This window comes from Columba livia, chromosome 4 (genome assembly GCF_036013475.1).
Source record: "Columba livia isolate bColLiv1 breed racing homer chromosome 4, bColLiv1.pat.W.v2, whole genome shotgun sequence".
In the NCBI taxonomy this organism is placed as follows: Eukaryota; Metazoa; Chordata; class Aves; order Columbiformes; family Columbidae; genus Columba; species Columba livia.
Window position 1 is genome coordinate 64,476,292 of NC_088605.1, and position 285,584 is coordinate 64,761,875.

The window sequence follows — 285,584 nt, forward strand, 5'->3', positions numbered from 1 at the left end:
GCTTCTATATCAAGACAAAATTCAGGCATTCCCTGTCCTTTCCCCCCTAAATTTCAGTTTCCCCTGTGGAGGCTGCAGCACAGTCCAGTGAGTTATTCATGTTGCTTGGTCTGTGGACTAAGATTTAAGAGTCTGAGTGCCTGTTGTCACTGGGTTTCTCCTTGAGACAAACTACCTTTCAGAAAGTGTTACTTAAACGAGTGGAAATTACTTCCACAGTAGAAAGGCCTCTCTTGCATAAAACCAGTGAGCTAAACTTTTGTTAGGTACTCTGCCTCTGAGCAATTCCCAAATAATAAAAATTATTCAATGTAAAATGAGAGATGAGTCTTAAGTTACAGAATAGACACTTAAAAACACACACCCCCCCCCGCCCCGCCCCGACTTGAAACTCACTGGGAGCTGCAGAGTCTGGGCTAGGTTTGTTTACAGAGAAAAGATCAGGGCCTACAATTGAAATGCAGAGACCTCCACCTGTCCCATGATTCATTCTCATAGGCAAATACTGCTCAGTTTAAATAGAGGGTGAAATACAAACAGGAAAGCTTCAGCCTCTGGGCCTCCCATAGGTAGAAGCACCAGCTGAGTGGATAGACTTACTGGTCTTCGTACAACAAGACAGACAGAATACTTCATTTATGTATAGGCCCCACGTAACTGAGTAACTAAAAATGGAACATTTTTCCAGTACCTACAAGGGGATAAATTCTGGGACTAGGGGCTGGTGCCAGATATTTTCCTGCACTTGATGCATCGGCAGGGATCTGGCTGCTGGCCTTACAAAAACAGAGCACGTGCTTGCACACATTCAACATCCCCTCTGAGACAGTTTCCTCAAATTGCCATGTAGGTTGTGTTTGGCACCTGAGGTATTTCAGAGGAAAATACAACACATTCTTGATGACATACTAGAGGGAGAATATTGAGGTCTACATAGATGAGGTTTTGATCCTGGGAAATACAGTAGGTAAAATAATGAACAGGGGTTTACTGTAGGTGAGAACTTATACCTCACAGGGAGACTAAGATGAGGTGTGCAGTACCCATAAAAATTGAGCCCTGTTGGGGTGCCTAAAAATTGTTTTAACAATCTACCTTTCATCATATATAGCATAGCACAGGCATTTTATAAGCTATATCTTATATATTTAGTAGAGATCAGGGAGCTTATGATTAGCAAAATGAGAAGATACTCTTTCTGTTAACCAAATTATTATCTAGTATTTACCCCTCTTTCATGGCTTTCTAGGCCATGAAAAATTATTATTTTAGGCTGCTGCTTTGTCACGTTACCCCTGCCACTTTGTATCCTCTTGAGATATCTGAAAACAGGTAAAACCAATATATGATACATTTGTGATTTCATTTTTTATTTGGACAATTAGCATTACCTACAAAATATTCAGATGTTCATGTCATTGAAAATGTTTGTTTCAGTTTTTATATGTCCCAATTCAGTCTCTAGTGATTTAATCCAATGTTTCTTATCCCTTTTCAGAGGGAAGCTCATGATTTTGAGGCATGTCAACATCATCTACTCTGTCCCAATATTTCCACGTATTGTTCCTTTAAAGTAGAAATTAGCAGTTGATTAAGTGAAAGGATCTGTGTGGCATTTTGGAAAACTCAGTTGTATTATTCAGAACTAGAGCTTGAGCTTGTTTGGAGTTTTTCTGACAAAGTCACTTTAATATAAAAAACTGCCTATTTGTCAAAACTCAAACTTTTGATGGAACTGTACGAGTTTCAACAAAGCTTACAGCTGGGAAAGTTTCTTGGCTCCAGAGCACAGTTCCTGGTCAAGTCCAGAATCTGACACTACAGTCCAGTTTTGGGATTTGGTTGATGCAAATTTGAGTTCCCAATCGTTTACTTAGGTATCTAAAAGTGGAAGAACAGCTTGAGAAGAAAGTGCCATAAAAGCCCATAGGCTCATAGGTAGGACATTCTCTTACAGTCTGAGAGACTGAGGGCTCAAGTGTGGCTCTGAGCCACTCTGCCCGTGCCTTCAGGACCTGTGTCCTGCAGCTCGGATGAGGGTAGGGAGTCCTGCTTTTGTGTAACACCTGAAAGAGCTTGATTTGGTGACTAGAAAACTGTCACAAGTCACTGAATGTGGTTCAAACACAATAACAGCTTCCCATTCAGGCTATTTAAAAGCAGCTTTAGATGCAGAAACTTGAGGGTAGTCTTCTTGTAAAGTGCATTTCCTCTTTCCACACAACAGATCACTTCTAATATGTGTTGTCCTGTAGGTTGTGTTTGATTGTATGAAGCAATCAGCTTTATTACTCTTACCTTTGTCTTTCAGTTCAACCTTGTGATTTAAGAGTTTGAAAAACTTAGACATTGATACACAGTTTTTTAAATTATTATTTTGAAGTGGAATAGCTCTTAATAATAGAACTAGAGCTATAGCCTAAATGTATAAAATAAGAAATACTTGGGAAAACACTGCTGTAACATACCTCCACACTGTTAAATAATCTGCTTGAACAGTCTTGTAAACATCACACCAGCTTAATAAAAGGTCATGCCAGTTTTACGGTGGTAAAAGTATAAGTGATTATAGCTTTTAAGTAGAGTTTTTAAGCTGTCTGACATGACACTTGCCAGAAAGTATCAGAGGATGGTGCCACTTTCTCAGGCTGAGAGATGAGCAAGGCAGCAGCCGTTTTAGCTGCCTCCCACCCAGCTTCCTCCTCAGCCGCTCCGTCAGATGCAGAAGAAGGCTTGCCTGTAGCTCTCAGCAAGGCTGACACTCTAAAACTGAGCAATAATTAATAATCACAAGTAATCAGGATAACACTGGAATTTAGGCTTTTCCCTATGCGTGTTCATGCTTAACATATTGGATTCCAGAAAGTTAGTTGTTTCATAACAATTAAGATTGTGCATCTTGATTTGAACTGTTACAGGAGTCAGAAGAATGATCTTTAACCTTAATGCTGTACAGCAGGTTCTTTTGTGTGAAAATATTCCAGGATCAAATTCTTCTGTGGTTAATATTCACAAAACTGGTAAATTCTGTTCTAACTGAAGAGTTCCCTGGATGCCAAAGCACTGTGGCCAGAGGTATTGAAGGGGCTAAAAATAGACCCAGGAGGTCTTAGAGAGTCTGAAGTCTTTTGTTCTTCAGCCTCCTATCTTAACAGAATTTAATGCTGGTTCAGTGTTACATGATCATTTGAAGTCTGAATTTTAGTTAAATTGTCTGTTTAGACCAAACTGAAGAGTAATTCCTTTTACTGTAGCATGTTTAGGAAAGAATACAGGTGCAGAATGTGTGATGCCGAGCTGCTAATAACCAATAACTACCTGATTTCAGAAACTGGTGATCATACTATGTTTTAAACATTGGAACACAAAGCTACAGCAATAAATGTAGTTTTGACCAGTTATCTGGTGTGGTTGTTCTGCCCAATCTTGTTTTGCTAGCTGTGATGCCACCAGTTGAGAACTTCAGCTGCAGAACACATCAGAGAATGTGCTCTGAGATCTGAAGTCTTATAAATCACATAGTGAGGCCTTACAACATCTTGATTGTCTACCAGGTTTATTTGTATTGAGGTGTGCTGAGGTCTTTACCAGGTCTTTCAGAGGAGGAACCTAGAATAATGGAAGATATGATAAGTATTCATTTTAGTCATAGGCAAACTGTTTATTGAAAATGTTGTCTGAAGAAAACTGCTTTTGATATAAATATTGCTCTTGGTGTGAGAGGGAAAGCAGAACTCATCATCAGGGAAAGATACATCTTTTGTTTTTGTGATGTTGCCTTCGTTCTTCCATTGATACCATAGTCCTAGCTGATGTATCCTTGAAAAGTGATCAGCCTGTTTAGAGGATAAAATCCTTAAACTAATCGTCATCTTCTTCAATAGAAGTTTGTGGAATGAGACTTAGGAAAATCACCATGTTCCTTTACTGATATCCTAAATTTTTTCTTCTCTGTGCTTGTCCGTGACTCTAGCCCCTGCATGGGTCCATAGACATTGAGGAAGGGCCAAGATATAAAATTTCATCTTGTTTCTTATGTTCAAATCTTGAGGATGTTGTTTGGACACCTGGTAAATGAAAACCTTTTCCTACAGCTTTCTGAGAGTCTTGAAATCTCACATAAGTCAGGCTCAAGAGTGTGGAAATACTGGTTGCCAAGAAACGAAAACTCTTAACGGAAATGTTTCTAAACTTTTGCCTTTGTAGACACCTCAGAACCGCTGCTATAAGGGAGTCATTGTTCTATTATTTTGACTAACATAACACAGATTACAGACAAAAACAGAAATTGTGGAGTACCTGCCAATGCTTCTTGTTGAAATGGCTCCCTTTAAGAAAATATTTAGTTGAATATAAAAACATAGACTGATTAGGTAGCAATTTTGTAAAAAAACATCTGGAAAATAAATGGAAAACCTTGAGATCAATATTTGTCTCGAGAAGTGTGGATACCATCAGTTTTACTGAATGGTGGGAGTCTTAGAACCTCAAAGAGGAAACAAGCTTAATTATAGCGGAAATAATCCAGTTGAGGAAAAAAATCATAAAAGTGCTGTGAGTTGGGTCTGATCAAAAAGACACTGATGCGAGTACTGGCAAAAGAAAAGACAGAGAAAGATTTATTGTGTCTATCAAGCGTTGAGTTGTGTTCTGAAACACTTGCGTTTCCATGGGCTGAAAATTACTGGAATAAAACATTTACTTAGAAACAGAGTGAATATACAGCCATTATGCTGATTATGGCATGTTTGTAGAGAAAGGGAAATGTTTTGCAGGCAAGGATGGGTTATTGGACTGGGATACATGATTGATTTCTTTTCCTACTGTAGGCTGGATTTCAAAGAATAGCTGTACAGTGCCAGAAACGATATAATTGACTGCCAGCTACGAAAACACAATGAAGAGGAGGATGTATCTTATATGAACATAACCTCTCAAGAGCATCGTCAGTATGTACAGAGTTGGAATGAATCGCGATCTGACGGTGCTGTTCTCTCATTGCTCTTTGCAGGGGCTGCCCACACAGCTCTTTTGGTCTAGGTGCCAACTTCTTACGCAGGTAAGTGGAGATGAGCTCTGTCACAAAAGTCACAAAATGCAATCATGGCAAAATTTGAGAGGGCCCTGGCTTGTGCTACCCTTGCTGTTTTGGAACTGAAAAAAGAGACCAAGATTCAGTTACTAAAACCAGTTTTCTCAGAGATTCAATGGTAGTAGAGTGTTTAAATATTAATGTTTGAGTGGTTTGGGAACTCATATCAGTTAACTGTCTTGCAGCTGGTCACTTTTAAAGAGCTGTTCAGTTAATATGATGATAGTGGCAACAAAAAGGAGAGGTTTTAAGAAGTGGTGTATCAGCTTGTAGTGAATAGGGTTATTGATTCACGAATAATCTGAAGATACTATTGCACCTGTTTTCTAAAGTAAATTGGTCAACAAACCATAAGATAAACCTGTGTTAGGGTCACGCTAACTGGTAAAATCGTTGGAGTTATTAACAGTGAGAAGACAAGGGAAGTGAACTGCCTGGGGTCATAGTACAAAGAAGCTAAGAGACTAAAATTCAGTCTTTGCTAGAAGAGGAAAAGGATAGTTGTCATTATCAAAGAACTGTTATTGCTAAATAACCTGAATGTAGAAAACAATCCAAAAATAAAACAAATCAAAGTAGGATACTACTTATAGTCTGATTCAGAACTTTTTGAATGTTATTAAAAACCAACTAAACAAACAAACAAAAAACAACAAAAAACCCCAACAACAAAACAAAAACCAAATACACCCCTCCCCTCAACGACAACAAACAAACAAGTAAATTAAAAACTCCAAACCAACAATCCTTGCCATGAGTGTTCTTTGCATTTGACTTAATTGTAGAAGATAGAAATAAAATTTTGGTCAAGTTTTGAAGTTTTAACAAATTATCAAATGCAGGGCAAAACCTGGGACAAAACTCTGAGGGTCACTACATTTTCATAATAAGTTTTGCTTTGCCTTACTCTGAGGAGAACAACACAAGACAAACATAAAGAAAAAAGCCAAGAACATGAACTGTACAAAGTATTTATAGGAAACATATAGGAAATCAGCTTTGATGTTGCTAATAAAAGAGCATGTGGAAAATCTAGCAATAGCATTGCAAAAATAGTACACATATAAATCATTGAAAAGCAAACAGGGCCAGATGCTGGTGATATAATTTCAGCTTTGTCTAATGTGTGAGGCAGGTGCTCTCTGTAGTGTGTGGGTGAACATTGGTTGTGCATTAATCTAATTTGGGACATGAATGGAGCTTGCTCTGTGTAGTGTCCGTTCTGTGTAAAAGAAGCCCAATGCATGGAGCAGGAGAGAGCACATAACCTTGTGTCAGCACATGTGTGGTGGACCTTGTGTTTTGGGAACCAGGAAGTATGGCCATTTACTATGGTGTAGGCATAGTTCTAATGCATTACCAGAAGATTTTCCAGTATTATTATGTTGATCAGTCTAGTAGAAAAAATCCTTACTAGAACAGCTGGAGGAAAATCTGAATTATTTGCTAATCATTTAAATGGTCGAGGTTTACCTAATTTAATTGAAGTGTTCTAACCAGCTTTAGGGTGATATCTTATTCCAGCCAGTGCACAAATGTTCTCTCCTATCTCCCATGTTTAAAAGATGGACCTTTAAATCAATTTCTCATCTCTTCAGGGTAAAGAGATGGGCTGTTTGCCCATCTCCTGAGACTAGCTTCCTACTTCTGACAAATTAGTTTGAAGTTCTCACTGCAGTCACTGTAGGGAGAGAATATCAGATAAGTTCTAGGTTTTCTTGGTATTTGCTTACACTTTTTTGTAAAGGTCTTGAATTATTAAAGTCTCTAAGAATTGTAGACTTTGGGGTTAAAGTATTTTTTTTCCCAGCCTAAAATAAAGATCTGTTGTATTTAAGTTTGTAACTTTGTGTGAAAATGAATAATAAAAGATAGGATTTCTGTTGCTTTTCAAAATAAATGCGTACAAAAGGAGGTAAAACATCTATTTCACAATATGATTATATAAGCATATGATAGGCATCTGAAAAAAATACTTTTTTTCTGCATATTCACTCATGTAATTAGTTATTAGAACACTCTTTGAAAAACAGCTATGGGAGTAAAGGAATGGAACTTAGCGCAGCTAGTATAAGGCAATTGTTGTGGTGCAAAGATGCTAGAGAATATAATAAAAAATAGCTGTTGTGATCTAAATTTAGTATTATCAGAATCTGGGGAAAATTATGACCAAGAAGTCATTAGGGCAAGAACAAAGTCTAGTGCTGCAGAGAAAATAGCTGATGCCAAGCTAAAGGCATCTTTATTTACAGATGATTCAGATCTGAATTGTAGTTCAGAAAATTGCTCTCTAAAAATGGAAACCATCATCATATTAAACTTCACTTAGAAGTGAGAAAACAGGAAACGAGCCACAGTACTGTGGAAGCAGTCCATGTGGGCTGGCCTCTCTTGTGATGTTGTTATAAATATATATACATATATTAACTAGGGGGCAAATGAGTTGTCTGTATGTGTGTGTGGTGTTGATAATGGGAGGGAAGTTTATTGGGACAAATATTAGGAGAGCTAAAGGGTGGGCAGCCATAGCCAGAGAACATGGTGATGCAAGCATATTAATTAAATTATGAAACACTTGTCGTTTTGTCATGAAGAGTAGATTTTTGTAATGTAAAATAATCTTTTGATTGTAGATTATTGAACTGAAAAAGTATATGTGGCTCAAATACAGCTCTGAATGTCACAATTTCAGCAAAGTTCAGAACTTGACCTGGTTTTAGATCCTAGGTTTTCATCTGCCATTGTTTGTGATAGGGGTTTATTGAAATCCCAGGTTCAGATATTCTCAAGATTGCCATCATTCCAGATGCTGCCCTGCATTTCAGTTTCTCAGGCCCATAGGTTATGTTAAAGTTCTCCCTTGCCTTGTGCTTGTGGTTAGCTAAGTAGGTCAGTTCGGATGTAGTATACATTTTGCTGAAGCTGTTATAAAATCAAATAAAATTCTCAATACTTCAGGTTTTTTCAGAAATACTTTCAGAGATAAACTTTATGGCATACAATCTGTGCATTGAAATTTTAGTGCAACTTACATTCAAATTCATCATGTTAAAATAAGATCAAATGAATATATCAGAAATATTCCACGTAATATTTTCTTTGAGATTTTTTAAAAAAATTGTATGTGACTGTGATATGCCTTAGATATTTGATGACTCTGCAGTCATGCTTTGACTCAGATTGAACTTTGGCAGGCTTCAGTGTATGTTTATTCTTAACTGAGCCTAAACCATGCAGAAATAGAAGGTCTAGGTATTTGCAGGTATTTACTTTTTGTGGAGAGTGTTGAGTGGTTGCAAACATATCTGTAGTCATTACTTTAGCGACCAAACTCTTCTTTTGAAGAGGAAGTTAGAGGAAAGTTGGAGAAAGCAAAGAAACTGAAAGGGTTGTCAGGCATTGGAACAGGTTGACCAGGGAAGTGGTGGAGTCACCATCCCTGGAGGGGTTTAAAAGATGTGTAGATGAGGTTCTTAGGGACATGGTTTAACAGTTGGACTCAAGGATCCTGAGAGTCTCTTCCAACAAAAATGATTCTATGGCTGTATGTCTAATTAATAGAAAAGGTCAAACCCAGCCCTATAAAATGGATGAGTAATCACTTCTCTCTCACAGCTTTGTGAAGTGAAACTTACTTCAGAAAAAGAAGGCCAACACCAAGCTCATCTTCAAAAAAAATTACGTTCTCATGTGTTTTTTTTTTTTTGTATGCAATGTATAATTTAGTAGATTTTTGTAGTCAAAACAATAGAGGTTGCCCCCGTTACCCTGCAGGTTTCAGTAAGTTCATAGTATCCTAAGTTGTTTTCTTTCCATTTGTTATTCCCTGTTTATGGTTCACATGAAAAAACAGTCACTGGGGAATTGGAACATGGTTTTTATTATCTGTCTGTTGTCAGTGATGGTGTATGAGAGCATAAAACATCTTGAATTTTGTAAGCTAAGGTAATTGTGCAGGAATCTTGATAATGAATTCTTGTTTTGACTAGTAAATGATATGGTATGAAATTCATCATCATAGTATCTATAGCGTGCTCCAAAAGGGGGTAATTTTTCATCTAAGAAGTACTTTGAAGTGCACTCTACACGTTCCCTGTAGTATCTCTTGACAAAAGAGCAAATTATAACTGGGATGATGTTTTGCTACTTTCTCAAAATGATCTTCTGAGCAAAGCTTGAGTGCTGTAGTTAAGCTGAGTGCTGTTTGTTTGGAGCCATTTGAATGTCCTTTTTCTCCCCCGAAAATCTAAGCCTGGGAAAGAAACTCTCACTGGAGTTTCTGACCCAGCCATTGACACAGTTCCTCTTTTCCTGCTTTGCTGGTTGATCACGAATGGATGGGTTTGCAACTTCTGAAAGATAAAACTGTTTGGGAACTGGAACTGGGGAAACCAAAAATGGTGTGGGAAGAATTTTTGATCTTTTTAATCGAAAAATGAGGGACTTCACTCTTTTTTTTTTTAGTGGTGGTCACCAGATGGCACTGTTACGTATGGTGTTGCCTATTGCTTTTTGTCTTCAATCAAGGTGTTTGTAGTTGTTATTATCTGTGTACTGGAACAATTTCTTGAGAGGAAATGTAGCAATAACTGAAGTTGCTGCTATGTTGCTTCTATTTTGAAGGGATTGTTTAGACAGCACTGATCCAGAGAACCATGAATTTGTACTTAGACTGAGCTTACAGCAAAGTGAACCCTGCTTATGTGCTATTTGCTATGGACATCGCATCAGAATTTGTGCAAATATGTGAGATGAATTATAGATCACTTTTGGAAAGTGATGAATGTGGCTTCCACTGAGCAGTGGTATTGTGTTAAAATTATCCAGTAAAAATCTGATTCTTACATATGTGTTCTTTAGAAATAGTCAAGACAATGGTAGAGCTGAAGACATCTCTATTGTGCACTTATGGGAATGAGTATCGATTTGTATTTTTGTTGAGACACTTTATGCTGAGTTTTATTTGGTATTTTGGAGCTTTTTTTTTTTTTTTACTGTTTTTCTTCATTATAACATTTATATTCTTCAAGACTTAAACCAGTGTTATAAGTAAAATATTATTACTTTTACTCAGTTTTGTGTCAAGCTTTAGCCAGTAACAATTTTTAATGGAATTATGGAAAACCTGCTCAGCTCTTAAATGCTGTAACACACTGATACTGCTTTTCACCTATGTCTGTTGCACTGCATGCAGATACAATTTACTTTCACCAAAAATAGATGTACTTCACATTTAAATTCCTTTCAGTTTGCAGGTGATTTATAACAGATGGATATGTAAAACAGCACAAAAATACTTGTACTGCTAGATCATGTTTGAAAGGTGGTGTGTGAGAAGAACTTACAGGCACTTTACAGCAGAATATTGTTAGATCACTTAACTTTTTTGAGAGGAAATAAGGATAAATAAAGCCTATTGAAGGTTGAGTGAGCATTTATGTCCCTTCTATTCTTTAAATACCTATTTAAGGTCTAGCAGAGTATGAAGTCCAAGTAATAAGGGAGTATAATCTGATGAGACCTTTCACAACCACAAGGCATTTAATTCTACTTCACACCTGTGATGTGGGTGGCTCTTGAAAGTCATCTTCTTGGAAAATGTTACAGCTCTAGAAATCTCCTCAGCTCTCCTTTACCTGTAATACTCTATCAAACGGCAATATCCCGAATGACTCAGAGCAGACTTGGGAGAGCATGTGCAGATGTCCTGCTTTGTGTCCCTGTGTAAATCACTTTGTGCCTCATCTGTCATCAGGCAAAGGGGAGGGGGCTACTGCAATATGTTAAATAAAAATTAGAGCTGGCTGACATTCAGAATGTACTCAGTGTATGTTTCTGGCTGAACTGAGACAAACCATTTTTTTTTCACTTTTTCCCACAAAGTGGACATGGGGAAATGACTTTGTAACAACATACAGAAATTGTTATCATGTCCACAGCATGTCCTAGCTGTTGGCATTCATCATTCCTTGTTCAGTAAAGATCCCCCTGCTCCAGCCATTAATTTCAGCTCACTTGCATACATTTCTTGCTTGCAAACAGGAGTTCCCTTAGAAAAAATAAATCCTTACTGGCTTTTATTAAGATTTGTAAGTGACCACAGTAACAGAGATTGTAAAAACAGCTAGAAATACAAAAAGCTAATAAATGAAATCAACTGAACAGAAGAGGGGATTTGTTAACATATTAAATCTAGCCTCATTTAGGGCTCTTTCCAAACTCTGTTGTAAACCTGAGCTAAGCAGAATAACTGTTTGAATCATTTAATCTGTGAGACATGACATTTTCCTCAGAGAACTATTGAAGGCACTATCAGTGACTTTCTGAAGTTTTGTATTGATTCGAATTGAAGAATTTTGAAGGGTAACTGTTGCCCTAAATTGACACAGCTCTTGGTTTTCACACTGACGTGGCCAATAAAGGTGACAACTATAGTTTTGGTCACTTTTTATTAATCTGAAGATTAACATTCAATACATGAAAATCCATGGCAAAAATGAGATATATAGATATATAAAAGTGATTGTTTTACAGACTTGGTATGGTAGCAACTTAAAGTGGTGGCTCACACCAGCCTGTCTCAGCAGGCAAGTTATAACCCTTGGATGTTGTGAAAGACTCTTGAAAAAGGCAGTATGAGCCAAAGAGAAGATGATATGTTTATGTTTTGCACCTATGTTTTTTCCTGTCAAACTCTTGAAATGCATACTCCAGGATTTTTATAAAACTGTCATTGGAAAGGGCATGAGGCTATGTTGGAGTTTTGTTTGTTTGTCGTTTTTTAATGGTACATTTTTTAACCGTTTCTTGAAAAATTTGAAAATTATGATGGTGTTGCTGACAGATTCTTACTAATTCCTTTCAGCAGATTCTATGCATTCCTAGAAAACACTTTGCCAAACTATGTGTAGTTGTATTCACTAATAAGGTACATATTGTCTGATGGATTGGTTCATTTGTGACCTCTATGTTTGACTGCGCGAGTACTCTGGCAGTATGTGGTAATACTGTAGGAATAACTGTTATGTCAACCTTCATTCATAGAGGCCTTTCAGAGCTGTTTCCATCATGAAACTCGGAGGTCTTTTTGGTGAGACTGAGATATAGAGACTTGTTTCTGACAAGACAGGCCTATCAAAGTAGTTTACCTACTGCTGAGGATCAGAATATTTTCGGATGTCAGTGTTACCATGTCCTGGTGTTATGGTGCATCAGGTGTTGCAGGTTACAAAGAACACCTGTCTTAGCTTTCACGTAATATATTTTTCCAAATGAAATGCCACTGCTTCAGGGTGCCATGACCTTTTTTCCTCATTTTTCACAATCCATGGCAGTTGTTAAAATGCAGCCATCCAGGTCACAATACTCCTCTTGGGAGGTGAATTTGTCAGTGCGTGCTTGGAATTACATAGGTGGAACCCATTTGAATAATTCTCAGAAAAAATCTAGCCTGGCATCTTTCTGTTATTATTGCCAGTAAAAATTTACTGAAGTCTGTGCAAGGCACTTGAGTGTGGCAGTGGGTGGTGTAACAAATGTACGGATTCCAGGCAAGTGTTGAGGGGAAACCTGAAAAAGTCTTTTAATGATTTTGCTTTAGTCCCCGCCAGAAACCATGACAAGGCTGTAGTAAAATATATTTTTATCCCCACTTAACATTTATATGAAAGGCATACATTATAGATATTTAGTAAGTTTATTTGTGAAGGAAGATGCTGTTTTGGCTTGTTGAATATCTTGCAGACTAACAGTCAGTTAAGAGGTTTGCCTGGAGGAACTGATGCTGTATATCTATCTTTCCCTGGGTGGGCATGAATGCTGTAAATGTAAAATGGTCTGCTTACTTTACAGATGAATCGCTCTCTTCTGTTAAAGATCAGTAAGGGTTGGTCTCTCCATGGCAAGCTGCTGGAATGCCACTGCCAAAGTCTGGAGGCAGTAGTTCACTAGGGGTTTCCAGAAGCTCCTCTGTTTCCCTGGGCTGTGAGCTGTGCTGCAGGTGGCCTGCACAGTCTAGGTAAGGGCACAGCTCCCTAATTCTTCCCAGGACCAGTGTTGAGTAAGCAAGATTCATATAAATATTAAGAACTCTAAGAAATGGTGTGGAACAAATATTTATACTATCAGATTAAACCTTTGATTTTCTTGATTGAAGGAGTTTAAATGGAGCCAAGCAGCCAGTATTAAAGAACAAGGTCCCAAAAATGCTGAGGTTGGTGTGTTTTCTATAAAACAATTACATTCCTAAAATAGATGTATCCGGTCTCTTGTTCATACTTTACTTGTTGCTGTTAAAGTACGCACTGTTTTGCTTTAGCACCTGACACTGCCTTTCATGCACTGTTTGCAGTCCCAGTAGAGCTGAAAAAAGCAGCCCTTTGTCCAAGAATTTTGCTTACTCCTCATTTCCTTCTTCAAATTTAATTAGGTCCAAAAGGTCTGAAACTTTGAAAAGAAAACAGCAACTTATTTTGAGAAGGAGTATAAAATTTGCCCCCTTTTTACCTTGTCCTCCATCCAGGTTTCCCCTGCCAGACTGTCTTGGCTGATGCTGGCTGCCTGTTGCAATCAGTAAAACCATCTGTGGCTGTCTTCAGTCAACGTTCAGTCATCTCGCATTAGCTGGAGGGTAGAATGCTTCTGCCCTGGTGGCCATTTTCTGTAGTTTCTCTACATGCTACCTGCACATGTGTGTTAGGTATTGCATTTGACTGTGGCTCAGCATTCAGGGATTGGCTTGCAAAGTGACTTTAAGTCTTTCTTTTCCAACTAACTGTATTTTCCTCCAGCTGCGAGGTTCTGGACTTAGTTCTTGTGGAGTTCAAGGGAGATGGAGTGGAAAGGTGCTTTTACAGCACATTTGTGCCTTCCATATTTTTGAGCCGTCTGGGGACTTTTCTAGATACTGCTTTAGACAAGATTCCAAGGTTTTCTCTAGTTTATGCTCAGCCATAACTGTTTCCAAGTGGGTATCTGAGAGGCAGGAGACCCAGCCACACTCCTGAGTGTCAGTGATGCCACTGTGTTCTGGAACTGATGTGTACATTGAGGGTGGGAAGTAGAAAGGACATATATGGTACTTGTCTTTGCTGATTACATGAATTTTCATGACCCTTAGGATGCTGGTATTCCTTGATTTTCTTTGTAAATCAGACTATTGGAGTGTGTCTGGAGAAGCATGACCAAGGTGGTGAAAGACTTCGAGGGCAAGACTTAGGAGGAGCAGCTGAGGCCACTTGGTCTGTACAGCTTGGAGAACAGAAGGCTGAGGCGTGACCCCATTGCAGCCTACACCTTCCTCAAGGGGACAGAAGAAGGAGAGGTGTTGATTTCCTCTCTGTAGTGACCAGCAGTAGGACATGAGGAAATGGAATGAAACTGCATTGGGGAAGTTCAGATTGGATATTGGGAAAAGGATCTGCACAGGGAGGGTGGTTGGTCCCTGGAACCGGCTCCGCAGGGAAGTGGTCACAGCCCCAAGCCTGTCAGAGTTCCAGGGGTGTCTGGATGACGCTCTTAGTCATATGGTTTAGTTTTAGCTAGTCCAGCAAGGAGTAGTCCCTTCCAGCTTGAGACATTCTACTATTGCGATGGGCATTTATTTTGCTGGAGATCTATTTAGAAGCTTTAAAACAGCTATAGGAGTTTTTCATTTTGTTTTGTTTCAAAGAGAGTTATAGGAAAATTTATACTCCTAGATGTTTGAATTAGGAGGAAGAAGATGAAATATAAAAGGACTGGCATGCCTTGTGCTGTTGCATTAGTGAGAACAGTTTGATACTTGTCTGGCTTATTTCTTTGGCAAGGAGGTAGCAGTGTCTTCTGTGACACCTCCCTACACGCACAAGTAAAGCAGCTAAATCTGGCCCAGGAGGCACATAGATGTTTTTGAAATTCCCTTATTTTTCCATGTCCATATGGAAACTGTCAGCCAGAGCAAATCACTGACTCCATAATTTCTTATAGTGCTGAAGCTTCTTCACTTAATTCCATGCATTTTAGCCTGTACCAAATAGACCTGAGGACAGGAAGACCCATAGCCATCTTAGAATCATCTTATCACCATTTGTATTGTTCAGTTGTACCATATTAATATCATATGTTTCAAAACCTCGAACATAAAATAAATAAAATAATCGGGTTTTGCTCACTTACTACTTGTCACCATCAAGTGATCCTCAGGCTTCTTATAGCCATCCAAGAGAAACAGAGCTAACCAGCTGTGAACTCCTAATGCAGAATGCAAGTTGCATTTTACCGAAACTTAATGAGTGCAAAATATTCTGACTGTTGTTAAAAAAAATCTTTAATAAGGAATAAATACATTAAAAGTTCTAAACGTATCTTCATATGACTTAAGGATTACTTTTTAAATATAGTGTCTGTCCGGTACAGCTACTATTGAAAAAAAAAAATACTGTCATATATAACATATCATTTGAATGGAGCATGGACACTGTGGTTACATTTTGTCCTAGTTTTGCCTAGAGTAGTTGATTTTCTTCCCAGTAGCTGCTACAGTGTTTTGGATTTAGTAGGAGAAGAATGTTGGTGACACACTTTGTTTGTTTGTTTGCTTGTGTTTTTTTGTTTGTTTGCTTGTGTTTTTTTGTTTGTTTGTTTTGTTTTGTTTTTAGTTGTTACTGAGTAGTTAAGGTCTTTTCAGCTTCTCATGCTGTACCAGGTGCACAAGAAGCTGGGAGGGAGCACAGCCAGGACAGCTGACCCAAAGTGTCCAAATGGATATTCCATACCATACAATGTTGTGTTCAGTATATATTTTGGGGGAAGATGACTGAGGGAACTGCTGCTCAGGAACTGGCTGCATATCAGTTTGATGTGTGGTGAGCAATTGTGTTGTGCATCACTCATATATTCTGTTATTATTGTTCCTTTTCTGTTCTATTAAACTGTCTTTATCTTAAGCCACAAGGTTTGCCTTTATTTTCCTATTTCTCTCCCCCATCCCACTTGAGGGGGATGGAGTTGGGGAGAGGGAACAGCTGTGTGGTTTTTAGCTGCCTGCTGGGGTAACCACAACATCCATGTAGTAGGCATATGTGGTGAAAAAATGCTGGCGTGCCTAGTTGGGCTTGCATAGTAATGGAACACAATCATAAACATGACAAGTTTGTTGTTGTCATTGTTAAGGCCTCAAGCATGAGACCATAGGAAGCCTGATATGGATCAAGTCTGTCTAAATGGGATTTTTGTTTGGGCTGGTGTTCACTGAAATATTGTTCAAAATTTCTTTGTATGTAATAACAAGTAATTTGTTGCATCGCTCTAGGTTGGTCCTTCTAGGTTGTGTCCAAATAGCCCAGTGTTCTTTTTGCACGGTTGAAGGAGACATCTTACAAAGGTGAAAGCCCAAGAGGTGGAGACAGCCATTTTTTTGGTTGTCATAGTTAAAATAAAGCTTTCCTTTTCTGTGCCTTTTAAATTTTCTCGTGAAACAGAGAGTCAGGTATCAGCTAAGTCTCAGTGTATTTAGAAATTGAATGTTGTAAAAGTAGCTTACATGGTCGGTTGTTCATAATACAAATATTGCCTCTGGGTAGTGAAGATATTTCCAAAGCAACTCAGATCTGCTGCCTCCAGAAGCCACACTACTCCTAAGAACAAAAAGGACCAACTTTGGGAATTAGAAACCTTTTAAAAAATAATTGTTAAGTCTCTCTAGTGACTTTTGCTACCTGCTACCAGCAGAAAGATTTTAAGCATCCACTGATAGAACCTCTGAGGCAATATAGAGTGACATATGCATCAGGTTTGGGTTTCAAAACTGCTAATGTTCACGTTTAACTGAAACAGGCTTAATTCAGTCTTGAAAAATGAATATAGTGTAAGATTTCTTTCTTGTGAGGTCATGTCTTTTCCAAGGTTTTATTTTGTGTGCAGATCATTGAATACTAATACTAATGTATCCTGCCACAACAGTGGAATGAATGTCTGTGTGCTGAAATGTGGTCTGTGCCAGGTGCGCTATGGTATCTGTCCTCTATACTTTCCTGATCCCCACCCCAAGTTATTCCTCTCCCTGTCCAGCCGTGGGATATGAACGAGTGGAAAAGAAGAGGTGGTGCTTAGTAAGCAGAATAGATCCTGCGCTCTGGTGGCTGTAGCCAAAGTAAACAAACTAGAGTAATTGCCACCACAGGCATTTTACAGTAGATCTGCATTTTTATTGATGTTGTTATTAAACTGCTATAGATGTTGTAGGCTGCTGTTCGAGATGAAATTCCCCCTTCCCCCAACTTCTCAGTTGCTGTCTGTCACTACATGCTATTAAGTTTATCATCTAGCAAAATCAGACAGTGCAGGAAGCAGTCTGAATGTTAATGTTAACCTATAATAGGTTTTAAATAGCTATAAAGAAAAATTAGACTGCAGTGGGACAGGAAGGCTAGTTTACCGTAACATAAAATAAAGGAGGACATGTTGACCTGATTTACTTAAATGTAGCTATTATGTGCTCTTTAGGGAGGAAACTGGTGTACCAAAGCTTATTCAGGCAGGAAAAAATGTCCTTTACCTCACTCTGTACAAATGACATGAAGGCTCTTGGTTTAATTAAAGAGTAAATCCATAGGTGCTGCATTTATATATTAATGCAGATGTCATGCTGGCTACTTTTTATATAAATTCCTTCTAGAATAACAATAGAGCTGTAAAAAAGAGTATTCTGAAATATGCTATGTCTTGTTTGGTTTTGAGTGTGGTGCTTTTTTTCAGCAAGTCCAATATGATTTATATTTGCAATGGAAATGTGAGGGTAATGAAAATAGATCATCTGTCATTTGGGAGTTCCCATACTGTCTGGGCTGGTCTAAAGCTTTTACGAAAGTGTGTGGAAAAATCATACGTGAGCCCAGCTCACTTCTTCCAGCTCTCTCTGTGTTTGCTCCTGAGCTCCTCTCAGCCAGCAGCTCCTGACATGCTCTTCATGCCAGCATCTGAAAAGCAACCACAACAGAAAGTCTCTGGGTCCCTTAATGCACAGGAGGGCATAACCCAACCCCGTAGGGAAGTCAAGAAAGGGTCACAGGTATATGATGAAAGCCCAGTGCTGAAGGAGAAATCAGTCTGGTTTTCTGTGGTTGCTCCGATATTTTGGAAGAGGTCTTGGTTAATGACATGTCTGTGCAGAACATGTACTCAACCATTATAATGTGAGACTGCAATTTGTAAAAGGCATTGCTAGAGACTGGGAGAAGACTGGTTACTGGCAGCTTCACGTGCTTCGTTTTGTTCCTTTGGGACGTCTGAATTGTGACTGTAGTGGGACCAGCAAGGTTCAGGATGGGCAAGCTCTGCCTTCAGTCTCTTAAAGCTGGGGATACGCTTGGCTGGATCCAGGCATTTGTTTTGGTTGTGAGTTTTATATGTATTTTGTTAAGCCAGAATTTTATAGAATTTTACTTTTTCCTGTTTTACCTTATGGGGAGAGGAAAAAAAAATCACATAAACAAAACATCAAAAAAACCAAAAACTCTAAGTGAAACAATCCAAAACAACAAACACGTGTAGATTGAAAAGATTAAGCATAGTTCTAATACATTTTAATAAAATCATTGAAGAATTGAGTGTAAACTCATACTGACTAGTCTTAACACATTCTTTAGCCAGTGTTAAGAACTCAGTCAATTGATTAATTTATTCTTTAAAAAAAAAAAAAAAAAAGAAAAACATCAGGAGTTATATAATGGTAAATGACCTATATTGCTTGAGTCAGCCTCCTTAAAGAAAAATCAAGTTATTATCTACAGTCTCAAACAAAGCTGCTGAGCCAATTTTAAGTATTTATTTAGGATTGTGTTTTTCCTAAGTGATAAAGCTTTTCATTCCCTGTTTAGCTAATCAGCTTCCTTCTTTTGCTGGCAACATTCAGCATCGCACACAACACACTAGCTTCTCTATTACTAGTAAGATACAGAGGTCAGTGTTTGCATATGTGGGTGAAATTCAGGATCTGTGGGATGAGGAGGTTAGACTAGATGGTGTGCTTGCCTCTCTGGCCCATGGTATAGGTAGAATCTGCCTTAGATTTTGTTCAGTCGCAATGGATATGAGAACTTGCTGGAGCAGTTCATCCCAGGGTCTGCATCTTGTAACATGAGGGGCCTTTACTATTTGTTGAGTGACCCAAACTAATGACTGGACTCTAATTTAGACTTTTAACTTTAAAATTAATCTGAAACAAGAGTTACTCAGGAACTGAACAGAGTAATTTCTAGTTTTGTTGGAGTTCTGAACTTTGAGTCACATCAATTACTTTACTTATTTATTTATTTATTTTTGACATCTCTTTCTAGGCTTGGTGACATTTCCCAGTGCTGTCTCTAGTGCTTTTCATGCTCAGTTTTATGTACGTTCATACATACACACATGCACGGCAAAAACAGCTTTGGCAAGACTGCAGCAGGAAAGTCTTGTAGTTATCGTTGGGTCGCAATTTCAAATGTTTGTCTCTCTAGTCTTTAGGCAGATACTGAAGCCAACCTTGAAGCTGGGTTAGATTGTGAATGATGTTGGCATACCATCACCTTTATTTCATAAGCTTCAAAATTTAGGAATAATTTTCCAAGTGCTGGCAAAATGAAGGCAGGACTGAAATACACCTGGGATTACATTCAAAGCAGATTTTATTCACCCAAACCTACAAAGGTAAGAATGAAAGGAAAAGAAATCTGGAGGTTTTGCTCCTAAATTTGTAAGATTTTGAAAATGTACTTTCAGGAAGATAAAAGATACAAAAAGCCTTTAAAACTGTAATACTTGGGGTAATTTGTTAGCAGTGACCTAGTGAACAGGAAATAAAGGTGTAGTAGGTTGCTCCATTCTAAAACTTGTAAGAAAAATTCTCGAAAAGTCTCCCAATGTCATGTCTGTTGTAAAGTCAGGGAAACAGAGACAAGTCAATGTCTGTTCTCAGTTACATGGACATGAAGTAGGATTATGTCCATTGAAGTAAACACTTTGGTGCTGATAATATGCCACAGCAAATCTTCGCTCACTGAGAGTCTGTCATTCTTTGTATTGCTCTTCTGATTTCACTTTACATTACACAGGATGATATGGCTTCCTCTTGCTTTGGAAAATGTTGTCTATATCAGACATATTTTTTTACTCCACAGTGGAAGAAAAATATGGCACAGGCAAATTGCTGACAATTTTTCTGTTTTTAAAAATGCATCTTCATGCTAAAAATGAAGTAAAAGGTAGCTAAGTGATGATATTAATGTAAAATGAGACCTCCTAGTGCAAAGAAACCTAAACTCTTTAAGTTTTTTGTTTGTTTGTTTGTTTTAATTCAACTTAAAATTTTAGGAAATAATTGTCAGTCAGCTTGTTTTTTGACATATTGTAGAGAGCTGGTCGTTGTACAGTATGTATGCAATATGCAAATATACCTCTACTACAGTTTTGTTTTTAAAATACTAATGGTTTGAGTATTTCATCCAGTAACCAATGTTAAGTAGTCTGCTTGACATATTGGGTTTGGAAATCAGATTCTTTAAATTTGCTATTTATATATTTTTAATTATTCATGATGTGTTTTTCAGATCAGTTCCAATTTTTATGATAGAGCATGTTTCAGGTTGGGATTTTCCCTCTGGCTCCTTAGTGATGCCACTCCAGGTATCTAGAAAGCTTGGGAAGAGGTGGAAGAAAATACAGGGCGTCTGCATGGCAGAAAAAAGCGTATGAGCAGAATGTTGTTTGACCTGACTTCTCACATACATAATCTGTAGTAAATGTAGTTTTGTAACACTACAGCCATATATAACTCTGACAATAGGTGATTTTTTTTTTTTTTCCAATGGGTCAGGGAAAAGCCAAATTCTTCTGTTTGTATATCTCTATTACAACAACAAGAACTTTTTTGTATTTCACGTATCCACCAGAAAAAGCAGTAATAAAAAGAACAGTGATAAAATGCATAAGAAAGAATTATCAGGCATTTCACACTTAATTTCACTTTCAGCAGTGTTTGAAATGTCTATCTTCTGACTGAGATAAATGAATTAGAGTGTATAAATCAATTAGTTATGTGCTTACTTCATTCCAAGAATCAATTTCGAGGCTGAAATAAATTTAAATAGCAGATCTGTTTATACTTTTGGTCACTTACTAACAGCTTTATATGCCAGCTGTTTGCATATGATAATCAAAAGTCATAATAACTTTCTGAATTCCATCTCTGGATGTGAGAATTTATGTAATTATGTGTGGTGATTTGGTTTTTTTTTAGTCTACAGGTTATCCGTGTGCATTACTGTATTTGATTTTAGTTTTCTTTCTCAAAGTTACTCTTGAACAAACACAGTAAACTCATGAACCACTGTTAGAAATAAAGTGAAACAACCTGAAATATCTTGAAACTAATTGTAAAATCTATCCTAGAAGCTGGGAAGAATGAGAAAAAAGTGTGTTTATTTCCATTTGCAAATACTTAGGAATTATTCTTCATGAGACTTAAATAGACATCAGTGTGACTACTTAGTTTAGTAAGATCAATTAGTAAGTTTAGTTGATAAGTTGAGAACTTTTTTACAGTTCAAATGCAATTTTAGCTTTTCTTGTGAACTGTAAGGAGAATGCCAGATCCAAGTTGTTATTTTTACTGCAGCAGTAAAATTGAAGTGAGTTGTATTGTTGTAGATTGTATTCTTTAGGACACTTGCACTTTTTTTTTGGTCTTTCAGTATGTAACTTGAAGTCTTATTTTAAAATGCGTACAAAAACTAGATTCAGAAGGAGAAAAAAACCCAAACCAAACAAAAACAAACAAAATGCAAACAAATAACCCCCCTAATAAAACGGAACTCCTCAGCTTAAAGCTGTTGCCCAGGACAAACTTTTAATTGGCAAAAGTTATTTTCAGAAAATAGGAACTTTTTTTTTTTTTTTTTTAGTAATGTATCCACTCTGACGAACTTAGGATAGAATTATGACAGGCTTCCTGGGTCAGGCATACCTGCAGCTGTAGACTTTCCTCAGTTTGCAAGGAGGTGATTGCCCTTCAAAAGCTCAGTGTGTTATAATGTTTTCTAGAAAAGCATGGAGGAGAAAAAATAAGGGTAATGATATTTGTTAATTTAGTGCATGCTATCTTTCTCTAAGGTGATAAAGTAAACATTTAAAAAGGAAACAGAATTTTGGATCTGCTGCTTAAATTACCTCTGCCTTGCTCAGCCTGACAGCCTGTTTCTGTTGTCTCCTACAGAAAAGGTGCCTCCACTTTCCACAGGGGACACTTCCCTTATCTATTTTCAAATTGTGGAATCCTGAATGTCGGATGGAAAGTATGAACAAATCATTGAATAATTTAGGCTGGAAGGGACCAGAGACAGTTGTCTGATGGAAGCCCAGTTAGAGCAAAGCTGACTTTGTATTATAGTTAAATGCAACTCAGAAGTCAGTTGAGTTTGAATGGGGGCTTTTCAAGGCGAGTCTTGGGTAGCTCCAAGGATGGAGATTTCATAGCAAAGCAACTTGTTCCAGTATGTGAACACCCTTTCTGTAAGAAGGTGTCTTGGTTTGGTTTGTTTTTTTTCCCTCTTTTTCTCTTTATACCTAATAGTAGTTTCCCCTTTGGTTTCTTGCAGCTTGGGTGTGTTTTCCTCTTTGGCCTTTTGCTGTGTACCTGGGAAGATTCTCTGTCTGTTTTCTTGTACCTGTTGCACTCCTTTGGCTGCCACAATGTGACTGTAGTTGTGCTGTATGTTCCCTTTTGCCTGCCTGCATTGAAATGATGGTGAAGATTTAGTGAGTTAATGTCTGCACAGTGTTTGAAATGTCTGCGCTACTTCATAAATGCAGATTATTTAGCTGCTGTGTCGGTCATCTTGCTGTGGTAATTTGATATTACTCTTGAAACAGCGATTTTTTTAGAAATAAATTCCTAGACTAGCGTGAGATGGGAAGGAATGTAACATACCTTCCTGTGTAAAATGGAAAGCACACAGCAGCAGCCATGTGAATTGCATCAACATGAAATCGTTCCTCTGCCAGCATTGTATATATCACTGCTCTGTAAGTTATTTTACACTTTCATCCCAAATCTCTGGTACCTCTGGAGCTGTTGCTGAATCTTCTCCAATTATCCAGAACCTTGTAACTTAATACGCCCAAGTTGTAAAAAATTACTGTAAAATGCAGGTTTAATAAAGAATTACATAAATAAGGAGCAGTGAAAGGTGCCTGAAACTTGATATTCTGGCTAGGCACTAGAAAAGATGCTGGAATTCGGTTTGGTAATGAGTTTGTAGACTGAGATTAGCAAAACCATTTCCCAGACACTCTGGGAAAGCAAACTCATTTAGTCATTAGCAGTGTTATGGCTGCTGAAATAAAAACATGGATGTCGGCAACTGGAAAAACAACTTTTTAAGGCTAATAATATGAATGTTAGAGCTGTTCAAGTTGCAGAATATATATGAAAATGTGGAAAATTACTTTCTCATTGCCTCACATTCAGTATGCATTTGTTAACATGTTAATTAAATTGCAATGCACTGCTCCTATAACTAGCAGATACGAGAGCACTGAAAGTCTTTTGCCAGACTGTAACAACTGAAGCCAAAAGTCAAATTTACTGTATACAGGCATTTTCCTCTGTGTCAGAACCTCATTTTGTATGTATCAAAAAATCAGTACTGAATTCAGCCTCTTTATATTGTATTTGGATATAAGCATCCAAAACCAAGAAAGGAACTGAGATTTACTTTAAAGCCTTGTGCTGACTTACTACTACAGGATATTGAAAAATTTGATTTTTCACTATATGAAACTCTCATGTTTCAATACTGGTTTTCTTCCATAACTGGAAAGAAGAGTCGTATGATCTGATTTACTAACTTTCTCAAATAATATGTTCAATTTTGTTTTACTTGTGAGTGCTGCCCAGCACTCATAAGTCTGACACTCCACCCATTCTGCAAGGTGTAATTTCTAGTCTTTGAGACAGGAAAAAAAATAATGGAAAAAAAGTCTGAAACCGTCATAAAAACAATTCACACATTTATTTTTCAGAAGTCTCAATGCTCCCATTTTCATCAGCATAGAATCTGGAAGACTCTTGGAGCCTGATCCTCTCCAGGTCTTCTGTGTTTTCACCTCTGAACTTTGTGGAACACACAAATGTTCATCGCCCCAGCCAGGATGCTTGTAGCCTTCAGCGTCTCTATAGTGATGTGTGACTTTTTATGACCTAGGCAGTCTGTGTAGCAAAGCTGTCCTAGGTTGAGAAACCCAGGAGTCCTGGGCTCTTTGATTCCAGGGTCCTCTAAGTGGTGATGCTCACTTAGAGCTGTGAACCTGAAAGAAGCTGAGGGATTCCTATTTCTAGCTTACTAAGGAAAATAGTAGAAAACCTGACAAGCTGCTGATGTTCCCCTCACCCATCCCCACCTCCTGCCTTTTTTTTTTTTTTTCCTAACATTATTTCAGTTTTCAGAAGAAAAAATTGTTTCCACTCAGAACTTCTTACATAATGAAATTGTGAATACTTACACTTTTAGAGAATCTCTGCCAGCCAAAATGGTTCTATGATAGATAAGTCTAGGAAGAAAAATTTCAAATGCTCTTCTTTTATTTTAGAAATGTTCTGAAGCCCTTTTTAACAGTGAAATAAAGCAGGCATGTGCATTTCTTCTATGTCAGCATGAAAGGATGTTGGCCATGATTCCTATGTTAATCTACAGTTAAAGAAATTCTGGTTTTCTTATTAGCAGTTATAGTCTGTGATCTGGCCATGCCTTCCATTGAAGAATTACAGGTGTGTTATGATTCATCTCTATTTCCCATTTGTAGGAGATATTTGATACACGATACTGTATGTTTCCCTTTAGTCTCTTTATATATTAGTTTGTTACATTCTTTGATTTGGGAATAGGAAAAAACAAAATGCCCATTCCCTAATTTTTCACAAGTACAGACACTAAAATATAATATGTGTTTGTGATAGGGCTTGATTTTTATTTTTAAGGATTTTATTCTAAAATTAACCTCTGGATATGAAAATGTGTGATCTACAGCCAAAAAAAAAAGTGTTTTGCCGTCTGGATAAAATAATTCAAAATTGAAATGTCATGATCGAAATAGTGTACTTTTCTCAATATCTGTAGAATCAAATCCTGGCTTTAATGAAAGTGAATTTGCTCTTCTCACAAGTCTGTCACAGAATTTGGTATGAGTATCCAGTTCTCAAAGGAAGACTTGCAATGGGACTGCTCACCTTCCAGGCTAAAATCAGGGCAGATTGATATCTGTTGGAACATCTGTAAGGTATGCCAGCATCAACCCGTTCCTCACTATTTTTGGCTCCAGAACTGATAAATATTTTTTTGCTGTCACAAATGTAAAAGAAACTTTAATACAGTGTTGAAGTCAATGGATCTGGGCCAGCTTAATGGCAGCTGAAGATCTGGCATAGATTTTACCTAGAAATGCAAGAAGCATGCATGAAGAAAGGATTTGTGTTGCTGAATTTAGGCTGCCCTGAGAGTTCTAGATCTAAATTTCCATTTATGCCATGTAGCAAAAGTAACAGATGCAACATTTTTTTTTTTTTTTTACCAAAAGTACCCACTGAAATTAATAAGCATTTGTAATGTTCAAGAAACTCAGGACCAAAGACCTTAAATTTTCAGTTGTCTTAAGATAAGTTTCTTGAAAGGGGCACACTGCTTCTAGGCAGCAACATCTATCTATCTGTACATGTATTTTATACACACTTGCATGTATAAAGATGTATGCCTTCATGAGACATACTCCTACAGACATTCCCATATGTGTAAAACATTTGCAGCTTATGCACAGATATACGTGATTTGTAAATGCCGAGGTACAGAACTGAAATAACAGAATTTTCATTATAGACAGTTTAATCACATCTCTTCACATAAAATTTCAAAACAAGTGCTAATGTTGAAACTGGCTATTAACCAAAATGTTTGCTGTCAAATTAAGTGCTCCCATCTGGGATGATAAATGGAGACTACATGGCTATAAGCTGTGGCTTATGAAAAATAATTCATTGGCATCTGGCTCTAGCATTTGGTTTTATAATTGATGCTCCGAAGCAAATGGGATATGTACTTTCAGGTTTTGTTTTTAATTAGTGTTCAGAAGTGTGTATATCTGCATTGTGTAACTATTATACAGTTACAGAAGTCTGAAAGATGACTTCAATTCACAAAAACTACTGTAGGTATAAAATGAAATAAATACTAGTCATTTGCTATTGAACACTGGGTGGCAACAAATTATGCCCAGGGAGAAACAGAAGGAGGTGATTCTACCATGTCTTCAATGCCTACTGTATCAATACTTAAGGGAATGCTTTTCTCTACTCAGGATTAAAGAAAAACGAAACTAGTAGTTTTATCATTGCTGTTATCATTTTATTGCTATGTATTTTAGTTAAATAAGGAAACCTGTGTCAGAAGGTAGTCCTGGTCACTGCGCAGTAAGACACTCTTAATTTTTTTTTTCTGCCTATATACTGTCAGCATCTTTAAAATTGTGAGCACTTTTAAAGGTTCAAAATGGTCTCATATCTTGCCAGCACTTGCACACAGGACTACTCTCTGGACTGCTCTTAGTGACTATTCGCTTTCCTTTGTGACTTTTTCAGAATAGGTTTTGTAAGGCACATGCAAGCTTCTGGTGCATTTGGTGAATTATTTATGTTACCGTTGTACAGGTAAAAAGTTCTCGTGATACATATAAGCACTAATATTATTATTATTAATATTGCTGTATTTGTTCTGCATTACCAATAGCACCATGAAACCAACTCCATAAATGTACGTGAATTGTTCCAGTCACATGGTTGGAGGTCCACTGCCTTGAAGACTTTATAGGGAAAGCAGAAAAATAAAGATAAAACACATGAACAAAGTACTTATTACAACCATAGATATGCATACTTTCAATTCCCCTCTTCTCCAGTTAGTTATCATTGCAAATAAAGGTATTTGGAAGAAGAAAAACAAATTTAACTTACACATTATCTACATCACTTCTAAAGATATTTTCTACAGAGGACACCCCCAATCTACCTGTTTGTCATTTCATTTCAGGTGGAGATCTAGAATAAACTGGAATTCAGGAATGAGAAAATTCAGAAGGTAAGTATAGGAATAGTTTTTTATGCTTCAGAGGTGACACATAGTCAAAAATAAATAATGCTTTCCTGACATGTTCATCCTGTCAGAATTGATTTTATGGCTTACGTTGTTCAAAGCATCCCTAATTAAAAGAAGAACAAAACAGTCTGAGGAGGAAGGTAAGGCCAGAGGTGGTGGCTGCCTCACCGGAATGCAGTTGGTGGATGTAGTCACATAGGAGCCCTGAAGGTTGTAGCGCTGCATGTGGAATAATCTTGTTTTATTGGGAGGCTGTGGGACCAGTACTATTCGATATATTCATCAATGACTTGGATGAGGGAATAGAGTGTACTGTCAGCAAGTTTGCTGATGATACCAAACTGAAGAGGAGTGGCTGACACGCCAGAAGGCTGTGCTGCCATCCAGCGAGACCTGGGCAGGCTGGAGAGTTGGGCGGGGAAGGGCAAGTGTAGATTCTTACATCTGGATAGGAACAACCCCAGGTTCCAGTATAAGCTGGGGAATGACCTATTAGAGAGCAGCGTAGGGGAAAGGGACCTGGGGGTCCTGGTGGACAGCAGGATGACCATGAGCCAGCGCTGTGCCCTCGTGGCCAGGAAGGCCAATGGCATCCTGGGGTGTATTAGAAGGGGAGTGGTTAGTAGGTTGAGAGAGGTTCTCCTTCCCCTCTACTCTGCCCTGGTGAGACCACATCTGGAATATTGTGTCCAGTTCTGGGCCTCTCAGTTCAAGAAGGACACGGAACTGCTGGAGAGAGTCCAGCACAGAGCAACAAGGATGATTAAGGGAGTGGAGCATCTCCCTTATGAGGAAAGGCTGGGGGAGCTGGGTCTCTTTAGCTTGGCAAAGAGATTGAGGGGTGACCTTATTCATGTTTACAAATATATAAAGTGAGTGTTACAAGGATGGAGCCAGGCTCTTCTCAGTGACAGCCAATGGTAGGACAAGAAGGGATAATGGGTTCAAACTGGAACACAAGAGGTTCCACTTAAATTTGAGAAGAAACTTCTTCTCAGTGAGGGTGACAGACACTGGAACAGCCTGCCCAGGGGGGTTGTGGAGTCTCCTACTCTGGAGACATTCAAAACCCACCTGGACACCTTCCTGTGTAATCTCATCTAGGTGTTCCTGCTCCAGCAGGGGGATTGGACTGGATGGTCTTTTGAGGTCCCTTCCAATCCCTGACATTCTGTGTTTCTGTGACAGTAGGTCTGTGCTTGTAGATGTCAACTGGCAAAGACCTGCCAAGACTTCAGTGCTATTGTTTTTAGTCCTATAAGGTGGTGATGTTCACAACATCAGATGTTCTATTGTTGGATCAAGTACGAGAAAAAGTGTACATTCAGTATGAATATATACATACTTTAAATAACCATTTACTTCCTTTTAACCAGTCAATGTTTTCCAAAGTTCTCAGTGATTGTGTTTTTACAGAGCTCAGACTGAGCCTGTGCTATAAATTTTGCTAGTTTTACGTATATTAACTGGAAACCGGGAAGATCACGTCCTCCTCCCTCCCTGTTACCAAGATTTTGTTGCCAGCAAAACGTTTTAGGTAGCTACATCTCAGTGGTCCGATTGTTACCTTTGTTTATATCAGTGTGACTGGTGTAGCTATTCCAGCATGTTTTCTTTTAACAAGGGAGTCTCCTGGCATAGATTTGTTGGCTGATTTGCTCTGTAGATATGCCTGAACCTATTCTATTTTCCAACAATAAAACTGTTAAAACTGTCATGAGTATTCACACTGACAGTCATATGTATTATAGATGAGAAAGCTTCTGTCTTTTCCTTGTAAATTCCTCATCTCTGAACGCTTATTTGATAATACATTGAAAAGCTTGTTTGTTGTTATTTTTAAAAAAAAAAAAAAAAAAAAATAAACTGGATTGTTAGTAGTACTGAGATTTATTTCATAAAAGTCCATGTGCTCTTAGTCGTGTAGATTTATGGGAAGTATCTCAACAGTGAGGAAGATCTGTAAGTTAAGAAAAAAAAGAAACGACAAGGATGTACGTGAGGATTTCATTTCAGTGAGGCTGGTCACTGTTTTTTTTCTGATAGGTGCTTCCCCAGCTCCACAAACCAACCCAAAAAATCAGAAAGGTTCTCAGGATTTCCACTAAATGTGGTGCTTCTACTAAGAATGATTTATATCCTTTTAGTTTTCCAGTGATTATGCTCTCCTCTTGTTGACTTTTATATTTTTGGCTTCTTCAGTGCACCTAAAAGCAGGGTTGGAAAAAAAGGGATGGTTTCAGAGGTTTTAACAAGGAAACTGCTCTGTTGTGCTGCCAGCAGCTCTGAATAGTAGATATTGTTTCCCAGCTGTATAAAATATATACATTTTATTTTACAGTACACAAAGAGAAATTTTTCATAGCTCTGCAGACAGACCAATTAAATGCAGTTCAGACTCGCTAGGTCAACAATGGAGTTTACATGTTACTGTCAAAGTCTTACTGGGATTGACAAAAGCACTTCCTGAAGTTTTCTTTCTACTGAGGAAAGAAAACCCTTCCCTGAACCAATTTCAGTTGCTTTTCTTTATATTTATTAGTGTGATTGCTTAGGATGAACGTTTAAATATCCCTCAAAACGCTGAAACTGAAATATTGCATCAAACTGGCACCTTGTCTCCAGTCAGACAAAACTGGCTATTACAAGGTTAAAGTGCAAGAAGTCCCTTAGTAAGTAATTACAGAATGACCTGCCTATAAGGAACTAGTTCTTAGTCCTTGTTTCTCAGATAATTGAAGAACGCTGAAGAGAAAATCCCTCCTATTATTCTTTTCTTCTTTCCTTTTTTTTTTCTTTCTTTTCCCCCAATCCTATGTAAAGATGTCCTCATTCTTCATAGGTTGTTTTTGAAAAGTCAGCTTTGTGAAGATTTTTGCAGAATATGCACCTTTTAAAATAGTTCTGCTTCTTGAATATATTATAGGCCACTCCAAGTAATGGGATCTTTGCAGGAAATTTTGGCAAGAAACTCCTTAAAGAGGTATCGGTGTGTCACCAAATGGACAGCACTACTTCTCTTTAACGGACTGTAGCCTCCGAGTGCAGGAGTACAACATAATATCCACTGAGTGATTATCTTTACTGCTGTCTATTTTATGAGAGAGGCTAAAGAAAAAAATCTGGTTTTATTGCAAATGTGATTACAAAGTTCGAATTTACAGGGTTTGAAATCCTAACTTAAATAATGAGTAAAATAAGTGAAGTATATGCTATAGGAACAATTGCACTCAGATTGCCTGTCAGGATCTTTCTAATCTCCATTCACTCATCTCCAGTTTTTGGTCATACTTTCTGTTCTCTGTTTAATTTAAAATCTCCTTCCGTAGTCTCTTTAATCCAAAGTATAGCTGACTATAAATTTCAGAGAGACTCATTTGCTCACAGCTCACGTAATATACAGCCAGTGTAAAAGGAAATATAAATTATTTTGGTAATAATTTGGCCTTCCCATCTCCCTGTTTAATCCAGTAGACCATATGTGTAGTTCTCTTTTAAGTCAATCCAAGAATATTTCAGAGAAAGAGAAGAGGAGGTCTTAAAGTATTATAAGACCTTGACTTGAAAAATTATTTTCAAATTAGACCAGTTCAGAACATAATGATAACCGTGATAGGTTTCATCTGCCTACAGCGAACTCTGGAATAGAGGAACAAAAATTTGAAGATATATTTTTTTTAACTGGTTCCTGAAGTTTCTGGGTAAGATGTGTAGAATCTCAGGACCTGAACTCAAGTAACTTCCACTGAATTGTCATTTCAGAAAAAGGTTGACATTTTTTTAAAAGAATCTTCTGAGTGCATGCAGTGTAGTTTTGGGTGGCTCAAGAAACAGCACTACACAGGATTATTTCCTGTGAGTTCAGCTCTTATTTGGGTATATATCAACTCATTGATCCTTAATCAAAATTCTAATGCATTTCACTTTGATTTAAGGAAAATATTATTGTTTGAAGTGGAAGTATTCCACAGTACACAAATTTCAACCATGACAGAGAATTGCCTGGCTTTGAGAATGCTTTTGACTGACCTGTAAAATGTTACAGTTGGGTCCAGGTCCTTCTCTGTGTTTGTAAAGCACACAACAGAGCAGAGCTCTGATTCTCATTAAGAACTTCGGGCATTACCACAGTGAGAATAAATAATGAAATCCTTCCATCCACACAATGCTACTTTTATTCCTAATCTTACTCTATGTATTTCATTATTCTTTTATGTTATCTGTATCCTATTGAAACACCATGACTGGGTTTTTCCTGTCTTTGTGCTCAGCAGAGGGAAGAATTCTTTCAGGAACTGGCTGTTGCTTCCGTCAGGGCTAATTAAAACCTGAGAATAACAGGAGTTGAAGAAGCTTAGGGGAACACCACCATAACACAATTGATATAACATCCAAGGCTATGTCTGTATTGCTCTCTTGATGTAAACGTTGTGATCGCTTCCTAGCAGACTTTCCCTGTGAAGGATATTGAGCTGTGCCTGAGAGCAGTAACTCTGAGAGCAGCCACATCCCTGTGTGTTTTGGAGAGCTCGCAAGGACAGTGTGAGACCGTCCTGGGGCTCCCTGTATGTGCAGCTCCAGGATCTGCCTTTGCTCATGTGTTGCCTGTCCTGAGAATGAGACTATTTCTCCAGCTGCGCCTACACCCGTGTGTACGGTGATGAGTTGACAGAGATAGACCCTAGAACTGCTGAGGGGACTTTCAAAGGCAAGTTCATTTTTCTCACTGGGAAACACAGTTCACCAAAATCTAAACTGTTTCCAAAAAAAGGCTAGTTTTAAGCAGCATCTGATAAAACACGTATTTTTAAATACACTTGTATCTGTTCCTGAATCAAAATAATAAATACTGGAGGATTGAAACAACTTTTTTTCTGTTGGATACACAAATGGATGATAATGGAGATACCAGTTCGAAGTGGAAACACCAGTTTTCAGACTGAGCTGATGAAATTTTTATTAACCTAAACCAATGCATCCATTTACAATGATGTTTTAATCCATCATAATTTCCTAGATTTTGACTTTCATGAACGGAAAGCGAAGAAGTCTTGAATCCCCTTGCTAAGGAGAAAAATGCTCTCCTGGCCAGTCGTCACTGCCTGCCTTGGATTGAACAAGTTGGAGCTATGTTCCCATCCTTCTTTTCCATAACACAGGGAGCAGTAAGGGCGTTTCAGTGCGGGACTACTCATTTAGCCATCAGCAGCTTAAATCCACCCTGCTGGTTCAGCGTTCCTCTCCCTCTCACCCAACTGCAGCTGCTTCACCTGATGGGCCTGCAGTTTTTCCTCCAACATTTGAAATGCAGTTTCTTTTTATTTATAACCCTCCCTGGAACAGAGTAATGTCCATTAGAAACTGAATCAGCACAAGCTTCTCTCTAAGAACCCTTGAACGTTTCCCTTTAGGACTCAATTGGAAAGTTGCAGTCTTCCATTTTAACTAAAAATGCTCTGTGGGGAACAATCCTGCATCTGCAGGGGTAGACTGTATGACACAATGGAAATATTTTCCTTCTGTGACTTCTGTTGTTCTCATTCCATTTCGCTAAGGTGTTTTAGTCTCAACTTTCTTCTAAACGAGGGATGCAAGAAGATGAGAACTTATCGTAAAAAGAATAAAAAATGTGTAAGATTTTTAAAAACCCTGTTTTTGGTCTCTGAATTTGATAGAATAAAGATTTTTTTTGTATTTCAGTTTTTTATTACTGCTTTATATCAATAGATGATTTATCTAGAAGTGAGCTCAAAAAAAAAACACAGTTAAAGAGGTTGTTTGGGGCATGCCTTGATGTTACAATAAGAACAGACAGAGCTTGAGAGGGGAAACATACATCTAGAAATGAAAAATTTGTGCTTGGTCCATTTCTGGGGCCACAGTTGAAGAAAGGATCAGTTCCTTGTCTTTGATTCTTCTATTGTTCAACATGTTGAAGAAGTGGTAGCTAACTATTTCAGAAAAAGTATAAGAGAGCAAGACCTGCAAACAGCGAACAAGAGCATGTGTGTATATTAATTGTTGTTTGGTGTTTGTTTTTTTTGGGGTGTTTTTTAATGGAGATTAATTTATAGGGCAGTGTGTTGATTTTAGGCCATCCAAATAGGTTGTGTAGCATTAAGTGACCATAAGCAAAGAGATGCAATTTTAGATAAAGGTGTGCTGTCTTACCATGAGAAGAGGCGCTTAGTGGGGCAGCTGTGCCAGCTGCAGTGATGTCTGGTGAGTGGAGCTGTGGCTTGTGAAGCATTAGGCAGCGTGGTGGTTCTGGGTCAGTCGTTCACCTCCAAAGCCTGAATCTTCCATCTTGAATCTGAAAATATTTGACAGGTTGAGCTAGAAAGAGATTCCAAGGAGAAGTCCAGTTTTAGTGTTACCTTGAAATAAAGTTGCTCATGACTAATTATAAAAATAATAAGCCATCTGAGTAATAATTATTCTGACAAAAAGTGTATGGATTGTGCAAAAATATCATAGTTGCCAGAAAACTTTTGTTTTAGGCAGTGCCTGATTTTTGCCTCTATTTCTTTCCCTTCTTTCATTTTTCTACTTTATCATTGAGGAAAGGAAGGGGTTGAAGAGCAAGCTAACGAGAACAAGACCTTATTAAAAAAATAAAAGTCCATTTTGGGAATATTTGTTTTCTGAAATAAGAAGGAACATGTGAAAATGCTTGAACAGCGTGTATGTGATGAATCAATTTGAGTAATGTAATTGACTTTGCTGTTGAAGTCTTCATTCAGATAAAATCAATATAGTTATTTCTAGAGATATGGCTAGCTAAATTAGATTTTAACAAAATAATTAAAGGAGGACAGCTATTTCTGTGTGATAACTTTTGGATTTACTTTTAAAAGTAACATGCTTTAGGAGATATAGAAAAATAAGGGAAATGGAACTTATAGTAAAGGCACTATGAAGTTCCTGCACGATTAACCCTCAGCAGGAAAGGAGGAACTGATTAGGAAGAAGCAGCAGCAGAGAATAGAAAGGGAGCAACAAGGAAAAAATAGAGGTTAATTTGAGCTCAGCACAAAATAGCTTTTTTTTCTGTGTTGCAAAATTCTCTGGCTTTATAAAAATGTGCCTGTATCTATGTTAGGATGACCTGGAGAGAGAAGCTTGGTGTAATCCTATTTAATTAAAACAAATACAAAGCTAACTAGAATGTAACGTTTAAAATTTACAGTCCCTGGGGTTAGGAAAAATGTTGATGGATTGTTGTTTGTGGTGGTCTTTCTGGTTATTTTATTTATTTCTTTCTTTATTTTTCCTGGAAGTTTTCTGTCACAGTATAAAGGGAAGGAGAGCTTGTTTAGTGGAATGTTTGATGCTATAGCTACTTGACATCTTACGATGGTACTAGAAATATTTAGTTATGTTCTCAAACAGTTCTGGAAACAGAGGGTCTTAGTTTACCTTCATGTTTCATAATCCCTTTGCATGGCTGCTGGAAGAAGAAACTGGAACTAAGGGGTCAGTAGTTTGCCTGTCTCTCCTGTGTTCATTTGCCACAGGGAGGCACCCTGCTCTTCAGGTTGTGGGTTCTTCGCTGCTCTGCGAAATATTAAAAAGCATGGTCCTTTGATGTTTTAAAGCCCAATGAATATTTTCTTTATGTCAGTTGTGCTGCTTAAATTTACAGCTACACTGAATGCATCCTCTACTTGATCATGCTGAAATATGTTTGTTCATCAGTTTGGTATCACGGGGAAATGCATTTTGCAGTAGGGGTTCTGAATTCGAGTGTGCATATGCAGATACTCTTTCCTCTTAGTATTCCTGAAATCAGCAATCTGATTTGCTCCATCCACCCACAAAAACAAAACAAACAAAACCCAGACAAACCCCCTGCAAAAAAACAAACAAAGCCCAAAACACAACAACAACAAAAACCAAGAAAAAAACCCCAAGCCAAACCCCAATCCAGCACTCTCTCTGAGAAAACTGCCTGCCATTATGAAGGGAAAAATCTATATATGCTGGATGAATAGATAACCCAGTGGGTTTCTCAGTCTGAGATATAATAGCTATACATAAAAAAAAAATTACTCAAGTACATAAAATGGGTTTATTTCATGTGTTTTGGGATGTATTGCCAGGATTATGAAAATAATTGTAAGTATTAAGACACTCAGTCATTAAAATCTCTTTAAATGTATCTTCTTTGATGTGCATTAAAAAATCATAGGGAATTTTGTGGTTTAGAATACTGAGAGAATTATATTATATTTTCTATTATTTTTTTTTTCTTCAGCAAAATATTGTAGTGAGAAAATACTCTGATGTCTGTCTCCTAATCCAGACATGCTAGTATATTTGAAATGGTACTGTTCAAATTACAGCAGGTGTAATACTTATACCTTTCAGGGGTGTTGATTTAGAGACTTTTTCATCGGCTCTTGTTAAGTGTTTTGAGTTGCTTTAGTAAAATAAATGGTCAAATAAGATTAATTAATATGTTAGCTTTTTATTTTTGTGTTTTAAGTTCTATTCTTTTTCCCCTCCTGAGGAAAATAATTTTGGTTGCAAAACTGAAATAGTGTGTTCCAGTGTGAAACTCTAAGGGTCTTCCTTTTTATTAGATTTAGAAATGAAGATATATTTAAAACTGTACCACTACTATGCTTTCAAAATCCAGTACACAAAGCTATCACAGTAGTTATTGAGGGGCTACAGGATGAAAGGAGTAGCATGGATGGGAAACATAGTTTTCAGTTTTGGTGTTATTTTAGTACAAAGTAAATTGAGGACAACTTCATGTTATGTGAGTGATGAGAAAATCCTTGTTTTGTACTATCATCATTGTGGTGCAGTGACAATTGAAGAAAATGTTAATTCTGTGAGAGCTTTTGAAAAATGAGCTATAAAGTGTCAACATAGAACTGAGGTTGATGTTCATGCTTTTTAAGATCAGCTCTGTGTGATTCATTGCTTATATTTTTATTGACACCTAGTTGAAGAAAACAGATGGTTCCAAAGTCATGAAATACTAATGTATAAAAGGATTCATAATCACACCTGGCCAAAAATTCCCAGTAGAAGGCCCTCCTTTTCACTCTTTTTTTCCCCAAGAATATGGTGGTTTTTCCTCTAACAAAACTTGTTTAACTTAAATGTACCCTTCTAGAGCACTGAAAGTGTGGCTTGTTTGTGGACAGTATTATTAGGAAATTTTAGTACATCCTTTGTAATTTCTACCTTGGAGTGTTTTGTCTTTAAAAAATGTTTACAAATTTAAATCCTTTGCTGCTGCAGCAGAGCAGAATTTTCAAATTAAAAAGTGCAAAAGTGTATTTTCTTTTTTGGATCCCCAATCAGGCAAGTAATGCTTTGCTTTCCAGAGAAGAAAGGGATTCACAGTCAATGGGAGCTGTATGTAGCCAACTTTTCTGAAAGCAGTCTCCAGTGAGCAGATACTCAGGAAGTGCAAGTGTTCACAGTTGGAACCAGGTTTTTAGAAGAACTCTGCTCTTATAGAGGTGTCTAAATGTATTGCTAGACTTCCAAGAGCTTAGCATGTTGAGTGCGGTGAGAGCTTCCAGCTACAGATCATTTGTGGAAATCTGACCTTTATTTAGGTGCTTAAATGTGTTTCAGTTGCTTCAGAAAGCCTGGCTTCATGCATCTGTATATATATAGGCATCCAATATTAGCAATAATGTAAGAAAAATTAGCCCTCACTTTTTCCTGAAAAGCTGTTACAAATTAATTTCAAAAGTAAATACAGGATTCAGGTCTTCTAAGTGCCATGCCCTGACTGTGATAACATACTTTGTGCAAAGAGCCAAAATCATTCAGCGTAAGGTCTTACATTTGGAAGCATTGCAAAGCCATGGCTGAACTGAGGTTTTTCCAAGTCTCCTGGAGGAGAGGTCTCATCTGAGAGGAGTGGGCAAGGTGAAACTAGATTTTCAATTCTTTCAGTGGCACTGAATGGGAAAGGAGGGATCAGAAAGTTATGAAGTTGTGATCTAGAAAGCAGAGCACAATGGGGTTAAACAGTGAGGCAGAAGCTGGCAGTTATGGAAGAGGTGAAGTTTAACATCAGGTCACAGTCTAGTGAAATACTCTGAATGTGAGTAGCTGAACAAAATGCCCCAGACTGTTCTTTTGCAGAAAAGAAAGCAGTAGGACAACCTAAGTGGTTGGTTTGATGCCCACATCTTCATTTTAATTTTTCATCATCTATTTATTTCCCTGCATGTCTAATTTTTTTTTTTTTTTTTTTTTTTTTTTTAATTGGCATAATTTCCTTCTTGCTTAGAAACAAAACATAAAGCTATTTTTTTATTTCAGGAGTAGCAAGAGGAATTGATTAGAGAGAAAATCCTAGAATTCAGTGGTCATCATCGTTAACCCAGAAGAGACCTATTTTTAAGCAAACTTACACTATTGCAGCCTGAATTTACGAAGTTGTAGTTTTCAGGTAAGTACCCTACTAAGTTCAACATTGTCGTAATTTACAGTAGATTACTATTTTTCCTTTAAGAATATACTATGACATCTAAAGATGGAAGAAAATGTCAAGTATAAAATGAAACAATACTATTACGCAGTTGTAAGAAATGTCTGCCACAGATCAAAATATTCAGGACTGAGGAAGGGGGAGGGAGGAACACATTTCTGTGCTAAATTCTGCCAACAAGGACAGTGAAATATAAGCAGGAGAAATAATGTGTAACAATATTTAATCCCACAAAGTCTACTTCAAGCTTCTCTCTAATTTCCTTTCTAGATTCCAGCTACGATAATTCCACTGAGATCCTGTTCTCACCATTCATCTGTTCCCAACACCGTATTTCCAAAAATTGCTTTTGGATTCTTGATTGAGGGAAGTGTTGTTAGTCTTGAAATAAGAAATCAGACCATAATTTTTCATTTGCTGTTGAACTTGGATGAAATGGGAGCATCTGTCTAACTGCTTTCTGACAGGAGTAAAGGGATGGACCAAATGTTTCAGAATTTCTCTCTGCTGATGTGTTTGCAGCTTTCAGGTACAGACTACCTGCTCATAGTTCTGCATTTATAGTTTGGTCTTTGTACACCAATCTCTTGATCAGGTCCATTTTTTTGATTGAGTCTCTCTAATAATGTTGATATTCCATTTACTAGTAAAACATCCAGGAACAGATGAGAGCTATGTAGGGCTTAGCAAAAAAAAACAAACCAAACCCAACCAAAGAAAAAACACAAACAAAAAACCCACAAACCAAACAAAACCAAACAAAAACCACACACACAAAACCCAAAAACCTTAACAAACAAAACCAAAACACACCCACAACTTACTTTTTCAGTGATTTTTCAGATAAGAGGTCATGGACACCACCTAGGACTTGTCCATAGCTGCTTGTACTAATATCCATATAATGATAGTATAGAGATGTCAGTAAGGGACCCTGCAGCAGTTTGGAGAAGTGTAACCTGGGCTGACAGGAGCCTCCAAGACATATAACCCAATATTCAGAAGAAAATGTAGAATAAACAAGGGTACCACCCTTACTACACTGGTAAGGAAAGGGCAGATCTGGAAAAATCAGCTTGGTCATGGGGTGAGAGAGACTAACAGGAATTTAAAGAGACAAAGGAGAGAGAGAGAAAAAAAATAGTGTCTACTCTGCAAACATACAAGATCTCCTTGACTGAAGAATTAGCTGGGGAAAAGTCTCTGTATAAGAAAAAAGAGAGAAGGGTAGAAAAGGAGAGGCTTGCATTCAAGGGGAATGTAAATTCCCTTAAATTTTGCTTTAAAGTGTGTCTCAGAGAGCAGGCAAGAATGAAACATAATTATCTCCTGACCTCCTCAAAATCTGTTTAGCGTTATTTAAAGTAAAAATTGATTGTATTCTATTACAAACTCTTACAAACCTGTGAATCATATGTCCTCAGAGAGGTGAATAGTAAATCAGAAAGCCCTTTGGGGTGAAGTTATATGATACGACCAAGTCAGTTTAACTCCTTGATGTGGTAAAAGGAGAAGTTCTGCATAACACTTTTCTTGCCTTCCTCCTGTATTTCTGCTACTTAGTTTGTACTGCCTCTGGCACTACTTGGATCCACATCTTAAGCTGGTTCAGCTCACTGACTGACAACACTTCTGTGGATTGCTTGTTTGTTCCCCCTCCCCTGGTTAGTTTTCTGCCTGTTAGGCAGTTGACTCAGCTCACCTAGTTGTCAGTACAAGGGATGGGGTTGAGCCTTGTATCTTGGAGCCATGAGGAGAAAACCAGGAAGGAGAAAACTGCTAAACTTCCAGAGTGGCTCAGCTCCATCCTAACAGCAAATTCAGGTTACAGTGTAAGTTAGAGAGACTTTTAGGAAAGCCAGCACTCAATTCAGCAAACCTGGTCTGTGAGGTCCCACTTCTAAACAAGGCAAGGTGCAACTCTGCCAGAGAGGCTGAGGAAGGAGACGATGCTGGAAGCCACCCAAACCAAAGGAGGAAACCTTAGACAGAAACGCAACAGGACCCAAACATGACAGCCTGATGAACACTGAGTAATTCTGTAGCAGGCTCCATAAGTTTAGTTCTGACTAGACACACGAAAAACAACATCCTTGCCGTGAGCTATAGTTATTTTTACTACTACTGACTTCTACCTGCCTCTCTGCCTTTGAGAAAATGTTTCTGTGTTTTCCACTACTGTATTTGTTTACCTTAGTCTAGATTAAATATAATGAATTGTTTCCCGCTCTTATTTTTAAATTCTTCAGACTGACTCTGTCTTTAATCTCCTTCCAGAATACTTTAATGTGATTTCATTCCAAGATCACATGTGCAAGTGAATCATACCAAGTTCAGATATCTATTTCTACAATTTATGGTTGGATGCTGTTCCAGAAGCCTCTGTTCTTTGGTTACATTAAAAAAATGTGAAAAAATATCTTACTAGTTGTAGTTACAGGTCCTTAACTTTCTTTAGTTAGTATGGCATATACCATCTATTTTAGTATGTGATATGAGCGTAGAGATCTAGTTAAATTAAAAGCTGAACAGATTTCTGGAAGGTTGCTTAGTGTTCAGTGTTACAATTTCAGTTCATTTTGTATTTTCCCGATGAAGTTAAGACAGTAAAAACGAACTGTTTTAACACTCACTCAGGAGGGTAGTATCTCAGTTAAAACAGTTACGAGTTCTAATATTAAAGGTAGAATGAAAAGAAGCAATGTTACTGTGATGTAGGGAATATTCTTTTTTTTTTTTTTTTTTAAAAAATCTAAGCCTGATATAATATTTTCCTTTTTGTAATGTTTAACTGGAAAAATAATTCTGTTCCATAAATCCAATAAAAAAGTTGCATTGGAATAAATACTCTCCAAAGTTTCCATTGTGCCTTGGGCACAGGAAGTGACAGTTTTTGTAGCTAATGAAACATTTCTACATTTTCAAGCACTGCTAGCTGAAGTGGGTTTTTTTTGATTGTTGCAACCTATTGCTTTTTTATTGTTGCTTTAACTTGCCATCTTTGCAAGTTCCCATCAACTAGCTGTTATATTCTCCTTGACTTCTTATAAAAGCCCTCCCTTTATGAGTAGAATAAATAACTTTCTTCCCCAAAAACAGGAAGATAAAAGTTACTGTTGGTCTCCACAAATTTTGAGGCAGATAATACAATTCCATAATTATAAGTATGCTAAACAGTCTATACTATTTCAGAGCAGCAAGTTTGGCCGTCTGATTACTCCTGAAGAGCTGTGTGTTGGTGAAGCAGGAGAGGGTCAGCTCTGCAGGGGAAGGCAAGGCGGGAGCTGAGGAGAGGAACCGCAGCTCAGGTAGGGACAACACTCTTGTCAATAAGTGGCTTGGTCACCTGACATCTAAAAAGACCAGCAGAGCATGATGGCAGTGGTAGCCCTGTGAGCATGTACAGCCTGTCCCAGGCCCATGCTCAGCCTCCTGGACCAGCCTATCTCTCTTGTAGGAGTCATTCATCCAAACAGGCTGGCTCTCAATCAGGAAGGGATGCAATAAAACCTTCATTTTGTGGGTTATCTTCTTAATTTTTTTTCAAAACTTTTTTTAACTGTCATTTTCCTAATGCTCTCTAGTTCTTGCTTAGTTTTGTGGATTCTGAGTATGTGTCAAAAAGTAATTCTGCTGTGTTTCTTCAGCAGTGTCGATGGTATTCTCTGCAACAAACAAAAGCGCTATGGCGGGAACTGTGACAAACCCCAACACGAAACAACTGTAAATATTTCACAGTAACTAAACCATTGTTTATTGCTTCTTTGTCAGATTTTTCTACTACATCAGGTTTTGGAGCAGAAATAGATAGCTCATTCATATGTCAGTTAAGCTCTACCCTGCACAAAGCCACAGTAAGTATATGGTTTGACAGTAGGCTGAAAATAACTTACCAGAAGTCACACAAAATAATCTAAAAGTTTAAGTTTTCAGTTAGCAGCGAACATTATCTGGAGCTAAGCATTATTTAATTATTTATTTTTAGTAGAAATGAAGAGAACTGCTTTTGCATATTCCCTTTGGAGTACAGTGAGATCCTCTTTGACTCTTGAATAAACAATAATTGAAAAAAGCAGTGGCTCATCATAGTCATACATGCTTTTCTCATGGACTTGTACATGAAAAAAAACCCGTATTTCAACAGATTGCTGAGAACGTATTTTGGTTCTACCCAAATGTACCTACTTTCTTCAGGCACTCTCACTTTTATTATTGTTTGTAGCAGAAAGTTTGGATCAGGAGACCTGGGATACTGTGACTGCAGTGTGAATCAAAGACATCAACCTCATTTCTCTTTGTCTTGGCGTGTTGTCACTATGCCATATTTTGGCTTTGACAGATTGACAAGAGATGGGAAAAGCAGTAATGTGTAAACAGCACGGGAAGTTGTTTTACCCCTTTGCTTTAGAAGATGGCCTCAGCGAGAGCATTGGGGAAGTGCTGTGAAAGAACTGGCTTTGTGGAGGCAAGGGCTCCGCTTTGTGTCATCTGGCTGTGGCTTTTGTGAGTACTAACGCTAAGTTTGGCCCTTTCCAAGGGATGTGAATAGCCTTGTGTAGGACTTGGTAAATGAGCCATAGAGAACACGGAAGGAATCAAATCAAGTGAAATAATCCTGATGACTGCTGTTAATGGCTAATAGGGATATAAACAAGAAACAATTTGTATGAATGCTCATGTGGAGGTGTAAATGTCTTATCTCTACATGCTAGCAATGACTGGGGCTTTTAATGTTTAAGATGAAACAATTCCTGATGGTTTGCATGGTCAGGAAACAGCTTATTTTGTTTCTTCCTCTTAAATTTGTTTTTCTTTGTATTTTGGTACTTCTTTTTTTTTTCAGGGAAATGTTTTGGAATTCACGTTTTCATTGACATAAGGGCATTTTAAACAGCCTTTGCAATTTGTGGTATTATTACTTAATTCAGATAGAAGTGAAGCTCTCAGTGAAAAAATCTGGGGTATATTCATTGCCATAGTGATGTGAGGAGTATAGCAGGAATATATGCAGGGCTTTCAAATAATATCTGTATTTTTTACAGTTTTCCAACTGTTCCTCATCTCCTCCTTCTACCTCCCCCAGTGGTGCCACTGCAATTGTACTGAGTTCTTTGTTTATAATAAAAATAGTGAAAATAAACCCTTGATCTTTGCATTCCTAGAGTGTCAGTCTAACTTCCTGATGTTATTGCTCAATCTTTGCAAATATTTTTCTAGGAGGTTTTTGAGCACTTTGGTCCACTCCAGAATCTGAGGAGGACATGATAATACCACATGCATAAATACAGGAAAACTTAATTTTGTTAAAAATGGGAAAAATATGAAGCACGTTTTCCGAGGAAGTATATGGAATTCTTGTCATTGAGCGTGTGTGTTTGTATATGTGTGCGTGTAGAACATACATTTGTACCTATAAGATTAATTCATGACTTAAAACTGATTTTGTTCTTCATGAGTTGTAGCATGCTAAATGAGGGTTACAGTGAGATAGCACTGGCAAACAGAAAGCGTTTTTTCATGCCTTGGTTGTTTAAAGCTTTGCATTATCTATTTGGCACATGGTAATATCCTGTGGTTATTGGTTTGTAAATGTGATAACATTTTTTTGTAGTTTTTCCAGTGTCCTAAACATAGGTTTTGCTTCCTGCAGTCACCTGTCAAAACTTAGTTTTCTACAAATCTCTCTGGTTTCAGTTGCTAGATGAGCTGCAACGCTATAAAGTGAGGCCAAACTTTAGTGGATTTGGGAAGCAATCTGTCACCCACCGCTACGCTTATTATTCACATTCGTTCTTTCAGTTTTTGAATACATTCTTGTCCATTACTGCAATAAGTGTTTCTAGGACTAAGTGTTTCAGATGGAAAGTCAGAAAGCTAGTACATGTCTCAAAGGAGTCAGTGTATACCTTTCATTAGCAGGCTGTTGGCGATATAATTTTTTTTTCAATTTTATGACTAAATGAAAAAAAAAAACCAGGGAAAAATAATTTAAATAATTTATTTTTTTTTCAAGCAAAAGAGAAAAAAGATACATAGTTTAATATCAAATTAAATAGAGGTTTTAAGATGGTAGTTTTGGCTTGGGGTGTTTCTTGGCTACTTTTTTGAATAAAATGTTGTTTTCATATAAAATAATATTTCATGGTGGAAATTATTATTTTTTTTTTCCTCTCTTTTAATTTGTAGTTTTCAAATCTGAGGCCCCTTAGCTTGCTTCCAGCTCACTTTTGTGAACAGTTACCCTTGACTCCAAAGAGTATTTTTTGGCAAAGACACTGTTCACTCTGTTAACGCACCCATCCCTATTGCTTCTAATTTAGGCATCAAAGTTAATTTAAGTTAAAAGTGGGAGCTCCTCTCCCAGGATGGCCAGTGGGAGAGAGGTGCCCCAGGGATGCGGGGCAGAGTGTGGGGCAGGGGGCACAGAATGCTGCAGGAGTTTTCACCTGCGTTCACCTGACCTGCCACGTTCTCTGTTTATGCCCATGGCGACTTAATCTCTGTGCCTGAGAGCAGCTGGGCCGTGAAGTCTGGTTGTCTCATACTTCCTAAAAAGTCAACATCACCCAGAAACCCCCTTCTGACATTGTCAGTCCTTTGGAAAGGAACTGTTGTTTACTTCTGCTTTCCTGCAGCGTCAAGTGCCCCACAGTGCTGTTCTGCACACAGGGCATGCTACCAAAAGATGTAATAATACTAATGTTAGAAATAGCCTAAAATCCACAGTTCTTTCCAGATACTGTCATCCTCTGCCACTTTTTGATGGCCATCTACCCTTGATGTCTGCACATTCTTGGAGCACTTGTTTTCAATCCCATTGAAAGCTTTGTCCCACTGGGTTTTTAGCAGCCCACCAGACACAGTGTTGAGCACACAGCCTCCCCTGTTCCCCTGGTTTCCCTCCCCTGCCAGCCAGAAGGGCTGGGGCCAGCCAGCAGGTCTTGCGCCCGTGTCAACAGTGCCTGCTCTCAGCAGTAATGGAGCTACCAGGTCGTGTTCTGGCTGTCACAGTGTTCATGTGAACAGTCTGTGCCATAGAGAAAGAGACAATGTTGATTTGTGATTATATAAAACGTTTTGCATTTTAAGGAGGCTGTGGGATGTGGAGAGCCCTTGCAGTTCTCCATGGTGCTCATTGCTTGTAGGGTGATAAACCATGGTGGATTCATCCTCCAGATGGTGTAAACTGCTGTAGTTAGCTCCACAGAAGTGGCTTGATCTGTGCTTATGCACCACCTGATAGAGTCTTAGACTGTGCTTTATCCTGAATGTTAGGAAAGGGTTGCTTGTCAGAGCTGGACTACTGATGTTGGAGGGGCTGGAGTGGAAATCGGGGGGTCCTGGGTGGGTGGCTGTAGTGTGTCTGGCAGTGAGACCTGATGAAGAACAGAACAGGCTAGACATAGCGTGAATTCCTTCTTAGGGCTGCTGTGAATGTTTAGTCATGTTGTGCCCTTGGGGAATTGCTTCTATGGCTCTTAGTTTTGTTTTCATTTTAAGATTTTCTTTCTCTTTCCTGCTGCAGGGTTGAATTTTTACTTTTGTCTGGGTACATTACTGCACTGATGCTTAGAATATCCTTTTTCTGAATTCAAATCCTGCTCCACATCGGAACATTAATTTCTAAGGTGCTTAGGTATAGATATTTCTAACTAGAAACTTCAATTCTTGAAGCTTTTTATTATTTTTCAGTGCAGGGTGGCCTTACACTGTTCATACCAGACTCTACAAATTTAGGAACAAATCTTCTCTTTTTCCCACATAAGATTTATTTAATTTCATTTCCAGTGAAATAAAATTTTCCTTACTGTGTATTACAAATTCTTGTTTTCCAAGGAGGAAGCTAGCACTATTTCTCTTACGTATTACATACAACTCTCATATAAGGTAGACTTGTTCATTCATGTCAGGGTGTCCTGAATTTTACATGTAAGACCGGGATAGGTAAATGTTAATTATAGGAAAGGGGAATAAAAAGCTGGAATGCATTTCAAATTTCCCTTTCATCTACACAAAATGATTGAGGATCACTTCACATTAAAGGGAGAAATGTTATTTTAAAAACATGAATTGGAGCCTTCATCTCACATGGATCACTTCCTACTGAGAGGAAGTGGCAGCAGCCACTTTATTATAAAGACAGGAGCTGGCTGAAGCCAATTATTCACTGCGTAATTTTGAAAGAAAAAAAAGTTTTTTAATTAGTGGTTGCAATGTGCAGTGACATTAAAAGGGAATGCAAACCTTGTAGTGTCTGCAGAGGGTTGCTACTTGTATGATTCTTTTAATTTCTTATTCTACTGTCATAGAAAGCAAAGAGGTAAAGATAAATGCTGAGGTACCAACCCTACTGAAATCTGTAGATGTCTTGTCTGTGGTCCTTCCCTGAAAGATCTTCTGGGTTCATTTTTGATAGATGAGATTTTAGCATCAACTGTTTATCCTAGGAATCTTTTTCTACTGGGTTGTATCACTTTCTAGCCTTGTATTAGAGAGAGTTGGGTTCCCCTGAGTAAATGGTTAGACGATAAACCAAAGAATGCCTATTGCCATTATTTTATATACCACCATTAGTTGTTTCTTGCTATTGACTGATTTCATTTCAAAAGTTTAAAAGAAATAATTTGCAGTCTCGTCTGTTTCTATTTTTAACAGCACTATGTGAAGCAAAATCTAAGTTTACAAAGCTTGGTGAAAGAAGAGGAAACAGGTTATTTTAGTTTTCAAACGACATTATTGACAGATGAAAAAAGGTATTCCATGCCTCATAAAACTAACACAGAGTTAGGAAAAATGTGTATTAAGAGGAATGAAATCCATGGGGAATGAACGAACTTGGCTAAATGCATATATTTGGCTCTTCTGCTTTGCTTTGAAATGTAGATCAGTTCTGATAAATGACTTGTTGCAAGGTAGATTAAATATGACTAATCATGCAAATGCTCAACTATGCCAGTAGAACACTGTGCAGGACTCGACTGCCAGCCTCTTCATTTTCTAATGAGTGAAATTATGTCTAGTTCAAGTTGTGCAATACTACCAATTTGGCAGAAACAAGCATTGTATGGTTTAAAGCCTGTGTGACTTATTATTACATTCTTATACATATAGAAAGTTCCACCAGGTATGCTAATATAGGTAGGTGAATGCCAACAGTCTGTTTTTTGTTGTTAAAGTAATAATAGTTAATAAGGGAGGGACAGAATTTGCACTGAATTTTATAGTCAATGTTAAAAGTGTGGAATCCAGGCCCTTCCTCATGAACCAACACCTAGACACATTAGTGTGTCTTTTCAGCTCTCTGGATATGCCTGTGTTTCCCAGAATGTTAAAAATGACACTTCTTGTGACCAGGCAACTTTTGATAGATATTCATTCAAATTTTAAATCCTTTTTTATATTCTCCTTTGTTTTCAGTTTCTGTGACTTTCTTAGGAAACAAACATAAGGGCTGGAACATTCACTGATAAGGACAGTTGAAAAAATAGCAATAAACATGAACTTCAAGTTTGTAGGCAAGTGAATCAGAATGGGAAATGTAATTTTAAGTGTTATCTGTCTTCAGAGAAAAAACAGAAGCAAAGCATCTAAATTCAGTGTTCAAAAGAGCTTGAGTTCTGAATATTTAATGTTCTCTGAGATTTGATTGTAAATTGCCAGTAGACCAAGTATCTTTTACAAAACCTGTTTGGTGAATAAATTTAAATAATGAATACATTAGAGAAGCTCACGATCTTTTAGATTGCCATTTCAAATGATGAAAAGGATCAGCCATGCTTTCTTAAGGAACAGCTCTGGTTTGTTAGTCTTTTGGTGATTAGTTTCTGAAAATTTCAGCATTGAAAAACAAACATTGTTTTTCATCATGCAGATGAACAATGTTCAAGCTTTGAAAATTTAGTTCTGAAACTTTTGAGCTTTGTGAATTTGTATTTGCATTTGGTGATATTGCAGCATTAGTTACAATAGTTGCCATCAGTTTTCAAAGCTGGAGTTGGCTTTCAAGAAGTAGTAACTACTGGAGCTGTTAACTGACCAAAGTACTGCACTAAAACAGCTGGTTTCCACTCACTGTATTTCAGTTGTTTGATTCTGACATATTGATGAGTCTGCAATAAAAAATAGTTACTGTGTATATTCAGTCTTCTTCTTATAACTGTTGATATTTAAAAGAAATAATGAAAAACCTGTCATATTCTCCATATTTTTAGAACCCCAAATATTTGCTATTGTCATCTAGGAAGATTAACTTCCAACAATTACATTGCTTTTAAATTTTAGGAGCAGTGTGCATGTCAGATGTTTTCTGCTTCTACAATGATGCAAAGTAGCCATATGCCTAGTTAACCATCTAATTAAGCCTTGCATCAGTGAAGTAGTAGAAAAGGCCTCGACTGTTTATTGTTCAGATATCCAACATTAATTCACCACATACACATGTCAGCCTAGGAATTAGGAGCCAAAATGAGAGGCCTATTGTTCAGTACTTTGAAGCAGACTTGTTAAAATCTCTGATTTCCCTCAATATTTATTTTTATGGAACATCACAAAAAAAGTATTCATGGGGTTCTGCCTTGAATGATGGAAGGAATGTTTACATCATGCCTTCACAACCTGATTTTTCCAGATTTCACTGCAATTTTGTTGGCAGGTAATAAGATGAATGCGGGTAGTGAGCTGGGTATTTAGCATGTTGTTAGAAATCTTCCCTGTGTCAAAATCCCCTTGAGAATCCTTCCATTATATCAGCTGGTTTTGTTACTATTGTACCACTATCTACATTCTTCAAGCCTAATGGAACAGCCTGAATGGTAATCAGATTGTATTAAACATGTCTGATCAAGAATGAAAAATTGCTCATTTTTCAGGGTTACAAGACAAAGAGCTTTTGCTTGCTTAGGAGGCAAAAAGAAGGCACATTGCTCTGCAGGTGGAAAGTAAGCAGATCAACTGGAAGATGCTATTTCTTCATAGTAGGTAAATAAATGAATATATGAAAATATTTTTTACTTTCCCTCTTTTTTCCCAGTCCTTGAATTTGACCATCAAACTCCAAACTCATTTCAGTCACCTCTGTTGCAAAGTGAATGCGTTTTCTTTTTGTTGAGTTACAAGTTTTATGAAGAGAGATAATAGCTTCTTTCTTCATAGCTGTAGGAAAATTCAAAGATTCTTCTTCTCATTAGATTTTGGGATCAGATGTGGCCTAGAGCTTTCTTTCTCTATGTCTTAAGTAGTAACTAGCAAAATGAAAGCATTTATGTTTAGGCTATTAAAAAAAAACAAGAGTTAAATTATGTAAGTGGGAAACATCAGGGAGACTATAAGGAAAAGTGTGATCTGATGTATTGATTGCAGGTCTTTCAGTGAAGATTATCCAAATTGTTCCTCAAACATAGGTTGGAAACAACAGTATATTAGGTGTCTTTTGGAAGGAATGATCTTCATTAGCAAAAAAGTGGATTTTGTGAAAGGCCTTTTCTGTCTTTCAAATTCTACAGTCTGTGCTGCCAATGAGACAAGTCCAAAAACAGTTTTTAAAATGTGATTTTTGTGTTAAGACTGTCCTTTTTCAGATATTCCAAAGCCTACAACACATTATGTAGAGCAGAATTTCACCTTGCACTAACATCTTGGTTCTATTTAGGCAAAGACTTTGGACAGTGAGTGGAGTGACCGACATTTGTTTTGGCAGCTAAAACTAATTGCTACATCTGTCGTTCATCTCTTGGAAACCCACGAACTACTGAATTGAGACAGTGCATAAAAGAAAGGATGTATGAAAAACATGGTCTGTGCAGCAATTGCAGTAGCAAGCTATCAACAATTTTTTGACTTTCCATCTGGTTGTAAGGTTCATTAAGTAAACAAAGCCACTGCCTTATGTCAGTCTAGAAAACCTGTAGTAAAAAAAGTGTGTATGTCCACTAATGACTGAATATATACCTTCAACTTATCTTGAAAATTCATTCCTGAAGCATCTAAAATGGATGCATTCTTGGTCTTCACTTAGGGAGATGTGCTCCAAAGACAGTGATTTTTACAGTAGTTGGTAGAATAAAGGTAAAATGGCCCAGATAATAACACATTTACACTGTTAAATGCAATAAGGTCTTCTGACCTACTTTGGCAAGTAAATATTTGGCTTGTATATGTCTCTGGTATGTACATGGTGGGAGTGGATGAGAGCACTAAATATGCTAATTTCTCTGTTTGTGTCCAGCATTTAAGTCATGTGGACTGTGAAAGGTTAAAGTCAAAGAATTTTACAGGTGTTAGTGTTACAGAAACAGGAGTTAATATAAGACATTTCCTTATTTATGATTGAGACCCAAAACCTATTAAATATCAATAAGAAAACTTAATGTGATCAGGCACTCTTCAATTAAGCTGATATCAAGGTATATTTAAATTAGTGCTTCCTTCTGTGTGTGACTTGTTCTTTTATATAGGTCTCTCACTTGCATGACTTCTTCTATTTCTGGTTGTAAGTCTGTTTGTCTGTTAAATACTGGATCTCAAATGGCAGAATGAGTTACCGTGTTCAAACAGACTCTGGGTCTCTGCCATCCCGTGGATGTAGATCTACGTCTTTGTCTCACTCCTCAGCGTTGCAGCTGCTGCAGCCTGAAGGGTGTGTGGGTAACTTTCTTTTTCCAGGGCACTTCAGACAAAGTGCAATAGTTGAATGGAAGACTAATGGTGAAAACATGAAACATCTTTGTTGGGACACATTGTGTTAGTGTGCCCATGGTATGGAGTGCTCTACTTCTCCATACTTTCAACAGATGGGTAGGTTGATTATAGAAGAATTTAAACTGGGAATATTTGTACAATTTGTAAAATTGTCCTACTGCTGATTTTTTTCATTAAATTTTGGAAGTGTATTGAGTGTGATATGGAAAAAAATATGCCTTTAATTCCTGCTTGGTACAGGACAGGTATTGCAAAGGTTTTCCTCTTATAGAGTACCTGAGCACAGCTTTGGTCTGGGTCCTATTTGTCCTCTTGAATGTGCAATACATTTGATTTCTCTCTCCTACAAACTTATGCTTGCCGATCCCTTTTTTTTTCTTAAAAAAAAAAAAAGTTAAGGTGAAGTTTAACAGATCAATTCAGTCTGACATTTCTCTGTCACTTCTGTGTTTTTTGTTCTGTGTCTGCATGTCTACTGTGTGCCTTAAGTTTATTGTCCGTGTAATACATCGACTACTAGGACACTACATTCTACCTAAACATTTTGTATGGAAAGGATAGTAAGATTCTTTGTGTTAGCGTGCAAACCTACTGCTTCCTATATTCCCCATGTGCCTCAAATTCTGTCAAAAGCTAGGTTTCAATACATGTAGGGGAGAAATAGGAAAAGATAAAGATGCTAGCAAAACCAGTTGTTGTGTATGGCTGTATGTTGGTTAAGCTTCCATACTAGACCTAAAAATGGTTTGTGAGTGCGGGACTGTTGGAAGGAGACTTTAATCTACTTCACACTGCACATTTTCCTGCAGCTTTTTTTCATCTTCTGTCACTGCCACCCACACTAACGGATTTGTGTACAGAAGGCATAGTCTTTCAAAAGGTTTGGTTCAGCAATTTTGTGAGGCCTGTAGTCCATTAAACTGAGGGACCAGTTGAATCAAACAGGCTCTGCAGCCCCAGTTTTCAGTTTTGAAAGCACTGGCCCCCAAGAATAAACGTTATAAAAGACAGCAGATCTAATCTTTTATTTTTCTACCTTGGACTGAGTTCTATTTAGCAGTGACACGAAATTTCTATCAAGTTCCCTCCATACGGTCCTTTCAAGGCATCAATAAAGGAATGAATGCCAGAGCAGAGCCTTTACCCATTCAGTTTTCAGCTCTGTTAGCTTTCAATACCAGAAATGTATTTAAAAGTGGGTAAGGTTTGTTAGCTCTAATATACCACTGTCACTCATCCTGATCCAAAAGAATAAAACTATATATGTGTTGGGATTTGCAATTCAAATGAAACCATTTTACTTCTTGAAAATGGGCTACTGTGGAAGAAAAAAAGGCTGTATAAAGGATCGCATTAACCTACAGCAATAATATTATAACAGCACTGTTCATGATACTATAGTTAGGACTGTGCCAACTGGTTAATTTATAAGCCTTCTCCTTTCCGAAGTACCCAGCTGCTTCTACCCCAGCTTTACAATTTTCTGATTAAAAGTCTCAAATAAAAAAAACCTCTGCTTGTGCTTGTTAGGAAATGAAATTCTATAGACTTGGCTATCATCAGTTTTCTTTCAAAATGGCTGTGAAGTTTTGTTTTCTGCTTTTTTTTTTTTTTTTTTTTGAGAGAGAGGTATAGCCCCATTTATTTTGTTTTCAATATGTTGCATACGCGTGATCATGGTGCTGTACTTTTGAATTACTTAATTTTCTAAGGAACTTTGCCATTTAGCTTGCTGCCATATCGTAGAGACTAGAAAGAGGCCATTAGGATGTATTTCAGAAGTCTGTAAACACAGTTAGAGAAAACAGTAGATGTCATCTGTTTTATAGAAGTTGTCACCGATTGAAGAGTCCATTGATAGTGTCTGGGCTGCATTTTGTGGGAAAGTAATTGCAGGAATGATTCTCTATCTGCTGTTTTCAGTCAACGATAAAGAAGAAGATATTTAGAAAGGTATTGTCTTTTAGGCTAATAGTGGAACTGTGTATAACCAAGAGTTAAAAATCATGCTAATAAAATTACACTGTGGTGGGACGGGTAAGAACAAAGCCAGAGGCATTGATCTTAACATCAATGGTTAATGCTCTTACTGACCCTAATATAAAAACTTTTAATAACAACACTGCCATGTGTGTGACAACTGGAGCCCAGGATGTATGAGGAGAGGAGAATAGACCTTAAAGCACAAGTGACTGAGTGATCTCAGATTTTAAAGCTAGACATTGACCTGAAGGGAGGGGAATCAGTTTCAGTGGCCTTATAGCAAGTACACAACAGAGTACAAAACTGTGTGTCATCAATAAGGGGGAAGTGTTTCGAATTCTAACCAGGTATCAGGCTGGACAGAGTTCAGAGATGGACATTTCCAGAAAACTGACGTGCTCCTGAATTCATCCATATAAAATATGAAGTACATTGGGATTAGGAACTTGAAACGTAACAAAAAGGTCAGCTTTAAAAAATGGTTACTGTTGACCAAAGCTGGGAGGTTTTGAAATACAGTACATTCTTTTCATTTCTCAATGTGTGGTTTTCTGCTGGAGAAGGTGATTACCTGACCCTTTCTAGTTTGTGAAACTTTTTGTTGTAAAAATCCAGGAGGAATTAGAATAGAATCCATTATGCAAGCTAGAATGGTTATTCTGTTAGTCATGGAATTTACTCAAAACATGCTTTATATTTGCTGAAGTGCTCACAAACGGCTACTTCTGTACTGAAGTTTGCCCAAAGCTCCTGTTGGCGTTTGTGGGAGTTTTTGTGTGTTCATACACATGTGTGTAGTACAGGGAAGCACAAAGTCAGGCCAACACTTGTAGGTACTTTTGTAGCAGATTACTACTTCAGTTTCATCCTTAAGAGTACCCTTGCTAAAATATTTCAGGTTGTATGTCATTAACTGCTCCCCAACAAGTATTTAATGTATTTTATTAATATTGTGTATGTGCATGTGAGCATATGTCTAAACAAACTTAAATACTCAAATAAGTATTCAGGTGTTTATTCTCAGCATATGTTAAGAATTTGGGTGCATACAAGTATGCCTATTGTGTAAACATATTGGTACCTGTATATGTATTGATATTTATGCAAATAGGTGGATGCATTTGTGTTTCTGTGTCTATAGTTTGCCAACCCCGTGCAGAATGTGAAATGTGGGGAAAAAAAGGGTTCAGCTCCAGGGCTACAGATCACTAACTTGTGTTACTGTGCCTGCCCTCTGGTTTGTGAATGAAGTCACTGAGCACTGGTTGAACTTTAACTCCTATATGCAACAGAAATTGCTGTTTATGGGGCCCTATTAATGTTCTTTTGTCAATTTTTTGAATCCCACTTTTTCACAGAAGGATTGAAAAAAAAAATGCATTTAGCAGCCCCTGTATTATGGAAAAACATTAGATCACTGTCTAAGAGGGATATTTAGAATGCACGTTTTACTGTGAGCACATCAGCTCAGGATCTGGGAACACTGAGTTCCTGGAACCAGAGCACTGTCTCTCCGCACGGGAATGCAGGCTCGGAGCAGCTTGCTTGGGAAGAGCCAAAGAGCTCCAGCGGTGGACAGAGCTGTGCTCTCCCTGTGACTTACCCAGCCACTCTGCGTGACCAAGAAGCTGGGCCAACATTAACATATGATGTTGTCTCAGTTTCCCTGGCTACTTCTACATAGTAAATATGAAGCCTTAGGGATTGTTTTCTTAAAGCCAACTGTCCCAGCCTGGCTTGCAGTAGTACAGCTCAAGACACCCTCACAGAATAGAATGACTGCATCCAAAGTACCACTGGGAAAGTGCTCCTTGTTCAGGCTCACCCCAAGTGTTGCCTTGCAGAGTGCTTCAGTGTGCAGAGAACCAAGTGGTGTCACATAGCACGAAGATTTTAATGCTAAGATTTTAGCAGCCTGGACAATATGCCATGTCTTTAACTCATTCCCTGACACTGTTTAGTTTGCTAACACAGACATAGTCTCTGTCCCTGCCTCTGCAGAAACTTGATTGTTAAGCTGATGGTTTCTTGTGTTTGCTCAAGAGCGTTGCAGTGTTAATGCTGGGTAAGTGTAGCTTTAGAAATGTCCAGATATGTGCTTAATACATATTCTTCTCTTCCACCTCCCCAGCCTAACCTCCTTATTAAATACAAAGGCTGATTCTCTCCAAGTTAAAATCTCTGTCCATATGTAGATGTATATGTTACCTTCCAATAACTTTTGAACCTGCTGTTTAATTAAGCTTAACGGTTTAGAGGTCTTAAATTGCTGCACATTTTGTGAAAAACTAGGAGCTGGTAAGCTTGAGAGCTCCAACTGAATGCATCAAGCAAGAGAAGGCAGGAACGAACACCTGCTTTCTTGTGGGGGAAGCAGTCATAAGACAAGTTTATCTTGCCTGGCTGGTCAGCAGAGCTACAATGATGAGCAACTTGCCAATCTGATAAAACAGATGGGAGTCCTGTCTGGAAGAGGAAGGAAGCTGTAGGGATCGAGGCAGGAGAAAAAGACAGAAGATGCAAATTTAAAAGAAAGTAGGCTTCCAGAGCCTGGCTGCTCAAATATACATGTGTCTGTTTTATTTTTTGGAGAGTGCGGAAGACATTTTACTTGGGTAGCAGGAATGAGCTTATAGAGGTGAGGATTATAACTTTTGAGTGTCTGACTGTAAAGGGAGTCTGGAATCCAAATGCTGGGTGCATTGGTGGTGTAGAGGAGGCATGCAGTGAAGCAGGTGTCTCAGAAAGGGAACATCTTGAGTGAGGAGATTGTTCAAGATGGTTAATAGAAAATGTTGAGGGCAGAAGTGTAGAATATTGTGTCCAGTTATAATTACCCTCTGAGATTCAGGCATGTCACTGAGGAGGAAGCCTGGTGACTTGAGTGGGTGCACGTCTGGTGAGTGATTCTGAAAATACCTTTTCTCTCAAAGAACTCAACAATGCTTGCTCTTCCTTTTTTTTTTTTTTTTTTAAGGAAAAAAAAAAAGTGGAAGGAATTAGGTAGTATTTATATATTTAATGCAGTGATGTGAAACACAGGCAAAACCTTGGAACTAGAACACAGGCTGTCCCTTTATTAGTAAGTGACATAACTATTAGACTTTAGAAACATGGTCTCTTGTATGCCTTTTTCTGGACCAGTGAGTCTCATATTTTACAGGAAAACATGTCAGTGATTCCACAAAAAGACTGAAGAATGCCCTTTCTGGGATCTGGTGGTTAGATCACTCACCTGGGTTGTGGCAGATGTAAAAGAGAAGGACTCAGGTCTCCCACATTGTAAGTGCTCTGATGATTAGATTCTTGTATGAAATCACAACTTACAGTCTAAAGCATAGTAGTTGTTACTGCTACATTTTGCAAGGAGCTTTATCCTCTTGAATAGGTACGTGAATTTATATATTTACAAATTAAGTACATCTATTAGATCAACTCTTTGAGGAGTGACAGTTAGATTCCTATTTGCTAAATCCTGATTGATTTCAGGTAAGCTAGATTTTGACCTGTTTGACCTCCTTCAGACCGTGGCTATTGTCAAACACTGACAGTTTGAAACTGTGTAAGACTTTCCACTGTTCATATGATGTGGTTTAAAGAAGTCTGTGGTTCCCTGCAGGGATGTGGGCTAAAAGTGCATCTGTAAGTCAACTACTGCATCACAGAAAAGGATCAGCTGGACTGATAACAGCAAACGTTTGTTAGGAACAGCATCTTTAACTGCTCCAGCTCCTTGCAAAATGAACATTTGCCAAGTGAAAAAAGAACATTACACAAAGTATCCTTTCTGCTCATTCCACATAAAAGCGTCTGGAATGAAGGAAGCATATGCTGCCGAGAAATGGTGATGATGTTCAATTTATGTCTATGCAATTAAAATAGCAGAGAGCATCAGCCAAAGGTTCCCCTTGTTCTTGCGTCCACTGTGGCTCGGAGCATGTTACCCCAGGATTAACTCAGTCAGAAGACGGGTTCTCACAGCTCTGCTTCCCGTGCTCAGACGTGGCGTATTCTAAATGCTCATGAGGTTTTACTGTAGTTACCAAGGTGTTTGCAAAGCAAAAGAAATTGCACCTGAAAATGTTAATGTACGCTCTGATTGCCAAACATGTACATTTTAAAATATATTAAATTGGCTCGCTCTGCCTACCATTCCCAGGCAGTGGCTCTACTTGCCTCCACATGGGGTTTGAGCTCTGCTTCCCAAAACAGATTCCTCTCAGTCAGCACTTCCCATGTAGAGGCACATAAGGATGAGATGTGGATGATCTAATGGAGCTTCACATTTGTTTAATATGTAATTTAAATGGTTAGGGATTGTGTTCCCTAAGTATTGAGCAACTAGTCCTACCCAGAGCCCAGTCATTATGGGGTTTTTCATCAGTTTTGATTTTCAAACCTTCAAATATTTCTTAGTGGAGTTATGGGTCCTGTGGAGCAAGTTCAAGCTTACTGTCAATAGCTGGTTTGTATCTGAGTATTTTAGCTTCAAGTGGACAAACCTTAGTTTTAAAGTCATCTGAAGAAGTGAGATGGGTCAATCCAGTCTTAATAGGTCTGAGTTTTACTGCTCTATAGTGCTTTGATTAGCTTTACTGTTCTTTATGTAGCCTTGCCACATCAGGTTCAGAAGTACAATACACACCAGATCTGGATTCTGCTTACAATATACTAAAAATTTTGTTAACTCAGTAGGCATCATTTCTATCATAGTACCCATGCAGCTGAGTATATTTGATGCAAAACTAGTTATTCAGTAAAGTGATTCATTTGCAACTAGAAAAAAGTATTGCTTTTCTGAGTAAAGGTCTGTAATAAGCACTATTGGAAGTATGTCCAAAAACTCTTCTGTGTTACAGAAAGTGACTCAGTTGAGCCTTTAGCCCAGTGGCTGTTTTCCAGAATGCCTGAGACAGGGTTGTTATATCATTTAAAATATTAAGTCAAGCTTACCATCATTTGGCAAATGCCACTGTAGTTTTTCACAGTTTTATAAAACAGGTTTCTGAGACTCCAAATTCATAACTAGCAGAATAACAAGTTCTATAACTGGTACCTGTTTCAGGTGATATAATGTTCATGTAAGTAAATATGGCACTTTTCTGAAGAGGCTGATTTTGAACCTCAATAATGTGTGCAGCAGTGTTAGATTCTAGCATGATACTAAAGAGGTTACTGTTGACCAAGGGTTTGTGATTGTATTGTGTCTAGTTTACATCCTATGTGTTATTGTAATAAGTCCTTTATGATGCTGTAAATAAGAAATAATTCAGTTGAAGCCAGCAGAGTTAGACTGGTTTCCAGCGAATAAACTAGGAGTTTGGGCTATCTTAACCCAGAAGCCTGGATATTAATAACATAGGGGCTGAGTTCTCCTGTGGCTCTCAGGAACAGCTCCAGGTCGATGTTCTGAGTGGTATGTGGATGACAAAATCATACTCTTCATACTGTATTTGTAGACTTCACCTTAATTTCCGTCTATGTGACTTTGGCACCTTTCTTTTACAGAAGTAAATACTTTGTTTCATTACTATAAGACCTTTTAACTTTGAACTTAGATGATTATGTAGTGAAAGCATAACTAACACATGTTCTTCCATGACTGTATGGGTAAACAAAATAGGGAAAAAAAAGACTTTTTTTGGAGATGTTAGAAACAGGAAAAGAAGGTAAATTAATGTCTCTGCATGATTTCATGAGTCTTTTGTCTAAAATAATGTATGGATTATTATAAATATAAGAAAAAGTAGTCAGACTTATGCGAATGAAGCTTAACAGCTGCTGAGAAAACTTGACAAACAAAAGCTTTGGGTTTGCTACATTTACACATGGCCAGCTATGTGGTAGAGTTGCCTCACTGAACTAAATGGAGCTTCTCACATCTACAAAGTTGTTTATATCCGTGTATTATGCCATAATAGCTATTTTTGTTATTCATTTGTCATTCATGTGTCAGTACTTTTTTTTCTACTTTTTTAAGAAATGAAGGAGTCAGACTGTTGCAATATTGTGGTGAACTTAAAGCAAAAAAAGGCTCATTAAAATACTTCCTGATTTGAAATCAGATGAAGAGTCATGTGGAAGGGTTTTGTTCAAGTATGCATTTGAATTCAGGAGGAATATGAGCTTGTAAACAGGAAATCCCCTTTTGCAAAATGCATTGCCAAATGTCTTGATACATAAAGAAACAATCATAAACTGCTTTTTGTTTACAGAACTATTATAGCTTTACTAGAAGGATTACATTTTGAAGAGCTGTCTGGAAGTTGTTGTGGAGGGCATCAAACATCCTACCTGAGGAGCATTTTATTTTGTTAGGAATCTTTAGTTCGGTAGGTGTCAGTACGTTTTCCTGTTGTTCATGTGTCACCATTTAAAGTGATCATCACGTGTAAGTGCATTTTTTAAATGTACTTTTCTACAGTTATCATCAGTTTTGCTCCATGTGCAGCAGGGGGAATTACTGTCACTATGAAAAAATGTACAGAACGTAAATGTATGTAGTATTGCAATAAAACCATAGAAAGTAGGAAGCAGAGGATTCAAAGCTTATGTAGGCACTTGAGTTGATTGAAGTGAAAATTATACTTTATGAGTCAGTATGATGCCTTTTTCATTGTACTTGAGATAATGCTTTTAAATTAATGGCTGAAATTGAATTTGGTTCAGGTAATTCATATGCTATCTGAAGAAAGATCTTGTAGGTAGTTTTCACCTTTTACTTTCTTTTGCTAACATTACCGTATTCAGCTGGGAGGTTTTTTTGTACCATTGTTTATTCTTTCTTGACCTAAAACCTATGCCAAAGCAAGATTTTTATGCCAGATAGCGTTAATATTTGCCCTAGTGAATAGCTCTTTCTTTCACATAAGGTAATTTCCATGTGTGCTGCCCAGCAGGGTATTTCAACTGAAGAATTGATATGATGTTGGGTATTTAATTTGAAGGTTCATATAACAGGTTTGCTATCCATGCAGTTTTGTTATTATCTGGAAGGAAAGTTTTGACATATGTAATTGTCCACCCACCACTGAAATATTTAGACATGCTTTATAGTTCGGTGGAGAAACCCTATGGGCTCAGCTACAAAACTGACTGTCCAAAGCAAATAATGGAGACTTGGCTGCAGACTGTGTTCACCTCCTCAAATAAGACATTAGCAGAGAGAAAAGAATAAGACTCCTGTATGAAAAAGTATTCTAGCATTTAATAGAAAATGATAACCTTTCTAGATGAATTACGAACCAGCCTCTAAATATGAACAAGAAAAGCTATGCTTCTCCAGTTCTGTATGACAATTAAAAAGTTATATAGAACAGATGCTCAGTTCTAATTCTACAGATTTTTACAGCAGTTATTTTATAATTCTAATAAATTATCTATTCCTAAGGATTACTTGATATCAAATTTTAAAGGACTTCTGTTTTATTTCCTCTTATGAAGTTCTAAAAGGTTTTTCCATATGAATGTGGAAGGCCTGCTTTTCTTGAGGGTCAAAGGAAAACGTTGATTTCAGTGGGAGGCACCAATTTTAGCTATCTCGTCATCTTCTGTGTATGAATTTTAAGTTTCTCAGTCCGGGAAAACTGCTGTTCTGTGGGGATCTCAGTGACAAACTCAGTGAGGGAGGCTTGAGTTCCTTTTGAACTGTGGGGCCAAACTGGCTTTTGTTTTCTCAGTGTAGCTGTATGAGGAAATTCAGAAATAATTGAGAGTAGGTTTTGAACCACTACCTTTACATAGTGACTTTGTGTGTTCCTGTAACAGATAATGGGATAGGTAGGAGGTTTTAGGGCAGTCATATGATACTGGCACTGTAAAGGTTTTGGTAATGTTCTTCATAGTGTGGTGTCTGAACATAAATATGTTTGTTGCCAAATCCAACACTTGCCAGTCAAGAGTACAGGAGAATAGAAAGTAGGTCTTCTCTTAGAAATTAGTATATATATTTTTCTAGTTCTTTTTTTGGATCAAAATTTACTTTTAATTAGAATTTCCTGTCAACTTCCACTGTGACTGTCAATTGTAGTTTATTGTTATATTTACCCTAAGAATAAATAGCCTTCTTGTAGCCACAGATGACTTGCAGCATGCCAAATGGCATTCTGAGTTTTAAAAATAGGGCTGGCTCTTGATGTGTATGTGTGCAATAGGCACATGTGTACACAGACACCACCAAAACAGTGTTTACTAAAGTCATGGTCTATATTAATGAGTTGAGCACTGTTGTCATGCACAACAACAGTTTTCTGTTCTTCCTTTTAGGTGAGTTTGTGAACTTGCTTGCAAAGGTGACTCTACGTTCTGGCTTTGCAGGTCTGGTATTTCTTGATTATAAGAATCTGCTAGCTGTACTCTGTGAAAAAATTGCTTAAGTCTGTGTCTTGAGTTGAGGGTACATTAGTCTGAGTAAAACGTCTGCTGAATCAAGACAAGGTTTTGAACTTTGTGAACTAAATAAGCACATATCTGGATCCCAATTTCTCGCAGTTTTTGCTGTGTATATACAGCAGTATGTCTCAGCTTGTCATGTGGAGAGAGATTTCATGTGATGGGTTAGTGCATCACATGATACAGATTTACATGTTCTTTTTTTTTTTTTTTTTTTTTTTTTAAGCTGAGACACCATTGCAAACTAATCTTTTGGAAGAGAACAGCAGCAATTATATTAACATAAATACTCCATTTAAAAAGGCAAGCTTTTGCTGTGGTTCCCTGATTGTTGCCAAAGACATACAGCTGCCTCTTTGCATCTTTCTATAAAAGCTTAGCAATAGCTAGGCATCATTTCTTACAGACCATTGAGGTTTGGGACTCCTTGGAAACTCACAGGGATTGGGTTTGATGGAGAGATTTTCCATCAGACTCCCTGGAGCATCTGTGCTGTCAAAGAGAAGGGTTTCACTGCTCTGCCTGACAGGAGGGACGTGTGCTGTGCTTCCCTCTGCAGAGGAAGGAGCACTAAAGCACAACTTGCCCTCTGCTTTTAGTGATGCCAGAACCCATCTCCTTGCTGTGCTCCCTAGGCAGCACCTCCGTTGGATTCAATGGCTTCTTGCATCTCTAATACTCCATGGTAGAGGAATTAATGTGATTTTCAGTTAGAGGAAACTTGAATTGTAGTCTGTTGCACACCATCAGTTGGCTCAAATCCACAGCTGACCTGCCTCAAGCTGCAGTAAGTTGTTGCCTCCAAATCTAAAAGCCTTTACATGAATATATATATCTATATATATATATTTACATTTGCAAAGAAATCCAAAGACAAAAGTACATGGAGTACACAAAGCCAGTTCTCATAAGTCTGCACCAAAAGCACTTCTGCTCTCTTCCATTCACTCTCATCAAAGCATGATATGGGAAAGGAGGCTTGTAAATCTGAAAGACTTCTTTCAGAAGTTTGCTTGGTCAAAAGTACTCACAACTTTTTTATTGCAATCAGAGGCAAGGATTTATATCAGAATAAGTCCATACAGGATAAATCCCTTTATCTTCCTAAAATAGCTGTTTGGAAATAAGATGTAGTTTTGTCTATCAGAGTCTAGGCTCAGAGCGGGGAATGCCATTCTGGCCAGGAGGTTTCCAAACAAAGACCTCAAGGTATTGACTTAAAGGTGTTGAGCTGTGGGTGGTTCTTGGTATTTTACCCTCTTATCTTCAGTCTGTGTTAAAGATTAGAGGCATAAGGTGTCAGATTAGGATTTATTTGGTCATAATATTTTCATGTCATTGTGCCTTTTTTCTGTATTTTTCTAGTTCTGTAGCTTACTTCACCTGTGGTATTTGGTTATGCCATTGCTATTTTAGGTAGGACTAATGAATGTGATTGAAGAGTCAGGGAGAATGGCTTGAAAACACAGCCTTAGTTCTTGGGGAGAGTAATTACATCGGGATAACAAAAAATTGGGGAGACAATACATCTTGATTTAGCCAAGAGCTAACTAACATAGCGGGATTTTGGGATTATTTTTTTTTTACTTAGAGGGATGCATGTAAGGGTGCAGTTCATGTAGCAGAGTTCAAATCAGCAATTCATCTTTACCTTCTGTGTCTTTTCATATTTTGCATTATTAGGGAGTTATCTGACATTCATGCATCTATACCCTAGCCCAAGAAATCATGTTATGCCCATGAAGTGATCGGGGCTTGCGTCTGCAGTAGTGTGTCTTTTCTACCCTTCTGTGTTAGTTTGTTCTTGTCTTTTGAACAGGCCTTTCTATTCTCACTGTGAAATACCTCCTCTGTGCTGGCTTCATACTGGCAAATCAAACTCTGAGTGAGCTCAGGAGATAGGACGTGGAGTGGAAAAATGAAATTTTCTCAGCTGTTATTGTAGTCTTGATGTTGTTTTTGGCTGTATTGCTATTAATTTAACATTGCGTGTCTGCAGATAGTGTATCATGAAGCACAACATGGGAGTGAACATGCAGCACTGCTTAGGTTCTCTGCATTATAGTCTGCATTATTTCATTTTATTTATAGTTGTTCCAGCGAACTATTTTGATCAGTCGTGTTATTTGGGAAAGCACTTCTGGCTGAAACAATTTACTGTGTGGTAAGTTGGAAGTCCTGGATGATTCTAGCGATAGCAGTATTGGTAGCCTGGCTGGCAATGTCTGAAATGGGGGCTTATGGATTACCTTCCTTCCCAGAGGACATCAGGTCTATATCTTATTTGCATGTTGGGACTCTTTTTCCCAATGGTCTGTATTACCCCATTTCCATTGGAAATGAACCCTGGATGAAGGGTTAGGAAATGAAGCATCCTGGTCTCTACCCATCCCACAGCCCAGGATAGCAGAAGCTCAGGACGTCAGTGTGCACCGTGAAGAACAGCTGAGCTGTTGGTTGGATGTGCCCACTGTTTGTAGCCAGACCTGAAATCTCGACTCTCTGAGATTTCATCCCAGCTTTGTGCTTGTCTTTCTGTGTAAACCTGAGGAATTCACAGAAGAAATATAGTTTTAATGCATGACCTGCTGCAAAAGTATGTGTAATGTTGTGGTGAGCAGTAGCGCAGAGGAATATCTGGCACTCAGAGGAGTTGCAGACAGAGCAGTAGTCAGTATTGTCATGCTGCTGCTGAGGAGGAGCCTTGTTCTGCGAAGTGTTTGAAAGAATAACTTATGAACAGTCATTGCCATGGTAGGCTGACTACTTGTGAGACATCAGTGGTAGTGTTGTATCCATGTTTAGGAGCACCATGTTTTAATGACATAGTTAAAAAAAAGAAAAGTGAAGAAATAAATTAAAGAGTAAGAGAGAGAAAAGCGTGAGGAGAGCAACAGCAACATGTATAAGACGTTTGGAAAGCATAATGTGCATGGAACGACTAAAGGAAAACTTGAGCAAAGTATTTTGAGGAGTAGCCTGCATTCTGTGGGCCAGACAGAGCATGCCAAAGTAATTCACACAGCTTCTGTCAACTCCTGCCTACCTGCTTTCTGAGCCATTAACTCAGGGACAAGACCCAAGTCATGGTGCCCACTTTCCTAGTTTTTCTTCAACACGTGCACGGTGAGGTGCTGTGGGACCTGTGAGCCAATCCTATGGTAAACCATGTCTCTGTGCATTGGAGAACATTCCTGCCATATATCCAATAACATGGGAAGTAACAGCATGTTTTGCCCTCAGGTGGCTGTGTGATAGATCTTGTAGGTCACTTTGGGACAGGTGGAACTTCTGGATTAAGCAAACATCTGAAGTGTATTGCAGAGTGACAGTTAGTCCTCCTTTGGAGAAAAGGAAAGGTATAGGATGGTTGTCTTGAGCTCTCCAACTGATGTTTTCCTATCTTCACTTTCGCCTTTTAGGAAATGTGGTGTGAAAGGAAGGGAAAAAAAAAAAAGGTAGAGCACAAAGAGAGTGAAATGGGGAAGGATGTAAAGTGGTGGTCAGACTTCACAAACTGTGAGCTATTGTTAATAGTTTTTTTTTTTTGATAACTCCCTCTTCTGAACAAATTCTTCTTATTCCAAATGCATGGGCAAATGCTTGTCAGATGGAAGCAAAAATACCAATACAACTGTGCTGCCACCCACAGAAAATGTCAAATGTCTTGGCTGGGAGATGCAGATCTGAGGGAGTGGGAGTGAAGCCTTCTCAAAATGCAAGAATAGTTAGTTCTCCTTATCCTGATGATTTTCTTTTTAGTATATGGTTCTTTCTCTTTCTTGTTCTTTTTTTTCTGTAGTGGTATTTTTAAATACCTGTGAGACAACACATGGCCCAACAAGGATTAATTTAAAGGATTTTAAACTCTCTAAATGAAAATATTTTGGTAGAAGTCATAGATCAGATTGCTCTTATTCTAGTGGGAGGTTTTGCTAGTACCTATGTACAACTGAACAGTTTGGAGATTTCTGTGTTGGTCCATTTCTAATTAAAATACTGTACTGCTGCCTGCTTTCTGGCCTTCAAGCCTTTTACTACCTGAATCTGGAGAACAGGCTGTAAAACGTTAAATATGGGAAAGCTGGGAAATATAACACGCTGTAAATGCATGAAGGTAGGAGCTCAAATATGTGTAGACATAAAGATTTTATTTCTTTACATAAGGTTTAAATGAAGAGTCTGCAGGATAAATCTCTGCTTTCAAAGTGAACTATCACTTTTCAGTAAGAAGGAAGGCAAGAGTGACTATTAAGAAAGAAAATATTATGCCTTTAGGAAGCATCAAAGCATCCCTAATAAAGGCTATTCATATTTATAAATAAGTGAAGACCCCACCCCGCCCCTCAAATATATCACAGGACTGACAGGACTGTTGTTTGTGGTGTTTGGTGGTGTGTTTTTTTTTTTTTTATCTGCAGTCTGGAATTGTATAGTTTTGCTTTTTTATTTATGTTGTGAACAAGACATGCAGAGGTCACCATTATGCAATGAAACTGTCAGGAGACAGCCGGGAGGTCTTCATTTAATGTCCATTACGCCCCATATTTGATATCTGTATCTGGCTCTTAATGTGTGGTAGGCGGGGGTGAAGGGTGATTGTAGTTTGGAGGAAACAAGATGTAGCAGCTCACTGGAAATTGCTGGGGGGACAGGGTGGAGGTGATGTTTTTATAAGCAGAGTGATGCATTTTACTGAAAAAGTATTACATAGAAGATAATGTATTTAGAAGCAGAATTTCCAAACACTCTAAGAAAACTGTTTTAACATTTAAAAATGAAAACTGAGAAATCCTAAATGATTAGTGTAAAAGAGTGGCAGTTTAGACTTTTGGGCCAAATCTTGTTTGATTTTCTGAAATGTTTTGTCCAGCTGGATTGATCGCATTATTGACTTCTTAAACAGAACTCTCAATTCTCTACAACTATCTGAAAGGAGGTTGTAGCACAGAGGGTGTTAGTCTCTTCTCCCGAGTAGCAAGTGATAACATGAGAGGAAATGGCCTTAAGTTGCGCCAGGGAAGGTTTAGTTTGGATATTAGGAAACATTTATTCATGGAAAGGGTTGTGAAACATTGGAACAAGCTGCCCAGGGATGTGGTGGAGTCACCATCCCTGGAGAGGTTTAAAAAAAATGTAGAGGGGGTTCTTAGGGACACGGTTTAGTGCTAGAGTTAGGTTATGGTTAGACTCAATGATCTTAAGGATCTCTTCCGACCAAAATTATTCTATGATTATAAACTGTGTGATTTCTGGAAGTCATTTTGGTCAGCTGGTCATTGAAGTGGTGGGATCAGCAACACTCCCCAAATATGAATGGACCTTAGAGGAAATCTGGATCTTTCTAAGAATGGGCCACTCATCAGCTGATGGTATGGGACCTTTAGACTTTCATGTTTCACTGCTGCAAGTGGAGATTTTTCAACAAGTAAGCCTGAGTTTTCTGTATTCATGTGTGTGGCAGTATTTTTCTCTTGTGTACTCAAATAATATTATCTCAAGTTAATAGAAAGCCACCCCAGTTGAAATAGTGGTAAAATCCATGTTAAGTAGAGGGGCTGTAGTCAATTAACTGATTATGTGTTTTGTTAAACTAATTTTTGATCTGCTTGCATCCTGTGTAGTGAAGAAAGCTCTGTTGGGTCCAGGCTATGTAGAAAAAAAACATAGTTGTTTTACTGAAACGATGAACCCCTGGCAAGGAAGGAATTCAGTTACTATTCAGAAGAAACATGATGCTATCATACTTCATATGAAAACCTCACATGGTTGGTGGAAGGCAGCCTTTTCCTTCGCCCAGCAAGTCTGAAGTTAGTTTTGGCTTGAGATGGAGGCAGAAGGTTGAGTATCTCCCGAAGACATTTGGTAACTTCATCTTGCTCAGTCAGCTGTCTGAAATGGATGATTGCACTGAGGTGGGTTTCTGCACAGTATTGATGTTTGGAGTTGTTGGCATGGGGTGGATCTTGAAGAAGGGGCCTGCATCTCATAAAGATCCTATTGATAAAATGTTAATAAATGACCTCTGCATCTAGCTGTTATTGGTATTCTGGGGCATATTAACTGCACCTAAATTATTACATAGGAAAGACCTATGAAATTTATTTTACTTCAATGACCTCCTTAGAGAATGGGCTTTGTAATATGCTGAATGGCTTTTTTTTTTTTTCTTTTCCAATATACCTTTATGAGGTTCCCTGTTAGGAACACTCTGTCTGATATAGGTTTACTTGATTTTGGCCCTTGCTGTGGGCTTGTAAATTACTTTCAGCCATATACAGGACTGTGTAATACCTCCCAGAAGTCTAGAGCATAAAAGAAATGAAGATACAGTCTGGGTTGTGGTATTAGGCTGTGGCTATTACATTTATTGCTCTCGTATGTTATCAGCCTGCTTCTCAGATTCTACCCTTTCTCTCAAGATCTACCTTTTATTTGTATAAGTGCCTCTGAAATATTGGTCTCATGTCAGATCCTTGTTTATTCAGACCTACACTACCAGCTCTGAGACAGAGAGGTCTGGCTGAACTGCATTAGCCTGGGTACTCAAAGCAGGGTAGCGGTGCCACTGTGGTGTTCCTTCCAGTGAATGTGACCTCCCCTCTGCAGCTCAGACGTAGCCAGCCTTAATACTACTGTGGCAAATCTTGCCCTTACATTTCCTAAATCACTGTCATTGTCAGGAGCTTTTCGTAATCAGGGTCCTCATGGAAAGCTTATCATGAGCAACTGAAAGAAACAGCAGTGGCTATAATGACTGCTTTTGTACAAGTTATTGAAGCTCATTTAATGCAAATGCCATAAATAAGTAATGGAGTCTGTGACTGTTAACTATGTTTTAATAATTTCACTGACTTTCTCTTAATAATTTCACATAACTTTCTTTTAACAGAAAAAAAAAAATCCTTCCCCCCATTCTCCTATGGGCAATTTATAGGTGTAACAGTTATGCAAAGTGAGTGTCTCATTACTGTAATACGATCACATGTACACCACCATATTAACTGAAATTTGTGCTTTGCTTGGAGGACCTACACAGCAGAATAAGAGCTGTGAAATGAAATAATCTTTAACGTTCTGCTAAAAATTAAATGAAGAGTATAACCAGAGCATTATTGTTATGGTTGTACTGATGTTGGAGTCCCGTTCTCACAGACAGGCCCGCTAGATGGCAGTGATACACAGCAAAGCTTTCACAACTTTGCTCCTTGGTGTGCCTCTGAAAACTTGCAGCATTTCTGAAGTATAAAAAACCCAAAAATGGGTATGTGCATACATTTAAAATGACACATTTTAAATTGAAACTATTGTATTATTTTTTCTTTAGTAGTTTTGACTATGGAGCAAGGACACATTCTTACTGGGAAACACATGGTAGAGCACTCACTGGTTACAATTGTTAAAGGTTTGTGTTTGAAAATGTTCTAGTAGAGTAATGCAAGAAACTTTCATTTTCTGGCCTGTTCCCTAATTAGCTTAAATCTTCGCTGCCAATGCGGCCATGGGTCTTGTGACCCCAAAGCTGCAATTGCAGGGCAGAGAAAGGAATCACAAGTGCTCTGGATAAATTTTGATTAGTAGGGTAACTCTCAGACAAACGCTGTGGTAAAGCCTCAACAAAGTGCTCTATCTCTGAGTATACCGATTTTTGTATTTTTCTCCATTTTTTCTGAAGTATAGTTCTGCTTTCATTTGGTTTTGGACACGTGTGTTTTCTTCAGGTTATTTGCATTGTGATCGACTAAGTTCAAAGATTTTCTTCTTCCTCCTGCATTGCTCTGAAGCTGTTGGTTTCCAATGCATTTTCTGCATGCGCAAAGCAACTCGGTACATGCTTAATGTAGAGTAAGTTGCGTTCTGCTGGAAGACAGTAGGAAGAAGGAACAAATGGTGTGTTTTTGAGAGAAACCAAAGTGGGCATGTCTTCTAAATAGGCTGGAGTAATTCAGGATGAATGCAGAAGGCGCAGACTAATCTGGCTGCAGAAGTTTAAGAACCAATCCCCACAACTGTCTGCTTCATCCTTCTGCTAGAGACAAGTAAACACATGTCTAGAGCTCAGCTATCTCACTGTACCATCTTAATGTGAATGGCTAGTAAAAGGACCAAATGGTCTTCATGTTGTACATCAGGAAGATCCCGTTCCCTACCCATGGTAACTGAGAGGGAGCTTCCATGTCAGTGAATCATTTCAGGCTCAGACCTACAGTGAGTCATTAACTTCCCTTCTCATTTTATTGTTCTTTCACCCAAGGTTTTCTGTTTATGTCCATAAAGTGTCTGTAGCTCTATTTTTGTTTACACATAATCTGTACATGAGAGGTCAGTAAAGAGTTCAATTTGTTCAAATGCATGTTATAGGTTGGGAACCACTCGGGTTTTCTAGAGACTCTCCAGATTTTCAGGCAGCTCCTCTTCCTGGTGTTGTGATGTATTTTGGTGGTGGGTGGTTTTTCGTGTGGTGTAATTTTTGTTTGTTGTTTGTTTGTTTGTTTGTTTTATTTGTTTGTGTGTGTGTGTGAACTTTCCAGGAAACCCTAAGGAAGATTTTCAACTGCAGTGTTATTGAACAAAAGTTTTTATTTTTGTCTTCTTTTAATAAGAGATTCTCCACTCTTAGCATTTTCCCTGAATAAAATTACAGTCTCACTTATACTAAATCAAGTTTATGTGCCCAGAGTTGAATTTGGCCATTACTTTGTGACAGGATAAGGATCTAGATGAGAGGGAACTGTCTGTGATTCAACATGGATAAAGCAGCAGTGATGCTTTTTTGCTTGAAAGAATGTGGTTCATCCCTGCTGGGAATGGAAGTTGACTTAACATTTTGGAGGGCAGAGGACCTGGTGCATGTTAGCACATCCTGAATTGAAGAATAGATGGTTTGTACATTTGGTGTTTAGTTTTTGTTTCATTCCTAAATCTCTTACTATTAAGTTCCTTGGGCTTGAAAAATGCAGTTTGAGGAATCACTTCATACACCCTATAAAAACAGAACAACTTATAACTATGGAGAAGCACTAGTGCAATAGGACAGCATCACCAGCTATGTCCATCCTAACAGGCTGAGGTAAGCTAGGGGATGCTTTCTGGTGTTACTATGGCTGTCATTCAGGGAGGGTGTCTGCTGAAAGGCGTTGTGTCTCGATGGGCTTTGCACCTGAGGTTCCCATGACTTGCAACCAGGGTGTGAAAGATGGGACTGTTGCATGGATGAGTATGACCTGAGGTAGCTGGGACGAAATTAGGGTGAAAAACTGGGAACAAAATTACTGCTGTGTTTCTTTAGTGCAGATGTAACCCAAGTGTCCATAAGATGTGGCTCTTGCATTACTGTAGTCTTTATGTTGAATGTTAAAATCCTGTGACCATGAATGAGGAAGGAGGTTAAATGTTTGTGGTGTTTTGCGCAAAAGGAATTAGAGTAGGCCAGTTCAGGCTGACTGTAGGAATTCTCAGCCTTCTTATGTCATGAGTGTTCTTCTCACCATGTTGAATTTTTGCACTCTTGACTGCATAGAAAGTCTGTCACCACCCTTGCAATCTAGAGTATCAGCAGTAAGCAATAGTGCCTTTCATCGTCTACAGCCAGGCAGGAGACTGGGATTACTCCTGCGGAGTGTGTAATAGTCATCTAGCCCTCTCATGGCAAGGTTAGGCTTTAATTAAAGACAATCTTTGAGGAATTTACAGCTATTAGAGAGTGCTCCCATCTGTGAGGTGAGCTTCTGAGAGAGGATAATGCTTGTGCTCATGTTTCTGCACTAGTTTCCTGTTCTCATCCAAGTGCAACTCAAGCTGTTGGTGATTATCTTTCAATCCTAGCATGTCTGGGACCTGTTATCTAAGACACAACCTCTCACCCCATACTAAGTTTTGGGACGTACAACTGGATGTTCCTGAGGTGAAGCTTTCCATGGCAGGTTATGGGGTTTTCATATTAGAAAGCTTCTTATCTCAGGAATTGGCCCCTTCCTCTTCCTCCCTTCTGTCTGCTTGACAGCCTGCCAACACGCAGGTCTTATGATTTTCCGACAGACTGTATAGATTAGGTGTTGTCCCTTTTCCTCTGTTTTTGTACATGTCTTTTTCTAGGTAATAATGGTGTGGCAGTAGCTTTCTCAAAGTGGTTGTTTTCTAATGTCACACATTGTGGGTACTTCATGGAGTGATTCTCTACCTCTTCTTCTCTGCACCCTAATTTTAAGAGGAATAATTTTGATTGCTGGGGCCATAGGAACTATACAGCTTTATTAATGAAAATATGCAGTGTAAACATACCTTAGGGTTTAACAAATGATTAATAACTGGTTTATGAATAGCTTCAAATAGTTACAAAATCAGCAGTTTATAGCTGTCCTACCTTCTGATTTTTAGATTTTTAGCTGTTTGTAACACAAGTACTGTTCATGTCTGCAGTTCACATGTCTGGAGTATTCAGTTCTCATTGTCTCTTTGCAAAGTACCCATAAAAGAGCATTAATAAATGTTTCTAACCAGGGATTCGTACTTGGTATTTGTGAGGGAGGAAGAATTTCATTTTTCTGTGCAAAAAATTGTCACTTGCACTTAGTTGAAGAAAATAAAAGAAGTTTGGAATCTGGTGGAAATGCTCCTGAAACTTCCTTCTCCTTTTGTCTTGCCCTCGCTATTTTTTGTCTACTGGCAGATCTTCTTGTTGATAGACCACTGTTTCAGTGTCCTCATTAGGATTCTCCAGAAAACTTACTTCTTCCCCTGTCTTATTGAGGTTGATGGCTGGCTTCCCATTTCCTCTTCTGGAAGTTGTCTGTTCCAATACCACAATATTAAAAATATGGATTCATTAATACAGCACTGGTTCTGGTTCCAATAAGTTTTAGTTGTAGTGAAATGGCAAGATGCTTCATGTGATTTGTCCTGGTCTACCCTAACTGTCGAGTAATAGCCAATATCAGTCAATCCTACATAGCCAGGCTCAGCCACAGACACATTCTGGCATGAACACAAATAATGAAAAATGGGTGTCGGCACCCATCCATTTTTCTGCAGCTGAATCCAGAAGTGAGCAATTATATATATTATTGTAAAGGGAAGAATCTTTCTGTCAACACCTATAAAAACTATTGAGGTATCCAATTATGTAAACCATTATCCTTCTAGAAACTGTGAATATGGAAAGAGCACTCTGTACTTGCAGAGACTTCCCTTGCAAGAGGAAAAGTGAACATCACCATGGTAGTTCTCCTAACTCACTGCCCTGTGGTAGCTTCATTTTGCACAACATTTGTAGGAGTCAGGTGAGAGGGTGCTGAGTGAAGCTAAAAAGGATTGGAGAGCTGTGCAAAAACAGAGATGATGGGTCCATAAATGAGCAGACCACTAGCCAAACTCTTCTTGGATGCTGGAGGAGATAAGCAACAGTATGATATCTCTGAAATTGAGATAATAAGTATAGGGCAAGCTGGGGCTTCCCCCTTCAACTAGGACTGATATCTGCATTTTCCACATCCATTTATTCCTTGTAGGCAGGATAAGGAAGAAAACTTTAAGCTATTTCACTCAATGGAGGTTGTTGAAATATCATACTGGTTGGATTGCTGTGAAAGGATGACTGAAGTGCCCTTTAAAGCTTCATGCAGAACAGCTTACGTTTGCCCCTGGTTTATTCTGAAACAGCTGGTCTTGCCTCAGCTAGGCAGGACTTAATGAAAAAAGGAATTAACCATGATTCTTCAGCAGCATCATCTCCCACATTGTTATGCTTGTAAAAAGAAAGTAAAACAGCAGTTAGCAACAGCCTTTTAAGAGCCTGTGAATCTCAAAGTCTCTTGCTGTTGGTAAGCGATACAGCTGCCTCTTGCAAGACTACACTGATGCCCTCTCCATCTGTATTTGTCTTGAGCAATTTGTAAATGAGAACTTGTCCTTTGTGCTATTGTAAGCTGCCTTACAGTAGTGCTGAACAAATATGCATGAAGACAGCCTTTGTCTGAAGAATGAGATGTAGTCAAAAGGCATATTCCCACCTTCAAAATGCTAGAAAATTATTACAGCTTTCAAGAGCTCTTCTTGAGTCTCAAATATTTGGAGGTTTTTCTGCCTCAGAGCTTGAGGCCTTGTGCTTTCAGAAATCTAATTGTGATTGGAGCTATGACTGTTTGAACATTCATGGATTTGATTATTCTTGAAGAATGTCCTCACTTTACATGTTCGAGAGCACATGATTTGTGGCATCATTCCCAGGGTCACACTCAAAATTCCTTTTGCATTCTTTTTCCCACACAGTGCCTGCAATGGCAGTGAACATATTCAGTATTCATCGTGCCCAAGGGGGTAAGCTAAAACCATCAGTACTATGTTTTCTTATAGTTGTTGTTATCTCTAGAAAAAGTTTCTATTTCATGAAGATAAGCTCACCAAGGAGTAATATGTGATAGGATAGACTCCTTTAATCAGTAACACGCAGTTAAGTAAACAGATGAGTGAAAACCAAAGAGGGCCAAAAATGTAATCACCTAAATGATTGCAAATAAATTGCTCAGAAATGGCCTTAGGCCTTTGAATGACTATGAAGACATCTTATACTTTTGATTAGATCCTGGACATTCTTACCTGATCTCTCCCATTTCGTATTATTACCACCAAAAACTAAATGGAGACATTCTGCAGATGTGCTCCCCTTTCCAAATCCAGAATGGCTTTGATTTTAAGGGTGTAAGTGGGAGAAAAATTCGGCTCTCCACAGGTGAGGTTCAAAGCTTGAGAAACAGATGCTGTGGTAAAACCCTGATTAGCCGAGGAACAAGAGAGACCCCATGATAACTGTGAGGTTGGGGGAATTAGGGAAACTGGCCAGATTTCAGCAGTGACTGATGGCTTCCCTTGGTTGCCATCAGTCAGCTGGGGTCCCCAGGGAGCACTGGCTTAGTGGGAAGTGGCAGCTGGGCTCCCGGACTTCTGTGATAAAGCTCATAGTCATTATGCACTGGTCAGACTTCAACACATAAAACTTTAAAACTGATTTTCAGTGTTCATGCTTTTTTCATAGACCATCAGCAGCTGTAGGAAAAATTAGAAAATTATGACAAGTGGGGGTTTCTTATAATCTGAGCTATTAGTAACAAAGAATTTGCTTCTGAATAAACTTCTGCCATATGCAGCTGCAATGCATGATCCTGTAACTGGGAAACTGCAAATATGTCAAAACCAGCAATAAATATCTACAAGTTTCTATAACAACAACAACACTGCTCAAACACCACCACAAGAAAATGCTCATTAAGGCCTAGATCTGCTTAAAATAGAGACTTAAAGAGCCTGGAGAAACTGTTTTCTTCTGAGGCTGAACTTGCCAGAGTTGATTCAGTTCTCCTGTAGGCTTGAAATCACTCAGCCAGAGGACTCCCATTGTCACAGCAGGAAGCTACTGTCTTAAAACAACATGTTTTAAATATAATAGCCTGTAATACTAAATGCTTTTGGCATCAGAACTCTAATTTAAAAAGCTTTCTAAAAAATTTCAGTTACTGGGCCAGATGTTTCTTACAATCTTTGGGAGAGGAAACAGGTATCCTGTCTCACTTTAGACAGCTTATTTACCATCTCAATTAATTAAGGCAATGCAGTGATTGGCACCATTCAGAAAACAGTAAACAGTGGCACAGGGTGAACAGCCTGAGTCTGTGGATAGAGGCAGGTGAGAACTTCTGACTCTGCTTTCTTCTGAAAACAAGTATGTTGTTTGAACGCAGCTGTAAATGTCCAAGGTTGCATTTGGAGATTACTGTCTTTGTGTATTCTACTGGGGTCAGAAACAGGAATTGAGATGCAGATAGTTACAAGGAGATGTTGGGAGAGTGCAACACTAGTTGAAGTTGGTGACCTGTAAAAGGTTTATAGGAGGGATTGTGTTAGCATTAAGTGGTCACAGTGTCTTCAGAAGGTCCTTCAGTGACACAATAGTTTCATCTGCCTCTCATGCTGAGGAGGCCTTTAAATATTTGCTTGATTTATAATCTCAAAGTTCATATTTCATTGCAATACTTTTTTTAAAAAAATCATGACAGAATACTGAATCAGACTTAAAGCTGAAGGACTGAGGAACAAAGAAGGCAAGAATTATTTAAATTTACCCTGGAAGTCTGTGGCATAGGGAAGAACTAGTATCCTAACAGACAGAGGGCTATAATTCTAAATACTTTGTAAATAATTATGTAGATTATGCTATGGGTGCAATAAGTGTGCTGTCTGATAGATAAGGAAGCTGAGAAATACAGTCTTTAGAATGCATGTCTCACAGGAAGTGTCTGAAAGTGAATCTGATTTCTCCAGGGAGTGTCTTGTCTTTGGTTGTTTGAATGTCCTTTTAGTGCTGAATTTGTGAGAGTGTGTGTAGAGAAAGCCTGGTGTAAGAATGCACTTCCCCATGCAGAAGGCAGTAAGCTGTTGCACACAGCTGAGCCATGTGTGCTAGTGTGAAGCATGAAGGCAGTAAGAGTTGACAGAAAAATGTGACAGGTGGATTTTAAGTTTAGTGAGAAAATATCCCATTCTGTTTTAGACCCTTAACTGATATGGTTTTAATATCTGCATTCTGAACATTCAGAGGTAAAAGAGTGAAAAGAGTTGGTGACTTTCAACTATACAAATGAAATAAGCTCTTAACTTTTAGGTCTATAACTTTAAAACTTTAAACACATCTGCAAGAAAAAGTGTGGGGAGGATATGTGTGTGTTAGGAAATAAGGAAGATTTTGAAAAAAAAAATGCCATGTTGGACAGTAAAAGACAAATCTCTTCTATATTTTCCCATAAATTTAAGACGAGTGCAAGCTAGAAAGGATCAGCAGGAAAAATTATGGACATTTGCAGAAACTTACTGAAGCTAGGTACAAAATCTCTTCAAGTCTAACTACTTTTTCCCCAAACAAGACAGTAAATCTGTAGCTTGCAAAGACTAATGTAAACATAGCCTTAAGAGGAAAGATTCTTGGTCCAAACAAACCATGTCTCTTTTTGAGTCCAATGTGGTTAAAGAACAGTTCTTGTTGTAGTTCTCTGTATGTGGAGTGATGAAATGGATACAGAAGAATACTGTGGGAAATCTAAATGTGAGAGAAGGTGGGAGGACTCAAATGCTTAAGAAAATCTCAGGAGGATGGGCCTTCATCTGGTGAAATTCAGTGTAGATCCTTATCATAGAGTGGTTAAGGTTGGAAAAGACATTTAAAATCATTGAGTATGACCAATAACCTAGCACTGCCAAGTCCTCCTCTAAACCATGTCCCTAAGAACATCATCCAAGCATCTTTTAAACCCTTCCAGGGATGGTGACTCCACCATGCTGTTGGCCTTTTTGGCCACCTGCGCACACTGCTGGCTCATACTCAGCCGGCTGTCAACCAACGCCTCCAAGTCCTTTTCCACCAGGCAGCTTTCCAGTCAGTCTTCCCCAAGCCTGTAGCCCTGCCTGGGGTTGTTGTGACCCAAGTGCAGCACCCAGCACTTGGCCTTGTTGAACCTCATACAATTGGCCTCAGCCCATTGATCTAGCTGGTCCAGATCCCTCTGTATGGCCATCCTACCGTCCAGTACACCAGCACTCCTGACCAGCTTACACATTTACTCAATCCCCTTGTCGAGGCCATTGCTAAACATCTTAAACAGAAATGGCATTATAAAATATTCAACGGTCTTGCAGTACAGTTTTATGGATTTACAACACATTGTCTTGGGTCTAAGAATGATGAACAGGGTTCAGAGGATTCATAGGCTCACTTATATGCTTGGAATCTTTTTTCCCAGTGCCTAACAGGATGTGGTTAGGTGCTTGTCAACTGCTGGAGGCAAAACAAAACAAAAACCTCCATTAGAGGATTCACCATCAGAGGACAGGACGAAATGGGTTAATCAAAAAAGTGGAGCAACCACAACATTCCACCTGTGATAGAGAATGTAAATCAGTGGTGGAAATGGTATGCAGAGCTTCAAGGCTTGCTTAAATACTTCTTTCTTTAAGAAAAATATAGAACTACAATGTACATTTGAATTCTAAGGTGCATTTCAGAGCACGTTTCGTAAGAAGCTCATCCAGGCACTCTAATCAAATCTGGCCAAAGCAATGAATGTTTTGATTGCAATACTGTTAAATACTTCTTTTCTGTAGTTATGCACGTATCCGGTACAATAAGTCCTAGAAATACCTAGGAAATATAGTGATACTGTAGAAATACCATGTTTAAGTTAACATATGAGACAGGAATAAAGTGAATATTCCAAAGATTGCATCCCAAATTATGTGGGATAACCTTCACATTGCCATTAAGAGGGGCATGAAAGACTGTTGACATCAAAGGATCTAGTGTATCATGCCTATGTAGAAAATTATTATATAAAAATTGTGGCTAAAGCATCAATATTCTAGCCTCCAGAGCTGCGACGTGGTATATATGTGTAGGAAACAGATGGCCATCTAAACATGCAGATCACCTTAGCCATCTAATTTAGGGCAGGTAAATCTCATCTTGTTGAAGCATAAGTTAGTCAGCCTAAGCTCACTTCATAGTCAGTGGGGTGTAATGTCTCAAGTGGCAAGCCGTTTTATCCTGAGATAGGCTCTGGAGTAATGTGAGTTGTTTTCTGCAAGTACCCAGCTCTCTCTGATTGCATTATTTTGTGCCCCCCATCTTTTTTTTTTTTTTTTTTTTAGTTAATTATTTTGGTTTGTCAAGTGGAAAACATGAAAATCTTCCTTTTCATATATTTAAAATACTGAAAACAGATGAAAGCATTCTACTGTAGGACCTGCCATTTTTTCTCAGTGCCTTAATCTAAGCCTTGTAGAGAATTGAAATACAATAATTTTATTCATGTAGCTTCTGTGGAAGGACTCTCATCTGCTTCCTATTGTTTTTTAAAGCAGCTCTGAGTGGCAGTGAGAAAGAAGAATGAAGAGTGCCTTGGAACTTTATACATCTTGTGCTACTCCTGAATCAGAATATTCTATGGGAGAAGATGAATTTGGATTTTTTCTGATAGGTTTACCAGATAAAAAATACGTAACTTTTAATAGCACTGTATAACAAACAAGATATTGCTGCTCCATGACACACTTTCCATTTACTAAGTTCAGATCAAGGCCTCGGTTTGGAATAAAAAAATCCTAGGTTCTGGCAATTGCAAATGAAATATTAATTTAAAGAAAATCAGGTAGCTTGATCAGGAGATGAGGGAGGGTAATAATTTATAGCAAATAACTGTACACACGAAATCAGTTGTGTTAACTCTGGCAAAATCAGGTTCATTTCCAGCTAGCCTGTGGTATTTCAGTAGAGCTCACTTAACCGTTGCTGTCCACATCAAACAGCAAAAGTGGAAAATTCCACTAGTGCAGACTTCAAAATGCTTCAAGAAGAGAAGTTTTGGAAGAGACTTTTTTCCTGTTCATTGAGCAAAGAGAAAGGCTGAGCACAGTTAACACCAGGTTAGTAAGTAAGTAACACACATCTTTGTGTGTTCAAGCACAGCACTGTACGGGGTGACACTAGTTTTCTCCCTATGCAGAACACACATCATCTGTGCATCTCTGCACCTTTCCTCTATGACATAACCACCCTTCTCCCCTTTCAGAGGTATTTTACTTAAGCACATGACTGTTTTCTTAATTTTTTTAAATTATGGCACTTCTACACTTACTCTAGCTGTGAGCTAATGCTGTTAAGAGAACCGTGTAATTATATAGACTATCCTGTTAAATACAACACTGTGAAAAGCCTTGTAAAAAAGCCTGTGCAAGTGCTTAACTTTCAGAAGGTGCTAGTTTAGAAAAAGAGAAGTGTGAAGTTGTGGTAATTATAAAGAGAAAAGATTTAAAGGTTTAACTTGAAAGATGAATATAATACATGTAAACTGTCTGTCTTTGCTCTTTTCTGCGTTTCCCTAGTTAGTTGCATCCCATTTCTTTTGCACTGCTGCTTTAGTGTCCCTCTGAGATTAAAACACAAAACAACACAACAAAGACAACCCAACCCACCAACAAAAATCCTACCAACCAAAACAAACAAAACCCACCAACACTCTTAATACTTAATCTTTTGTAACACACAGATTGTTCCTTAGTTTTGTAATGCATTTATCTGGCTTAATTACAGTAGCATTTGTTTTATAACAAAAGGTAGCATTTCCCAGACTGTTTACCCATTGCCCTTGAGTATCATGTTAAAAGCTTGGTATCTGTTCAGGTACCTGTTGGAAAAATGCTCAGATGTGGCTTCCCTGGGATGTTCTGGTGTGGAATGTGCTTTTCTATGCATATTTCATCCTTTCCAGGTTGTGTGGTGACCTTCTATAGCCATTTAATGTCAACTGGATTAGAAGAAAGTACTGACGTTTTTAACACCATTTATCACATTTTAACTGTAGACAACTGATCTTACCATTTTTATTTTTTTTTTTTTGATGGCCATCATCCTGCAAAAAGCGTTTGTTTGGAAAAAATGATGCAAAAAGTATTCTCTTGAACCTTTTCAAGTCCACATTACTGGAGGTTTCAATTGTCACTATTAGGCCTGTTTGATCTTGAAAATGAAAAAATACATTGAGACCTCACACCTCTACAGTCTGAGAGCAAACGTTGAAACAGAGATCTGGAGATGTAATACTGTTTTGTTAGCAAACCTGCCACAGGTGAAAACCTAGATACTTCTGTAAGTCTTAGAGAAGCCTGAGTAGAGAATGTGTAGGTGATGTTCCTGAAGTTGCAACCACACTGTGTTCCTAAAGGGACAAACTCTTTTCAAAAATGCAAAGATACAAGCTTTTCTTTCCTACTTCAGTATCTGTCTGTACCACTGGAAGAGAAAACAAACAAACAAACAAACAACAAACCCCCAAAAAACAGCAGTGGAGAAGAAGAAACAGCAGGTACTTTCTTTGGGTTTTGAATTAGGCACACTCTAAATTGTGTGTTATATGTGCCTGTAAATATTCTGCTAATATCAGGCTTATCTACTGGTTGCCTGATGTTGCTTTGCTGTTACCTTCTCTCCCACTTCCTTAGCTGGCCCTACTTTGCCTCTGCCTTTTTTCTGAGCTCTGTGTGCCTGAGCAATGTTATTGTGCTGTTTTCCCTAATGATTCCTTACCAGGCTACATGGGTATGACTTTCCTTTTGATCTGACTTTCTCTTTTGAATTTACCGTCGTAGTTTTCCAGTTTAGTTCTGCCGTGTTATGGAATATGTAGCAAATCTAAGACATTTTGTTACCTATGGGGCGATGCTATCCCCATCTCTCTGCTTCATTGCTCTTCTTCGCTATGCATAGACTGAGAACTGAAACCATTGTCAGTAATAACTGAGGCCACAATAGCCTTTCTGTCCTAACCGGTGTCTTCCTCTTGTCTTAGAGAGCCATCACTCTTTTAGGAGCCTCAAATCCTGGACAAACCCTTTCTTCTGATAAGGATCATTAAACACCTGGAGGAATATCTCTAACAGTTTGTTGTGTATCATACATATACACTAAGTGCCTACTTGCCACCTGGGACAAGTCAGGCTGCCACAGTCTGGGAAGGAAAACACCCTTCAGGAAGTTATCCTGGCTAATGTGCAGTGCTAAAGCCACTTCAGAGAAGTGCTTTGAGGGGGTGGAGAATATCACTCTAATAATGAAAAAAAAAAAAGGTGAGTTGGTCAAAGCCATGAGTCCTAGTTTTCCAGCTGAAGGGTAAGCAAGTATAGGACTACCTTCAAGCAAAGAGCAGATGCTACTGCCTCTGGCAGCTCAGCTACCAAAGACAGAGGTATAAGAGTCAAATTCCCTGTCATGCAGAATCTGCTTCTTCTGGATTCTGTGTCTGGAAGGGACAGCCCTGACCTAGAGATGCAGGTCCTACCTACCTGTCAAATAGCCAACGCTGCTTTGAGCAGTAGGCTGGGCTAGATGACCTCCTGGGTTTCCTTTCAAACTGAATTAGTGTGTGATCCCATAATCTTAATCTTTATTGAACCAGCCTTTGCCATAAGAAAACTAACAGTGTAGGGAAAACTGTCAGTAGAATAAGAATGGAAAGTAATTGATGCCAATAGAATTTTGGTAGTTGGAGCCCAAAAGTGGATTTACTGTATTGTGAAACCACTGCCTAAGCATTTTCTTCTGAGTTGAAAAGGGCAACAGGAGACCACATTGCCTTTGAATGTGTTGGAATAAACCCGTTAAGATTCTTAGCCCTGAGAATGCTGTTGCTTCCCTGGAGTATTTTTATCTTTTATGACTGCATCCTTGAGCATCCTAGACTAAGTCAAATGCTTTATGTTTCCCACTGTATTGCTTGGATGGGAAATGTGTTGTTTTATCTTTCCTCTTTTGGATTTTTATTTTCTCTTGCATTCTTTTTGGGTGGCACAAACAGTTCAGAACTGGTTTTTCCTTTTTTTTTTTTTTTTTTTTTTTTTTTTTTTGTGTGTGTGTGTTTGTGCGTGTGTGCTTTTACAAAATTTTAGCACTGAGAAATGTTACTGATAGACACGAAAGGCCAGCTTTCTAGGGAAAACAAATTGTGTCACTTTCTTCTGATAGTGTCTCCCATCCCTACCTTTCCTCCTACCTTTCTTCACTCAGTTCCTTCTCCTGACCTTGTGAAATGGCCACAGTGATATGCACTTCAGTGTTAGTGATGAAACAAAAGATTCATAGTGTTGCAGCCTGAAGATTTCTTTGCTGATCTGTAGACCAGGTGAAGTTATGACAGAGAAAGCCACAATGCACTTTCCCACACTGTTCTGCCAGGACAGTTTGTACATTTTCCCATGTGTATTTCCCTCGATGGGCTCCGTGGAGTTTTGTTCATTGTACCCACAGTAGAAAAATGTTTTACACTAGATTTTTTTTTTTTTTTCAAAAGCAGAAAAGTAATGTTTTTAATGCATTTCTTCCAGTAGTTTTCTGGAACCGTCCATTAAAAAAAAGAAAGGGCAGAACATTTTTATTTATTTTATATTATATTTTACATCAAATACCAAAGGATTTATTAAACTGAATTCTTTCATTACATTTTTATAATGAGAAAAGTTTATTAGAGAACACAGGGTCATAAAGCATTTTCCTATAAACATCTTAAATGATCTATTTGGACTTCAGTCTGTCTTTCAACTCCTTCAAACAATATCACCTCAGTCACTCACTGCCAGCCTGCATAGTGATCTTTTCAGACCACTGATAAATGAGTGTTTCTCTTGCAGACCTCCCTGTGCCCACCTTCTGGCTTACTCTAACTGTTCCCTCTGGTGCAATAGCTGCAGCCTTTTTGAGTCCAGAAAGGATCCATTTCAGGGTTCTACACTGACATTTTCTTTAGTGCAAGGCGAACAACTCTGAAATGTAAAGGGGGAAATATCCACATCTTCTCTGGCACATTTGCCAGGGCTGAAGTCAATGATGTCCACGAAGAAAATAAGCACCTGACTGTTACGCTGTGAAGCTGCATTTTCACTGCTCTGATCTGCTCTTGTTAGCCTAAGGAAAACTCACGGGCAGAGGATTTAGATGACTATCGGTGAGCTGTGAGTACAGCATCCTACTGGAATTAGATCTGTTGCCGCCTGATGACAGCTCAGGAGGGTGAGTGCACAGTATGGCCCTTGTGGACTGATTGTAGCTCAACAGTCCTGTCTGCTAAATCGATACCCTAGCGACTACATATTGGTTTCCATTTAAGGAGTGAATATAACCTTCCAAATCCATCTGCACAGAAGAACTGAAGCATTCTGCTACTTCTGTTGTTTCTTGTGGAATTCAATTGAATTCCAGAATTTTTTTTTTACAATTAGTGAAAAGCTGGTCATGGAACTGTCATTGTGCATTTGGAACACTATTTTGCTGAAATGATGAAGAAATCTGTAATTTTCAAAAGAAAATGTCTAGAGCATTGTCCATGTCTGTTGCCCAATTAATCTAACACAGTTGTTGCGTACACAGAATTCTGTAACTTAATTGTTCTCCCCAGATGCCTGAAAGATGCATTTGTACGGTATTTTCCTCAAGTTCTTATCACTGACTCAGCTGTATCCATCAGAAAAATACTAGAGAACACATGCCCTTTTTCTGCTTGATTAAAAGAGAGTTGTATTGTTTTATGTCTTAAAACCTCCTTTGGCAGCTATAACTTATTAATTTATTGAAATTGGCAAATTAGCTGTGTGGGAAGAGGTTCAAAAGCTGCATCAGTTGGATCTGGATTAGTTCCTGACTACATGTGAGATATCTCTGTTGTAGGTAACTTACACTCAACTTAAACATTACCTGCCCGTGTTTGGCACTGTCTACCATTTGAAACTCTCAGAAGAATAACTGCATCTAGATCTAAATTTATAGCATAGAATTACTATAGAAATACTGGGCTGAATAAATCACATGTGCTTTTTAGGAAAATTAGCTGTTACTGTAATCTCTAAAAATCATGGTCCAGCCTTAAAGGTTTAAAAAAAAATAAAAAGGGGAGGTGAAAAGTAAAACAGAAGTGATGAAGAAAGTTTGAAGTTGCTTTAAAGAATATAATGTTTTTTAATTGATTATCAGGAAAGAAAAGGTGTAAACAGTGAGGGTGTGTAAAATGACTTAAAAAAACCCTGAAAGTTTAAAATTACTTGTATTTGAGAACATCCAGAAGCCTTTCTAATGATACTTTACATATGTTAGGCTTCATTATTAAGAGGTAATAAGGTGAAATTTAGTTATTTTTCTGAAAACCTAAGGAAACAAAAAAATCTTCAACAGATCAGTAGAATAAAGTGTTCTTTGATCTTTTCCCCCTTTTTAGACTTCTTTATAAAACTGCAATACTAATGATATTTTCTACTCTGAAATTGTTATGTGAAATAATCTGAATAGATTTGGATTGTGGGATTGTTCATAGATAGTCTGAAGCAGATGTTACTTTGACTTCTGCAAATACAGAACTAGTAAGTGGGTTTTGTTATTCCTTTTTTTTAAAAAAAACAACAACAACACAACTAAACAAAACCCACAAAAAACACCTTAGGTAACACAGTACAATTTCTGTTCCCTAACTGGAAAAAGCAGCACCTGAAAAAATCCGTGGAAAGTAAAATTATTCTAGAATGAGTGTGTAGCACACCAAGGACAAAGAGAGAGGAGACTAGCAAGCCTTGGGAAAACTTTAGATCGTATAAAACCTTTTCCTGTCTTCTCCAGCAGAAGTAGCATTTGGTTTTGGCTATGTACCTGGACACCAGATTTAAAAATAGCTGGGTTCCTTCCTGCCTGAGGAAGAGAGAGAGACGTAAGCTGGATTTATTGGCTGACCTACAAGCTTTACATTTAATTTCTTTCTGGTCACATTTCTTGAAGACATTGCTTTACAGACAGGGTGGTCAAAGCAGTTGCAGTGCTGATCCACATTAATCTGGATATTTACAGGATTATATGCAAGTGTATTTGTTCAGGTGCTGCATTCAGAGGAATACATGCTCCCTCCCAAACATTTGTGTACACAAAAATATTTTGCACAAATATTCCCAGAAAAACAAACCAAAACTAATGCTTGCTGGATAATACAGAGGGGAATTTCCAAAGCGCTTACTATTGCTTGGATTATGCTCCCCGATGTTTGTGAGTTTTATTGCTGCCTGCAACGACAGAAGAATCAGAATTAGCTTAAGCCTTCAGAAAATTATATGAATTTTTGCTTGCTCTTATTTTCTTCAAACTCTGTGGGGATATGTTGTGTGGCAGAATCTAAGAGGTAGTGATTCTTCTGATGTAGGATCCAAATACCACCACATGGCTTCCTCTCCATTTCATCATGAACTTGGTCTCTGAGACAGTCTCTGCAAACCATGTAATCAAGGAGATAGTAAAAGAAAGGACAGCTATCTACTATTTTTTGGGCCTCGTATATTTATAGCACAAGTGTATAAGATGATTCATTCTGGGAAAGCTGTCCTGAAGCATCTTCAGAGACACAACCACAATTGGCTTGTGTTTGGGGGGCAGTTGAGGAAGTGTAGGTCTCTTTATATTCAGTGAAATTTAGGAAGGATATAATCTTAAGTAAAGCTTCCCAAGATGATAATGCTTTTGCTTATATTTTGTCTCTTAAAAAAAAAAAAAAAAGTTATCCTAACAATATTTGACTTTCAATAAAAAAAGAAATCCATGCATGACCTTAACTCTGCGATCTATGACAGTTTATGCAGTACTGATATAGATTAATGTAAGTCTTACTACGTGATTTACCTATTGATGATGGTATCCAATCCTATGACTAAAATAGATGTCTGAAATGTATATAATGACTGATCATGAATGTCTATACAGTTGCAGATATGCACACTATATATAAATATATATAAATATGCATGGGGTTTTGTGTATCATACCTGTCATTTAAATATATAAAGACATATGAGCTTTACAGAACTTTCCCATTTTGGGAGATGTTTCCAAAGGTTTTCATATCCACTAGCCTCCATTGGCTTCTAGCACTACAGTCAGTGTGACTTCTAATTTCAAGAGTAAATCCATGTATATAACCAGAGATATTTGGCATATGCTTGCAAACATGTCTTACTTAGCATTATAAAATAACAGTGAAGCTAAAATGGCATGAGTTTTTCTATATATCAAAAACAGAGTGCAAACTCTCTCTTCACCATAGTTATGTACTGTGATCACAAAGTCAGGACAGAACCCATATTACTATGTATTCAGTGCTGTTGTTACCTGGATTAATTTAAGCTTGGATGTTTACCATCTCATGTGCTGCAATCACCATTTTAATTTCTTTGTTGTCTTTGATTGCATCTTAAGTCACTGTAGGACTTTTAGAAATCCTTCTCCATACCACTTAAGGAAGAAGAAGGAAGAAAATATACCAACTTTCAACATTTCTGTTAGAAGATGGCATTTTTGAGAGCTGGAGTGAAAGTATTGTGACTCAAAGCTGCTAATTACACTATAATTCATGGATTATTAAATAATGGAGTGTTTTTTCCATGTAAGCAGTTAAAGCTGCTGTTGTCTTTTGAGCTGGTGGTTCCAGAGCCACACTGGCGTCTGTGACTGTTTATGGAGCCACACAAAATTTGTTTGCTTATTCAGAAACTGGGCTTCTTCGTTTTCAGTTGATCCACACAAACAGAGCACTCGAATGGACAGCAAGTGCCTGAAGTCTCAAAGAGGATTTCTCAGTAAGTGTGAAGGGTCATTCACTGGCTGGCAGTAGAGATGGGTTTGGTGTGGTAAACTGAATCCTGTTGTTTGTAGTGGGGCAGGTACTGTCTAGTGGCTGAAGCCAGTAGCTTCCTAAGTCAGCTTGTGCCTGGATATGGTTTAAACAATTTCTTGTGTGGAAAATAGAATTTATTATCTGAAAAAAAGTCGTAAAAAGATGGAATGTTCTGCACACCCTGGTATTTAGGATCTGTCAAAAGCGGAAAGTTCTACTTTGCAATGACATGGAAACAGAAGTGTTGAAATAGCTAGCTGTTGAAATAAAATAGCAATAGTGGGGTGAGATGACATGATCAGAAATCTTTTAAAGTACCAGCACCTAGTTCTAAGGATGGATTTGCCCCTGGACAATTGTTCTTTTTACAAGGAGGATCAAAATTTTACATGATTGAAGAAGAGATCTGTTTTCCCTCGGATTCTTAATTTCTTGTTCTCTAGGCACCTGGAGTGTTTCATAAAGGCTAGGAACTTTGCAACCAGAGCTGAATATCAGATGTTTGGATTTAGTGTATAAATAAATTTGCTTTCAGCTGAGAATTTATTTTTAACAAATACACTGTTTCACAGCTGAGCAAACTCTGTCATTCCAAGTGCTAAGCTCTGAGTAACAGTTTCTTCAATGCTCAAAATGCTTGAATCATTGGAAACAACAGCAACAAATTGTTTGTGCAATGATATTACTCTGCTAACAGCAGGAGGGGTTTTCAAGTGATACTTGGTTTAGTCACCAAGTTATTGTAACTGTGGTCCTCTGCTTCTGATGTAGATATTTCCAGTACCAAAAGAAAACTGTGAGTAGAAGTCTTAAGACGCAGTGTGAATAAGTCAAGGGTATATAGACGTGGATCTCTGAGGACCAAGGATGTGAACCCAAGTAGGACTGATTCACTTTCCAATTTTTTAAGAGCTCGTGTTAAAACACACAGCTCTGTCAATAGAGCTCAAGAGACAGCTGTTACGTTGTAGTTACACTGTATCTGCAATAGGGTTCGGTTATCATGCTAACTGTATGTGAGGGATCTGCAAAAAATTTCCAGATTTGTAGGAGAAAAAGAAAATGAATGCAATCTGCTTCACATAACTGTCTGCAGCCATAAAATGGCTGTAACAGGGATCTTTTCTTCACATATGGAAAAAATATACTTTTTCTATGTATTTGTAATATATTTGCCTAAAATTTATTGCACATATATTTAAAATATATATCCCCTATATAAAATACTGTATGTTTAAAGTGCAACAACTTTGCCAATTTTCATAATAATTCAAATATGTGATATAACAAAATGCATTCAAAATCATTAAAAATTGATACTTTTGGAACATTTAAAATGTAGTTATGTGTTGTCCTGAATATTTTTAAAAAGGCATGTGTGCAAAGTATTTTTAAAATATCTAATTGATAAATGAAAATTGAGATTTTTTTTCTCCCACCCTTCTGTGGATCCTTTGACAAGATTTAGTCCAGAATAATAGCATATAGCAGACTGAAAGTATATTCGTATGTTATCTCCCTGTGCTTTGCGTAGAAGCAGTGTAATATTCTCTATCAGCTAGACTCTAGTAGAAAGTCCTGACATTTCTGTACTCTGATCATGTAAAGTATCCATAGGCATGGCTAAACACAGAGAGACCAGTTTTACAGCTGTTTTGCATTGCCAAAGGAGTGCAAAGCAGCTGGAACTTATTGGTGAATCTGGTCTTATATCTTTTCAGTGCATTCAGAAACCAATGTGTTGGGGTTTTTTTAAACATACAGCAGGTTGCTCTGTGTAACACTACTCTAGAATGCTGTGGGAAAGGCTGTTTTGTGTTCTGAAATGAGCAGCCAACATGGTTCAGAACTAACAACTCTGTGATGTGCAGTACTTGGGCCAACCTCTGCCTTCAGAGATAGGATATAAGTAACTGTGAGCAATACGCTTGCTTTGATGGATACTTTTTATTCTTGGAAGTGTTTCAAAAATGATTCTGGAGTACTAATTCCCCAACAACAGTTTAACCAAAATAGAGAGAATAACTGAAGGTACAGAAAATCCTGTGATGGCCTAATGGTGCTGGGGGGTAAGCTGGGCCTAAAGCTGAACAAGAAATAGATTTTTCTGGCCCACAGGGAACTAAAAAAAAACGGGGGGGGGGGGGGGGGCGGCAGCTTGTAGAACTTTTCCTGCTTTGTATTTGAATGGAAAGAGCAGTTAAGAAAAAAAATAATTGACAAGACCCTTCTATCCTTAGGTTATGCTTATAGCTTATTTATGCTTTGCATGAGACTGAGGTTCAAGACTTTTTATCTCGGAGTCAAACCAGGGGTCAAGCTTCCATCTGTATACATGAGATGAGTTTCCTGATATCTGGCTTTTCAGATAATGGAGAGGGGATAGTGAAAAGAAATATTGGTATTTAAACTGAATTTGTGTCTTGGACATGGAGAACTTTCCTTGAAGTTTAAATTGATACACTCCTACAAAAGGTTTGGTTTTGGCAAATCTGCACTATTTGTACAGAAACACTTTTTTTTTTTTTTTTTTTCTTTTTTATTGAGAGGTAGGTATGTTGCCATTTTGGGCCCAATCTGCTTTGGATGCCAGCACCTAATCCTGTGATTCACGTTCTAAGCATCTAATGCCGAAATTCCACTCCTCAGAAGCCACGTGTGGCTCCTGTCCAGCACCAGTGTTTCCAGCAGCCTTAGTTTGCTGCGCTGAAGCTCCTCAGGTGCCAAAAGTGTTAGGGCTTGCTGTGCCCGGAAACACCGTGCCGGTGGTGGCATTAAATGCCTGTGTGCCAGCTGACAGACGCTGGGTCAGAACGTGGCACTGGGTGTTCTCCTGCCTGAGCTGCCAACAGGGTGCAAACCCACATGTGTGCACCAAGCTCGCCTGATAAATAGTGCTAGCTCTCTGGGCAGAGGAAGTGCTGCCGTAGCAGCTGCCATCTTATTATTCAGTTGTTAGGTGTTTTTTTTCTTGTGTCCAGGGTGCCAATTTGCTTTTTTTTTTTTTTTCTTTTTTTCCTCTGCCTAAGGCAAATCAGATATGCTTCTGTGAGGATGCCTTACCACTACGATATGGGAGAAGACAGGTGATGCTTTCTGCCCATTCCACAGATGCCATTAGAGTGTGCCATGCTCCAAGGAGTACAGACACCCTGCATATTAATGCTTCCTCCAAATTCTGAAATGTTTGCTACAGCAAGGACTGTAACTCAGCTTTCCCTCACGCTGGGGAAGTGCTTGACAATTTCACACTCCGTCTTTGCTCCGGTTTACTGTTTAATTATTCCATTTGAAACATTTAACGGGAGAGATTGAGCCTATTTCTCTACAAGCTATAGGATATTTTGGAATGGCGAAACCTCTTGTGGATATTAGGGACCAGGAGAGCCAAGCAGGTTGTTTAAAGTCTAATCAAGAGGTTCTGACAGCTGGAAATGGAACAGGCACCTTTTAATACTTCATCTCCTATTTTAGCTGTGAACTTTTTTTTCTGTGTCTGTGATAGAACCATATTTCAAACTGTGATATTGTCCTATAAACTGAGTATTTACTCTCTTGGTTTCCTCCTGGGTTTAACACCTTTATGTGGCAGTAGATGTAGGATGGCATTTTTGATAATTTGTCACTTATTTTGCAGGAAGGACAGGTAGAAGGACTGGAGCATATCACGACTCACTACAGTGCGGGTGTGGCTGTTGCTGTGATTTCTGGATCCTCACGTGCCCCCTTGCTTGTCAAGATAATTTGTTCTTGTGGTTCTGTACCCCTTCATTCACCTTGGAAATTCTTGTTTCACACTTCCCTTTCATACTAAAGCACTTTTTCCTCTAGGGAAGATGACAGACAAGCAGTTTTACCTTTTGAGATGTTTACCTCCTGGAAGTACCTTCTGGTGAGGTAGACATTGTTCTCTGCTATTTTCTTAGACATAATTACTCAAGTGCTGCCTGAAAAACACTGTGGCCAAGTTATGGGCTGCTTTTGAGGAGAGGGGAGGTTCTACTGAATATATATCAGGAGCTATCCAGAGCTGCCTCAGACAGGTTATTTTCCCCTCAGGTTACTGAATAGCGTCTGTGGCTTCACAGCTCTTGAACTCTGGTGGGCTTCATACTACAGAGCTCTAGTGGCAAGGGACAAACATGGCTTTGTTCTTCCTTTCCTGCAAATTTAATTATTTTTAAGGGATTGTGAACTTGATTGTGAACATGTCTTCACATATATATATATATATATATATATATAATATATATATATTTTATATATATATATATATATATAATATATATATATTTTATATATATATATATATATTTTAAATGGTTTGACAGTTAAAAAGTTAGCCATGGAAATCATAATCTACTGTAACTAAATACATACAATGCAATAATAACATTATGGGGAAAAACCCTGAAGACATTTATAAAGTAAGATATAATAGAAAAACGTAAATCATTCAAAGAAACACCAAAGCATGATGTAATTCATAATTATGTTAGTCAAACATGAATTGGTTTTTTGGACAGAAGAAAAAGTCCAATTATATCTTATAGACTAAGCAAGTATTAGCAAACCCTATCTCCAGAGAACTCCATTATGTGTAGAAGAATTGAAAGCAGTATCCTGCATGAAGGAGGTTTCCTTCTGTAACTCTTTTACAAGAGCAAGAAGGAAGTTGCATTTTCTCAGCTATTAAAATTTAGGTATAGAATTGTTTGTAAGGAAGAGATTAGATGTAGGTATTTGGACACAGTCAACTGAAATTGGTCTTATGCTTGTTCTTAAGCAAAAGTGCATGAATTTTCTTCACATTTTTGGAAAATTATTCCTTGAGCTTGTAAAGGATGATAAAAGACCTAAAAAAAATATTATTTTACTGGATCAAATAGTTATAAATGGTTACTAAAAATGTATTTTTATTCAGAGTCTTAGGTGTCTCTTTTCCTGTTTTCTCACTGCTATAAACAGTGTTCTTTAAATTCATATTTTCATTTTTCTCCCTGCAGTTCTGGGTGGGTTGTGTAGACGTTGCTTATCATTAAGTGACATCAAATGAATGTGCAACTTACAGAAAGAGGATTTCTTGCTATTTTTTGTGCTTACCATTGACTAACTACAGGTTCAATTAATTGGAAGTTAAACATGGAAGCATTTTTCTGACTGTGGCCAATAATATAGATTCCTTGAAAAACTTGCCTATGTTGCTTGAGTAACATAATGAACAGTGTATTTGAAGAGAATCATAAACAAACCAATCAGATCAAATCCTTTTCAAGCAAAGCAGATGCTAATCTTTTTCAGAAAATTCTAGTGAAATGGTTAACTTTCTAAAAGGAGAAAAATGCATGAACCTTTAGTGTTTGATTATGATGATTAAGCATAAGAATCTAGAATTATTGAGAGAGCAATCTTATGGCTCTTTCTATCATCAAAATTCTGGGCTGCTATAAATCTCAGGAGAATCCCTTTTATCACAAGAGTTACTAGGACAATTCTAAATCAGCTGCTGGCCAAAATGAATCTCTAAAATTTTAGAAGTTCATAAAATGTTAAGTATATATTTCTTAGGCTGTTCCTGGTTGTTCTGGAGGACAGCTTAATCCGTCCACTCGTCAGTATTGTTTTTTTGCCCCTCAAGGGAATATTCTACAATATGTTTCCTTTGACATGTAACATGACTGCAATTCAGTGTAATCTCTTGTAAGACGATAGCATGAATTATATAGAAGAAATGTTTAGCAGTAAGATTTTTGTTGGTTCAGGAAAAGTTAACTGTTGGGCCTAGACACCAAAACCTGTAAAATTCCTGGAAGCTGGCTGAACTAAAGAGTGCAGGACCCTTTTATGCAGTTTGAGTTTTGGGAAAGCAAAAGCAGAAACCTGAGTGGAATGCTGAAATGATTATTCGAGCTCATATGGATGAAGAGCTGCTATAAAACGCATCTCTATTTTACCTTTATTTTGCTAAACTATATATAGATTAGGCACAGTCATGTCCATTAGTAATTTCTGTCTTCCTCTCATGTAAGCCTAAAACTAGTTTAACAGAGTTTCCTGGGAAGAGCGTGATGCATCCAAAACACACAAGTCCTCATCCAGCTTCCTGTCTGTAGGTAATGCTGCAGTCATTTTGGATTAGTGATAAACGGTCATGAAATTGGAAACAGGTTCTCCCAGCTTTACACAAGAATCTGCAAAAACATGAATACTTGTACCCAGAAAGTGTGATTCCAATTCAAACATCATAAAAAAATATACAGTGCATGCTTAACTGCATGCAGGGCCATAAGAACATATTAAATGACATTGCCAGATGCCAAAGACAAATATGGTTTCAGCATACAGATGTGTAGGAACATGAAGGAGACTATGGCTTAACTTGAACTACTGTCAGGGCTTTATTTCTGTAAAAGTATTTTCTTACCCCGTCACTTCTTGCCCCTAATTTCTGTTATCATTCCACTTGTTCCTGGCACACATGTTGTGACATTATATGGTATGAACCAGCTCCAATATGGCCTAAGCACTGTCCAGCTGTGCGGGGTGATGACTTCTCATCATACCTTGAAGCTCTTGACTGTGTGAGTCCCCTCCTGGAAGTGCAGGGTGACAGAGGTACTGAGAAAGTCCTCATCAAGTTTCATGTAAAATGTATGTTTTTTTCCACAGACTGTGTAAGTGAATTGCCACCCATGAGCTTTCAGCTGAAGAGGTTTCATTTTTGCAGTGAAGTTATGGGAGGTGGGGGATCTGACAGAGGAGAACGTGGATACAATCATCTTTATTCCTTCATACAGCTATTGTAGTTTCTACAGGGTGCTATTGGGATCACAAAAATTACGATCGGAAATGTTGATCTGAACACCAGCCCCATGCAATTTGAGGGAAAAACACAGGTACAGTGAATAATTCACACTATTCATTATTCTACAGACTTGGAGCATGAAACTGTATTCAAAATTAGAACCCAAACTAAAGATATATTTCATAATTAAATGATGCAAGTTGGGAGGGAATAATCTGAGAAATTACTTACTTTGGATATTTCACTAAAAAAAAGGAGGGGTGGGTCATTTGCTGGCACATAAATCTAAATCTGGAACTAAGCCGAAACAGTCCAATGTGAAAAGTCAACATCTTTTTGCTCATGCTTCCTGAAATGTTTAGGCTGCAAAAGATGAATGCTAGCAAACCAAGCTTTTTCAACCATAAGATAAAATAATAATGAAAGAAGGCTATGAGGAAGACCTGTAAAAATGATGAAACTTGGCAGATTGATGTTTTTCAAACTAGTTTCTCTCCTGTTCAAAATGAATTAGGGATTTCCTTAGGTTTTGAAAGTGGCCTTGAATTATAGTGTTGGTGCCAAATGATAACATCTCTCCCAGTAGGAACTGAATCAAAACAATATAATCCAATGACCTTCAGCGGGAAGGAAAAAAAAAAAAAAAGATTGCCCATACTTACTATTGCAAATATGAGTGCAAATTTTGTGACTTTGAAATGAAAATTTTTAATCACTATTATGGATGTTGTTGCCTCTGTGTGGAAATTGCAGACTTGAAATCATAATTATTCCATATCCTGTAATTTGTCACAGCAGTGGTTTTCATGTTTAATGCCAATTTTTTGGTACTGGGCTGCTCACCCGTTTGAGAGAGCCCACATAAAGAGTCTTGCTCTCATACATGATCCACAGTGACAATTTGTCATATCTCACGTAAAATACTTCTCCTAGGAGACCAGGACAAATATTTCAGCTCTATCAGCAACCAGAGCTGGAACCGAAAAGCCTCGAGGTCAGAGTGCTTGCTTGGGGTCTGCAGCTCTGAGGTGCACGAGGCTTGAGCAGGGATCCAAGTGCTGGATCCCCATCCCTGGCAGCACCCCTGTGAGCTGGTAAGTCTTCAGCCACTCGGTTTCCCCCATATTCTGCAGTAAGAGCTCTTTCACTGGCAGCAAAACTTTGAAATTTCTTGCCAAAAGCTTTCAATATGAATGGAAATTTCAATTGCCTGGGAATAGACTAATATTTTGCCTTGGATCCTTGGATCCAGTTACAAAGGAAAAAAAAAAATTAGCTGTGCAACATGTGCCCCTAGTGATTTTGTTATAAAGCAGGAGGAGAAAAGAACTCAACAAACCAAACCTTTACCACCATGTACTTAAACACTGAGAAATGGATATTTTGTACTATTTGATTAGTCCAATTTCTTTCTACAATATCTAATTTCACAGATACAGATGATATGGGAGAAATAGGAAGACTTGTGGCTTTACTGGTAAAACTCTATCTCTTAAATATACCTGTCATGATCTTAAGAGAAATCATTTTAACATTGTTATATTTTCTTTCACAAACAACAGCAGTGGCAGAAGCACATAATGTTATCTCACAGTTACATTTCAGACTTACTTTAATAATTTCACATATGAAGTGCTGGACAATTCCTCAAGAGAATGCCTTCAGTTGTCTAGCTGGTTTCAGATATTTATCTACAAAATTTTTGTTCTCAGACATGCTAAAGCTTTCTGGCATTAATAAATAAGTCATTTTATATCAGGTTTCTGATTTAGGTATCTTTTTCAGGCTAGTTCTTTTTACCTACCTTGTCCCTTATCTGCGAGCAAAGCAGTTCAGTTTTGCAAGAATAACAGAGACCTCAGATTTTCAGATTCCTCTCTTGTTGCCAGAGAAATGAGTTTGAGTGAGTTAACTTTTAAGACAGTTAAGGTATTATCAAGCTGTCTGGTTCCAATGACACCTAAATATCAACTGTAGATTGAGTTGGATTGATATTACTGAGAGTTTAATTTTACCTGTCTTTTTTGACATAGAAAAGAAAAATGAAAATCCAACACAAGCAAGAACATAAAAATCCCAGCTCCTAGTTGCTGGTAGGCTCTGAGGGGCTAGGTTGCATTTGGAAAGCTAAACAAATAAATAGGGGAACTGCTGCTGGATTTAGTGAGCCATACTTAAACTTCCACAAAACCATTGTTCAAGGGCTGTTTTTGCAGAACAACCACACTCTACAGGTCATAAGGAGAAACTAGGTCCATAAGAGAAAGCATTTTAGGTTTAGAGAACAACAAAAAAAAAAGTGCTGACTTGGGCACGCATAATCTTTGTGGCACTGTACAAACAAGATATAGTAGCTCAGGCAGCATGCTTTTTGTCAGATTGCCAGCCTGCTTTTCTTTAGGGGACCTGGAGCCACACAAAGTTGTGTAAATGGAATTCCTTATATCTAAAGCTTTCCTTCCTGCCTGGTGGCTCTGCTGCAGATGCAGTTTGTACTTGCTGCGCTGGAGTGACTTGTGGTCTAAATGGACAGAATGACCAGTCAGGAAGGTGTGACTTGGAGTGGGCTTTGAATTCCCCTGCAGTACCAGGTGCTGTCTCTTAGCTACTTGCTCTCTAAATTGCACTGATTTCTTGTTGACTATGGAACCCAAAGCCTTGATTAGTGACACCCACATCAGTGAGATGGGCTCAGTCTCGGGTTTTGTCACAGCTGTGACAGTGATTATTCAGAAATCAAGACAGCAAGGTCAGTGATGGTCCTTGCTGAGCTTAGGAATTGCTGTGAGATGTTTCTGGCCTTCTGTGATTATTCTTACATCTTGAGCCATAGTAGCATTTTTCTTGAAGATCAGAGACACAGTAGGAGGTAGGGATGACCAAAATTCAGGTTGGTGCTTAGGGTTACCCATATTAGATGTTTTGGGTTTGAGGTCTTTGCAGCATTCCTTCCTCCCAGGAGCTGTTGAATCTAAGAAGGTAATGAAGTACTTCAGTCATCTGAGGGAGGGTGAGATACAGATGTAGATGTATGTCTTGATTGTGTGCATTTTTTATCCATTCTTGAGGGACTAGTGTAACTAACATTTATTTCTTTTGCTTTGGATTTGTAATCACTGGAGAAGCTCTGGCAGTGGAATTTTAACTCTTCCTTGTCTCGACAACCTTTACATTGACCTTAACATTTCCCATGGGAAATAAGAGAATTAGCTTAATCTCTTTATATGGAGCTAGCCATGGGTTATTGAAAATGACCTGTTGTTATTGTGCCAATGAATAAAATGTCACAAGTAATTTTGGCAGAACTAGAGAGCAAACTAATTGAAGGACTAATCAGTGAAAGTCAGAAAAATTTCATCTGTTTTTAATATCTACAAAGGCTCAAAGTCAGCTTTTATTTCATATATAAAGATGTAAACTCTGAAGTGTACAGACCTCTTTCTAGTACAACCCATGGCACAATTTTTCATAAGGTCACATTAAGCAATCTGATCAATAATCAAAACCATTGAGAATCAAACTGGAAGGCAAATTGCATTGCTAGGTCCTAGGTCCTGCCTTTGAAATGAAACTTAGACTTCAGGAAGGTACAGGTTTTTCTTAGATTATTTTTAGGGAATATCTAATAAAAAAAAAAAAAATCAAAACCATTTTGCAACTGGCAATGTAGGATTATATATTTATGAATCCCCAGGTCAAATATTTCACGGAGTTAGAGCAGTTCCTTCTCCTTAGAGATGGCTGCTCATAACATAAGAATGTGTAAATACAGAACACTCCCTGAATAAATACTATTGTTGGGAGAAAGGGCTCTGCAAATTAACAATGAGTTATTGTTGCTGTTATTGTTTATGGTACCTTTTAGTGGAATGGAAGAACCAAGACACAGCAGGTCTATGCAGGAATGGACTTCTTAGAATGGAGTAAATTTGCACAGAGGCTGTACTCAGTCTGCAAATTGTTTATTGGTAAATGACATCATTGTGTTATCTACGCACTCCCCAGCACCTTTTGATTTATTAAATCCCAGTGGACAGTGGCCTTTCATTTCTTTCACAACTTTCGAAAAGGGCCTGGTTAATGCAGGATTGCAGACTTTCATTTGTTCTGAGGTTCTTGCCAGTTTATACCCCTTATTCTTTTAATGTGTGTCATGAAAACAAAGCTGCTAGCTCCATCAAGATTTTTTGAAGAACAAAGTGTGAGAACAAATTCTTTTCGGCATTACACCAAAGCGATGTGACTAACTTTTAAAGGACTGTATGATGTAACTGGGAGCAGTTTAGCTTTTGCCATATAGTTTATATATATAGTAGAGATGAATGGAAAAGTCAGCAAGGGAATATTTTAGCCTGAGTGTCAGGAATTGTTTCTTTACAGTGAAATCTTTTATGATAGAGAATAATCTCTGGAGGAAAATGGTGGGAGCTCCTTTACTTGAGTCATTAAAAACTGGACAAGCCTCTAGGAACACAGTGTGGAGCAGTCTTGCATTGGCAAAGATATGAACTAAATACCTATGAGCTCTTTTCCATCCCCAGTTTCCATGAAAGACAGATGGATAGGCTGATAACCCTTGAGACAGTTTTAGCAGTGCACTGCTAATGCAGCTCTTATACTTGCCAGACTGGGCTTTCAAAAGACATTTGGACAATTTTGTCCAAAGTGCTTCATAAATTACACTGCTTTATGCCAGCAAAACTCTTTGCACTTCAGGGAGGCAGCTTCAGCAGCAAGAAGTCAGTATATTCACTATTGTCCTCAGCAGGATTTTTTTTCTTCTTTCAGGCAGTTAGGTCCATTTGAAAGACTTTCCTGTGAACTAATGGAAGAGAGGTCAACTAGGTACCTGCTAAACATCATCCAGGCTGAGCCTGTCTATCACCTTTGCTTGCAGTTGCTCTGAAATCTGCCTGGCTCAAAGAATATCTTTAGTGAGTTTTAGAGTAGTCAATGTGCCTTGGCTCCACCAACATCACCTCCATAGTAGAGTGGATTGTTTTGCTTATAGGGGGAATGGGGAAATGGTAGAATTAACTGAGAATGAATTGGAAAGGAGTTTCCACCTGACAAAAAACTTAAGGAAGGTTAGAAATTAAATAAGAGCATACAGGGGAAAACATTTCCTGTTGCTGTTATGGACCCTTTTATAGAGAATTTAAGCCACATAATGCTTGTTTTTTTTTTTGTTTGCTTTTCACAAATCCTTTAAAAGTAGGTCATGGGTACTGATGAGGACCAGTGGCCTATACTCACAGACAGTCATGAAAGGAAAGTTAGGAGTGGGTGGTTGGTCTGTATAGTGATCTTTGTTTATCAGAAGATGCCTATGTTTTCTGTCTTCTCACTCCCATCAGTTCAAGTTTTTGAAGTTGATGACTGTAGGTTATATTTAAGTACTATGTCTTATCAGAAAAATCCTGGACAGCTGATACTTGGTTTTGGTTTCTACTTCTGACTAAGTGCTCCTGCTGTAGTTCCAGATAAGGAGCTCCAACAGCAAGAAAGGAAAGAGAGAGTGTCTGATTCCCTTTCAGTGATGACTTCTCATTACTACAGGACAGTTATTAGTGTTTTTTGCATGTGGTTTTTCTGTACTTACTAAATACTTAGCGAGATCTAAGTTCTTTTCAAAGATCTGTAGGACATGCTTGGATTTGAGGAATCCTTTTTGAGTCTCTGAACATATTAGAGAGCCACTGCTAAACTCAGTTCTCATTAATGCTGAGTCAAGGGGCATTTATTTGGTTTATGTATGTAAAGCATGTGGCAGTGTTATGCTTATAAGGCTGGAGGGAAATAAAAAGTACAAATTGACAGGTGTTCTGTTGAACTTACTTGTTTTCAAAGTAGATACCCAGTAGATACAACACGCCTGTACAATAATTATCTAGCAGAAAGCAAACAGAAGCTGCTTCAGCACAGATGTTTCTGATGGTGATATGTTCTCTATTATCCCTTCCAGGTGGAGAATTTATTGGCTGTTGACCTTAATCTCTTACTCTTTTTCTTCTGTTCCACTGCTGATTTGGAAATCAGGATGTACATCCTTGCTGAAGGTGGCTAAAATACCAGGTAAAGATTAAATCTATTTTATTATTTAAACCATATTTGGCATTGGCAATCAAGAAAAGATGAGTAACTATTTTAGTGAAATGGTACACTGAGATCATCTTGTGGTAGAATTAGCTACAGTCAAAATATCTCAGATGGTGATGCATGGGAGAAAAGAGGCAATGACGTTTACTGCAAGGTGCAGTGGACTGGATTAACCTTAGAGTAAGGTGTCTTACCTTTTAGTGGGGGCAGGGAGTGGGTGGGCAGGGCAGGGAGAAAGGGGGCAAAATGAAAAAGTTAAGACTATCTACTACCTTGATTAGAAATATTCAGAAAGCCTTTATTTAATCGCGTTCAGGGTTTAGAGACATAATTCAGTGTGTTACAATGGTTTCCAAGAAGACCACTGCTGGTTACTGCTGTCACTCAGGCATTTTCAGATTAACTGAAAGGCACTGCTCATTGTATTTCGTTTAATTCAAAGGAGTACTTTTTAGGTAAAAAATAGAAATTTGGAAGAGGAAGCAAAGATCTTAGCCAATGAATATTTATTATTACCAAATTACTCAATAATTATCATGCAAAAGATTGGATAGGACATAAACTGTGCTGAAAAATCACCTCATCTTTTTAGGTAACTTGCCAAAAGCTGAATATATCCTAATATGACATTCGTCTTATTGTACTCATTTAAATCCCATGAACAAATTGGGAGGGGGAATCTTAGATTGAATGATTTTTAGCTGCCAGTGTATGACAAGGAACTTTTTCTAGTGTACTGGTCTAAAGAAATGGGCAAGGAAAAGGGAAGCTTAGTATAGCTCCAAGTTTTTCTTATGGCCATGGGCCATGGACTGTGGAACTAATTGGGGGCAAGAAAACTACTTGCCACCCTGACTGTCCTGGCAATTTTGTTTTTTGGCAGAGAAGCTGGAAAAGCTTTCTAGCTGGAGAATAGCTCTGCCTTGGAAAAGGCCTGAAAAGGTCTAATATAGGTGAGGAAGATGGCCCTGCTCTGTAAGCTGGCATCCTTGAAGAGATTGGCACAACCAGTCCTACTGCTGCCTCAGGTTCTACTGGGAACCACGCTGCGGATGCCAACAGGTTGAAAGAAGTATCCTCTGGGAGGACTTCTTCAAGACTCTTTCAAAGTCCTTACATTTTCTTGGGGCATAGTAATCAAAATATGTTACATTAAACCAATCACCTGAGGTGGCAAAATTAAGTACTTTGAGCCTGTTTTATGAGCCACCTTTCTCCCTCTGACTCTCTCTCCATACAGATCTGTGTGTAACTTGAGTGCATAATATTTGAGCTCTAACACCATTTTAAAGTGTTACATTTGGCGTAAGTTAGAGAATTTCTAGCATGCCAGATAAAGCCTGAGTCCTTTGGAAAGAGGAGGTGCCAGTCAATGTGGTTTGCAGCAGGGGTTATGTATAATTTGTAAGATTTTAATCATATCTCAAAGTTTGGAAGTAATGTCCTTGGGAGCTCAGCCTGTTGTTTTCATCAGCTGACTGGCTTTGTTTGAGTGCTGGGAAGCCAGCAATTTAGGGATTGTCACTTGTTCACAAAGGGTGTTAGTACTTATGAGAATACAAAAAGAGCTTGATAGGTTGCACATGGCTAAAGATTTTAGTTTTCAGGTGGGCTATGAACTGTTATGATAAACAGAAAGCACAGAAGTGCTGCAAGTGAGACAGATCTGTAGACATGTAAGACTCTGATCCTCAAAATGTTTCCTTAGCTGATGAAATTCCCTTGGTCATCCAAGCGGTGCCCTTGCACATATCCCTGAACATGTGGGTTTTTGTGAGTCCTGAGAAACTCATGGCATGCATGGAGTCAACTGAATGACCCACACACAGCTGTGCTGCTGCCTCAGGTGACACAGGACACTCACGGACAGGGAGGTTTGAGATTAGCTGGCAAGCACATTAGCCACCGAGCCTCGGGTAGAACACACTGTGGCTGCTGCCCTTGAGGAAAAAGGGTGTGTGGTATCACCCTCCTTGTACAGTATCCACCAGTATGTGTGCCTTCTAAATGAGGAAGGGTCTTCTCCCGCACTTTTTCTTCCTTCCAGTGATTTGACATGCTAGGAAAGAGTGTTGTTTTTTTTCCCTTTGCTTGGACATAGTCATTGGACCAGATGGACTTGCTCATCTGGACGGGAGAAAGTCTAGGTTTTGATTCCTGCTTTAAGAACTCCTTATAAATGTTCTCCAACGACTGTTTAATAGGGGATGCACAGGCAGCACTTGGTATGGGCATTGGAATGCAGATCTCCACAACACCTGATGGCTGATAGAGCAATGAAGTCATTAAAACGGGAAGAAAAAGTGCATTGAAAATTGGGAAGCATTCATGTGTTATGGTAAGAAGTGCCAATTAAGCAACTACAGAGACTAGATTGAGAGTAACTGAAACTGGAGAATAAAAAGAATCTAAAATAGATTAAGTTGAAAATAAAAAATAGACTTTAATTAGGCTATTGGGCAGCTTTTTAACAGGTCTTATTGTTGACTTAATATGACTGATTCTAGTGTTCACTGATTCTAACATTTATTTTCTTTTACCTGGTTATGCCTACTTTGTTTTGGAGAGGATGTGGATGTGCAGGGTGAAGAGTTAGTAAAATTGCATAATCTGGTATTTTAATGAAAGCTGTCTGAACAGCTTGGGGCTGTTGTGCCCTGTGTGAGAAGGAAAATGATACTGCTGCAAGAAGGAAAGAAACACTGTGCTGAGGAGAAGTGGTCTCAGCTGGAGAACCAACTTGATACCAACAGACCAGAGCTTCCTCCAGGCTCTGCAGTTGATGGTATCATTACTGTGCAGTGCTGCTATCCTGGCACTGAAATATCTGTTAAATTATTGTGAAAACATAAATATCAAACAGATAAGAAGCTTTTAAAGAAATCTCTTTAAAAGTGGAAGTGTGTATTTAGAAATACAGGACTACTTTGAATATTTTCATTGATAACTTCTGACAGACAGCTCTTCTCATTACTCCTGATCTAGTATTCCTTCCTCTTTATTGCTGTTGAAAAGATTTTTCTCAGGAAATTAAGACATACTTGGGAATTTCTGGAGGCAAAAATAAATACACAGTGTCCTCATGACATAATAAGTGAATAGGATCCTATTCTAAATATTTTGCAAGGGGGAGATGGGGTAGTAACTGAGGCACAAGGAGCAGAAGATGTTTCCTGAGGTCAGCCAAGAGGGAGGCAGTAGGAGGTCCAACGAGGGCTCCCTGCACCATGAGACCAGACCCTCTGCAGAAGGTGTAAAGCTTTACTCAGGATTTAGACTGAAGTTTGTACCTCATGTGGCAATTCTAAGTGAGGATAATACATTGCGAGATAGGTTTAACAAACATTCCTACTGTGGCCTTATGTCCTGCCACAGTCTTAAATAATTTAGGTCAGTAAAAAAGAACACAAACATATAATGACAAATTTTTGCCATACTATAGTGAGTTTATAAAGATACTCCTGATATTAATGGTGATTTCTTTGGAGCTTAATGTAAAATAAGTAAGCTGTTAATTTGTTTTTCTTTTTTTTTCTTTTTCTTGCTTTAGAAAAATCAACATTAAACTGTCTTTGTCTAATTCTATCTGCATCACTTTACATTAGTGCTTATCAACACAAAGAAAGCTTTTAGTCTTAATGGCTACAATTTATAAAGCAATTGTTTTGTAAAACAAGCTATTTTTCAAAAATGCAGTTGAACTTCTTGCAACATGGCTAGCTCAGTTTTGAAGGGAATGAGGAACTTGGGCTTACATGAGAAATATACACAAAATGGTTTCAGTGTATCTTCCATGTCCTGATGAAAGCTCATGAATTCAGACCTGTTGCTTCTGAACAAGCAAAATGTGAGCAAATTTAGATTCTGGGCTTTGAAAAAACATACAAAGTTAGGCTTAGCAAGGCAGAGGAGCTGCAGGTGTTTGGAAGAAAGGATCTGAGTGGGTCAAGGGGAAGGTGCTGCTTTGGAAAGTCATCTTTAGAGCTATTAATGGAGCTTTAGCTACATTGCAGCAGAGGAGAAAAGACAGAAGCCAGGACAAGATAAAATATAAGGATCTCACGCAGGTCCTGTTTAACTGAAGAGTATTTTTAGCACATCTGTAAGGGCAAATTCTTCAGTGTCCCAACCTAAATCTGTCATAATGGCATGAGAGAGACAGATTCTAAAATACATGAACCTCATATCAAATGGATGAATCCATATGCCATGCTTATACTGTCAAATTGTTGGCAGCTATTCTAATCCATATAGGAAAATTTTATTTGGTTAGGCAGGATTGACAAACTTGTTTTGTGGGGATACTGTACTGTATAATTTTTTTTCTATATTTAAAATAAAATGTAACATAATGCATATTACAGTAGGCCATCTGAAGCTCTGTCCCAGCGTGTACTGGTATCAGTGTAAAATCAGGATGTATTATTTGAGGAAACTATTCTTCAGATATTCCAAAATGGTTTCTAAAAAAGAGAGAAAGTCACCAAGGACATGACACAGATATTCTAGACACACATCTCTGAAACTTAAAGAACAAGAAGCCCCAAAAATGCAGCAAGGCTGCAAGTATGCTGTCCACTTTTCAGCAGGTTCGTTGAACTAGGATCCACATCATCCTCCTGGGAGTTGTTAAGGTACAGAATTAACAGCAAAATACATTTTTTTCATGGGCAGCTGAAGCAGAGCATAAAGAAGCCTTGAGGCAGTGCTGAGAAGACCCTCAGATATGTGTGTTGTACTTTTTATCTAGCAAGAAGGGTATGCATGAGAAGAGCCATTGAGAGCACAGTTAAGGGCAGAGAGCAGAAAGTGTAACTGAGACAGGAAGGAGAGTTTTTTTGAAATAGAGTGACCATATAAAAATTTCTAAAGAAGTTAAACTTTAAGGATTAAAAGGTATAAAGTGCCGATTTTCTTTTCTGAAGGCCCTCTAGGGCTTTTTTAGGGCATTTATCATGGCTACAATCTAAATGCATGGACTAAAGCCATGTTTTAAAATAATTTTCCAAATATTTTCTCTTTTACCAAATGTCCTGAAAAAGTGTGTCTTATCACTTTGGTAGAGTGGCAAGTTTTTCCTGGAGTTTCTTCATAGGCCAAATTTGCTATCGTTTACTTAGACATGACACTTTAAAGGAGATGTGTATATAATAATAATAATAATAATAATAACAACACTAAAAATTTAAACTTTTATTAGATTTACCACAATATGACACTTGGTTCACTCAGCTGTTTTCCATGTGAAATATCAGCAGGGAATCTGTTTTTAATACCATTTGGCAAATAGCCAAGTGTTAATATGGATGGTATCCAGCTTTTCGAGAGGTCTCAAGTCACAAGAAAGAAATGTTATCGCCATTGCAGAGACTGAAAGGGAAGTGACAAAGTCCCTCAATAGGTTACAAATTGAACTGGAGGTGTTGGATAGATACAGTGAAATTTAGTCAGGCTAAATGGCCATAATAGTACCTTCAGAAACTTAAACCTTTTTAGCTGTGAAACTTAATTCTATCCTTGAAAATCCTTTTCAGCCTGACTATTCAATTACTCTCTGCTTTAGATTCTACATGTTTGTGTGGTTTTTTTTTGTTTTTTTTTTTTTCCTTTCCTTTTTCATCTATGGAAATACAGTGCCACCGAATCACTCTTCAGACAGTAAATACCAAATCTGCTGTTGGAATTAGCAGAGTCAGGGGAGGCCTGAAGAAGGTGAGTTGATAATTACTTCAGCAGAGCAAGAAATGACAAGAATGACACCCATTTAGTGTCCTTCACATGAAACAATGCAGCATCAGGGTTTGAAGCGTGGCTGTTGCAAACCTCTTTGGGATCCCAACTCATTTTTTTTATGCCGTAAATCTGTGTCAGCCTTTGATGGTTTGAGTTAGGTTTCAATGTGGCTCCTGGTTTAGTGAGGGCATTTATGCCAGAAATTTCAAGCAAGCTCATTCCACTATCTGGGGTGGAGGAGGAAACCTGTAAAAGAGTTAAGTAGGTAAAGAATTCTTTATGTCCACTCTCATTTTTCTCATTCTTCAGGGGTATCTCTTTTCCTTCTGTCGATGCTTGGAATAATTTTTCCTCTTCCTGTATTTTTGAGCAAACCCACCTAGTACATTGTATCTTGATAATAACTTTTTTTTTTTCCTGGTAGTTATAATTTCAGGTGTGTTTTAAAATTGGTAATAAATCACCACAGTTCATAAAACTTAATCCTAGAAAATGTGAAAGTTAATTCTCATCTCATGCTCACATACCACATCAAAGAACACAAAGTAGATGATGATTGTGTGTAATTTTATAACGTGTAAAACAGAAAAGTTTGAGTTTGGATCCATTTTCACTTATGACAATCAGGTAAAACTCTTGAAAGAACTCTATGGAGTTGAGAGATTTCAGTGCTAGCTGAAAATGGCAAGGGTATGTTGCAACAAAGACTTATTTCTTTGCTTTTGAGACGTCTCCAGTAAGTGAAGAATAAATAGAAAATATTGTCACTACTCACTGTGAAGAACTATATTAAAGTTTTCACTTTTATTCTGGAAAGCTTTGTAAGAGTAGTCAACTACTTCCTTTCTGTTTCTGAAACTGGGCAAATTTATGCCCCTCTCTACTTCACCATGGGGTGCTTTTGCTTTGGCAAGAGAAAACGCAGATAAATGAAAGCAGTCTTCACATTGCTATGAAAGCTTTCTATTCGTTTCCCTTCTGAAGGAAGACGAGGACCTAAGAGCAGCTTAACCAGGTTAGATCACTTAGCCAGTATCCTGGCTTTGAGGCCAGAAGTAGGTGTTTATAGAAAAATGTAAAAGCAGAGCCTGAACAACAATGATCATATAAAAAACAACTGATACTCACCTGTGGGTTAAAGTCAAGCTTCTGTGTAAGGAAAAGAGAAGCTGTAGCTCTATCCGCAGTAGTCAATCTAGAAGGTTTTTCAGTTTTTTCCAAGCGTGTGTCTTAAACAAATATTGAGATTAAAGTGTTTGCATTTTCTTATCAGAATGTCCAGCACCATGCTGGCTTGGTGAGGCTGTTCATTTGAATTTTATCTTACTTTATTTTTTTTTATAAAGCTACTGATCTGTTATTTTCACAGCACTGTGTATGATGACTCCAAGGTCCTGTTTCTGACCATTTTTTGTGAACAAGATTAAGACTGTTTTTCTCCATGTGCTATGTTCTACATTTATCTACATTAAATTTATTCTATCACCTTATTCCCCAGCCATTTAAACTCACAAGTTGGCCTTATATTGTTGGCTCGCATCTTTATTATCTTGGATAAGAGTCCCATACCATACCATTTCCAATAACAAGCCAAACATTTATTTAGGAGCTGAGAGACCTGTTTGTTTTGGAATAAGAATATGAATTTACATCTTCAGTACCAGTGCTGGTTTTGAAATGTTGCTTAAGTTTTTGTTTTTTGTTTTGTTTTTTTTTTTTTTTTTTTTTTAATTTTTGGAGGAGGAAAAGCATTTCTGGGCTGGACCCAGGCTCTTGTGTTTGGATCTCCATGTTAGATCCATCTGCTGTTGTCTTGAGAGCTTTGATCACAGCAGTTTGGGTACTGCTGTCTGTGGTGAGGAGCTCAGCATGACCTCTGCCTAATGTTGAATTTGTCAGTACCCGCTCTACTGCCTCTCCAGTATCTGAAGAACAGTGCTTTGTGTCAGACTTCTCAGGCTGATGTGATAGCTAATGAAAGAAGCACTGACATCATGGCCAGTTTCTAACACAATCGCGATTCACTTTGTGCAGTACTTTTGAACAAATATACTTGGAGTGACTGTATTTGTGTTGTTTTCACCTCTCCGTGATATTCTTGGCAAAAGTTGTGGTGAGTAAATGGAAGGGGGTAGGAAAAATAAGAAATGCCTTCACTCAGATCCATCTTTCAGTTTCCTCACTGATACTGAGTGTTACTTGTTGCAGGACTCACCTTCTCAGGCTTTTTTTCTGATTTGCGTGACTCTTCAATTTCTGCATTCAGTCCCTTCTAGACCTGGATAAGCCACAGTCAAACATTTGCCCTTCTCTCTGAACCCTGCCTCTTGGTTTCTAATGCCAACAGCACAGTGTACTTTCCTCCTGAGGAAATTGCTCCATGCCACACATTCACTGAGCTACTAATTACCATCATGGCAAACTTAGCAAGAATATGGAAAAGAGTGGTCTTACTGAATCTAACACCTCTGTTGGTTTTAAAGGGGGCCAGTTTTCTCCAGTATTAAAGTGCCAGGATTAAATACTAGTTAGGTGGACAAAAGCCAAAGAAAACAACCCAAAGATTCTAAATTTGCTTAACACCCACAATGGAAAGTCAGAGCAACATGTGAAGTTAAACAATAGAAATTTCAACACTGATGTGGAGGGTGGCAAGGGGAGTTAGATACAGTTTAGGAATTTCAGTTCCCTGAAAGCCTTGGTGGCTGTGGCATCAGCTCTTGGTGCCCTGGGCTGCCCATAGCTCTTGCAAACTAGGGATGTGCAGCACTACTTCCATGGGAATACCTTAACCCAACTCAGGGTTGCTCATACACAGCGACATTTATTCTGCTTTAAAGGTCTTGACTTTGGTTTGGGAAGAGACTAGCAAAGAACTGTAAGAAAGGTGGCTGTTATCACTATTTTTTTTCTTTTCCAAAAAAGGATATAAAAATTACTTTATCATTGCATAGCATTATGGAATGGAGAGAACATATGCAGCACTGTATGGATATGATAGGCCAGTTAAGTGCAATATGGGCCTGGTGCTGGGTCTCGTTTGTGAGCAAACTGGAATAGAAGATGATAGTTTTTAGAGAGCAGAGCAAAGGCTTGTCAGTAAAGGGATTAATGCTCTGAAGGGCCTATCTGCCCATCTCAGAGACTTCTGGCAGCTGTGACTGCCTTTTGGGAAGCAAGAAAGGGAGGTGGGTAATTTCCCAGTCACACAGACTTGAGGCTTGACTTTGAGATGGTATGACCTGGCATAACGTGACTGACAATTTGTCCAACTTGCTGTAGATGCTGTTACCAATGTGAATGTAATCAGAAGTTGTTTGTTTTTAACAGAGATGTCATAGACGTCTTTCCATTTCTTTGGGCATCTACTGTACGGGTTGTAACCCATCAAAGGTAGTGGTCTCCCTGGAGGTGTGGTGCCACAGGTTTGGCTGGGTGTTCACACTGGGTCTTGTTAGCAGATACAAGCCCATTTACATAAGTTGAAACACAAGAGGGTGGCTTCTGAAGTGTACACTTTTTCTTGTTTAGCTAAACACTTTCAAGGGTAATGAACAAAGACAACTATTAGAGGTTTTTACATATTTTACTGTTACAAATGGGAACTACAAGATTAAAACAAAGACATCAAAATACTATATGCTGGTTTTTGTCTGTTACAGAATCACTTCAGCTGCGTGTAAATTTAGGTTCTTATTACTGCAGAGGTGAAAAATGCAACCTTACTGTGCCTTGTAATCAAATACAAACCCTCGGATCCCAAGCCACCATGCACTTAAATGCTCTGGGATGTTGTTCTTTATCTTCTCGAAGGTAAAAATAAATCCATGAAGTGCAGTAACTCTTCCCCTCCTGTTCAGAAATGTTCTTCAGTGTTTTCCCCACTAGTGGGTTTCCTTCAGTCTTGTGCAGACACCTGATGGATGATTGACGCCCTGGAACCTCTATTCTCTTGGGCTCCCAGCCTAACCTGGAAGTCTTCAGATGTCACATCTATTCTGTACCTTGGAATTTTTTTCCAGCTGTTTTAATCCTGTATCATCAATCTGTTAAGAATTGCTGCATGTTTTGTTTCATCTTAAGAAACATCTGGAATAGTAATGCATATTTAGTGTTTTTTGTTGGAAGGATCTTTTTTTTTTGGTCTCATATGTCATTTTTCTTCTTTCATATACCTTAGCTACCTATTTTCACTTAAATATATCAGCTCATGAATTTGTAAAGTGGATCCTTGGCCTTCCATCAAATAATGTGTCTGAGAAGCTGATTATTTATGTGGCTTTTAATAGTAAGTCTTCTATAATAACTAAGAGATGTCTGATGTTTGACCCCCATTTCAAAACTAGTAAATAAAACATAAGCTTAAAATATTTTCTAAATGACCAATTATTGTGACTAGACACAAACTTAGCAGTGCAAATATAAAAAAACAAACAAACAAACAAAAAAAAACCAAAAAAACAACTGCCAGATGAAAAGCTGACTGAAGGCAGAAATGCGGAGTCTATCTAACAGCATAGTAATTTTATTTAAAAAATAATTATATTGCAAATCTTTGGCATAACAGCCTGTTGAATAGTGTACTTTGCTGGTAAAAAAAAAAAAATAAAAAAATATAGATTTGTAGATTCAGTGCCCATCTCTGTTATGCTCTTCACAATTCAGTGCTCCAACCACTAGGGTAAAATATAGTAATAAAAGGCTGGTAAATGGGCCGAGGTGGAGAAGACATTCAGGTTTTCCTTGAAGTAATGCCATATACAACAAGGAGCAGTGCAGGAACTTGAAGATGGGCCAAAAAGGGAATAAAAATAACATTAGTCCTGGACTAGGGCACCCTTCTGAAATAGGGGGTCTTGGTCCTGACATTATTTGCCCTGGGGGCAGGAGGAGGGGAGTGTGAGCAGGACCTGACTCTCATGCTGGAATAGACTTGAGAGACAGAAAATCCCTGAGCCCCACAATTTAGCTGGAGCTCTTGTGAGTCAAAAGCAAATTACACTGTGTCAGCTGGCTCTGCTTCTGACGTGAGGCATATACATCTTAAACAGAAATGCTGGCCTTTTTAAAAATTTGTGTGAGTTCTGTTTGTTGTATACCTGCCAGTCGCTGGGTTTTGGGTTTGCTTTTTTCCCCACTATTACTTTGAGAAATGAAGATGATTTTGTAACTTGAACCACAAGCAAACTATCACTCTTGGCTAGTACATTTAAGGACTTTGTTTTCAACCTGATTTTAAAACTTGCTAATTTGTACTACTGGCTCCTATGTTTTAGGAAGGAGATCTAACATCCCTGTAAGCATTAAGATTTGGCTATGTTCTGTTCTAATGTAACAATTCCTAGGAGCTGTACGAGGTTTTATTTCTGTTGCACATCTGCAGTAAGAACAAGGCATTTGAAATCTGAGCCCCTTAAGGGCCCAGGTCTCAGAGATATTGATCATCTCCTGCAACTTTTTGTCTGCTTTCAATTCCCATTGCAGTCGGCAGGAGACGAGGCTCTCAACGCCTTGCAGGATCAGGCTCGCGGAGGCTGCTTTTGGGAAAGGTTGTCTGCCGATGTGTTCAGCTGGCTGGATGATCTCTCATCAGATGGCTCCATATGTTATTGTACATCCCAGATATTTCTACTGTCAGCTGAAGCTAAAACAAGGTTTGCATTGTCTGGCGTCGAGTTGAGAAGTTACTAAGTGAAAGCAAGCTGGAGTAATGGATTTAATTTGTTTTTAATATTAGATTTGAGAGGTTTTTTAAAAGAGATTTTACAAATGGAACTTCACTTTAGAATATTTCCTATATTCAGAAGAAGTATCTTTTCTAAGAACTTCTGTTTTCTAATCATTTTCCTGTTTAATTATGAAAGCAGTTTAAGAATTACAGAAAGGTGAGATTGAGTCCCAGACAGTGTGTCTTTCCAATTCAGAGTAAGTCAGGTAGCAAAGAAGCAGGCAGGTGACTCAAGAACTCTGGCTCTGGTGGAGATAATTCATAAGTCACGAGGTCCCCAAAGCATCATCAAAAGCAATAGTGAAAATTGATTATGCCTAGAAATGGAAACTACAACTGAACCAATGGGAGGTGGGGAAGAAGAAAACTTCACTTGGCCACAGTGTTTCCAATAGAGGACTAAAAAAAAGTTTTTTTGAACCAGGGCCCCAAATTTTAACACTTCTGAGGATGTACACAGTCTCTTTTAGCTGCTTCTAATAGAATTTATGGATAAGGCAAATTATTGACCTTAACCCAGGACCACTTATATGGGAGGTGGCAGCTGATAACTTCATGGTTCCTTTTTCTTTACATCCTGTGACAAGATTTTCTGGAGGGAGAATACACTGAAGTAAAAGCCAAGTTCTACTTTCTGCAGAACTCCAACACTTTAGCTATAAATTGTCATATAGTAAAAAAAGCAAAAAACCTGCTATGGCTAGCATTTGAGGCACTGAAAGAGCTCATTTTTAGAAATGTGAGGCACCTGTTAATCCCATTGAAGTCTAAGGGAAATTGCACAGAAACTCAAAAAAAGCAAACCGAAACTTTCTTGAATTAGGCAATAAAAGTTAAAGGAATTATCAGAATGTTGAGTTTAACGCTTAATGAGTAAACTCTCTTTTCTCCACTACTTGCAGATAGCTATTTTGAGTATGCTTAGCATATACTTTCACTATACTCCTGGCCTCTGTTCTCAAATGGGATAGAACACTATTAGTTGCCTTCCCAGTCTGAGCTTTGCTCTTGAGCTTTCTATTTCCACTGGAGTCATACTTATGCTGTATTTAGCCAAAGTGCACAGTGCACTGACAGGTGAAAGCCAGCAATTTGAAAGTATTCCCTCTTTTCCAGACTAAGTCTATCCTTATCCTGAGCAATCATTTTGGTAGCGCAGTTTCCATTTTCCAAGCAGCAACACTGCCAAAGATTTTGGTCTGTGAAGCACGAAGCATTCTGCCTAAAAAAGTTAAAGCTAAATCAACAGTACATTGAAATGGAGAGCAGTAAACACAGAAAAGGCAGAAATCTATCTGAAAAAATTACTGGTTTGTCTAGTTCAGTTTTTGAAGAAAAGCATTTGTATTGGAAGGACTGGTGCTGGTTCCTTAAAGCAGGAGTTTCTTGGGTGCTAGAATCGTTCAGGCAATTGCAGTTGTGTCCAGTGGCTGCACACCCTGTAGTCTCAGAATGCTTTAGTCCCAAAGTTCATCAGTAATTCAAGCAAAACTGACTTTTCTGTGCTCGTGGAAAAAGCTCATGGCAAAGGTGAGAGAGGAGGCAGTCAAGTCATGGAGGCTGCTGCAGGGAAGCAGGGACCTCTGTGCTACGAGCAGTGGCTGTTAGTACAGCCTCTGCCTCCAAGTTCTCCTCTTTCTTCCCCTGGAGCACAGCTTACTCTCCGTATTCCTCTAGTAGCTGCATAAGAGGAAATACAGGTAACAGTAAAGTTATTAAACTGTCTTGGTTGAGTCGCTCAGTGTGTGGGACCTCTTCTGGCTACATCTTGCTAGAATTTACTGTCGTTGTTGCTTTGGCAGAAATATCTGATGTGCTTGTGCAGGTTTACAATAACTCATTGTCAATTTAAAAAGACAATAATTTGCCTGCATAATACGTAGAGTTACCTGAAGCCCAATGCATGTGTTGTCACTAGCTCGCCCTTATCAAGATCTTTGTACCTCATAAGCCTTGTTCCAAACAAGTTAAAGAACTGATAGATATTTAGTAACTCTCTGAGACCAAAACTTTTCACTCAGACCAAAAATTACTCAGCTATGAAGCCTTTTGAGCCCAAACTGTGTACCTCAGTTTCCTTGGTGTGGAAACCAGAGTGTGAGAGGAGTGGAAAGGGGAAATGGTGCCTGCCTGGCACTCTCCATGTCATGGAGTTAAGGCATTGCCACAATGTGCATCCGGAGCCAAGGATACTCTTAGATCCAATAAAGCAGTTGTAGTCACAGTGACCCTGAGAGTCTGTCATGTCCTAGCTATTCACAGTCTCTCATCTGGAATAATTTTGCGTGACATATAACCAAAGACAACAGAAATTGGTGTTGTGTACCATATTTCCATTCAGCCAGCTCACTGCTGGGCCATCAGATAATCAAGTATATGTTAAAGATAATGTTTCCTTGATGTTAAGTTTGTTATTGGTGGAGAACTTGGTTTCTTGCTTGGAGCATTCCTGTCGCTAATGTTGTGACAGAGTCACCCTCTGCCTTCCCCAGAGAGCTGTGAGGGAGCAAGGTGCACAGCTCCCTTACAGAGCTGAGCTTTTGTCCGTCCAGGTGCCCTCACCCTCAGGTAACCCATTCAGGAGCAGAGATAAACCAGTACACTCTGAAGCACTCACATAGTCTGGCTGTAGATGTGAGGTGTTGCTGCAGCATTGCTAATGAGTAGTAAAACCTGTCTAACACAGCATGAAACTTGACTAGTGCAACTTGGAGTAAGAAGCTGCAACTTTTATGATAAGTATTGCTCATTTATATTCAAATAAAAGGCATGGAAGGAACTGCTCTTCATGGGATTAGTCTCACAAGTAGGGAAAGAGGTTACATACAGCTAATTTTGAATTATTCACTCTAACTCATAGCAGACATTAAACCAAACAAGTTAGATTAAAAGGCTGCTTCTCTATGAGCAAGCAATGCGAAGCATGATCACGAACCAGGTCTCTACACAGTTATTATATGATTGGTTCTCTCTCCAAAATAGTTATTCTAGACTCTCTGAGGAAAAAAATTATTTGTGACTTTATTTAAAGAAAATATTAGAAAACCTAGATCCAGCTTGGTCTTGCATTTCCCAACCGGAAGAAATATTCTTGCTTTTAAACAATTTTAACAGCTGCAAGGAAGTCACAGTCATCTTTGATCTGTCAGTGAAATTAGTTTTTGTTGTTAATAAAACCTGATATCTTGGACAGGATGTTTAAGAAATGATTGTGGGCCAATTGTAACCATCAATGTGCAAACAGGAGTCAGCATTAAACTTCTGTGTTTAATAGAACAGCTACACAACCTAAACACTGAGGGAAAAATGAGTCCCTCCGAAGAAACCTGCAGTCTGCCTTGCTGTGGGGCTGCTGCTGCTGAGCTCTGCCATAAATGTCCTATCACCTTTTTGGTGTGGAGTTGTTGGCTGTGAGTGTGTGGCTGCCTTTGGTGGGAAGCCCAGGTACCTCTGAGCAGCTGGCTGGAGAGTCCTCAGGAACTTACTGCTGACCGGTGCAGACATTTCCTGAAATATTACCGTATCAGTAGGAATGTGGGCACTTCAAGGATTAGATGTGGATTTTCTTGCATCTCCACGATCCATTTAGATTTCTAAATATCTGTCTTAAAATTGTTTAGGTTTGAAAAGACCTTTAAGATCATCAAGTCCAATCAGTAACCTGGCACTGCCATCTTGTTTTGGGCTGTGTGTAACTGGATTAATGTGTCTCACTGGAACCTGGGTTATCCATGCACCTAAATATTTTAAGAAAGAGGCCTCAGCGAGGTGTATCACTGACTGCAACCCTGAAATAGATTTGAAATAAACCTATTTAATTCGGAATTATGGTTTTCATTACATCGTATTGGTTTAAGTCGGATACCGAACAGGAGTAGAAACAAAATGATAGGTGTGATGGCATATCCTGTGAGGTTGCTGGTGCAGCATTTGTTACCAGATAAGGGGGAACAAAAGCTTGGCATGACTAAATAGATATTTTTAATATTTGAAAGACAATTCCAGAAAAATATACAGAGGAACAAAGACATGACAGCTTTTGTGAGGAATCTGCACAGCATTATCTCCAAAGAGACAATAAAGGAGAGAGTTGTATTTGGGAAAGAAACTAACTGTTGTTGGTCTTACAAAGTTATGTAGTACTTAGCCTGGTGTACCTAGAAGAGAAAGAATAAGAGGTGATCTATGGTTTCAGCTGTCCATGTGAGGATGGCTGAAAAAAAGCAGTCTGGAGAGGTGAAAATGTAATTATTTCATCCAGCAGCAAACACATTGGAATCGAAACTCATCTGTCTATGCACTGTTACCACATTAGATACTCTAGGGTATTTTGCAGGGCCTCCAACTGCAGTTCCAGAAGAGCTTGTGTCTCCTGCAGCTCCTGTTGCAGACATTTTCACATGTCTTTGAGCAACTCAGATGTACTGGGTGCTTTTGTTTAGATGATGGAATCCCAGCATAGTAGACTCTGCTTTTTGAGTGCTGACTCTTAGATGTGAAAAATAGGCTGAAAGAAGTACCTACACTGCTAACTTTTAATTCATTTTATTGGAAAAGCATGAGCTTAAAAAAAGAAGTCGAGAACCTAAATGCTTTACTAAATCTGGGCTGGGAAGAAACTTCATTCCACACACCACCCGAGGACAGCCACACTCAATGTAGTCATCCAGCCTTCCTGGGAACACTGGTCTTGAAGAAAGTGCCTTGATTGCATGTAAGGAAACAATACAGAGTTAGGAATCTAGCTGGACCATAATGGGAACACAGATCTACTACATGCAGTTAAGAACTGTGCTTTTATATAATCTGTGAACCTTTGGTGGTGCTTGCACCATTGGTCTTGGTCCCTTTAATGCAACTCCCTAGGAGACATATGTATTATCTTGGTTTCCATGTTACTGTCTAGTTGATCTGACTGCAGAAAGGTGATGCTGGGCATGGGCACAACGGGATGTTTTGTTGTGCCTGAGATAAGTCATCTCAGCAAAAAATAAAGGGGAAATATGTCCTGCAGAAAATTCCCACTCTTGGATTGTTAGATGTAAGAAGCTCAGTGTGCATGTGAATTTACTGTGGGGAGCAGAACTGGATTTACTGTGTGTTTGTTTTGATATATTTTATATATATAATTTGATCAAGTTAGTGAAACAGTGTTGTTTTAATGTTTAACTTTGCATTTCTTTAAGAAATATATGAATGTTAAAAAGCAGGAGCCTGAACAATGGAAATGACCTGGCTCTGTGGATTGTGCTTATTCCTCCTGAATGCATAGGGAGATGATTATCTACCAAAACAGCTATTAAAACCCAGTATTGTGTACAAAACTATGGGTGAACCCCAGGGCTCAGAGCTGTGCCAGTCCAGAAGATGCACTGAACTAGTATAAAGTAATGTTTGTATCTGCTGAACTTAAGTCAGTTTGAGGAAAGCTCTGCTTTAAGTCCAGAAGCATCTACTGCAAATCAGAGTCCACTTAAGATTTAGGTAGGCAAAAGTAAAAAATTTCCGAATATTTTAGTATTGACTTTATGGTATATTAAATATCTTCTAGGTTGTTCTTCAGTCACAGAACACAGATCTTATTTCCCCCTATGTTTATGAAGTTTAGCCTTCTATTACATACTTGGATTTTTTGATTTTTAAAGAAAACCTGACTGTGGTTGTTCATCATACTCATATTTTCAGTTAAGATGGTTGCAATGTTAATTGAAGATGCTTTTCTTTGTTGGAAATCCTTTCTTTGTCTACTTTTCAACTCTTGTTTAAAACAAACATGCTTTTACTCCAACCACACTATTTAAAACCAAAACAAAATTAACCTCAAAAAAAGACAGCCCACAAACCCAGAAAGGTTGATTAAAAGCTAGGTAGACCTGCTCATATGTGTGATCTTATCAGACTGGCTTTTTCCTTTCCAGATGTCACAGTTTTATGTGGTGTAAATTATACTCTCATTACCCAGATGGTCTAAGAAGGGAACAGCTTCTGGGAGGTATATGCTGTTTAATTCTGCACATCTAGGGTCTATAAAAAAGGAAACTGGTCAGTGAAGTGTCTGAATATTACAATATTCATTTTGGAATGGAAACCCTGAACCAACTGACTGCACACTTGACCAGGTGTGGCCTCATCTTTATAGACAACAAGCAGACCACCAAAAAAATAATTCTAAATAAGACTTGGAGTGGCAATCACAGGACTGCTATTCTCATCATAAGAAGCTGAAATATAATGATCTTGAAGGGTAGAGAATTTTTTCTGGTTGTGTTTTTTTTTTTTTTTTTTTTTTTTTTTTTCTTGTTTGTTTATTTCCCTAGAGAAGTAGCTGACGGTGAATTTAGTTCTATTTTTCTGTGCAGATTTAACACATTTTTAGGAAGCAGCTAAGTAATTTGGAACATATTAATAGAACCAATAATTGGACACAAAGGGCTTAATTTTGTTCTTGGATGACTGTGTACAGAGCAGAAGTCTCAGCGAAATGAAAAGCACATATCTGAGGGCAGAGCTGATCCATATAAAGCAAGTGTGGCTTCCCTCCTAAATGCCAAAAACTGCTGGATAGCTTTCAGAAAGTCTCCTTGGAAATTACTCTAAGTCAGCAAATAATCAAAGAGAAAAGTATTTAAAATTACCTTGTTTTTGTAAATGCTATGTTAGTTTTCCTGGAAACGGATCTATGTGTGGCAAAGTTTGCTGTTTAGCTGAATTAAGTTAAAAATAGGCTGAAGACAGTGTTCATACAGTGCCATAGTCTAACCTAAGCTACTCTGATGCCATCTCAGTGGTATTCTTGAAATAGCACCAAATTATTCTAGTGTTTGGGTTGATTGTCTCCACTACAGTTCCCCAGAGCACGCTGCCTGCTTTCTGCAGATCCTTTGATGAAAAACTCTGCCAAAGTTTACTGCCTCAGAGAGTTGTGGGTGATGGAAAAGCACTTGCCTACCCAGATGAGTCTCAAATCACAGGAAAAGCCTCTGAGTTGGGGGTTTTGGGGAGCAGAGCCCTGTAGTGACGCTTCCCCACCTGCCTGTGGCAGGGAAAGGCTGATCCCAGCTGCGGGCCTGCCCTGGAGAAACACAGGCCTGGATGCAAGTTGAAGAACACTCCTCTCTTTCTAACCCATGCTGGATGGGAGAGGTTCCCACAGAGTTTAGTGGACTCACCAGTGCTGCCCTTTCCCCTTTGCCCCAGCTCCTTTGTACGCTGTGCCTTCAATTTTGTGTTCCAATTTCTTTTTTCTCTCTAATAAGACAGGTAGAAGTGTGGGATATTGATTTAGTCAGTGCCTGTTGAAGGTGAAATTACAATGTAGAGAGAATAATAAATATGAAGGAGAGTTAATGTCTTCAAATAAAGGTTAGTTTTACTGAGATGATTTTTAAGTGTATTATATTCTGCAAGAATTGCATTTTTTCTAGTTTTCAATTTGGAAAACATATCTCTTCAAGGTGAAGTATCAAAAGAAAGAAGCAAGGTTTTGCAGTGGTTGTTTGAATACTGAAAGTCATTAAACTTGATCTTGAGGTTTACCAACACCAAATTCTAATACTTGTGCTGTCTTTCATTTTCTAGTAATGTATTAGCCAGCTGACCTCTCAAACATCTAGCTTCTGGTGTGTTTTCCCGCTCACCATCTGTGTTTTTTTAAACTTAGAAGTGTGAGGAAAAATTGCCAAGAAATGAACAACAGAAACATGAATCTGAAATTTTATTTAGGTTGCTAACCAGAAAGAGAGCCTTCAACACTGTTGGGGAAATAGTGACACTAGCAAAGCATAACTCAAAGATAAACACGTCTGAAGGAAATAGTTAATATGACAGCATAACTTAACAAAAATCTATTCAAAGCTGTGGAAGTGTCTGTTGTTGATGCTAATATAAGTTGATAGCCAAGGCCTGGAACTAATAAGAGGGTCTAGCAAGACAGGGTTTCTAAATTACTGACAGGGCAGAAGATGAACAGGGAGAAGAAAGTACTTTTAAATTGGCTGATCTGCTTTAAAGCCAACCTGTGTACAAATGGTAGGAATGGAACATAGGTATGAAAGCATTTGCTAAAAATGTTCAGAAAAGGTGCAAGTGAGCTATGGTTAGGTTTTGTTGCAATTTGGAGGACAAGAGGATGAGTCCTTGATGAAAACCCAGAGCGTTGACAGGCAGTCCGAACTGTTTCAGTTGGGTAAAATGTCCATGGGTGGCTAAGGAGTTGGGAAAACCTGGAGACACCTGGAAGGTCTGACATTTCAGGAGTATAATGCAGTGACAGAAGGATTTTTCACCTTGTTGAGCTCTGATTATTTTCTAAGAGACAAGTGAGATATACTGTTGTCTGTACTGCTGTAGCTTGCCCAGCAACTGTGGGCAAAGAGAAGAAGGTACTTCTGGAAAAATATGAAGGTACATAGAGAACATGGGAAACTCAGCTACATTTGTTTCACTTCAGAAAGCTTCCAGCTTCACATTCCCTCTGACATTCCCCATCACTGGGTATATTTATGTTTCTCCCAGATTCTACCAGGTAGCAGTTGCAGTTGTGGTCCCATTGCCTGCTAGGAAGGTGTCTGAATCACATCCCAGCTCTTGTCTTTCCTCTGACCATGTGGATATTTCTTTTTCCTGTGTTCTGCACAAGTGGAAATTTGGGGGCTCGGATATTTTGAGCAAGAAAGTTTATACAGATAAGGTTAGTGTTTCGGTTTTGCTCAAACTACCTGTCTGAATAAAGCACATATTTTCACCGTAGGTCCTGAAGGGAACCAGCCCTGAGCTGTACAGTATCGATCCATTATGCAGCTTTTGTTTCACTTCTTTTATCCAGTGCAAGGCATTCTTAAGATTAATGTCCTCTGTGAGAAGACCAGATTCTACCTGAAGGACCTTCTTTTCACTTGTAGTTCGGTGATGGAACTGTGGTCTTCAAGGAAAAATGTAACTTTTTTGCTATGGTAAGCTAGAAAATCCATCTCAAGACCTCTGTTTAACTTACTGGTGGAGATATTTGGTTTGTTTATGTATTGGCTTAGCTTTATTGCAGTATCTGAGCAGTTCTCCAGCATTATTTAGTTTATAACTTAAAGTGAAGCAGGATGCTTTTATTAACTCTTTTTGTAATTGCTTAAGCTTTGGAATGAGACAGAGAATTCTGAGATAACACAGATAAAAATGATAATAATAAAATTTGTCTATATGACTGATATATTTAACTGAATCTGCCTATTTTGATTTGGAGAATTGGAGGAGATCTTATTGGAACTGATGAGCATGAGAAGTCATTTAGCAAAATGTCAGAAGTACTTTATCTTGTTATTGTTTAGGCAACCTCTGTCTATTCTGCAAATGCCCCAAAGCAGCAGGCCACATGCAACACTGGATCCTGAAGTTTTCCCTGGGGTCTGAGAATGCAGACAGAATATTTTTAGTGGAAGAGTACATGTGTATGTGAAAGAGACAGAAAGAGAGAACATAAAATGAACTGCAGAGCAATGCATAGAGAGGCCTGCGTAGCAGTTGAAAGAAAGCCATAGAAATGCTTGGACTTGCTGCTGCTTTTAGAGAAAAAGTAACATGTGTGAGAGAGGTGGCTGGACAAAGTGAGCATACAAGGTGGCGTTTGAGGTAGAATATCTGATGGAAAGAGTCTTGGAACTATAAGCAAACACCCCTTATCTCCTCCTGATGGATCTGTGCAGAGCCGGGGGAAGCCAGGACTTTGTACACATTTATTGTAACTTAAGTGGGATTGCATCAAAGAGATCTCTGCTGCCATTGCCAGTTTCACCTCCTAATGCAAACAATATGAGTCTCCCCAGATATATGAGCTGTGTGATTGGGTCAGCTGGAGCAGTTTTTCAATTTGCATAATTCAAAATTAAATACAAGTGAGGAAAGTACTGCTTACATAAGAGCTGTGCATTTTCCTTAGCTGTTGGGGAATCCTGCTGTAACTCACTGTGTTTTGAATTCCATTCTCAAAATCTAACAGTTTTCATGCTGCAAAACTAATATTCCTCTTTCCAGTTATGCATTCCTTAGCCTCTTCTTTTTTTTTCTGATTAACCTATTAAATGTGGTGGGCTTTTTCTTATGCTTCTTTGTGTGTTAGAGATAATCATTCGTTAAAATAATTATTTATTTTTCCAACCATAAATACATCACAGAACAGAAAACACTAAGTCACAGAAAAAAATGCATATTGCAGCTGGAACTGATATTTGATGCATTAATTAGATCCTTCCTCCAATCTTATGAAAACACAACTGAACCATAAAAGAACATACACTAGCGCAACTAAATATACATCAGTTACTCATCATGGAGGGACTCTTAAAGCTCCTATTTTTCAATTCTAATCTCCAACAATAAAAGTAAACCCAACAGAGAGCGTAGTATGGTTAGATAGTACTATTTATTGCTAATACACTCATGCAGGAGGAAACTGAACAAGCCTTTTAAAATATTAACTGAAGCAATATTAGAACCCTTGTTGTCCCAAACCAAACATTTAATAAAGCTGCTTGGGTTAAAAGGATAAGGGAGAGGGACAGAGGAAGAACTAACTCCAAATGTGGAGAGAATGAGAAGCCAAAAAGACTCAACCAATTGAAATATAGGAGAGAAGCTATGGCAGATAAAAATAAGTAAAAATAATTAGTGTCATTAAATAATGACAGAAGAGATGTCAGGGCAGAGGAAAAGCAGTTTGGATACACAAGGGGTGGTTACAAAGCAGTTGTGTAATCCAGTCAGTATTTGAGGGTTTACTTACTGACAGGACTAAATCATAGTAGAGCGATGTCAGTTTTGTCACACAATGATGTCACACAATTGATGACACTTCATGGGAAGGCAGGAACTGAGATTAAAAACTGTCACCTTGAAAACACCTGCTTTCCTGGCACCTGATTCAGGAGTTACCTGTTTTAATAGGGATTCTTAAATTTTTAGCTTAATTTCCTAAGAAGGTAAAGCTTTGGTCACTTTTTTAATGGCCACTTACTGGATGTCTGTTGGTAGGCCTCCCAGAAAAACAAATAAGCGTGAATGCCCTCCCTCCCACACCTTTAAACCAATTGCCCACATTTGGCAGAGAACTGTGGCAGTTCAATAATGTCTAGAGACATTATTATCGCAAACGAAAGGTAGCTGGGACCCAATATAGCAAAGATGTACTAGTGCCCTGGTTGAGGAGAAAATTCAGGGATAGCTCAGAGAGATATCAGAGAGACAGTATGAAGGAATAAACACAGAATGCAAAGTTATCCACAGAGAAACCTTTCTGTGACAGTTATGGCCTACTGGGCAACAGAGAGCCCATTCTGGATTCCTCTGCATCTAATGTCCTACAGTGTAATTGCAAAAGCAGACTTCTGAGGAAAGAAGGATACCGTAGCTCTTGGGAGCCTACACTATATTAGTTACACCTCATTGCATGCCTGGACTTGACTGTGGTGATGTTTCAGTGCTTACTTTGTGTGTAAATCTGAGCCCCCAAACCAGGTTTTCACACACGTGAGATCTTTAATTAGTAAATATCTAAAAAAAAAAAATAGTCTCAGGTTTTTCAACCTACAAAATGCAGTTGTATAAACTTGTGTTCAGGTTTCACCTCTTGATTATGAGTTTTGAATTATCTGGTGCAAGATAGAAGAATTAAAGGCGTTAAATCCCCATGCAGCAAGATACTATGCTGGGAAATTAGAAGTATACAGCTGTGGAGCAAAATTAATCTCAGTCTGCCATTCCCTACGTATGGCTTTTGAGTACCAAGTTACTTGGTAAATGAGGAGGTGCCAAGACTACTCCTTAGTCTTAAGAGTGAAATGGGCTCTTTCCTCTGGAAGCAATGTTGTAGGCTTGCACTTTGAAGAGAGACTTCCAACTGGAATTCCAGGTAGAGGGACCATCCTCAGAGCTTCTGTAGGACCACTCTGGGTATTTTCCTGCTGAGTTCCAGATTGAGACTGTATCCTTCTTGGTATATGGTTTTGTTCCCATTCTGTGGTACCTGCCTGTTTTCTTGACTAGGAATGTGAAAAAGGGTTTAGATACCCAGCGTTTCATGTATTGTTCTGATCACTTGTGATACTTGTGGAGCACAGGTTTATTCACTTCATGTGAAGTGCAAAAGGACAGACATGTTCTATACATTGTTTTTTCTCCAGCAAGTCATAGGATACTAATCATAAAGTGAGGCCAGATTAATAGATGTGCATTCAGTTTATCCTGATAAAAACTCTCCGTGGAGACATGTAGGAAAAAAAAAAAAAAAACAACAAAAAACCAAAAAGAGTAATCCAAGGGATTAAAGAAGGGATGGACTCTACAACCCTTGTTTTATAAACTGCCAACTGTTAACATCAGAGTTGCCTGTAGTTGTAGAAGTATTTCTAACACCACTGTTGGAGGGACAACAGATGGTGACATAATGAAAGCATAAGGACCTGATCCCTGAAGTAAAATATGTTTTGTTTGTGTAAGTGAGACCTAGGATCTGTCTTCATCATTAATGTTACGCAGATGGTGACACTATAGGAAAGAAGACCCTTGAACCGTATGTGTCCTATGGTATCGTTAAACTCAGTAAAGGCCATCATTACTTACTGTGTGCCATACTTCCATAGTATTGGCTGCCAAGTTCCATTAGGGCTAACTGATTTACTATGTACAGATGTAGTGAACTTTTTCATGTCTTTGGACCAGATGTTCTTGAACCAGAGGTCAGTTGTGAGACTTAGTGTATCAATCTATTTTTGTGAAGCGTTATAATAAATCAGCTCTGCTGAAGTTCTAGGCACCAGGAAAATGATTAAACTATTTTTAAAGTTGAAGAGAAAGAAAATCTCTGCCAGTTTTCCTGTTTGTTGTGTTTTTCCTTCAGACAAATTCTGCAACGGTACAGATGTTCACTTTGAATTTTAGAGTTGCTCAAATGCCTTTGTAATAAAGAAAAAGGAAAACTGCAATCTGTGGCATTGTCAGAAGCAGCACTTCTCTATGGACTGATAGCTCAGGAAATTCTGGCACAGTTTTGGGTCACCTCTTGCACTGGTTTCAGAGGCAGGATGTTCTCGGTTTTGTTGGAACACCCTGATCCTGTGAGCAGAAAGAGAACAGATTCAGTGTAAGCACTCCTTTTCTAACAATGCTGATTCTAGACAGCCAAAAGGATGGAAAAACAGTTGTAAATCCATGGAATGACTTGCTGCATTTTCAAGTGACAAGAAAAACTTCATCTGTTCCACTTCTTAATGAGGATGTTAATGAAAATTATTCAATCGTATCTTCAGACATTTGGAACAGGAGTGTGCCTCCAGTGTTAATATTATGTGAGTATCTTGAAACTTATCATAAATATCAAAGGACCAAGCACTAATAAGTCTTTAAAGAGGAGGAGATAAGCTGCATATGAGCTGGCAGTTTCAGAAATGGGAAAATGTAAAGCTCTGAGGTATATTTGCTAGTCACTTGGGCTGATCATCTCATTTCCACTCTGGTACTTGCACAAGTCAGTTGATCCCTTTTCTACATGAGCTAACATTAAAAGCATGTCAACATTGAGTGAATTAAAGTTGGTTGTTTTATAAACCATATGGTCTATTTAAATTGGAAAATAAAGGCTTGATGAAGGAATCACTTGGTGAGGGTCTGTACAGGAAGTTATGTGTTAACTATTGTACAGGAAATCAGCCTAGATAATCAAAATGTACTTCTGGCCTCAAAATACACAAATCTGTCCAATGAACATTTTTTTTTGCTCATGTTTGATGAGGTAACTTGTGGTTCCTTTGAACTCCCTCAAACTGAGAATAGATCTTAGTTACGTTTTAAATCAAATGGGAACAGCCCTTTTGTATATCAAAGTATGACAAAAGCAAATTTCTGCATTTAAGAGCAAATAAACATCTACTTAATTCAAAGACAGGGGTTTTAAAATTTTGTGAAGCAATATTTACAATAGTTTTCTCACTTCCTTAAGTGGAATATAATGCTATTACATAGGACGTAAAACTACTCTCTCTCTTTCTTTCCCTTTGTGTGTGTACAGTAATATAGATCAAACAGAATTTAAGGATAAACATGACTAAATTTTTAAAAACTATTATGGCATTTCCAGATAAATGCTAGAGTGAATACTTAAATATACCCATGAATGACAGTTTTGTTCGTTGCCACCAGGCTACTTGTCCAACATCATAGTCATCATAAACAAGATCACAAGACTCTAGTTACCATTTGATTAATTAATTTTCCTTCTTGTACTGTATCCAAATAGCCTTAAATAAAGTTACTCAGGAACTGGCCTGCTATATGTATACATATGAATCAAATGGAAGCTGAAGTGCTACATTTGTGATCTGGCAATTGTAGCTTAATGCTGGTGACCAAAAGAAGAAAAAAATCGTAACACAGTAAAGGTAAAGCATTTCTTAAATACTTGTTTGAACGCTTATCTAAAACTAAATTCTCAGGACATATAAATATCTTTGAAGCATGTTTGATCTCAGTTTATTGTTGCAGATACTAACTCTGAAGCAAAAGATATGTATATTAGCTCTGTTTAAAGCTTTGAACAGAACCTTGAACACTGAAATTATAATTAACTCTTTTGTTGTGGTTTGTCCTAAAAAAAAATGTATAGATTTCAATGAACTTAGCCCAGAACTAACATGTAAAGCAGCTGAGAAGTACTGCTGTTGCAGAATTGAGGAGCTCACTGGTCAGCCCAATCTTTTTCTGGGTGAATGTAAACTATCTGTAAAAGAGTATGTATGACACAAAAGTTATTAAATCCACATTCCTTTTATCTAGCTCTTTTCATTTGGGATTAGAGTTTAAAGGGCTGTGGAAGTGCTTTCTAATGAGATTTTGAAATTCTTGTAGCAGTACTACAGGGAGCTCTTTTGTCTGTGAATTTGCTGGAGTATAACTCTTTCTTGACTTCAGATAATTCTTTAGAAACATTAAAGACCTTGCATTTCATTTAAAGAAATATTCTCAAATTTAACACTAAAATTGAACATTAATTTTATGTGGCTGTGGTAGTATGTGGTTGCAAAGTAAAAAGTTTTTGCAACAATAAAAATTTAATACCATATAATAAGGAATTTCTTCAGACTGAATATCAACTCTAAGTGTACAGTGTAATGAGCTGATATCAAGCTAAACAGTAGTGTTGCCACTCAAGTTAGCATTGATAGTAAGCTCTTTCTGTATATGTCAAGTGTCAAGTTCAATTTTTATAATTACTTGTAAAATATTTTAGATATAACTGTTTGAATTACTAACAGTTCAAGGGATTCAGAATTTGTGTAAATCCATTTGCTAAATTAACATGTGTGCCTGGGTATTAGACTTCCTTCTGTACTTCAAGAATTGCTGTGCTTTTTTTGAATCTGTGGCAGTATCTACTTGTTGTCCTTGTTTTCATTCTTGCTGTTATTCAGGAATAATTGTCTGCTTGTCCTTGATGCCCCTCTGAGGGAGTAAAACCTAATTATAGTAAATACAACCAAACCTTGAGCAGACACTGTATGTGCTGCTGCTGCAGGTCTCTGGTTTCTGGATTGGGTGGAAGCCCAAAGAGTCTGGAAGGAGACCGAGTGCATCTGGAGCGCCTTGTGCATCAAATGTTTCACTAAACCTCTGGATACTTTGAAGTTTATTTTCTTGCTACAGCTGAAAAGCAGGTGCTATAACTGGATAAATTATGGGGAAAATTATTAATAAGTATCCTATCAAATTGAGAATTTCCTTACTTCGCTATACTGGTTCCATTTTGTTGTTGTTGTTATTTTCATATGTGTGTGAGCCTTTGTAGTAGAATAATCCACCTCTGGGTTGGTAACCTAAGAAAGAAAACATAAATTTTTTCTTCCTGAAGTCAAAAGATTTGAACCATTTCCAGCAGCAGCAAATAGCAGCAGAGCAAAGTGCCTTGCTGTATGAGTAATCCTTAGGCTGGCACAGTGATCTCATGTGGTTGTCGTTTCATTCCTCCCAGCCCTGGCTTTTCTGTGCTGATAACCAAGAGGGGTTGTTACGATCTCAGATACCATAACAGAGGGAGAGTTTAATGGAAATATATAGTTTTGTTATTGCTTTGACACAAGCTATGAGCTCTCAATCAGGATGACAGTATTTAATTATATATGTGTACATGTTCCAGGCAGTTACTTGTATATTTAGTGACCAAGAAAAGTCTGATGAAAAATGACCAAGATTATTCAATTTAAGCACAACACCAGCGTTTACTGTTACATTTCCTTTTGGGCCTGCATGGTTAGCTGATGGTTAAGACTCCATTTGGGTCATCAGAAAAATTCACTATTTGTTTACGAGAGAACCCTTCAATTACTTCAAATGTATAAGGATTTATTTAATCAGAGAGAAAAAAAGTATTAATTTTGCCTGCATCTCTTAGATTTCCCTGCTCCCTCCCAAATCTCTATACTTCAGGTTTCTCTGGTGGCTGTTTCCACAGTCCTACAGACATGCTAGTGCTTCAGGGTGCTACCCTGTCTCATTCTTGATTTCGGCTGTATTCGAGACGGTTTTGTTATTTTTTTCCTGAATTTTGCACAGAATCCTTTCACTGAACATTCTGTCAGAAGTGGCTTACCCGTTAAGTCTTTTTTTACTGTGTGCTACTGTTAAGTAGCATTTGCATTTATGAAAAATGAAATGGTGCTTCACGCACAAGGTTGATACATTTGCTGTAGACAAACAGATAGGTACTGTCAACCTCTCTTTGGGACACCTAAAAATCTTCCAAGTAGTGCTATCAAGGACAATTACTGCATAATTTGTTTCTGTTTGTAACATTAGAACTTTCTGGGTTTAAGCACTGCAATCCATTCCAATTGCTACCAAGTAATCCTTTGCCGACTTGTAAATTGCAACTGTGACTGATTTTTCAGCAGCGTGATTGTCATGTTTTTGAAACTTTGTTAATTAAAACTTTATGACCATGCAGTTAAAAAGCAGAGAACAGTTCCCCTGCATTGCAAATGAAAATAAGCTGTAGTAGTCTCAGCAAAAATGAGTCTCTTTTATATTTATTTTTCTTAAAAAATAAATGACATTTGGTGGTTTCAGACTTTCAAACTATTTACTGCCTTTGTCTTTAAAACTCTCTCTTCTGGTTGACTTAACAGCATGAACTTAATAAATCAGACTGCTTAGTTGGACCTTCTAGCTATGCTGATGCCTCAGGTGCAACCTCTAACACTGATTTTGTGTGTTTAGTGAAAATATGTCTTTTAAATAGAATCATAGAATGGTTTGGGTTGGAAGGGACCTTAAAGATTCTCTGGTTCCAACCCCCTTGCCATGGGCAGGAACATCTTCCACTAGACCAGGTTGCTGAAAGCCCCATCCAGCCTGACCTTGAACACTGCCAGGGATAGGGCATCCACAGCTTCTCTGGACAGCCTGTCCCAGTGCCTCACCACCCTCATGGTGACAAATTTCTTCCTTGTATCTAATCTAAATCTACCCTCTTCCAGTTTAAAGCCATTACACCATGTCCTGTCACTATACGCCCTTGTAAAAAGTCCCTCTCCAGCTTTCTTGCAGGCCGCCTTTAGGTACCGGGAGGCTGCTATATGGTCTTCCTGGAGCCTTTTCTTCTCCAGCCTGAAAAACCTCAACTCTCTCAGCCTGTCTTTGTAGGAGAGGTGCTCCCACCCTCTGATCATCTTGCCTGACCTCTAGGTTCTCAGTCACCTCTTATCAATTGAGCCAGCAACCATTTTTAAGTTCTTACTGACAGTATTTTTTCTTGAGATAAGCACTGGATGAAGAGTGTGACTCTAAGCTTTGTATCACAGTCTTGTTCAATTCTTAGCGTAATGGGAATCCCTGTGTATAGTGGAAGCTCTACTCATGTAATAAAACAAATAGAGTAAAATGAAGTTAATTTTTATTACTTTTTTTTTTAAACTGAATAATTAGGTTGGTGTAATGCAAGAAATAAGTATACAGAAATATATCAATTTGATCACACAAAAAAGAGGAAAGCAGATCAGAGCAGAAGGCATACTTTGACATTTATTAACATGCAAATTAAAGAGATCATTGCACAGAAGGTATAGTGCCAGAGTGCCAAGTGGCAATTTCCCATTATATGTTATGAGATAGCGGTACTAATTGTCTGTTCGTTCAGTGAGAACCAACTAGTCTGGAACTAAGTAGATGGTACTTATTTTGAAAATGTTTGTGTATTACTACAAAGTGCATTGTCCTAGCAATGCGCTTTCGTAGATATTAAAATAAAAACTTAATTTCCTATTTTTTCTGTCTTTGACTTTGCATATTTAACATCTGAGTTTTTTTGAAATGTTACAAACTAGAGAGAGAAGAAGGGGTAAAGACCACTGTGTACACCCTACATAAGCCATGGGCAGGTTTTAAAACTTTAGGTTATTGTGTCACCTTTAGCACCACGGCAATAAAATGATAACTGATGGGTGTTTTTCTTTAAGTGTACCTGCCACTAGAGGGGAATGGAAGCATATGTTTTGCACCTGGATTTCTCAGCTATTTGCTCAACAGAGAGGTGATGTTGTGATTGCAATGTCTTGGGTCTTGGAAGAGCCTGTTCTTTCATGGTTCTGTTCCTTTTCTTTCCAGACCATGTCTTATCTGAAACTTTTGTCCCTGTGTCTGTCCCAGAGCCTCTCTTCCATTCTTCTGTTGCTCCTTCCCACAAATTGTCCTCTTGTTTGTCACCTGTGATATCCTTTGTTTTGTGTAAACTCATCTTTCCATTTCTGCCATTCTGTCCCCCAAAACAGGCTCCGTTCTCCTTCTCACCTTGTGCTCCCAAAGTCATTCTATTCTCCATGACCTTCCTTTTCAGTTCCTTCCTTTGCATCTAAATCAGGCCACTTTCTCCTGTTTTCTTGCAGATAAGCACTTTGAAATGATACCACAGCGATTTTATTTTTTCCTCCACTTTTTATTCTGATACTTGATACAGTGGGATCCTCTAGGAAGCTGGAAAAGTGTTGGTGGAGAAAGATGTAGTGAGACCTCGCAGTCCTAGGGGGGAAGGGATGCAATCTGATTGATGCGAGGTGTGTGGGATTAGAGCATGTGCAGTACAGAAACCATCTCTGGAGAACTGAATTACCAGACTCTTTCATGTGTCTACTGAGTTAGTGAATTTAATGGGATATATATAAAAAATTGAGTGTGTTTTGGGTGGTGTGGGGAAAATTATGCTTCTGATCTGAGAGGATCATGGGAGAGGTCATAGAGCTTCTTAATGAAACAGTGATAACAATGTAATTAACCTGGTTGTAATAATTCATTCTCCTGAAGGGGCCTATTCATACAACCTAAACTTAAACACCAAATTTAAGGATCTAGGTTGACCCAGGATTTTTGTAGTCAGTGATGAATAATAGGTTCTCAGATGATGTTTCAGAATATCTGAGGTCGATCTCTACTCAGGATAGTCTCTGGAATACCATCTTTTGGTATTTACTGTTTATGGAGTTTAGGGTGACCAGCCTTCTTATACAGGAGCTTAAATTAAAGTCTAAAGTGAAGAGATATGAAAAATAGCATAACTTTGTTTGAGGATAATAGATGTATAATAAAATAAAAAAAAAAAAATAGTGAACTGTCTCCTACAGTTCACCATGAGCCAGATAAATGTCCAAAAATTTCAGCCCAGTCACTTATGCTTGCTAAATTGATAAGCGAAGTCTGAATTTATGTAGTGCTGTAAATAAGAGTTAGCATTTTCACAACCTAATATATGCTGTTCACTGCCTGTGGGAAAGAAGTTGTTGGATAATTAACGAAGACGAATAAGATTGAAAAAGCATTTGTTAAAGTTTCCTTTAGACTTGTTAAGTTCAACATTTGTTAAGACAGAAGCAACATTAAAAAGACAGTGGCAGAATCAGCTGTTTTAATCCCCTAATCCAATAATTGTCCCACTATTTACAAATATTAAAATTAGTTTTCAGGACACACCTGTCAGGTTGAGATTACCATCTGGTCAAATGGTACAAACTTAGAAAATAAACCAAGCTTTTTGTTGCATGTGTGTGTTTAATGATTAATAAGTTAGTGATAGCAACCTGTTATAGTTGCACTGAGCATACGTCAGAAGGCCCAGGGAGCTCAACGTTACAATCCATCCATTCATTTCATCCAAAGAATTTGCTCACAATGATGCAACGAGGAGTGAGGAATGAAAGGCCTTTATAACGACTGTCTGTAAAAAGCATTAATCACCTCTATCATTTATAAACAGACCTGTATTTTTCATAAATTTTCTTGACCATAGTGATTGACCTAAAACCACTTGATCCCAATTAAGAGTGATGAGAAGGAAGTGAGTAATATTTTTCTGTGGCTGATGTGGTCTACTTTGCTTTATTATGCAAACAGGCTGATCAGGGTAAGGGGGGGGAGAGGTGGGTGGAGTGGTAGAAAAAAAGAAAACGAAACCCAACTTGCAAATAAACCTTAGATGGTCTCACATCATGCCTATGAAATAGCTGGTTAAGAGTGATTAATCCCAGTTTGAGCCTGAATCAGAGAAGATATATGATTAAAGAACATGTTTTATAGTTCTTAAGACCTTTCTGAAGTCATTTCTCCAAAGAATAAAATGCTGGGCTGTATAGATACATCAAACTTGAGAAGAATTAATTTTTACCAAGATCCCAAGTGAAACGAATTGAATCAAATGTTTTTCTGCAATTACAATGTTGCAAAATATTGCTTAGAGTTTAAAATGAAAAACATTCTGAGTGTCTAAATTGTGTTAATACTTTGGAAAATGAAAAGATAACAAGAGTCTGAAGTTAATCAGAGCTGTCTTTTAAAAGTTGTCTCTAAAGTAAGACAAACATACTTATTTTTGTTTGATTATTTGCTCTTTAAAAAAATAAAATATAAAGAAGTATGGATTCTGCATACTTGTGTCCAGAAAAGGTTGGGTAACAGGCATTGATTGGAAATTACCATCTGTTCTGTCCCACTCCTGCATATTTGCAGTTCTGACATCAAGAACAGAATTTTGTAACCTAACACTAGTGAGAATGGCATCAGGTATGAAATGAGGTTTAAAAGTTTCTATATATCCCTCAATAGATGGGTGATCCTTAAAGCAAACTAAGTAGGGTGGCAGATTCAACAGTTATATGTATTTGTATCTGCAAAAATTCAGCTTTGCCTGCCCTCAGAGGTGTGTAATGCTTTTAGGGACCAAAGCTTTCTAGGAAAGCCCCAGTAGTGTCTCTGTTTCTGTTACTAGATATGCACACAGCCTCAAAAGCTGAAGGTTGCCCCCAATTCCTGCCTGAGTCACAGGATGCTCAGTGTATAGCTTTGGTTCTTCACACACCTCACCTTCAGGATTTCATCAGGATTTCATACACAGAGCACCACTAAATTTCACATAAAGGCCTTTTATGCTTTTGCATTTCAGAACAGTCACATGGAAGGAGGAGACCCATGTTACAGTCCTGGCTGAAATCTGATCTCTCTCATTCTGGAAGAGTGCTATAACCATTAGGTTATATGTGTTTTGAGGTTGCACTCAATTAGATTCTTCTACAAAATAAAAAAATGTGCAGTGAACAGCAATACGGATTCGTGGTACCCTTGCTATTCCCTGCTAACTCCCCGCATGGGAGTGAATTTACACATTTCAATTCAGTAAGGTGCCTTTTACAAAGGCACTTGTAGTGCCTGCTCTGGTACATACACACAGCCTTGCTAGCATCTGATCTTGAGTCTTAACTTACTAACCAACATACTACACTTTGCATCCCCTTCCATCACTCCTGGAGCTAGAGGAAAGCCAGCTAACACTGGAGAACTTGTGATTCCTCTGGCCTTCAGGCTAAACAGTCGTAGATGAAATAATTGCAAACATACAGAAGTACAGGCGTGAAAGTTGGCAATTAAGAGGAAGAGAAGTAATAGCTTGTTAAGCTGCATTTTTGGTCTGAGTGGTCACCTGTGGTTTAAGCTAACCATTTTGACTTTACATAGAAAAGGACTAAGAGCTTTCCAACAGACATTTTGAAAAGCCAGCACAGTGGAGCTGGTTAAGTGTGTGACCTCTTCTACTTACTTTAATTACAAAGTCAAGAAGAATAATTAAAGCATATTAGAATATAATATTTGAAAGTCAAATTATTTTATTTTTGTTGAGTGGAACTGAAAAAATCAACTTTTTACCATAATATGGCCAAAATGGCAATTTCAATAGAAAAAAAGAAATCCAATCAGACCATGTTGGACAAAATCTAGGGTTCAGAAGGGTTGCAAGTCATTTATTTATTTATGAATGTAAGTATAAGAGCATCTGTTAAGCATTCAGTCTTGTAATACTTTTTGACTTTAAAGTGTTATGTGCTACTGTGAGAAGCTAAAATGTTTTAATTATCCCTTCTAGTCATTACTCTTCTACTGAAGCTTCTAAGAATTTTGGCATCTTTTAGAAGCAGTAGGTGGCAATCTACTTTTTCTTTTACATACACTCTTTTCTGTTACATACACTCACACAGACAAAATCAACATTCTGCAATTATCATGAAGATATAGAATATAACTGTCTTATGGCATGCACTTTTGGGACTATTACCGTATAGTAGTTTTTGATTTTGCTCAGGTAGTTTGCTCACTGTTATCCAGCCAGTCATATTTTTGCAGTTTCTTGCCTTCCTTCTGTTTTTTATTTTCCTCACACATTCATATATTTCTTATAGATTAATCTGAAGAATCATGGGCTACAATGGATGCACAGTGTCCTACCCATTTCAGTTGTAGCTCAGAATTAGCATTTGTGACTGCAATACTTAATGCAGAAACTATTAACAGCTTCCCATTTTACTAGGGTCTGAACACATTTTCTTTACTATGATACTAACAGAAAGCCCTGGTGACCTTTGCTCACTGTTCAGCTAGGCTAAGGGGCTTAATGCCTTCTTAAAACTAATTTTTCATTATAGAGGGACATGTGTTCATTTTCTCATCTGCTTTTTCAATATTCACCCTTGTAGGGGAGGTAACCACAGAGAAGTCAGAAATCTCTCTCTTAGTGCCTGTATTGCAAGGTAATTGTAGCTTGTCATGCACGTTGCATGGTGAGTGATTGATGCTCTTCTCTGATAACTGAGCAGGGGGCTTTGGGAAAATGCTGAGGTAGTTCCATAGCACATGATAATTGGGGGTGACTGCAGGCATGGGAGCTGATGTGACATGTCCCAGTAAGCACTGGAAACTGTTCAGAGGCATTGGTGACTGTCCTACAAGGGAAAACACCATCTCAGAAGGTGGGTAGTATATTCAGGGTTGTGTTTGGTGGGTCAGACTGGAAAGGCAGTCGAGTTCCCTTAGTGCAAGCCAAAGATAAATAGTGAGTAGCAGTCTGTTAGATCTTGTGCTCAGAGCCAGCCCTCAGAAGGAGATCTGGAACTGGTGACCTGTGAGGTCTGGCAGACCTATGACTATTTACGCATAAAGGGACCCTACTGAGAAGCTGTCCTTGTCTGCTTGAATTAGACTGATAAATTTGAATATCTGGGTTACAAAGGAGTAGAAAGAAGTCCTGGATTTGTTTTATCTCATAGTCCCTGGAAAATACATGGTTAAGTAAGAACTGTGGCCTTCCGTTCAAATTCAACTATTTCAGTGCCTGTGTCATCTTTTCTTCTGTTGTCAGAATCAATGTGGTATGTGATGATTTAGAAAATGGCAGCAAATACTGTGGTTAAAGTGTTTCTAGACTTCAGTACAGGCTCTGCAACAGATCATAAATGTCATGATCACATATCAAGTATTCTAAAATAGCAGATTATTTTAAGAAATAATATCAGATCTTGTATTTGGAGATCAGTACTTGCCCAGAAGAAAAAAAAACACACTTATGGCTGACCGTCCAAATTCTCATGTGTGAAAGTCATATGAATAATGTTCTTTGCATGGATAATCTCAAGAATGACTCCTCCATTGTATTATGCTGCCACACAGTAATGCCAAAATTTATTGTTTAAACTGGGACTATTTTCACAGTAAAGCTGAGTTAGTCCCTAGCTCTGTATTGATGCATCTGGCTCCTGACATCTCTGTGCTTGGATATCCCCCAGAACTGGAGATCTCCAGGGTCCCTCAGCACTACACCTTCCCTGGGGGGCATCAGGGAGGAAGAAGGGCCCAGCTGGAACATGCTGCCCCACGTGAGCTATGTCACCTCAGCAGGGGTGGGCAAGGGACAGCTCACCGTGGCTGCCATGGGCACTGTGGCATGCCGTCAGCTTTGAGAGCAGCAGGAGCTGGAAAGTACTTGGCACCTGGCAGGGAATGGAGTACGTAACCCTCCCCTCCTACTCCTCCTGTGAAATTTGACCTCAATTTTTTTAGAAGTAGGCAGTGTGGGGAGATGAAGACAAATGTGTAGAGAACGTCTGAGCAGACTGGCAGGCCTGTCCCCATGCTCTGTGTCACTGGTCTGCCCCCTGTGTGTTGGTGTTGCACCCGTCTGCACCCGCGGTTCCTGACACTGGGAATTCGGTAAATCTGGTGAATGTGGCCAACAAAGGCAAATTATGGGAGAGAATTTTGCCCGCAGCTGTGGAAGAAGAGAGTTATGTCTTGTTGTTTTAGCTCTGTGGGACACCACAGTGGTACATATAGCACGTTAACGTTAGGGTGTTTTATTGTATCACTCACTCATGCTGTGTTCATTTGTAGGGACAACATGACTTCCATAATATTTATTTTAGGGTCATTTTATTACTTTAATAGTGCAGATTTGGATTGTAATTAAAGCCTGTATGATTTGTTTTAATAGGTTACAGCTTGGTTCAGCATATGTTTTGATATTATAAAACTGCTTCAATAGACAATGAATTAATTTGTCCCTTTTACTTATTAAAATGCATATGTACTTCATCAGGTTTATTCTTTGTGAATTTTATGAGTGTGGAATTAAATAATACAGTCACATACAGACACATGCCAAATTTGGGACTTGATTGATTATGACTGCCTTTTTGAAAGAAAGAACTGAGAAAACAAGTAATCGTAATTGTATTTAATATTAGAATAATAACATTTTGCATGCTTAACCACATCTTAGGAATTATTCCACTACTGAGACATATGTCATTGTTAAAATAGAATGCTGACCAGAATAAATTTATATGGTATTATGGATTTCATGTTTTTTTCTTAATAGTCTTATAGATGAAGTTTAAAAACTGCACCTTTCAGAGAAATTTGCTTATTCCTTTTGTCATTGTTTTTAAGTGGAATTCTCTGTCTTTTGGCATAATCCGTTCTGTCCTTTGGCACACTTTATACAAAGAACTAGTTTTGCTACCTTTTATTAATTTGCAGTATTTTCTGACAATGAGCTTATGTTGTCCACATCATCTGCTACAAAGATCATTTTCACTTGCAGTTCCTTTAAACTGTTTCTCTTGTAACAGGACCCAGGCCCATGATGTGTTGTACATTTCTGATGAGGAATCAGGTACCTTCAACATTATGGAACTGCAAAATGTACTTCTAAGCAGCTGAAACAATATTTTGTGAGGGTTTCATAGACTTTATTGTGACACCTAAATATCATGCACCAAGCTAAAGCCCCCTCAATCAATTTTGTTTTCCATCTATATATTACAGGGAAGAGAACTGGAAAAGCATTGAACTAATGGGTTTTTTATTTCCTTTTTTCCACTTTATATCTCATTTGTATTTTGTTGTAGTAGTAATCATTCTAGCACATTCTTTTGTATTCCATCATGAACAGCACCAGAGGTAACTACCAACTACTTTTCTTGCTCTGGAACATCTTACATATCAAAATGTCTCATGAGATAATGAGGTAATTGCCATCGCTTCCAAAACTGAGAAATTTGGAAGCTATATCTGCTTATTGGTTGAAAATCTTAGGTCACATTATCTTGAATTTTGGGATCAGTAAAATCAGAATCCAAGCTGAAGTCTTACACAGTCAGAGCTTTTTACCTATGGCCTATGCTTTCCCATAAATTCCTCTTCTGTAAAATAAGAACTTTCTATGGCATTTTGTTTTCATGTCATGGTACACTGTTATCTTGGATCTAACTTTGTCACTTTCAGCTGTTTCACCATCTAAAGGTGGTGTAGTGATATAACATAAATCTATGGGGGTGGCTTATGAGGTGGTGCTGTGTTGTTCTGCTTTTTCCCCAGGAGCAGAAGGGAGGAACCGGTTTGAGCCACTGGCTATCAGTCAGAATGGTTACTGTGCTAATGAAAATTTGGAATGCTTGGCAGAAGCAGGAATTTCTCTGTGCTGTTTATGAGGTATATAAAAAGGTCAGTGTTACTTTACAGATTTTTAGCTTTAGCAGTATTTTCTTTTTTTTTTTTATGATGTACTTTTTCTTGTTTTCTAACAGACATGATTTTTTTGTCCTGGATATGGAATGTAGCTTTTTTGATTGGTTGGTGTGTTGTTGAAAAATACAACGTGTTTCCAAATTCCAAACACATTTTGACTGTATTATTAAGAAACGTTGCTCCTGAAATAATAAATTCTGGGGCTATTTTAAGCAGTTGTCTTACACTTTCTAAATCTGCAAAAGAAAGAATCAGAACAATAAAAGAATGATCAAGGCTGGGTTTCTTTTGTTTTAGCAGGCAGGTCATCAATTGGCCTATTGACAAAACTCCATTCATTGTAATGGACCTATGTGAATATCCAGAAGTTGCAGATTTATACAGTAATTTCTTAAATGTTTCCAAATACTTTCATGTGGCATTGTCAACATTAGCAATTACAGGATTGTTTTTGTGATGCTAACCTGCCCCTCTATAAATAAAGGGAAGAAAATTATTTTTTAGGTCACTGGACAATGGCATTGGCCAATGTGAACCAGCATTATGTGATTGAAGTAAGACTATGGATGTGCTAGAAGTACACTGAGTCCTATATCAGCTATAGGTAGTTTGTTCCACAGTTGAAATACAGCTGTTTTAAGTGCAGTATTCAATTGGGAAGGGGGAATCATAGAATCATAGAATGATTTCAGTTGGAAGAGACACTCAGGATCATCAGGTCCAACCATAACCTAACTCTAGCACAAAACCACTTCCCTAAGAACCTCATCTATATGTGTTTTAAACCCCTCCAGGGATGGTGACTCCACCACTTCCCTGGGCAGCCTGTTCCAGTGTCTGACAACCCTTTCTGGGAAGAATTTTTTCCTAATATCCAATCTAAACCTCCCCTGGCACAACTTGAGGCCATTTCCTCTTGTTTTATCACTTGCTACTTAGAAAAGACCAACCCCCTCCATGCTACAACCTCCTTTCAGGTAGTTGTAGGCAGTGCTAAGGTCTGCCCTCAGCCTCCTTTTCTCCAGGCTAAACAGCCCTAAACAGCTGCTCCTCATCAGACTTTTGAAAAAATTGAAGTCTTAAAGTTCAGACTCATGTCTCATGTTTGGGTTATGTATTGTTGTTTGTTTGTTTGTTTGTTTTTTAATCTCCTTCATTATTATTTAAAAGGGAAAAATATTTCTGATATGCCATTTTGCCCTACAACATGCATAGATTTTGGGAGGTATTGATACATTCTGAAATACAGAGCCACATATATGCTGTCAAGTATAGACAAAGAACTGTGAAGTGTTGGTGGTTTCGTAAGATTACGTTACTTTATGTTCTTATTTCCCCAAAGAAATCTACCTACTCTCCTTTTTCTAGCAACTTTTTTTTTTTTCTAGGTACAGAACTGAATGTTAAGGAGCACAATTAAACCTCATTGATTTAAACTACATCTTATTATTTTAATAGTCAAGTGACTGCACTCCCCCTGTGTGGCCTGCAGTACACAGGTATAACACGGTAATAGCAGCTGTGAAAACAGTCTGCCTTCCCTGTGTTTAGATACCTATCTGTGGCTGGGGAGCAGCAGAGGAAGTCAAAACTCCAAGAATATAATGAGGGTAGAGAATGTACAGTTGGCGCATTTCTTCCAAATCTTGCTAAGTAAAGCGGTTTTGAAGACTTGTCCTGTTGTTCTGCCAAGTTTACCAATCTGAACTTTCTCAGGGAGATGATATGCACTTAATCTCATTCTTTCACAGACAGGCCCCTCCAGTGCTCTGAAATTGTGCCTCAGGACTTAAATCTTCCACAGAAGCTGCTGTGATTTAGCCCATACAGAAGCGTAGGTACGGTTAAATACAAAGAATACTGCTGATTCTTCAATAAATGCCTTGAGTTCTACTGTCTGATCGTGAATTAGCTCCTGAATGTGCAGTAAATGCAGAAAACCATTTTTAGACTTAAAATATAGGCTAAAGTTATACACCTGATTTGGTAGGTGATAGAGCATTTAGTAGAAGGTGATCAAGCTTATCAAGCTTTGAAAAAAAATTAAAGTGTAGACTGTCTTTACAGTGGTAAGGTACCCTTTCCAAACCAATTGTTTCTGTAAAAAGCCTTTCCTTTTGTTTTCCCCCAATGATACATTTTGGCTTTGTGAGACAAGTCATCAGCCTAGAAAAACTTACAAGATTGAGCACAACCTTGACAACAAAGTGTACAGATGTATTTGAACGGGCATCACTTATTTTATGCTAAGGTTTTAGTGCCTTTTGTAAAATCAGGCATTGCAGAACTGCCTTAAATCCTGATGGGATTTCAGTCATCAGATGTGGATGTTAAATAAGGTGCCAACAGAGTATGTGACCTCACCTTTAGATGGGAGCTGTTGTCAGTACCTGCCTGGACGTGAATGAACACATCATCCAGACAATTTGGCATCTGTCATCCTCTGGGACTGCTAATGCATGTTTGCATTTACCATTCTAGCCATTTGAAGGTAGCTACTTCTGTTCTTTAATTCACAGCCTATTTATTGCTAGGGAAAGTTATGTATTCTCTTTTCATTTATTTTAACGTTTATTTTATGGCATTAGAAGCAGTAGCAAGGCCTATAAAACAAGCAAAAGCTTAGATAAACACCACAGTAGGGTGGTGAACAGTTTTATTGCATAAATTGTACATAGCTACCCCAGCTACAGACTTTTAGTGTAAACTATATTATTTTCTCTCTCTAGCTGCAGATGCCCTTACAATCACTATTGCCTTTGCACTTTTGCACTTGGACTAGGTGATTGCTGTAGATTCCTCCAGCTGAACTATTCTATTCCATTTTATCTTCCGTCTCAGGTGGTGGCATTCCTTCACTTGAGTCTGACTCTTTTGCTCCCAAGTTATGGGTGTGATGTCAGTCACTCTCATCTTTCCATCATCATCTTACTATAATAGTTTTGAAACCCTAATAACCCTAATTGAGATAAAGCTCTACTGCATGGTAAAGAGAAAAACAGAGGAGAAGCCAATTATCAGTTTACTGGAGCAGACAAAATTGGAAGTTAACTATATTGCACAGGTTGGAGGAGATCCCATATGGAATCATAATTCTTCCAGTTCCATCTACTGGCATCTTCTCTGGTGCTACCTATTTGCCTTACCTTCTTGTACCTTGCTACTCTGTTGATGCTGTATTTCTTCAATAGAGTAGTTTTGTAACTTCCCCATGTTTTAAGAAGTATCCATTTACTAAGCAGCTCATTACTCACTCTGTTACCTTTTAATATAATCCCAAATTCATGTTGCAAGTTAATAATTTGGTAATCGCTATTTCACAGATTAAAAAAAAAAAAAAAAAAAAACACACAGAAAATGACTCTAATCCTTTTTTCTACAATGAATAGACCAGTTTTGAGAAATATCTTATGACTATGTCAGCCAGAGAATGAGTAACCAAAAGCTCTTCTGTGTTACCTTGCTGATGAGTTAAATAAACCATTTTCGAGCAATAGAGATTGGATTGTTACTAGACCAATATCACTGTATTTTTTGGTGCTTGCTCAGTAATTTTTGAAGTCCAAGAACTACTTTTCAATTGCTGGGTGCTTCCCATGACCTTATCACCGTTAGGTGACATGGATGTACTTTGAAGGGGACTACCTGATATCTTGAGAATATGGTGAGACAAATAATTTGACAGTATTTACTTTATGCAGTAAAAATTACAGCAGCACAGTCTCTTGGAGAACACCAGCTAAGTAACTGCAGAATTACCTAGACGATTAATTAGTAGTCTGAACTGGTGCTTGGATGGGTAACACCAGAGAGGGTCATCTTAGCCTAAAACGGAGGGGCATCTGACCATTCTAGAAAAGATACAAGGGGCTGAACCAGTTTGTTCGTCACTGGGTCTTGCAAATCAAGTCTGTTTGGGGGTATGGTTTACTCTGCACTGCTAGCAGCCTAAATTATGATTTTTATTTTTTTTATATATATATATTTTTTTTGGTCCACATAGCAGAAAAGGCTGCTTCAGTTGTTTTGAAAACACAGATCTGCAAAAGTTTGTAAGATTTACATTCTCTTACATCTCTTCATCTTCCTTCTGATGTCCACCTTGTTCTTGTCCTTGTATGCTACCATGAAAACTGCTATGTTAGCACATAGCATAAGATATATATAACATATAGCACCCACTTTCAGCAAATGAAGCAATCGGCAACATCTTAACTCCCTGTAACCGTGCTAGCCAAGGCTCTGTTTGGCTCGTTGTGTCCAAGTCAGTATTCCCTCATCCCCTTGGTATTCATGTTTTAAAAACACAGAAGCTGATTTTAGAAATGCTAGAGCCAATGAGAATTACAAGACTGCTGCACCTCTGGGAATCCAGCCCATATCCCTTTTGTTTTGAGTGTAGGATGGATCCTAGCTGAGAAACCTTTTGTATTTTGGAAACTAAGAAGGAGCTGAAACAAATTTCTTCATATTTGGCAAAAGCAGAATTGCTCTTGATGGAGACCAAGCATGGAAAGTTCTAGTCTGAGAGAATTATTTTTGTCAAAGTTATGACAAGTCTGAACATAGAGTTTTGTGTAGAAATCTCTTATCATTTTAATGTCTACAGTGACAGAGGAACACATTTATGCAAAAAATAAGAGCGGCTGGATTTATATTCACCAAACAATTACTAGTAAGCAAAAAACAAAACCAGATCAGCATACTGATGTTTTTGTCAAGCATAACAATCTTGGTTTGGCCCAAATATACAGATACAGATTTGGACTTTATGTCTCAAGTTGCCAAACATTTGTTTTCACTTAGATCTGTGTATTTGTGCGTGTACATATTGACGAAGGGAATTTGACTCCAAGAAGAACAGAGGTATGATCCAAATCCCAACACAAATCCTTCTATTGACTTCAGTGGGAGCTGGATCAGCACCTTAGTGAGAATGTTCAGAAGGGAGCGTCCAGAGTTAAACTATCAGTTCTTCATCCAACTCTCATTGAAATCTATTACGTCTTTCCATTAACTTCAGTCACTCTTGGATCTAGCTTTAAACACAAATTTTGTATAATGGGACACATGGAGGCTGTGGTATTAAGTGTGTTTTGAACAGAGGAGGGCACGAGAATTTAAGGACAGAGGGCTGAAAGCCAGTATTAACTGAATACAAACTATTAGATGTTATAAAAATGCAGAATTAGTTACTTTAAAAATACATTATTGTTGAAATCAGAAATCTTCATTCTCTGTAAACCATTTTTAGGGTGTAAGGAGGATTGAACTGTGGCTGCCTCTTCGTTGGTTCTGGTTCAGAAAAACAGCCTTATTTGGACAGCAGTTAAGCAATGCAACTTAAGCTTATGCGTAACTCTTTTCTTAAGGAGGGGTGGAATTAAACACATGCTTTAGTGATTTCCTGACCTGAGGCTTTTATTTTCTTTCTGTGAATATTTGTGAAAGTACCTTTTTGTTCATAAGAACACTCATGAAAAGCACATTTTGAGCCCCTGGCTCAGATTTGCTTAATCTAATCAAAGAAAAGAAAGTCACATGATGTATAGTAGGTAAGGAGTTGCACAATTTGTGGGTGACCATTAAATCATTTCAGATAGTAAAAATCGTAGTAACTTGTAGTGTGATCTCAGGTAATTCATAAAAATAATAGTGAGCTGTTCTCTAGTTCTGGATGTTCTCTCAGTGAGGAACATTGCAAGATAGGGAGTATCTTTTGCTAGGAAACAAGAAATACCTGAAAGAAACTTTAGATGGTCTGTTTTCTCATAAAGCAAAACAAAAATGTAATTTTCTCCAAATGTGGAAAGAGCTTCCATTGTCTGCATTGTTCAGAGGTTTTCTGACTGAAAAGAAATACATCCAGGCTAAACAGTCTCCTTGTGGTCAGACATAAAAAAAGTTGTGCATAAAGTACACCTGTGGAAATTATAAAAGAACTAACAACTCTCATAGATACCTGCAGGTACCTTTCAAACAAAAACACTAATTTAATTCATGCAAACCCAGATGAATATGGCACTTGTGTGAAAAAAGTGCATATTTGTGAAATGCCTTTGAGAACACATGGGAAAACGTTTCTTATGTTTTATATGTTTATGTACATATTCCATATGTTTTACTTAGACAAACTTTTAACCAAAGATTTCTGGGTCAAATGACTTCATTTATTGTTTGTAAACTAAGTTTATCTTATCTGGCCCGGAGTCTTTCTATCATATGGTGTAAGTCAAATAAACTCATCTGTTGCTCAGGCTTACAGTTCTAGTGAGTTTTCAGCACAACTATTAAACATGAGCTCTGGTCAGGACAGGGCTGTAATAGAGCAGAGACACTATAGAAAGAGTGCTCTGGGCCCCAGAACTCAGTGCCATGAGATTACTCATTTTTCATTCTTCTAAAGGAAGTTCTTAGCTCAGTTTAGTTCAACTGACTATAGCTGATGCCAACCTGGCATCCAGAATCCATAAACACCTTGAAAATTAGTTAACTCCAGGAGCTGTTAACTGGCCCAAGCATCTCTGTTCATCTGTCACAGAAGTGCTCTCTTTGTTATTGCAGAAAAGCACTCTGTAGGGTAAAGCAGCTGTCTTACCCCACATATCTCAACAAAGCAGTGCCCATGTCCCTGTTTCCAGCATCTTTGTTCCACTGCAGAATGGTGTGAAGGAGAAACTCCTCATTAGCAGTCTCTGTCCTATTGGGTCTGATCTCATGTTTGCCAGGGAGCTTCATCCAGCCAAGCAGAGGAGTTAGTGTAAAAGCTGAAGTTACGGCAATAGGTAGAATAGACTGAGGACAAAGAGAGAGACATAAAGGTACTGCTTTCCATTTCTATTTTGCTTCCGCCTAGAATGCTGCCTTCAAAATATCTGAACTGCTCCAGCCTCCACTTACTTGCATGCGAGCAGAGAAAAATACTTTCTTTATTCACTGTTTTGTTCAGCCAAAGTCAGTTCATCCAGTGTTTTGGAAAGAGGATCTTGTAATTTGCTTGAAGCAGAGGGCAGGGTGCTTCATTTTACTGTGACGTGGTCTTGAGCACACTCAGCAACTTCCACTGACTCCAGCAGTGGGATGGTAACTACAGGGGCCAGCTGTGGTTACTGAATCAGGTATGTTTATTGAAGAGCCTAGCTGGATGCAAAGGCCATGGTACGTAGGATCTACTGAAAAGCATTCTGTAGTTTTTCTTCTACTCACTCCAGTATTTTTTTCCCAAGGTCTGCAATTTCACATTAGTCTGTTGCAGCTGCAGGTGATATTCAGTAAGTATTTCTCTGAAGTTCTGTCTCCATTCAGAAAGACTAATCTCAAATTAATCCCTGTCAAGGGTGAGGTGTTTTTTGAAGACTTACAGCCAGCCACTAGAAAATAGCAGGCATTGGAATATAGTGGTGTTCAAGTTCATGATCCTGGGACATTCTTTTCAGCTGCTCAGAAACCAGACATGTACATCCTTGCCTGTTGGGGATCAGAGCTGAATGTGGAGGCCACATAGGTTATGTTTGTCTTTGGACATTTTAGCATGCACCCTCTTTAACAGTGTCATTGGATTTAATGCCATAGTCTATAGAGAGTGTGGAATGAGGCACAACTATGTTCAACCCTTTACAAAATAAGCTGAGTACTGTTGCTATATAAAATACATCAAATGTATTTGCATGCAATACTGGCCTTGGGCTAGACTCCCTCAGGAGCTAAGGAAATCTCAACACATAGTAGGTACTGTGTGCATTTCTTTGGCTTTCTGCAACATGTGTCTCCTGCTGGATGGAGGATGATGGACAGGGCATGCCATGTTACAGCATGCTCACCTACTCGTTGCTGTGGGAAGAGACAATGTTGAACATGGACAGGCTAGCTAGAAAATTGTCATGAACTGAGCCCAGTGGAGAGAAATTTCATCTGTGTTAATTCTTGAAGGACTTAGAATCCTGTTGCTTTAAAGTGCAAGAGAGGTGGATGATGGTTTGAAACTGGAGACAAGAGGAAGTGTGGTGTGCTGGGGTGTATCTTCACTCACATGCCTCAGTCTGACCCTGAAGACTGCAGATCTGTGTTGTCCAGTGGATAGAACAAGGGCCAGGTTGAGCTAAATCCTGTCAGCCTTGTAGATTAAAACAGATTGCAGCCAAAAATATTAATCTGGGGCAGAAATAAACACTATTTGTGTAAAACATGATTTTATGGACAAAATTATTAGCTTTAGCTTTTAGCTAAATAAAGACACAATGTTTCAGAATTACAGTGGACTCAGCAAAGGTCTACAGTAGGCTGCATTATCATCTCTGTTTCAATAGACAATGTATGACTAATCTTTTATGCCCTCTCTTCGATTTCAGAGTTTGTTTTGAACCAGTATGGGTTTCATGCTAGGTTTTGCTGATGCTGCAGTGTTCAGCAAACCAGCGTTTAGCTCCTTCCTCTCTACACCTCATAGCATAACTTCAGTATAACATAACAATGCTGTGATAAAAATGTCTGAAAGATACTAAAAATATGTGATATCTTAAGTGTTTTGTTGAGCAGATCGTGATGCCACTGATGCTGATATGGGTTTGATTTCTCTGTGACCAGTTTACTTAAACCTCTATAATCTAAGGTGAAAGCGTCAAAAATAGGAACGCAGATAAGGAATGTGAACACTTAGGTACAAGCATCTCTGAGGGGAAAAACCCCTAGAGCATGTGAACTTGGTTGCTTATTTCTACCACCTATGGACCTCACCTAATTTTTAAGACCTCATTCTAGTTTTTAAATTCTAAAGTACATAAATAGATAATTTGACTTCAGGCATAACCTGCTTTCATAGTCTCTGTTGTTTATTTCACAACAGTAAGTGGATATTTTGTGCCCCCAGATGTGCAACAATCTATAAAACTTATCTCCATTTATTTTCTTTTTCTAATTGTAGTCATTAAGATAATGGGGTTTTTATTGTTCTCTGTTTTTGCTAGATGCAGTATGCTAAGTGTGGAATGCTTTCTGCAGAAGAAAATTCTTTTCCTTGAAGCATGAAGTTAGCACTAGGAATGACCTCTGTCATTTACATGCTTATGAAGTAAAACAAAGCAAAAACAGGTTTTCCTTTCATTTATTAGAGGAAGCTGCAGTTTTAACCCCATCTTCAGTCTTCTGGAGAACTGGTCTTCTTGGGGAATGTGCTTGTGATGTGTTTGTGATTTATGCTTCCGGTTTCCATTAGTGACTGGCTATGTATGTGTGAGGAATTACTTTTCTTTAGTAAAGATACAGAATAGTTTGTATAATTGTTTTTTTCTAATGCTGTACTTGGCTTTGGACTTAAGGAGAAAAAAAAGAAAACCAAAAACCTTTGAAAGATGCTGCAATTCCACCTCTATTTATTATTCTATCAACATATTGCAACAAGGGGAAAGTGAAACATTGGGAGCTGAAACCCTGCAGAGAACAGAGGTCCAGATCTTTGCAGGTATCTGACTGGTAAATCTCATGGATTTAATTAAAAAAAAGAAAAGCACGCTAAAGACACGGATGAAAATTATGCAGTTCATTTTACATAATTTTAAATTGTTTTTTAATTTCTCTGCATTCCATGGTGTCTAGCCGGGATTGGTGTTTTCTAGGGGGAAATGTGGCAAGTATGTCCATACATATTTAAACTTTTAGTACTTAACTCTTATGAATGTATCTACTTTAAACATGGATTTTTTCCATTGTATGTGGTGGTGCTAATTTGAAATCAAAGAATCCACCAGCTCCTTAATATTTCAATACTGTTAATGGAGACCTCTTCCTTGCAGAAGGTCAAAAAAGAAAATCTATGAGTTTTAATGAAGAAAGGTGTTAATATTCAATAACAGGAGAAAAAAGAGGAAAAAAAACCAAACAAACACACACAAACCAAACCACCCAATCAAACAAAAAGACCTACAAAACCAACTTTACTTTAAGAAGCAAATACTGTAAAATAGAGTTGACCAAACAGAAAATGCAGAATACAGTGAGCAAGATTTGTAAGCTTTCTTGAAATTGTACATCACTGCATATATACATACATGTAACCGGTTATTGAGGTTGATAAAAATAGTTGATGTGGATGTGGTGATGAAAGTGATGGAGATCAATAACAAGTCATAATCCTATTGTGTAAGTGATGTATTATGCATAATGTTCAAGCACATCTATCACCCAAATATAGAAAGCTGATATAAGTCGTTAGGCAGAAGCAAGCATCCTTGATAATGGCAGCACTACTTTGCTTCCCAAGAAACTTATTAAACTGACCAAAGCGTATCTTAGATTTGATGGCCTGCTGAAGATATAAACATACAAGGATTTCTGCAAATCATCAGTGAAGCATTATCCAGCTTCTGCAGTACTCAGCCACCAATGTTGCCAAGAACACTCACATCAAATTATTTATGTTAATCATGAAAACAGCACCACCAGAGGCTGCACAGTTTCCTCTCCCTGCAACACGTGAATCTAGTTCAGTGCTTTCAGAAAGCTAAACTCAATGCAGTTCTGTGGACAGTATTATATATTATTGTGGGGATTGCTTTTTATTTATTATAAAACTACGTATTGATCAGTGTCAGCTTTCTGTAGCATTTTCAGTTTTAAGATTCCTAAGATGTGCTTGTTCTGCTTCTCTTGGAGGACTCATGGAGGCAGCTGGTTATTCCTGAAGGTGTTGCATGTGAATTCTGTGTATTGCTGTGTTGTCTGTCAAATGCAACGTGGTGCACAGGGAATAGGAGGCTCACAGTGAGGGCTGTGTGCATTTTCCTTGAACATGCTAATGGTGCTTCACGGTGTGTGAAGGATGGGAAGGCAAACAGCAAAGGTACCCTGTGACTAAGGAGAAGTGCACCAAGAAAGTCCCGCTTTCTTCTTTAGGTTGCTCTGCAATGTGAGATCATTGGGAATGAGACAATTTTGGAGAAATCACAATTTATGGTGGGTTAATTAGCCAAGTTTTGCCTTCAGAAACCAAATGTATCCTTTCTGAAGACAGGAGAACAAGGGGCCGGAGGGTGTGGGGAAGCTGCATTTTTAAAACTGTCTTGGTAATTCCTAACTTCATTATGAAGGTCTATTCAACAGAGCTCTACTTGCAGAAGGAATCATGGCATGTGGTAGAGATCATCACGAGGAACTGCAAATGCTACCAAGTGAGGCGCTGATTCCTGAGCAATGCTGTCTACAGTGACAGGTAAAAACACAATGTTATTTTATTGTGAAATACCACAAGGTAGACAGAAGGTTTAAGAAAAACAATGTTCCCTGAGCATGAGGACATGGATCTTGACCCCTTTTTGACCTCAGTACCTTCTGACCCTGATTTAGTTTTATGAGTTTTTTTTTCTCAGAAGGTGATAACTCTGTGAGGAAGAAATAGCAGAAAGCATTAGGACTTTTCCTAGCAGGGGAAGAAATTGTATAATGGCATGTCTTGCATTGTGGTCTGTTGCTGAAGGTTTCATTGGAAGTTTTTATTGGAAAAGCTATGTAGGTGAAATAAAAACTCTAGCAAACAGCCTGCGTAATACTTTAACTGTAAAGCATAAAGAGAACAAGTCACTGACTGGTAAAAACGTTACTGAACTCTCACAGGGTGTTTTGTTTGTAATCTTAGGGTCTAGAAAGACCAAATCATCCAGTCTGGTACTTAACGCCTCCCCACATGAACAAAATAGTCTTTTAGTCTAGAATGGATTTTTTATGAGCAGTTTATAATCCATATCAAAATAAGGATTTATAAAGGAAGTGCTGACACAAATTTAAAACAGGATCCAATAAAAACATCATATGGCTTCTGGAGTGCAGAAACCTGCATGAGGTTGCAACCCTGGTCCTTGCCACCTCTGCCACCCAAAAAATGTGACTTAGTGGGATGTTCATGGATTTTTTTGGTGCCAAAGCCAAACAAAAGAGAGAATAATTGAGTTTGGCCTCTAATGACAGCAATGCAAATGAGGTTGTGGGGTTTACAACCTTTGCTTGTATAAGTGATAAGATATTACATTTTGGAGGTAAGAAACAGAAGGTTAGGAAGAGAAATAAGATAACATGGGTTAGTTTTGAGTCAGTGACAGACATGAGGAAAAAACCTGATTTTTTTGGTGTTATCTGCACTTCAAAAAACCCCCAAAAAAACTAACATAGAAATTGGGATGTGTCTCCTTGCTGATTTTTCAAGTAAACACAATCTGTAGCAATGGTGCTGTGTGGCAGAAAATAATCTGAAATTATGAACTGGTCCACTGCGCTACAGTTGATACTCTTCTCATCAGCATCCAAAACATGAAACCTGCCAAAAAGCTCTAATTGCAGTATACTCTGTCCAAATGATTTTACTACTTGCCAAGAGGGCTTTGAAATATTTGGCAGGGTCTTCTACCAGGAGAAAATGAAACAAAAGACAATGAAGTGAAATATAACAAAGAAATACCCCTATCCCCTAGAAAAATAGCAGGTTTGGGGGGTTAGCCCTTTCATAAAGAGCTGATAACTCTGTAACTCATACTAGGTAACTAATCAGAAATAGTCTATCAGAGATAAACAAAATGGATTCAGCTAAAAAGCCTTCCAGACTTAAAGGTGTTTCTTGTTAGAACAGCTGCTTGAACACTGTGATATTCACAAGGTGTGTTGATATTTAAACATCAAATAGAGTATATTTCCATTCATGCACAGCTATGATCCATGAAATAATGTACAGAAATGTCACTGACTAAGCCAATTCTAAATTAAATAACTCTGAAGTAGAGTTTTAAAATATATCCACAAAACTTCCTTCACAGTCCAGGTAATGAGGACCATAGTCCTTGTCTAAGAACAGTGAGTTAAATTGATCTTTAATCTGGGACTAGCTCAGAAATAAGTAAAATCCAGTTCTTTTTTTTCAATTTCCTTTTTGTTTCTTGTGCACAGACAAGCTAGGTACGAAGTGTTGTTTTACCTTCCTTCATCTTTGTGAGATGGGAGTAGCACTACCATTGTTTGTAGGATACGTCTGAATAGCCTTGTGAGGAGATTTTAATTTCAGTTCACAAAGTGTAACCTGAGCAGAAAGATGTTAAAACACAGCTACGAGTTCTGCCTAATTGGATTCAAGGCTCTATTTGGTCTAACTGTTCTTTTTGATATAATGAAGTACACTGAAAATAATTTTCAAGCTTTTATAGCTATTGAGCCCTCAATAGTATATTCAGGGGATACCTTTGACCTTAGTGCAACAGATCGAAGGTGTTCTTTAGATAAGTTGATTTCAACCCCAGACATCACTACTGCTTGTGATCCTCGCATGCCAAACAAAATTCCCAGGAGGTTTGAAATGCACAGATATGCTTCGGTTCTTCAAGTGCGTTCCCCGCCTGAGCTCTGCTGGCTTGACCATGGCCCTGTCATGTCTCCCATCTCCCCCGACAAGTCTTCCTTTGCCAGGGCCTACAGCAGTAAGCACAGTGCGGTTCTGGGTCTGGCATGGTTCTGGGTCTGGCACGCATGTGCCAGGGAGGGCTCTCCTGCAGGATGAGGGAGCAGTGCCGGCCCCGGCCAGCCTCCTCCACCTTTGCAGCTCCCGAGGGAGGTGAGAGGGCCAGAAACTGATTAGAGGACTCAGGTCAGAGATTTCTGAACTCTGAATTTGGCAGGCAAACGGAGGAGGAATGGTTTTTACAGTATTGTGTTTTAAGATGCATTTATTCATAACTATGAAGGCTGCAGACATATTATGTTACTGCATCAGGATCTTAAGCAGATGTTTAGATTTTACAGAAAAGGGGGTATGGAGAAATGTTCAGTTTTACTTTAATTAAAAATCAAAACAAAACAAACCTTATTGTTACCTTTGATTTTACACACTGATGACTACAGAGAAATAATCTACTTCATGTCAGATTGCTTGAATGCAAAGGTGTGTGGCATGGTGTTGTTGTTGTTGTTTTTATTTTCTGATTAAGCTAAGTAAATCAAGGTAAGTGTGTAGTCTCCTACCAAAACACCAAAGGCAACACACTGGGTCATTTGCAAGGAAGCTTGAAAGGAAACAGTATAGGAATCACTTAGGGTGAGATTTCTCAGAATTTTCTGTAATGTGATCATAACTTAGCAGAAGGATTATGTAACTACTCAGTTTATTAATTTAATAGTTACTTGTACTACCTCTGTTTCCATTTGTATTTACATAGCAGACCTGTTGGTGAAGTCAGACCAATTGGTGTGAGGAAAAACTGTATTACAGGGAAGGTATAGTGTTATCTTAGTTTTCCGTTCATGTGATTTATTAGTTTTTGTTTGTTTGTTTGTTTGTTTGTTTGTTTGTTTGTTTTTTTTTAATAGCCATTGTCCCTGCAAACCACTAGAAAATCTTCTGTGGGTCAGTGAGCTCTACCAGTCTCTTCATTGCTTCTTTTTTGTTTTGTTTGTTTGTTTTTTTCCCCTCAAAGAACATGCACAGGAAGTATCTACCTACACATTTTAGTTCAGCTCAGGAGTGCCCTTTTGAAGAGAATCTTCTGGCTGTCCCCATTTGCTTTGCTTTGATAGGCAGTGGCAAGTGATCTCAGAGCACATGAGCCAAATTCCTTTCACATGAATCTACACTGTAAGATACACTCCAGCATTGTGTCTAATTCACTCCAGCTGTTATAGGGCTTTCAGGCAATGGGACTTAACCAGCCCGAAGTTTAATAAACAAACTGCCAAACAACAACCAAAAAAAAATCGGAAACCCCCACCATTCTGTCCCTCGAATGCTTAGTGTGTGGATTTTGGGTCACCAGCAGCAACTTTCACCCTTATAAACTCTTCCTGTTTTTCTGTAATGCATGCTAACATAGTTGTACATGCTTATCCTTAGTAATGGATCTTCGCTCCGGTGAAAAGGAGTTGGACACTCCTGCTTTAGAGGGTTCTAGCTTCAACTGAGATTACATGTTTGTACCCAGAGTTTGGGATCTGTATTGCCATTTTTCTAATGTCATTTTGAATTATGGAGAAACTTAAACCTGTCTTAAAGAAGAAAATAATTCTTAAGGAAGATCCTTCAGCTTTCTCTCTCTCTTTGTTTTGCTACTGATTTGCAAGATGCAGGAAAGAAAGCTGTAGAGAAGTATAAAACCAAAGTTACTCTGATCTCCATTAAATATTTAAATGACTGTTTTTCATAGAATCCGATTCAAAGTATATACGTACACGTTGATTAGAGACAAGTCAGAGATAAAAACTCCAAACACTGGAACAGTATTTCCAAACACTGGGAAATTCTAAGCATGAATCCGAATTTCTCCCTTGGTCTCCTGTCTAGTATAAACAGAAGAAAACATGGCCAGTTCAGGTTTCCTCATCTGGCTACTAAGGGAGCTCTGCCAGCTTCCAGGAGTCCTGTGCTGAAATAGTGTTTCAGGTGAAGAGACGTGTATCTTTATTACCTGCATGTGGAGATCACTGGTTCTGATAAACTTTCACTATTGACTTTTTACGCATTTAATTGGCATAGTTGTGAAAAGCACTGGGGGGAGGAGTCTGAATTAGTGGGTATTCACAAAAATGTTGGTAAGTTGTGACTAGATCTTTGCAGCTGAATTTTAGACTCTCTCTCTGCTTGATCATCACAAACAAACCAACTCATTCTGCTTGCTAAATCTTCTATTGTGTGCAAATACATTGGTAACAAAACCACTGATGAGATACTATTTTTCTTGGTTAAATGGGTATTCAATGAGTAACATCCCTGTTTCTTTCACTGTCCCCTTGTAGTGACTTGTAAATACAGGGGGAAATCCTAACTGGGTTGGACGTCATTAAACACCTTGGATTAATTTTTACCTATTAAAAAAGGCTGATTCGCATGAAGCTGGAATATGTCGTGCACAGATTAGCCGACACATAATGGTACAGGAAAATAACACAAACCTGGCAAAATGTTAGGATAAGTATGCTTTATGGAAAAGGCATTTTTGCTGCTGCTGTCTGATATGACCCGTATGGTTTCCAGTAGCTACATATATGGTGGCTGGTTACTGCATCCAACACTGCCTGAATCCACTAGCCTTACGTTTGCTTTATTGCTTCTGTTGTCACTTTATTTATTATGCTTTTATATAGCTTTATAGATGTTCACAGCACTTTATAAAGCATAGAATTAGACAATCTTGGTGCAGCGAAGAGCTTGCAATCAAAGCTCCGATCTTGCACTGAACTCTTATCCAATGCACAGTCTCACTGAACTTAATGGGATGCCACACAGGAATTAGAAATCTGCACAAGCAGATCCTGCTGTATGGTCTGGGCTTTATATACTGATGACTTGATGCTGATCCTGAGGTTGTGGGTAAGCATTCAGACAAAAATGTGTGTCCTTACATCTTGGCCTACATCATAGCTGTAATCTCTGCTGTTCGTGTCATAATGCAAAAGAATCTGCTTTCTCTGGTTGTGACGGCTATTAATCTTTCTGAAATAAAATATGGCACCTAATTCCATGTCTTCATGAACCATGTTGGTCTTCTTTTACTGGAGTTAAGTAATGAGAAAACATTCAGCACTGTAGCTTAAATGGTTTGAGAACTGGGATCTCTTAAAATCTTTTTAATTTTCTCCTCATTCTGGCACCAAGACAAATGTGTAGATGAGTCCAAGAAAAATATGAAATATCCAAATATTATTTAACATAAGTCATGCAGGTCCCAAATTCCCAACAAGATACATCAGACATAATAGTTAGCACTTTGTATCCTTACAATGGAAAATGGCAAGAGTTGTAAAGCTGAGATTATCTTAAATAAGGATTATTCAAGTTCTTTAGACATCTGTCCACAGAGGAACTTGCGGAGTCTCATTGCTTCTGAAAGTAGGTGCTGGAACTAGGAGTCTCACAGCAGGTATCTGAGGCTGACAACTTTTTGTCTCTAAAATTTGCAAGTTACCATTTTGGAATAATGATATGACTTCTTTTGTTCAAATTCTGTTCTAATACAGTTAAAAAATCTGCACTTCTAGTCATGGGAATAATTTGGTTTTAGAGAGTGTTTGGCTTTAGTTGTTACTGATGGAGTTTCATATATAAAAATATAAAGCATGTAGTTTATTATAAATGTAAAGTCCAAATGATTTAAAGCCTGTGTCTAAAACATGATTTAAGAACTTTTGATTCCTTACCAATTCTGGGGCAGTTTGGCAGGTAGTCAAGTCTCTGATTAAAATTTGAGCAATTCATGTTCTTTTAGGTTGTATCTCTCTGCCTGTGTCCCGGTGAGCATGGACCACTAAAGGTAAGGAACTGTCAGTAGAGGTCTTGTCCTTAGACCTCCTGAAGGGAGCAAGTGGAATAAGAGAAGACATCCCACAGTTCATCTCTGGAGGAGATCGGGTTTTGCAAATGTTTTAAGCTGTGAAACAAGAGCCTGGTCTTGGATGACCTGACTGTCTCTACTGCGGTAGCTACTGGAATTCATGTCAACACCTTCTGTGTCCATTTTCCTGGGTTTCTGCCCAAAGGGAGTTCATCCCAGGTGCTGTTCTCCCCATATCGGAGACCATCTTTCCCAAACAAGAGAGACAGTCTTTGAGATTTGTGTCATGACAAGACCATTTGGCTAATTGAGCATGAAGAAAGCAGTGGGCATGATGCTGAATAGTGGATGCCACAAAACCAAATAATGGAGAACTGCATTCATGACTCATGTCTGGACCATGGATTGCAGTTGTATATTTTTTCCTACTAATCCAGTTAATAAATCCTTATATTTTGGATGTTTTGTAGGAACTCTGCCTGTTGTTTGTTATATTCTGTTACTTCCTGGTATTTGTAATTTTCAAGAAAGTGAGGAATTTAGTTTCTTGCACTGCACCCATCAACTGGGATTGCTTGTGAAAGTGTTGATTTCACACATAAGAAACCAAAAAAAATGATACTCATTTTATTAGAAAGAAAAAAATCATGTTCATTTTCTGGGAATTGTGGTACATTCTTTGTGAAGGGGGACAAAAAGACAAAGTCCCCATCATTTCAGAGCTTAAGCCCAGCTCAAGCAATTCACCCTTCTAGGGAGTGGGTCAATTAATATTTGTCTAACTTGAGATTGTTTGCCGGATACTGTGAGAGACAGCACGCTGAAAAATTTAACTTAGGATTTGGTCCATCATCAGGTCCATCAGCTTCCTGAAGAAGCTAACAAGCATCACAAGAAAACAGGTGACAAGACAGTCCATTGGTCTTTGGATTGATATGTAACTGCCTTAACCTTCAGTTTCTTGTTTTCTTTTGTCAAGTTGCTTGTACCAATGAGAGTTTTAACTGGCAGAATTGTAGGACTCACTTTGTGTATGTGAAACTTCCACAGGTTGAGAAGCAATTTGGTGTAGCTGCAGAATTCATACCTGCATCAGTGAAAATATATGGTTTGAGTCTAGAAGGACAGATCAGCTTTAGGCGGAACAAAGTGATGCTTCAAGAAAGACAAAGGAAAGAGAAAGGGATACAACTGACATGCCTCATGAAACCAATATAAATGATTCTTAAATAGCATTTAAACTACTACTCTTAAATTTTAGTAAGTTGTCCTTGGCTTTATGCTAGCTGGGACCAGCATGGATAGATACATTTTAACACCCAATGAAGCTTATCACATGATTTCTTAAAGGCAACATCTACCCTATTTTTAGGGTGGTTTTGTTTGCTTAACATCTCTGAAGATATGATCATACAATACTGATTGTACTGTATACCAGAGTTGGGGAATCATTCCCAGTCCTTTTCTTACATTTTTTTTTTCTCATGCCTAGATTCCTATTTGGAAGTAAAATATCCACAGATTTATAAATGTCTAGCACTGAAGATGGTTACTGACTGCATTTAATCTCCATTTTTATCCTGAAAAGGGTAAGTGGAAATCCTTTGGGTGCGTGTTTTGTATGTTAATGCTTTGGACTATTGCTTAGCACTCCAGAACAGTTCCTCACTCATTTTCTCTAGCCAACTACTTGTAGATCTTTGCAGATTTTCACTCTAAAAAAAGCCTGCAAAATTGTAAACATGTTCAGTCATGTGAGAATCTATCAATCTAGTACATCTTGGAAATGCAAACCACATTTTGAAGAAAAATGATAAATGAGAAGACAGTATGAGCTAAACCTAAGACTGTACTTGAGGCTTGCTTAGTCTTTTCTTGGCAAACACTTAAATCTTTTCTTCAGCTGTTGTGTGGGCAATGTGAATACTTCTTTTCCATGTCGCATATTCCTCCTTTAAGTTGGCATTCTTTTTAGAGAAAATTAGGGGTGAGGGTGTTACTCATTCACTTTCTGATGACAAGATAGGACTTTAATCTTTGTCTGCCCAGTTTGAAGGATGACAGCTAAGGAATGGAAGGGTGGATAAAAAATTCTAAAGAAAAGTTCACATGGCATGGGGAATGTTTTATGCCATTGCACCTGGAAGACAGAATTTACAGTATGTATCATCTAGTCTCTCCTTCTCACTTACTCTCTTTCTCCCTGAATCTCTCTACTTCACTTTGTTTCTTTGCTCATTTTATTATCAGGCACATTTACGGGAAACAGGATTTATGGTCTCCTTCTGCTAATAAATGTTAAGGAATATGAGTTTAAGTGGGGAATACACAGCAGGAGATGATGAACTCTTAATAAACAAATATCCTGTTTTCATGCAAATATTCTTAGTAACACAAACAAAACAAAGCAGAGAAGGAAATACAGCCAAAGTGTTATACAAGCTGTGGTGTAATTAAATAGGAGGGATTTCAGAATTTTCCAGAAGCCAAAAAGAGTTTCAAGTTATTCTTCAGACTTTTCCAACTCATTCCTTCAGATGGTTTCATCCCATAATGTTGGATGGAGGGCTGGAAAAGGAGAATTGGAAGAATTACAAAGTAACCTGAGAACTTTGCAAAATTCTCAGTGCCTTTCTTGTTCCATATCTTCTCCTGAACAAGAGACTCTGACCTTAGAACTTGGCAGGATATATTCCTTGAAGGGTTTGAAGTTTTTAAAAAGTTTTTTAGGTCATGTTGCTGTCCTCATTCTGGTGGAAATACCATCTTTCTCTGTAATCATAAGCTTGATATTATCTGCAAAAGGTACTAATCCTATTTAATTGGCATTAACATTATGTCTAACATTTGTCCATGTTAACATGCTGGAATAAAATGTAAAAGCTTTACTGATGGTGTAATAGTGGCATAAAGACTGAGGAGTGATTAATGAGAAAGGAAAACTAGATCATATGGTCATCTGGATGCAACAAATAGTATGTCTGAATATGGACAAATAATTCCTACATCTATTAGCCAGGGGGACAGCTGTAATTACAGGAGAGGGGTCTCTGACTTGGAAATAGTGAATAAAGAACTGGGAATCAAAATGCATAATAACTGATTGCTACCTTCTGGACCATTGCTGTGGCCAAACGAGCTGATATGATCCGTACATAAATAAGCAAAGAAATCTTGAGGCACATTGATTTTGGTCTTGATGGCTGTTGGGTTTTAGTGTGCCCAAGCATCAAAAATTCAGGTTGGATTGGCAAAAGCTGATCAGAAAACAAATGTCAGGATCAAGGAGGGATTAGGAAATACGTATGGTTTATATTTATATTGTTTAGTGTGACTATGAGAACCTTAATGGGTACTTCAGTCGTTGCTGATGCATACCTGTCAGGCAAGTAAAACTTGAAAACTGAGATCACTGTTCTAGCAGAGAAAAGCTGTCAGAAGATACAGTGACTGCAGGTTGGGACCTGGATAAGTTTGATTAGAAAGAAGATGCACATTTTCATTAATAGTTAACCATTGGAGCAATTTTTTGTTGTTCTTGTGGAGTCTGTCACATGGCCAATTTTTATATCACAACTGTGCACTTTTGTAAAAGAGAACCATAATTGTCACTTTTATCCAAATTTTTTGCTCTTTAGGTCAGCTGTACCATAGAACAAATTAGTGTCACTTTTTGCACACTTTGGACCAAATAGGTCTTGACCTATACTTTGGGCCCAAATTAATATCTGAACTTTTGTGGTTGTTCCATATCTTGCTTGTGGATCAAACTGAAGCCTAGTTGGTGAAAACACTTGCATTTCACAAACAGTCATTTATATAACCAAAATTTGCAGCTGGCACCAAACTTTCTATTGTGCTGAAACAAAATCTGGCTTCAGCTATCTTGAATTTTGGGGGTAGTCTGGATTTGAACTTCACAGCTTGGGAGCTTCTGTTTTTTCTTTGCTACACTCATGGGATTGCAGGCATGTACCATATGTACTGTTGTGTGAATGCCACATGGTTACTGACTTAGACAAGAGATGAGATTTTCTGTCTGCTGAAGTGATACAATACATTTACCAGGTTATTTCTGAAACATACGTACCACCCTTGAAAGTAGCATGGGACAGATATAACTCACTGTTGTTTTTATATCATCACAGCATCATCTTTATTTCTTTTGATAGCTCTCATTTACATTGAGGGGAAATCTCTCTACAAATAATAATTTGTTGGAAGGTTATGTTTGCAACTGAACTGATTTTTTAATCAGACAATATAATGATGGACACTTCCCCTAGAAGAGGTTAGTGTGAGTGGAGCAAGGCTGTTCAGAGGCTTGGAGCTGAGGTACAAACTCAACCCCTCTGGATGATGCTGGTTACAAACAATTGGAAAGTGAATGAACAGCTGTTCTGACAGACACAGGCACAGATTTTTCTCCTCTGCTCAGGCACTCTTTCCTCTGAAATTTGTCATGTTTGTAATATTAGGAAAAAATCATTGCTTGGCTTCCCTTAATTGTTCATCTCAAAAACCAGCTAAGAATAATACAGGCTGGCTGACCTGGGCCAATGAATCCAGATCCCTAAAACTGAAAGCCCAATACATAGTAGATGATTAGTTTAGATGACTTAACATCTATTCTGTAGGCCTCTTTGCTGCAGATGCCATAGCCTCAACAACAAGCATTACTCCCCATGGTAGAAGACAGAATATCACAACTACAAGATATCTTCTGTTTCCTTGGTGTCTTCATTTAAGTGATGCTTAGCCAAGATTTGCTCTGATAGCCTACCAATAAACTCTTTTGTCTGAGCTCTTGAAGTGAAGATAGACACTTCAAAAAATACACCATCATGGACCAACTGTCATTAGAAAACTCACTGGAAATATTACTTCGGCAGTTTTGAAATTTAAAAAGTACACTGAACTTCGAAGTCTCAAGACAGGCTAACTTGGGAAAAGATTGCTTTTTGCAATCTATGCCTCAAATAATTTGGTACTTCCCATTTAAATTCTGATTAAGAATCCTCATGCTAGCAGGCTTCCTTTCTTTTACTTTTTAAAAACTATAAAATCAATTTAATTCTCTTTAATCCATTTTGTCGGCTTTTTTTTTTCTTTTAGAAAATAAATACAAATATGACATATTTCTTGATATATCCTTGATATGTTTTATTTTCTCGTGATGTGTGTTATTGATGTGTATTTTTTCATATTATATAATCCTTCTTAAAGGATCGATATTGTTTCCTACGTGGCATGAGTACATCTAGTAGTAAGTTGTTTCCATATAGCACATTCAACTTTGTCTTCCCTTTTAGACTGGAAAATATTTTAATGACTTCAGTTTTTTAAATACAGTCAGGACAACTATGGGCATTACACGTTTTCAAAAATTCAAATAAAACACATAATTTCAAGTTAACCCAAATTTTAGTCATATAAACATTTGATTAGGAATGAATAAAACCTTATCCTAGAATAAAAAAAATAATATAAAGCATCTGTTACACAGTTTATGTAACATGATCTGTAGTACATTTAATTTCTTCTCTATGCAGAGGTTTATATAAAATTGTATGGTCGAATTTAAAGGGACATTATGCACTTTAAAACACGTAGAGTTTTGCAGCAATGTAATAAGTAACATCCTGATGTTTCTGTATTATCAGAGCTTCTGTTGTAAGTGTCAGATGCCAAGGATTATTATTTTTTCTCTTAAGTGTGTTCCCACAGTTCTCCTCTGTGTTAGTCTTTCGCTTGCTCTTGTGGAGGAAGAATTCTTCCATTGGCTTTTGCATCCTGCTCCCTCTACCAGGGAACAGTGTTTGCACAGCAGTTTACAGTGCAGTAGCCAACATCCCCTCTTGACAACACTTACACCATTTTTATGGTGTCTAGCCTGTATTTGAGCTGCTGTGTGGAGCGCTAGGTTGCTAGATATCTAGAGAGCTTTTTAAAAACACACAGTGGAATTAGGTAGTCAACTTCTGCTGGGTCTTAAGAGTGACTGAGTGTTTCTTTGCACTTTTGTAAATCATTCCCCAAACACCGGCCTTTGCAGTAACAGCAGAACATGAGCTGAAATGCTACATCCACTTTCTCCAAACCTCTCTAAAACATGTAAAATAAGTTTTTTAAATTTTGGATCAGCAACGTAAACGGATTGAAATATCCTGAAGTTAAACTTCCTGAACTTTTGGATTCTTTGCCCAAGTATTTATACTGGAAAAGATACATTTGTTATTTATTTGCTATCTTTTAATAAAATTCTTTATTTTCTGCTAACTTGGAAATGTATTCCTGAATAGTTTGTCCAAATATAAAATGTTAAATTTGGCCCCCAGAATAGGCATTCCAATGTAATTTGTGTGTGACGGCTTTTGTCGTTTGGTATAATGGCTTCTAGACCTGTGCTTGGAACCCAAGACTGATCTCATTGTCAGCAACGGAAAATGTACGTAACTCTTGAAAACAGATGAAGATTTAAACTGGCCCTTTGGTGAAAAGCTGCCTGTTTTGGAGATCATTATTTTTTCAGGGTTGTGAAGTATTCTGCTAGCATTTAACTTCTGTTTAGGGAATCTGTAATAATCTTGTTGCTTTGCTTGATCTGCTTTCTCTAAGCCAGTTGTTATACTGGCTCTCTAGAGCCCATTCAAATGCTTTAGCATTACTTGTTCAAGATTTTGCTTGTTAAGATGATTGTCCTGCACAATTGCAAGGCCTGTAAGGGCTAATGTTCAGGAATGCAGAACAGTTTGAGTAGGTTTTGTTTCAATGTATCTAATACCTACCTCTTTCTCCACTCTGCTTTCTGAATACCTTGAAGAAAACCCTGTTATTTGAAATCTCATTATATAATGTTGCTGTTTGCTGAATCAGCTGATATTGGCAAGACCACCCTGATGTGCTCTGCCCCAGAACTTCACTGACACTGAACATGTTTGGAGAAAGAGGAGGAAAGACATCTTAAATTTTTGAAGGCCTGTATTCTGCTTTTTAGCATTAGTACTTGTGCCCTCAAACACACCAAAGCTTTTCTATGCTCCCCACTTTTATTTATTGTTCCTGTTAGTGTCTCTGCTATTCCTGACTCCATTTCACCTCTCCAGAATGAACACTGTAGTTAATCTTCGAGTGATTATACTTCCTTCCTCACTGCTATTCCCAGTAAGCTTTCTGTCACCAAATTAAAATTTCTTATTCTCTCTTTGGAGGCTCTCTCTATTTGCTTATCTTGTCAAAACAACCATCTTCCTTTGCTTCCTCACTACATGAACCTGGACTATACATTTAATATCTTCCTTTTCTGGAGCTTTTCCAGAAGGATGCGTATCTTCCTTCCCCTTAGAAATTTTTTTCTTCAAATCCTGTCTGTAATACCTGTATGAAAACACTGAACAGGGGCACAGATGTGAGGAGCCAGCATTTTCTTACTTATTTAGAATTATTCTGAAAAATACAAATCTTTCTATTATATTTGTATATTGTATCTGTATTTATATTATATTTTTTAATAGTGATTGGTGTTCAGTTCTTCTGTGTCTGCTAAATAGGATAAAGGACTGGAAGAGAAAGAGAGAAAGGCAATAAGGAACCATTTTTGTATGAGGAATGATCAAATAGAAACAAGTTAACAGGTTATTTAGGAACAAAAGGACAAAAGTTTGTAAACTGATAAATGTGATGGAGAAGGGAGCAGAAGAGGGAATGGTTGTTCATTGTCTCTTCTGATACAACAGCTGGGGCTTTAAATGCAACTGGCCGGCAGCAGGCTCAGAACCAAACAAAAGGGAGTAACTTCGCCTTAAGGAATGTTCTGGCCTGGGACAGTGGATACTTGAAATTGGGTTGGCTTCTGAAAGTAACCAAGTAAAGTCATTGAATAAAAAACAGAGATACCTATCGCTGAGACAGTGGGTTTGGGTCAGGAAGTTCCTGTTATCTGACTCAAGACTGCAAGAGTGCATTGAGGGAAATATTCCTTCATTACTGCTTTCCCTAGACATCTACTCATGGCTACAGGAGGATAAAAGAAGTTGGGTTAGAAGGAGATGTTAGTCTCACCTGGCTTGTGCATTGCCCAGAAAAACTTAATTTTCTCACTAACTCTGCTGCAGAATTTTCATGTATTCATGTAGCCTAAGCCCAACTTTGCCAATAGGAACTACCTTACCATACCTAATTCATGTTGTCTGGAGGGTAGATGTCTTATACAACCTTGTAGTTTATGCTGCTTCTGTTGGTGGTGGAGACACCTCTGAAGATGTCTTAACGTCATGAGGTAAGTTAAGTGTTGAATTTATTCCTAATGACAAACTGGTTTGGCAATTTGGAGCTCTGATCCTGCCCCTGAAGGGATGTATCAACATTTTGTTGCCTTCCCGTCTCTGCTCCCACACATATTTCCATTGGGCAATTTCCCCCACCTGCTGTATGTGTTTTCATCCTTTGTATTTGGCCAAGTAGGCCCAGTGGTACTCTTGATTCCTCTTACAAAATGCTTTGCTTCTCAGTCTCTAGCTGATCTCCGTCCTCACAATTACAGATTCTTCTCCTTCAGATTTAAGCCAAAGCGTCATGGAGGATGAAAAGTGTCATTGCAAGTTCTCTTATACTTTAATTGCAGGAAATGTTTTGCTCAGCTGCATGTTACAGTGAACTGAGAACAGGAGGAGTCTTCAGGGAAATTTGCAGCTCAATTCCAACTTCCAGTTCATGCTGGGCTTGCTTAAATAGTCTTTTTTTTGTTGTTGTTGATAGGAATCTGGGTGGGTCAAGTATAAGTGGATTTTACAGGTGTAGTTGAAAGACTATACATGACAGAGAATAACTTCCCTGCCTAACCCTAGACTTTGTTTCATGACCAAATTAATAAGAAAAGCTTATTAATATATTATTTTTTCAGCAGGAACAAAAATCCTGTGTTTTCCCCTGTCTGTTCCTTAGAAACAGGTAAATGTTTTTGGCTGAAGCTTCCAGAAGAACTCTTGCGAAGCAGACCTCCTGCTTTAGGAAACATCAACCCAAAAGTCACATTTGACAGAGTCATGTGAGAAACAACACTATTGTAGAAAGTACTGAGCTTCTTTAACATCAAGCAGAGCTTCAAGTCTCAGGAGTCACACTCAGTAGTAGTATATTATCCTATCTAGAGCATTTTTAAAATTCTGGGTGTAACTTTGAAATTAGGTAGAACTCTAGTAAGCTATTTATTTATTTATTTATTTATTTATTTATTTTCTTCCTGGTAGATTCTGCTTTGAAAATATTAACATGATGTGGAGGTGTCAGCCATTTGTAATTCTGGACAATTTGTCAGCAGGGTGCTTAATACACTAAGTCCCAACATAGGTTGCATGCAGAGATTGTGCAGGACAGTTAATCAGTAAGCCAAAATAAAGTCACTAGATTTTTTCCTTATATTCTGTTATGAATCATGTCCTTATGTCAATTAAAACCATCTGTGCATGTCCATTTTCAGATGATTTATAGATGTGCGTTCTCCTTCTCAGACATTCCAAGGAATCTTAACCTGGTATGTAGATGCTCTATGTTTCTCCATAACAGGAAAAAATTACTGAATTAAGTAAGTATGGTACATTCATCCCAAGGATCTTATGTGGTAGAAGATAATGAGAGACAGTTGTGAAGTCATTTGATACTATGGTTTAGAATTATAGATGGAGCAGTGGCAAGGCCTTTAGTTGAAGTTGCCTGAGTGTGATAAAGAGTGATGGGAGTTTATCAAGAAGTCTACAAAAATATATTTTTTTTTTCTGGAGAACTGAAACAAAGCTAATTTCTTGAACCTTAGAATTTGTAAATTTGGCAAGAAACTTCTTCTAAAGAGGTACACTCCATCAATTCTGTCTTACTATGTAGCTCTGTTCTGTGACAGAAAGAAACAAATATCCTTTATGCAGGGTAGGCAGTAGCTTTGAGAATGTTCCTGTTTTGAACAAGAAAGAAAAGGCAAACTTTTTTTTCACGGATAAACATGCCGTCCATCTCATTTTATTTTCCTCATAGAGATATTTTTTGGGCTGTGGAGAAGCCAAGGAGGGGGATTTTCTAACGGAAACTATTTTTGCCATTTTGTTCTGCTAGGCCACTAGCAGAGAGAGGTGCCTGAGGACTGGAGCAAAGCAAATGTCACTCCAGTCTTCAAAAAGGGCAAGAAGGAGGACCCGGGTAACTATAGACGGGTCAGCCTCACCTCCATCCCTGGGAAAGTGATGGAACAACTTATCCTTGGTGCCATCTCAAGGCATATCAAGGATATGAGGGTCATTAGAGGCAGCCAACATGGCATCACGAAGAGGAAGTCATGCTTGACCAACCTCATAGACTTTTATGAGGACATAACAAGGTGGATAGATGATGGCAGAATGGAGGATGTGGTCTATCTTGATTTCAGTAAAGCCTTTGACACAGTCTCCCACAGCACCCTCGCTGCTAAACTGAGAAAGTGTGGTCTGGACGGTCAGGTAGTGAAGTGTACTGTGAACTGGCCAAAGGAAAGAAGCCAGGGAATTGTGGTCAATGGGGCAGAGTCCAGTTGGAGGCCTGTATCTAGTGGAGTCCTTCAAGGGGCAGTACTGGGGCCAGTACTATTCAATATATTCATCAACAATGTGGACGAGGGAATAGAGTGCGCTGTCAGCAGGTTTGCTGATGACACCAAGCTGGGAGGAGTGCTGACACGCCAGAAGGCTGTGCTGCCATCCAGCGAGACCTGGGCAGGCTGGACAGTTGAGTGTGGAAAAATTTAATGAAATAGAACAAGGGCAAGTGTAGAGTCTTGCATCTGGCCAGGAACAACCCCAGGTTCCAGTATAAGTTGGGGAATGACCTATTAGAGAGCAGCGTAGGGGAAAGGGACCTGGGGGTCCTGGCGGACAACAGGATGACCATAAGTCAGCACTGTGCCCTTGTGGCCAGGAAGGCCAATGGCATCCTGGGGTGTATTAGAAGGAGCTTGATTAGTAGGTCAAGAGAGGTTCTCCTTCCCCTCTACTCTGCCCTGGTGAGACCACACCTGGAATATTGTGTCCAGTTCTGGGCCCCTCAGTTTAAGAAGGACAGGGAACAGCTGGAGAGAGTCCAGCACAGGGCAACAAAGATGATTAAGGGAGTGGAGTCCCTTATGAGGAAAGACTGAGGGAGCTGGGTCTCTTTAGCTTGGAGGAGACTGAAGGATGACCTCATTAATGTTTATAAATATGTAAAGGGTGAGTGTCATGAGGATGGAGCCATGCTCTTCTTAGTGACAACCAATGGTAGAAAAGGAGCAGTGGGTACAAATTGGAGCACAGGAGGTTCCACTTAAATAGGAAAAGAAACTTATTCTCAGTGAGGGTGGCAGAACACTGGAACAGGCTGCCCAGGGAGGTTGTGGAGTCTCCTTTTCTGAAGATGTTCAAAACCCACCTGGACTCATTCCTGTGCAACCTCATCTGGGTGTTCCTGCTCCCATGGAAGGATTGGACTAGATGATCTTTCGAGGTACTTTCCAATCCCTAACATTCTGTGATTCTGTGAAGTCAGTTTGGGTCTTGCAGAGGAAAAGTCTGGTTGTCTGTTTCAACTTTCTGACCTTTTCGTTTCTTCATGAGGACAGATTCTGTGTGAAATCTGATAATGTAAAATTCCTTTTTTTCAGTTTAAAAGAAGGGAGGAGAACATGATGCCAAGCAGTTTTTCTCTCTCTTTTCTGAGACTCAAGATATTTAGGTGTTTCAGTGGTTTGTTGGTCACCAGAAGAGGAGAATCATATAGATCATAATATTTAAAAAAAAAAAAAAAAAAAAAAAAAGTTAGGCTTCTGAATTTGACCACTGAAGTAATTAATAAGATTTGCCAGCAGAACTGTGTGCCTGACCTGATCCATTGATTTCAGTGGAAGTTTTAAGTGCCTGTGGAAAATGTCCTAATAATAGGAATTCTTACAATATTTTTTTTTAATACACATAAATGTATTTTTTACTTTTGTAATATTTCACTTAATTCAACCTTCCGTGTGTGTCTTTTGTCAATGTACGCATTCTGCAAGAGGAATTTGTCCAGATTCACAACCAAACTTAAGGTAGTGCTTTTATCCTTAATTTCTTGGGTCGTGTCATAGAGGACCTTATACTGGATGTAACGGAGCTTGGTAAAACTTGGCCACTGAAATACTGGCTCCATTGAATAACATCTGGAGGGAAACCAATAGTCCAATATATCCTGCTAGACGACACTCAGCATATCCAGCCTCCTGGTCTTTCTCTTTGTGTTCTGCCTTGCAAAAACCTGGCTATACTTACAGAAACGTACAAACACAAGAACAAAATGGATGCACTCCATATTCCTAAAAGTGTCATATCTTGGCTGTGTTGAAAGTGTATGCTTGCTTGGCTGTAGCGGTGACGGGTTTTTATGTTGCTCTTTATCATACTGATGCTAAAGTAAAAGACTGAAAATCCCTACAAAGACATCTGGTTCTTTTGCTATTACCTTTGCACACTTTTTTTCCATATAGTATATTTCTCATGTTTTACTTTGTTGAGTTTAAAATAGGTCAAATGGTCGAGTTTCTATAACTTCTTTTGGACCTCTGGCTTGCTTAAGTCTAATGAATAATATTATCAAATTAGAGTTTCCTTTTCCATTTACCATGTTCCAAGTTTTAAAAAGAAATTGCAACTCCTTTTTCCTCTGTAGGTCAGTATGCCTCTAAAAAAAGGTTTTTCAGGGATTTGTCAATATATTAAACTGCAAAGAAGCAATGTAGCATCATCTCAGAGTACTTGTTTAACCCTGGAGAAAGGTAATAATCTGGTAATCTTTATAGTCTTTAACTTAAAACAAATCAAACAGTGTTTGTGGTGTTACGGTTTTTTCTAGCCCTTAAGAGCAAGAAGAAAACAGGAAAAAAAAGTGTTCTCAACTTGATTCTGTTCAGATAGCTAGTGAAAAACATGGAGTTTACTCATGAGTTCTGAGAAACAAATATCTACCTTTAAAAGTGTTTTGTCATTTTTTGAGGTGTACAATATGACAAAGGGGGAAAAGCGACAAACTGATCTTGTATGTCACTATGTGGTACATAACAGGAAAATATTCTGAGGTAGTTGCACTTCTTTCCTGATTCACAAAAGCTGACAATTACTCAAAGTTCTCTTTGGCATGGGGAAAAACCTCTAATGGCTGGTTTTATTGTTAAATTTAAGTTAGTATTTCTGTTAACCAGTCTCTTGTTTGTTTGATTGTCAGAAAATATCCAGCCAATATTAGAGAGGAGTCCTTATTCTGTGCACAGCATCTAGCTCATCTCCTCTGTCCTACACCTTGGATTTGAGCTTTTCCGTTCTCTCTAATGGCTCTCAGGATATCAGTATCTTCCTTAAGAAAGGGAAAAAGAGAGGCTTTAACAAAGCTTTTTAAACAATTGAAAACAAATTTAAGCATTTTCCTTAATTCTACATGGTCTACAGAAAAGTTAGCTAAATACTAGTGATATATCAGTGTGGGATTCAGTCCAGATCCATCAGGTGTCTCTGACAGAAGAAAGGCTAAAACCAGACATCTTGAGTTTGAAGCCAAAAGCAGCTGATATCTTTTCACATGACAAACATTCCTACTCATCAGTGGCCCTACAGTCATCCATGTGCATGTATATAGGATTATAGGCCCTGGTTCTCATACAGTGAGTGTTGGTGGGGAGGTGGCAGCAGCCAACTCTCACTTTCCTGCTTTTGTGATCTTGCTTCATCAGCTGGTCCTCAGGCTTTTCTCCTTTGCCCTGACTATAAGGGACATAGGAATGAGTAGAGGGAGAGCACCAATAGGTGTTTAGTGTTTTAGCCAAGCACCAAAATCTCAAACTTCATAAAGTTCTCAAGAGCAGCTGGAAAGACCAGGACAAAATGGATATGGAAATACGAAACCCCAAAAATAACACTGGTTAAAAGAAATCTGAAGGGAGAACTGCTGCTGTTCCCTTGGAATCAGTGGTGTTTGTGTAGACAGAAAGTGGGCCAGAATTTGTTCTCTACCTTATAAAGCTTGCATGTTCCCATACCCTAAATTAGCTGTGGATGTTGTCCTTTCTTTATCACAATTCAGCATTATGCTGAGTTTTAAGATAACTGAATTTTAAATCAAAAGTAAAATCCCAGCTGATTTTTTTCCTCAAGGCTGGTTTGTTCATTTAAACTCCATTCTGAATCATTTTCTTTCACTATCTGAAGCTTAACTCCATAAATAAGCAAATCAATTGTTTTATTTTATAATGGACTGCTAAATGGTAAAATACAACCAATCATTGCTGTTCAGTATGGTAAAAAGTACATGTCTTGACTTTATAAACATGCCCATACTCTGAACCTCCTTGTAACTTCAGCTAGAAGAGACATGCAGGGAGATCTCTTTTTGTGAAGAGAGATGGCAAATAGGTCTGTTTTCAAATGTTGTGTAGCTAGGAGCTATTAGTTCTTGTCCTGCAACATCGATATCTGTAAGGATTTTGCCACTAACCCTCCTATAGGCAGTGAGAGCAATGCTGTTTGGAGCCAAATGTTTAAAGAAAAATCTGTCTGTGTGCCACAGCCACTGCTGAAACCAACTTCAGGATTCAGAATCAGGCAATGATTTCTGGTCATGTTACCTTTTTTTTTTTTTTTACCTCTTTTTATCAATTTGCTCTTTCTGGTGAGGTTATTGCTGCTGTAATTTAATCTCCTAATTGGTAGGTACTCTAAAAAAATAACTTCTCGATATATACCCTGTTTTGAGCCACAGCTGAAAATTTGGAATTTCTGAGTACCTTACAAAATGTGACATTTACAGATTGAGAAGTTCAATCAGCAGAAAATTTTGCATACACTGATGTGTTTATATCAAATCTAACTTAACAGTTTTCAACTATATCCAGGATGTTCTGTAACTGGTTGTTAATAAGCTGGAGACATGGTTATAGCACCATGAACAGAATTGCATCCATTCTGTTATAACAGCAAAGATAACTAAAAGCGTAATGGGCTCTTCTATCTGTGGTCTGCCTTGAAAAGGCAGGAGATGGAGTACACAAAACAGAGTAAAAAAAGATCTACCGGAGTGGAAATCTGATAGTTTGATTTGTCAATAATCAGGAAGAATAGGAAACAGAGGGGCAACATGATGAATGCAGCTTGCTCAATGTAAAGTGAAACTTTCATGAAAGATACTTAAATTATTGTCTGCCCTTCAAATTCCTCATCAGTATTCTGCCTTATGCAGTGGGACTATCTATTAATTACAATGGAATCATTGCTAGGTAAAAATTGTAACTGTGGCTGTGGATGATGCACGACAGCTTGCAATGCTGCTCGCACAGCAAAATTGCAGAAAGAGGACAACCACTTAAACATGTCATCACTGCATTTGTAGCCTGATTCCTGAACTCTGTGATTAAGCACTGCTGAATATCTTCCCCCACTACTCTCTCTCTTGCTTGCTTTTATTTCCTGTGAAGATTTGGACCTCTGTTCTTTGCATCTCCTGCCATGGCTCAAAATCCTGCTTCTTGGTTCTTTCAACCTGCCACGTCCAACAATCACGCACAGAAAACGCTTAAGCAAGCCAGTTGGCTTAGATTTCTGTCTTAAGGGAAGAGTGCATCTGTTTTTTGGATTAAATCATGCTTATAAAGTCATGCTTATTCAGTTGACAGAAAAAAAAATGCATAATTTAAAGCTTTCATTTGCTCTTGTGCTAAAAGTTTTCAGAGCCTTAATTCACCCTCGTTTTATCCTTCTAGAGCAGTACAAAATTAGAGTTCATTATGGTGATCCAGTTTCTCCTTTTGTCTTGATTGGAGACATAGTAAACTCTTTGCCAGAGATGTTGACTTTCCTGAACAAGCCTTTCAAGGCTTGTGAGCTGTCTGTTGTTTTCCCAGTAGGCTGATTTGGGTGGATTAGCACCCATCAGATATACGCTAGGCTGAGCCAAAAGCTGAAGGGGAAGGTAAATTGCAATGCCAAAAGCATCCACCTTTGCAACGACTACTGCTCTGGGACACAGGGGAAGATGATAGAGGAGAGCAGAGTACAGTTGCAAAGGTAATTCTGTTCTGTGGCACCACAGCACGCTAAATGTGGAACATGAGCTCGTGACTAGAGCTGTTGATTTTTTTGCTTGGCTCATTCTGATAGTGTTTGTTTTGTGATTAAAATGCGAGGGAATTTCAAAATAAAGCATGGTTTTGAATTAAAAAAATGTTTCATTAGTAAAATATCAAAATAGAAATGTTTTCTTTGGGCAATAAGAGAAAAAGATTTTACTTTTCTGACCAAAAGAATTAACAGAAACCATCATAGTTTGGCAATTCATTTATTTATTTATTTATTTTTCTTTTTTTCTTTGACTAGAATCTGTGATTTCTTTAAGGTCACGTTTAACTAAAAAAATTACACTTGCATCTGTTCTTCTCAATGAGACTGAAAGACTTAGAGACCTGCACAGCAACTCTTTAGGATATATCTGTAGGGATTCTATAATTTTAAAATGTAGGTTAGCCATGGTGGCATTTATCTGTCATTTAGACTACCTTCATCAGCAGCAGAGAAAAAAGGAGCATCTAACATTCAACTAATCTCTGCTTAAATTAGACTTTAAAATAGGTTGTATGTGTAATCTGGAAGTGTTTATTCCCTCTGCTGGCTAAGGGATAGTTCAGATGACTGATCTATGTATAGACGTGTATAGAGTGACAGTTGAAGTAAGGTTGGGAGACTTCTTCTTTTAAATCCTTCTGAGGCTTTGGGTTTCAGAAACAAGCAAAGAAGTAGAAGGAACGGTAAAAGTTTAGATAGGCCTCACACTCAGGAAAAGCCGGTGCTTTCTTGTGGTGTGGGTGTGAGGAATCAGAGGTCCCTATATTCTGTGAGTAAGTAGAGACTGAAAAGATCTGTGCTGCTCTGGGGGAGTCACATCTCTACGTTAGCTCCAGCAATGAGTCTGGTAACCTGGTTCTCGCAAATAAGTCTGAAAGCTCCATTGTGGATAACTGGAAAATGTATTCAGGGTCCTATGCTGCATTTGAAATAGAATTAGTAGGATTATTCCCTAATTATTAAGAATTAGTCAGAATTATTATATTATGTTTAATAAGCAACAACTAACAAAAGACTTGGAGAAAGCTTTTCCACCTCCCCTTCAAATGCCCGTAAGGTATTAAACTACTCAAGACACCAAAAAAGATTTTAGCAGAACAAAAGGAAAATTTCCTCATGATTCTGATAGGTTTATTTGTCTTCAGGAGGCAGCCTAAAGATTGTCAGCATCTTGGTTTCTGTATCTTTTTGATAACACATAGATTTAACTGAAACATATGGTGACAGGTAGGTGTGCACTGGGATTTATAATGTACATGCACAAAGGTAAATCTTCCAGGTTGCTGCAGGATCTTGCACGCTGAGCCTTGGGCACTGCAGATGCACTGAACTTTTCCTCTGACAATCTGGCTCCCATCCCAGTCCTGAGGACTATACCTGTCATGGGAAAAGATTCATTAGTCCGTGATGCGCAGTAGCTGTGGGATCCCTTTGTGCGGCCTCACAGTGTCCTGTGAGCACTGCAGCCATTCACAACTGAGCTGGGCCTCTGCTGTTGTCAATGTTTCATGAACAGTAGAGTGTCTGTTATGATTTTTGGGCTTGTTTTGGAATATGAAGGACCTCTTAATTTGGAAATTCCCACAGTGGTTATATATATTTTTTTTTTCCTTGTAGTGATTTTAAACAGTGGTTGTTAGAAGGAGAAAAAAAAAAAAAAAAGTTTATTGCCTATAAGGTGCATAGAGCAAATCATGATGATGATTATATGCCACAGAGTAATGGATAATTTTATTCTGTGGGGAGTAACCTGGGGTTTGTCACATGGAGCTTTGTGTTTTAAATGAACATCCACAAACAAAATCTTGTGCCACTCCAATTGTGTGAAGACAGACTCTGGTTCAATGCTTTCTTAAGTCTTAAAGCTTTACAGCTGTGGGAACAGCAGTTTGACACACTGTTTTGCAAACACCAGAAATCTAAGCTAAAAAGTAAGGCATACATTTCATATTGCTGATTAGCTTTGTAATATTCATACATATGGTCCAAGAGTCTAGTAGTGGTGGGAATAATAAGTAAAAAAAATCCTCAGAGCTGAAAAACTGTTATAATTACAACATATTATTGTATAATTGTCTAATTTTGTAACTTTGGAAAGTATTTATGTTCTCAAAATTAATTAGTGTGGAGTGTAACTGCTTTTAAAAATGTCATTCCTCTCAAAACTATGTTGTTAGAAATGTATGCCTCAGTTAATATACATTTCATTATTATTGAATATAAAAATTCATTATTCCTTACATGGAAAGTTACGGTTAAGGCATTTCACAGCATTAAGAATGATTATTATCCCTGATTAAATTACGGAAAGACTTTTCACGGGTCAGTAAATTGAAATAATTTTTATTTGAAATGCATTCAGAGAAATATTTATGCAAAAGGTAAGTGAAGTCAATGATTTAAGGAGAAAAATCAGTAGATGATTTCAAGAAAAGCAGATATGTTTCTAGAAAATACTTATCACTGTAGTGAGGAAAAAAATGTGTCCCCCAAACCCTTGCTGCAATAGGATTAGTTTTGCATCTTGCCTGGTTGTAGTGGAGCTTGATGTTAACCCTTTTCCTTTGTGCTGACCTATATGCGAGTTAGATTGCTATTTCAGCTGCATGCCTATGGAGGGAAGTGAAATGAGTTGTGTGGAGTCCTGTGACTGCTTATTCCTCTCTCCAAATCCAGTGGAGAGTGGAGGTTTTAGTGTCTGGGTTGGTCCACACAGACCTCTGTGCTGCTGGCAGCCGTGAGCCAGCTGGTCTGCGTTATCCCCACAGCGAGGAGGTGGGTACAACCAAGGTGCTCCACACTCAGCTGCTGTGCTTGGTGTTGGCTTCTCCTTGTCTTTGTGCTACAGAAAAGAGATCTCCCTGTTTCTTCGTGTGGCCTCAGTGATGTCTAAGCTGTTTAATCCTGTGTTCCAGCCTTGCCCATCTCCCTGTGGTAGCTGTTTTCAGGAGGCAGGATGTTTGTTCCTTCTGGTGGTGTCTACGATCTGTTTGTCCCTTGAACTTGGTCTGCTCTGTGTCTACCCTCTTGGAGAACTTTGGGACCAGAAGAAAATTTTTGTGCCACTTCCTGCCTTAGTACTGGGAGATGGGAAATATTTCTTACAGCTCCTCAGTTTAAATGAAAGGGCAACTTCAACAAAGTAGACATGTTTTGGGACCGCAATTGCAGATTGCCATGTTTTTGCCTTTGTAGATACAACTCACTTGGAGGCAATGGTAACTCCTGAGGCCTCAGGTCAGGTTTCTTTTTTCTTTCTTGGCCTACCTCAGCTCTTCACATTTCTGCAGAACTGTAGTTCCTCTAAAGTCAGCTTCTAACATTGCAAACATTCATTTTCTTGCTTTTCAGTTAAATAAAAACAGCAGTAGGTGATGACTTAAGCTTCCTTGGTGCCTTCCTGTGCTGGATAATGGTAAATGTATGCATCAGTGCTTGTAGCATTTTTAATAGGTGATTTATTATTTTGACACAGTTTTTCACTAACCTGTTTTGATGATGTGGAGTAGAAATTGCATGTCTAAACCCAGTCTTTACTGCAAAATGCTTGAAATCATGCTCAGTCATCTGCAGCCTATGCCATAAAAAATAACTTCCTTGGGAAGAACTGATTTTGTATACAGGTGCATGGGGTAGGTAGAATATTGTATACCAACCCAAATAAATTAGAACTACAGTATAGAACAACTTCTGTCCAAAGTAAGTTAGTTAGCCAGCTTTGTTGCACTGACTTAACTTTTTCTATCCAATGAAAAGGACCTGGATTGTGTTTTTGGCATAGGAAAGAAACCTTGGCAGTTTCTTCACTATGGCTGTTCATTTGAGACCAAAATAAATGTTGCTAGCCCTCTCTCTCCATTTTTTTTTTTTTTGATCCCTAAATGACCTGTAGAATTTATCTCCAATTTTTCTTAAGCTGAACATCTTTCTTGCAAAAATGAACAAGTCAATAACTTAAATCACTCTGGTACAATTTTGTTGGTCTTTTTCCTGTTAAATTGCACACTGTGAGATAAAAAAGTAAGTATCGATTGATACGTATTTAATTATGTTTTTGAATACACAGATATGGTTTTATTTTGCATCAGTTATTCAAGGTTGTTGTATCCAGTCTCAGTTAAATATTGTATGAACCAGAATTATGTAAATTGCCAAGGTCTGCTTTATATTTACCACCTAATAGAAAGATGGTTTTCACCAAAATAATACACTTTTGAGCACAAATTTGAACAGCAAACTGTGTAATTAGGGCTGTGTTCAGTGGTTTTTGCTTTGTGGGGGTGTTTTGTTTGGTTGGTTGGTTTGTTTTTTTTACACATGGAAGTAACTTAAAGGAGGTATGGCACATAAAGAGGCATTATTAGCCCTTAATTTTTGAGAGCTAGATTACATTCCTGCTCTGACTCACCTTCTAAAAAACCTGTGTTATGCAGTAAGCTAGATGCCCAAGTAAGCAGATGTCAATTAATTCTTTCCCTTTTTCCCTCTCAGACACATCTGCATAAAAGATGTTCTAAGACTTACTAAAACAAAACAAAACAAACAACAAAAAAGAAAGACAAACTGTAAGAACCATCTAAAAAGTCTTGCTCCTATTGTAATCACCTGCAGAAGTCAAGAACAAAACCCTGCTATTTTCTTTCTGTGCAGTTGGCGGTAAAAGTATGAGACAGTTCACTAGTGTCATCATCCTGACTCCATTTCTCTGAAGGTCTTCATGTAGTTCTGCCATATTTCTGCACTGTCCCCTGGAATGTGGCTCTCATAGAAACCTGTTGGTTAATTCAGCTTTATTAAGGACTCTCAGCAGCTTCTTTTCCCCTTATAGCCATCTTGGTATATTTGCCGGTGCTCTGTGTGTGGGCTGGCATCCTCATGCTCAGCTGATATACAATTCCTTCCTGCTGGGGCCTTCATTTTACTTGTGCTTCTTGGGTAACCACTGACTCTGGAACATCCTAAGTGGTCAAAACTTTCCAGAACAGCAGCACAGGGGAACATGATTATAACCATTTTCCTATTTACGCTGGCAAATTGGCAACTTGTCACAGTCTGGATCACGTAACTTTGAGTGGAGATGAGCCTCATAAATTGTATTTTATATTTCTTTTTCCAAAACCCCTTCAAACTTGATTTTATGATATGTATGTAAGTTAAGCATCATGACCTTTTGGCTGCTGTTGCTTGAAAATGATAGCTTTCCAGAACATGTGAACGTGTTCTAGAAATTTCTTTTAAAATTTCCTACAACAAAATCAGAGCTTTGGAGAGGGGGCAGAAGCAGAGCCTAGATTTAGCTGGCACTGAAGCTTCCAAGGAAAAGAGACTTTTGCAATCCAAGCACTCTGACAGACAGAGATAAGCTTTCTGCTTCATTTTTATTCTTAACAGAAAATCTGTGGCATAACAGAAACTGAAATTAAATTCATGTTTTAAAATCCGCCTCAATGAAAACCCTTAATGTACAGATATTTAAAATATAACAAGGATGATTTTTCTAGAAAAAAGAAAAAAAATCTTCATTGATGAGAGATACTTGTGATACACCCTGGAGCATTTAGGAACATCTGACAGTTAGTGGTGAGGAATCAGGCAGTTCCATATGGGAGTGCACAATGCCTGTTTTGGGATAAGAAGAATTGAAATTCTCTGCAGGCCACTGTGAAAGCCTGATTGCCCAGTGTGTAGATTAGGGATAAGGTAAGTAAAGTATAAATTAGGTCAGGTGAGTCCTTCCTAAAAATCTGTTGCATAAAATTGTCTCTGTGTTTTATCTTTCCTAAATAAGTGAAACAAGAAGCCATTGCTGATATACTGGAATACTTCCAAGTCAGACTTAGGTATTAAGCACACAGTAATGCTGGTGTGTTACCTTTTCCCATCCATAAACTTGGAGAGTACATGAATGCTACTGAACCTTTAGCTGATTTTTGGTGCTTATGTATTTTAATGTCCAGCTGTCTTAGAAAAGCAGTACTCCATACTGAGAAAAATGTTCTGACAAAACCTTCAAAGTTGTTGTTTTTGTTTTTTGCTTTTGTTTTTTTTTTTTTTCTTGCAGAGTTTTGAGCTATATTCTTCTCTTCTGTTACCTCCAGTGTCCCCAGCTGTCTATGTGAAGAACAGAAGAAAAAGGTAAAATGAGTTGCACCATGTTGACAGCAACTCTTTCTAAATCTCATTCTTTAACTTGAAAAGATAATTTATACCTTGCTATGGGTTTCTGTAGGGAGTCTAGCAGAAAGCTATGAAGATAATTAGGGGCCTAGAGCACATTTCTTATGAGGAGAGACTGAGAGAGCTGGGTCTGTTCAGCCTGGAGAAAAGAAGGATGAGAGGGGAGCTCATCAATGTTTATAAATAGCTCAAGGGTGGATGTCAAGAGGGTGGGAACAGACTCCTTGCAGTGGTGCCCAGTGATAGGATGAGGGGCAACGGGCACAGACTGAAGGACAGGAGGTTCCGTCTGAGTATGAGGAGAAACTTCTTTACTTCGAGGGTTCCAGAGCCCTGGAACAGGCTGCCCAGAGAGGTTGTGGAATCTCCTTCTCTGGAGACATTCAAGATCCACCTGGACACACTCCTGTGTGATCTGCTCTAGGTGGACCTGTGTTAGTGGGTGGATTGGACTAGATGATCTCCACAGGTCCCTTCCAATCCCAACCATTCTGTGATTCTCAAAGCTTTGTCAAAATGAGTATTTTAGTGGAAAAATGTAGAAAATAAACTGAACCCCATTTGAGACTGGATCAATGCTGACCTAGATTAATGGTCTTTGGAAATCCTTTCAGAATATCTCTTTTCCAATTACAGGCTGTTGTCTGAAAAAATAGTTTTTGCAGATATGGCCAAGACTCAAAAATGTTTCCTGATTCCATCTAGTCACCAAACTGACTGTTGTACTGCTTCTGACTGAGCACATGCCTACATCAAGATGATGCATACATACTCTGTGTGAGAATATTGCAATCTTTTGTATGCAGAAACAAAGCCAGGTGTGCCCACTGAGCATCTTTACACAATATAAAATACAACAGTCTTTTTGTTAAGCTACCCCAATCAAAGATCAATTTTTTTTTTTTACCATCATTATAAAATAGCTCATAAAACTTACCCTATCTGTTGGGGAGATTCCCTTTCAGTAAGTATCTTCTTTCATTTATTCTTTATAAAAATATAGCAGGGCAAATATTTATTCCTGTCCTAGAAATGCTGCTGAAACTATTGTGAAATTTGGACTAAAACAAATGTTAGAATGTTTAGCATAATATTTACATATGAAATACAGTCCATGGACCTCTAATATTTTTTGATTGCTCAGGTTGCTACAGGAAACTTTCCCCTCTTACGGATGTTACTGATTACCCCAAGATTTGTTTTTAAAAAGCTACAATCAGTGCGTTTTTACTCTGATATTTTAGCCTAAATGAAACCAAAGATGCCACCTATGTGAAGCTGAACATGCAGATATTTGTTTTTATATTCTTTCCTCATGTTTTCTTGATTTTGTTTTAAATATTTTCCTGTGAAACCTGAATGGTGGCATAGGGGGTTACTCTCCCACTGTATTGTCCTGAGTCCTTCCTCTGGTCTGAGGACAACAAGGGATGAAGGAGGGACAGTGCACGCTGGTGAGTTTACTGCTGCCTTTAGGAGTCATGTACCAATTCAGTAAGAGCCTTCTCGAGTTGGGGCCATGTTGAAACTGGGATACTGTTATTGCTAAAGTCATGGTCTCCAGAGGACCCTGCTTTGGCTCAGAAGAAAACATGTACAGTCATTTCCAGTAGATTAATATGAATGTTCTTTGTTTCTTCTCTGTTGACAGAAACGTTTGTCTGTCTTTTCAAAATGGAAATAGAGTTTGCATTTGTTTGAACTAATGCAGCATGACAAGAGACTGGTCTATGAAAGATGACTTTATGCAATATGGAAAGGGAACTCTCCATACATTTAGTCCTGGTAGCACCTGTGGAGCTTTGTTGTGAATGAAATTTATTTTGCTAGTGATTTGTACTGCTGTTCACAGATCTAGATGGCTACTTTCTGTGCTTTTGTAGCTGCCTGCGTACATGTCTGTCCTTCCATTTCTGAATAGCACCTTTTATATTTTTAATTTTTGTTCAAGAATTCAGTCTGAATTTAGAAATGAAGGATGTAAAATGTAAAGTTGTACACTTGGGTTTTTATATACCAGTTTTATTTATTTAGCCTTCAAACTCATAAAGGTAGGTGCATGGTACCTTCCTACTTATAAAATGTTTTTTGATATGAGATTACTACATCAGATGAGTACATAGTAGATACAATTTAGTGTCTCAGAAACATTCAGCATAACTGAATTAGACTTTTTAGGCAAAGTTAGTTATTATGCTTGATTTGTCTTGGGAATCAAGGCGGTGCATGAACATTTCCCTTTCTTAGTATTTTCTATCAGCTTACTACCTGCCTCTCATTTGTGATCACCATTCTTAATAATAGTGGCTTAGGGGATACAAATTCTAGGAGCGAAGCACATTTAAATGAGAAAGTACTTCTCCCCTCACCTCCTGTCAATGATTAATGAGTGCTATACTTCAGGGATCACAATCTACTGTCATTTTCTGCATGTTAAATCAGTTACTGCAATTGATGGTGTGCTGCCTTTATAGTAGAATCCAAAAGAATTTTGAACCATTCATCTATTTCTGAATGTTTTAAATTATCCCATGAAATTTAACAGAGGATTTGCAATGTCTCATTTGAGATTGTAAAGGGCTCTTTTAAAACAGTTGCACACAATGCTTTTGTGTCCCATGGCTTATGCACAAGTGAAGGTTGGTTTACCTATTAAGAGACACAGAAAAGTGAATTTGGAGACTGCATTTACAGTGGGATCCCATTAGGCATTTGGTCATAGTGTTTTAATCAGTCAACAGTTGAAGTGAGGACATTTTTTCAGGCCTGAGGGGAAACCAAGCTGTTACCTATCAGTGGGTACAGCTTGTAATTTTCCTAACTAGCTCTACACGCAAAGGAAAGTGAGTAAATCCCTAGTTATTTGCCTGTTCATACTTACCCTTGTTATTGCCCATCTAACTTTTTCACATCTGCAGCAATTCATTTTTACCACAAGTGTCAGGAAGGGTCAAAAACAAAGGGTTACCAGGTTAGACCTCTCATGAGAGACTTATTGGACGTATTTTAGTAAGCTTTTTTCCTTCTGATATGCCATCTGGAGGTACCAATGAGGAATTATCTTTGGAGCAGTTATCCACAGTGGCATTCCAGAGCAGAAATAAACTAGGGTGTAATGGTTAGCTTCAGCCTTCTTGGAGGTGGAAAGCATGACCTAATCTTTACTGATGACCAAATGCCTTCTGACTCTGTCCATCAGAACTGGCACCTGAGCTCTGAACATGTTTCGCTTCAGAAATCAAAGACTCAAGGCTTGGTAGCTGTCATCTAAGGACTTGGACTTTCTGGCTATTCTAGGTGAAAAGGAGTCAAGAATGACTCCAGTTTGAATCTTACCATCTATATATCTATATCTATATATCTATATCTGTATCTTTCAATAGAATAGGTCACCTTCACAGAGTGTTAGTATCTGAAGTTCAGCTGCCTTCTCTGAGGAGCAGAGCAGTAATGGAAAGGTTTCCCTCTACCACTGTCGCTCTGCTGTTTTATTGGGAAACACGTTGAGGGTTTTGCCTATATCCTGGTACAACATAACAATCTTCAAGTGTTTAAAATTTCATGGAGCAGGTAAATTGGTTCTTACCCAGCTTTATCTTGAAGGTTCACGGAGTGGAATCCATATTTTAATTTCTGAGTCATCATAGGTTATAAGCATGAACACGCATTGCAGATCAACTGACATGTATTTGTTTCTGCATGTGTTGGCGCAAATAACAGATTTTCAGATTTGCTGTTCTTACTCCTTTGCTTTTATAAATTACATCATAGAAAGATAAGTCTGGTTATAATCTGAATGAAGAATACTTCAGTCTGTGTCAGTAGTGTGTGTGCTTACTATTAACACATATCTGTATTTATGCAAGATATATATAAATACAAATTTTTGTTTATATTCCAATGTGCCAGCTAAGTAACATTTTTTGTATTTTTTTTAAGCAAATAAATATATACATCTTTTGATTCCTTTTAAAATCTGCTCACAAAGGTCTACGGTTTTGATCCACCCATCCTTTATTCACTATATTTTTTTTAAATAAAAATAATATAAGGAGATGACAGGTTCATTTTTAACTTTTCTATCTTTAGAAGTGGGAGTATTCTCCCTTATGCCATCCATGCTGTTGTCACAGGGATGCAAAGCTGTTCCTTCTTTTTTCTGGCCAGTGGAAGACATGGCCTTACTCACTTCTTAATTTCACAGCTATACACACAGGTTACACAGTGGTGAAAAGGTTTCTACTTTTGCAGGGGTTAAAGGTTGATTCAACACCCAGAACTCAGGAGGCTTATTGTTTGAGTCAACTAGCGTTCGAGTTTCTCAACATCTACATGGATTTTAAACTCTCTTTTATGTAGAAATTGTGATTCTGTTTAACTCACAATTGTTTAATCGTGTAAGATGTTAGTTGCAAACATAAGTTGGATAAAATTTCGAAATCTATTGTTTTTCATAGTTACAGAATATAAGGCCAGAAGTGGTGAGAATTCTGAGAACAGTCTTACAATGCTGAAAACTCCCAGCAGTGTAGAATTGCTCACAAAGGTCTTTAAATATGATCTATCTGGATAAAGATTAGAATTTTTTTTAGAATTTTTTAGAATTTTAATGTCAGTTTTCTTAAATGTGCAAGGTCAGAAACAGTTTTTCCTCAGCAAGCCCCAGTCTGATTTTTTTCTTTCCCAATGCTATCAGCTCCTGGGGAGCATATACATGCCCCATATTTTCTGATGCAGGAGCACAAGAACTTCTGTCAAGTTCCTAGGTATTGCTGATCTTGAAATTCTTGGGTTTTGGGAATCTTATTTTTAACCTACCCTTCTTGAAGAGCATTTTCTGGAACACTGAACTTTATCAGTCAGTAAGTTCACTAGAGTTACATAGTAGTGGGTTCAATGACAACTCGAGAAGATGTGGAATAAGGAACTGTGTCAACAGGAAAGAAGAAAATATCATTGGGATAAGAGAGGAGGTTCTCTTTACATTAATATAAAGGAACTTTTTATTCTTTTTTGGGTTCAGACAGAGGTTGCAGCATTAGGTAGATTGCTAGATTATTATAAAAACTGATTTGCCTAGCTCTGGAGATGCTTACTGCAGGGCTTCAATTCCCAAATCTTTCTAGCAAGATTCCATTTATTATCAGCACGTTTTGAAGTTTCAAGTAATACTGCACAGGTTTTATTTCTCACTTTCTATTAGTGAATTCAACAGAGTTCGAGCTTTTTCATTCTCAGTTTTCCAAAACTTCTAACAGAACTCTTGCCAGCAACAAAGATGATTAAAGGTTTCTGAAGAAGCAGACTGCTGCTGGAAATCTGAAAGGGATTCCAATGCAGTGCCAAAAACCTTTGGAATATAAGTATGGCCCTCTTCTTACTGGAAATGTATATAGTCCCTTCTTGAAGAAATCTTCCACAATAGAGCTACTTAATTGCACTTCTGCGTGTGTTTTTTTTTCCTGATCTAGACATAATAGAGAAGTGAAATTCCTCCAGGTAGGATTAGAAGAAAGTGAAAAAGGATGAGCTTGGGCCTTAGTCCTGGCAAAGTGTTGGAGAGCATCTACAAATATGCTGAAAATGTGCATCAAAACCACTCAATGTGTTTCTACAGATTCTTGTTTTGTGATGCTAGTTGGTCCTCACTTAGCTTTTAAAATACTGCTCTTGAGCATTTCCATCTGGTTAGGAGTTTTCAACACTTATTTTCATAATGCAGATTTAATCACTATAATTCATTTCCTTGTCACCTTGAAACTAAATTAATGCAATGCACTCTGCTCAGTATATGAAGCACTGTTTGATTCATATTCGTCATCAAAGTGTACTGAGCTGCAACTGAAAAGTTCAGACATTACACTCCTGTATGAATAAGCAAAAGGGTTAGTGTATTTTCAAACAGTATATTTTTGATGACAAAATATCTGTGCTTCGTTTTATTGAAAGGAATTAGTGCAGTTTTGAAAGGGCCATGTGATGTAATGACTGGCATTATGAGGAACTGGATTTAAACCATGAGATAATTTCCTGTGCTAGATTTCTCTCCCAAGGGTTGGGCACCACACAGATAAAACCCCCATTTATTTGGATTTAAATATTCAGAGGTGTTCTCTTTACCTTCTTGCTGAAAGCAATACAAATGTCTTCAGTGGTATCAAAAAGTTTGTAACCTTTCATGACCACCTTCCTGTCTACAGAATGTGTTAGAATTGCAGATTTTATGAAACATTTCTGATTTTTTTCCTACTAGTGACAGAGAAATGTAACCATGAATCTGTGGTCTTCATGCAGGGATTTGGGATGTGGAATTAGCAAAGCTACAAAGCCAGATGATGAGTTGCTGACTTTTTTTCTGAACATTTTCCCCTTGAAGGGCCAATTTTCAATAATTACTTTATGCTACTGAAACTCAGAAGATGATAGGAGAAATACAATAACATTTTTCTTGAAAAAAAATATATTTTCAAAGAATACTACTTGAGCATTGTATAAAAAGATAAATGTATGCTCTTATTTCTTTTAGGTCTGATTCTCCTTTGATTGGAAGTCAAAGATGTTGCTTGTAACTCTGAGATGATACATGAAATTTTTATTCAACTTTAAGTATCTTTTCCTTGTAATGTTTCATTATACTTGAGCATGACCTTTAGGAAGGGCTTCTTGCCCTTACTCCTATGATTGTCTAATCAAACACTTAACTTTTCAAAGTGTCTTGAAAAGATAATGAGAGATTGTTCTTTTGTTACCAATATTTTACTGACCATCAGCTAATACCCTTTAAGGACATATTTTGACTGCATTTTCTATTCTAGTGGCTTACAGAACTATATTTAATAGGCAACTGAATCTTCCTCTCCCTTTCTCTTATTTTCTTTTTCCTTTTCTCTCAGTTAAAGACAGTTTTACCTTAGCCCTCAGGAATGTTCAGTTTGAAGCAGCCTCAGTTAGTCCATGAGTCACTGTGCAACAATTTACAGTATGTGCCGATCCATGCTACACTCATTTTGTACCATGATATGGGGCAGATGTGTGCAGATATTTGTTTCTTTCAAATGACACTTAAACAGTCCTAATGACACAGATACAAATTAAGTCTTCAGCTAAATCACTCATAAAGCGAATAATCTCTGTAGGCTCTCCTGGTGTTGGGAACTTCTGCAATGAGGACTATAGGCTTCTGATTGCATATTGAGTCTAGCCTGCCCAGGTATTTTCAAAGCTACTATACTTTTTCCAAGATGCAGAGATATACACTACAGTATTTAGTGATGTTTCTGTTGGAATTGAATTTGAAAATCTGTGACTGCCACATATTCATTTTATTTAATTGAAAACAAGTTTATTTTTCCCTGGGATGAGCTGGAACTGATAAGATTTGGCCCTTGGAATTTGCTACCAAAAATCTATTACAGGTAGTTCCATGGCCACGTTGTGATACAACCAGTCTGGTCTTTAATGTGTCTTCCTGCAGTTTCATAAAGTTAGGCCCTGGCACCCAATTGCAGAATTCTACTGAACTGAAGCAATTAGCAGCAGGTGAAGGTCTGATCAGAAGTTAAAAATAAATTCTAGGATTTTTGTTGCAGTTTAGATATGACTGTGTCTAGATTTGAGGATACCCAAGACGTGCATATAAACTACTCAGTGATGTTTGTTTTTGGAACTACCCCTGCACTCAGGACACCTACCAGCAGCTTCAGCTCACGGTGTGCTGGGCTGTGCCTGGTCACTGGCTCAAAACACCATTCCTGCCTGAGGGGACGTATGGCCACAGGCATGGTCCAGTATGTGAAAATAGAGAAGGCAAATATAGGGATGTCAAAAAATATGCCACAGTCCTAGCAATTTTTAGTGGGATAGGGATTCTGGGGTAGGTCAAAAGATGTAAATATGTCTAAGTGAAACCAGACATTCCTGTAAGAGTGAGAAAAGTTGAATACGTGGTTTAGAGGGATAATAGGTAGAAATATTAAGTGCCAAGAAGAAGCATATATTCTTTTGTATGAGGGAATTCTGGCTCCAGTAATCTTTTTACAGAGTTATCAAGTCTACTGTTGGTTCTGGTATTGAACTACTTCAGAGAAATGTTAGTGTACCTCAGGTTTTTCATCTGCAAATGGAGACCAGCATTACTTTTAAATGTCCTGAGATGTCTAGATGGAGACACATATGAAAGTGAGATTAGTGATAAAAATAACAAAGTTGTCATCATTTTGAAAAAAGGAAATTAGTGTAAGTAATTCACTGTGACAAAACTACTTATTCAAATAACCCAGAGCTTGCGTCAGGTAGTCAGCATGGGAATTTTGCAGTTGAGTGCTTGTAGCTTTGCAAGGTTGTAAGTAATTCAAAACAAGGTCTTACAGTGAAGTGTCAAGAAGACATAAATATTAAAAACTATCCTTACCTATAAAATCTTTTTTTTCTATGGTTGTTTTGCTCCTCGGTATCTTTGTTGTGACTTACTGTTGTTATATGAGTTACATACTAAGGGAAAAATATACTTTTGGCCCTAACTTAGATTTTCAGGGCTACCCTTGTGCCTTTACTAGGTTTAAACAGTGTCACTATTTATGAGCATCTGTACTGTTCATCTGTCAGCGTAAAATGTAAGAGCAGATGAAAGGCAAGTAGCCATATACATATACAAAAAGTAGACTGGGCATATGTGTAACTTTCTTGTCATTCGTACTTGAAAACATAAAGAAAGAATGAAGCTGCTGAAGAAGCAGTTGTGCTCAACACACATGGACCATATGCATTGTATACTTACCCTCCCTGGAACAATGTTAGTGCTTCGCATGTGTGAGTGTGTGCAGCAGCGGCTATAAGAAAGAACGCATACAGTTAAAATTAATGTGATATATGAATTGCAGTTTGTGTAGATGTTTTCTGGCTGTTCTCCCAGTTCTGTGATTGAAAGTCCTGGTCCAAGTCCCACTGAAATAATGAAAACTTTTTCATTTGCTTCTTCAGGGTGGGGTCACATCTACCCATTAATTCAGCTGCACTTTCAGTTGGGGCCCAAACTTACTACTGAAGTAAGTGACAAACTCTTCCTAGCAAAATATGCCTTTGGCTTCGTGTATATTATGAGATGTTAAGTGTTTTAACAACTGAAGCATCTGTCTTCTGAGCTCTGAGCTGGCATCCAAAAGGCTAGGAAGATACCATTCTGATTACATTCCTCATGTTGGTATGACAGTGGTCTCTCCACATATTGTTTTCATCATTACTGCAGTCATATCACCGGAGTGTCTTAACACTCCGCAAATTTATTTTCTTGAGCAAATTTTGTCGCAATAATAGATTTTTTTTTTTTCTCCACACTCTTCATTATTTTTCCTGAGATGATAACCCACTTGGGGCCAAATTTGGAAAATTTAGCCCAAGGACTCTGGATTGTTTTGTCATTTACCTTTATTTATTTTCTGATTTGTACAAGTGAAAGATGCCAGTCATCTGAGATAACAGTCTAAAACTGTTAACATACAATAGCACTTTGGCTTTGTGTTCCTTTTTGTTTTGGGAAAAGTCATCATCATTTCTGTTTCAGTCTTCTCTTTCACTGTAAAATGAGAACAGAAATGCTTTTGCATTTCCCTAACCAAGGTTTTTTCAGGATCACATTGAACCAGACATTCTCATTGATGAGCACTTTTGTGCATGAATGTGTTTATTGTGATCAGTGAAATTGTTGGTTTGATTTGGGGTTCAAAATCTCTCCTTGAGTCATCTCTAGTTTCTGATGTGCAGTGAGGTGAACACTTCAGAGAGAAAACAAGAGAATTTAGGCTGTGTAACTCTTCCTAATATCCATGGAAACAAATACCTAAACACTCACATTTCCTTGTTTGGAGTACTTTACATTTTGACAGCCTGACAACTTTCTAACATTATCATGTTACAGCTATTAGTCCAAATCTGCCAGACCCCTACTCAGTCTTTATGCAGGCAAATCTATTTAGAGCTTTAATAGTGGAATGTACTTCAGTAAGGTCTGGATCATCACCGAAAAAAAAAGGAAAGCAAAGGGCTAATTGGCACTTTACTTAATGAAAAGCAAAGGCAAGTGTGGCACAGTTCACAGTTCAATTTTACCAGAGGCAAAACAGTGCTTGCTTTTAAAATTAGTATTTTACCATAAACAGTAAACTTTTGATCCCTTAGTGTGAAAGTTGACTGCCAGATGAAAGACAGTCATACAGGCATATCATCTGTTATTTGTTCATAGGTGGACTGTTTACTATGAAATTCACTCATGAGACTAATTTGAGCATAAATTTACATTCTACAGTTCAGTGATTTGGTGTTGCAAGTATCTGAAGAACTTTCAAAGTAATGCTATCTGAATGTGTAATTTTGCTATTTTTTTTTTTATTTTTTTTCGCCCCTCTACACCCTCTGTCACTGTCTCTGCTGTTTGTGATAATTCTGGAGATAGCCTCTGATGTAGTTTGCCGAAGCTCTGCATGCATGATGCAGCTGAAAATTATGGTAAGTGACAAACTGCTCTGTGCTCCTCCTCTTGCTGAAGCATGGGAAATATCACGTCAACAGTCCGGAGTACTGTGCATGTAAGACATGGAAGGATGCCTTGAAGGCTGTTTATTGCCTGTCCTGAAATACTTAAATACTTGCAGACTGTAACCATCGCTCTGGCACGGCAGCATTGGCATCTTTCCCTGAAAATTCCTGTTTCTGCAGCATAATCCTAACTGTGGTGCAAGGTGTTCTGAAAGGATGTGGTCACACAAGCAGTGTAGATGAGCAATTGCACAGGAAGCCTTTGTTTCTGTATGTTTAAGTTATTGCTTAGTTTTTGTGACTAATTTTATATGCAGCAAACACCATCAAATCAGTTCTATTGATTTTATGTAGATGATATTTGGTTGCTGTAATAGTACTACCTCATAGCTTCCAAAAGTTGTACTTCATTTGGTGCTATTCATTCTTTGTATGTATTTGGTTTATTTAGTAAGTGCTGGCAGTGTACTCAACATGAGCAGATTTTCAGTTTTACCTTCTAATATCTACCTGTTGTCTTTCTGAAAATTATGAATGTTTTTGTAGATGTATTGCTGTAGATAGAGGATGATTGAGAAGTTTTTTGAGTTATATCTTCTAACTGTGACATTGCATAATTAACAATACGTAAGTTAACAAGCACTAGCTGTAAGGAGTTGGGAGAGGAATCAGAAGGCTAAAGAAATTGTTATATCTGCATACAGCTTAGTTCTTATGGTGTCACTGAGTTTTGTCTGTGTCTAAACGTGAGCGTGCCTGTGTTATGTATCTGAAAGTAACCACACAGCAAGGGACATGTTCAGTTGTTTTTTTGGTGTAAGTTACTTTAACTCCTCTTTCAGATGTGTGCTATCTTTGTTAAAACTATAGAAATGGTGACCCTACTGCAGCCTTATAGACATTTATCTGGAAACCAAAACTGCGGGACATCCATTTTTATGTATATTCCATGTTTCTTTGGAGTAAATTGTGCAAGTGAATTCCACCATTAATGGTGTGTAACCTCATTAATGATTTGGGCCAGAAACACCTTGAATTGTGCTTGCATTCTTTAGGATAATTTAAAGCCCTCATAGAAGTTGTTACTCTTTGAATATGTCCCTAAAGTGTATGATAAATGCATTAACAGATTTTGGACCCATAGACTTAAAAGGGGGATGGAGAGAGGTTATAGGTAGAAAACAACGACTCCTAAGCCATGAAGTGATAATGGAAAGTAGACTAGCCAACATATTGATATTTCCTTTAGGCGATACGGGAAACTGTTTTTTGGCTCTTATATTTTTATAAAGCTCTACCTCTAATCTCTTTGTTTTGTCAGTTCGGTTTGTTTTTTTTTACTGCAATGTAATATTGCAGTTTTGTTTCTCACCACTGCTCTGGGTTTGTGTGTTTTTTTTTTTTTTTCCTATTAGTATATGTTGTCTAAAGGAAAGACAACTCTCTTTTTCTATAGATTAATTCTGAACCAGCAGAAGATGTGTGTTAGTTTTCTTCTTCTACAAAAAGAGGACACATCTGGAAGACAAGTTTTAAATAGCATTAATTACATGCTTTAATTTTCCCTTTTATATGAGGAGTGTGAAAGTTATCATAGAATCATAGAATAGTTTGGGTTGGGAGGGATCTTTAAGGGTCATCTAGTCCAATCCCCCTGCCATTAGCAGGGACATCTTCAGCTAGGTCAGGTTTCTCAGAGCCCCGTCCACCCTGGCCTTGAATGTTTCCAGGGATGGGGCATCTACCACTTTTCTGAGCAACCTGTGCCAGTGTTTCACCACTCCTATTGTAATTTTTTTTCCTCATATCTAGCCTGAGTGTACCCTCTTTTAGGTTGAAACTGTTAGATTTATACATTATTCTTCTCAACATTTCACTGTAAGCAAAGCCCGTAAGTAATTTCAAATGAAGGTTAATTGGTTATAGGGAGAAAGAATTACTAGACTACCATTATCCCCTTCATTGCATTTTACTTGCCCTGTCTCGAAGGCCCTACTAAAAAGCCATCTTTTTTTCTAGGCCTACTTTAAGTATCGAAAAGCCACCATAAGGTCTCGCTGGAGCCTTCTCTTCTCCAGACTGAACAACCCCAACTCACTCAGCAGAGCTGTTCCAGTCCTCTGATCTATTCTGTGGCCTCCTCTGGCCCTGCTCCAACAGATCCATGTCTTTCCTGTACTGAGGGCTTCAGAGCTGGACACAGGGTTCCAGGTGGGTCTCACCAAAGTGGAGCAGAGGGGCAGAATCACCTCCCTCAACCTGCTGGCCACACAAGATACCTACCATTGGCTTTTTGGGCTGTAAGTGCACATTGCCAGCTCATGTCCATCCATCAGTATCCCCCAGTCCTTTTCTGCAGGGCTGCTCTCAATCCCTTCATCCCCCAGTCTGTACTGATGCTGGGGGTTGTGCTGACCCAGGTGCAGGACCTTGCACTTGGATTATGTGAAGATATACATACTGTTGCTAGAACTAACAATGATGAGATTAGTTTCTAGTTTTTATCAGTTGCTTTCTAGCATTTATATCCCAAATTGTTGCTCATAATTCCCAAACCATTTCTTTTCCGAAAAAAGGTTACAAGTGTTTTCCTTTGATAATATTTAAACTGTGTGTGTTGAGACAGAATAGGCAGCAGAAGAGCAACAATCATTCATTCACTAGTCGAGAGCCTGATCTCATCTTTGAACTGCATTTATTAGGATAAGTTACGAAATAACTCCCACATTATGGACTAGTAAAAAGTGCAAGTAGATTCTGGATAAATGTAGAGACTTCGTGTCAGTATAACATAGATAAACAACATCTTTAGGAAATGCCCCAAAGTGGTTTGGTTTTGGTCCTTAAAACCAAGCCTAGGAAAAAAAAATCCAATTTGACTCGCATTTTTTACAGTTCTATTTTAAAAAATTTACTAAGCCTTGAAAGACTTCTCAGCCTGACACAGAGCAATGCAAATTCTTTCATTAAAAATACCTTTTTTTTTTTCTTTTTTCTCAAAAAGGGTATGAAAAATATTAAAAAAAAAAAAAAAAACAACATAAAAGCCTTTTTTTTTCTGAACTAAAGCTCCAAGGCTCCAAAACATTTGAGCACTTCCATTTCCATAGGCATAGAGGAATTCTACCCTATATATAAAAATACATAAGCACGCGTTTAACTTTTAGCAGGTATTAAGTCCCATTGATTACATTAGGACTTAAGCACACACTTACATCTTCGAGAAGCAAGGCCTGCTTTGTGTTAACTTTCAATCTGAAAGTTTCATAAGGTGTTGAAGGTGGTCCAGCATTCACTGACCAACAGCACCAAATGCTTCCAATGCAGCGAGCCAGATAAAGACCTGGTTTAATGGGATTCTGAATTACAATAAGTAAATTATAAAAAGCGCTGTTGACAGAAGCCTCTGGGCTGGGTCCAGGCCTGAATCCAGACTGAAATTTCTCATGTAGCAGGTAATCAGTAAGATGAGAAACCGACTGCAAGGGAAAGGCCTCCTGAAACAAGAAGGTACTCTGGGAGCCAAGTCTTATCCTGGTGACCTTTTCAGCAACACAGCGACAACTGGTGCTCTCTTCATTATCTGGACTTCAAAGGAGTTGAATTAATTGGGGAGGAAACTGATTACACTATTGCAGCAGGTCACCCTCTTGGTCATCTGTGTGAAGAATAGGTCATTTACACAGGTAAGTAATTTCAAATGAAGGATAATTGGTTATAGGGGGAAAGGATTAGTAGACTACTATTATCCCCTTAGTTGCATTTTAACTGAGCAAAGTGATGACATTTTAAAACTGTTTGGGACAGTTTTTCATGATAGATTCTAAAATGCCCATTTTACTTAAAAACAATGAGGCTAGTGTTTCCTTCTCCTTTGCGATAATGTTTTGAAAGCAGTTATCTTGGGTTTGTTGCAGATTTTGGCAAAGAGCACAACAGACCCACCCAGTCACCAGACTGATTGGTGCACATAGGTGATCATATCTGTCATTTATCCGTTCCTTTATGGAGTTCTTTCCAAAATCATACTAGAAGTATCTGAATACTGTAAAAGGGTTTAGAACAGCTTGAATGTAACTTGAGCAGATTTTGTAAAATACACAACAAACTGTGGTGTATATCTGAATTGATGTTTCAAACTATTTTTTCTGGTGACGTGTGGTGACCTATTCCTCTGTGAGATCCACAGAGTGGAGCTCATGGTGTCTCTCTTTAGAAGGTGACATTCCTGAGTTCTTGTTCCTCACCTGACATCTGTAACATCCAATTGAGATGGTGGTAGTGAGTTCTGTTATCATCTTCATGAAAGGCAACAGCTTTCTTAGTAGGAGCTTGTTCATGTGCAAAAGCAAGGGTAACCATAACAAATCAGGGAAACAGCTAATTCAGGGCATCACAGAATGCTTAGGGTTGGAAGGGACGTCTGGAGATCATCTAGTCCAACACAGCTGTTAAAGCAGGTACACCTGGAATAGATGGCACAGGGATGCGTCCAGGTGGATCTTGAATGTCTCCAGAGAAGGAGATTCCACAACCTCTCTGGGCAGCCTGTTCCAGGGCTCTGGAACCCTCAAAGTAAAGAAGATTCTCCTCATATTCAGATGGAAGCTCTTGTGCTTCAGTCTGTGCCCATTGCCCCTCATCCTATCATTGGGCATCACTGAAATGAGTCTGGTCCCACCCTCTTGACCCCCACCCGTGAGATATTTATAAACGCTGATAAGGTTCCCTCTTAGCCTTCTCTTCTCCAGGCTGAACAGACCCAGCTCTCTCAGTCTCTCCTCATAAGAAAGGTGCTCTAGAGCCCTAATTATCTTTGTAGCCCACCACTGGACTCCCTCCAGTAATTCCCTGTCCTTCTTAAACTGGGGAGCCCAGAACTGGACACAGAACTCCAGATACAGCCTCACCAGGGCAGAATAGAGGGGGAGGAGAACCTCCCTCCACCTGCTGGTCACGCTCTTCCTAATGCACCCCAGGTTCCATTTGCCTTCTCAGCCACAAGGACACATTGTTGACTCATGGTCGACCTGTTGTCAACCAGAACTCCCAAGCCCTTCTCTGCAGTGCTGCTTTCCAGCAGGTCCGCCCATAACCTGTACTGGCACCTGGGGTTATTCCTCCCCAGGTGCAGGACCCTACACCTGCCCTTGTTGAACTTCATTAGGTTCTTCCCTGCCCAGTTCTCCAACCTGTCCATGTCTCACTGAATGGCAGCACAGCCTTCTCATGTGTCAGCCCTTCCTCCCACTTTGGTATGATCAGCAAACTTGCTGAGGGTGAACTCAATCTCTTCACCCAGGCCATTGATTAACAGGTTGAACAGGTCTGCACCTAATACTGACCCCTGGGGAACCGCGGTAACTACAGGCCTCCAACCAGACTTTGCATTGTTGATCACAACACTCTGAGCTCTACCATCCTGCCAGTTCATGATCCATCTCACTGTGCATTCATCCAGTCCACACTTCTTGAGCTTGCCTATGAGGAGGTTATGAGAGATGGTGTCAAAAGCCTACTGAAGTCAAGGTAGACAATGTTCACTGCTCTTCCCTCATCTACCCAGCTAGTCATGCCATCACAGAAGGCTATCAGTTTGGTCAAACGATTTCCCTTTGGTGAGCCTATTCTGACTACTCCTGATAACCTTCCTTTCCTCCATATGCTTGGAGATGATGTTCAGAATGAGCTGTTCATCACCTTTCCAGGGGTGGAGGTGAGGCTGACTAGCCTGTAGTTAGCTGGATCATCCTTCTTGTCCTTTTTGAAGACTGGAGTGACATTGGCTTTTCTCCAGTCCTCAGGCACCTCTCTCCAAGACCTTTCAAAGACGATGGAAAGTGGCTTTGCAATAACATCTGCCAAATCTCTCAGCACTTGTGTGTGCATCCCATTGGTAGCCTGTTGGGCAGGCAACACATGTGCACGTACACAGCTGTAGAGATTGTATGGGGGAGCCAGCAGAGCAGAGCTCCTATGTGGGATGCCTTCCCTGCAGCACTTCAGAGGGGGCAACACAGACATTCGTCAGTGTCCCCAACAGAGCTGCTCTCAGGCACCAAACTCCATCAAAGCAAACCTTACCCAAGAATGAAAAGGATTATGTGGAACAGATAGAATTTCCTCTTATTACACAAAACTCAGCTTTTCCAAAACATTCTGCCATACATGTTTCTCTGTTCCAACTGCCTTTCCTTCCCTTGCCCTCCCTCACAGCTTAATTAGGGATTCCTGCAAAACTGTGGAAGTAGGAATTATTTCATTTACTTTAAGTTTTAGTTTCAAAGTTAGTAATCCAAACTAAATCAGTAAGAGAAAGGTCCTCCACGGGAGAGCAATTCATCTACCCCGCCTTCATCTTTCATGTTCTCTGTCCACTGAATCAAATTATAAGCACAGATGACTTTATGCTTAATTTTTCATCATCTAAAATTTGCTGAGGTGGATTCTAATTTTTCAGACTCTCTACCAGTGGATACAGTGGGCGGTTAATTGTAGCATTTTTAAACTTTGAGGTTTGGATTTTCCAAGTGTAACATTTCTTTTGATGAAAACTTTTAGAGCTGAAGTTCCTAGCTTTTAGGAATAAGCAAACGATAATTAACAATGTTTCCTTAATAAGCAAACAAACAACAACAAAAAATGTGAAAATAAGCCAGATTCCCTTCTGTTTTGTAGATTTTTTGGTTTTGGTCTCCACAGTAAATATGATGATTTTGTTACAAACCAGTGTGGAGGAGAGGTTGTGGTCCAAAAATGCGGACGCTTTTGTGCAGCAAGTAACTGTTGGGAACTGGAAATTGAGGTTTCCATTCCAGTACTGGAGAGGCATAATGATCTATATAGATGGTACATCAAACTCATCAGAACACATACTGAAAAAAAGCATAGCAGTCACTGGCTATCTTAGAAACATAGATTCAGCTTACAGACCTGTTCTCCTGTGCAACCTTTTACATGCTTCTTTAATAAAATTGTGTGGCTGCTATTTATCTATTTCTAGCAAAGCTTGGAGTAAGTTGAGTTGATTGAAGTTGCTTCCTTTAAAACTGCTGTGTGAGAGAAAATTGTTTTATTTGACCAAATGAAATTTCCACTTGTAGGCTACCTTTTGTGCAAATGTTTGTTCCTTTTCCTCAAGCTGAGTGCCCTATCCTACACCCTCTCCCCTGTGTTTCTAACTGGAAAGTTAATAATTTTCTGGTCTTGCAGAACTGTAGACAAATAATAATAGCAGTAATAATAAAAATCCTTGCCAGATCTTTTTACGAGAGCTTATTCCATAGTACTGATAGTATAACTAGTAGAAAGGGCTGGATTACAGTTCAAGGTTATCTCCTACTCCCAGTCTGATACACTGTTCTGAGATGAAAGTGGCACCTTTTGCTGTATTTCATAGTAGAAAGTTTTTGCTTGTGCAGGAGCTTAAGAGTCCATTACTCACCTTGGCCTATAAATTAAATATTTCTTTACAGCATAATAGTGCTGCATCTCTTCAAATGTAGTTAGGGCAGAGAGGAAGGACAACTGGACAAGATGTTTCTCAAAAATTTCACTGATCTATGCTGAACATTTGAGTCTAAGTGAAACAACTGGTATGGAACATAGCAGGCTAAAATATCCATTTTGAAAAACTCATGAGCAACTGAAAACAGAACAGCTAAAGAGACTTCTTTGGCAGCCATAGCTGTAGATATAGCTACCACTTGAAACACAAATGTTTCCAAACTCTAAGCACTTATATCACAGAGATTACCGTATTATCACAGGCTGTCATTTGTCCTCTTATCAATGTAATGTGAAATCCCTGTGAATGTAAACACAGATTAATCTTCAAGATATTTGGCATACCAGGTCTGTAGAGTGCTCCTTTAGTACTGTCAGAAAACACGTTCTGCACAGCCACCACATGGCTTCACTGAGGCTTTTAAATGATTGTGGGGTCAGCATCCAACACTTGGCCTTCTCCAGTCACAAACACTTCAGCACTTGATGAGCAATGAATTTGTTTCTATTATGTTTTGAATAACATTCCCTTTTGCACCCGAAGCAATAATCCAAGAGTAATTTTCTGCTGCTATTACTAACCTTCTAATAGGAGCTCATACATGATAATTACACCTGTCAAATATATTTTGGAGAGTGTAATTTTTATAGCCAGTTTTTTGTTTTTTGTTTTTTTTTCAGGTAACTCCTGAAAACATCTTACTGCTTAAAAGAACATTTTTAATAAACAAATCCTTTGTGATTAGTAATATACAACTAAAGACATTTTGAGCATTATTCACCCCTGTATGTGAAATCCCTGGAGTTTTGCCCACAGTATGGCTCCAAATTTACAATGAAATTACAAAGCTGGTAGAAAAATCATAACTGCGTAGAAGAAAGCTAATATAGTTCTTTACATGTCTGTTTAATAAAGAATCCTTCAATTCTCAGTTAAAAAAAAAAAAAAGTAAAGGTTCATTAAACTTGGTACTATAATACATGCTACATTTATTGAAGAAAAACATGAAGTCAATACCCAAGGCCCTTAGCTACAGTGTGTTCAGAAAGCGAAATAATTAAATTGGTATTGTTTCCCTTTTTGACAGTGTGCCCCATGGGAGGGGATATTACTTGGCTGCACCAGTAATGGCTCTCTATCTGTGCAAAGAACTATTATGTTAAATTAAAACCTCTCTCTATTTATCAAACAGCCAAAACTAATAAACAAAACTATGGCATTAAGAGTAAACTACTACTAGACTATTACTTCCTGCATCACAGTAGTATTTAGAATTCAATTTAGACAAAGTGTCTGCTCCTCAGGGAATCCTGAGATGTGGTATTGACACAAGAGCTGTTTAGTATTTGGACACAGGAATCAAATTGTTTTGCAGACACTGTGGTTAGAAACAGTTTCTATTAGAAAAACAACCACACCAAAATCCCTTAAGAAGTTTTTAAGAAATAGATTATTGAAAGGAATGCCTAAAGCATTCTTTAAAATGAGTAATGCTATTTAGAAGGCAGTAATACAGCTAAAAATAAAGGAGTTTTAAAAAGCAAAACAATGTGAACCACTTTTGTTCTCATCAATTTATTTATTTATTTATTTTTGTGACAATCAAAAGACTAGTGTTGGATTTTTGGCAGCTAGGGATTTTAGCACTAGAAACTTGGTATGTCCTTCAGGATAGCTTACTGTGCACCAGACTCTCTAATTTAGAATTTGTAAGGAAATCCCTCACATAGATGTATTCTATGGAGACTGCACAATAGGCAGATAGAAATGTGAGGCACCATTTGAAATTCATGCAACAGGTTGCATGATACAAATACTCTGAAAAGGTAGATCAAAATTTAAATTTGCAGCCATTTTGAAATGTCAGATAGCGTATTTAAAAAGCTCCTGTCATTAAGTTAAGGCAACTCCTCTGGGAAACTACCAGACATCCCAGTAACTCCTATATGTAATACACCCATGCATAACAAAAACAAGGAAAAGAAAATCCAAGATGTCAACCACTGCCAGGCAATAATGACCAGTGGAACTCTGCTAGCATAGACATTTTTAATGCCTAGTGGGGATTTGATTAAAGCAATTAGGGAAAATTTTGAACACAGTCCACATCATGCATCTCTCTGTTTCATTTTATTTTCTTTAAGAGCTGTCAGCATTCTTGGCCTCTGGTAATACATGTGTTAAGTCTCCTGAAAACTTAGGGTTGTAACTTTGTTCTCATAATAGTCACATTGAAGTGAGTGGGGCTACATGCAAAAGGGAAATTATATATGTGTTTAAGCATTTGCAGAATCTCATGCTAAGTACTAGGAACAGAAAGATCTTCCACAGCCTGCCTAAACCCTAACCCTAAATACAGCCTTTATTTTCTGGCAAAGTGGCAAGGCAATTGTGGATGAGTGCCGAGAGACAGGGAAAATCAGGGGGGCAGTTGTAGGCCCCATGGTCAGGGTGAAGTAGATGGGGCTGAGAGATACCAGTCACCAGGGCAGTTCAGCAATTTCTTAAAAACAGGCTGCTTCAGAGCGTCTGATTGTTATTATGGTATAGGTGGAAATTAAGGCAAATAAACCTCTCATAAACACGTATGGAGTTGCAGCCATGGCTATGACATCACTGGCAGCCAATCCGGTAACTAACTCCATTTTGGTCCATCAAATTCTACAGCCATTTAAAAAATTTTATTATTCTACCACATGAATCTGGACTGCAGCCACTCACTATAAGACAGACTGCACTAATAAATCTTTGGCACATGTAACCACCATGTTTAATATAAAACAACCCATACGCTTTTTTTAATATGATTTATAAAACAGAACATGAAGCTACCTACATGATCTTTTCTTGCTACAGCAGATACTGTTATTTATCGCACATTTAATTACTAACAGCAATTCAGTCATGTTACCTGACCTTATGGCCTTATGATTGCCTGATCCAACATATTTCACATGATAAAAATGTCAGGCTCAGAGAAACCCAACAGTCTGGTTTTCTGTGAAATCTAATTATAAACAGCAATGTTAAAAAAAGGTTAATGGTTTAAATAGTCAAGGCAGTTACTCATTTTGTGTTTGTTTTGATTGAAATGATAGCTGCAAGGGCACTGTGCAGCCTGGTACACAGCTTCATCTCACCTACCTTTGTTTTGTCTGCTTGGTTTGAAGTTGGGGAGCTCAGCTGAGCCTCCTTGACCAACTCTTAAAATGCCCTGGGGTATGTATGTCCCTTTCCACATACAACCTCAATCTCCAGCCTGCACTGGTGCATAGTGGGGAAGAGAAGTCAGGGAATTGTGGGAGTGGGCTCAACCCTGCCCTTAACTCTGAATACTTGGCTCGGCAGATGATGGTGCTTTGAAATGCACTGTTGAATTATAGAGGTTGAGTTTGAAGTTGGCATGAGCTGTGTTGCAGCAGGACTTGTAGATGGCTAGGTAAATTGGTGAGGTGAAATCCTAGCCAGCTGCAGGTAAAATTCTCAGTAATATATCCTGGGTTTAAGAATTTGTCCCAGACTAACCAGTTCTGAATGTTTTCCTGTGCCTTCTATCTTTGTCTTGCTTCATATGTATATTTCAGTCAAGTTAGAAAGGCTCATGAGCAAGGGGAATGAACAGAAGGAACATCAGCTTGTGGGAAACTCTCCTTCCCTGTTAGTAACGATAATAACAACAGTGGCAACAATAATTTTTATTTCTGCAGTCACAGTGGTGGCTAAGAGACTTAGCTGGAAACTTGGATGAATTCACCCTGATATATTAATCACATAATTTGATGTGTATTCATTTCATAGCTATAAGTCAATGCATGATAATTTTTCTCCTTGGAAATGGGTAGATATGTTTTTACATATATTATGTCACGTATTATGTCTCTAAGTATGTTCTAACATACAGCAGTACTTTCTGTAGCACACTAGATCTTCCCATTCCTCCTTTCTTGTGAAATAGCAGATGAACCAAGGTGACCTCAAGCTACAGCTTTGCTTCTTTGGAAAAATGAAGCTGTCAACAACATAGGAAAAGTCTCGTAACCACAGGAAACAAAATGTTCACAGGAGCTGGACTAAGACTATGGAACTTGTTGCCAGACAAAATAAGAATGACCGGTACGTGTGCCACACTAAGCACTCAGTGCAAGAACCCGATTATTCACCCTAGCTTTCCCATGATAGTCCTTTCAAGCTTCCTTAGACTAAATGCTCTTCTGCTTGTAAGACTATGAAAAACTAAAAAATGTTCGGGGGTTGGAAAAAAATGCAGGTCACACATAATTTTGCTAGAAAATGGCTAGACATTACAGCAACAGTCTGATAAAGTCATGGATGAATAGACAGTTACTAAAAAAATAAACAAAGCAAATAATCTCTCCCTGTCTCTAGGAGTAGCAGCATTTTGAAACATTTTTAAAGGCGTGTAAGATCTCACAAGCCCAGTACAATCCATTTCTTATTAACTCTCCAGAAATTACCAATCAAATTATTGTGCAGTAAACAGTAAGTATGCACTGTCTGTAAAAAGTATGTGTGTACTAATCTGTAGTGATTTCTAGTGTCGCATGGTTCTCCTAAAAAAAAGCTATATAATGGACTGCACAAATATAGAATAAGCACATACAGTTGGTGCTCTCCTATACCTATATTTTTTCCGCCTCTTTTATATTTGTTTTGAAAAACCCCATGGTACCTGATAATGAATTTTACACTATAATAACTTAATTGATCATTCTATAAACTTTAGTGACCAATAACAATATTTCCACGTCTTTGCAGTTTGTGCCTCATGCCAGTACTCAGCAAAGTTCACTGAAGCACTGACTTATGATGGTGGTCCCTCAAAAGAGTTTCTGAAGTAAACTATGAATTTAAAAGATGCTTTTTTGTTACCCGAACTGTCTTGCAGATATGGTTACTTATGGTATTCAGAAAAAGAGTGCTGTCACAATCACTTTGTGCTGGCTATTTGAAAGTGGAATAGGCCTTAATCTTCCCAAGAGAATACCAATGCTTTTGCTTGAAATAATGTAAACGCAGTCATTTTTTTCTAGCATGAAGCACAGATACGTATTTTGCAAGGCGTGCACGGTATTTGGACATCAGTGTGGTGTTGGCCTAACTCTCCTTTTTTTCTGAATCACATACCAAAACCTTCATGTGATCAAAAACCACAGAAGATGCATACTGTCTGCAGAGGGAAACGGAAGGTCCTGGAGTGATTCACAGACAGTAGCTGACAACCGCTCCCAGAGGACCCATTAATTTATGGTGGAGCAGGTCTGGCTCATGCCAGCCGTGTTGCTGGATCCCCAGGCAGCCCATTGATTTTGGCTTTCGCAGCTGCTGCTGGCTCATTTCTTTCCACAGCCAGACATTTGAATTCCTCATCCTTTTTTGCCAGCACAGTCTTCTGACTTGCTGTGTGATTCAGCTGTCAACTTGAGCCAGTGCTTAACCACTTGTGCAGGGCCATTCTTCAGTGTGTAAGAAGTTCAAGAAAGGCGTGGGCTGCAGCTATGCAGCTGATGAACCCGTTAGGTTTCCATATCTATCTGCAGCAGACAGAATGGTAAGGTACTCCAGCCTGTGAGGAAAAACTAAGAAGAAAGTATTCCTTTCCTATAAATGAACAAATTGGGCTTTTTGTTGTGACCTTGCAAGAATATAACTAGACTTGCACAGAACAGTTTTCTTAAGATCTCAAGAAGCTGTCAGGAAAGCCATCTCTGATGTGTGCAGAGCTGAACAAACCCCAGTGACTGGCAGTACATGAAGGCGAATGGTACATAAATCTACAGTAGTGTAAACCGAGGGAGGAATAAGTAACATTGAAGTAGAAAAAAATTGACTCTGACAGAAAACAGTGTGAAGGCATAACTTTAAAATAACTAATGATAACAATGGCTCAGTTGTTTGCTTATATCTATTTTCATGCAACAATATTTTTATCTTTCTCTCCGTATATATACACACACCCATATTTATATATATAGACAGTAATCTTAAGTACCTTTGAGGACTGAAAAATTGCTCAGTGGTGGTAGAACCAGACAAGCAGTCTCCAACTGTTGGCTGTACTTGAAATAAGAAATCTTCAAAAGCAATAGGGATTTGAGGCACTACAAAATATCAACAGAAAAACAAGTGTGGGTGAGTAGACATGATGCATTTTCCAATTGTTTTGCCAACAGCACACCTGGAGACATATCCCTTGTGAAAGGGTCCTTTAAATGTTTTGCCTGCCTACTTCTTTCAGAAGAAGTGGCACAGGGAACCATGCTTTCTTCACATAAATAAGACCAAGTGGAGCTTTAAACACTTAATCTCATCTGCATCCTGACCTGCCTTCTTTCTGCCTTCAGGCAGGAAAACAGAAGAGTACAAATGAACTGGAGCTTGAAGTTTGGAGACCTTTAGGCACTGGATAAGCATAGGAAAAACGACTGTTAATGGCACAATTATCACTCCCAGTCACAGGAGGTAATCCCTTGCTTAGCTTTTAAAAGCCAATATTGTGTATTGCTCACAAAAAAAACAAACCAAAACGAACCAAACCAAAAAAAAAAAAGAACCTTCCTTTCAGACTTGTGTTATAAATAGTCCAGTGTGTTTCAGCAATGCTTACAGAATAACGATGATGAACTACAGAAAGAAGACTTATATAATAGCTGGGGACAAGGTTTCAGCTTATAAGTCTCCCTGTGGTAATAGCAAGCCCAGAGGAGAGGAAGTGGTTTTTGACAACAGCAATTTCTGATGTATCTTACACAAACACGATGTGCATAAAGAGACCTTAAGATAAGGTGAATAAAGATGTCACATAGCTGCACACCAGAAAACAAAACAAAAAACAAACAAACAAACAAAAACAAAACCCCAAAACTTCTCTAGGTAATTTAGACCTTGAAATTAAATACTCTATCTCAAAGAGTATTAAAGTGCGCAGCAAAGCAAAAGGGAAATGAGGGGCAAAATGAAATGAAAGGGAGGAGCTTCCCTGACCATTAGCTATATAATCCAAGCATCTCTTCAAAATTTTTCACGATTACCAGAATGTGAGCCGCTACTTTTAAGGAACAGAGTTGATTCAAAGCACTAATAATAATAATAATAATAATAATAATAATAATAATAATAATGAACATACTTAAATCACCAAATCTCAGTATTAGCTATTAATATTTTTTATTTTATTAGCATCATAGGTTAATATGCCTGCAATAAGTTGAAGGGATAGCAATGGCAGAGATCTGTACAACTGTGATAGTGATAACAGTTTTTCTGTAAGAACAGGGTGATAAAGGTTTTGAATGACATTCACCTGAACAAAATTGATGTGACAATTTAACACTCAAAGCTTTTCACGTTGGATGTTCTAGTACATGTCTACCCTACCTTGAAAGGTTTATCTGCAGAAAATGGAAATGTAAAAAACTAGTTTTGCTATGGACACTGTGGCAATAGGGGAGAAACTGGTGTCTTTAGTCACGCTTTACCACCTAATGGCTTTCAAATGGGCAAATTTGTTCTGGCTTTACTGTTACTGGCACCTATGCAAATTTGGTTAAAACTCAGTTATATCAGTTCTGTCCACAGGTGCTAGAATGATGCCTTTGCTTGCAGTATAGTAATATATTTGAGATGAGGACAAGACATTTCTCTCTGCTACACATAAGCATGAAGGCAGGAATTAACATCTGTTTCTGCAGTGCACAGCATGTATAATGTACATGGTGCTATTTCTTCATTAGAAAAAAGTTTGTAAATAGGTTTATTTTCATTATACACTTTAAAAATGGATTTAAAACCAAACAAACAAAGAAAAAAAGCCCCAAACCAACAGGGTAGTTGAAGCTGATAGAAGTGATGATTTGGCTACTCTGTGTTTATGTACTTAATATTTAGCCATTGGTTTTTGGGAAGGACAACCATGATCAGCTATAGTGGAGCTTTATTCAAAGAATTTTATCTCAGATTTCTGGAAGCTGAGTGATATATAAAGCTAATGGTTGGAATCCTTCTCAATGATTTATTGTAATGTAACATTTGCTGCAATAAACTATGCCCTCAATTAGACCTGAGCAACTCCATTAACTGTAATTATGTCATGGTTGTAACTGAGAGTATAATTTGGCCCTCTGAGTATAAAATATACAATTAAAGCTCCATGGGGTAGAAGCAGCAGAAGAAATTTACCCTTCAGTTGGAGCTGTCAGAGAAATTATAGGTTGTTTTAGTTATTCTCTCCAATCTTAACAAATCCTATGAATGATGTGGTTGCAATATGTAGTTTCCAGTATATGGTGGTGGGTAGAACAAATACAGTTTGTGCTTTTTCTCTTGCTGTCTAGCAGGTGAACAGAGACCAGCAACTTAAGCTCTTGGACACTGACTTTTTGCTCAGGAAACAGGAGAGCAGAAGCTGAGTAAACAAGATGAGTGCATTTGCAGCGGCTGCCTGTGTGCTCTACAGAAACTGGCAATTGCAGTGCGGGACCAAGCCCAGGCAGAGGATGCAGAGGGCTTGAAATTGAGGGAGTAATGAGTGTTATTTGCTTATTTGACATAATACCGTAGCAACAAGCTGTTATGTTGCAGAAGGTAAAGCAAACAAAGAGCTGTAGACAGATCCCTGATATAAGAATGAACTATTTTTTCATCCAACTATTGTAATAGAAAGCAAAGAGCTGACAACATTATTAAGTACTATTGATAGCCCATTTAACTCCTTTAAAAATGTGACTGAGAAAAATTATACTTAGATCATAAGAATAAGAAAGAAGAATTCCTGTCTTGCATTTTTTATTTCCAGAGAGAGATGTCAGAGAGAACTTTCACCAAGTATGCAGGGTTATTTTTGTACTTGCTTTTGGTTTGTCTTCCTAAGATAAATAGCTTTGTTTGTCAGTATTCACATCTGGTGGATTTCAAGGGCCTGAAATCAGTGAAAGATAAACTGTGAGGGCATTGGAAGTTGAAGTTCTTATGGAAAGGCAGCAAGACAGTCAGAGTGCATCAGCCACTAAGTGCCAAATGGCTATGCCCAGGAGACATCAGAGCCCGCGGTGTTCCTACAGGTTTGGCACTTGAGTTTTCATAATGCCTTCCCTGGAAACCTGAGCTCAGTCTCAGCCCAAGTTGGCCTTGGGCTCCAGCACTTTTCACATCAGAAAATTCCTCAAGGAATGATCTTTGCGCTAGGTCTGATATTTGATACCTGTCGCTGCCAGCAGGGGCGGGTCCATGGAATCGCCCTCATTGCTTAATCTGCACAATTTGCATCCAGAGCCCACATTTACAACTAAGGGCAACAAGTAATTCCATTTTGTACCCCAAACCAGCAGTCTAGGTATTTTAGGAGCCAAAGGTTTTCTGTGTTGGTAATTCACTCTTGTAGAAAGCTATTAGGTTAAGCTTCCATACCTATGCAGTTTGTGTGTACCTGTTACCCCTGAATTTTAGGCTCTCCTCAAAACAGTTCCAAGTTTAGCTGAAGCCTGCCTAAAATGAGTAGCAAAGTTCAACTCCCTGTGCCTTCCAGTTTTCAGTCTTTTCTGACTCAGGGAAATATTCTACACCACTTGTAATTAAGTCATAGACTCAGGGATATCTGAAGAGTCAGACTGATTTATAAACACATTTAGATCTGAGATTAAGGCATGAGAGGAAGCCTAAAATGATGAGAAGGCTGAAGAAAGTAATACCAAGCTAAAGAAAAATCTCACAAAACCACCTGAAACATGACCAGCTTGACTATATGGAAAATGTGATATTGGAAGAAATAGGAAAAAAGATTTATTTAGGAGTTGAACTTCCACTTTTTGGTTTAAATTATTGGGATGGAAAGGAAACAAAGGGAAAAGAGAAAAAAGTGATGAGAAAAAGAAAAACTTTTTCAAATCAGTGAGTATATGGAAAAGTTTCAGTTATTAGGTTTAACAGAATTGGCTTGAAAAGGAAGACCATTTGTAAAATTTGAAATGACCTGTGAAAATAGCCCTATGTTAAATAAACACCTGGGAAATCCAGTCTGGCATTTGCCAGAATAGGACCCAATTTCTTTTTATTTTCCTTTCATTCTTCTTCCTATTTTCTCTCCTCCTCATGCATTAAGAAGAGGTACAAAAGGTATATTCAGTATCTTTGCCTATTTAGTAGAGTCAATTATTCCCTGCAACTCAGGTGCTTTTTTTACATTCTTGCTAGAATATCTGAAGAAGTAACTTGTCGTTACCAACTTCCTCTATTTTCTTAGAGTTTATCTGCTACTAACTATTTCACTGGAATATGAAATACACTTTTACTTCTCATAATTTTTTATTGAAAGTCCCAACTGCTTCTTTAGTCAATTTTTCTTGTATTTTTATAAGCAACTTTTGCTTCTGAATTTTGTAGGACTCTCATTCCTATACTCTGTTGAGACAATGGCCAATACCCACTCATTTCAAAAGATCTATTATATAAACACATAGCTTTCTTACATTTTTGCTACTTGGTATCATATTTTAAAATTGTCCTTCCCAATTCTGCAGCTGGTTTCATTAGAACTGTTTTCTGTCCCCTTTCCTTAGAGAGTTGATACTCTCTAGTTCATGTGTTGAAAACGGCAGGGGCTTCTTTATGCTACTTGTAGTTTTGTGAGATGACTGACTACTACAAACTGAAGTGGAAAACTGAAAAAAATCACAAACCTTGTAATTAAGATTAACCATACATTTTGTGGATGAGGTTCACCATCTTGCATTTGCTGACTGTATAAAATGCTTTGAAAATGGAAGGGGTTGTATTACCTCTGTGTAAATGACTGTCTAAGCCGAAAACGCGGGCTATTTGTATCCTGTAACATCACTTGCATCATAAGGTAACCTGTAGCTGGGAACATTTGCAGGAGACAGGCACACCATGGCTAAAAATAGCAAATGCTGAATGCTGCATACACGGCATTGCTTATGAAAGAGTAAGTTTACTGGACATAGCCTTACAGAGCCAGGTCATGGAATATTTGACAGTAGAAATGTCCTGAGTAGCATCATGTGGCCTTATGTTTCTTGCTGTCTTTATTGTGACCTCTGTTGTTCTTAAAGTCTCTTGTTAGCTTTTTGTTAGCCTGCTTCGCTGTAAGACTTTTGAGAAAGTAAATCATAACTGTATATGTAAAAAAATGAACAAACCAAAATCTAGAAAACCAAACCAAACCGTTTGCTTCCTAAAAAAATCCCCATTGAATGTGATCCTTTCAAACAGTGTTAGAAACAATTTCTTCATCTATATCTTCAAAAATTTGACTAATTTAAAATATATATTGGAGGTAAGGTCCCATGAAAGTGAATACCATTTCTTTTTCATGGAAAATTCTCCTTTTTTTCATGACATTTTGTCTAGGTTAATGGTATCTTTCCAATAGAGTGGTGAGCATATTTCTCAACATGGAGTCAGATAACCAATTATTTAATTGAAATAAAGGTTGAATTAGTAGGTTAGATGGAAACCAGATTATCATAATATATAAATTACAGGACCACATCTGACTGCATGATGCTGAATAGCTGTTTGGATTTGCTACCAGGTTCTGAGACATTTTGTGTAAAACGCTGATTTCTGCTTGGCTGCTTACTGCAAAGCTTGCATGAAGGGCAAGCAGAAGAACACTGAGTACTCCCCTGTTCAGAGCACTAAGTTTCTAATTTTGTGGTCTTGTCTTGGATGTGACACCTAGAGCAGGGCAGATTACATTACCAGTTAATGATCTGCAGAATGATACGCAGTGCTCTTTTAGCCACTCTCCTTTCTGATGCTTAACAACTCTATGTACAAACTGGAACAAGAATTTAACTTACTCTTTGCCATCCATCAAATGCCATCAAGTGTATTCATTGAGGGGAGGAAGATTTGACAGGGGGAAAAAGGAAGTGGTAGTAGCTGTAGACAAGCCAAGTGCGAGCTGGCTGGCTGAATGCACACAACTCGTGCCTAAGTGGGCATAAAAGCTTCTCTACCGGCATATTGGGTGGTCAGATCCTTGGCCCAGTTACATGGCTTGGAATCAGAAATGCCTCCACTTTCTTTCCTGAATTTACTCTAGATTCATGCAAGTGTAACTGAGATAAAATAATTAATGATATACTGTCAGGATCTTTTTCTCATTGCAGCCAGGAGCCAAGACACAGATTGGCTCATGTTGGATAAATGAGACTATAGTAGTAGTTTGTGCTGCTTAATAGCAATGAAAGCACTCTGTGTTTATTTAATTAACTGACTCTTTGCTAAGAGAGCTATTTCAATGGTGTGGCCGTACCTAGCAATATAGTTTGATTTCTCATTGCCTCCTTCAAACTGTAACTTGTAGCAATTGTTTTCCTTCTAACAAAAACTTTATTATTGTGTGGCTGTTTGCTGCCTTGCTGCTCACTGGTATTTAGCCTGTCATGTGAGGATGGTATTTACCTAACTGTTACAGCTCAAAGGCTCTAGATGGAAGGGCAAATGTGATCTGCATTTAGCTGTGACACAAGGTTTGCTAATTATTTTTCCCTTGGACATCATGTTGACAGGCAAATGGCATGGACTTGACTCTCACCCTGACATGGATCCTGGACACAGCCGAATTGGGATACATCTGGCACTGGGAGATGGTGAGTGGTGCCAGATCCTGTACTTTAGATACAGTCTTAGACCATCAGGGACTTCAGATGCTAACATCTGGCATGTAATATTGCTCTTGGCCTACAAAGACTGGTTTTGCCTTCACCCTGTTCAGCAGTTCTCCACTAGTCCTCTATCCTGCTCATACTCTGTAATTTTTTTGACTTACTAATTCAGACCAGCTGATAAAGAGGATTTTTTCTAAGCATAGGTTTTTCTACATAGGGGTGTCAACTACTATTCATGTATTCAATTTGATTTCTATGAATGCTCATTTGACTTTAATTCTCTTGTAACATGCAAAAGCATAAGAAAGGCCTTGTTGGATCAGATCAGTGGTCCATCTAGTTCTCTGACAGTGGAGAAAGAGATGCCGGTAGAACAGAATGAGCTATTGCAACAATCATCTAGTTCAATTGCCTGACTACTTCAGGGCTGACCGAGTTAAAACATGTTGTTGAGGATATAGTCCAAATGCCTCTTAAACACTGATGGGTCATCAACCACATTCCTAGGAAGCCTGTTTCAGTTTTTGGCCACCTTCTTGTTAAAGAAATGCTTCCTAATGTCCAGTCTGAATCTTCCCTGGCTCAGCTTTAAACCGTTCCCATGTGTCCTACCACTGGATACCAGGGAGAAGAGCTCAGCACCTCTCCACGTCCTCTGCTCAGGAAACTGTGGAGAACAATGAGGTCACCCCCCAGCCTCTTCTTCTTCTCCAAACTAGACAAACCCAGAGTCCTCAGCTGTTGCTCACAGGACACTGCAGCCCTCCCACCAGCTTTGTGCTGCACTGTTAGCACTGTCTAGCAACTGTTTTTCCCGTCTCATCCTTTTTCTCCGTGTAACAACATAAAGAACTTTCTTTGGTTTTGTCATCTGTGGTTTCTATGGTCCTCTTTCTCTACAGAGTCAACTGTTGCCTCCACTTAGAGATCTGGAAAGAGGGGAAAGAGATTATTTTGGAAATTTGGTGTCCCTGAAATGGGGAAACTCCAAAGCTTGTATAAACTTTTTCTCTATGGAGTTTTGCTTGTCTAGTAATGAAAATTTTGTCTTTCCTCTTAAGTATCTCCAATGGGTCTCCGCAACATGTTTTGTACGTGAGGTTTTGCTTGTCTATAGTACTGACTTGTCTCTTTTAAACAGAACTGGAAACTTCAGGTAGGCATATTGGCATATGTACACAGGCTGACTTTGAAAGCTTCTTTCTTATTCTTCAACCCTGCAGCTTTTACTCCTTTCTCTAAGCAATGATATGCTTGATTATTTAGTCAGATGAGTATTTGCTTTATTATAAATTCTTCTCTTCTACCCGAGGCAGCCTGAAGCAGCAGGGTAAAAAAGCTTGTTACAATTTGACTATTTTATCTCCCAAAGGAGGAAAGTGTGCTGCATCATTAAAAACAACAGTACTGGTCTTCTTCCAATCCAAAATATAGTGGTATTCATGAATTAATGTTGAGAAAGGATAACAGAAGCAGTTTTTGCAGCATCACAAGCAAACTTTGGTACCGTGGACATGAGATGGATTAAAACCTGAATGTGTTTCACAATGGTGTGCAGAGGCATTTAATGAAGCAGTTATTTAGACGTGTTTAATGAATAGGTCAAACGGCACACAGCATGGTAAGAAAAGAGAAGCAGCACTAGTGCATTAAACTGTCTCAGGAGGTAGATTTTGATAAAGAACCCCTAGCTAAGGTACAGGAGTAAAGGTTGAGAAATAAAGAACAAAGCCAAAGAAAAGCCAGAAAGGGCAGAAGGAAGGGCAGAAGAAAGGAAGCTAGCAAGCAAGCAAACAAGCTAAAACAAGGTAAGGACCCAGATTCAGCACTAAAACCAGTAATCTGGGTGTAAGGAGGAAAAAAGGGAAAATATTAAGAGAAAATATTTGTGAAATAGGGTTAAGAACTTGGACTGTTTTGAAAGGGTCAGAGGGAATGATAAGTATTTTAAAGTTCCTGTATGAACGCAAGATGCATGACAAAGAAGGCAAAGAGACTGGAAATACACAGAGAATACTGGCATCATTAATCTAACTGGAACAGCAAGAGGAAGGAAAAATCTGTTAGGGATAAATAGCCTAAGATAATATATAGATCATGCGGAAGGGAACAGATGGGAGAGAAGGTTTGGAAATAAATAAAACTGAGAATTATGGGAGAGCATGTAAATTGGTTAGAAAATTTTGTGCATGCATAGAAACTCTGCTTAACCTCAGCTCCCGCCATCTGTAAGAGTGGTTTTGCAATTGAATGGGCTTATGGTACATCTAAGTAGGATGGTTTGGAGAATGGTTTTCTCTGTAAAAGAAATACCTCCGAAGAACTACAGTCATCCTCACAAGTGCAGTGCTATTTCTAAACTGGCAATTCTGTTCTTTGTATCTGCTGAACTGCCCAGGGAGTTGTGGCATCCCCAGTTTATCAGAGCAGCTTCGTCAGAGGGCAGGTGAGTGACTCATGAATAGTAGACCACCGAAGGCTGAAGTTCCTGGTGAGGAACACATACATGGAAAAATCCTGTAGGCCATCGTGTATCATGAGAGCTGAAGTCAAGCTGAGGAGTTTAAGAGAAAAAAAAGGGACATGAGAGTTTTTAGTATGGTGCTTCTATGGTGACTTCTTAGTACCATACTTCTATGGTAATATTTCAGAGTGAAAGTAGTTTGGTTTTAGGAAATACTAAAGCAAGCATTTAAAAAAGCTTTGAAAACTGCTTGGAAAAAAATATGAATCAATCTATAAAAATGCAGTCACATCTAATTGTAAGGAGCTTTCTGTTTTGATAAGAGAGATTAAAGCTGATTAAGCACACAGGAGCAACTTCTGAGCTGCCTTGAATCCTCCTCATTTCAAGGTAAAGTAACTCAGGTTAAAAATCTTTCATTGAATCAGATATTTGAAGCAGAAATGGATGAAAGTTCCAGACAGTAATCAAAGAGCTGGACCTGAGTTGCCACTGAAGGATTTATTAGTTTGGGTGGAACACAGCGCAAATGCACTTCTAGACACAGTTGTAAGTCTGAACTCTCCATCTGGTCCCTGGCTCCCTGTTCCAGCTGTAACCCCCTGATCCTGCTCCTTACCCGCGTCTTCAGACTTGGAGGAATTGCTCCCCTGCGCATTCATGGTGCAGCTGGGCTCATCCTAGTTGCATGGGGGTGGACAGGCAGCACTGCTGCTGGAAGAGATGTGATGCCAGCTGCTCTGGGGAGCTGCTGGCAGAACGGGCCCCTTGACCACTCTCCCATGCCCAGTTCCAGCCTTGCATGTGCTGGACCCCCACAGCAGACCCCGAGGACCGGGACTGTGGGGCCAAGCACGGGCTGCGGGTGCTGTGGGTGCAGCAGGAGCAGACTTTGGTGTTTGCTGACTGAAAGGCCAAGGTGAGAGCTTAATATGCAGTGTCGGTATATCAGCCTTGAGTCCAGAAGCAGGAAGGGCACATTGGTGTGGTACTGTGCTCTGAGGGCTTTTCTTCATGGGTCATCACTGGTGCACAGACCTTCCCATCCCTTATTGCCCATCTCCCTGCACCCAGCCACTGTCGTGGCCTTGTTTCATCATCTTCCCACCCAATTTTGTAGTATTTGCCGTTCTGCTGTTTCTGAGTTATTCCTCACTTGCTTCATCTGATTGAATAACTGAAATTTTACTTTGTAATTATTTTGCATTTTCCTCTTTCATGCCCGTGGCTTTGTGTCCTTTGTTAGGCAGTGTAGTTTTACTCTGTGTCTTCAGTTGCTAATATTTCTACCAGGTCAGAGGTTAATATAATGCTTGGTATTTATGTGGTATTTTTTTCAGCCTATTGAGGAACTGATGTACATAACACAAATCTTTACATAAAATCCAACATTCTCCATATTGTCAGGGCTGCAACAATCATGGTAGTGCTTATCACTTTTATTTTTAGTAGTGAAATAGGCATAGCTGTGGTAAAAGCTATGTCTTCTCACCAAGATAAACGACAAACAGTGTTCTCATATTTTTCTGTTTGGTTTTTTTTTGTTTGTTTGTTTTGCTGTTTTTTTTTTTTTATTATTATTATTCTGAGGGACCATATTTAGCAAATTGCTTGGGCATTATAACTCAAATAAAGTTTTACCTTTTATAGGTTTTAGCTTTTCTAGTTAGGCATACCATTTTCTGGGGGATTTCAGCTGCTAGAGAATGTTTCAGACTCTAAACATAACAAAACAAAGACATATTTTCTACATCTTGAGAATACTGTAACTCTCCAACAATCTTAAAATAATTGTTTCACCTCATATTTTCAAGTAACTGGCAGGAACAGTAATCTTCTACAGCTTAGTACACTCTATTAAAAATGAGTAATATACATATTGATCATAATGCTTCTCTTAGCTGATGAGGCATCTCTTGGGGATGCAACCACAGTACCATATGGCTTTAATGTACTTGATATAGTTCTCCAAATAACTGCTATAAATTATATTTCAGAATTATGCTGGACAGCAATAGAGTTAGTCTTCCAACCTGTCAATAATATATCATGACTGTAGGTAAGAAATTGATTATGCACAGGGTGCAGTATTTAAATAATTAACAACTAACCAATCCATTTCATAGCTGTGGTTTGTGACACTTTGAATTACACTAATTTTAACTTTAACATCCCATGATAAAATGGGTGCATAATGCACCCAGCTAATTAAAACTGATACAGGAAGCAGAATGCACCATTTCTCTAACAATGTAGCTAATGTAATGCAATACAGTTTTCTCAAAAAGAGCAAGACCCAGCATCATATTGCAAATTTAAATCTAAATTTTAAATGGAAACATTCTTCTGAATGTGAAACTAGTTTACTGCCAAATTCTGGCAAAGAGTGGTGTAATAAATAGCTGAACTTAAATTTAAGGCATGGCTAAAGGCATGGTTTGGTTTGCCAGAATTGTATTATATATTTTTTCCTCAAATGTTTATTTGTCAACAAGTTAAATCATTAACACAAATCAATTTCAATCCCAAACTGGAACAAAATCTACTCCATGAAATAAGTAGTATTACCTATTAAATACTAACAGAAATATTGTTGTTTCTGACATTACCAGCTGGCAGAAAATGTGATGGCCTTTAAAAAAATCTAAACCTGGAGGGAATAATTGAGAGAGCTAATAATCAAGTTTGAAATATGTACAATATCTGGACCCAAAGTTCAGTTCCTGGCAATACTGACTCTGTCCTTCCTCCTTCAAAAGGTAAAGAAAACAGGGTAACATGCAAACATCTTATTTGCTCTGCCTCACGATTAAAGATTCCATGACATTTTCTCAGAGTAGATGTTCAGCATTTTGATGAACATACTGCTGGCCAAAATCCTCTCTTCTTCCACCTTTTTAACAACGTTCTTTGTGTTGCTTTTCAATATGGCTGGAGCCGATATTGCACAGATGCTTCATTCCAGGGTTGGCTTCACAACAAAAATTCTGGGTAGGGGATAAAAAAGAATAAAGAAAAAATATAGGCTTATGTAGAATTTGTTTTTTTTTCCTTCCAGGAATGTCACAGAGACCTTTGCAGTTTTTGATGGAAGTGAAAGGAGCACTATTTTAGCATAATCACTAGCCCAAATGATGAATATACAAATAGGTATTTGAAGCTGGGTTTTCACAAGGTATGTAGCTACTGCAATATGCAGTCAGTTGTGCTCACCTTTTCTCTTTGGATTCTTTTTTTTTTTTGTCTCACTAAGTTGAAAAGAATACCTGATTGCATAGATTTAAGTAGGAGCTGTCTTGACAGTGGGCTTAAAATTATGTCTTGACAGGAATTTTATTTGGAGCTGTAGATGACAGACAAGGAATATGAGTCTTTGCCATAAGTGCTTGAGCATAAGATGATTGTGAGTTTTCTTTCCCAGCAGGTCCCTCTTTTTAGTGGAATTTGCAAAGACATAAGCAATACTTCCAATTGCAGGAATTTAAAAGTGAATGCCTTAATTCTGCTTTTCAAATATTTTTGCTAGTACATAACCCTTGCATAAGGCCTTTGTAGTACTGAAGAACTGTAAAGTAATATGTGGACATTGCTAAATTTGTGCATAAGTGAAAAGTGGTCTTTTTCTCTTCTCATTGCCATTCTGTTGCAGCATTTTTTTTCTGCAATGCATTCAGTCCCATAATGGTGAGGAGTAGAAGAGAAGCCCTGTAATGGTACTGTTAGTGACTTCATTGTTTCTTTCTGAAGGCTGCCAATTTCTGGAATACTGAGGCAGAGGTATTGACTGCCCATTATTGTTATTTTGGAATGAATTTTGAAATTGCAGCTTGAGATGGAGAGGAAAACCTGATCCAGTGAACCCATGAAGGGAATAAAATGTTTCCCCACTCCTGATACATTTTATACTCCGAACATGACATAAACCAAGTACACATCTCTTCCTTTTCTGGCTCTTGCTTAGGACAGTTATTTAAAATATTAGTGCTTTAGATGTCCATTTGTGTCTGTGTTGGGTGGTGGAATTGGATTAGAACAGAAATAAAATGCTAAAAATAAATTATCCTTGCTCCACACATGGTCACAATCAGTATTATCCAGCTTTGCCGTCCCTAATGTTACAGTGCTTGTTGTAGCATGGAATTTAAAGTAAGTTTATGGTGTATAAAGTCGTGCATTTGATGCTATGTTCTTTGCTAGCTACCCTCATGGATAGTTTACTGCATCTCCCTCCTGATATATCAAACAGATTGCAGAAGATTTGAGGCATTCAAGACTTGCTTGGCAAATCCTTGGAAAACTGCAAGTTTTACTGGTCTAATGGTATACAGACCTCTGTCTCCTCACCAAAAAAACAATATTTTACAACATCCAGGATTCATGAGATCACACATACTTTCCCCAAAGCTGATGAATTACAGGTTACCTCTTTGAGCTGGAGACCAGAAGTGAAGAACAGAACCAGATCCAAATGGCACAAAAGGTAAGTAGTAAGCATTGGCAGTCATCAGCTTTTCACAGGAGTAATGGTCAACTGTGGCTGTTGTTGGGAAGGTGTGTCTCAAAGAATCGCTGAGCTCATTCAAATAACAGTTCAAGGTCTCAGCAAGTTGAAGTAGAGATGTAATTGCATAGGTCCAAGGAAGTGGAGAAAGAACCAGCTATGTTGTTCACTTTAGTCAATTTGGATTAAAATATGCTTTTGTTGTGGCTACGTAGTCTGTGTTAGTGGGAAGTGACTGATCACTTGTGTGAGCTGTGCTGTTTTCTGCCATGCAGTAGTTTTATCTTACTTTTACTCATTTCCATTCACTTTCCTTGCTAGGCCACTTGATCAGTAAAGCTATCAGAATCCCAGTCCTCAAAAATTCTGTGTATGGGCCAGTGCTGTTTGTAGTATGCCATGCTGACCTTGTCTCCCATCATCTGCCGTCCTTCTGGCCTGCATTTATCCATTTTCTTTGCAGGGCAGACATGGCAGAAAAGTCAAGGAGATGCTGCACTTTAAGTTTTCCCCTAGTGTGAAGTGAGGAAATGCTTCTGGCTAGATATTAATTGCCATACATTAATCATAGCCAAAGAAATCATCCTTATTTAAGAGTGCTACTAAAATGTTATTTTTGTCCCACATTAACAGCAATCTGAAAAAATATTAAGCAGCAAATGCACACAACCAAGCACAAAACCAGTCTGAATGATCCCATCCCACAGATTCCTGGTCCATTCTGGCTCCTCCAAGTCTGGCTGATAGAGTTTACAGCCCAGACTGTCTCTGTGCTTTTGCAGTGAGGAGCACACTTCAAGGAATAATACGAGATAAGCAAATGAATAATCCATGTATTGCAGTTATATAAAGGACCAATATACTGAACATAAGTCATCTCAGTAGTCTTCGGTATGCAAATCCAAATTCTCTTCTACTTTTTTCTCTACATATATCTCCTTTTTTGCCTGAAGTACTGCTTATCACCTCTTCTATGCAGGATCATCTAATCTAATAAAATCTACTGGTAATAGGCATTACACTTAGCACCAAAAATACACACGTGTTTAGTTAACACTCGTGTCATGGGATTCAATTACCTGCAGTTTTCAGATATGTCAAAAAGCTTATTTGCTATTCTCAATATTATGACCATGCTGCAAAGTTTTAGCTGTTTTCTATGTTTTCTTTCTCTCTCTCCTTGATTTATTTGTACATTTCACATATTCATCCCAGTGAGTGTTTTCAGCTGTTAGCTTTAACAATAACTATCATAACTCTGAATTAGGCTGTGGATACACCAAAACTTTCATGTGTGAACAAAATGGGGCAAAGTTTGAATAGGAATTTGCAGAACGGTATAGCATAATTTTTTTCTAAAACAAGTAAGGGCCAGAACTTTCTCCGTAGCTATTCTTTTTTTCATATCACATGTAAAGTCAGAGGGGATGATGATTACCATGAGACTCTGGGCACCTGCATCTAACTTTGACATCATGTCTACTTCGACCAGATGATGGGACTTCATAAATTCCTGAGATCCTTTCCAGTCTGAAGTACTCCATGAGTTTAAGAGTCTCCAGTTATTCTGTAAGTTTAGTGCAATGCAAAGACAGGGATCACCAAATAGATTTGCTCAGTGTGCTATTTGTGAGTAAGAAGCTAATAAAAGGCATAACATGGAGGTTTTTAAAAAAAATTCAACCTATGATTCCAGCACAATATGTTGTAATCTATTTAACACTAAAACGTGAGTGAAATCACCTCTTGAGGAATACTTCACAACTCCCTTACAATAGTGCTCCATAAAAGCACAAGTGAACATGAAAGAACAAGTGAAATAAAACACTGTAATCTGCCTCAAACTGCCAGGGTATTTGTTGTGTGTCTCAGTATTATAATTATTTAGTATGAAACTTGGCTACAGAAACATCATTACTTTTCAAAAAAAGGATGGATTTTTAATGACCACTAGGAACTAGGGTGCAAAGATCTGGATTTCTTCTGCAGTCTCAGTCCAGTGCTATTGGCATCATGCAAGAGCCTTAATTCAGTAGTAACTCAGACAGACAAGGGCTACCAGTACTATTTCCTTCAGCACATGCACTCAGTTTTCCTTGGAGGATCTCCTGTTTAAATTCAGACTTGGCTCAGCACTGCTTAACTTGGGAGGTCTGACTGGCTCATAACACAAAATTATGTGGCTACAAGCCACTGTATTCATTTGGTCCCCATATATTTGGGTTCACCTTCTCTTAATCACATATATTTGATTATGATTCATCAGACACTTCAAGAACATCATGTGACAGAGAAGTCATTTGAGAGCTTTCTTTACTAACTTGTTACCTATGAGCTTTCTGTCTTCCTCCACCTTCTCCCAGAAGTCTTGAGTGGGTCCTAAATGATTTCAGAGAGCCAAACTGCCTGCAGGAAGGGTGTTATGTATATATTTTATAAAGACTGGTGAAGGTGTGCCTGCTGAAGTGCTCCCCAAACAATTCCTCTGGTGACATGTCTCCATATTAATTCTGACATGCATAAATGTCAGTTTCTTATATTAACCAATGAAGCAGGCAACACACTGTAAATTGTCACTCATTCCTGTCAAGCATACAAATGTGTTGGCTCTTGAAATGAAATTTTTGCTTAGAGAGAAAAGTATTTAAAAGTGGTCTTTCTGTGAGAGATTTCATGAAGATCCACCTTCCAAAAGCTCCTGCTGAAGAGTTGCCTTTTAGGCCATTGAGCATGTGTGCTCCATTAATGTCTGCATGTGCAGAACAGGTTCAGTACACACAGGGTTTCCTGGGTGAGCATAAAATTAGTCTTTAATATGTAGAGATTGATGTGAAGTTAGATTTTACTCCCAAAAAAAAAAAAAAAAAAAAAAAAAAAAAGGCAAAGCCTAATCAGAAAGAAACCTTGAATGTTTGGCTATAAAACACAAAAGTGAACCAGGCAAGTCTTTGGGATCTTCAGGAGGCTGGTTTGCTAGCATTGTTTATGACCCAGATTTTTCCCTAACATCCATATCCATTTATAGAATAAAGTCCATAGATTACAGTGATCATCTTCTTCTTGTTTGTTGCAAACTTTGGATGGGGCATCAGGCATTTTAGGGCAGAGGCTGCCATGTTTTCAGGCAGTGAAGCTTTTCCTGAAAATGTGTGGAAAAGTTCACCTCTCAGCCTTAAGGAAAGCTGTTCTGATACGAATTTCTTGAATGTCTAGGAGGAGTAAGCAGGAAAATGTGATAGGAACAGTTTTTCTGTTTCTGAAAAGGAAGTTATAGCTGAAGACAATGCTCATGCATGTTGCATAATTTTTGGTTGGCTTTTCTTCCCTGTGGTTATGTGCAAGACTGCTCTGGCTATGGGAAAAGTCTCTTGCTTCCTAAAATCCACTATGACATTAATGATGAATAGTAAAGACCACTGCGCTGCTCTTTGCACGCTAATCAGCCTTTGCATTGCTTTATATCTTGTACCATATGTACACTGTGACTTGGCTGGGATGAAAAACTGTAACTGGCAACACTTATTCTGATTGTTCTTATAATGATCAAACAGTAACACAGTTTGACAGAAATTTTATAAACCATCATGTTGTAAAACAAAACCAGCATAAACTAGCTTGAGCAAAGAAGGTGTGTTTAAAAAGAAAAAAGTTAATGAAAAGCAGATGAAACTGCCCATCTGTACAATTGTACTTTTTCAGTGTATAAAGACAAATAAATACTGTGAACCTTTTGTACCGTCAATTTGAAGGTATTAGAAGAAGTTTTTTTGCAAGTTAGGAAGCAAACTATAGCAAATACTCTGTGAGTCACACTGTGAATCCACTGGTGGTAATGAAGTAAGGATTTTTCAGGCAATATTTTCTTTGCCCTTTCTCCTTTCCTATTTCTAAGAAACGCCTCTCCTATGTCCTCAGCCTTTACTTGTATGGCTTATGTTTGGAATCTTAAATGTCAACATATGTTTTTACAGCATGAAAAAAGAGAGTTTTACAAATTCAAGGGACCAGGTGGTGAGGTACATTTTGCACTTAAGAAGACAGGGTGTTCACATTGAAAATGTTTTATTTGTAAAATGAATACAACGATTTCCCAGCTTCATCCTTACCAAGTATTTATCAACATCATAAAACAGTCATAAGGGATTCAAGAAAACCTATTTCAGCAAAATCAGAGTTGCTAGGTTAGGTTCTATGAAAGGAAACTAAGGAGAAAAGGAAACCAGGAGAGAACCTAAACATCCAGCAGAAAAAGAGCATTAGTTTAGACAACTATGCATAAATTAAGCATTTGAACAAGCCACAATGACAGACTGTGGGATTTCACCCACTGAAGATTTTTTAGAAGATAGGTATGCGTGAGGGATGATTTAAATACATCTCACATAATTTTGAGCTCAGGCAAGGACTGGAAGAGTCAGTGATATTTCTGTGAATCCATAACAATGAGAGATCTAGTACTTGTGAATTTTATGCATATGGTTGACAAATTATACATAAAGTTTATGTTGTGTACCTGTTGTTATTTTTCCTGCTGTCTACAGCAAATGCAGATTAACTTGTAATCTCGATGACATTTTGACTGCGTAGTCACAGGTGTATTTGTCTATAGGTCACCACATTATAAAGAACTGTAAGTTCTGTAAGCAAACCAGGGAACTGAAGGTCATCACTGTTTCATAAATTACTGTGCCATGAAAGTCAAATGAAAGCTACAGGACGTCTGCTTTGAAAACTGAGATCATACTTACGCTTAAAGTGAGTGAAATATTAATTCCCTGTTGCTTTCATGTGTAGTCTTTTGTTCTTGATAATGCATCAGGTCATCTTTTTAATTTGAATAGTTCAGTGGCTGCACCTGATGAAATTAATTCACACATTCTGACTCACATTTTCACTGAGGTCTAAAGTCCAAAATCTTAAGTGGATATTATTTGCCTTTCTTTGCATACTTCTTGTTTGTTTACATGCCTTATTTGTAAACATCATCAAAACGGATTATCTTTCCATGTGCAAGTGTTTTATTTGTGACTTTCCACTGGACTTGGAAACTAATTTCTTGCTTATATTCATATAGTGAAATCACTTCATCAATTCACCTAGATAAGGAAAAAAACAAATATTTGCAATTAGTGTCTTTTGACGGTTTTTGAGTGATCCGAGTACTTATTAATGTTTATTTATAGTACTGTCATGTAGAAAGCTAAGAGCAAGGTATAATCTCAAAACTATAAATAAATAGATCAAATTAAACCTTAAATAGTTCTATCTGAGGTCTCTTGAGGGAAAAGAGGGAGGCATTGATGTTGGAGAAGGCAGAGTAGGAGACAGAAATACTGAAGAGGTGACTGGAAGAGAGTTATTTAAGCCAACCTTCAGATCTGTGTGCCTGAAAATCCTGAGTCCTGAGAAGGAGACGGTGAAAGGGAGACATGGGAGCAGGAAGAACAGCAAGGGATGAGCAGGAAGGGTGGCAGGGTAAATACAGATGTTATAAAATATGATCTGTATCTTGCTTAACTGGCATTCTTAGCCTTGAATATTGTGATTTGGTCAAGCAATATTCCCCAGTTCAGTAATGCTTAGTATGTGCATGCATAATGTAAGAGACTGGAAAACAATTTTTCACATTATATGTTTTTGAATAACAGTCTGTAAACACAAACAAACTCTGTGCAGTGTTGGCAATCCAGAGAAGATTTATGGGAACAGAAATTATTTAATGGAATGTGGATACAAATGGCAACAGGAAGGTCATAACCAGTGAAAGCTAAAAGCGTTGAGGGCCACATAAAGAGAAAAGCGAAGATATTTTGATTGCTGTTATATGTGTATATATCCAAAAAGTTTTACAGTTTGTGACTGAAATTTTCCTCAGTGCTGCCCATCTTGAGTTTCTGTGCAGAATTCACAAATATAAACACTGTGTGTTACCTTGTCACAGTCATTATAGCACATGGCAGCACAAATGGCCACTGCAATCCTAGAGCAGTGTGATGGTGTTTGGCTGTTGCTGCAAGTATACAATAGATACAACTAAAAAAAAAAAAGATATATAAAAACAAAACACAAATTCAAACTAAGCCAAATGTTTTGGTTTGCTCTGCCTCAAATAAATACAAAAACCCAGTGGGACTACATCCCTGTAGTGAGACACAAACTTTACCTGCCAGTGATTTGAGGCAGATGTAGACTCAGCTGGCTTGGCTGCAGTATGATGTGAAAGAAACACAAGCTTTTCAGAGTTTTATAGCTGAAGTTTTGCTGAGTGCAGCTGCTCCCTCAGCATATTATTAACTGAAAAACATGTCCATTAAAAAAAAAAAAAAAAAAATATTCCTGGTGCTTCTTTATCATGCAGGAGATCTCTTGGACTTATTCTGAGGGGATGTATTTGAAAATTACCGTGGATGATGTGATGCACTAAGATTAGTAGAAACAAAATTTAATCTAAAGAATAGTAGTGAGGGTAAAAAAGAAGACAAAATGGAAAATATTAGAGTTGTATCCCTCCGAAACTTTTCTTAATAAGCACTCAGGACCCTAACAGGGACTTCTTTCAGATCAATCACAAGAGACCTATTCAAAAACTCATCACCCTTCTTCTCCCTCTATTTTATTTCTGTGCAAACAGCATGGCTGTCTAGTTTCTGAAGAGCTGAATAATATTTTGATGGCAATAGTTTTGCAGAATCATAGGATAATTGAGATTAAGGCTGGAAAGTGCCTCCTGAGATCTCCCCTGCCCCAGGGGGAGAATCAAGTACGCCTACGTCTCTCTTAACACATTTGTCTTGAGGGCTTCTAGTGATGGAGGGTCCACACTCTCCCTGGGCCTGCCAGAAAACTTCATTAACTTTCCCCTAGTGCATAACTTATCTTTGCTGTTGAAGTTTAAGCCCATAACTTTATGTCTATTTGTTGTCATAACTCTAAATAGTTTAATAACTGTTCCTTTTTCCATTTACTTGCATTGGTTTGAATACCACTGTCATCTTCATCCTTTCTCCTGTTCTCTCCCCTGTCTCCTCATCCCCTTGCCCTTGATTCTCCACTCCTTATCATTCTTGTCACCTCTCTTCAGCCTCTCTTTAAATGGTGAACCTCTTTCCCAGTTTGATGTTTCCAGGGCAAGCCTCCAGATGCCTTCTGGCACTGTCACAATACAATATTGTAAAATACATCCCTGTGTGGTATCTTCCTCTTTCCACAGAGCAAAACTTGAATTTATGTTCAGCTTGTGATCGATGACACTCCTTAAATCTCAAAAACTGCTGTTTAATTGTTCTTTATTCTGGTTTTGTGCATACAATTCTTCCAACTTCAGCTAAGTATTTTACTTCTGACTTTATTTGTTCCTGTATTTTCTAAGCCACTTCTGTAATTATCCAAGATCATACTGAATTTTTACCCTGTCAGAACAAGCTGTCTGGAATAAATAGGGATAATTCTAATGGAGGAAGGTGCTGTAGTGCTAATATCTATTGGCATGATTAAGAATTTGGCTTTACCCCAAGAATCATATGCCAGACTGCTTTGTTACAAAGTTTTCTTGGGGCAAGAGGACATATACTATACCCCATCTTAAGAGATCTATGATGTAAAACCTAAGGTTGCATGCTACCTACTTGTTCTGTAGTTATTTATTTCACACAGTATACAAGAGATTCTGGTCTATTCCACCATAATATATGATATATATGTATATGATGAGGTGAACATGATGAGGTGAAAGTCTGAAAAAGTGTCATTTAACTCAGTCAATCTTTCTGCTGAATGAATGCACTGAGCTTTGCAACACACTACAGCAAATCATAGCACATAGTACCTTTCAAGTTTGTGTAAACTCAGTATTATATGTTGTCAGAGAGCAAACGTGTTTTCTCTATTTCTTCAACCATTTTTGTAAAAAAGGCAGTCTGACATATGTGTTCTGTTTGTAACTATGTAACTGCTAATTATGTATTTTAATTAAAAAAAAAAAATAAATTAAAAAATAGACTCCAGATCAGATCCTTGAGATGTGTCACTGTTTTAGTGATGATGATTGATTGATTGATTGATTGACGAGTTAGTGAAGGAATCTTGAGGTAATGTGTGTCTGCAGCATTTCCTGTGGTAGTTTTCCATACATCTGATGGTGAACTGGATGTGACTTGGAAAAAGCAGTTTTCTCTGGAGTGCCCTTATGCTGTGTCATGCACCAGTCAGGAAAGAGAAGGTTTTAGGCTTCACTTTCTATTAGCTTTTCTAAGCAAGCTTGTTTTCTTTTTGCCCTGTCTGTTCAGTGATATATTTTTCTATCTTAAACCAGAAAACATCATTAACATGAGTACTAAGTTCTTTGATGTTTCCTGATAACACTTGACTGTTCTGTCTATATAGATACTCCTACATTTATATATGACTATTGTACCGCATTAAAATAATACCAAATGTTATATTACGTTGACACATTTTGCGTAGAGATACATACAAGGGTGTTTTACTGAATGCTTACAAGAAGGGATGGTGATAGTAAAGTCAGAACCAATGTCATACTGCTCTGGGGATTCACAGGATACAATTCAGCTGATTTCATTCAGTCTGTAATAACCCACGCCATTGACTCACATGAAACACCTATTTAGTACTAGAATCCACACACCTACTTTCAAAACCAGCTTTGTTCACTGTTTGATTTATTGATCCATTAAGTGAGTTTTCAGACCTAACAAATCGCCCCAGATAATAATTTCACTCCCACTTTTCCTCTGGGACAGCAAGGGTCAGCTTCTCTTGTAAGCTCTTAACTCCAATTTAGAATTAGCTGGAAGTCATTAACACTCAATATAAATTCAGCAGCAAGCCTGAAATGATCTAGGAGTCTGACAGGGCTTAGACAAAAACTCCATCTTGAAAGCAGAGGTAATTCTACCTCAGCTAACACATTTTTGTGTCAGAATTATTTAATGATGTTGTTTCTGCTGTAAGTTAGAAATATACATATAAGGTTCAGGCTACTTGTTGCTTTCAGGGTGCAAAAAAAAAAAAGTAACATTGGCCCATCAAAGTCCTGTGGTGTACTTTTACGGGTATACGATTCAGAGCAGCATGTTGAGCATCCACTGCAAATGATCACAGTATCACAGCACCACAGTATGTTAGGGATTGGAAGGGACCTCAAAAGATCATCTAGTCCAATCTCCCTGCTGGAGCAGGAGCGCCTAGGTGAGGTCGCACAGGAACATGTCCAGGCGGGTTTTGAATGTCTCCAGAGAAGGAGACTCCACAACCTCCCTGGGCAGCCTGTTCCAGTGTCTGTCACCCTCACTGAGAAGAAGTTTTTTCTCAAATTTAAGCGGAACCTCTTGTGTTCCAGCTTGATCCCATTACCCCTTGTCCTGTCATTGTTTGCCACCGAGAAGAGCCTGGCTCCATCCTCATGGCACTCACCCTTTATATATTTATAAACATTAATGAGGTCCCCCCTTAGTCTCCTCTTCTCCAAACTAAAGAGATCCAGCTCCCTCAGCCTTTCTTCATAAGGGAGGTGCTCCATTCCCTTAATCATCTTCGTTGCCCTGTGCTGGACTCTCTCCAGCAGTTCCCTGTCCTTCTTGAACTGAGGGGCCCAGAACTGGACACAATATTCCAGACGTGGTCTCACCAGGGCGGAGTAGAGGGGAAGGAGAACCTCTTTCGATCTACTAACCACCCCCCTTGTAATACACCCCAGGATACCATTAGCCTTCCTGGCCACAAGGGCACAGTGCTGGCTCATGGTCATCCTGTTGTCCACCAGGACCCCCAGGTCCCTTTCCTCTACACTGCTCTCTAATATGTAATTTCCCAACCTATACTGGAACCTGGGGTTGTTCCTGCCCAGATGCAGGACTCTACACTTTCCCTTGTTAAATTTCATTAGGTTATTCCCCGCACAACGATCCTGATATCACACTTCGTAGAGTAAACCAGTGGTACAGTTTTATTGCAATGGCTGAAAAAAATGGAAGATGAAATGGGATGCATTGTTTACCTATAGAGATACCCAATCTGTAGGCATAAGTCGGGTGTTTTGGCACATGGTAGGCAGCTAGATGGACAGGTACATATTGGGTTTTATATGCTTTCTTACATACCCGTACGAACACCAGTTGTATGTGTGCTTTGGAGGTGAATGATGAAATGGGAGCCTTACCTTTCAAGCTATTATGGTAGTATGAAAAACCACTAAAACTATGAATAAATTGACAGATGCATGGTAATTTACAATTCATTTTAGTGACCCAGAAAAGGTTCTTGTCTTTTCCTGGTTTATCATCTGAAGGATTTAAGATAACGGTGTTCCTGTCCACTTCAGGTTTTGTTTTGCTTTGTTTTTTTTTTTCCTGGTAGCTATTGATACACATTCCTCTAATGCTGCTTCATAAGTATTATGCATGCTTAATATATTCATATTTTCTCTGGAATGCTGTCTTCTCATTGGTCATCAACAGTTTTAAATGCATTATTGAAACAAATATAATAAATATTATTTAAATGTAAAAAAAATAAATTAAAAAGAATAGCTGGAAGTAAGTTTCCCTGAAAGCTGAGAAGACCACTGTAATTTTAGGGTTTTAAAAGAAGTGGTAGCTGCCACCCAAAGTACAGAACTCCTCGCAGCACATGGGAAAGGCAACTGGAAACGATAACAATTCTCCATGCCTCTGTTTTCTGATCGTTGTATGTCTGTGGGAGAGATGAGGAAAAGATGAAAGAAGCTGATATAGGAGCTGGTAAGGAGACAGGAGACATTGCTTAGTCTAGTATGGAGCTAGTCCCTGAGGAAACAGCTGGAGGGAGGGCATTTTGGCTAACAGAGGTTTGGAAAAGTGAGCAAAGAAACTGTCTCTTGTTACTTGATTTTACTTGTGCTCAGGAAGAGAGCACCTTATAAATTTGTGTAAATAAATAAGGCAGCATCAGAGAACACCTAGCTCCCCCAGCAGTTTCCCCTCATAATGGAAACAGCCTGCAAGACTTTACCACTTTTCGAGTTGTTCAAGTGAAAAATGGCCAATGCTTTTCTTACAGTTTTGCATACAGTACATACTGCTATAATTCCGTACTTTTCCTCTAATGTAAGGGATTACTGTAATAAACTCAGGATTGCTGTGAAAGTACATCTTATACCAGGCAGACATTTCCTGTTGAAAGATGAAACCTTACATTATAGCAGTGTTTTTACTTTTCTGACCTGAAAATAAGTTGCTCAGAGCATAGCTGAACCTTTTCTGACTAGGGGGAAGGGGAAAAGATAGTACATACCTTGTGCTACAGAGGCAGAAATCATGTTTTCCTTTAAAACTTCCAAAGACTTCTGGAAGTTTCCTTATACCATTTGTGATGCTCAATAGCAAGTTTTATATTTTTTAAAAATTCCTTTTTCCTTTTATTAAAGTCAGCTTTTGCAGAATGTTGGCATCTAAGATGGGGCATAGCACTGGTAAATGATTGTTTGTTGTTCACTATTGTAATATTATAATTTTTTGAGGATTCTAAAATTTCTCACTAATTTGAAAATGGTTTGGGGATATTGAAATGGATAGGACTTAATTTAAAATTCAGAGGTGGTCTTGAACTGCAGTTTGTATATATTTAATTGCAAGGTTTGCCTATAGGTGATATCTACAGACTATTCCTCAGACATAATGGAATAAGGATAAAAAAGAATAATCTAATCTTCAACTGCTTTCTCTTTCCCTGCTAGTCAGTTAAAAAACTTGATGTGAATATTTTATTTATGGGAGTGCTATTCTGTTTAATAGAAAAAGGAAGGCTATTTAAAAATGTGTACTTTTTCCAGGACAATGAAACGTTTCCTCTAGATTGTCTGTTGATTTAAGGGCAATTAAAATACTGAAAAATTTTGTATGAAATCTCTTGCATTGATGCAATTCATGTGATGATTCCTGAAAAATGGTGGTAGAAGTGAGAATATAATGTCCAAGCAACTTAGTTTAGTTCCACATTTTTTTGAGTCCTACAGGAGTATGGGTCATAGTGAAAAGCACTATGAGATTCATCTTCAGAAGCAATGGGTAGACTACCTCAAAGAATCTTCAGATTCACAGATAAATCCTGAATTCAGAAACCATGCTAATTTTAAAGGACAGAACAAATATCTAGTGATTTAAAGCAGTAATATATTTGTATGTATATGTGGCAGTTAATCAGAGAGCGTGCTCATGCATGAAAATAAGGTTTTCTTCCTGTAAACCTTCAGCAAGTATGATGAAGTTTCCATACTGGCAGTCTGGTAAGAAAGAATATGAAAGGAAAATTGTTTCATTGGCTTAGATCCTACATATGGACAATTTCTTTGTAATCCTCTTTGAGAAACAACATGGGCCCAGACTATTTATTTCATCATAGATGAACCTGAAAGAAGTTGAATCCAAAAAGACATAGTCCTCTAAAGTCTGTTCTCTCATGACTGGAATGAGAACACTGAGCTTTCACGAATCCTGAGAGGCATAACTGGGAGTAGAATAAAGTAAAATATAATGAAGTTCTTTTCTTGTGTATGGGAAAGTTTGCACAACAGAGACCATAACCCTAAAGACATCCTTAAAAAATGAATGGAATTTATATATAGTTTTCCATATTCAGTACAAAGAAATCCTACTGAGAAAAATCCTGAGACAATGCCTATAAGTATTTTTGATTGAAGTTGTATTTTAGATTTGTTATGCTAAAATCATTCTCAGAATTGAAATTTAATCACTGTGCAACTTTGAAGCAGAAAATGTAGCAAGACTACAAGATTGCAACTCTGAAATTGTATTTTAAGTTATATATATAAAAATATATTTCATAGCGTCTCAAAAATGTGTCCTGCAAAGGTTCAAGATACAGAGATTACTGTAATTTCAGGAACTTCTCATCAGAAGGGTTCTTCAGTATTAATTATTGCAATTTGTCATAATTACATGGATAAACACTTCAAAAACACTTTGTGAGAGTGGCAAAAAATTTCTTCCCCTCTACCACTGCTTATGGGACGTGCCAAAATATTAGTGTGACACTTGAACAGTCCTGCAGTCTGCTTGGTCAAATTGCTGATATATCAAAGAAATAACCTGAGGGGGATTTAATGAAAGCAAATGGAATGACTAATGTTCCCATGTGTTTATTTGATTTACTTTTAACAACTCCACACATAAATAATTCAGACCCAGCTGCTCAGATTTAATATTGAGTAACAGTAGCAGTTCTAGAGTTTTTCCTTTTTTTTTTTCACTTAAGCAAATGTTACTGAACACATATTCTGAGTTTACATTTCTCCTTCACTCAGCAATTCTCCAGCAATATTTTAAATTATAAATACAAATTATACTACCCAGTATTATTTACACAGTCATGACTTAAAATGTCATTGTATTCCAAAGGGTAACATGATACAATTATGAAAGATCTGTATTTTTGATCTTGTTTTAATTTTTGGTTTATCTTTTATGAGTAAAAAGTGTGTTTTAAGAGATCTTTTACCACCTCTCAAAAAGGTCCATCTCACATCCCACTTCCACCTTCCCCATCCTCTCTTTGCCCTTTCCCTTCCCTTTTCCCTTTTCCTCCTTATCCTTGTAATTTTGTTTGGTTAGTTGTTTTGTATTATGTTCTCTTATGAAAGGAGAGCAGGAGAGGATATTGCTTTTGTGTTTTGTCTTTGTTTTGTTTTTTCAAGGAAGATTCAGAGTAGCTTTTTTTTCTGACCCTGTGTGAGTGCTGGGGCTTTTTTTTTTTTAGGTAAGAAGTGTAGCAAGTATATCCACAAAGTGACATAATTGGAATCCAAGTTATGTATTCTTCAGTTGCACCTTAATTATAGCAAAAAAAAATTTCTACAATTGTTCTGTGATGAAATATCACGAAAGACTCCAGACTGAGCTGAAAGAAACAAAAATACATCATTTAAAGAGAAAAATTACATATAGCTGAGTAAGAAAAATGCACAAAACTGATGGATTCAGTCATGGAACGGCACCTCTCTGCATCCACACTGCTTTAGGATTAAACACCTCTATTACACATTTGTCTTGAAGAGAGCTGGCTGGGTGAGACCAAAGTGGAGCCTGAGAGTGGACTAAGAATTACACGGACAATCAAAAGTTTCAATACTCGAATGAGTCTTCTGGTCCTCTTTTCTTAAGCAGTAAAGGTAAAGATAATGATTTGTTAAGCAGTAAAGATCTGTTGTTTGATTCCTAGGCAAAGATGCCAGAGGAAACTGGGATGAAAAAGTTCATTGCTGTGATGTGAAACGATCTGTCTGGCATGGTGCACCCTCTCAAATGGCCAAAGAAAAGGTGGATCCCTCTACAAGTATGGTTGACACTCCCTACAAAGTGAGACTCAAAACTAAGTTTCTCTGGGTGTGTACTATTTTTAGGTTAAATGAAATTAGTCCATCTGCTGGTTTTACTAGGATTTTTTTTTAAAAGACTTTAAAAAAAAAAAAAAAGAATAGGACTGCTCTGTTTCCTCTTTTATTGTGAACATGCATTTATCCAGTCTTTTTTTTTTTTTTTTATTTAATTTTAAACTGAAACTAATGACACACCTTTTCCACATATAAAAGAACATATGCATTTTATTATATTTTCTTATGGATGAGGCATTCTTTGTTCACAGTATACTAAAGGGGGAAAAAAGAGAGCAATGGATGCTGTTTAGAGTCTCAGCCATCTTTATCAATTCCTGTGCATTCATTTTCTTTCCTTCTTTTCTCCAGGGAACCTTGAAGGTGGCCAGGGTCATCACAGCAGACTGAAAACTGATTTGAAGCCTCAGAGGATGTAATAATACTTTCTTATTCTTCCCTTGTTTAATCTTGATGAACTAACTACAACTCCCACGGATTAGTAACATCCAATCTGGCTTGGTAGGACAAACCAGGTTTACAGTCTACCCTGAAATTTCATTAAGGGTCTTCCATTCCCATATGATTAGAAAGATTTTTTTGTTCGGATCTAAGCTGTGGTAAAATCTGGGTCATGGGGCTAATGGGCAATAAGAAACAATCTATAAATCCATTAGGTGATGATAATGATGTGCAATAGATTTTTAAGTCTGTAAGAATTTAGAGGATGTTGTTTTCCCTTTTTGTCTCCCGTTAAGGTAAAATATACTTTGCTCATTCCAGTTTATGAGGCATTTTAACTCCCTAAATAACCAGTGATGCTTTCACTTGCCCATGTTATGTATTTTCTTCTTAACTGATGGTGTAAATCATTTAGCTACGTGGTGAGTATATGTGGGTGTAAGCGGTGAACCTTCCTGTGAAGGCAGGCGACTGATTTTATGAGTGTTGAATGAGTAACAAAAAAATAATGTTTCTCCTTCAATTCACAAGAGTGAACAGAGGTTTTGCATTCAAGACATTCATTTTGCATTCAAGACATTTCAATTATATCACTGTCATACTGCGCCCTTTATCTAGAACTAACTATCAGCCGAACTTTACTTGAAAATGAACCTAGGGTTTACTCAAATAAGCTAACGAACCTTTGTGAACTTTCAAGACTGGGCTGAATTTCAACTTTGGAATGATACTTGGAGCCAGGTGAGCTTTACTGTAAATATTTCCAATGTGGTTCCAGAAACAATCTGATCTTGTTTAACTAGTTTAACTAAATGCTTGTGAAACGTTGAGGCCTGGATGACCTGAAAAGTAAAAGCAGCTATAATATGCTACTGTGGAAACAGTGTGCTAAATTTCTAAATGTGCAGACTTAAGATAGTGTTACATATTCTGTTTCTTCATCTATACATATTCATATATAGATACCAATTGCAAACAAATGCCCCAAACATTTAAATGACTCCTCAAATCTAGTGGTATACTAAGAAAACTACTGAATGCATTCTCTATGTGTATATAGATTTGTAAAATCTGAGACAAAATGAATGTAACTAGTTACACTTCAATCAAGTATTGGTAATCTTAGTGGCTACAAGCCCCTTTTTAAAGGGTTTGAACTTAAATATAGTTCCTTGCAGAGAAGTAGGAGAATAAATAGAGGAATTCAGTGAGAGAACTAGAGATTCAAGAGACCAAATAGCACCTCGCAACCAATAGCAGATTGCATACTTCTGGTAAATAGACAACAATATAGAAATATGTGCCCGTCCATAAATCCCCCTTTGCCTTTTCCCCCCACCTCAACACACAGTCCAAAACATTACTTGGTCTTATAAGCAGATGGAGCTAGCATAGAGATGCCTTTGCACAGAAATGCAATTGCTTCAAGATGGACCACAGTGGTTGATAAAAATAAATAATGAATAAATAATCATCTGTGCTGTGCTCTTGACTAGCCTAAGACATAGGGATTTATAGGGAGATCACCCACCATTTTTCTGAAAAGTATTTGAAATCTGTTCCAAATCATAAATACACATAACCATTTCCCTAATTTAAGATCTGTGATTATGTAGTCAAAAGACCAGATCAGTATGGGCGCTGCGAGTGAACATATAACTCAGATAAATACATTCAAAGTGAGACAAAACTGGTGTGACTAGATGAAGAAAAAGGCAGTTAGCAGAGTAAAACAAACATCCACCTGGAACTTTTATTAGGTGGTGGTATTGTACTATTCTAAGGGTTAAAGTTTTGTAAGCTTCTTTTAATTGGAAGTAAAGATTTTGTAAAAGTTTTCTTTTTATAGCATTAATCTGTAGATTAATGTTTCCTGTGTTTTAATGACACGTTGCCCAGCAGCAGATGAGTGGTAGTGAGGTGGACTGTGAACTGGCCGAAGGAAGGAAGCCAGAGAGTCGTGGTCAGTGGGGCAGAGTCTAGTTGGAGGCCTCTGTCTCCTTGGAGTCCTGTATCTAGTGGAGTGCCTCAAGGATCAGTACTGGGGCCGGTATTATTCAATATATTCATCAATTATTTGGATGAGGGAATAGAGTGTACTATCAGCAAGTTTGCTGATGACATCAAACTGGGAGTAGTGGCTGACACGCCAGAAGGCTGTGTGGCCATCAAGCGAGACCTGGGCAGGCTGGAGAGTTGGGCGGGAAAAATTTAATGAACTATAACAAGGGAAAGTGTAGAGTCTTGCAACTGGGTAGGAAAAACCACAGGTTCCAGTATAAGTTGGGAAATGACCTATTAGAGAGCAGCGTAGGGGAAAGGGACCTGGGGGTCCTGGTGGACGGCAGGATGACCATGAGCCAGCACTGTGCCCTTGTGGCCAAGAAGGCCAATGGCATCCTGGGGTGTATTAGAAGGGGGGTGGTTAGTAGGTCGAGAGAGGTTCTCCTTCCCCTCTACTCTGCCCTGGTGAGACCACATCTGGAATATTGTGTCCAGTTCTGGCCCCTCAGTTCCAGAAGGACAGGAAACAGCTGGAGAGAGTCCAGCGCAGGGCAACAAAGATGATTAAGGGAGTGGAGCAACTCCCTTACGAGGAAAGGCTGAGATAGCTGGGTCTCTTTAGCTTGGAGAAGAGGAGACTAAGGGGGGACCTCATTAATGTTTATAAATATATAAAGGGTGAGTGTCACGAGGATGAAGCCAGGCTCTTCTCAGTGATAGCCAACGGTAGGACAAGGGGTAATGGGATCACACTGGAGCACAGGAGGTTCCACTTAAATTTGTGAAGAAACTTCTTCTCAATGAGGGTGACAGACACTGGAACAGGCTGCCCAGGGAGGTTGTGGAGTCTCCTTTTCTGCAGACATTCAAAACCCACCTGGACACATTCCTGTGTAACCTCATTCTTTTGAGGTCCCTTCCAATCCCTAACATTCTGTGATTTTGTGAAAAGTGTTTAATTAGAGTCAATCATAACCTGCTGGCAAGCAATGACTTTACCTTCAAGTCAACATAATGGGTAAAGAACTTGCAGTCTTTTTCATTCTTTAACATAAGTTTTAAGCAGGAAAGTCATAAAGTGTTGTGTTTTGGGTTTTTTTTTTGCATACCTTGCTGACTGTTGACTATCATAACAGTACAGTATTATCTGTTTAAGTAATTTTCTTTCTTTCCTGGTTGGTATTCACCAGGGGGGTGTGTTTGTGTGTGTGTCTATTTGAAAAGGGAGATGGAGACGCAAAGAGGGCTGAAAGTTCAGTAGATTATCTGAGTTTTCAACTTCAACGTTTTTTTTTTGTTGCCTGTACATAAAACACAGCATTAGCTAGTCTAGGCTGATTTTAATGTGAGCACTGCACTTAAGCAAGGCTTCCACTCACCACTAGCCATTCCCTAAGGCATTTATTAGTTCAGGCATGTATTCTATAAATTATACAAAGGGCACAATGCTGTGAGTATATCATCAAGATGTGTATCTCTGTTGTACAATGCAAGTTAGGTTTTTGTGCCTCTTACCTTGCACTCTCCTGTTTCTTATGAAAGCTGCAGTGCAGAAGGGAAGACAATCTGTCTACTATTATGTGCTGATACAATTAAATGCATGAGCTGGCTAGCATTTGCATGGCTTGGCTGCAAGCCAGGAAGGTACCTATAGCGGGGGGTGGAAATCTGTGTGTGCCTGCATTCGTATATATGTGTGTATAAAATACAACTGGCACATGCCAATTATTTTTCTCCTGGTTTTAAAATGGATTCCACTCTCTTATCACTGCCAAAATAAAATAAACCAAGTGTTTCTTTCAATACATCTTGCAATCTTTATCACCTCAATAAATATATACTGAAAAACCAAAGAGAAACTATTGGTGTTCTTTAGCAGAGAGAGTGAAACAAAACCAGACATTCTGAAAGTTTATGAGAATGTGTAAAAAGATCATTTCCTGAAAAAGTCCCTAGCTATAACTGGAAGATCAAAATGTCCTGATTGGGAGATTGTGTTATTCACAATATATGATATACACGTTGCATTTTGGAACTATTGTCTACTTAACACTTACTGTTGCTGGACTGGGAAAAAATAACACATATGTTGCTACCTTATTGAATGTAGCAATAATAATGAAAAGCATGGGGGAGGTGGAGGGGAAAATAAGCCATGCGACCTTCTCCTTATGTAAAGAATAAAACCAGCTCAGCCCCTGTCAGTACACACTGTTGTGCTCTACTGACCTGATGCATCAGATGCTTTTGTTGTCCAGTTACTAAACTTGGAAACAAGCTCTGGTACAGCTCCCAGGTTATTTGCCAGGCCTGTCAGAACTGTCTTGCAGATGCTCAAGATACAGTTAGGTATTTCAATGTATATATGATTAACTCAGGAATAGTATCATCTCCTCAGCACACATGGAAATACTAAAAATATAACGATGAGTAGGACAGGTTGAAAATTATATATCAAGGCTGGTTTTGGTGGTGGTTTTTTTGGTTGGTGTGGTGGTGGTGGATTTTTGTGGTTTGTTGGGCTTTTTTTGTTTGTTGGTTTGGTTTTTAATGTAAAACTGTGTATTTCATGTTTTGCTTGGAAATTCAGTTATCCGTGGAAAGAAACCCAAGGGTATCCCAATGAAAAGTCTATCTGGAAGCGTGACTATGACGACTAGTGAAAACTACACTGGATGTTTCATACACCCCTATACCTCTGTGGGCCAGGGCCCAGCCATCTCTTATGAGGCACCAGGTAGTTGAACAAGACAAGGGATTGTAAGGCATCCAGAGAGAGGTTGCTTGGTCAAGGACCCTAATCCAGAGGGGGTAATACGGTGATAAGGCATCTGTACCACAACCATAGTAATGTTTTTCCAATTCAGAAATTTTTTTCAACAAATTTCATGCTTTTAATTTTTAATTACATCAAAAGTTTGGTAGGCAAACATGGATGGAAACATCTTTTATACAAAAATCTTGGGAAAAAAAATTCCTGACCAACAAAGCAGAACTTAATTTGTGTAACAATTTTAACTGGAAATACTCTTATTTCTGCTCTGGTGCATATGAATGTGATGGATTCATACTGTGAAGAAGAGTGAAACTAGAGGGAAAATAGAAGTTGCCATGCTACATCAGATCCAAAGTCTGTCATCTACAGATGCTGGTATTTGGTGGTACTTCACAAAGAAATGTGTAATACTAAGTAGGCAAAAGGATAATGAGCTACATGAAGTGCAACGTTGATAAAAGCCAAACATTTTTAACATTAATTTCAACTCCACATGTTTAACGCTTACATATAGTGCATAACTTTTTATATTCAGTTTTTTTCTCCACAGCTTCCTGTGGCATTAATGTCTAGAATTATATCTTGATGGTGGAAATATTTTTTTACTTTGATTATCCATAATTTTTTATTTCAGTTACTGTCTTGAATTTATCCTAAGTTTATTGTTGCTGTTGGATACCATCTGTCACTGTTTTGTATGACAGATTCTGAGGGTTCCTGTCCACCTTGGATGCCATTTCCCAAATCTTTCTCTGTGTCATTTTTCAGAGTGATAAAATCTTCCCTTCTCTGTGAAGAAGAGAGCGAGGGTGAGAAGAGAGTGCAGCTCATCCAAATGCACTCTGTCCTCTTGGGACATAAAGGACAATTTATAAGATTGCCAGCACTAAAAGAAGCTCTGACTGGCTGGCAAAGGCTGTGACAGTCTTCCTCAGCCAAAGCTGTTAAAAACATCTTTGTGCTATCTTGTTCTGACTTCAGGCTGGGTTTGACTTCCCATTTTTACTTGGAAGACAGAATTGTACTAAATTGCAGGAGCCTTGAAAATTGTTTTATCAGAGGTGCATGCATACGTAGTGCTTTTTTGTATGTAATTTTGAAAAGACAGTAGAAGTGCTGATGTTTTATCCTTGTGTAATCTCAGCCTTACATTTAAAGAGGACCCCATCACTAAAGAACAGAACACAGGTTACAAGAAATTGTTTTAATGTAAAAAACATCTTGAGAAATGTTCTTAGTGATCTATTGCCCACTCATGGTTACTCAAAGTCCAATTCTAAATAGCAGATTATATCTTCTTTACTTGTGTTCAGTACTGTACATTTTCACTTTCAAGCCTTGTTTCCATTAATTCAACTAAGATGTTCATTAATCTGTTATTCCCATTACCAGCATACTTTGAAAGAGACCAGATTGCCACCAGAAAACCTGACATATATGTAAATCTTCTTCCAGTTAGGAAAAGAAAAAAAATTAAAAAAACCTCACCACTTTGGTGTCTATAGGTCAACCACACACTCTAGAAAACAAGGTTTATACAGTGGAGACGAATGAAAAATATTTTAATTAAGCCATTTAAAAGATAGTGGATTTTTTTAATCAACAGAACTTTTGAATCAGATCTATGACTGAATGACTTTCTTGACATTTTAGCACTAAGGAAGACAATATATCCCTGTGCTAATTAAGGAGTGGCTGCAGACTACTTCAGAGATGATTTGTCTTCATCACTGAAATGTCCACCTCTGCTTGCAGCATAGTACCCTCTGTGGGAGGAGGGCAGAAAAAGCTGCTTAATACTGGATCTTCTGCTCCCATATTGTTTCAGAGTTTCTTCATTGTAGAAGGTACAGAATAAGGTTTGTGGGGTTCTGAGAAGGTGTTACAGATATGCCCTTCTCTTGCCAGCTACCCTGCAGAGCCCGTACTGCTCCCTCTCTGCCAGCAATTGTGGGACGCTGGGTCGGGGTGGCTGCAGGGATGGCACTGTCGCTGAACACCTGCGTATTTGCTCCTGAGCATAAGGTGCTCCCAAAGTCCTGGTGGTAGACTCCTGGTTACTGGTACGGGGTTTGTTCCAGTTTGCTGCCACAGGTGCAGATGCAGCCAGCAAAGATAGGTTTTGATGTGCTTTCTTGTGAGTAATTTTGTAAAGCTCTGTTTAAATATAGATATGGTTTAAATATAGCAGGGACTTTTTTAAGAAACATAACATAGGACCCAGTTCAGTGCAGGGTCTTCAAGTCTGTGTGTTGCAGATTGTTTTTTCATGCCACATAAAAATGCGGGTAGTTGACAAGAGAAGTCCCATTCTTCACAGAGCCTGACCCATAAACTTGCAAGATGGCTGGTAGAGGAAGAGTGTCCTTGGCTCAGCAGGATGTATCTGAGAAATTGTAATAGCGTTGGCATCTGATAGTTTTGGCATTGTTTGGTAGGGTGTTTATTTAGAATTACAGTCCAGGGTGGAAATAATAACCCCATATGTATTCTGCTCCTGTGCACAATGATTATAGTAAATTACTCTTAAGCAAAGCGTCCACACATTTGCTCTATCAACACAGCGAAGAAGAAAGTTAAAGGCAAGTTGTAGCTTTCTCTATGCTCTGTCCCTTAATCCTGAAGAGACTTTGCCCACTTAGGATCTATTTTGTCTGTAGCTGTACATTTAAGGGCCTTGAGCTTAAATAAGGGGTTTGTAGGAATCTTTGCGTGCCAGAACACATAGAAGACATGCAATATTGAGGTACTGTAGGAAAAATAATGTTGTGAGACTTTGAAAAATAACCAGTATTTTCTGCAAATGTTTAATTCCTTTATGTTTTCAAATGTCAAAAGTAATTTTTAGAATATATGATAGTCAATATTTTTGTAATGTTTTTCCAAATAATTATGCATTTCATTGTTTTAAAATTGAAGGGGTTTGTAAAACAAGTCATAAATTTATCGAACCTTACTTTTAAATCTGCTTACTTCTGTCTTTGTTCAGAGTGTAACACACTAGCAATTAACATTTGGCACTTTAACAGTGCATATTCGGTGTGATTATTGTTTTGATACCCTTACCATATATATATATATATAGTTATAAAGACAGATACACAGTGTTAATATTCAAAATGTTTTCCAGGTAATATGCACTTCCAAGTCAGTAATTTAAAAAGAAAATTATGCCATCATCATACTAGAAGGGAATAAAAAACTGTCATTCACTATCAACAAAGAACGTATTCAATCCAGATACTTTTACTAGAGGAAGATATTATTTTAAATGAAAGTGTTCGAAATGGGGTTGTTTCTCTTTGGGGAGAACTTCTCATTTTCCATTAAGTGATTGGAAACTAAGGACTATTATTATTAGTGCTTTTATTTTATTCCTCTGCTATGACTGGGAGTCAGGAACCTCATCTGCAGTGATGTGAGTGTTGAAATTGCAAGTGGTGTTTATGGTCAGAGCTTCCTTCATTAGCGCCATCCAACCTGAAGGGGCGGCCAGTCTGGTTGGCTGACACACTGGAAACAGAGCATCATCAAAACTATTAAAATTCCTCTTCATTCAGCCAAGTGGATGTATGTTCCCACTTCCTCTACACCCCAAATTTCTCTCTCTCTTTCCGGAATGTCAGAAATCAGTCTATCAGCAGTGCAGCTCAGCCACATCTGCACCTAAAAACTCTTCAAATTAATAATGCAACACACCTCAGCTGAGGTCTTCTCCCTAGTACAGCATTTTCTAGCACAGTGTTTCTCTTTAGCAGCTCATTCGACACTGGACGCCTGACCTCTGCTACCATAATAGCTGTTAATGGAAACTTCACCTCATGCAACGATAAGATGGATTTTTGGCAGCTGTGAGAGATTATGAAGAGTAAGAACAATCTTAGCTGGAATCAGAAGAAAAGAAAGCATCTGTACCTTGAGACACACTCAGCTGTTTTTCATTACACACCAAGCCTGTATTTATTACAAAGACTAGCCAAGAGACAGAAATTGATAGGTCTCGGCACTCTCTGGAGCAAGGAGGCTAGTGTCGGCTTGTTAAATTCTTCCTTTCTTCTTGGTTGTAGGAGTACAAGCAACCGGAGCTGTTCAAAACTACGAGGGGTCTGTCTCAAGGACCATCTTCTGAGAGGATTCTTTGTCATGTTTTTCTTTCAGTGTTGCTCCCTTGTCTCTGGCTATCTTTCCCTTCTAAAATGGAAAACAAAGGACCTGAGGCAAACCAGGGTGAAAAAAGTTACTTGTTTCTTTTTACAGCAGTTTTACTACAACAGACATCAAATAAATTAATAATTTCTTTAAAGTCTTTATCTCTAGAAACCTTTTTCCTAAGCATGTGTAACTGGTGAGAAACATCTCTCGGGCCACAGAGAAGAGTAATTAAAATTCGTAGTTTTAAAACTCAGCCATCCAATGTGAAAACCAGAAAACCTCTGTAGAAAAGAACCTTCAGTAAAAAAAGCAAGGAAAAAGTTTGTCAATGAGAAGGAGAAAAAAGTTATTTAATTTTCTGTCTTCTATCCAAGCCTGGAAAACACCATAGATCGATCTGAGCTGTCACTAAAGATTAGGAGACAACAGCTACCAACCGCAAAAAGTGTGGTTGTGTCACTAAAAGCACTGTGAAGGAAGCCAAGCGAATCAAGTAAACAGAATGCTGTGGCAGAAAACTTTGCTTCAGTTGTAACTGAGTAAACATAGGAATATACTACTGTAAACAAGTGTGGGGTTTGGCCATAGGTCCTTTACATATGAAGGCAAAAATAAATTACACGAGGCAGATGGGAAGGCTCTTCTATATATATATATATATATATACTTATATATATATATATTTTTTTTTTAATTAACTTGTAAATTAAAAGGGTGAGAGACAGGAATTGTCTTTTTAACCCTTCCAGAAAGAATAGGAATTGAGAGAGTATTTTATAGGTTTCCATTATATTTCTTTGGTCAATTGCAGCTGCTCCTGGAGAGGCTTGTTTCTTTGAGATGGTGGGACACATTGTAGGAGCCTTTTCGACACTCCTCTGCACTAACCTCTAAAGAAAATGTGGCACGTAATGCCCCTGCCACCAGTACAGCCCTCTGTTTCTTTGACTGTTGAGGTTTTTGAAATGTGTGTTCTAGTATGGTGGAATTTAAATTGTTTAGAAATCAATATTGCTCTCATTGCTGGAGGTGCCAAAATTCAACTCAAAACTTCAGTGGTTCTTGAAAACCAGCATGCTCTCTGAGTGCCAGATGATGGTGAGTTAGATATGGAACCTCATCCACAGGAAACAATGCAGTGTATGTAAGCAGGATACAAAGTGGTGGCAGGCTGGGAAAGAATTTTCTCCTCTATAGCTCTAGTTGTTCCTCTCGCCTCTCTGGGCATATTTATATATGGGGAGTGTTAACTCCCTAGCAGAATTAATTCCACCTGTCATCTACCTGCCCCATGCTATGACCCACTACCAAAGTGGAGAGATTCAGCCTTGTGCTCATATACAGAAAATTAAACCTGAAAACTTTATTTGATGAATGGGTGCATCCTAAAAACATTTCAAATCACCAAGCCTGATTTAATAGACTGTTTTAGTTGTGGTCCACAAAGGTTCTTGCATAACATGAGCATTAAGTAGAGTGCTGTAAAAAGTTACTCCAAATAGGCAGCTTTCAAATCAGTGTGATGCTTTGCCTGTACAATTTCTTTGACATTTTCACAAGAACTGGTTACTATAAATGATGAACAATTTAGACACAGATCTGCAAAGGCACCCATTTCCTATTAAGATGTCTTACTCCCTCTGATCCATCTTTGAGGATCTGGACCCTTGGCTCCTGAGGTTGTCTGGCGACGGCCTCATCAGACTTTGCAGGCAGAGATATATGGAGGAAGTTACATCTACTGGAACTGGAGCTACTTCAGAGAAGTAGCTGTACAAGGGATGACTGCTGGCACTGTGTTTAAAATTGCTAAAAAGAAGGAAATTCTTCATAGACTTCAAAGATATGTGGTTTTTTAAAATGGGACTCCATTTTGCTCTTTTGCACCCTTCTAAATTGTGGTTGGAATTTGAAGGGAGTACTTTTGTTTTCCGGTCTGTGAGAGCAGCCAATGTATTTTTAGAATACAAGATAAAAAGCTTTACTGTTTTTTTTCTAAAGATGTATGTCCCGCTGGATCAGCTGTGGAGTAAAGCTGTTGCACTGCAATTGGACTGAAATAGTTTATGGAATAGTCATTATTCTGTTGGTAAAAGGAACCTTTCATTTTATCTCAAAGTATATCTCCATTTAGTTCTATGAATTCTACTGGAAAACTTTGTTGAACAGTTATTTGTATATCACTGTTATCACAATGTAAAAAATGATGTAGTGTGAAGTTGTAGCGCTAAAGAAAATCAGCACACAGTACATTTTGTTTAAGGTATTTATCAAAACTTACTCTTTACTCAAAGGCAAGAGACAGGCCACCTTGTAGAAGTTGTATTCTCTTTGCTTAGAAAACATTTTAAGAAGGAATGAATCATCATTGGATGTTCTTCCTTCCATCCTGCCTTCTCCTCAACCTTTCCTGAAAAAGTCTAGACCTGAAAGCAGTTGGAGAGATAAACCTATTCTTAAACATAAAGGTAGTGGGCCTCATTTCTATGTTTTCACGTGTGTACAAGAAAGGCTGGTGCAAAAGAAAAAAACCCCACCAATCTGTTTGCATGATGAGTTCTTTATCTCTGGATAAATTTTTATGCACCTTCTGTATATGGCCAGGAATCCCTGATGGCCTATGGGTCTAATTTTTGGTCTGATTTGAATTTTCAGGGTGTGAGATCAGACATAACGGAAGCCACTGAGTGGTCCATTATTTGTTATTTTTGGCTGCTGGTGATGAAAATTTCTCTGAGCAGATCTGTGTCATAATATGGCAATCAGTATGTCAATGTCTTGAACAGAATTTAGGAACAAGACCAAACACTTCTGCACCACAATTATTTCACCATATACTGTTTTTTAGTTTTTCTTTCTTTCAAACGCAGCTGCAAGTTTTTGTCCCAGCTAAGATCTGGTGAAACCTGTACACATTAAATTAAAAAAAGCCAACAGGATACTTTCCAAGGAACAGAAGCAGTTGGATTATACAAATGAGACATTCCACTAAGTGAAAGCAGGAGATGTTTAAAATCAGACTTTCCATTTAGCAAGAGCAGTGTAATTGTAGACATGATAAAAAAAATCCATTAAGTAGCTTTGGAAATGGCTGTAAACAGCTTTTCAAAAGAGCAGAGGGGGTCCATTTGGCAGGGTCAATCCTATCAATAAGAGAATTTCTACAATACTGTATACATTTTCCTGCTCCTATCTTCCCCTTTCCTGTTTTACTACAGTTCATACTTGGGTAATACAATCTGCAAGAAGAGTGTCATTTTTCTTGAGCCTTAAACTTTTATTTCACTACAGCTGAATCTTATCAATGAAAGCAAGGGGTGCCAGGAAAGGTGGGAAGTCATGAAAGTCAGGTTAAGGGAGCTCTCAATAATTCCTTCTGCATGTTATGAACATTAGTATATTTGGGTCTGTCACTGCTACAGCCAGTGTAGTAGCTTTTGAAGTAACAGCCCTGTGCATTGTTCCAAAAAAGTTATGTCTAACCCTCGGCACCCAGGCTGCTTTCCTTTTGTTAATTACTGACAAGCCCAGCAGAGACTAAGGCTGTAGGTGTACATCGCAGACTTGGGTAAGGATAAGACCAGCCTCAACACTTCCTGGCACCCTTTACAATGGTCCAGACCCCCAGGGAGAAAACATGGGTGAGAAGGGGGCTGTGGTGGGTTTGCACAACGTCCCCGACCCAAGTAATCTTTGGTCCAAGATGGTGGGGCACATGGGCCAACTGAACATGGTGCATTTACTCCCAGGGCTGTAACCCACCACAGGAACAGAGGAAATGAGATGGTGGATGTAGTGCTTTATATGACAGAGGGACACACTCTGAGTGTCCCACTAACTGTGCTGGCTGACATACTGTCTTCTTGGTATTTGTTTATTTATCCATGGTCCACGTTATCATTTCTATTTCTGTTCTGCAGGCACAGTTCTTGCACTGCTATGGACATTCTTCTACTTCTCTGCTTCAGCAAGTCATCTAGTGTACCAACCTAATGTTGCCATGAGCTACTCCCCACAAAGTGCAGTGGAACCAAGGTGAGAATCACAGCATGTATGTTTACTGATGCTGTATGCTAGCATAAAGGTATGGTCAAGAAAAATTGAGGATCTCACTAGGCTGTCTTACAGGGTGTTTCAGAAAGATGGACCCAATTTGAAGCTGACTGTGACGTGAAATTGGGTCCATCTTTCTGGAACATCCTGTATATGCAAGTATGTGTTATCTGTAAGAAACTACTGTGTTACAGTAGTGAAGAAGCAGTGACAGCAGTTGTGATGTTACTTGTGGAAATACGCCTGTACCCTGTGTTGTTACTGGCTATAAAAACTGAGGTATCTGTAAAAATGTGTCTAGATCATTCTCCTCATTTATCTCATCTATAGTAAATATTTGTAGCTGCAGTTTAAAGTTTACATTCTTTCAATATACAGCATGCTGCTTATTGTAAATATTAGATGCTAAGGGAAGAGCTTTGTAAAATAAAAAGCTTCATATTTGAAGCCTTCTAAACTAGAAACAAGCATACTTCACCTTATGTATGATTTCCAAGACTTCTTACACATCAAATGAGTTCTTTGTACTCAGGTTGTTAATCCATGCATTTGATGTAACATAAGCCCATTATTTAATGCTAAATAACATAAATCACCATTCACTTAATAAAAGAGTTACATTCTAAACCAGCTGTTGAGCAGTAAAATGAGCTTTAGTTGAATTTATAAAGTGGTAAGCTTTTTTCTAATAGTTGTGATGGGTCAAAGGGGAAGCAACTGTTTGAAGAACTGGTTATCAACCAGCACCGACTTCGATAAGCTAGTTATCATAAGGATAAAATGCCTACAACTTTTTCATCAAGAATGCCTCTCTGTTCAAATAGCAGAAGAAAGTATATATAGAATGGAAATAAAACCTAGATTAGATTACTGGTTTAGTAATCTTCCCAAATAAAAATCCAGAATTGGAAGAATAGTTAAGAAAGATCACAGTAACAAATGCAAGAAACAAACAGGGCATTCATTAATGAAGCAGAGTTCCCTGTCCACAGATAATAAATATCTAATTTAAGAAACACAAACCCATACAGATTTCTGATAACTAATACCTTTTGTAATATCCTCCAAACTGTCCATCTGGCAAGGCTGTCTAAAAGCAAAGTAATAATTGAGTTATATCTCAAGTATAGTTTGAATGTGCTAATTAAAAGCATGATATTTGTTTATAAGGTTTGAAATGCTCTCACAGTTCAAGTGATAGAGAGTGTCAGAAAAAATGAGAGGAGCCATGAAGAAGACATGTCTTCAGTTTGTGTAAGTAGACGTGGCTGCCCGACGCTTCAGCAGATCTGCGTTCATTCATACTAGCTGAAAATCTGACCCCTGGTGCTTTCAGAGTTTCTTGCAGAGAGTTATTTGAGTAGAAAACAGGGTTAATGATTGTGAAGTGGTTTAATAAATTTATGAAAAGAGATGTATCGCTAATAAGTCTCACTCATAAAGCAGGGTTAGAGCAGCACTCTCGTGACAGTGCTGCACATCAAGGCTGACTCCCCCAGCCTCTGTGGAACTGAGTTACCTCGGGGTAAAGGAAAAAAGAGATACTGATACATTATGAATTTGAATTTTATTAAGTTATGTAAACAACAGTAGCCCACTTGGGCCATGGTATACCAATCACTTTTGGTTTCTATTTCCTTTCTTCTTAAATAGAATAAGAAAATCTTTCTCCAAGTTGAGTAACTAATTGCTTTGTGAAAAATGGAGATCCTTACAGTTGCCTCTGTCAGATCATTGCTGTCAAGAGGATTTCTGAGGATTAAAGCTTTTAAGCAGCTTTCAAAACTAAATACAAATAGTGATTTAGATCAACCAGGAAGAAGGTTGAAGCAATATCTTTGAACATTTGTTAATTATTAGAATACAAACAAGATGAAAAAAAAAGTCTTCAATTTAAAAAAAAAAAACAACAAACTCAATATATTGAACGGTCTGTTTGCAATAACTGTAATATCTTCATTTTTATAAAAAAATTAGTCTTGCCAATGGTAAAGGTGAAAATATATTACAATACAATGGATGTTGAATAGTGGGAGAGATATTCTAAGTTTTTATATACACATTTACTTTCACAAAAGGACTTGTACAGTATTATTTCTAGTAATAAGTCTCTACTTCATTTTTTGTAGTTCAGTGAACTGCTGGAGAGAACACTACAGAGTGTGTGATGCATGTGTGTGACTCTGAATACAGCCATTCATTTTAACAGAGTAGCATGAATTTAACTGAAAAATAAAGCTGTGTTTTGTCTACTTATGGGAGATAACAGTGCAATTACCTGAGCCCTGCAGCTGCCAGACATTCCCCATGCAAATTTGAAGAACTCCTATAGCGCTTAATGAAGATTTTGTGCCCTGATCAATTATCTTCAAGAAATAGCCATGCTGTAATTGCCAGCCTAAAAGGGAGTTAATTAGGAAGATCTTTGCGGGACAGCAAGCCTCCTTGGTAGGCAAAGTTAAGTCAATAGCATATTTTCTTTGAAGAACACCATTACGAATTTCTTCTCCCCTTATACTGCATTGAACATGAGGGGAAAAAAAATGAAGGTACACATATGAAAGAAAATAAATAACAAATAACCACATTTCTAGCCTAAAAAAATACCAATTCCATGATGTGAGGGGCAGGTAGAGTCCCATCTAATCCACTGAAGTGCACACATAGCAGTTAGAGAGATCAAAAAGGGAGTGGTGCATTTCCAGTAGATTTTAATTTCATTATAGTTTTTTGACTGCTGGAGTTTCTCACATGCAATTCTTCATGGAATGTAGTGGTTTACAAGGAACTTTGATTTGTCTCAGTATTAAAAGCCACTGTTTAAAACCTTCAGTAATCTGTCTTTGACCGTTTCATAGCTTTGGATGATTAATTGTGACATACGTGATGAAATTAAACAAAATAGAAAAATAGTGCCAAAATGCATCCTGTATTCAGCTTAAACAAGTTACATTGAAAAAATAAATAGGATTTAGTATTAAAAGGGTGGTGTGGGTTTAATTTGCAGATTTCATGAGGAGTAAGTATTTGTGCAAGTCTTTTTGCTTTTATAGTGAAGTATTGAATTGGCAGTATTCCAGTCCACTTTCCATAATACATGAAGTTGATTGTGCTGCTTAAGCACTTACTCTAATTTGTGGAAAAGAGGAGCAATAAAAACTCCACCTAAAAATCAGAATGAGGGTAGGGGAAAGGCACTCAAAATATAATTAAAACAACAAGCTATTTTTTGCTTTTTCATTTTGGATGATGAAAAGATGTCCATTTTCCTCTAAGGCCATCAGGAAATGTTGAGTTACTTTAATTTACTCCTAAGAAGTAAAAGCAAAATTGGGGGATGGAGGTGGGGTATTTACTTAGAGTAAAACAAATATAACACTGATCTTTAAAAGTAAATAAAGAATCAGCTGAAGAGTCTGGATAGCTACTGGTAGTTAAATTCCTACCTCGGTTAAAATAATACAACAACATCAAACAGAAAAAAGGTTAATCACTAAATCAGAATCTTGAAAAGCATGTGCCTCACTGAAATTATCAGAAAGCCACATGTAAGCAGTTAGCCCCGTGGATGTGTGTGAGAGGTAGTCCTCATAAGCAGCTAGTTAAATGCACTAGTAGTAGTGTAAATAAGAAACTTTTTGCTTATGATGTGAAATGCAAATTCTGACACATTCTGGGGAACTCCTATGTGGGTTTTCTTTTAAAGAAGAGTTTTGAAAAGTAACTTCTATCTTACTGGATGGTAGAAAGTACCTTATTTCTCTCTTTCCCAAATGAATGACAAGAGTTAGTGGGTGAAGAGAAAGCAAAGATGTCTGGGGACTCATAAGCCCACTTCACCTATTCAGCAGGCAAAGCAACAGGGTGGGAGCCACCAGCATGTTAATTAAAACTAACTCTGACAAAGGACCTGGGAGCTCTGGCAGGAGGTGCTTGGTGTGCATAGGGTCATTGCAGGGGGAGCTCTTGGTGCAGCGATAGACAAGAACAGAATCCCAAGAGAGTGTGCTCTAGAGAAACTGTGCCCAGGCCTGGGAGGTTTATAATTCTGTCCAGCCAGTGGGATGCTGTGTGATTAGATGTTCATCCCTGCACTTTCTTCTTTAGTGCCTGGACTATGTAAAGGTGTTTCAGTTCACTCATAAAGACCCTGAATCTTTCTCTTAAGGTTTATACACAGAGAAATGTGTCAAAAGGTAGAACCGCCAATAGGTTTTTATCTAAGTATTTCATTTTTGAAAAGTAGAGTCCCTGTTGGTCCTCATTTTATATTTGAGCACAGAAGGTATGCATCTGTGTGCAAGCACATTCATCAGGGAGCATTGCTCTGTGGCCTGGTGCTTGTGGCATCCATTTTGGGATGAGGAGATTACGTTCTAGTTTCTGTTCCAAAGCCTGTTTCTGAGTTTAGCACCCAGCTGTTTTTAGGCAGGGTACAAAAATAAGCTTTGAGTTGATGCCAGGTCTCTCCATCCCAGCTAACTGTGCCTATGTGCTTTCCTTTGCTCAATGATTTGCCACAACAAAGAGACCCAGGGATACCCCTTTGCATCCTTCACCCTCTCACTCCCTCCTTTCCATCCCAAGCCTCCAACCGCTCTGAAATTGCGAGCTGGGAAACCCACCTTCCAATATCATGGCATAACACTTGCAGTACAGCAGCATCAGCAAGAAATTTTATTTTTGGATGGTTGTATCCTTTCATTATACTGTGAAAAATATCTTTCAGGTATTTATTGGATATCTAGTGGATAAAGGTCAGCCCACAGAGACTGTGCAGATATCAAGCTTCTACAGTGCTTTCATGTCAGGCATGGTTTTGACTGTGAGTTTGGATGTTTTTCAGTGCTACATGGCAGCCATGTGTGTATGGTTTGGTTTTGTTTTTTTAATCTCAGTGTTTGTATGCAGGTGGCCCAATTCTTCAGTAGTGACCCAATTATTTTACTGAGCATAACTGTAACTAATTCAGTCCCTCTTCATATAAAAGGAGGGAAGGAGCAAGAAACTGTTATCTCTTACTGTAGGCTATAATTAAAGACAAACTGCGGAGGAGCAATCTCTTCTGAAGATGCTCTATTCTAGAAGGTTATTTAGGTATTAGCTCACTTGCAATTCGGATGCGAGGATTAAAATATTATTTAAGAAATCTGGAAATAACACAAATATATGTGTACCCAAAATTCTTAAAAAATTTACAAATTTTAGGAAAAAAAATAATGTTTCTATGTTTTCTGTTTTCGTCGCCTTCTCTCCACCTCCTCTCCTTTACTGAAAGGTAAGATAGATGGAAATGAATGCATTCCATTTAAGCCTAGAATATTACCTTCTAAACAGATACAATAACTTAAACATCAAGAAATGACCATATGATTTTCAAATTTGCTAAATAGCCTTTTTTTTTCCTCTGGAAAAAAATATGTCCTGAAAGTTTTTACATAACCCTCCTGTTTAATACAATGAAGAAGTCTTTCCCCAGAGCAAATAGCTGAAAGTGACAGATCCATCTACCACTGAAAAGGTTTTGTTAAGAAAAACTACATCCTAAAGTAAGACATAAGCATTTGCATCCTAAGGAAGCCTTTGAGCTGTAAGGATTTAAAATGGGCACGTCTTTTTTTCTCAAAGCAGCTTGAAAACCTTGCGTGCACTGCTCTATCCAACAATATTTTGCCTCTAATTGCCAAAAGCTGAAAGAGAAAAATGTCATTTGCTTGGTAACCACTGCCATCAAGGACAAGTCCATTGGCTTATGAACTACCAACTAATTGCAAGAAAGGGTTTTGAATGCCTTGTTATATGAGCCCAAGGGCAGGTCTGTAGTGATGTGTCAATAATCTGGTAATCAATAAAGTGAATAAGTTACTGACAATAAATTGAAGAGTGGGAACCAATCTGGTGGACAACATTCATGTCAAAGGCTAATGAATTTTCTTTCACCATAGAATCTTAAGCTCATCTTGATAGCTATAACATTTACATATCCCTTCCTAAGTTTAGCTTGCTGAGTTAGTTACCAAAGTCAGGCTTAAATTGCAGTATCTATTCCTACCTCCTGCTTTTACAATCTAGCCTGCAGAAAAATAGTTTGTGGTATACATACATACCCTTTTCTAATGCCATTAGTCTCATCTCAGGAGATCTAAACTTTAATCATATGAGGAGTCATATCCTTCACCCCTAATATAACTTCATGAACAGGCTTTGGTGCTGCATCAAACAATGATGAGCTAAATAAAAATAAAGAACAAAGCACATACTAAAATATTTGGTTTGGTTTGGGTTTGTAGTCTTCGTTTGTTTGTTTGTTGTTTTTATTTTTTTTTTGTTTTGGTTTTTTTCCCCTGATTGGAAGGCTGGTATGAGTCATAAAGATTTTTAAAAAAATGAACAATAACAAAAAAACCCCAGAAAAATACCTTTGTATTGGATAAAAACTAAGAGCTGAGGGAAGCAGAGGTTATTTTACCATGCTATTGAGCTCTCTGTCTTCATCCCTTTGGTGACCTTTTTGGCAGTTTCAAGAACATCTTAAAGTGGTAAAAAATTCTCAGAAAAAAGTTGTTTGTACAAGTATTTAAATATTGGTGGATGGGCAAAAGAGAGAGCTTCAAGTTAGCATCCAATACTTTTTCTTCTCCCTTCTTCCCAAAGTTTGAGCTCTGCAGCTGTCATGTCTGGCTTGGCTCATGGGTTGATCAGTCTAAATGCTGTATTAGCCAACTGACTAGTGCAAATTAACTCTGGTTGAGTTTTTAATTAATTTTAATATTAAAAAATGGGGAAAAACTAGAAGTACTGTGGAAAAAAATGAACTGAGAGGGAACATGGGGTCAAGAGCTGAAGACTATTGCACACAAAAGCACAGTAAATCTGGGTTCATTTTGGAATTACTTTTTTATTATAGAAATGTGAACTTTTGACATTTTATATGAAATTCCAATATTTCTAGATATTTACTTTTAAGAATAAACTTGGCCACACATACTTAAGTATTTAACATAGTTAGAAATGACTCTGCAGCACAGGTTATTATGTACATGATACTAACAAGGAGATTTTTTAAATTTCAGAGTTTTCTTTCATATGTTGACCTCATCCCAGCAAGAGTGAGCTGTCAAGCCATAAAAATCAGGGTTAGTGTGATATTTTTTTTTCCCCCACATGTCACACTTTGCCCTATGAGGACAACCTTTTTCCCCTTCCATGGCCTGCTTTCCCAGTTGATGTTTGGAGTTTCCTCCATCCTCTCTGTGGCTCTTCTCCCTCTTTGCGTGCTCGTGGCTGCCTCCCACATCCCAGCAGCCACCACAGCTCCCTGTGTTCTACTCATTTATCTACCTGTAAGTATCAGGAGTGACGGGCCCAGGGGAGAGTGTGTGGGAGATGAAGTGGTGAGGTGGACAAGAGGGTCCTGTGGAAAGGGCTGAGTTTGGTGATTTGCCAGAGCTCTTGCCTACTGTCCAGAGACAGATGCTTTATACATTAACTTGTAGATTATCTGCGGGTTATCTATGTACTGTTCTTTCAAGGGGTGCTGCTTTATCTGATGGTGGATGATATATGGAAATAGGGGAACTCATCTCTTATCTGTTACAATCAGTCCAAATACTGCAGAAGATCAGACCAGAAGATTATCATAGTTTAGGTCCTTCCAGTGTTAAAATCTATTATGTGTCAGATTCGGTTCCTTTTTAGCTGGAATATGATAATTTATAACATTTAAAAACTCTCTTATGTTTTGCCATTGGCTGCCTCTGACCTTTAGCATATGTCAAGCATATGGTGAATTCCTGAATGCTTAAATTGTAGCAGCAAGGTGTTATATTCCTACTATTTAGTTGTTTTTAAGTCCTAGCTTTGGCACGAGACCACTGTAGACAGATCATTTACTATTCATTTAACTTATTAAGAAGAATAAATCTTTCCTTGTTGATTTGTTGATGTATTCACTCTGTTTCTGCAGCAGCAGCAGTAGATCTGGTAACAATAAGATAGTTGAAAGCAGGAAACATTACATTCTACTCGAAGATGGACAAATCCTTTACATTTCTGAGTAATATGATATAACAAGGCTTATAAAATACTTACTTTACACATGCAATCATTGCAAGGTAAAAATTTCATTTTGTATTATTTTCTCTTTCACACAGTGTGCTGTACTAGACCTTTATTTCCAAATGTTTCCACTAACGTTGGGAGACATGCTTTGGGTGACTGTTCTGAGGTATATCAAACTTGATTGTGAGACTGTGTGTTAGCACTTTATTTGGAATTGTAAATTTTTAACTCTGAGAGCAGGCTCTGGGAGAGCCAAGGCAGGCACTCAGCAGCAAGACACTGAAAGTTAGGAGATGTAGGAAAAAAATAAAAAGAAAAATGAAAAAAAAAACCCAATATGACTTAGTTTCAAGGGGATCAAACAAACCGTGACTTTCTAATTTTTTTTTATGTCTAACTTATCCATTGATTCACCTATGTTAACTGTTTTCTTGTTATGTTCTGTGGCTGCAAAGATGTTCACGACCTGCTAATTTATTCCTTGTGTTCTTTATGAATTTCATCTGTTGCCAAAATAGCCCTCAAATGAGGGTAGTCAAATGAGAGCATTTTCTGTTAAGCACCCTGCATGTTTTCTGTTTTTTTTTTTTAAAAAAAAAGAAAAAGGTTTTGATTTAGGAGGATTTTTTTTTAAGCCAAAGAGCTCTGAAGCTTACCATCATTTACAGAAAACTTTATGACTGGGAGTGGGTGGGAGAAGGAAAAAAAAAAAATGAAAAGAAGAAAATAAGCCAAGGGAAGGTGTTATCTCTGAATGAAAGAAATAAAATGAGACCAAGCCAACTCTTCCCTAATAATGCTTGGAGGGGGAGACAGAGAAGCACTAACAACATATTTCCCAGGTTTCACCAAAGTAAAACTAGAAACAATCTTGGCAGCGGGTGACCAGAAAAGTTCTCATGTTGGTTCCCTTCAGATTAAATATTCTTACCCAAAAATAGAATTAACACCTTTAATTTCATTAAGACATTTAAGTCAAGAATAAGTTTTTGTCACAGGTTTTCTGCTTAAATATTGAATAGAAAGGAAAATATAAGAGGGGTGTTAATTAGACCAAGAAGTTTGTCCTGTGCAGAGAAATATGTGAAGGTTTTGTGGAAACACACATGAATAAAGAAGCGTGAATAAATGGTGAGATATTATTAGCCTTTAGTTTGAAATGTCTGTATGAGTTGTACTGGTTGTGCTTGATTTGTGCCAATAAGATACCAGACAGGAATGCCATTTTAATGCTAATTTTGCTGTAAGAGAATGTATGCCATCAGTTACCCTTCCAAATGAAAGCAGCAATTACTTTTGAAAGCAGTGAAAATCCTTATAATCTGGGCTGACAAAAAATTACAGAAAATACCATTTTCTTCTAGGGAAAATTTAGGAACTGTTGAGAAAAATATATACTTCATAGTCATTTTTGTCACACCACACTTATAAATTCAAGTTACCCTCATTGCTATGAGACCCAAATGTGTTGTCTGAGGGGGAAGGAAAAATTGAAAGTTGCTTTCAGTAGCTGTTCATGTGTAATAAAGATGTACATTAATATTGAGCACCTTATGACTAGAAGCAAGAACTAACAACTTCAGCGACTGCATGCCTTGTACTTCGCAATCAACCCCTGAGGCATGTAAAATGAAATTGAATTTCAATGGAGTAAAATACGGATCTATAGCAACTCTGAAAAACAGTGCCCTGCGCAAGTATGTAGAAATCTAATCTGTGGGATATGGGTTTGCATGTTTTATCCAAATCTGCCCCTGGAAAAGGAGAATTCCTGCCACCATTTCTGGTGGCTAACAGTTTTTGAAGTAGTTGCAGCCTGTTGTTCTGGTGGCACGAGAGAAAGATTTTAGTGACTCCAGTGTAATCATTCCAGATGTGGTGGAAATGAGATCACATTCTGGGCCTCCTTTTATAGCTGTGGTGAGGTACAAGATTGCAAAGCTTACACAAAAGATTGTGCCAGCTCAAGAAAGCTGCTCTTTTATTATTATTATTATTATTATTATTATTATTATTATTATTATTATTATTATTATTATTATTATTCTTTTAAATTATTTTTTGCAACAAGTAGTCTACTTGCAGTTTGCTAATACCAGGCCAGAGATCTTTATCATTTGCAAGGAAACCTGTGCTTCCCTAGTAACTCCCAGTGACACCCTCTCATCCCCAACTACAGGAGATGCCTTTCCAGCTGTACAACAGGTGACCCAGGGTGCTCAGAAGTTGTGCGTGATCTTTTCGGCTACACACACAGCACTGTAGCCTCCATGCGCATGGGCCACATAGAGTGAAAGGAAAAATACTTATTTTCTTTGGAGAAACCAAGAATATCTTGATTGACCCATTGCTGGTTCACCGGCAGCCTACGAACAGCTATGGGTGTATTATTTTCTTTGCCAACATGACACAATTTCTGTCCTCTACCTTGTCTATGGAGGTCTGTGTATAAAGGGGTTTTTTTTTGCAATTGGTAGAACATACTTAAAATTCATTTAGCACATTTTTAGCCTAAAATGACTTTTTAAAGGTATGTAATAAAACAGATGTGGGCTGGAGCTTTAGTTTATGGGGAAAGGAATTGCTGTATAGGATTGAAAAAGGTGAAAACCTATGGGGTTTAAGTTCTGAAGCCACAAGCGAGGACATTATTACTCATTGGAGGTCACTTTTTCAACCCAGAAAGCAGTAGTTTTATTTATGAACTGAAAACTGCAGTCTATGTACATTTTATTATAGCCTAAAAAAGTGCTTCTAAGAAAAGTGCAACACCTCTGCTTATCCACTGTGAGAGCTTTTTGTTAGATCATAATGGCCTGATTCTGTCCCATAGCTACATTGGAAGGACAGGGAACAAAATCAGCAGGACTACTCATGGGGATGAGTTACTCACAGTGTAAGGACAGGCCTGGGCTCCGAGATATATAACCACCAATAGCAGCAGTTGTGAGACAGTTCCAGGAATAATAGTTGCAGTCATTTAAATAAGTGTAAGTGGAAAATTGTCCTCCATTTTGCAATTTCTGTCCCTCAGATGTCTGCATTTAATAATCACATTCTAGTATTCTCATTATTGCTCATGAAAATAGTACAACTTTCTGGTCTGCTGAGAATGCAAGTGGGGCAATTACTTAGGTAAAGACAACTTGACATTTTGCTGGGAGAAACTGCCTTCTGACAGTAGAGAGAATGCAGGAAATCCTCACTTCTGACAAACCCAAGAAAAACGTGAGATTTCACGTTTTGCTAAAAAAAAAAAAAATTATATATCTCTCTCTATGTATTTCTCCAGCCCTGCTGTAATTGATACCAAATGTTCCTGGCAGTGACTGCGTTCCAATTGGTTACTGCACCTCTACTGTGCAAATTGAAAACTACACTTCTCTCAAAATGCGTTTTAGTATGAGGGAAGCAGTTTGGAAAACAGCTTTATTTTTATTCTTAAAGGCTGCTGATGCATGTCATTTTGACTTGTAACCACTTTATGAAGAAAAGATAGAGTTGCAAAACAGAATACATTTTCAAAGAAGACCAAAGAAAAAGGCTGTTTTTAATAAATGATACTAGATCTCTTAACAATGCTGATTACAAAAAGAGTAGACCACAATAAAAACCTTATAAATACATAATCCCACCTTAAAAATACATTTGCCCTTGGTAATTAAAATCTTGACCTCTGCAAAGAAACCACAGTGAATGTACTTACGTGAAAACCTAAGGACCTTGACATTTGTCTAGTGTATAACCACACAATCTCCCAGAAGTACTGAAGAGGCACGCCAATGTCTGATTGCATATAGCATAGTAAGACATTTCAACACAGCTAGTCTAGACCTTGAAAAGAAATAAATAGATCAGTTAAAGGTGAACAATTTCAGTTATGTCTTTTTCCTCTGTTTTTTTCATTACAATTGTTTTTAAAGGTTGAGGTTACAATTGTTTATAAAGGTTGAGGTAAGACACTTAAATATTTTTTTTAAATATGCAAAGTTGATAAACTGAAAAAAATCTTGAAGTCTCTCATGCGGTTGTTTACTATATGTAGGTGGAACTAAAGGATATGGTTCCTGACATATTTATGAGATTCCTGTGTCAGCCTGTTGTCCAAACCTTCATTTTAAATAGGTCACGCTTAGCTATATCTAAACTGTGGGACTTTGGGTACTTATGAATACAGATGGGGGACAAACCAGTGTTAGCTTTCTTCCTCCTTCTCATATAAAGTTTCCAGGCAAAGCAGAACAGTCCTGAAGGCTGTAATGTAGGCTGGAGTGTGTTGGAAGTCTGTGAGATCAGGACCTTCATACCCTTTATAGACAGATTAGGCATAGCCTTTGCCTCAAATTTTCCTTAGGATGTATCAGTATATCCTTCATGATTCTTGCTCTTTATTATGTGAAAATTATTTTGCATCACCAGAGGTTCTCAGCAACATGGTACTCTCATGGTGTACTAAAGTACTGTGGTTGGCAGAAAATAGCTGGAAGACATTTGAAATAATAAGGACTTCTGTGGTCTGAATTTTCATACATTTGCTTAGCCCACATGCAGAACTCAATGCCAGAGAGCTCCTCTGCTAATTGCCAAAACTTCCTGTAACTTGTTTAGGAAATACATTGGAGGATATACCCAGCAAATGGGCACAAGGCACTCATAGCAAATCTGGTCTTGCCTGGAGGTTTATTAGAGCCAAGAGAGTGCCCTTGATGTTGTAGAATCATAGAATAGTTTGGGTTGGAAGGAACTTTAAAAGGTCATCTAGTCCAACCCCCCTGCAATAAGCAGCGACATCTTCAACTAGATCAGATGCTCCTTCTTGTCCACCTGTTGCACTAAGCTCTGTTCAGCAGATGAAATAATTTAGTCTTTTGTTTCTGAGTGAAATTCTGTTTTCTCCAAACACTCTATGAAACAACTGCCTGGGCTTTTTCTCCACACTAGTTTGATTGAAACAGATACCTGACATACTGCAGGAATTTTTGAGTTACTAAATTAGTAACTAGACTGTGTGTTGCTTAATTTCCAGCTTGACTGAGTGCATTATTGAACTAGATACATCTCAGATTTTATTAATGTCCTGTGATAACATAGAAAGGTTTTTTTTTTTTTTTCCACAAGGAACACTACAGTATCTGTAGCAATTGTGGATAATATGACCTAGTTATTAGATATTAATGTCACTACTGAACAAAGCTGGCTTTAGTTTCTGGACTAATTCCTAGTTAAATTAATTAGGAATAGTTTCTCTTGTCACTGTCTAGCTGGTGATCACTAAAAATGTATGAAATATACTAAAATAAGTCTTCAGCATAGACTTTTAAGGCATCATATTCCTTGATCTCCTCTTGGTCTCTCCTCCCACTATCAAAGCATTCAAGCCTTTTACCATGGTGGGGAAAGTTCCAAGCTATAGGTACAGCTGTTACATGAAATAATTCTTCTATCATGACATTGAACTCTGAAGTGAAATTAGGAGAGGAAGAATGCATGGATTATTTGTATCTAATCAGATGGTTAGATATACATGGCACCTTGAAACTTAATTTACTTTTTTAACAACATGCATTACAAGTTATGTTATTTTCACATATTACTTTACCTTTCTTTAGAAAATGGCAATTCTGCACTTTCCCAGAACCTCTGGGCAAAACCACAAGAGAAATCCTTTGAAATGGCTTTGTGAAACAACAAAATGTGTTCTTTCCTCCAAAGTCACTATCTCAGTCATGGCAAGCTAATGTGGAACGCAAAGCAGAAGGCTTGAAGGTCCTTAGGCAATTCTGCCTTGAAAGACCGAAAAATTAAGTGACTGTACAAGATGCTTTTGCAGCTGCACTTGGTTGAGGGTCTTTCCTGAGCTGGGGAGCTTATGGTGGCCTTGGTGCATCTGTCTCGTTATGACTCAAGAGTCATGCAGCAATTGTATGAATGACTCTTTACACTGAAGTTCTTCTAGCTTCTGTAGCCATACTACGGATAGAAAAGACGTATCAACATACCAAATCTGTGAGATCGTATAACAAAAGATTTCAGAGATGGGCTGGATTGCTTTGGAACAAATCTTTGCCATCAGCTTCAGTCAACGGTTCTGTTTTAGTTGTTCTTTTTAGTTTTGAATCCCCAAAGCAATACATATTTCCACAGGGAATAAAAAGGACCGTCAGTGCCACCATTTTACCTACATAGCTTACCAGAGGAAAACTATATCGTTGGTTGAATTATTACTAAAAAAGAAAACGACAAAACAAACAAACAAACAAAAAGAAATTAACAATTAGCTCTATTTTTCTGTTTTCTAAACCACTGAAAAACTACTAATGGTAATTGTATTTGATCCAATCATATTTGAAACTGAGCTAAGAAAGTGAAAGATTCAGCAGTTTGTTGAAACAACTGATCATGATACATTTGACACACCGTGCTGTAATATGTATAGGAATTGTTTGGCTTGTCTCCATGAAGATTGTTATAATAAAAGCTTTCAATGGTTCCTTACTTACACAGTTGTAATTTTCACAAGCTCATCCCAGAAAGTTAGACACTCATTTTACATTAAAAATTAGTCTCTGAAAATCCCAGTTCTAACTGAGAAGTTAACATAAGTGCAGGTTTTTTAATATTCTGAAGAGACTTGATTTTCAAATTATGTGTCTGGTCATTGATATAATGCATCATAAGGATGTTTTAAAATTTATGTCTTGTGCTTCTGTTTCACAGCATTCAAATTCTTTCCATTGTGTTTATTGAACTGCAGTGCAGATGAAACAAAATTCTAGAATAAACTTTTATCTGAATAATAAGTCTCACAGAAATTAAAAAGTGGCTCAGGAAGGTTTTAATTTTAACATTTTTACATTTTTTACATTTTTATTGCAAGCAGAATTTAATGCCTTTTTTTTGCTTTCCTGGTTTGTTTCAGTGATATAAAATTTCTCTTACAAAATGATTAATTTTCATTTTATTGTATTCGATATTTAGGTTTAGGAATAAATCATTATGAACCATTTTATTGGGACAAGTTATTAATTTTGAAAAAATGATACATTTTAATTGGTGTGACGTAAGTTTTCACAACTTTTATCCTTTGAAGAACTTTTAATTTTGACAATTTTTTTTGTAATATCAGAGCTAATTGAAGCATGAAATTCCCATTAAGTCTGTGTCTTTCACATTGTTATGAAATCATTAGAAATGTTGAATATTTATAGACATTCAATGGAGTTTGTTGATCTTCCAGGTATGAGTTTTTATTTTTCAGTTTGTTGTTCATTGTTCAGTGGTGTTGTTTGGATTGCAAAAATTACATTTATAATTCTGATCTTCAGTTTAAAAGTTTCTGTAACACAGGATCAAAGACATTTATGGTTCACTTTCCATCATAAATTTTAAGATACATTCTCTACTCTGGCCAAGTGAAGCTAGATTGTCAGGAGTTAACAATGACCTGTCTGAAGTGCTAATAAAAAAATTGAGTTCAATTACGTAACTCTCCCATAGTTACTGAAGATTTTATTCAAGAAGCATTTGTAAATGTATATAATATATAAATTCACGACTCAGAAAGAAAAGTTAAGCTTACTTTTTTTCCTATGCAGCACATAAAGTTGTCTTTATCAGGTTTCCTCAAAACATGGAGTAGACTGCCTATTTATCAACTTTCCCAGTAAGCCCTTTTGTCCTTTCTTAACAGCTCTCTTGAACATGACTAACTTCTCAAACAATAAAAACTTCTCAAAAGCATCTCATCATCCTTTTCCCTTTTCTTTTGCCACGATGGCTATAAAAAAAACCCATAAGTGAGTAAATAGCTATAGTTTTATGGCTGTAATTACTACCTACCAGGCTGCTCATAATAGTTTTGTTGTTTTTATTGCTCTCTTCTTGGGCTTATTGAAGCCACCTTTTTCCCTGCTGTAAGTTCACTTTCTGGCAGATGATAGGAGCTTTCCTGGCACACATTCAGGAGGCCAGAACTTTGTTTGTTTCTAATTTCTACAAAAAAAAAAAAAAAAAAAAAAAAAAAAAAATTTAGGGGTTTCTGGGGGCTCAGATTTGAGATTAATTTTTCTCAGACTTTTGTTGTTGTTATTGTTATTGGTTTGTTTGGTTTTGATGTTGGGTTGTTGTTGTTTGCTTGGGGGTGTTTTGTGTTTGTTTCTTTTGGTTTTGGCAGTTTGTTTTTTTTTTTTTTTTTTTAGTTTTAAGGCATGGAGTATTACTATTTGTGTCCAGTTCTGCTCTTGGGAATTTCAGTTGACGTCAAGGTGTCAACCTGGAAGATTAAAATTGATTATATATTTAAATGCTGGGATTAGAAGCATCAGTCAACTGAGAAATGTATTTTGTTGGCTTCATTACAAAAATTAGTAGAACATATAGCACTGCAATTATTCTAGGTTGAAAATAATGTAAATATGTTAACAAGCACAGTTCGGTTATTTTCTTTCTGTTGTAATATTGTTGTTAAGGGCTGGAGGCAGCGAGAAATGGTCAAATTTACAATTTGGGCACTAATGTCTTTTAAATACAATAGCTGAACCCTCCAAACTCCAGTCTGATTTTATTAAAGGACTGTAGCAGAATGTAAAAATCAGCACATTACGCTATTCTAGTTTCTGGTGGAAAAAATATTTTGTGGATCTACAGCCAAAGTTTTATTCTGGTTTGCATTACGCTATTTTAGTGAAAGCAAGAGCATATAATTAGATCCAGGTAATACTTTCTTAGTTAATCTGTAGGCAGAAGCTCTGTCTTGTTAACTCCCTACCCGTGAAAAATTCAGAGCAGCATTTCGGTATTGTGTATTTCTTGCTCAGGATACATTGTGATGTTCTTCCATCTGCAAGGAGTTTCTCCTGAACAGACTGCATATAAGTAAAATAACACAAAATTCCTCTTATCCTGTTCAAAGATGAACAGATCAGAAAAGAGACTAAGAACATTCAAGAATGCAGAAATACTTCATTATATTTATTTGCATTGATCAGTAAATGATTTTTGTTAGCGTTTTTCTTTTTTTCAAGTGTTAAGGCAAAGTCATCTCACCTATTAAATAGTTTAAGTACAAATTAAGTGTTGGCATTTCTTGTCAGAGTTGGTAGTCCCAAACATAAAACAGCACTAATCTTTCAAGGGTAACTATTAGGGCTAATTACTGCATGCTACAATTCTGTAGTAAGAGCATAATGTTAGTCAGAAATAACAAGTACAAAATTACAGCAAGTGGGACTATGTAAGCAGGAATTCTAACAAGGTGAAAACCTGATGTTCACATGCAAATGACTATTTAGAGACAGAAGCTGATTATTCATTGACTGGATAGAAGAAACTGCAAGGGAAAGTCAGAACAGCAAAGTATTAGAGTAAGTCTGGAGACTAAATTTGTAGGCTGCAGTTTCCCACAGTCAGCCTTGTCATTGCTAAGTGGCAGCTGCTGGTCCACGGAGCCCACAGGACTTTTTCTCTCTGGCTAGCAGAAAGCCCAGGCATGATGCTGAACATCACTTACTCATTTTTCCTTGTAGAGTTTGATAGATTGATGTAGCCACATACAAGAAAGAGTGATCCAAAAGCCTTTAAAAATAAATAAATAAATAAAAATAAAAGGACTTTTCTCTGAAACTGGTGCCATCCCTCTGAAAATAGCCATTACACCTCCCCTTGTTCATCATGTGCTTATGGCAGTCTAAGAAGCGGCACCCATTTACACAGTGGTTTTGCAGGGTTAGGGTCATTAAATATTTTCAAGACAGGTTTTGGGAGCTGCAGGGAAAAGGAGGCAGAGCAGTGGTTTTGCTGGATACTTGTTCTGCAAACTTAACTCAAAATGTATGTGTACTTTCATGCTTTATGGCTTACACATTAGCAAGGGTTGCAAGGGTTCAATAACGGAACTCAGTTAATAAGTATGCAGACCTGACACTGGTTCTGACTGACAAATGACACTGCTGAGGCAGAAATTAGAGGTAAGTGGAATTTACCCACCTCTTGTTTTTGGCTCATTTTCCAACAGAAAGAAAAAGGAATTGCTTTCGGTTTTGTTTCTCAACACTTCTGAGAATATAACTGGTGGAACTGTAAATTTTGCACCTTCTTTTCATACAAGGTCACTTTACTTGAATGAAAAATTTCAGCTGTTTTCACTTGGCACCTTGAAAATCTGATCTGATTTGACCCATGTTTCCTTTGGAATAGATGTAACATGTAATTTTTAGAGAAAACTGAAAACTTGCATCTCAAAGCATTTAGAAGTATTTTAGAGATTGATCAACACTTGGTGTGTTTAATCAAAATGTTTATTAGACAATAGGAGTAGCTTTATTCAGATGCAATTTTCTTTAGCTATGTTGGTACTAGAGGAAAAATGTTTGTAAGTTTGAAGATGTGTTCATGACTAATATTAAAAGTCGATTTTAATAAGAACCTATCTGAATACATACTCAGCTGAGCCTGTTCAGCTAACAATGGTACAGAAAACTTCAGGGAAAAAAGCAAGACTGTATAGCTAGCTATCTCTGCCATGCATCTGAGATCATCCAACGATGTTTCTTTAGGGAAATGTGTTATTGGGGCAAATGAGATAGAAATACTGTAAAGTTTGTGGATTGGCCAGAGCAGTTCTTGAGCAGGATAATCCAGGGATGATGTCTATTTGCAGAATGCTACAGTAGTACATGAAGGGAACTGATTATTCAGTGATGTGTTTTAAGTTTCCAGGCAAAGGGCAATGGGAATGTTTTGTGTTGGAAAATTTGGTTAGGGCTTGTAACTAGGCATTTGGCAACAACGCGTTACACCTATGTGAGCGAACATGTTCAAGTGAATTGATTCACACAGAAAATAGGAAGTTGTTTAGGTTTCCACAAAAATCGACCTTTTTCTAACCTTCATGCCGTATAAAACTGGTTTTGGTTTGGGGGTTTTATTGGTTTTTGGTTTTTTTCTTTTTTTGTTGTTGTTGTTGTTGGTTGGTTGGTTGGGTTTTTTAGGGGTTTGTTATTTCTGTTTCTAAAAAGGGTCAGAAATACAAATGTTACTGTAGCCTGAGAAAAGAAAAATTTTGTACGTATTTCTAATGCATAGACACACAGACAAAGGACATAGTGGAAAGCTTGCAAGGAAGGTCAGTCTCGTGATTCAGTCCAGTTTTGCATTCTCAGGATGGTTACATACTTTGGACAAGGTTAACATAAACATCCAGTCATTTGATTTGTTATTCAAGCTGAAACGCTGACCATTTGTGTTTTTTTCATTAGCAGATCTGTTATTGAAGTTTCCAACCCCATTAATTACAGCCAGACATTTGGTTTTTGCATAACACTTGATATAATGAGAAATAATCCCCATCTGGGCACTTGTGAAGAGTAATTGCACATTTGCAAGATATACTGCAAGATTTATAGTAGCATCTCCTAATATCTTGCAATAAGAATGACTCTATCTTACTGAAAGAGGTAAATTGGCACAATTACATGATATGGCAAAGTTTTGCAAAATATCTTATGTTATCTGCCATGAAAACTATGAAATTATTGCCTGTCACTTTTGTGTGTTTATTACTGATTATTCTGCAAGGCTGTATTTCAAATCTGCTGCTTGTGAACATGAACAGATCCAGACTAAACAGGATACAGTTAGAGATGAAATATTGTGTTTGCTGAGATATCAGCAGAGACCTCAACAATTTTTTAAACGGGAATATTGAATTATGGGTGCCAAGGGCTGAGAACTCAGAAGTAATTGTAGTAATATAAGCTACATTTCAAGAGGAAAAATGGTTATGCTGCAGATAATGATCCTTCTGAATTTGAAAATCATGCATCTTTCTGCAAATATGAGAAGACTTTTCCTCTCCATTCCCATTTATGTCTTTGGCAGAAGCTGAGGCTTCATGTAGCCATGAGGAATCAAATATGTCCATGAATATCTCACTAGCAGACTGCTACCATCTGCTTCTGAAGCCCTTTGGCAACCTGTGCCTAAATGGCCTCTCGCGCATACTCTCATCATCACCACAATCACTACCTCACATTCTTTGGGTTTAGAATAACCTGTCAGCCATTTCCCACCTTCTAAAACTTCTTATTAGTAGAGAAAGAATTTCATCCATTGGCACCTAAACCCTATGAGATACCCAGTGAGCCCAGAAAACTAATGTGACAGCATTATAGAATCTGGCTACACCATAGATGGCACTGGGGGCAGCCAGCGGTGTCTAGGTGGTGGCAAAGCTAAAAAGTATATGTACTGCTCTGATTTACAGGGACAAGAGTACTTATTTGGTTACCCACAATATTCCACAGCCAAACAACCACAGCCAGCTCATCCAGAAGCGGGTTATATGATTTCATCTGCATTTGGTCTGCATCTTTGTTTTGCTTTGTTATTGCAAAGTTATACTCCATCCTCAGTAGCTGGGTACCAGTTTCATATCTCTATTTAATTTTGCACTTGTCCTATGTGCTTTGGAGAGCCTAGAGGGAGAAGAAAAGTCTAGTCACGTCACACACCTTATCCCCTCCTCTGTGTTGGCCACAGCTCTTCTGCCAGCACCTCTTGCCACCTGGCTGGATTCGTGCATTAAGGACATGGCCTGCAGGCTTCAGTGGTGGCTTTAGGAGGATCTGCTGCCCTTTTCCCACCACTTCCACTCAGAGATGCCTTTGTCTAAAGAGGAACTTTCAAGTATTCACAGCTTGCTTATTAGGGAAACAAAGTCATCTGGTATAATGAAAAAAAACCTCATGCTCTGTGATATGACTGTAAATAACTGCACTTAAAATGAAATCAAAGCCCGTATCTTGGGACAAGTATGCCAGCTTCCAGGAGAAGATGGAATTTTTTCATGGCAGTCTTATCACTGGTTTCCTAAATGAAGCAAGATAAACAGAAGAAACTCTTTCATGTGGTTGCTGTGATTAAAGCAAGGTCCTCAAGTTGGCAGTCTATAGTGGGGGGGTTCAGAGTGGAAATGGGAGCTGGCTTTTTTCTTTCTTTCAGAGAATCCTGGTGCTGTTTGTACATAGTCTGTCTTGGTGACTGGCATATGCTGGAATACGTGCTGTCTGTGGGCTTGGAAATCTCATGGCAGTAATCAGGAGTGCACTGGTCCTTATGGCAGGCATCAAATGGGCTGCTGCCAGGTCTTTGAACTACAAAAATAAATAGAGAATAGAACTGCATTGTATTGGCGAAGTCTGAGGCCCAGTCGTCTGTCTTGGAGCATGCTCTGGTGAGAGTGTTTAACTTGGAATTTGTCCATCACATGTGGTAGCTGCAAGAGTGGAAGAACAGAACAATGTTAGACGGTACATTTAATAGTGTGTTGGCTTAACAGTCCTCAGGAAACTGTTACTCCCATTTTCTCTCCCAGGACTCTGAGCTCTACCCTCTTTGCTGAGCTTCTGTGTAAATGGATGTATATATCAGACAGTGGAGTTTTTTCCCTGATCCTACAAGGAACCTGTATGTGCACGTGTCCCCCAAAGAAAGAGCTCCATGCACACATCTGTAACATGTGGTTATGGCCAGAACAGAACCTGTGTGCAGTTTTACTGGCAATTTTGATGGGTCTGGCTTACAGATTGCTCTGTGTCGACTGCTCTGCCCCTGAGGACTTGGGAGCGAGAAGAGAGGAGCAGCATGTTTGTTGGTTTTGGCTGAAACATGTTGTTTTGCCTCTGCCTGTTGTAGGCAGTCTGTGGAACAAACTACAGCCTCATCTTTCCTTGCTCAGTTACGTTTTTGCACCAAAAGAGAGAGTGTCCTGCCAGACCCTCAGTGTGCCATAGACCTGCCTACCTACTTCCCTATCCATATAGCTGACTGCTAACACTGTGTGTGTGTGTGTGCAGGGGTTATTGCTGGAAAGGTGCATCGTGGTTTTCATGTGCTGTGCATTACAGAGCATTAAGCATGTTTCCATGGCTGAATGAGTCTGCTACAGATTATTAGACAATGTTTCTGAAGAAAGAAAAAATTACTATGAAAATTTTCCAACAAAGCAGTACTGCAGTTTTTATGTATGACTTTCTTATTTCCTCCATAAAAGTTTTTTTGTTTTGTTATTTTAATGCATTAGTTATTTGTTGTAATGTTGGTGAAAGAAAGGAGAAGAGAACTCAGGAAAGGACAAATTTCCTAGTACAATCCATTTGTTTGTGTCACTTTGAGAATGCAAAACAGCCATGAATTCAATTCCTGACTGCTCCAAGTTGTCAGAATGGCACAAATCACTGGAAATGCTGCTTTGCATTCTCAGTTACTAGAAAGTAATTCAGAGTAGCTGTGTTCAAATTTGAGATACATTTCTACCATTTTTTTAATGATCAGACTTTGTTCAAAAAGAGAGATATTGGAGTGAAAATTTTGTGAGTTCTCAAGCGAACAATTTATCAAATTGAAGATATTTGATTTAGCTTTAAAGCAGTGACAATTTGTTCATCATAAAATTCATTTGTTGAGAACTTGCTGGCTCTGTTACTGTCCAGAAGCAATGTGGGAAATGCCTGAAGGAGATGTGTTGTGTAGTACCTGAATGTGAGGTGCAGCTCTCCTTTTTGCCCGTTCTGCAGTGGTGGCCAAGCCAGTGGCCGGCCGTGGAATTCGGGGCAGCAGCAGCTGGTGCTGCCAGGGTCTGCCCCGGCTTCCTCCTGAGGAAGGACACGGCAGCATGTGTGTGTTATCATAATGCTAATTAAAAAATAAACGGAGGATACTGTAGTCTTTGTAGAAAAATATTAGGGAGGAGAGGGATAACTTACAACGATGCTTGCTCGGCATGGTATCTGACCACTCCGAGCCGTAAGCAATCCATAGTGTGGTAAACGTATCTAATTAAGAAAATGCAAGTTGTTTGATTCTGGTGAATTTCAAAGATTGTGTCATTCCCCTTATTATTTGTATCAAAGAGCTTTAGGTAGAAGCTGTAACTGTCTTTACTCAGTGCCATGAAAATAGAAAGAGATTATTTTCGTCTAACATAGCTGATTTCATGTTTTTAATAGCAGCTCACTGGTCTAGGTTTTTTGCATTTAGCTTAAAGGCATGTTCATCACTTTCAGTTGAAGTAACATTTACCTAAATAATCATGAATGGAAGAGTTAACTCACCTTTGCTTGTCCATATGCTTATTATCCTTCTGTGTTTTCTTTCTCTGTTGCGGTTTCCTTCTGAGGTATAATGGGAATATAAATACATTGAAAAATGCTTACAAAAAGCTATCTTTTTGTGATTTCTCTCCTAACTGAAACCAGGAAATACTAAAAATATCACATATACGAGGTGGTGGTGGAAAGCCTGATTCCTAGAACAAATCACTGTGCAAGTGTGTGACTGAACAGAGTAAGTTTTGGGATTTCATCTCCAATGGTATTTGAATCTTCAGTTATTCACCCCTTACAGAAAAACTACATGAAGACTGTAGGCTGGCAAGAGAATACTTGTTCTCTGAACTTCTGTTACTGACAAGTGATGTCATTCTTTTTTCTTGTTTTCATTGTACAAAATAGTACCAAATGCCATCTCCTTGTTTGAGTACATGAGTTGAATGAAGAGAATTTTTGACATAAGCCTCCAAAATCAGGGTCATGAATAGAAAGATAGAGCACTGTAATTCTTTCCTCAAGGAGATAGACTTCTGTAGATATTATGATGCGTATCTTAATTTCTGATAATTTTCTATATTTAAATGGTGAACCTCAGTCTATGTGGTATCAGGCTGATGGTTTGCTGTTGAAATGCTCTGACATACTTCCTTCTTTTTTTCTGACACTGATTACAAGTCATGCCTCAGAGCATACTGGTGGAAATAACCTTGTAACAGAAAGACCCTAAGCTGTCAATGTTTCTAATTTTTCAAGCAATACTTCTCAGAAAAGCTTTTATTTTGTTTTCTCCCTCAGATAATTTGGTTTCTTATAAAATTCAGAAAAAATTTCCAGAACTGAAAATTTTTTAACTCCTAGAATTTATGATCTGCAGATGTAATATCCATCTCTATTGTTTTGACTTACACACCATGTTTTTTTAAATAATCTCTACCCTCAAAAACTTAAACCAGCGGTTTGTTGTGATAGTATTCATACCCAATGTGCCTTTCCAAGTTTTGAAAGTAGGCTAAGCCTTTTTTTTTTTTTTCTTTTGGCTTATAGCTGTTTCAAGTGCTCCATAAACAATATATATATATATATATTTACCACCTATATGTTTGTTTTTCTGGTCAATCCACTATGTCAGCTAGTCTAGAGTTTTCTTCAGTCTCCTAGGTTTCCAAGTAGCAGTTTGGATTCATTAATTCTACTCTCTCTCACAGAAAGAGTAATTCTAGGGTAATCACTGTGCCGAACAGGATGAAGCTAAAATCATGTGGCATGTGTACCTTTGTACATGAGAGTACAAAGTCTCTGTGCGGCATCTTGCGTAAATACAAGGAGACTGCATAACTTTGAAAATGTTTTCTTTAATCGATGTAGGAAAGGATTGGGGTTTCATTATTTCACTTTAAGCAGTAGACTGTTGTGTCTGATCTTAAGATGATATGATTTGCCTGATATTTTACTCTTAATTCCTATTAATGCAATAGATAGCACTGAAGAAGAAAAGCTGAACTGGAATAATAGCATCCACTCTATTCTTACTTCAAGATGAAGGAATTTTTAAATTAAATCTAAAGAGAAAACATAATTAAACACTTAAAAACTTACCTGATTTTTCATAAAACCTTAAATAATAGATATATTGTTTGCTACAATACAAATCACAAAGCTTTCCCTCACAGACTCTGCCTAATTTTTTCTTAGTAATACATGTATTATATAATTAAATAACCCAGCATATACATCCTGGAACTCATAGGAGACTTGTTAGTTCAAAGACCACTACAGAACCAGCGTGCATGCTTTGTTGTTTCATGTTTTTCATTTTTATGCAATGAAAATTAATAACTAAGAATAAATTAAGTTACTAATAAATCTTCAAAGCATCTTCACTCTCCTGATTTTAATTATCTAATTGATAATTGTGCAGATCAAAGATTCTCTTGGTACTAATCTAGTTTCAATAAATGAATGGTAGAGCTAGTTACACATTTGTGTGTAGATGAAGAACTAAAAACACATTTAAAAATGCATGCAAAAAAGATTTACATTACGTAAATCTTTTTCCTAGATCATGTTATTAACAATGTAGTGAAAATACTTATGATTAAACACAATCTATTTTGCGAGCTACCTGCTGATTTTTTTTTTATCATTCTTGAACAGAGAGGTTTGTCACTCTCAAATGCACTGTAATTAGACAATTTGGATGAGGAATTCTACCTCATTACCTCTGTTTGGAATTAGGAAATGTCCTTACATTAGGTACATTTACAGAACTTTATGAGGCTGTAAAGACTCAGCTAACTCAAAAAGAGGGTGATACAGGTAGTAAGGTTGAAAGAGTTATTTGTTAATCTTAGGGTGATCAAACAGATTACGCATTTAAAAGTCCTGTTAGGCTTCAGGGATTTGCAGATATTGGGACTAAAAGAGTCGTGTCATGTACATACCTTTTTAACAGCTGATACAAGCCATAAACCATGTTGCTGTTGGAACATATAATTTAATGTGCTGTAGAAGATAACACTTAGACATGTGTATATTCACACTTGGATATATCAACTTCCTCTGCAAAAGTATTACACGTACCACTGAAGCTGAAAGCACCTCTGTGTCCAGGGATGACTCTGAACTATGTGTTTTAGTGAGGCCAAAGCTCTTTCTTGCCCCTTCTGGCAGGGACCGAGCTGCCTTTGCCTTGTTACACGACACAGGTCAACACTCCAGCAGCAAAAGCCAGATGGGGGCTAGTGCTGAGGATCCTGCTGTGGAGGCTCAGCATCCTATTCTTGCATCAAAGAGGACCAAGTTGTGCCATATTCCTGACATGAAGCCACTTTTTCTTAGAAAGGTTTTCAATCTTAGACCTACTTTTAGTAAAGCTACTCATCTTCCCCCAGCACAAAGAATTCTCTTTGCTGCAGGTACCCACATGCCTGTAATGGCTCTGACCAGACTGGTATTTTCTCCTGGGGCTCTCTCTGTCTTTTTCCATTTCAAAGCTGGTAAGAAAAATTTCTAGGAAACATGCATATTAGGGAATGCCAAAGAGTCCAATTTTGGAAAAAATATCCCAATCTATCCAGAATGATACCTGTTATTTCTTCCTTTTTGGTTTGCCATGTGTTGTGTTCCTTAGAAAGGCTTTATCTTTGCCTTGTCTTGTCTGCAGCCCTTCACCCAACAAAGCACCCATGGCAGAGGGAAAATGAGAAGGTTGGTCCTTCCCTGTGAGTGACAGAGCATGCACAGCTGGGAGAAGTTTCTGAAACACAGGTGGAAAGAAGCCCCTGCTGAAGGAAGGTGCAGAGCTAGGAGTGACTGTGATAGGCACGGGAAGGATCCCACCGCCAGAGGTGAGGGAAGGAAAGCTGCTTCTCTTAGGATGTGGAACAGTCTGGGAAGTCTAAAGGTTGCTGGACTGCAAACATTACTGCTCTATAAAAAGACAATTAATACAGCCAGATGTATTTAGGATCTTATGTTGTTTTTTTTCCTCACCCAGTTTTCACTGTTGTTTAAAAATTTCATAGTTGTAGACTTCCCCCTCTCCAAATTACAGAACCTATCCATCAGGATTCATACTTCTTCCTGCTATTTTTGGGGTGCTTTGAGAGTGACACAGGGCTCTGGGAGATCCTATTTAAAGTGTGCCCATTGTAGCTTACTGTCTTGCAGCCAAAAAAATAGGTAGTTCTGGCTAGAAACCAGGAACAGAAATTATGTAACACTAAGCATGTATAAACCCCTGAAACTCAGCTTACTTAGGATTGTTAGTGGTATATCTAAAGGGAGGGGAAAGAAAATGTAAGAGATAGGAAGGAGAATGATGCGAGTTGCTAGTGCACAAAGCAGACATGGAACATGAAAGAGTGAAGCACTGTGCCAAAGTCATTAGATGATATAAGCATAAGGCAGGAAAGTTAGCCAGCACTTATCTTCATTTATAAATAATGCTTCTGGACACTTCTTCCCATCCCCATTTAGAGACAAATAATCTGCTGTAAAGCAGACCTGCTCTGAACATCAGAGTCTCACTTACCCTGGATTGACCTAGTGGTTCTCTGCAGGATATGACGAGGTCAGAGCAACAGAGTAAATCTCCCTGTTTTGAGTACATCAGGTGTCAGTACTCTGGGGCTGTACTTTTTGATAAAGGTTGTACAGAGAACAATAGGAAGACATGAATGCTGGTTAGTCCCCTCTCATGAAGGATTCTAATCCTAATGAAGTGAACTCAAAATCTGTTTTAACTCAACTGTAGCAGAATAGGCCCTCCAAATGTGAAATAGGAATTTGAACAAATATCTCTAATCGACTCTGAAATTTTCAAAGCAGATGTGGGCTCTGGATGCCTTATAGACAATTAATGATAATGGGAAGGGGTCATCTGTGACCCTTACAAGGCTTTGAAAATCTCTGTTGCAGTGTTTAACTTGACAGAAATCACTTGTATTTGATGCAACTCTTCAGCATTGTTCAGTACTTTACATTGCTGACAACTTAGTTATTTTTTTCCTAAATGATCACAGAAATGATTTGATTCAGAGATTCCCATATTGTGTTGAGATGAGTGCTTGCTGGGAAGAGAGCCAGTTAACCTTTGGGCAGATTGTCCAGAGCAGCAGAATACAGTGGGACAATATTTCTACCCTTAAGAAGCGATTACATCTTCAGACTTGCGAATGTAGCTCCCTCTCCAAAACATTTGTGATATGTCTGCTCACAGCTAACAAGCTTAAGTCAAGCTTCCCTGAGCTTCTGCCTGGTGTTGGTGTACTAGTGGATAAAGCATCAAAATACTGTGGTCACCCATACTGATGGTCTATTAGAGGTTCATGGGAAGCCAGCTGTTTGTCAATAATGTTATTTTTCCTTATACCTAGTTGCTGAGTCATATAAGGGACATATTAAGGGAATAACATTAAATAATTCTTAGTGTTACTTTCTACAGCATTTGATTACTTATATCTACCATAGAATGGTAGTCAGAGGCAAATGTGAGGGTATGATGTCAGTTGTGGCAGCTGTTAGAGAACAGGTAGACTCACTTCAACCATCTGAATTGAATTTTAGGAGTTTGGGCTATGAAAGTGTGAGGACTCCCCAGCTTTTATTTAATGAGGAACTTTATGTATGAATCAGAAAAATTACAAAGTCCTTCAAATTGGCATCTATTTTATAGGCTCATAAATGTGCATGCATTATTTTGTTTGACCCATAGCTTCCATCAATGCTATAAGGAGACATGCAGAACAATGCAAAAATGAATGTTCTTTGGGTTTTCCTGTATCACTAAATGCAAGTATGGCTCTCTTACGCTTGATGGTGCTCTGATTATACTAGGAAACAAACTTCTGTCTGGTCCTTTGGTTTGTTTCTTTGTTTCTCGCCTCTGATCTGGAAAGACTCCTGGGTTCTGAATATACACTAAGTACTATAGTGGGGCAAAGTATTTTTAATTAAATAAGAAATATGCATAAATTTATTGTTATTTGTGTCTTGCTTTTGATCTTCAAACTTACTCAAAATTCTCTGAAGAGCTCAAACTTCAAACAGGACGTTTTTTCCCAGTGAACTGAATTTCACAGAAAATGCCAACTGATAAGATGCCTTACATATTCCTGCCTACCTGCTTGCTTACTGGAATATATGGTTTTGAATTGTCAAGACATTTATCCCAATAATTACTTCTGCTGGCTAGAGAAGAATTATTATCTCCTGAATTAAGGAGGAAGAAATGAGGGAGAGATAGAATCTTAATTTCAAGCCACTTTTGAAATAAATTCAAGACTTATTTTGAAGTCCTGTCCAAAATCTGCCCTCTTGTCTGTTTTATCCCACCTGATTTTAGCCAAACGATTCACCTGGGATTAACAGCCAGGAGTCTAAAAGGCCTTGAAATATAAATTGTCTGAATCATCATAAGAAGATGCTTGGAGTGCCTTGTCTTCTGAGGTGGGAGGAAAGAGGGATAATATCTGTGCAAAACTTGCCTGGTATTATGCAGGAATGCAGTCATGAGTCCTCAAATGATTTGTTGTCATGGGATTACCTAAATGTGTTATCCTGTAGATTCAAAACAATTACTGAAAAGTATATGACAAAATATCAACTCCTTAAAACAGTCATATTCAACCTTATCTTCACTTCTTCCTTCAACAATTAAGGGCTACCCTGAGAATTTGGTAGAGTTTTAATTTAAGGTAATATTGATGTTCAAAACCATTGTGAACTCTCGCTCACAACCAAATAATTAGAAGTTTAAGCTGAGAATCTCAGAAGCATTTCATTAAGAAAGGCCTAATACAAAGGTTTGCTTGTTTTGTTTTGTTTTTCTGGAATGGCTCTCATAAAACAATATTATATACATAAATGTTTTGCTTGATTTCGAGAGTGGAAAGAACCCAGTAGTGTTGTTTATTTGAAAAATCATAGCATTTATCCAGTAAACATGAATTTAGCCTGTAACTTTTTAGGCAACTACTACTTGAACTCTTAGTTGCAAATATTATCCTCCTTTCTGGAAGGGACTAGCTAGAAGATGTTGCTTTTTTATTTTGACCTTTAGATGTTACCTTAGTTTTCATAATTTCATGTGTTACTTAAAAGAAGAGTAACATATAATGTTAAAGAAGTAGGATTTATTCTGTATTTTTTTTTAAAGAAAACATACAACTTAAATTGTCTACCTCAGGCTTTATTTTTCTTATTTTTCTTCTCTGCCAGTGTTCATTTCGATTGCTTGTATCCCATGTGGTATTATGGCCCTTTTATCTTTTATATGACTATCACCTGCAGGCAGTTGCATCTGAGCTCCTGATCCCTGACCACAGCTTCCCCTAAACCTCTGTAAAGCATCAAAAAGATATAACAAAAAGCCAAATAAATGAATGATTTTTCTGTTGTCGTTAAAGGATCTTAGATGACTGTCCAGGTTATCACTGCACTCACAAATGAAAAATGTATTTATTGGGTTTTGTCTAGTCTCTTGGGCTAGTGCTCCTTATACAGTAATAAATGTCCTCTGGATCAGACCACCGTGGTAGGCTTTCAATTGGAGATCATTGATTCCAGCAACTCTCTCAGGTTCAATAATCTCAGTTTAGCTGTAGTCTTTCTCTTTATTCTGTTATATCCAGCGGCACATACTGTACCATTGTGCTTTTCAAGTTGAACTCAGTGTGAACTCAGGGTTGATATCCTGCATTTTCAGGGTGGAATTCTGCTTGAAACAGTGAAATTCTAGTAAATGTGAACTACTAAGCATCTCAGGATTTTCAAAGTTAGTGTTTAGTTTTTCAAATTTCCTGCACTCTTCAGTCATTAATGAAAGAGGAAATGTGAAAGTGCTATCAATGTTATAATTTATTATGACAGAATAATGTCAAGCATTTTTGGTTGACCACCTCTATCACCTTTGTGCCACTGAGTAGGTTCAGGCTGAAGTGGTATCTTGACAATGCTTGTTTTAGTAAAAATATCTGAGAACAATGTTACCACAACGGTGTTTAATTATCTCATGTCAGGTATATCCAGTTCTGAGTTTAGAATTCTTGCTGCATAGCTCAGCTTCAAGCATGATTCGGCAATGGCTCTTTGTGAATGGAGACTTCTCTCACCTCCCTTGTGCTGGTCTGTGACAGCCCTGCTCTGCTGTCTTAGTGCTCGAAAGATCAAAGTCCATACAGCTGCAGCTCTCTGTAATTCCTGGACACAGGCATATATATGGGTCCATATTTTACCAAAAACACCCTATGAGAGAAGTTTTGAAACGCAATGACTAAGAAGTGCAGGCTATTTGGGATGTATTGGCTAGAGCTGCCTGCCACACTCATGCATTAGACCAGTTTGTCTATTCCTTCCGTAAGTTACCACGTGGTGTTTTAAGATGCTCCATCATACAGTTTGCTTTGCCTCAATATGTTTTCTTTAAAATGCACTACAAACTGCAGCAGTTCACAATCCGCATGTCTGGCAGCTCCGACACCTGCATGGTGGGGTCAGGATGGAGTTTGTGTGAGATGGGTCCCCACTTCAGTCCCTGGTCCCACTGTTGCTGGCTTGCCTCCTCACTACCCAAGCCCCCTTCGAGAATCATCATTTTTTAGAAGTCTAGATGTGCCAGACATGGTTGCACTGAAGGGAAGATTCAATGTTAATGAAAAATATGCTTTTAAAATACTTTCCCATTGCATTTAATGTTGGAACAGTCAGTGCTGGAGTATAAATGCAAATAGATATATTATTCTTACACTAATCCTTCCATATATTACAAGGATTCTGTTGCTTTTTCCACTTGTTCTTGGATTGTCTTTATAAAACTATCTTAGCAAGGTACCCTAATAAAATATTCTCCAGCTGACAATAATCTCCTTCTCGGTATTATTTGAGATTTTCTCTGCTATGCTGAACTTTGACAAGAATATAACTGGATAATACTGATGACATTTTATTCTTCATTTACTGAAAGAAATCAAAGAGAAAGGAGGCCAAATAATTATTTTATCTTGTGTATTGAAAAAATATTTTTAAATAAGAGGCTGTCTTGTGTGACTTTCTGCTTTGTATTATCAGAAGCATTGAAGCATTTCCCTGTGTTTTCCTTTACAACACATTCCTGTTTTCTTGTTTAGACCGTTCTCAGAATGACTGGTCTGAGATTCAACTTTGCTGGTATTATTCCAGTTTTAGTGCTACATGTCAGAGCAGGTGTCTCAGTCTGCATGTTATAAATCCTTGGGCGTGTCCTTGGCAAACCAGGTATTTCAAGAGACCAAAACACTTTCACACTGAGCAGTTTTGTGTGCAGTTAATGGCAATTCTTTCTTTGTTTCCTCTTCTGAAACTTCACCAGGCACCAAATAGAAGTAAGGCCCTTACCTGAAGTATGTAATGTGGTATTGACTGGAGATGAGAGAGGACACTTGCTGAGTCCACCTTATGTGTACCTGATGATCTGAATACAAAGTGAAGTGCATACTTCAGAAGACACTTCAAAAAACTTGTGTGGCTTACTTCAGAACATGATTGAAAAAGATCCCTAGGTTTTTCCTTTGTCTGATTTAACAGGGTAGTATGACAACTTTTTTCTTATTTCTAATATTGTAACTTTTTCTCAGGGGAAATACTGAGCCAGTCATTTCCACTGGTATTTTCTTTTTCAAAAAAGACTTACTGCAGTAGCTAAAAACCTGCTCCCTATTGCCATTACTATTATAGCTTTGATTTTTCTGTTGTATTCCAAATATTGTGAGAAAAACATTTTCCAACCTAAAATTTCTAGAATTTTATTTTTTTTCCTGTGAAATGGCTGAAGTCTTTATTTTAGTGTCAGCAATGAACAGTCTTCATGAACTTCTGCTCACGGTGACTCTTCCAGAAACCAAATGCACAACAAAATGTACCACAGTGTAGCTGTTTATAGTAATTAAAGAAAATTAAATAAAAATTGGACCACACCTTTTGTGACAGCCTCACTGAATTAGAGCTAATAGTTGGGAGTATTTGCAGTGCATAGACACGATAGTGTTAATGTGTCTGTGTAAGCAATACTGTACATCTATCTGTCTGGATATATGATTGTGAGCTGAAAATTGTTTATTGTCAGAGGCTGAGTGGCTAATAAATGCTGGCAATGGCTTGATTCACTGGAATGCTGCACAGCTGCAGCATTAGTCAGACTTTCCCTTTTCTGAATTCTGTAATCCCTTCAATATTGCATTAAATATGTTTTCAATATTTATCTGGATGAAAATGTGCTGAATATTGCAACTGTTTAATTCTGATGTTTGTCACGTAGGAAATCTGTGTAAGGCAGAAGGTAACAAAGTTTTTATATCCAAAACCTAATGCAGTTGCTTGTTGAGCTGTTTGCTCATTTGAATGCTTGTGCTTGGGCTATTTACAGCACTTGGTAAGCCTTTGTGATCGTTCAGAGGTGAAGTGATGTCAGAATTTCTGAAGCCAAATTTCAGGCCTTAGTGCTTGGCTGAACTTACTGAACTGACCCATCACCCTACACAAGAATCAGAGTTCCTATGGATTTTGGTGTCAGTAGAATTTAATGGATGGATTTTGGATTTGTTATACTTCATAGTCCAAATACCTGACAAGCTAGGAGTCAGAATGGTTTATTAATATGTCACTATTTTTTTATTGGTTTTCCTAAACAATCAGCCAGTCTATTGTTAGCTAATCTATTGTATCTCCCCCAACTCTTTTTTTAAACAATTTTTATCTATGAACCAGATTATTTGTATAAGAGTGATTGCAATTAATGATGTGGGAGCAGGGAAGTATGCTCCCCTTATGTTGTGGGTTCAGAATTAAGACAAGGAATCCAAACACATGCAATTCAAGTTAACCACATGGTCTAATGCAGTCCTGGCGATGCTAATGCTCACTGTGTCCGTGTGTTTCCACCAGCAATTACTTTCCCAGCTGCTGTTGAAAAAAAGGAAAGCACACCAAATGAAATGGATTGTAGGCATCAAAGATAACCCGTTGTTGCTTGGGATGATTGTTTTAGACATTAGTCTGACCTGGAAACAAGTGGGCTGTAGGCATTAGGAGCTGAGAAGGTAATTAAAAAATCATATTTAAATTTGAAGTATTTTTTCTACTGTTTTTGCCCAGCTCTATTAATAATAGCTCGATCAGACTTAAGCAAAAAAGACTATTGAATCCGTTAGCTGTAGGCCACTGATTCAAGCAGAGTAACAGTAGCAGAAATATGCATTAAGTGGAGGATGAATTACTGTTGTCTGTCTAACTACTTCTTGTGTTTGCCTTGCAGTTAGAGTTAATTTCAGTCGCTTATTGGCAGTCATAGTGGCACCAACAATGGAGCGGGTCATGGGGACTAAACCATGCATTAATCCTGAAATGGTCCCTTAAGGAACAAGTGGGAGAGTGTTGGGAAGGCTTGAATGAAAGTTGCTCACATTCTATGGAGACAGAACTGTTGACACCTCCGCGGTGTAAAAAAACCTCACATTTGACTGAACTGTTGCAAGCATATATTCAAAAAGAGAAGCCTAGCGTTAAGTTGAAATGACTATACAATTATCTGGAACACAAATTCACATTAATTTGTCACATTATCTCTTTATGACAAATTCTTTTCATCTAGTCTCTTGACAGTTGATGGGCCGTAATTATAAATAAGATACTTAGGAACATTGGGTAATATGTGTATTCTGAGCAGGTCACCGATGCTGTCGTCACAGTTACAGCTTAGGGAGCAACTTTTACATTACTGTCCCCTCCAGTAACGTCACAGACCCCAATCCACACAGACTATTTTGCTGCCATGTCACATTTATTTAATTGTTTTTCCACTGTCACACCACAGCTGCTTTTAATATTGCCCAATCAACATTTTTCTCACTCAGCAAACATGTTTCGCATTATGTTTCCCCCAGATCAACAGGCATTCATTTTTCTATCAGATGAAACTTTCAATCCTTAGTCTCAAGTGCTGTAGGCTCTTTTCTCTCAGTTCTTCTTGCTTTCTGGCTGCATAATATTTTTTCCAATCAAATATTGCTTCCCGCCTTTATTCAGAAGCTGCCACTTGCAAATCACTGTGAGATATGTGCAATGAAGTTTAGGTTATTATGAAGCATTGTAGCTTTCCTTAAAGCTTCTCATCTGCACCCCATACACAAATTTATTAATCATTATCATTTGGTTATGGTCAAGGAGACACTGACCACCGCTGGGATTTCCAGTCCTTGTTTCAGACAGCCTGTTTTGTTTGGCACAATTTGCTGGTTTTATGTCTAATGCTGCTATTGTATGGCTCTGTCAGCACATACTGGTTGTGTGTGAGTGTGGTAACAGGTGAGAGGGGGAGGATGGTCTGGGGGACTTGCTCACCCCCTCCCAGTGCTCAGCTCTCTCCCCAGGATGGTCTATGTGACTGGGGAAGGAGTGGGCTGTTCCCACCGCCATCGCCATGCCAGCACAGCCACCTGGGCACCCTTTGGAGGCTCTTGAACAAAATGTTCAAGCAGATCAGCTTTGACTTGAGCTGAGGAGCCCACCAATAAATTGTTTCATGAATTATTTAGTTATGGAAAAATATTGCACAATAATAACCCAGAGGAATTGCATGACACACAAATGCTATTATTCAAAGATAGGTGTCTGCAAATTTTTTTGTTCAGTTTGAGGCCACTTTCTCAGATATGCGAAGCAGCTGGTTTGCACCTGGTTTGTATCTAAAAAGACCTTTGCTCGTGAATAAGTACCTGCCTAAAAATAACATTGCAGGTCTAATCTACTTACACTCAAAACCTTAGCTTCAATCTGGGTGCCCTGGAACAAGAGATGAAGCAATTTTGTCAAGTTTTAATGCAGAATAGTTTTATATTTACATTATTAAAAGTGGAGTTTGAGGCCAAAAATATATATAGCCAGACATTGTTTGGGGGTTTCAAAACACAATTTCATGTTTATTTTTCTGTCTGGAAAGTGGTTGATAACCCCAACAATTACCACATAGTCTGGCTGGTGTGCTTTCAATGGTAGCTGTTCTTAATGCAAATCTGGATCTTCAGTAACTAGTTTCAGATTACAATTAAGAAAAACAGAAGATATCTAATAGCAAAAAGAAGGTTCCATGAAAATGAAACTATTAATGTTAGATATCATCCCACAGTTTTGGTTTTGTAGCATCTTATTTTTGTGATTGGATGTCTTCTCTCTGAAAGACAGAAGCAACAAGTTTGCCTTTTACAGCCACTGTAATGAATAACGTTGTCCTTCAACTATTCTGTTTTCTGTGAGCATGGTCAGAAATGAAATGCCTCTCTATTGTAGTTCATGTGCTTAATTTAAACCACAGATGGCAATTTTGTTATTTTCCTTTACCACTGGTGCACAATCCTCAAAACCATCTCTTCAATCCCAGGTATGAGAACAAAATCATGGCTAGTTGCTGCTGGGTTTAAGCAGAGCTCTTTAATGGGAAAACTACATTTTACTTTGGAGAATAACATCATGTGGCAGGACTATGGCAATAATAACACCTCTACTGCCAGAAAACACTTAGCCTGGGTGGCTCAGATGGCCCCAAATATTTAAAAGCATTTTTCTTATACTGTAAATTCCCTGTGGTACATTATTTTCTACTGAGAGCTAATAACTACACTGACTGTAAAGCAACGGGTCTTAAGTTTATTAGCTCGCAAGACAGAAAAATAACAGACACATATCACTGACATTTAACAAAGATATCTTTCATGGGTTTCTGTATTTTTTCATATGCACCACACATTTCTATTTAGTTAGAAAAACACATTTTGAACCACATTCTGAGTAACTTCTTATGAAGCAAAGCACATTTCCTAAAAAATCCTTAAAGCTTTCCTAGTCCCTTTTCAGAAAGTTCTGAAGGTTTTTGCAAAAGAAATAACATCATAACATGTCATCTGCCCCAGTGAAAACTGTTTCACTCTTGCCACAGTAGCCAAACTCCTTTTCTTGGCATCATGGGAGAATATTGTCTGAATCCTGCACTGAAGTGGAAATGATTGCACAGTTTTCATGAAAAAGTGACTTCTTCAGACAGTGTAAAACCCTATTCACACTACTTTAAAAGTATAATATTAGTTTATTCCTTTTTTTTAGTGAAGGTGTGGATCACAAGCATATTATGGATGTGATCATTCTAGAGCAAAGGTGTAGCGAGTGTTCATTTTGGTGGTTAAATACAAGAGCTTTCCCCTAACTGGACACATCTTGGGGGTAGGTGATGTGCACAGAAGTTGGTCCAGTCAAACATGAACATTTTTGTTCTTGAAAGTGTCCACTTTCACATAATACTTTTATCCAGAGTATAGTAAGAGTTTAAGGAGATAAAAGCCACCCTCAGCTCCTGTACTTTTGATAAGCAATCTATATGAACTGGTGCTCAGTTAAACAGAGCACATTATTGCTGGTTTGCTCTTAAAGTGACCACATCCTATTGAAAGAACAGCAAGTCAAATGTGAACTTGGCAAGGCCACAGTAAACAGCAGGTACCATGGAAACAAAAGGGGGGGGGGAAAGGTGACATGATTTGTAAAATTATTTCTAATTTGAACTGACCTCTACAATTCTTGAAATGTGGATTTTGGTGCGCAAAGTAGAATTTGAAAAGTTGCTCTTTCCTAAGTGACTCAGCTTTTGAGTTGAATCATGTGGTACTTCAAAAACTGAAGCTGAATGTTGTGGAAAATCTTTCTCGAGGGCTCAGAACCCTACTGGAGTCATGGCAAAAGTTTTGCTAGCTTAAATGATAACATCAACAAGCCTGTGATTATTCTATTTTTGAAGTTCATGAAGCAGTCCAAATACCAGTTACCCTGACTAGTAACAAGAAAAATTCAAAGGAGAACTATAGTTGTATGTACTGGAATGTCAATGCTAATGGTGCAGTCCCAAACTCTCAATAACATGAAAAGCAAAGGGACTCGTTTTCTGTGACCCAAGCACAAATAAAATCTACCCAAAGGCCTGCTGCGTGGTGTATTAGAGGACAGTAACTGAGATTAAAATATTCAGAAATGATCCAAGCTTCACGATAAAGAGAGGGGATTATGTCTAGGACTAAAGAGGAGGAATGCTGATGCTTTATAGTCAAACAGTTTTATAGGAAATACAAGTGTATTTCTCTCTTTATTAGCCTACCTACTCAAAGGTACAGAAAAGTACTCTGTTTTATTATCACAGTACCAGTGTATCTCCCGCTCCAAGCTGGTGAAATTGGTGTCTCTGCATGATCTACAAGAAGAGCAGACATTTGACAGAAAGCTCTCCCTCTTCCTCACCCTCTTTTGCTCCAAAACTTTGGTATGTCAAAGTGTTATATTTTTTTTTCGTGGATGAGTGGCTGTTGCTAATTTGGATAGAAATTATTTGGCTACAGTATTTGTGGGAAAAGAGCATAGAACATTGGAAAATGTTTGCAAAATGTGGATAGTACAACCCTGGGTTTTATTTGGACAGTCTCCCAGGAAAATGGAAGCATAATGGTTTAACATTTTGAATTTGAAATAAAATGGTCTTTTTAGAGGTATTTCAAAGTAACATGTCTAGAATCTAACATTCAGGCCATGTAGAAAAACTTGTTCATCCCTTTGAATCTACCACTAGGAGCAAAGTTGACAAAAGAAAGAGGCTTCCTAAGATATAGTTAATATTAATGCAAGAAATGCAAAGTAGGATTCCATTTAGGATTAACACACTGAAGGTGTTCCAGGCTGCCTTACAAGATACACATACCATTTACACATTCTTTAATCGTTGTCAGATAACCCAGCAGATCCAGTATTTCCCCTGTTTTGAATTATGACTATGCCAAATTCAGACTTTAGAGTATATTGAGTCTCAGATTTTGTTGCATATTAAAATCCACAAGAACTATGGTGATGTAAACTATTTTAATGAATAAACAGTGCTGCTGTTTACAGTATTTCATCTATGAATCTGACCCTTAGATTTGTAGGATTTATTGTCTGAGAGAACACAAAGACAAACTTTTACGTATTTACAAATATTGTATAGGGCAGGTTGACGGTTTGAAGCTTTTTCTGTCTTTTTTCAAGGAGAACAATAACAGTGACAAAATGAAGGAGCCTGCAATATAGGGTGGAGATGTGTTCTCAGGACCACGTGGGAGGTGTATATTGTCACTGTCCACCTTGCAGCAGAATCCTAAATTACTCCCCCACGACAAGTTGGTGCAGTGTTTATCTCTCTAGCATTGTAGACTCATTTCCACCCATCTGCAGATGCTGACAGGAGGAGAAAAGGGATATTTGGGTGTATTAGGCTTCTACCTACCTTCTTTCCCAGTTTCCTAAGTATTTTCCCTTTGTCATTTTTCATGTGCTTTCAACAATAATTTTGAGGGTCTATTGATTTAGAATATAGTGTAAATGGTACTATTTCCAGAGGACTTGGAGATTAAGGTCCCAGATTTCTTCTGCTTTATGTGGCCACTGAAGGAACACAAAGGGCTTCCATCCTCTTACCAGTCAAACAGCACCAAGGTCAACAAAGCTACAGAAGCTGGGAAGGAGAAGGTGGCAAAAATAGCTTTAAATTGGGGAAGCTTCTTTCAGAAGCCGTGTTTTTTAGCATTCAGAGGTGATCTGTCCTCCATCTCTTTGTGCTTGGAGGAAATGTTCATGTGGTTGACTGCAGACAATTTACAGATCGTGGAGGTGAACTTGGGCCTTGCAATCAGCCCCTTGTCTGTCTACACATACTGCTCACCCGTGATTAATATGTGCTGTATCAATCATGGGTAAACAGTGCTGTATGTGTGGTTGACCAAATAGTTCAGCTTTGACTAGTACACATCCTAGGCCAATAAAAAAATAATTTAATGCTACCACTAAATACAATGTTTTTTTGTAATACTTAAGAGAATGCAGCTTGTAATTTGAGACTGTTACACAAATGCAGAGGCATGTTAAAGGGTTTTTACATACCATCTGAAAGGGAAGAAAAAAGCATATTTTCAGATGTTTCCCTGTTTTTTAAAGAACTTGTAGCATAGTCTTAAAGTTCAGGTTTAATACTCTGACCTTTAAAAAAATATTCAGACTTTTTTTTTTTTTCATTTACTTCTTTCATCCCTTTTCAAAAGTAAATGGGTTTCTGCTATAATGCAGCTAATGCTACATGTAGTCTACAAACAGAAATATTATGGGTTTCACTTTCAAAATTCTGGAGTTTTAAGTAGTTACTGAGATGAGTCCCTTGCATTAGCAGAGTACATTTTTAATTCTTTCCTTTGCAATGCTAACACACACACAAAAATCTAACCCTTGAAATTCAGCTATGTACTTCTATTCCTTTTCCACCCTCTGTAAAAGCCAAATGGAATATAATTGCCTGTAGCTGATGCACAGTGGTGACTTACAGGTATTACTTCATGCTACAAAAAGTGCAGTCTGGGCAAAAGACATTCGAAGGCAAACAGTTATGTACATTTATATTGTCCTCAACTCCTAAAATAGGCCAAAATTCATGTATTGCTGAGTAAGTAAACAATTTGCCACAGAAGAGGGCTCTACATTTGGGAAAGGCAAAAAGAAGACCTAAAAATTGTAGTTTCCACCTTTCTTTTACTCAGTGTCACTGAGCAATAAGAATTTATACATAAGAAACCTCTGTCTACTTGTGAGGAATCTATTTTAAACTATTACCAGGACAGGAAAAATGGTATCTGTTACAGTGACGTGACATTTACTTTACAGGAACAGATAGCATGTTGTATGTTGTGGCACTAGAGGCACTTTGAACATATATTTATAGTCAGCTGCTTATAGAGGTGCACTCTGGGTTCCCCCAATTTCATTACAGGAAAATAGTTATGTTTTTTTTCCTAAAACTGGAAAACTTCAATATGCAGGGACTCCTGCCTTGGCTGATAAAGATGCATAAGCATATCAATATCTCAGATGCAGTAGACAGGTTAATTAAAGTATATAACATAGTTATAGTGAATTCAATTTTTTTCTGCAGAACTTTGTTATAAATGGCATTATTGCTGTATCTGGAATTGTAATTTGCACATTACATAGGCCTGAAACAATTTGGGACATTTATATCCCCTCACTATGGAAGTCTGTAAATGGACTGACACCATTAATGGAAGAGTCTATAAATGAGTACTAATTTTGTGACCAGATTGAGTCCAATGAGATGAGTTCTTATTTTACTTTAATTGATAACTTTAGTTCTTACCTGACATCACAAAGTAATTAATAATGACAATGACAATTAATAATTTGGAAATAGACATTGTAAGTGATACTTCCACTGTTTTATATGTGTGATAGGAATTTGTAGGATGATAAATTATCTGTGGCAAATTGATTTTTAAGTTTTTGTTATATTTTTACTTTACAGATTTCAGGAACAGTAAAAACAAGTATATTATAGTAAAAAAATGCCACTGATAATTAGATTAATTACTTAGGAATGAACTCTTTGGCCTCTATTTGAATTGGAGTGGGTTTGAATTTAATGATACTGGACTATTATATTTTTTATTATTAATATTGTATTTAAAGAACTAAAAATGGAATAAGCACTTCATAACCCTTGCTTAAGCTGAAGAGTCATCTATAAACATTGCTCAAAGCAGTTCAGTTTATTATTGATGTAAAATCCAAGTTGTTAATTTGAAAAGAAGGAACAAAATTGCATATTTTTGGGTTTTATAGTCTTTTTAGGTTTCTTTATTATTTTAATTGTGTCTGACGAAAAACTAAAAATAAGTAAGAAATATGATAAAGCTCATGTTTGCCATACAATAAACTTTATTTAGACATCGTGCATAAGTTGTACCAAGATGAACTTATGGCTGAGCTTTTTATGATGATGAGTAAGACTCAATTTTTGAAAGTTTTAGTGCGAAAGTAGAAGATAAGCAAAGCAAATATAATAAACCCCTTAACTCCTAGGTTGCCTATCTCCTGCTTCACCTGATCAACCTGTTCTCATTTAGGCAGGCTTCATCCTAGGAAAACGGTCTGTCTCACCAGGGTTTTAAGAATAAGACTTTAATGAGTACTAAGATTAGAAGTGCATGCAGATCTTTCTAACACAAAGTAACTGAGATAAGAGAAATAAATTTCAAAAACCAATAGTCATTTTTATGTCAGCAATAAAGTCAGTTATTTTAGGAACCTTTTAATACAGATATTTATGGGGTAAAGCCATTATAAATTTTAATGAATTATTGGTAAAAGATGTTTATATCTTTTCTCATGGAAAGGGTTCTCACAGTAAATATAAGTAAGTATGTGTTTGCAAAGACATTTCAGAGGAATTATAAACTGGATGAAGTACGTACTGAAGAAATTAAACTCTTCTTCCTGTCTAATAGTAAAAAGTATCAAATCCCTCGAGACTTTGTTTGAACAAATTCATCTACTGCAATGTCTTTCAAAGTGAGAGCTCCTGAAATACAACAACACCACCATAGACAACATTGAGCTCTTTAGTCCCTTCGCTGTTAGACTTTTCCTGATTTACTACTGGACTAAACTGATTAACTACTGGTCCGTCCCCAGACCAAATTTTACAACTTTGGTTTCAACTTCCGTCTTCAGCTCAGTCTTTGACCTGCTGTCCTTGTTACATCCTTACACAAGGGTTAGCTTAATTTCAGGGGGAATATGAGGGCTTTTGACCTACGGAAATGAGGTAGGTTTGCATTGTTTTATGCTCCTTACATCATCCACAAGTTTTGATGCAAAAACTGATACAACAGAGTCATGTGAAAATAACAGTAGTACACTTCTGTCAAAAATGTGATTCATACCTGCTATTTAAATAGCCTAATTTCTGATATGCATGTCCTTTTTAGAATGCTGTAGCACTTGATTCCTTGGTATTCAGTCTTTCTTCCACAAAACAATTTTTCATCCACTTAAGCTGCCACACCAGTATAAATAAGTGGGATAATACTCTGCAAAATATATCTTAGAATGGCATTATTATATCAGAAAATGAAAACATAGTGGGAAAATATTCATGGCATATTTATATGACAATGGTAAAATGGTAATGACAATGGCAAAAATTACTACTGGCAAAATCTTTGAGTGTGGGTGATACAATGATTTATTAATAGAATCTATTTAAATCTTTTTTTTTTTTTTTTTTTCTCTTGTGAAGTGATACGTTGATATCTCCATTTAACTGAAAATATGTTATATTGAAAGATATGAGCAGGTTAGCCTAATAAATATAACTTTGGACTAAAATATAGAAATGCATTGTTATTTGTCTTTAAAATTTTGTTGATAGAACTGATACTACCACTTTGATAATGAATTTGGCTTGTAGAGGGAGACTGTGACTTCATCTGTAAAAAACATGATGTGATTTCCTTGACCTGCGTCATTGTTCAATACATCATTCCTACCGATCACTAGAAAATGAAGATATGATATTTTATCATTGTTTTGGCCACATAATATAACTTCAAGTTAAAAACATGTAGCTCAGAAATAGCTAGACAGATTGTGAGTTTAAGTTTCTACTTTATCTGTGGAAGCATTATATAAACACAGAGGATGGAAGTTAAAGGGAAGGTAAAACACTACTTCGTGTTGCATCCTACAATATTTCAGTATTGGCCGAAAGCAAGAACTGTCTTTGTAACCTGGGTATTTATCTGTATAAAGACAATTCAGAGTGGTTTAGAGAAAAAAATTAAACTTTGTACTTATGTGCAGAAATGGTGCATGCTGGATCCCAGGCCCCTGGTGCACAAGTACTGGCCAGCCAACTACAGGTATACTTTGTGTTAGAAAAGCCTTTACTCCCCATGGGAGGAGCCAAGGTCTAATCACAGTTTCATTACAAGATTCCAGGTTTTATGTCCTTGAAGTCCTAGTCTTAAGCATTTTATGCAACTGGAACCACAAGAGAACTATTTGACTGTGAATTGTTATTGTCATTGCTTTACATTTTTTTTTAATGATTAAACTAATTCCACATGTATTAAATAAGGTGGTAATTTGCAATATTTAATGATACTTAGTTCTCTGATATCTAAGATACTACCATTTCTGAGAATATT

General features: G+C 38.0%; 2 long non-coding RNA genes across 3 annotated transcripts; one reads left to right on the forward strand and one right to left on the reverse strand.

Moving 5' to 3' along the window:
• The first annotated feature begins 98,720 nt into the window (after nt 1-98,720).
• Nucleotides 98,721-243,204, forward strand: LOC110361277 (uncharacterized). Of its 2 annotated transcripts, XR_002417764.2 has the most exons (18): nt 98,724-98,893; nt 136,596-136,721; nt 147,827-147,948; nt 153,968-154,012; nt 155,526-155,622; nt 176,228-176,301; nt 185,323-185,387; nt 186,787-186,843; nt 188,893-189,084; nt 190,326-190,559; nt 206,932-207,012; nt 212,553-212,669; nt 213,741-213,974; nt 218,605-218,750; nt 228,228-228,391; nt 228,751-228,814; nt 241,693-241,807; nt 242,996-243,204. It is a non-coding gene; the product is annotated as an uncharacterized LOC110361277 (long non-coding RNA). The 2 variants fall into 2 exon arrangements; XR_010472417.1 differs by lacking the exons at nt 213,741-213,974; nt 218,605-218,750 and having other exon boundaries at nt 98,721-98,893; nt 186,791-186,843.
• Nucleotides 243,205-257,886: 14,682 nt separating this feature from the next.
• LOC135579394 (uncharacterized) lies at nt 257,887-265,533 on the reverse strand. The gene is made up of 2 exons (XR_010472416.1): nt 264,997-265,533; nt 257,887-263,159 (listed from the first exon to the last, which is right to left on the reverse strand). It is a non-coding gene; the product is annotated as an uncharacterized LOC135579394 (long non-coding RNA).
• Nucleotides 265,534-285,584: the final 20,051 nt, after the last annotated feature.